This window comes from Triturus cristatus, chromosome 1_1 (genome assembly GCF_964204655.1).
Source record: "Triturus cristatus chromosome 1_1, aTriCri1.1, whole genome shotgun sequence".
NCBI lineage: Eukaryota > Metazoa > Chordata > Amphibia > Caudata > Salamandridae > Triturus > Triturus cristatus.
The window spans coordinates 131,673,793-131,962,150 of NC_140579.1; the positions used below are offsets into that span (position 1 = coordinate 131,673,793).

Consider the following 288,358-nt stretch of genomic DNA (forward strand, 5'->3'; position numbering starts at 1 on the left):
GGTGCTCACACAGTATGGGAGGCTATATGGTGCACCAGATGTCATGGTAAGTGTTTCAGAGTGGAAGTGGGAGTTCAGGGAGTGAACACATGAAGTCGATCTGCTGCAGTATGTGCCTGAGAGTGTGGGGTTGTATCATACACTGCCTAGCATGCTGACTCCAGGGGAAAGGGGTGTGTAGCCTATTTTACATGTTTCACTGGCTGCACAACAGAATGGGAGGGACATGCATTTTTTCAGCCATATAGTGACACAGCAGGTTGGTTAAGCAGGAGTCAGGACATAAATTGTCTGTGTGAATGGATGTGTGGGTCCATGATGTTCTTCACAGGCTCATCTGTGACATTACCAAGGGTTTACGTCCAGACGGTAGTGATGGAAGTGTGTCTGACTCAAAATTGCCACCATGTATAGGTCAGCACTATGTACAGGACTTGAATGCCAGAGGGTGACACTCTTGGTGGTAATTCAACTATGACCCAGCAGATTGTAGCCCTTTTGTACAGAGCCCCTTCCATTTTCATCTGCAAAAACAACAATTGACAGATTCATTGTTTTTTGGCTCACCATGCCATTCCAGTTTCGACCCAGCCATATGCAAATCAGTCTTGACCCTGCGCCCAATGGGAACAGTCCAGCCCGAACTGCCAGGCCAGGTCCTCTCTGGACTGGAAACAAGCATCCTAGGACCGGTTTTGGGCTTTCAGCCCTCATCAGCCAAGATAGCTTGACTCCAGTGGCATGAAGAGCATGGGACCCACGTCTGGGCATACCGGTCCCACTTGGGGTGACAAATGCAAAAACAACAATTGATGGACAGACTACATAACAATGTCATACATTCACCCCAGTACAGAGATCTGGGCCGAAATCCATTTTTTTTGCTCACCATGCCATTCCAGTTTGGACCAAGCCATATGCAAATCAGTCTTGACCCTGCGCCCAATGGGAACAGTCCAGCCCGAACTGCCAGGCCAGGTCCTCCCTGGAATGGAAAAAGCATCCGAGGACCAGTTTTGGGCTTTCAGCCCTCATCAGCTAGGATAGCTTGACTCCAGTGGCATGAAGAGCACGGGACCCACGTCTGGGCATTCCCGTCCCACTTGGGGGTGACAAATGCAAAAACAACAATTGATGGACAGAATGCATAACAATGTCATACATTCACCCCAGTACAGAGATCTGGGCCTAAATCCATTGTTTTTTTGCTCACCATGCCATTCCAGTTTGGACCCAGCCATATGCAAATCAGTCTTGACCCTGCGCCCAATGGGAACAGTCCAGCCTGAACTCCCAGGCCAGGTCCTCCCTGGACTGAAAACAAGCATCCTAGTACCGGTTTCTGGCTTTCAGCTCTAATCAGCCAGGATAGCTTGACTCCAGTGACATGGAGAGCACGGGACCCACGTATGGGCATACCCGTCCCACTCGGGGTGACAAATGCAAAAATAACAGTTGATGGACAGAATGCAGAACAATGTCATACATTCACCCCAGTACAGAGCTCTGGGCCTAAATCCATAGTTGTTTTACTCACCATTCCAGTTTGGACCTGACCATATGCAAATCAGTCTTGACCCTGCGCCCAATGGGAACAGTCCAGCCAGAACTGCCAGGCCAGGTCCTCCCTGGACTGGAAACAAGCATCCCAGGACCGGTTTCGGGCTTTCAGACCTCATCAGCCAGGATAGCTTGACTCCAGTGGCATGGAGAGCACGGGACCCACATCTGGGCATACCCGCCCCACTCGGGGTGACAAATGCAAAAACAACAATTGATGGACAGAATGCAGAACAATGTCATGCATTCACCCCAGTACAGAGATCTGGGCCTAAATCCATAGTTTTTTTGCTCGCCATTCCAGTTTGGACCCAGCCATTTACAAATCAGTCTTGATCCTGCGCCCAATGGGAACAGTCCAGCCCGAACTGCCAGGCCAGGTCCTCCCTGGACTGTAAACAAGCATCCCAGGACCGGATTCGGGCTTTCAGCCCTCATCAGCCAGGATAGCTTGACTCCAGTGGCATGGAGAGCACGGGACCCACATCTGGGCATACCCCCCCACTCGGGGTGACAACTGCAAAAACAACAATTGATCGACAGAATGCAGAACAATGTCATGCGTTCACCCCAGTACAGAGATCTGGGCCTAAATCCATTGTTTTTTTGCTCACCATGCCATTCTAGTTTGGACCCAGCCATATGCAAATCAGTCTTGACCCGGCGCCCAATGGGAACAGTCCAGCCCGAACTTCCAGGCCAGGTCCTCCCTGGACTGGAAACAAGCATCCTAGGACCCGTTTCGGGCTTTCAGCCCTCATCAGCCAGGATAGCTTGACTCTAGTGGCATGGAGAGCACGAGGCCCACGTCTGGGCATACCCGTCCCACTCAGGGGTGACAAATGCAAAAACAACAATTGATGGACAGAATGCAGAATAATGTCATACATTCACCCCAGTACAGAGATCTGGGCCTAAATCCATCGTTTTGTTGCTCACCATGCCATTCCAGTTTGGACCAGCCATATGCAAATCAGTCTTGACCCTGCGCCCAATGGGAACAGTCCAGCATGTGTACTGACTCTCATGTGTAGGCACTATTTACGCTCTCATATTGTCCCTGCATGTGACATTTCTGATGCCCCATGTTGGACCTCAGTGTGAGCTCACCTGGCCTGCACAGTCACTGCCCATTATGACAAGGACACATCACTGAATGTACAGAGTGAAACATATGGGTTGTCTGTTAGACTATCCATCAAAGAGCTATCTCAGCCCTGTAGATTGCACGACACACCTTGAGAAGGGTGTGAGATTTTAAGATCATGTCCCTAAATGTGACCTACATGACACATTGACCATTCACAGGAAAAGGACATTGAGGGCTGTGCAGTGTTGGACACAGTGAGTCTGCCCCAAAACATATTTCTGCTGCCTTCAGATGTGACTGTGGCAACTTGTTGGGAGGTACATATTTGCCCCCCTCAGGGACCTAGGTATGCTCAGTGAGATCTGTATGTTTGGTTACACGGAGCCACGGGCAGGCTATTAGGCTGTGTGGTCTTCACATGGCTCACTATTACCACGTTTGGATGATAACACGCAAAATTCGAGTTTGGGAATTGAGGTTGCACAATGTTACTGCACAGGGTGGTGTGCAACATGGGGATATCCTCATCTTGTTTAGTGCTTTGCTTTCATATGATGTTTGTGTTAATGCCACAGAAGTGACCCTACGTCTCTGTCTCTTGCAGCATCTAACGTGGCCACAGAAGGACAGGGGACGGACACCAGTGGTGAGGCATCAAGCATGACTGCTACACACGAGCACACTGACACTGATGTGACCAGCGCCTCGGAGGGGGACAGGAGTCTACTTGAGGAATCACAGCCAGAGCCACCAACCTCAACGTCATTGGACGCCAGCGGTGACACCTCTATGTTGATTGGCACAGGGAGCGGGAACTCTGCCTCCTCTTCCACCACACAGCATCCAGTGCCCACCCTCCCAGCTACTTCCACTAGTGCTGCACATGCTCGCATCAGTAAGAAGGGAAGAGTGTCCTCCACCCCAGGCACCGCTGCCCCTGCCCCTATCTCCCCTGCTGCCATCAGTGTTGAGGCTGTGGACCTTTTGCGCCAGCTGTGTGTGGGTCAGACATCTCTCCTCAATGCCTTCCTAGACCACGACAAAAAGTTGGCACAGGTAGTTGCCTTCATGGAGGGCATTCATTCAGACGTGCTGGGCTACACCGGACTGTCCCATCTTTGTCCTCCACAGTGACGGCAGCCATTCAGCTGTCACAGGCTCAGAGTCCAGCTCCAGTCCCTTTGGCCACACCCCTGCCAGTGCCTATATCTGATGAGAGTGACCATACACCACAGGCCTCAGGCTCAAGATACAGCACACGCTACTCACAACAGCAGCAGCCCAAGCAGGGCCAGAGCGCAGACACCATCCCCCAAAAAATCAAAGGCCACCCCAGAGCGCAAAGGCAAAAGTCCTCCAGCTGACGCTCAGGGGCATAAAGCCAGAAGCAGGCCTCAGGCTCGAAAGCCTCAGAGGCATCCCCAGCCAAGGACTCTGCTGTTACAAAAGCGTCTCGCAAAGAAAAGCAGTCAGTTGCCGTGCCTGCTGAGAAGCTGGTGCCTGCTAAGAGTCCACATAAAAAGAGCTCCAAGGCAGATTCACCTACAATCTCAACTCCCATCCACACCCCTGTGAAGAAGGGAAAGGAGGGCACTGTAGGGGATACACCTTGTCAACAGGGGATGGAGGGGCAAAGGCAAGCCCAGACTAAGTGTACCGCTGGATCCAGCATGTCCCCAGAGGGAGGGCCACCGGCTGCACCTGATGCAGCTTTGGTGGAGAGTGTCCCTGTTGTGGCCGCCCAACCTTCCACTTCTACCAAGATAAATAAGCCATTTCGACTCCCCAAGAAGTGGAAAGGCACCCCTCCACATTCTCCCACCAACACTGTATCTTACGGCAGCATGTCTCTGCCTCCACGTACCACCACACCACCCGATCCAGGCAGCCCTCCGGCTTCCAAAGCCACTGATGCCTCTACCCGCAATCCTCCAACTGGCCTCGACACTCAGCCACCTCCCAGTCAGACTGACAGCCAAGTCAGAGCCAAAGTCCCCCTCACACACCTGTCTCTCCCACAGCGGTGCCTGGACTGCCCATTGTTATCACCATAACTGTGTTGCTGACCATGGCAGTGTACAGTTTCACCCATTTCCTGTGCAGCCTCTCATGCAGACATGTGCCTACTCTGCACTTTGTACTGGCCACTGGTCTTGCTGTTCCTTGCTGTGTTTGCCCATTCCCTGTGCAGGATCTCATGTACCTACTCTGCACTTTGGACTGGCCACTGGCCTTGCTGTGTTTGCCCATTCCCTGTGCAGGATCTCATGTACCTACTCTGCACTTTGGACTGACCACTGGCCTTGCTGTTCCTTGCTGTGTTTTCCCATTCCCTGTGCAGCTTCCCATGTACCTACTCTGCACTTTGGACTGGCCACTGGCCTTGCTGTTCCTTGCTGTGTTTGCCCATTCCCTGTGCAGGATCTCATGTACCTACTCTGCACTTTGGACTGGCCACTGGCCTTGCTGTTCCTTGCTGTGTTTGCCCATTCCCTGTGCAGGATCTCATGTACCTACTTAGCACTTTGAACTGGCCACTGGCCTTGCTGTTTCTTACTGTTTTTGCCTATTCCATGTGCAGGATCTCATGTACCTACTCTGCACTTTGGACTGGCCACTGGCCTTGCTGTGTTTGCCCATTCCCTGTGCAGGATCTCATGTACCTACTCTGCACTTTGGACTGACCACTGGCCTTGCTGTTCCTTGCTGTGTTTGCCCATTCCCTGTGCAGCTTCTCATGTACCTACTCTGCATTTTGAACTGGCCACTGGCCTTGCTGTTCCTTGCTGTGTTTGCCCATTCCCTGGGCAGCTTCTCATGTACCTACTCTGCACTTTGTACTGGCCACTGGCCTTGCTGTTCCTTACTGTGTTTGCCCATTCCCTGTGCAGGATCTCATGCACACATGTGCCTACTTTTAACTTTGTACTGGCCACTGGTCTCGCTCTTGTCTACTTTTGATGACTATCTGTGTAACATGTAATAAAGATATCTACTCCTGTTGTCTGCTTTGTCAGTGCCCTTGCTAAATAAAGGGTTTTATGTGTGTGTATGGTTTAATGTGACACATGCTCTGTATGCCACTTCAACATTGCCAATGGCTTGTTTCCCTTTTCAGGGTTTTGCAGAGGTGACAGGCACTTCAGTTCTTCTTGACTCTGAGGCTTGGGGGTGCAATGATGGTGGTTTGTGATGAACTACTGTTATCATTTTCATTCTATGGTTAGGTTAGCTAAATTGTACACATGTCATATTTGGATGCACTTCCAGCACAGAGTGGGATTCTATCTACAGGATTGCAGGCAGGCTGGCCAGGGCCATCATGCCTGTGTGATCATTCTTGATGTGTGAACAGCGGTGTTGGTGTATGGTCATCTTGTGATGGCCAGTCATCCTAGTCACATGGGTAAATGTAAATGTGTGCACTTGGGTGGTCATGAAGTGTGCAGTGTGAAGGGGTGACTTTGTCAGTAGTGTTGATGTGTGTGTGCCCCTGCGATGGCAACTGCACACATGTGTCACCCAGGAGTTGAGTGCCTGTTAGTTTGATTTATCAGCCCTGTGCTTGTGATTGTGTGCACATGTGGGACTTGTAGATTGTGCACTGTGGTGGTGTGTCCTTGCACTTCTGGGGGACACCTACTTGTTGTTGGTGCCAATTGTGAGTATGCAGAGTGTGTGACTGGCAAGTCAGTGTTGTGTTGTGTTGATCAGACATGTGTCTTGATACTGTTTGTGCTCTCTGTGTAGACCTGCTCAGCCACACGGACATTGTGGGTGTGTTTTCTCATGCATTGCTGTCACTTGAGCCATTTTTGGATCCAGTATGGAATGTGGGATGTGGAGTTCTACCATCCCTTATCTGTGCTTCTAATGCCTACCCATTGTGAGTGACTCCTCCATGTATTTGTGTATAGTACACTCCTGACCTGTCCACTACTGACGTACACACCACTTCACTCTCATGTCAGCCATCCCTTTTGGTTGCCAGTGTGTGTGACTCCCCACCACTTCATTCGTTACACTATGCTTTGTGGTGCTGATCTGTGCACAGGACCAATGTGCCACTCGGGACAGTTTCCCAATTGGTTATGTATGATTTTCTTGTACTGGTTTGCAGTCAGGGTTGCTCATATGCAGAGCAACATTTTGTGCTGCACAGTCCTCTGGTCATGTTGTTTGCACCTGGTTGTCCCAGACTTGTGCATTTGTGGGTGATGGGTGAGCTTTATGTGTGTTTGCTGAGGTACTGCTACCCTTCCCGAGTGTGATGTTGTCTGTGTTCTGTGGTGATTTGTGTTGTGGGGGTTCATGCTGTGGCACTCAGATGTCTGTGCTACTGGTGTGGTTGTTGTGCACACACTGCTTGTTGTGCATGCAGTGCTGTGAGTGTATGGTGCCTTGTAATTGCCTGGTGTGCATCCCCTGATGTACAGCTGTGTTTGCAATGTGATGGATTGCCATGTGCATCTGTTATGTGTTTGATGTGGATGTGTGCAGTGTTTGGCCTGTGCTGTCTCTTTCAGCTGACAGATGCTCTTTGTGTGATGTTCTATTTTCATGTCATTGTGTGTGAGTTGTTTGTGCATTGTGATACACTCAGATGTGTGTTGCAGGTCCAGTGTGCATTACTTGTGTGTCTGTCACATGCAGCAAGGTAGATTCTTGTTCCTGAGCTTATTTTGAGTGCACCTTGGTGGTTTCTCCTCTTACATTTGACCTGTCACTTGTCAGGATTGTGCATGTGCATGCATGTAGTACAGTATTACACCATGCTGACGTGATGGGTGGTGTGGTATGTCATCATCATCAAATATCTTTATTTCGGTCGTTGAGACCATAAAAGAGTGCATCATAATACAATAAAGACATTACAGTATAAAAAACATTGCACAATTATGATAAAAGTATTAACTCAATAAAACATCATTACTTGATATGGTTTTAAGAAGACGTAGACGTGTAAACCACATAGACGTTAAAAATTTGGCAACCGCAAAGGCAATTGGGGGCGAGGTGTCAGACTTGAGTATTCTAAAAGCGGGGGAGTATTGTTTAAAGCCCATGTTTCTGAGTAGTGGACAGAGCCAGTACTTCCTTGCTCTGCTGTACACCGGACAAAAAAATAAAACATGCAAGTCTGTCTCTTGTATCTGCTTGAAAAAGGGGCATAAAGCCGTGTGTGCTGAGTGTGACCAAAGTGCATTATATACCCTCAGCGGGAGAGTGTTATAGCGCCATTGCATATAAAGCTTTCTTGTGAGTGTGGGGCCCATATCATTGTAAATTGGCTCTAGGTGGTAGAAGTCTTTAAGAGCCAGGAAGTGGGCAGTGTGGGAGCCCTCCCTCACATTCCTAATAGCATCTTGTAAGTGATGCTCACGAAAAGCCTTCGCGATAAGTTTGCGTGGATCCCTGGAACATGCAACCTCAGGATCATGCCACAAGTCAAGTCTACCCAGTGTCTCACAAGTATGCTTTATGTAACTTAGCCATGGTATTTGTATGTTGTTACGAAGGCGCAAAATCTCTTGCAGCTCTGCTCTGTATTTAGAAAGTTCTGGGGAAGACCATATTTTACACCATAGGGTTAGGGGTTTTAAGCCCAACTCCTCTGAAAGCGGTCTTAAGCCCAGATCTAATCTAAGTGGCAAAAGAGGTGTACTGGCAGGTAACGCTGTCAGCTGCCTGAGAAAAGTATTCTCCGTTACCTGGAGCTTCTGTGCAGACGTGTGTCCCCAGATTTCTGCACCATAGATAATGGCCCCCCGGGCCTGGACCTTATATATTTGTATGCGTGGGCCTAGGGGCCTGTATGTGAGGCCTTTTGTCATCCTGGCAATGCCTCCCACCAACTGGGTCAATTTCATATTAGCCCTTAATTTGTGTGACTCCCAGGTCATGCGCTCGTTAATGACTATACCCAGATATTCAAAGGTAAAGACCGTCTCCAACCTGGAGGACCCTATACTGGGCGACGCTCGTGTGGACGGGGGGGGGGGTTGAAGATCATAAATTTGGTTTTAGCGGCATTGATCTCCAACCCACGTTCCTCACAGAATCCTACAAAGCCATCCAAAACCCGTTGGAGTCCCATAGGGGATTTGGAAAGCAGCAGGGTGTCGTCCGCAAACATAATTGCAGGAACCCTGCTGCCGTCCAACTTGGGGGCATCTATATCATTCAGGGTGCAAAGATGATCTACGACCCCGTTAACGAAAAGACAAAAAAGAGTCGGGGCGAGGACACATGCCTGTCACGACCCACAGATGGCGCCGACGAGCACTGCCAGGTTCCAGGAAGAACACCCGTGGTAAACGGGAGTAAGGGGAACTACAGTTCCCAGGGCGCAAGGCGGGCAGACGTACATACGTCAACGCGCTCGGCGCAATCAAGAACAAAAGGAACATCCGGCGGAACTCAGGTGCCGGTTATTTTGGTTTCCTGGTTCGAGCAAGACAGAGTGCTGCGTACTGGTAGGGGTGCCCCGCACCGACTTACTTTTTCCTCGCAGGCTCAAGGGCTTGCAATTCTTGAGCATTACCGGTCTGAACTTACTCGGTAGTGATTCGGACGTAGTCGATCCCATTGGACGCCGATCAAGGCATTGCGGGATCGCCAAGGCTTTTGCTTCCGCTTCCGGATAGACCATTGTCGATCCCGTTGGGCGCCTTACGAGGCATTGCGGGGTCGCGAATTCATGTTATAGAATTCTCGAGACAATCAGAGTGTTCGAGTCCGTAAGAAACCAGGCATACAGCGGTTTCGTCTTAGAAGGGACTCAGCGAAGGCTCCCAGAGCTAGCAGTACTTACTATCTGAACATTGTGGTAGCGAGACCTCTGCGATACTGGTGGGGGTCATACCTTGTTACTTGCTAGTACTGCACAAGACGTATTGGAGCAGTGCTATAGGGGTGTGTTGAACACATCACAGGGGTGTAGGAATTACCCGGGGTGCTAGTCCCATCTGCACGTCATTTGTTTATTTTGTACTCCATACAGGGGCGGTGAGGTGACTTCTGGCATACGTCCTCCCCCCCTTGTACGGTCAGAAAACCCAGGATTGGTGGACTCACGAACATCAGCTTCAAGGGGATCCACGTCTCCCAAGCCGTTATTTCCTTTACAGGTCTCCCTCCCCGCAGTTCCCATCCTTTCCTTCCCTCGCCTGATCACCCTTCTGTGTCTGTCATATTTATATCAGACCAAGGGGCTATCTGGAGGTGGACCCCTTACAGCATCGTGCGACCCCGAGGACTATTGGACGGTGACAAAATAACCGGCCCACGAATTGCTGTCCTCCCAGTCGCACGGTGGGATGGCCACCTTAGAGGACGTCTTAGCCGCTTTGGCCCTGTTACAGGCCGAGGTGGTTGTCTCTAGAACAGAAACTGCCACACTACAGGCGCAGGTAGACCGCTTGGAGCGGAATCCCTTTGATGCTGGCTCACAACGCCTTCACCCCGTAGCCCCTGTAGTGGTGGAAATCCCCACGCCAATTCCTTTAGCCACCCCGGAAAGGTACAGCGGGGACAGCGGTAAATTGCAAGTCTTCCTGGCGCAAGTTATGTTGCATTTTACATGTAAGGCCAGGGCTTTCAATACCAACCATTCGAAGGTCGCTTTCCTTCTCTCCTATTTATCAGGGGATGCAGCCCAATGGGCAGTTCCCTTAGTGAGGAGGGACGACCAGCTCCTGTACGATTGGACCGCCTTTCTGGCAGAATTTGAGAAAACCTTCAATCGCAGAGCCGCTACGCTTTCGGCAGACAGGGATCTGCTGGAGTTGCGACAAGGCAATAGGGATGTCATCTCATATCTCAATGATTTCAGGCGACTAATAGCGGAATCAGAGTGGCCAGAAGGGAAACACGCGGCTATATTCCATCAGGGCTTATGCGACGAGATGAAAGACGTCTTGGCACAGATCGACCCACAACCCACTTCCTGTGAGGCTCTCATAAGTCTGGTCCTTCGGCTGGACCATAGGATGAGCGAGAGAAAAGGGGAGCACAGAAGGCGAGAGAGACCAGTACCTAACATGGAGAATACCAGGTCGACCCACAACGCGGCGCCCATTAAACCAGAGCCCATGGAAATTGGAGCGGTACGGTCCCCGCTCACCGCCGAGGAACGAGAGTATCGGAGGAAGAGAGGCCTGTGTCTGTATTGCGGGCGGAAGGGTCATTTCATACGGGAATGCAGTATGAGGCCGAAAGTTTCGCGTCCCGATCAAAAGGCAGCAGTAACCCGAACTAGTTTCTCTTCGGCGGGAAACGACTCGGCTTAAAGAAGAAGGAAGGGAATTCTTTGAGCACCTTGTATATCCCTTCATTGGAGGAGCTGAAAACCCCGAACAGAAATCACTTTTATGTGGACTTGCATATCCTGGTAGCGAGGGAGTGGCTTCCAGTCCAGGCGTTAGTGGATTCTGGGGCCACAGGGTGCTTTATCGATCAGGACCAGGTGGTACGTCTCGGAATAACCTTACAGGAGAAGAGTAAGCCAGAGATGGTGTTTGCGGTGGATGGAAAGAAGTTGGATTCCGGTCCAGTGAGATTCCATACAGGACCCTTGTCGGTGCGGCAGGGAAAGGAGCACCAGGAGGTTCTTTCCTTTAATGTTATTCCGGCCCCCCATTACGGAGTCATTTTGGGGTTGCCGTGGTTACGTCTCCACAATCCGCTCATCAACTGGCACAATAAGACCCTACAGTTCGCCTCGGATTACTGCATGGCTAATTGCTCCGTTTCCCCTCGGAACCCAGCCTCCTCGTTGGCAACTGGATATCAAGTGGCAACTGCGGTGGAACACGCGGTTGCGTTGCCGGAAGCCTATGCCGAATTCGAAGACGTCTTTAATGAAGACAAGGCTGAAGTTTTACCTCCGCACAGGGCATACGATTGCCAAATAGATCTGATACCCGGAGCAGTCATTCCTGCCGGACGGGTGTATGCCCTAACGGAGCCCGAACATAAATACCTTAGGGAATATCTTGATAAATACTTGGGCCTGGGGTTTATCAGAGTATCTAAGTCTCCCGCAGCGTCACCTCTTTTTTTTATTCCCAAAGCAAATGGCGAGCTCCGTGCGTGTGTGGACTTCAGGGCGTTAAACGCCATTACAGTCAAAAACCGGTACCCTCTACCGTTAATTAATGTGCTGCTGGAGCAGGTGAAGGAGGCTGTGATATACACGCGTCTGGACCTAAAAGGAGCTTATCATTTGGTCCGTATGAGGAGAGGTGACGAGTGGAAGACCGCGTTTAAAACGCGCTTTGGCCTATACGAGTATTTGGTTATGCCGTTTGGGCTGTGCAATGCCCCGGCTGCCTTTCAGTTTTTCCTAAATCACGTCCTTCGTGAATACCTTGATCATTTCGTCATAGTTTACATAGACGATATCTTGATCTATTCTAAAGACACCAAGGATCATACTCGCCATGTAAAGATCATACTACACACCTTGCGAAAACACCACTTATTTTGTAAGATCAGTAAGTGTGAGTTTGGGGTAACCATGGTGGAATTCCTAGGGGTGAACCTCACCCCCTGGGGCCAAGAAATGTCAGAAAGGAAGATACTGGCAGTGAAGAACTGGCCAACCCCTCACAACCTTCGAGACGTTCAATGTTTCCTGGGGTTTGCCAACTTTTATCCTCGGTTTATCGATCGATTCTCAGACATGGCAAATCCCCTCACTCAACTATTGCGCAAGAAAACAGTGTTTCAGTGGACCGCAAGAGCCCAACAAGGATTCGAAGAGCTGAAGGACGCATTCTCAAAGGCCCCGGTCTTGGCTCATGCTCACCCGGAATACCCATTCATCGTGGAAGCAGACGCCTCTGACACAGCCGTGGGAGCGGTGTTGTCGCAGCGACACTTCGAGACAGGCAGACTGCATCCAGTGGCTTACATGTCCAGAAATTTAAATCCCGCGGAGTGTAATTATAACATCGCAGAAAAAGAGCTGCTTGCCATCAAGGATGCGTTCAGCGAATGGAGGCACCACTTGATGGGCGCCAGACATGTGGTCACGGTTTACACCGACCACAGGAACTTACAGTTCATGACGGCAGCGAGACACCTCACACCCCGTCAACTGAGATGGACTCTCTTTTTTGCGGGGTACAACTTTCTTGTTACCTACAGGCCCGGGAGAGAGAATAAAAAAGCAGACGCTTTATCCCGACAAGCCTCTCAGGGTATCCCCTCGGCAGTTCCCAAAGGAGCCATCATCAGTTCGGAGCACGTCATCGGGGCTACTTGCACGGATCCGTTCCTACGGAGTATAGCTCAGAACGTCGGAACTCCCAGGTGGAGGGACTGGCTGAGAAGTAATGCTGAATGGAAGATAGTGCAAGGCCTGCCGATGAGGGAAAAGCAGTTGCTCCTTCCAATCCGATCTCTACGCCTGCAGGCGTTTAAATGGTGTCATCAACTACCTTGTGCAGGTCACAATGGCAAAGAGAAAACTCTAGATAGGATTTTGCGTCAATTCTGGTGGCCTTCGGTACACAAAGATATCACAGCCTGGGTTGAGGAATGTCGAGTGTGCAGTCAGATGAAATCCTCACATACGAAACAAGCGGGACTATTGCATCCTCTCCCCACACCCGACCTCCCCTGGGAAAACGTTTCAGTGGATTTTATCGTTCGAATGCCTAGTGATAAAGGATGTACCGTGATTACGGTCATTGTGGACTATTTAACGAAAATGGCACACTTCGTGGCTTGTAAGACACTACCCTCTTCAGGACAATTAGCACACCTGCTTTTAGAGAACGTGGTGCGACTGCACGGATTGCCAAGGAAGATTGTTTCGGATCGAGGTGGTCAGTTCACTGCCCATTTCTGGAAGGCATGGTGTTCGGCCTTGGGGATCGAGTCCAACATCTCCACCAGCTTCCACCCACAGACGGATGGGCAAACCGAACGGGTGAAACAAACCCTGAAACAATATCTTAGGTGTTATTCCAGCGCATCCAAGAACGAGTGGGTGGACTTACTCTGGTTGGCGGAGGTGGCATATAACAGCGCTTCCCACTCGTCCACCAAGCTTACTCCTTTTTTCTGCTCGTATGGTTTCCACCCCTGGTTTTCTCCCTTCCTTAAACCCGTTCTTGCTACTAAGGTGCCTGAGGCGCAGTATAGAATAGAACGCATCCGGAAGAACTTACAGGTAGCAAAAACCAATTTAAGAGCAGCGAAGGGCAGTTACAAGGCTTATGCGGACAGGAGTAGAAGGCAGGGTCCTGTTTATAAGGTAGGAGATTACGTGTGGTTGTCCACAAAACACATACGGTTCAAGCGCTATAGCATCTTTAACCCCAAATAAATCGGGCCATATAGGGTGGTGCAGTTAGTAAACCCTGTAGTGGTGAAGCTTTCCTTGCCTTCCTCGCTGAGAATCCACCCGGCATTCCACGTGTCCCTCGTGAAGCCTGCCGTGGGAGGGCCCAGTAAAACCCCTGCGCCTACCATCATAGATAGTGAGGTCGAATACGAGGTGAAGGGAATATTGGACTCCAAGATCTATCGCAACCGGTTGTGGTACCTGCTGGCGTGGGAGGGCTACGGGGAGGAGGAGAACTCTTGGGAACCTGCTTCCAACGTCCATGCTCCCGAGCTGATTGCTCAGTTTCATAAGGCCCATCCGAAGAAGGCTTGTTTATGTCAGTGCTCTTCGGGGGAGGGATGTACTGTCACGACCCACAGATGGCGCCGACGAGCACTGCCAGGTTCCAGGAAGAACACCCGTGGTAAACGGGAGTAAGGGGAACTACAGTTCCCAGGGCGCAAGGCGGGCAGACGTACATACGTCAGCGCGCTCAGCGCAATCAAGAACAAAAGGAACATCCGGCGGAACTCAGGGGCCGGTTATTTTGGTTTCCTGGTTCGAGCAAGACAGAGTGCTGCGTACTGGTAGGGGTGCCCCGCACCGACTTACTTTTTCCTCGCAGGCTCAAGGGCTTGCAATTCTTGAGCATTACCGGTCTGAACTTACTCGGTAGTGATTCGGACGTAGTCAATCCCGTTGGACGCCGATCAAGGCATTGCGGGATCGCCAAGGCTTTTGCTTCCGCTTCCGGATAGACCATTGTCGATCCCGTTGGGCGCCTTACGAGGCATTGCGGGGTCGCGAATTCATGTTATAGAATTCTCGAGACAATCAGAGTGTTCGAGTCCGTAAGAAACCAGGCATACAGCGGTTTCGTCTTAGAAGGGACTCAGCGAAGGCTCCCAGAGCTAGCAGTACTTACTATCTGAACATTGTGGTAGCGAGACCTCTGCGATACTGGTGGGGGTCATACCTTGTTACTTGCTAGTACTGCACAAGACGTATTGGAGCAGTGCTATAGGGGTGTGTTGAACACATCACAGGGGTGCAGGAATTACCCGGGGTGCTAGTCCCATCTGCACGTCATTTGTTTATTTTGTACTCCATACAGGGGCGGTGAGGTGACTTCTGGCATACGTCCTCCCCCCCTGTATGGTCAGAAAACCCAGGATTGGTGGACTCATGAACATCAGCTTCAAGGGGATCCACGTCTCCCAAGCCGTTATTTCCTTTACAGGTCTCCCTCCCCGCAGTTCCCATCCTTTCCTTCCCTCGCCTGATCGCCCTTCTGTGTCTGTCATATTTATATCAGACCAAGGGGCTATCTGGAGGTGGACCCCTTACAGCATCGTGCGACCCCGAGGACTATTGGACGGTGACAATCCCTGCCTGACCCCCCTATCGACAGAGAAAGCGTCGGACAATGTGCCATCCCTTCCACATCTTACTTTGGCATAGTTCCCCTGGTGCAACCTTCTCAGAATTGAGAGAATATCCACGGGGACCCCCATCTTTGTTAGCACCGACCATAACTTATCTCTGGGTACCAGATCGAAGGCGGCACGGAGGTCCACAAAGACTGTATAAAGACTGCCGCCCTCAATCAGCACCGTCTTCCAGTATAAAAGGTTTAAACTGAAGATTTGGTCGGTGGTAGAGATGCCTCGCTGGAATCCCGCTTGGTAGGGACTCATAATCGCCATTTCTTCGATCCAATCCTGGAGGCGATTTAAAATGAGCCTGCCAAAAATCTTCTGCGGTACATCTATTAGGCTAATGGGTCTATAATTGGCTGGGAGCAGAGGCGAACCCTTTTTAAAAATTGGGACAATCTCCACCCCCAGCCAAGTACCCGGAATAGCCATGCCCGCTAAGATGGCATTGTAGAGGGTCGCAAGGTAGGGGGTCCAAACGTCTGGCTCCTGCTTAAACAAGTCGCCCGGGAGACCATCCAAGCCAGGTGCCTTTCCTGTGGCAAGACCGGTCAGAGCGACTCGTACCTCCTTAAAAGTGAATGGTTCACCAGTCTCAAGGGGGCAGTGGGGATAGTTAGAATTTTCCCCAGCATCCTCAGGTAGTTTATAAAGAGACTGGAAATGATCCTGCCATACATTGGCCGAGATATTAGGTTCTAAGGCAGGTGTCAATTCCTCGGAACCCGTGTTGACACAGCGCCAACATTTGCGCGAGTCTGCACGGGCCAGGAAATTAGTGAGTTTAATCCATTTGTCATGTTCCCATTCACTTTTGGCATTTGAGGTCATGGACTTGTAAACACTTCGTCGGGCCCTGATGTCCATGGCACACCTACCTTCCTTGATTGCACCCAGAAGGTCGGCTTTCGCCTTACGGCAAGCGCCGTTATACCAGGATGGACCATAAGTTTTTCTATTGGTCCTGGTTAAAGGTTTCGTTAAACATTCAGAAACTATTTTAAGGAGGTCGGCATGTAGCTGACCCAAATCGGAATGAATAACCTCGCTAATGTCTTTCTCTGCTAGCACCTGAAGTTTCTCAAATAGAGGCAGTGCTTGAGCATATAAATTATGTATCTTATCCGGATGGGAAGATATGTGCTCCCACTTTATTCTGCGTCTATTAGTCTCAAGTACCCGACATTCCTCAGTTTCACCCCTTTGGGTTCCCCTGGCTAGGGAGCCGGGGTGACTATAGTTTAGTTCGAGGGCGTTATGATCGCTATCATTCCTGATAGTGACCCAAAAGTCGATGACAAGGGACCAAGAAAACACAGGAACCAAGACATAGTCCAGTCTGGACTCGCTGCCCGTTCTATTAAAAGTGCATCTTGCCATTATATCAGACTTGGACCTGCCATTGCAGGCGCGAAGGCCGTATTTCAGCAAAAGGGAAATAATTTGCAAAACCAGGGGGGACCATGTCTTTGGAGCCGGAGCCTGAGTGGGAGGTATGTGCCAAAGGAGATCCTCCTCCGTGGCCAAACCTTCCATGAAGCCAGGGAGGGGCTCGTAGTGGCAGTTAAAATCCCCTCCTATGAGATAGGCGGTACCCTCTGGTATGTCATTTAAAACCAGAGCGAGCTCCGTTATAGTAGATGACTCCTGGGTGATATTAGTAGGCCGTGAGTAGATGTTGATCAACAACAGGCTAGCGGCATTTGACCACTCCAACAGCACAGCAAGAATATCTGCTGAATTAGTGGGAAATATATCCGCCCTGCAGCCTTAGTCAGTGGCCACCCATATTGTGAGGCCGCCTGAAGGGCGCCCTCTGCCCCCCCATGTTGCGTGCTTGGAAAAGGTTGCAAAGCCCTTGTAAGTGATGTTTTCTCTAGCCCACGTCTCTTGTAAGAGACAAATGTCTTTCTGCTTAATAAAAGAACACCAAGACGGGTTATTAAGTTTATTAGAAAGACCCGCAATATTCCAAGATAGAATTTTAAGGGGGGAGGAAGTTGGTGCCGTAGAGGGTATAATTTGGGATAAAACCACTTCCGACTCCGACCTCTGGGGGGAGGATGAGCCATAGTCAATTTCCTGAGTAGCCCTCAGAGGTGGGGTACTCCAAAGTGGAAGGGCCACCTCTGTGCTACCCTCTTCAGTGACTGTAGTGTGGGGAGGATGTTCCTTCTCCTTGGGAGGTACTGGTTGTCTATTCTTGATTATATTCAAAGCGCCACCGCCCATAGGCATAAACGGTCAATCCACCATATCTAAAATACAGAAACGATTTTGGGTGGGGACTTGGTCGTGTCTAGGGCACCCTGTCAACCAGCGTTCCCTATCCGCCAATGGAGCCCTTGTCCTATTTCTCCTAGGAACTAAGTCCCATCCATCCTCAACTTGTGCAGTTATTGTGGGAGGTTAGAAGAAGGAGAGTGGAAGCGATTGGATAAGAGACCCCACAGTTGGATATGGCCAGCTACATATGTGAGAAACTGTTCGGGGATCCCTAAAATTAATCAATACGCAGTCTCCCATAATAGTTTTTTTGGTGTTACCCAACCACGGGAGTCTCCTAACCATGAGAACCTCGCTATTGGTACCCTCGGGTAAAGGCCTATTTTTGGAGAGCCAGTGGATGACTTTATTTTTCAAGGCCACCACTGGTTCGCTAATAGATGGTTTTAATTCCGGGATACCCGTTAGGATGACTGTGTATGGGGCTGACTCAGGTGGTAAATTAACTAGTCTATGTCTGCTATCATGCTCCTGCACCCGTGAAGGAGAAGGAAGTGGAATGTCACGGAGGGTGGGAACAATATTCCGTGGAGGGATCATAGGCCCAGGTTTTGGCGAAGGAATCGGTCTGGGCAGATGTGAGTGGGGGAGCTGTTGTGGACCGGGACTATCCCTACGTAGTGATATGTCTATGGTCTTTATGGGTGTTTTGGTTGATTTGAATATGTCCCCTAACTGAGCCATTCCATGATGAAGATTTTTTTTTATAGATGATTCCAATTTTGCAAGGCGATCTATTAGGGGGGTGAGCAATTCGCTCATGAGAGATTTAATATCAGCAAATGTGGAGCCCTCCTCCCGTATAGCAATTTTTGGACTCACAGGTCTATTAGTCTGAGTTAGGGGTGCAGCCCCTCCCCTTCGTCCCACTGTCGGAGAGTTTGTTTTTCCCCTAGGAGCGTGCTTCAGATTCTTCGGCCTGCGCCCTCCTACAGTTTGAGCCTTTCCCTTCCTCTTGGGTATTGCTCCCTCGCAATTCCCCTGAGTGAAATCTGAAATAGGAATATTACTAGTGTTCGTAGGTGTCTCAGGGGCTATATCTGGTTTGTGTGTAGTGAGGGCAGTGGAAAGCCTTGGGGGCGGGAGGGATAGTGTGATAAAATCAATTGGGGTGGAAATATCACAGTCTGTGATAGATGATATTGTATGGCTTGGGTTCAGTGCTGTCGAGGAGCCAAGCAGTCCAGGCGGCCCCCCCGTAGCATGGTCAAGATGTTCTGTCAATTGTGGCGGGGAGGTAGCGTGTTTGAGGGGGCCCAGAGACGATCTTCTGATCCAATCAATTTCAAGGGAAATGCGCTTCTCTAGGGTAGTTATGTCGTCGATCAATAGGGAACCAGCCTTTGCAAAGTAAAAGTCCAAAGTACCTGTGGGCTTGGCAGCAGCCTGAGTTGTTTTACTCCGAGTTTCTCTCGCAGTCGCCATTGGTACAGTCGCGATAAGGACGTAAGAGGGTAAGCCCTGACCCTGCCTCTCCTGTCCTCGAACGGCCTCAAACGGCCCGCTCTTTGCCCGGTCTTCGCTCCGGGCGCGTTCCGCTGGCGCGTAGGGGCGTGACTCTTATGCTGCGCAGTTGTTGGAAAAGGGGGGAGGGCGGGGCCGGGAAGAGGACACAGGTGTGCTGGTTCAAGGCAGCAGCAAGCACCCTGGTCCTCGCAGTCCCGGAGTAGCGATAGTTCACAGCGTCCTCCCCAAGTGCAGTGTCCTTCGAGATCAGCAGTCCCAGGCAGGGAGAATGACCGGCTTCCAAGGGTCCTGCAAACAAATGCAGCGAGCGGCTCCCGCGAAGCGGGGGCCGCGAGAGGTAAAATGCTGGGTGGGGGCGGGGCCGGGAAGAGGACACAGGTGTGCTGGTTCAAGGCAGCAGCAAGCACCCTGGTCCTCGCAGTCCCGGAGTAGCGATAGTTCACAGCGTCCTCCCCAAGTGCAGTGTCCTTCGAGATCAGCAGTCCCAGGCAGGGAGAATGACCGGCTTCCAAGGGTCCTGCAAACAAATGCAGTGAGCGGCACCCGCGAAGCGGGGGCCGCGAGAGGTAAAATGCTGGGTGGGGGCGGGGCCGGGAAGAGGACACAGGTGTGCTGGTTCAAGGCAGCAGCAAGCACCCTGGTCCTCGCAGTCCCGGAGTAGCGATAGTTCACAGCGTCCTCCCCAAGTGCAGTGTCCTTCGAGATCAGCAGTCCCAGGCAGGGAGAATGACCGGCTTCCAAGGGTCCTGCAAACAAATGCAGCGAGTGTGGTATGTCTGTCTGTGTTTTCTTACTGTCCCATTGCTCCCAGTTTGTGTCCATGCTTGTTTTGAGATGATACACTTCTTGTCTGTGTTGGGGTATGGTGTCTGTGCATTGTTCCAGAGTGATGATGTTGTGTACTCCTGTTCTGTCTGGGGTCCCATTGCCTTTCCACTATTTGGCTGGTCATATGTGGGCTTGTTGTACTTCTGTGTCTGTTGTTTGTGAGACTTGTGTTTGGCTATTGTATTTGTGCCAGCATTGGTTCAGGCATCCCTGAGTGTGTGTGTGATGTTTGTGGATGCACCCCAGGGAGTGCGATTGTTTGGCAGTGTATTCACAGGACATTATTTGCACCATTCTGTGTGTTTGACACTAGTGTTGAGTGGTGCAGGTGTGAGGTGGATGGAGGAGGGGTATGTGTGAAGGCTCCAAGTTGTGTTTGACAGTCACGGAGTTTGTCAATGGGCCCTGTGTGTTGTGCTGATGACATACACATGTCAAGTAAGTATATGCAGATGTGTGGCTGATCCCTGTTTGACTTCATACATTTCCTATAATCCCTGTGCCTATGCATGGCCTGCCTTGCTGTCTCCATGAGTTGTTGCACAGAGGTCACTGTGGTTTAATTTCACTCACTGTGCCAGCCATGTGTGATTTGTTGGCCTAAGGGTGTTGTGATATGTTCCTTCTCTTGCATGTGATGTACACATGCTTTGTGGCTGGCTCCTTGTCTTCCCATCGCTGTCCACCTCACTTTTGGCTATCCCATGTATTGTCCTCCATTGCTGCTGGCATCTGGTATGTGTATGTGGCTGTGTGTCAATGTGGGGTGTGTCTGGGTGACTTGACAGGCAGTGTGTACAGTTAGGTGATTGTTCATATTCAGTGTGAGTGTTCATTTTGTGATTGGACTCAGTTTGCTTGAGATGAGTGGAGTGTCGGTGTGGGGAGGAGGGTTGCCCTGGCCCTGAGCTTCTGTGCTCTGTGTTCCTCTTCAGCCCCGCCTGCTGAGACTAGCTCCCTAGTTGTTTGGTGTGTGTGGTGCAGGGTCTGGGTTCACCTGGCTGGTTAGTTGTGCAGGGGGAGCACATGAGGGGCACATAGCATGTCTCCTAATGGGTGGGGAGGCAAGTGTGTGAAGGGTGTAGTTGTGGCCCTGAGTCTTTGTGGACTGCCCATGCCTGGTGCTGGCCCTGCCTCCTGCATTGTGCACATGTTTCCCCACATCTTCACCGCTGCAGTGATGTGACCGGGACATTGCTGTGATTTCGCGGTTGACGGGTGACCTGGATGCTGAGGGATGATTCATGCCATGTAGGATGTGTGTGGGTACACTTGTCAATCAATCAATTAATCAGTCCATTTGTAGAGCGCACTACTCACCCGTGAGGGTCTCACGGCACTGGGGGGGAGGGGGTGTTGCTACTGCTCGAACAGCCAGGTCTTGAGAAGTTTCCTGAAGGTCAGCAGGACCTGGGTCTGTCGCAGGTGGATGGGGAGGGTGTTCCAAGTCTTGGCGGCGAGGTGGGAGAATGATCTGCCGCCGGCAGTCGCTCGTCGGATGCAGGGGACGGTGGCAGGGCGAGGTCAGCGGAGCGAAGCTGGCGGTTCAGGATGTAGAAGGTGAGTCGTTCGTTGAGGTACGCTGGTCCGGCGTTGTGGAGTGCTTTGTGAGCGTGAGTGAGGAGCTTGAAGGTGATCCTCTTGTTGACAGGGAGCCAGTGCAGGTCTTTTAGGTGGGCTGTGATGTGGTTCTGGCGGGGGATGTCGAGGATGAGGCGTGCAGAGGCGTTCTGTATGCATTGTAGTCATTTCTAGAGTTTGGCTGAGGTTCCCCCGTAGAGGGCATTGCCGTAGTCCAGCCTGCTGCTGACGAGGGCCTGCCTGACCGTCCTTCTGGTTCTGGTGGGGATCCATCTGTAGATCTCGCGGAGCATGCATAGGGTGTTGAAGCAGGAGAAGGAGACAACGTTGACTTGCTGGATCATAGACAGCGATGAGTCCAGGATGACCCCCAGGTTGCGCGCCCCTTAGTTCAGTGCACCATCACTGAGTAGGGAAGTCCAGGTTACTCAATCAATCACTCAAGGATTTGTAGAGCATGGCATATCACTCCTGAGGGTTTCAAGATGCTGGAGAGTGTAGGTTGTTGTGTTGTTATTCTGTTAATTCGAACAGCCAGGGTTTGAGTCCCTTCCTGAACTTATAGCGTAATGAGGTGGTCGTGCGGTGCAGGGTGAGGCTGTTCCAAGCCTTGGCCACCAGGTGTGAAAAAGAGCCTCCTCAGCTGTTGCTATGGGGGATCCGGGAGGTGTCAGCGATAAAGAGGGTAGCGGATCGCAGGTGTCTGGTCGGTTGGTGGAAGGTCATGCATTTGTTGATGCATGCTGGTTCTTCGTCATGCAGGGCCTTTAGCATTTTGAAATGGCATCTCTTCTGTATTGAAGCCAGCAAAGTTTCTTGAGGTGTGGTGTAATGTGGGTCAGTTTGGGGAGGTGAAGGATGAGTATTGATGCTGTGTTCTATATTGTCTGTAGTCTTTTCAAGAGGCATGCAGTGACTCCCACGTAGAGTGTGTTTCTGTAGTCCAGCCTGCTGGTGATGAGTGCTTGCGTGACGGTTTTCTAATATTAACGGGGAGCCATCTGCAAATCTGAAAATATTGTGAATGCACATATAGGGTGTAGAAGCTGAGTTGACTAGATTCTTCATAAAGAGCTTGCTGTCCAGTATGATGCCGAGGTTGCGAGCATGGTCTGTCACGGTGGCGGGTGGGCCGAGCTCGGCTTCCCCCAAGAGTTGTTCCATGGCGAGGTGTTGTTGCTGAAGATGAGTACTTCCATCATGTCCGTGTTGAGCTTGAGACAGTTGTCCTTCATCCATTCTGCGAAATTCATCATGCATCTGTGGAAGTTGGCTATGGTGTTGGAGGGGTCTTCTGACAGCGAGAGGATGAGCTGGGAGTAGTCAGCGTAGGAGATGATGTTTAGTCCGTGTAATCTGACACTATTGGCCAGGGTTGTCATGTACATGTTGAAGAGGGTGGGGCTGAGGGACGATCCTTAGGGAGATCCGCAGATGATGTTCTTGGGTTCCGAGGTGTACGGTGGGATATGTATTCTCTGGGTTCTTCCGGTAAGGTATGAGGCAATCCATTTGAGGGTGTTTTCCTGGATTCCGATGTGGTGGAGTCTGTTGATCAGGATATTGTGGGAGTTGGTGTTGAATGCGGCTGACAGGTCCAGGAGAATTTGGTCTGCCATTTCTCCATGGTCCAGGAGGGCCCTGATGTCATCGGTAGCTGTGATCAGGGCTGTTTCAGTGCTGTCGTTGGCACGGAATCTGGATTGAGGGGGATTCAGGAGGTTGTTATGTTCCAGGTGTTCAGTGAGTTGCTGGGTGATTGCCTTCTTGAGAACCTTTGCTGGGAAGGGGAGAAGGGATAGACCTGTAGTTATTCGGTACTGCTGGGTCAGTGGAAGGTTTCTTCAGGAGGGGCCTCACTTCGGCGTGTTTCCAGTCCACAGGGAAGGAGACCGAAGCTATGGAAGTGTTCAGCACTTTCTTGAGTTCGTTGTCAATAGTCTTGCTTCCGAGGTTGAAGATGTGGTGGGGACATGGGTCCGTGGGTCCACTTGAGTGCACGGAGTTCATGATCGAGATTGTGGCCTGATTTGTGAGAGGATCCCAGTGGGTGAGCAGGTGTTCATGTTTGGTGTTCAAGGGTGTGAGCACTTTGGTGCTGTTTGCAGTGGGGATTTGGGGTTTGAGGTTTGAGGTTTTCGTGGATCACTGAAATCTTGTTGTGGAAAAAGTCCGCCAGGGTGTCACATAGTTTTTGAGAGGGACAGATGTCAGTCTCGGCAGCTGCAATGTTGCAGAACTCCTTCATGAAGGTGAAGAGCTCCTGAGGTTTGTGCTGGCTTCTATGCACTCTATTACGACATTCTTCTTTGTTTTTTTCAGGAGGCGGTGGTACTGGCTGAGTGCAGTCCTGAAGGTGGTGTGGTCTCCTGTCTCTTTGCTGGTGTGCCATTTCCTCTCCAGTTTTTGCCACACTTGCATTTGGTGGCTTTCAGCTCTGCAGTGAACCAGCTGGCTCTTCTGGCAGGTCTTTTTGGCTGACTTGGTGGGGGTGAAAGTGTCGGCGCAATCAGTGTTCCATTAGAAGAAGTTCGTCCCAGCTTGTTCTGGATTGTATGTGTTGTGTGGGAGGTAGGTGATGAGAGCGCTGTTCCACTGGTCTTCTGTTGTCTTTTTCCAGTTTCTGCACATGGATCTAGGAGCAGGGTGCCTGTGCTGGTGGGTCCTGAGATGATAAAGTGGACGCTGTATTGGTCGATCCAGATGAGCCGTGAGACATGGTTGTACTTGACCCTTTTGCTGGACGTGAAGATGGGGTTGAATGGGTCTCCTGTGATGTGGGTAAGGTCAGTAACAAGTTGCTTGAGGCCAAAGTTGTTTCCAGGAGGTCTGTTGTATTTGTGTCGGTCGGATCGTCGAGGGGAAGTTGAGGTCTCCTAGGAGGATGAAATGCCTGTTGGTGGTGCGTGGAGTTGCGCAGCAGCAGTTATTGGTACGTCCGTGGTCCAAGGCTCAGAGGACGGCGGCGATGTAGCTGTTCGGGTTGGAAGAACCAGGGTTCCTGGCGCTGGGCACGATACAGGCAACAAACTGTTTGTTTGTTGTGCTCCTGAGGCGGAAGCCGGGAGCGAGGCTGTGTGCTAGTTTTTTAATCACTTTGTGTCACTTTAAACTTCGTGTAAATTTTAAAACTCACTCACGCTTTCTGGAATCACTGTGGTCCAAAGCAGCCGATCTATTGCTGCAGCTAGACCGCCCCAGAACTATGTTTGGCGCCAGCGCGCTGAAACCGGAGGCCACGCCCCCTTCCGAGGCCACGCCCCCTCCCACAAACCGTACTTAAGACGCCGAGTTAAGGCGCCAGGTAACTGTTTGTTTGTTGTGCTCCTGAGGCGGAAGCCGGGAGTGAGGCTGTGTGCTAATTTTTTAATCACTTTGTGTCACTTTAAACTTCGTGTAAATTTTAAAACTCACTCACGCTTTCTGGAATCACTGTGATCCAAAGCAGCCGATCTATTGCTGCAGCTAGACCGCCCCAGAACATTGTTTGGCGCCAGCGCGCTGAAACCGGAGGCCACGCCCCCTTCCGAGGCCACGCCCCCTCGCCCCGCACCGGAAGTAGCATAGATTGTGCACATGTTCCGGACGCGCAGCGGACGAGCGCAGCGGGCGCGACGAAGGCGCGCCGAAGGCGCGCCTAAGGCAAGCCCGTCTGCGCCCGTCCGCGCACGACTGGGCTCAGGGCCAGAATCTATGCAGGACGGGCACACCGATAGGGTGAGTTACTCGCGACGTGCCTTACTAAGTCTCAGACCTACAAAAAACACACAATGTAATTATGTTCATCTGCCCCCCGGTCAAATTACAACTGACTCAAGCACCATTCGCACACTCTGGCCTGAAATTAGCAGGACTGAACTGTAGGTTGCTCCCCATGCACGCCCTGCTTATTAACCATCTGCTCGTGGACCATGAGCTAGACATCCTGTTTCTCACACGACTGGATTACAGCAATGCTGTCTATTTAGGAGCCCCTGAAGCTACTCTGGACAAGCTGCAACGAACCCAAAATGCAGCTGCTCGGATGCTGATGGGCCTTCCCTCCAGATCCTCCGCCAGACCGGCACTTAAGGCACTCCACTGGCTGCCAGTGCGAGAGAGGATCGAGTTCAAGGCTATGTGCATCGCGCACAAGCTCCTCAATGGACAAGGCCCCTCGATCCTGGGAGACATGGTTACCCCGTACAAAGCCTCGAGATCTCTGCGCTCGGACAATGAGCGACTGGCGAATATCCCCAAGTTTAGGAGGGCACGTACCGGAGGTCGTCGCTTCTCAGTAAAGGCAGCCACCCGCTGGAACTTGCTCCCCCGTAGTTTGCGTTTGGAACCCTGCTACCTGCGCTTTCGCAAGCAGCTCAAAACTCTGCTTTTCCCCAAATAAAAAGGTTTTCTTCCCCCTCTCCCCTCTTAGCCAACCTTACAGGTTTAGAGCGCGGGGATGCCTCCGGGTCACCAGGCGCTCTACAAATCTTTAAATAATAATAATAGGCTTGACTTTGGCGCACCAGCTGCGCACGTCCACCGCACAGCCATGCTGCGGCCTCCATTAAATAGGAACTGGGAGAGGGGCAGGGCACTTGGTGGCAGGAAGTGGGAGACGGGAGAACGAGAAGCGAGCGGTGAAGTCAGTGGCAGAAAAGTAAAAACAGAGAGCAGAGGCAGTGTGAGATAAATGTCTGACTGAGCTAAACTGGGTACTAATTGGAAAGAAAAAGGTTGTACTGGCTCCTCTAACTAAACAGAAGCAGTGAAATACAGTTACAAAGACAGTGCAATGTGGTCTAAACTAGTACAGTAAAGCAAAACTGCTAATACTTGTGGCTGAAAATACCTAAACAAGGTGGGAGTGGCTGCAAGCGGGGGTAGTCAGCGGGAGCGGCACACAAGCGGAGGCAAAGGGTACCTTGGTTGCAGCACGTGGAGCTGGAGTGGGCTACTGTAGCCCCACACAACCCACTGAGCATACCTGCTGTTTGGTGATCGTGCTTTCTGGGTTAATAACAGTCCTGTTAAAGGATTCAGGGATGCAGTGGTAAGTCAAACACAATTTAGCTCTTTATCATAGCCCACTCAAGCACTGCACTAGGAAAAGGTACTATATACATTTAAAAGTGTTTTATTTCAACAGTCTCATTCTTAGTACATGACTAATAACCACACATAATATACTTAAAGCAGCACTTTTGCATGTTGCTAGAAGCAAGAATGGCATGAACAGTTCTAACATGATATGTCCCTTGCAGCATATCCCCATAAAAACGACCTCTATGTGCTATACTATAAGAGCCTGAAGAACCTAACTTGCATCTATGGTGTCTTGAGACCCAGCGTACAGCATACCTGTTCACAGCGGTGCAGCAGTGGTTATCGGACTACAGCCATGAGAGAATGTTCCCTCAGAAGGAAAACATACAATCAGTTGGGCTCAGTTCCTCTAATCTCTGTATCAACTCTAGAGTGGATGCCGCATCAGTCTGGCAGGACCGCTTGTGATAACCTGGTGCAAAGACATCTCCAATTCAGTGGGCAACTAAAAAGGTTTATATAGGGCTGGCTACTGACTTTTAGCCTACACTGGGGGACTTTCCCACAATCTAAGATATAACAGGTTTCAACCAGAATGATAAAAATACATCAACGGGGGCTACATGTTTACCTTATGTCTACTGCCAAACCTTGAAACAGAAATTGCACAGCATGCAGCAGACTTGTGTCAAATTATTTGACAGGAGAGTCATTGTTTGGATGAAATGACGCTTTCACAGGTTCAGTGAAAACATGCTGAATGTGAAGCAAAGGCAGGCTAACTTAACATCCTTTGGCATTTTATGATATTATTTTCCTCAATCAAATACACCAAAAGGTAAAGGACAGTTGATTCATTAAGACAAATCCACTTTGATGGTACCCTTTCCTATGCGCAGTCTCCTACATGGGACACAGATCTGCTGTAATCAAAGCATTCTCCCATACTATAACACTGTCCACACTTCACATTCATGCATGATCCTAACACTATCCGTTCTGCATACAGAGTCACAGTCCTATGGCTTTGAAACTGTGCACTCAGCATATGCAAGTACAGCTCCCACATTATCCAGTCTACACACAGATGTATGACCCCACCTCCATCCACTCTGCACATAGATGTACTGCAATGCACTGATGTGTTAGGCTGAGGCTCGTTATGCTCAGTCTGTTAGGTTGCTATCCGGTGCGAGTGCAACACTTTATTTTAAAATTGAACTGTTAGGCTGCTATTCGGTGCAAGTGCAATACTCCATTTTTTAAATTGTACTGTATGAAATTGTAATTTTTTAAGAATTGGTGGTTTGCACATACCCATTTGTTAGAACCCTTCCCCTTGAAGCCATATTCTCTCTGCTTGACCGGCGGTGCCCGTCTGTAAGAGTGGGCCCGCCTTGCCTGGGTCAGCGTTCTACTCCTCCCGCCCACCGGACTACAAAAGCACGCTGGCGCGAGCGCGCAGCGTGTGTTAAGCTGAGGCTCGTTGTGCTCAGTCTGTTAGGCTGCTATCCGGTGCGAGTGCAACATTTTATTTAAAAAATGAACTGTTAGGCTGCTATTCGGGGCGAGTGCAATACTTCATTTTTAAAATTGAACTGTATGAAATTGTAATTTGTTTTTAAGAATTTCTGGTTTGCACATACCCATAGAACCCTTCCCCTTGAAGCCATATTCCCTCTGCTTGACCCGCGGTGCCCATCTGTAAGAGCGGGCCCGCCTTGCCTGGTTCAGTCTTCTGGTCCTCCCGCCCACCGGACTACAAAAAGCACGCTGGCGCGTGTGCGCCGACGGTGTGCCAAAGGCAAGCCCGTCTGCGCCCGGAGCGCGCCCGGAGCGCACTCAGCGGCAAGACCCTTACACCAGAGAGGCTTTGCTGAAGCTTCGGGGTGAACGCTGCAGTGATTGCGACACTTTCAGCCTGGGGGATAAGATGGTAGCGCCCCCCTGCTCACACTGCTTCTATCAGGTGGGGGGAATTTGATATTAACGACACAGAGACGAGGGGAGCTAGCGGAGCGGGGGGGAGTCGGGTGGGACCTTTGGTTGAGGGCTGTACAGGTTCTACTTCTAGAGATCAAGGGCCGATCACTGCATTGCCCCTGAACACACTGGAACAGCTAAGAGCCTGCCGGCGGTGACACCTTCGTATGTCCCTGAACTTAAAGGGCTAAAGGTGGAATGCAGGAGGTTTGAACGTCTCTGGAGAGTAGATTATAGTAGACAGAGCAAAGGTGCTTACAATGAGGCTCTCAAACACTACAAGGAGGCTATTCTGGAAGCTAAACGAATATACTTTACAGCTAAGATTCAAGAGGCAGGAAATTCAACTCTTTAAATCTGTGAACTTTTTAGCTAAACCGCAGCAGGCTTTCTGCAGCCAGTTGGCCGCCTTCTTTCAGAACAAGGTGCAAGTGATATATGACAGCCTTGCTTACTCTTTAAACGTTCAGGCAGCCAACTACCAATCCTCCTCCACGGTAGAGATAGCGCAGTCTAAGCTAACTGGATTTAGACCCCTTCTTGTTGAGGATGTCACAAACCTTCTAAAATCGATCAAATCTGGATCTCCGAACGACCCCTGCCCTCCTGCTATTATGCATCTGGCCACCGAGAGGATCAGTGAGAGCCTCACCCCTCTGATTACCAAGTCCTGGCATCAGGGATCTACCCCACGGCCTGGAAGACAGCATGCATTAGGCCAATTTTGAAGAAGATCACATTAGAGCCTACCGAACGTAATAACTACCGTCCGATCTCGGGTCTACCATTTGTAGCTAAAGTCCTCGAAAAATCTGTCAATATGACACTGACAGAATATTTAGAGAGCAACAGGCTATTGGATCCGACTCAATATGGTATTCGGCCAAGACACGCCACTGAGTCCGCCTTGACTGTGGTCTCTGAGGGGATTCGGAGAGTGGTGGATGGCGGGGGCAGGGCAAATCTCGTTCTCCTCGATTTGTCGGCTGCATTCGACACCGTGAATCACACGGTGTTGGTGCAGCGACTACGGAAGGTGGGAATTGTAGACTCTGGCCCTTTTCTCCTCCTTTTTGCAGGATAGGAAACAGAGTTTGAGGTGGGACGGCTTAGAATCGGACAGTTTCAATCTGCCCTGTGGTGTTCTACAGGGGTCAACTCTGTCCCCGACGTTGTTTAACGTCTATGTGAAACCACTAGCAACACTTGTTAGGAAACATGGTTCCACGTTTGTGTCGCATGCCGACGACTCTCAATTGGTGATATACCTGTCAGATAGGCTTGAGACTACAGCTGCCAGTTTCCACTCCTGCCTAAAGGACTTCATGAAGTGGATGAGTCTGAGCTTTTTGAAGATAAATACACGAAAGACTGAAGTGATCGAGTTTGGAAACGGGACATCATCCTTATGGAACAAGTCCTGGTGGCCGCTAGAGGCTGGGGAATGCCCGCATCCTGTCAGGAAGGTTAGGAATCTCGGAATTATTTTCGATGATAAACTCAACATGTTAGCACAGGTCAACAGTTTAACTTCTGCTAAAGACCCTTCGCAAAATCTTCCCTTTCATCCCCCCCAAACTACAGAAGACGGTTATGGCGGCCCTTTTTTTGTCCAAATTGGACTATTGCAATGCAATGTTTTTGGGCATCGATAAACACCAGATTAACAAATTGCAATCATTGCAGAATTCAACGGCACGATTAATTCTAGAGCTCCGTAAGGGTCATTTACGTCGCATGGAATAAGAGCATTACATTGGCTCCACGTGCGGCAGAGAATCAAATTCAAGGCACTCTGCCTGGTGCACAAGGCACAATATGGGGGGGGGGGGGGGCTCAGATGATTGTCAGGCAATGTTCAGGCCCTATATTCCTTCTCGAAACTATGATCGGCCAGTCTTGGCCTGACCTGCACCCCCAAGTTCCGAAAGGCCAGATGGGGTGGCCGATTCCTGTCCTGTTGTGCGGCAAAACTGTGGAATAAGCTGTCAGCGGCACTGAGACTACAACCCAACCTTTTAGTTTTTAGGAAGGCCTTGAAAACCCGGCTGTTTACCCCTGAGTAGATTTAGCTCAGCCCCTGCTTTTGCCTAAACTCATCAGCGCCAAGACGCCTTGGCATTCGAGCGCTTAATAAGCTCCATACCATCATCTCCAACACTATCCACTGTACACAGGTGTATAGCTCTGGCACAATCCACTGCACACAGATGTACAGCTCTGACACTAGCCACTGCGCACAGATGTGCGGCTCTGACATTATCGAACCTTTTTTCACAGATGTGCAGCTGACATTATCCGCTGCACACAGATGTACATCTCTGGCACTATCGACTCTTTCCACAGATGTACAGCTCTGACACTATCCACTCTGTACACAAAGGTATGATCTGGGCACCGGGCACTTTGCATGTTGCTGTACAATCCTTCGAGTATCCACTGCACACAGGTGTTGTGGTCTGACCTCACCCACCCTGCACACAGCACACACTAATATCTGCTTTATTAGTTTTTTATGTTCAGTGCCCAAACTTGGTTTATACAACTTGTTACTATAGGTAATCAGTGATGCATTGCTCCTCATTTTTATTGAGTGCCGAAACACTGGAATCCCACAGCACAAATACCATCAGTGCTGATTTGTAACAATTTAGCTAAATGGGTTTCATAAGAACAAGCATTCAGATTGAATACAAATGGAACCTATTGTTGGATAAGGCACGAATGTTAAAGTGTCTTAAAATATGAATTTATACATCTACACTTCAAACTAAAAGCAAGAATATGTACTTTCAACATTAATTACTGAAAATCAAAATAAATCAAAATTTATGAGAAATTAAATATCCTCTGTTCAAAGAATCTCAGACGTTTCCGTTGCAATCTCCCCCTCTACCATTTTACAAGCAAGGGCAAAATTGATAACAAGGAAACTGAAGATCCAGTGGAAGTCAGAAGGGAGCGTCAGAGGGTAGAATTCTGGAGCAGCAATGAACAGGCTGCTACTCCCCTTTCAGCTAGGGGCAGAGGCTGCTGGAGACCCAAAGTTGGATTCCTCGTCTCTGTCAAAGGATGCTCTCTTCTTGCTGAGGGTGCTGATGGGAGCTTCCTACCTCAGGTGTTTGACCTGTAAGAAAGAGTGAAGATCAGACATATCTGCAGAAAGAGCTTCATTCTGAACCCAGGCACAGATCATACGTAACACTGCAGGACAATCATGAATATACTGGCTATCCCTGAAAAACATTGTCTTCCAGTCCTACTCTGTGTCGAGCCCCCTAGTGGATGCTGTAAGTAACAACCTTTACCTGATTGATCTATTCACAAATGCAGTATCTGAGTACAAGAAATACAAAATAAATAGACATTCTTACTTGAACAGCACAAAACCCTGTGGCAATATTTATTTTTTGTTAACTAAATGTTGACACATTACCTTCAAGGGCGAGTTTAATAATATCAGGTTTTGGGATATGGTGAGGCCAAAAACACACAATGAAACTGGGCTCCTGGAGCATCCTCTCTAATCCTGCATCATCTTTTACCCACAGTGGTTGGCCTTACTGTGGTATTCCTGCCTCCTTGGTTTTCGATGCCATGGAACTTGATCCACCTCTGAGCTGTGCACTTGGGAGGAGATCTACATGGTGATCAACCGCTCGGCGTACCCCGGACCTGGCAAAAAGAGAGACAGCACTGAAGTTTGGACTGCCCCTGCTGCCCCTTGGACTAGCAAAGAAAGGACTGTATCTGTGGTGTCCTGCTAGAGGAGGAGTTGTCCCTGAGTCCCAGACAGAAGAAGGGACTCCACGAGTCAGTTGGTTCTAGCACCAGGCCCATACAAGTTGAAGTTGGTAGCAAAGGTCACTGGATTGTTGATCGCCACCAAAGTGCAGCCTGGGAGACAAAGTCCTGAAGCTCAAAAGTTGCAAATGAGTCTGCTGGACCTGGGAGAGTCATCGGAGTGCAGTTTGGTCGCCCCGAGGGAAACTTATTGCCAGTAGAAGGAAAACACTGGGTTTGGCATCACTGGAAACCAAAGACCAGTGGCAACTGGATTTTGGCTGGACTCCATCCGGACTTTGAGGGACATTGACTTCTGTGGCCAAAGATGCCCTTCCATGTTTGTGGACTGAGGGGTGGCCCCTGGAAGACCCCTGTCACCGTAACAGCAACCGCAACATCCCTGCCAGAGATGGTCTTCCAAAGTAACTAGAAATTACAGCATTCAAGTTTGGTAAAGGTTTCCAAAAACATTTTCACGATGCTTACCAATGCTTGTTTGCGATTGAGTAAAAGCTGTGATTCATTGTTTCTTCTAGTATTTATATCTCCAGAACACTCTTGTGTATTTTGTTTGAGTTGCTGTACATAAATTCGTTAAAAAATGATCTATTTTTATAAATTGGTGTCGGATTTCTTGAGAGTAGCGTTTCTTTCTAATTCAATTGTTTTGGTAGTTCTTAATGCTGTACACCTGGGGGCTTCTTTATGAGAAGCTTGAGCCGCCGGAGCGCCACTTTTTTTTACGCTAGGGCAGCATAAGCCTCTCAATCATATTTATGAGGCAACGCAAAGCCACTCTGGCTGGCTTTGAATGGCCTCATAGATATGGAGTAAGACAAAGCAGTGCAAGTCGCTGCCCTGCCTTACTTTGCATCAAGGAGGCATTCCATGGGCGTTTTTTCACGCGGCACCCATGGATTTTGACGCTGCCCTAGATTTACTTAATCACGTTAACCTTGGGAAGTGCCAAAAACCTTGTGCCTCCCCAGAGCAGAAGTAATATTTGTATTTCTCCTCATTTTTTCCTATTTCCAACATATAAAACAAGCATTTACAATGCAATAGGTCTCGCAATGACATTGTTTTGAGCGATTGGCATTGAAAATGTTATTGTTTCCCCCCCCCCCCCTTCGTGAATCATTAATCAAGTAATGGCATTGTAAATGACAATGTCTTCTACCTCCTGTTGAACCCCGCATACAGACATACATAGAAACCGAACCACAAACAGGCACACATGCATACACACGCTGAGAAACATACGCACCCCGTGAGACAGACACACTAATACATAGAGGCACACGGGTGCACCGAAGCACGTGATCACACACACGCAGGCACACTGAGTCACAGGCACACTGAAGCTGTGGGTCTGGCAGACTAGCCGACACACCAGACACTGTCACACTGAGTAGAGGCGCACACATGCTGAGATACGGATCACACGAACACCCGAGGCAGAAGCTCTCTGAGAGACTCGGGCACGCGGGATCAGTAACATGGAGACACAGGGTTCTAATAATCTGCAGAGGGCCACATAATTCCCCATTCCTTGATGCAAAAGTTGGAGCCAGATACAAACTAGTAAGACTTTTGATTCTTGGGATAATCGTACCAAAGGGGCTGTTACTTCTACAATTAGGAAAACATCCAATGCATGTGGCGGACCACTATAAAATAAAATAACCATTGTTGCTTTTCTCAGCAAATTGTACAACAGTCTGTTCGATTTTCAATGTATTTCATAGTTCCTGTGTGTCACTAAACGTTTGAAACTCGTGGTTTTATTCTATAAGGCCACTAGTGTCAAAATAAATATTAAGCCACAAGTGAAGGCAATGTCACCACACGAGGTCCAATGACTAGAACTAAAAATTCAGCACGGTTATGAGCGACACATCAAACGGGACAGGACAGTGAAAATCGGTTCCTCGCTAAATTAGACACCTAAATTCATTGACCATGTCGGCAAATGTGAAACATTTAAGCTGCTGAGTAAGATGTTGAATTTGGCCCTGTTTAGGTAAAGGCATCACGGGCCTTACTGGACATTAAAAAAAGAGTAAGCTTAACATACATGTGACGCTAAGCATTGTCTGATTTACTGGCTTGGTAATATAAATGTAACGTGAAGTTAGCATGTATTTTGCAGGTCTTCAACAAGTGCCTCCAATTCAAATCATCAATTCAATATGACGGGCACCCCTGAACACTGCAATTAGCGGATACGGGGGAAGTTGTGTAAGCTGAGCTTAAATAGGGCAGATATGCCACACAGAATGTACGAGAAAAGATAAACCAGTAACTATAAAAATATCAGTTGTTTACTCAAGAGTGACGTATTCAGCCTAATGAACAACACAGCGGCGAAAATAACAGAGCTTGTTTGCGCAGTGTTAAATTGTGATTTTTTTTAACTCCTGTTTTTGAATGTCAGTTATTACTTCTGTGCAATACAGTATATAACCAGCACATTAATTACATTTAGCAAATTGCTCCAGTTGCTGTTTAAAAACGTAACAATTTAATTAATACACGTGCGTTCATGCTGCTAATCGCAAACATTCAATTCTGCTACCGGCTGTCTGCCATTACCTACACATCAATACCACAATACAAAACCAGGCGTCACCTACGCTCGACACATTGAGCGTTCACACCACATATTCCACAAACTGCGCTGCTGACTTGCACGCTTCTGTAACAGGTGTGACTATCACCGGACAGTTCCGTGGTCCTCATCTTGCCGACTCCAGAAGGTCGAGAGGCTGGGTCGGCCCCAATGATGTTCATGCCTGTGACGTGCAGCCTTCCCAGAGATGTGTGTGCAGCAGAACGAGCTCTCAATAATCTACAGGAACTCTGCTACGGCTCTCGGGAGGGGCGGGGGCGAGCTTGTCTGTGCTGCTGCTTGCTCCTGTTCACCCTCCCTCCATAAACAAGAGCCGGGAAGTGCTTGGAGCGCGCGTGCGCATTTAAAAAAAAATATTAAATAGCATGAGGCTGCCTAGGAGGTGCATGTTGACGAAAGTGAAACTGCATGCTGGCTTGCGAGGGAAGGGGGACAGGAGATGTGCACGCCGCGTGGCTGTAGGCGCGTACACCAACTCAAATCCGCCAAAAGCCTGCGCGTGCACATCTCCTGTCCCACTTCCGAGGCAAGTCAGCAACAATAGATCTCGCTTGCTCACAGCGCTTCGCGCTGCGTTCGCAGGCGAGACCTAAAAACGCCTTTTGGGATTGTTTTGAGAAGGAATTTGCCCCTTCCTGCACAAAGACAATCCTGCCTGGACCAGACGCACTCTTGCATCATGGTGCAAGGGGTGCCTACGTTGGCGCTAAGCAGCAAATTGAGAGCCAGCGCAGGAGGCATTATACAAATACGGTGCATTCCTGCCCTTTCACATTGACGTAGGTCAGCACTGCAAGAAGACTTGCTGGCTATGTCAATTCCTCATAAATGAGGCCAGTGGTCCTTTGTTTAAGTATGAATGCTCGAATCCATAGCTCTCCAGGGTTGAGTTAAGGAGCCTGACTGGACACAGGATGAAACTGTGAGTTTACTCTACAGTGAAGTTGCATACCCACACCATTTAGGACACCCCTTCCCTCACACATCCCCGTTTAGATAATGTACTTGCTTATGATACTGTACTGGTCAATATTGAAGCATGTAGTCAATCTCTTCCAGTGCTTACTCAGGGGTTCATCCGAGTTGGCAGTTTATCACCATGTTGTAGTCACTCTCTTCTTATTTCTGCCTACTGCCTCCAACATTCCCTGTCCCTGTGTGGAGCTAGTCCAGTCGAGAAGGAATTGCTGCATTTCCACTCAGCTGTTGGTACTATGAGGGAATCAGATTCAACAGATCCCTTTATGTATTTTAGGTAGTTTTTTAGGTCAAGCCTGGGCAGCATATGTGTTGCGAGGCATGCTGTATTCAGGTATGGACTTGAAGCTCCGCCTTTCTTTTCAATTGGTTCCTGTTACTGTCCTCTCTAATTCCTTGCTTTTGATTCATGAATAGGCTTAGTAGTTCCTCCTTGGTACCGCCTTGGCTGTATTTGTAACGTTCCATGAGGACTGGACGTTTTACTTGTGTTGTTACACGGTCTTTATCTAGTGAGTCTGTGAGCACTATTTTCTTTAATGACACAGTACTGCCTCTTTAAAGCAGGCTTTAGCGTGGCGACCATCACCCCTTTTTTTCAGCATGCTGTGCGCTTTGCATAGCCTTAGAGTTCAGCTATCGTTTTGCTCAGCAGGCGCTGCTTCATTTTTATTGCCACCACAGGAGCCCACCTGGGAGCTTCAAAGTTGGCCACTGTCAATAAATATTGCTTTCAGCCTCCCGATTCGCATTGAGCCCACCCCGAACACAAAGCAGAGTTTTCCTCCCCCAACCCTATCCATGTGATTTGAGTGGGGTACCAATCCGTGTCATTTTGTCAAAGGGGGAAATGTAGGTCTTTTTAAGGTCAAGCCCAGTGTTGCAGCGCATGCGCTGCTCGCTTTGCGAAGCATGCAGTATTCAGTATAGTGGGAAAGCCTTGTGGAAGCTCCGCCCATCTTTTTCATTGGCTTAGTGAAGTGATTACACCAAGCAGGTAAGTGTAAGAGCACATGCTTTTTTGACTGTTTGTCTCCACAACTTCCAGGAACTGACAAGGTTCTGGGATTCAAACCATAGCGTTTCATTACCATGACAGTGACATCATAAGCAGTGCAAGGCAGATAGACAGTGAGCTTAAGGAGAAACTACTACATCTCCTCTCTTTCCATTAATACAAAAAGAAAAAGAAAAATGAAAACAAGAGAAAATAGGCAAAGAAGAATGTTAAAGGAGAACAACGAACAATAACGAAAGATACAGAGGAAGATATAAGTTCATTTATGTAAAACACCATGTAAGTTCATTTGTATAAAACAACAAAGCAGACTAGAGATTTAATCGATTTGGCGGGACACTCGTCCTACTACTCCTTCGTGGAGGGACATATTTCTATGAGGTTTTCACAACCTGGGAAGGTCTCTGCACACTCTCTTTAACAGATGGTTTTCTTAGACCTGATTGGGGCTGAACAATGTTCTCCGACACAAGACCCAAATGCATTACAAACCTCATGAGAATCTTGTAAATTCTAGACAGGTTCCACCAATTTTTTCCATTGACTCTCACAGCAAAACGTGAGGTAGCATCCACTTTAACAGGAGGACCAAAATAAGCAGTGCAAGGCAGATAGACAGTGAGCTTAAGGAGAAATTACTACACTTTGGTCCTCAATGCTGCGTTCCAATTGGCTTTAGGCTTGTTAGTTCCTCCTCATGGCAGCCATGTCCTCATTTGTATCCTTCCATGGCTACTGGCTCCTTTACTCCAAACACTATTTTCTTCCTGGTCTCCCGCCCTCCCGTAGTCCGTGACTTCTCGCCCCCCTCTGCCTCCTCCACTCCCGTTCGTGTCTTCTTGCCCGCCCGCACTCCCGTTTCCAATGCAATACGTCTCGCGTAAATGCGAGACCTATTGCATTGCAAATGCTTGTTGTTTCAGTAGTTACATGCCCCGGTGTTTGAGAGAGGGTCGGGTGAGTGTGTACATTACACTTCCACGCTTGCTCACGTTCTCTCACCTGGTCCGCAGTCTGGCCTCGTTCACGCAGAACAGCAGTGGGTAGATTTACAAGCTGCTTGCTCCACTTTTGCGTCATTTTTCCCATGTTAAAAATGACGCAAGGGGCTTGTAAATCGGCCACCAGGTTTTAAGGAGGGGTGTGTCAGTGTCCGTTCAATCACCACATGGCCCAGAGGCTCGAGCTGATAACGACGGAACACTGGATTGGCCAGCCAAGGGCCTCTGGTGCCCCTGTGTCACTCCCCCCAACTCCCCGAAAAGCAGCAAGGGAAGAGACCCTTCAAGAGAGAGGGAGGGAGGGGCACGGTAGAGAGGAAGTGATCGGGGAGGAAGAGGAGAGACAATGCAGAGAGAGAATGGGTTGATGGAAAGAGAGAGGCCGCGCAAGGGGCTGAAGGGAGCCGGGCAGATAATATATTACAAAGTAAAGCTGCATGCTGTCTCTGAATGCTTCGTTCTGATTGGCTGCTGCAGAGTCAGTCTCGGTCAATGAGTGATGGGTAAGGGCTGGCTCTGCACTCACACCCAGGCAGTATCGAGGATGGGAGAAGTGGAAGGGAAGCTGCTTTTACTTTTTATTCACCCTGCATTTTGCTGATGGGCTTACTTAATAAATTGTATTGTAGTGCTTACTACCCCTGACGAGAAGTCGAAGAGCTTTTTCGGCGAGTCGCACGCTACTCCAGAACCCATAAAGGATTAGTGTTGAATTAGTATAGTGAAATATGAAAGTGATTTATGATGGTTCCCATGGCAGGGTTTAGGCAGTGCGCCTCCCTGGTGCTTTAAAATAACTCCAGTGCTCTCCCAAGCAAACAGGGTCCTTCTTGTCCCCACTTACACAATTAGGTGGTGGAGCTGGGGGCACAGTTAGGAGTGGAGACACAGGAGGCGTGGCTTATTCCAGTGGAACATGTCTCTAGTTGTCATTGCAAGCCTGCCTCTCTCTCCCTACAACCAGAGGCAGTGACCCAATGGCAGTAGTAGTGCTGGCGCCCTAGACATGCCTCTCGCAGGCACTGCCAGCACTCAAGCAAAGGCAACCCTTTTTTAATGCCAGCCTTATATTCCCTGGAGAGAGTGAGTGTAGATCATGAACACAGCCTTCCAAGATTTGTTTAGAAAGTTCTTTCCCCAAAAATATTTGTGAAAGTATAAATTCGGTCGCTCGATTTCTGAACATACTGACTAAAACGATTTAGGTTTCTGTTCAGCTAAATATTATTAGTTTTCAGACATTGAGAAATAAGATAAAGATTTTAGGAAAATACTTCAGTGCTTTAAGTTATCCAACATCCCAGGACCTATACTGGTCCACAACCGCAAGTCATGGATACTCCTTCAAGAACACTGTGGGCCCATTGCAGAACACTGGCTCCAAAGCACACCGAAATGTGCACTTCAGGACAAGCAGTATGTTTCTGACACAACTTACCTCACTGGGGAAAAGGGCCGTCGAAAAACTTACGCAAAGATAAATATAGTCATAAATAGAGGGCTAAAGCACAGTGTCTGGCAGTGTTCCTGTTCCATTTAATACGCCATCACAGTGTGTGTGCTTGGACATTTAAAAATATCAGAATTGATGTAATCATATGTCAGGGTTCTGCCATATTATGTCAGTGTACATCCCATAAAACACTCTTCACACACATGCACACTGTACATCCCACAAAACACGCACACACACACACGTGCATAATGATTAAATATTCCACCGTGCAGGCAATCACATTCATTGTGCTGTACAAAATATTCCATAGTATGGCTAATATAATGATGCACTGAATGTGGCCTGTGAGGGTGAACACTGATACTCAGATTATTGGAAAGGGGGCTGCTTACTGTGTAATTGTGACAGGCGACTGCTCAGGTTGGTAGGACCCTGTTTAGCAAGCTTCTAATAATCCTAAAATGTGTGCTCATATAACTCAAGCCTCAGACATTAGTTGTGTCCATCAGGTTACAGATGCCTCCAGTGTGGGTAGCAGGATTCTCGCCCGGCGCAAAGTATCTCAGTTACTGGTCCCCACCAGTATTTTTCATAATTATATAACAGCAAACATCACTGAGATATTCACACAAAACATCAATAAAAAGAATAACAAATCTTCTTGTTCCGTTTCTTTTGTTGTTTTTTATTTTTCTTAAGCCGTCAAAAAAAGCCAACACGTGTTTCGCGCTTCGCTGCACTTCTTCAGGGCTTTTATTTTTTTGTCTTTATTTTCCTTCTTTCAAAAACTATTACATGCCCATCTCTATTCAGCTTTCTCTAAGTATTCATTTTGCGCCATGTTATATCCACTTTTTTTTCCAATATTAATTTTGACCCTCTTGCAAGATGTTCATTCCATTCGTACCCCTTGATAAGGTCGCAAAAATCTGCTGGATGCCTCCTGGTCTGTCTCACTTTGATTCTTGGCGCCTCCATGTTGATGTCCACATTGCTCCAGCATGTAAAGCACCAAATGCCATGACTGTTTTCACATTGCCCCCGTATGTAAGTACAAATTGAAGTACCAATATCCTAATTGTTCCCACTGTGTAAAAACCCACATTGTCATAGAGGTATCAATATTGTCTTGAGTTTGTAAAGCTTCTTTTCATTGCCAGCATGACGCACTGAGTAATGAAGGCAAAGTTTCTCAGCAGCCCAGTAATCCGCACCGTCCCCAGTATGTAACGCACCATTGCCAAGCCAAAGGTTTACACGGGCCCAGCATTAAAAACACCGTCGCCACGTGTGTAATATATTCCGACTCTTCAAATGTGAAGCACCATCTTTGACATGAGGTAGCGCATCTTATAAATAAGAGTTTACTCTGGTTACATTCCTACCCTTCTTTTCCAAGAAGCCGGGGACCTCTCCCGATAGCAGTGGGCACAAATAAGCCAATGGGCACACTGGCTGCTACTTGCAAATGTACCTCATTCTTTCTCCAATCTAAGGCCAGAATTTTTTTTTTTTCCTTTAGATTATTAGCTCCACTTCTATTGTTTCTTCAAGTTGGTCAACCAAGAGAAGGTCACACCCCAATTTGAGTTAGAATCCCCTTAGACACTGGTACCACTGACATAACAAAGGACCACAGGTTCAAGCTGCTCAGGCTCAAAGTGCAAGCGTTTACTTTCCCTGTTCACTTTCAGCAGCCCAGTGTGGTTTCCCTTTTCTTGGAATTCTAACCTGTTCCTCCAATCTTCAGGTGTGACACATTCCTTCTGAGGGGCATATTATCAAGGACGGCGATAAAATGATCGCCGCTTTAGCGGCAGAAAACTGCTTCTAAAACTGCGATAATGGGCTTGATAATATGCTCTATGGAATTCCAATTGAAGCTCATGTTAGATGTGAAGGACATCTAACCTGCCGCTAAAAAGGCGATAATTTTATCGCCTGTCTTGATAATATGCCCCAAAGATTGTCCCATTGAGCAGCAGAACAGCACAACGAGAATTCGAAGGTGGGGCAGGGGACAGGACTTTAGTGCTCTCTTGCTGATGTGTGAGTTACATGGATGCAAACACACCAATAGAAGACATCCCCACCATAACTAACAGTGGAACATGCAACTAAAATAAATAATGATTCACCATTTTTCTGGACATTGTATTTGACATCTCATCAGAGAAGCTTAGTTGTGTTTTTTTCTGAAAGTTGTTGTTGAGTGGGTTAAATTGGGACTCATAACTATTGCATTGCAGAGGTGTGTCTGAAAGGGCCCTCCTCCTCTGCCTGAAATCCAACCAGCTCACGTTTGTTTTTCTCTCTCCATCAACCTTTGCCTGATTTCCCGGCAAGTCAATGTAAGAGGGGTTCAGCTAAAACAGATATCTTACCATGAAGTACTTGTAACCATTGTATACGGACTATTTTGGCTAACCCCGTGACAGAATGCAATTGTATTTGTTTGTATAAAAAAACTAATAAAATATTTTGAAATAAAAAAAAAAAAGAACTCCTAAGCCAGAAATCGCCACGACACGCCCCGATTCAGGCTCCCCATTCTGCTCTAGTGCCCCTAAGCACGAGCAGTTGCAATACATTGTTTATTAAATCCCATGTGTTTTAAGTACAGCTGCAGCAAAAAACACACTCTGGCTTAACCAGCATAGATATCATTTTAGTGCACAATAATCTCAAAGCATCCCACTTCATATGCAACGTAAAGAACACGGATCCTGTGCAATATACATCACTACCCACTTCCTTGTTTTACACCACATTCAATTGGTGAACCCAGAAAAACCGGAAAAACGACTTTTTTGACCGTCACAATTATTTTTAACTTTTCGATCTTAATGGAGAGGGGAACCATTTCAACACTGAACCGCCAGCTGCTGTGCAATGTTAGGCACCCCTCATGGGACAATACGATTTATATCACCCACTGCTAAAGCACATTTTATGTTGCCCGCTGACCTTATCGACAGCCAGCTACAACTCCTTAAACAGGGGTGCTTTCAATATAACGCAGGTGGACACCACCACTATGTACACACAGGTGTACCCGCAATCAGTGAGCACCAGTGTATAATCATACCATCTCACACACATACATAGACACTAGTCACGTGCTGAGGCTTTGGGCAATAAAACCCTGCATTAAGAACCACACAAACATTCATAAAACGCACCGCAAGAGTTCAACAAGGCCGCAGTAGTGTTGTGGAAACCCCATCGCCATTGTCGGGGTCAGTCCAGTATGGTTCACCTCAAGGCTGTTTTTCTTTTGTTTGGTTTTTGTGTGGACACAGTTAGGTGGATGGACTAGGAAGTCCTAGTGATTCCAGTATGCCATGTCTTTATTTAAAGAAGACCTGCTCGTGGCCACAGATTGGAAAGTATTGCAAATACCTGATCATAAATACATTTTTAAAAAGCATTTGCAATGCAATAAGGCCTTCATTTACGAGAGTTTGGGCTATTGCATTGTAAATGACAATGCCTTTTACTTATATGTTGGTTTTAAAAACATAAATAAAAGGCATTGTCATTTACAATGCCAATAGCTTAAACTCTCGCAAATGTGAGACGTACTGCATTGCAAATGTCTAGTCTTGGTGTGAGAGATTTGCAAAATGCTGTCCTTTGAAAACTTCCAGGGTCTGCCGTAAGAAGCTAGTCAGCTTTGGGAAGCAGTAACATTTTCTCTGTAAAGGGCTTAGGGCCAGATGTACGACCGTTTTTTGGGGGTCACAACCCGGAAATCGGCCCGTTTTCAACCACAAAATTGGTCTGGCCCATGTACAAACTCTATTTAGTGAGTTAGTAACCTATTATTGACTCGCAAAGTAGGGTTTGCGGCTCGCTATTGGGAAGGGGCGGGCCAAGGGCGTCCATTCCTAATAACAAGTCCAAATGGTATGTACCATTGTTTTGCGACCTCATTTGCAGTTGCAAAACACTTGCAGTTTACCACTAACTTCTAGCAGGTGGTAAACCACTAGCAAACGGGAAGGGATCTTCAGGGGACCCCCTCCCCTTTGTGAATGGGTGCAAAAATATTTTTTAAGAACAGGCAGTGCTCCCAGGGACCACTGCCTGCCCTTAAAAAATTAAACCGAAAAGTTGTATTTTTCTTTTTTAAACGCATCCAGTTTTCCTTTAAGGAAAACGTGCTGAATTAAAACAACAAACCCTGCTTTATATAAAAAACAGTCACAGACATGATGGTCTGCTGACCCCAGCAGGCCACCATCCCTGGGAGTGTTAGCCATTCCCAATGGAGTCGCAAATTGCACCTGCCTCATGAATATTAATGAGGCATGCAATTTGCGACCCCATTAGGAATCGCAAACAGGGACTGAAACACTGTTGTACATTCCATTTTGCGAGTCGCAATTTGATGCAATTTGCGACTCGCAAAATGGAATGCGTGCACACCTGGCCCTAGATGCTTCCAATATAAATAGGATTCCATATGCTTTTCTTTAAGTTAAACTCCATATGTCCCTGCCACTCATGATAAAAGAAAAGAAAACTCGTGGTCTATATTCTGCCATTTATTGCTCTTAACTTCAAGAAAAGGATGGTTACATACTGGTGCATTGTGGGTCTTCGGTCAACGTCATAATGACTCACCTACTGTTGCCGTGAAAAGATATTATTATTTTAAGGGAAAGTCCAGACCCAAGCACTTGATAGCAGAATAGTAAACAACGTGAAAGTAGAATAGGTTCAAACTGTGAAACCAGCACTTCTTACATAGACCAACTCCTGAGGCACCAGGAGAGCGAGGTTTAGGATTGTTGTGGGGAGGGGAGAATTACCAACCCCAACTGACGAAAGAGAGGGGATCTACCCTCGGAGGTAGAAAATGGGATCAGCTCTGATTGACTTTTTTGACACAAGCGTACCACCTCTGTATGATTCTGCTTTGTTAATTGCACGCTGACTGACCGCAATATACTGCTTGTGGTATAATTATGGACAATGCTGCCTAGTATATACAAACATCAATAATACGTGCTAACAATACCTTGTACCCTCTCTCAGGGCACTGCTATCACACCACAGCCTATGTACCTCGTACCCTCTCTCAGGGCACTGCTATCACCACAGCACACAGTACCTCATACCCTGTCTCAGGGCACTGCCATCACACCACAGCACACAGCACACAGTACCTTGTACCCTCACTCAGGGCACTGCTACCACACCACAGCACACAGTACCTCATACCCTGTCTCAGGGCAGTGCTATCACACCACAGCACACAGAACCTCATACCCTGTCTCAGGGCACTGCTATCACACCACAGCACACAGTACCTTGTACTCTCTCTCAGGGCACTGCTATCACACCACAGCACACAGTACCCTGTACCCTCTCTCAGGGCACTGCTATCATACCACAGCACACAGTACCTCATACCCTGTCTCAGGGCACAGCTATCACACCACAGCACACAGTACCTTGTACCCTCACTCAGGGCACTGCTATCACACCACAGCACACAGTACCTTGAACCCTCGCTCAGGGCACTGCTATCACACCACAGCACACAGTACCTCATACCCTGTCTCAGGGCACTGCTATCACACCACAGCACACAGTACCTTGTACCCTCTCTCAGGGCACTGCTATCACACCACAGCACATAGTACCTTGTACTCTCTCTCAGGGCACTGCTATCACACCACAGCACACAGTACCCTGTACCCTCTCTCAGGGCACTGCTATCACACCACAGCACACAGTACCTTGTACTCTCTCTCAGGGCACTGCTATCACACCACAGCACATAGTACCTTGTACTCTCTCTCAGATCACTGATATCAGCAAAGCACACAGTACCTTGTACCCTCTCTCAGGGCACTGCTATCGCAGCACAGCACACAGTACCTTGTACTCTATCTCAGGGCACTGCTATCACGCCACAGCACACAGTACCTTGTACCCTCACTCAGGGCACTGCTATCACACCACAGCACACAGTACCTTGTAATCTCTTTCAGGGCACTACTATCATACCACAGCACACAGTATCTTGTACCCTCTCTCAGGGCACTGCTGTCACCACAGCACACAGTACCTTGTACCCTCTCTCAGGGCACTAATATCATACCACAGCACACAGTAGTTTGTACCCTCTCACAGGGCACTGTTATTACACCTCAGCACACAGCAGCTTGTACCCTCTCTCAGGACACAGATATCACACCACAGCACACAGTACCTTGTACCCTCTCTAAGGGCACCGCTATCACCACAGCACACAGTTCCTTGTACCCTCTCTCAGGGCCCAGCTATCACACCATAGCACAAAATACCTTGGACTCTCTCTCAGGGCACTGCTATTGCACCACAGCCTACAGTACGTTGTACCCTTTCTCAGGGCACTGCTATCACACCACAGCACACAGTACCTTGTACCCTCACTCAGGGCACTGCTACCACACCACAGCACACAGTACCTCGTACCCTGTCTCAGGGCGCAGCTATCACACCACAGCACACAGTACCTCATACCCTGTCTCAGGGCACTGCTATCACACCACAGCACACAGTACCTTGTACTCTCTCTCAGGGCACTGCTATCACACCACAGCACACAGTACCTTGTACTCTCTCTCAGATCACTGATATCAGCAAAGCACACAGTACCTTGTACCCTCTCTCAGGGCACTGCTATCGCAGCACAGCACACAGTACCTTGTACTCTATCTCAGGGGGCACTGCTATCACGCCACAGCACACAGTACCTTGTACCCTCACTCAGGGCACTGCTATCACACCACAGCACAGAGTACCTTGTAATCTCTTTCAGGGCACTACTATCATACCACAGCACACAGTATCTTGTACCCTCTCTCAGGGCACTGCTGTCACCACAGCACACAGTACCTTGTACCATCTCTCAGGGCACTAATATCATACCACAGCACACAGTAGTTTGTACCCTCTCACAGGGCACTGTTATTACACCTCAGCACACAGCAGCTTGTACCCTCTCTCAGGACACAGATATCACACCACATCACACAGTACCTTGTACCCTCTCTAAGGGCACCGCTATCACCACAGCACACAGTTCCTTGTACCCTCTCTCAGGGCCCAGCTATCACACCATAGCACAAAATACCTTGGACTCTCTCTCAGGGCACTGCTATTGCACCACAGCCTACAGTACGTTGTACCCTTTCTCAGGGCACTGCTATCACACCACAGCAAACAGTACCTTGTACCCTATCTCAGTGCAAAGCTATCACATCAGCACACAGTACCTTGTACCCTCTCTCAGGGCACAGCTAGCACACCACAGCACACAGTACATTGTACCCTTTCTCAGGGCACAGCTATCATACCACAGCACACAGTATATTGAACCCTCTCACAGGGCACTGCTATCCCACAACAGCACACAGTACCTTGTACCCTCTCTCAGGGCCCTGCTATCACACCACAGCACCTAGAGTACCTTGCACCCTCTCTCAGGGCACTGCTATCACACCACAGCACACAGTACCTTGTACCCTCTCTCAGGGCACTGCTATCACACCACAGAACACAGTACCCTGTACCCTCTCTCGGGGCACCGCTATCACACCACAGAACACAGTACCTTGTACCCTCTCTCAGGGCACTGCTATCACACCACATGCCAGTACCTTGTACCCTCTCTCAGGGCACTGCTATCACACCACAGGACACAGTACCTTGTATCCTGTCTCAGGGCACTGATATCACACCTCAGCACACAGTACCTTGCATCCTCTCTCAGGGCACTGCTATCACACCACAGCCTATGTATCTTGTACCCTCTCTCAGGGCACTGCTATCACACCACAACACACAGTATATTGAACCCTCTCACAGGGCACTGCTATCCCACAACAGCACACAGTACCTTGTACCCTCTCTCAGGGCACTGCTATCACACCACAGCACCTAGAGTACCTTGCACCCTCTCTCAGGGCACTGCTATCACACCACAGCACACAGTACCTTGTACCCTCTCTCAGGGCACTGCTATCACACCACAGAACACAGTACCCTGTACCCTCTCTCGGGGCACCGCTATCACACCACAGCACACAGTAACTTGTACCCTCTCTCAGGGCACTGCTATCACACCACATAACACAGTACCCTGTACCCTCTCTCGGGGCACCGCTATCACACCACAGCACACACTACCTTGTACCCTCTCTCGGGCACTGATATCATCACAGCTAGCGTATTGTTTCTCTTACTTCACTGCTCTCATACAACAGCCCAAACTATAGTCCCTGCTTTACACCCTTTCTGAAGGCACCACTATCAGAGTACAGCCCATGGTACACTCTGTGCTTTACAGCTTCCATCTTGTCCTGGAGCTCCTCACATCTTACTGGAAGCTGGTCCAGGAAGGCATGGGGTGTTTCAGAATGGCCAATCAGAAGGATTGAAAAATGGGGGCCAATTTTCATTGGCGAAAGACTAGTCAATCTGATTGGTAATAACACCAGACTGTTACAATTCTGGGCAGCTTTAAGATTAGTTTATGCATTTGGGGTTGGAGAGAAGTGAAATAGTGCAGTCAATGACCCTGCATCAGCAGTGCATTGACAAGGAAATACCTGCTTCGCCCACCTTAGAGTAAAGACCTCCAAGCATGGATGTGTCCCACCCCTACTCAAACTGAATCCACTTACCTGACTTTTTCACCCTCAAGTAGACAACCCAAATGACAGAAGCGAGCAGTGCAACACCCACGAGGGCTCCAATGACACCTCCGATAATTACCCCCATTGGAGGAGGTTTCTCTTCTGTGGGACAGAGATAGACAGGAGCAGAGTTAAAGAGCAGAAAACACTTCAAAGATGAGATTTAAGATGCGGTACCACTAAGAACTGCCAGGTATGAATATCTCTGTGAGTAAAGGGTCAGAGAGAGCTCCAGCCTAGCCTCGGAACAGAGGTCTGATCCTACTACAGCCCCAAGTATCCTCGGTGCTCTGTAACCCTCCCCAATGCACTCCTATCACACCACAGTCCATGGTATACTCACTCCTTTGTAGCCTCCCAGGTGGCACTAGTATCACACCACAGCCCATAGTTTATTCCACACTTTATAACCTTTCTCTCTGGCGCTGCTTTCAGCAGGGCCCACATTATACTGAGCAGTGCCCTGGACTATCACCTCACAGCCCATGGTACACTCTGCACTTTCCAGGTCTCAAACCACAACCCCCAGTATACACAGTGCCCTTGGTTTGACCACAAAGCACTATCACAGCACAGGGAACAGTTTATTAAGCAATTGGTATCCTTTCACATGGCCCTACCATCACACCATGACAACCTTCCTCAGGGCACTGCTGTCATACCACAGGTCACAGATTAAGTAGCAGTTTCTAAACTTCCTTTTTGCAGTGCAGTCAGTGTTCTGTACCCTATGTGAGCCGAGCTGCTATAACTCTGCCCGCAGTATACTCTGCACTCTATAGCCTTCCTTGGGACCCTGCTATTACACCATAGCCTACAATATACACAATGTTATGTACCCTCTCTGAGGACACTGTTATCATACCACAGCCCACAGTATACTCAGCACTTTTTAGCCTTCTTCAGGGCCCTTCTGTTACACCACAGCCCAGTGCCTGCCTCCTCTCTCTGGTCTTGCTGCCTCTCTCAGGACACTGATATCACACCACAGCCCACAGTATATGCAGCACTTTGTAGCCTTCTTTAGGGCACTGCTGTTACACCACAGCCCAGTGCCTGCCTCCTCTCTCAGGTCTTGCTGCCTCTCTTAGGGCCAAAGTATACTCAGCACTTTTTAGCCTTCTTCAGGGCACTGCTTTCTCCTAGCCCAGTGCAGGCTTCCTCTCTCAAGTCTTGCTGCCTCTCTTAGGGCACTGCTGTTACACCACAGCCCACTGTAAGAAAAGGTGGGTTATTGTGAAAAGCATGTCCCAAGCGTGTAACCTCACACCTACGCCTTGCTTCTTCGACCTCACTACCCTATGAAAGTCTAGTGCTTATGGGGATGGAGTATTGTTAGTGTTGTGACCCAAAGCCAGTAGCTGAAAACAGCCACTTGTAACTCTTTAGACTCAGTAACTCCTGACTGCCCGGGGTCCCTACACACAACTGAAGAGAGGCCACTGAGTGACCATGAGAAGCTCTATTTTCATCCATAATGTCCCATGAGTGAGCAGACATTCCATTTTTAGTCTAGAGGCCGAGTGAGTCACCTGGAGAAGGCACACCCTTCGGCTAGATACTCAACAAGGTACTAGGAGTAGTTTCATCCTTACCCTAGAAGTTCAGAAAGTAACCAGGAAAAGTTCAGTTTTTCAGCCTAAAGACCCAATGAGTGACCAGAAGTTCTATCACTACCTTGGAGGCCCAATGAATAACAAGGAGATGTTCCATCTTTAGCCTAGAGGCCCACTGAGTGACCAGAAGTTCTATCACTACCTTGGAGGCCCAATGAATGACCAGGAGACGGTCCATCTTAAGCCTAGAGTCCAATGAGTGACCGCATGTTCTATCACTACCTTGGAGGCCCAATGAATGACCAGGAGATGGTCCATCTTTAGCCTGAAGGCCCAATGAGAGACCAGAAGTTCTATCACTTCCTTAGAGGCCCAATGAATGACCAGGAGATGGTCGATCTTAATCCTAGAGGCCCATTGAGTGACCAAAATTTCGATCACTACCTTGGAGGCCCAATGAATGATTAGGAGACGGTCCCTCTTTAGCCTAGAGGCCTAATGAGTGACCAGAAGTTTTATCACTACCTTGGAGGCCCAATGAATGACCAGGAGATGCTCTACCTTTAGCCTAGAGGCCCAATGAACAACCACAAGTTCTATCACTGCCTTGGAGACCCAATGAATGACCAGGAGACTGTCCATCTTTAGCCTAAAGGGCCAGTGAGTGACCATAAGAAGTTATGTCCTTAGGCTAAGGGCCCAGTGAGTGAAGTTCTATCACTACCTTGGAGACCCAATGAATGACCAGAAGACAGTCCATCTTTAGCCTAGAGACCCAATGAGTGACCAGAAGTTCTATTAATATCTTGGAGGCCCAATGAATGACCAGGAGATGCTCCTGCTTTAGCCTAGAGGCACAATGAGTGACCAGATGAAGTTATGTGCTTAGGCTAGGGGCACAGTGAGTGAAGTTCTCTCACTACCTTGGAGACCCAATGAATGACCAGGAGATGCTCTGGCTTTAGCCTAGAGGCCCAATGAGTGACCAGAAGTTATATCACTACCTAGGAGACCCAAAGAATGACCAGGAAACGGTCCATATTTAGCCTAGTGGTCCAATGATTGACCAGAAGAGATTCTGTCCTTAGTCTAGGGCCCAATGAGTGACCAGAAGAATTTATGTCCTTAAGCTGGGGGTCCAATGAGCGACAATAATAAAGAAAAATGTTTCAACCCATAGTGCACCAAAGATGAAACATTCAGAAATGTATTCCCTTGTTGACAAGACAGCTAGATGAATTGCAAAGAACGAGCTGTGGTGAGGCCTCAAAACACAGAAGTGCGAGGTAAAACTATGAAAGCTATTTTTTCAAGCACTATCCTGTGTACTTGGCCAGCTTAAAAGCCTTAGGGGGTGATTAGGATGTCGTAACAATCGCCACCGCCGTGCCGGCGGTCGCGACCGTCACACCATCGTAACCTGATTTACCCACCGCCAGATTACAATGGCGGTGGGTAACGCAGCGGACAGAAAGCTCGTCCGCCACTTTTCCGCTGGTCAGCAATCGTTACGATTGCCGGCCGGGCGAGCTGGGGCATATATATGGTGGTGGTGCCTAGTAGGCACCACCATCCATATTATGATGTGTGGTGTTTCAGGTCTTTCCATGGCGGAGATGCCGCCATGGAAAGGCTGGCAGGGATTCACTTTGGGGGCCCGTTACCGGCCCCCAGGGAGCTGGGGGACTGCACTAGGGGGGGGTACCTATGATACCCCACTACATTGCCATGCACAAGGTGGCAGGCACCGCACGGTGCCTGCCACGTTGTGCATGGCAATGCACAACATGACATTTTACCATTGCAGTGGGTGCTGCAGCCAGTAGCACCCGCCGCAATTTTAAAATGCCAGATGCGCCCGCCACGGTGGCGGTCGCATCCCCCCCACCCCCGTTTTTTTCCCCGGTCCACCTTCCCGCCACTGCATCCCGCGGCCCCGCCCCCCGCTGTCCCATTCGCCTCCCCGCTCCCGCCTCCCAGCTGCTCCTCCCTCCCACTACCCCTTTAAATGGAGGCCGCGCAGCAGCCGCGCGCAGTGGGCGCCCCGCTGGTGCGCCGAGGGCGTGCCTAAGGCAAGCCCGTCTGCGCCCATCCACGCCTGGACCGCGCCCAGTGCCAGGACCCCTGGCCCTCGCCGGCACCAACCCACCCGAAGACGATACGACGCCGCCACCCCCCACGCACTCAACTCCGACCGACAGCCAGTCTGCTACCAAGCCACCCCGAAAGGCACCCATGGAGCCTTCACCTGCCATACCTGCAAGTACACCTGCCTCCGGACCGGCACCGAGCCTGCTAGAACAGACGCCAACAACAACCACCTCAAGTGCATCCTGCTCAACACCCGCTCCGTCCACAAGCACGCCGTCGAACTCTGGGACCTCCTCAACACAACAGCACTGGACATCGCCTTCCTCACGGAACCCTGGATGAACACCTCCTCATCCCCCGACGTCGCCATAGCCATCCCGGACGGCTATAAGATCGCCCGGAGGGACCGCAACAACCAGGCCGGAGGTGACATCGCCATTGTCTACAGAAACACCATCCACATCACGACCAACACCGACGACACCCTCACCACCGCCGAGCTCCTTCACTTCCAGATACACACCGACCCTCAGAGGTACTCTCATCTACAGACCCCCGGGACCACGCACACAATTCAGCGAAGCCATCGCAGACTTCATCAGCCCGCACGCCCTCGCCTCCCCCGACTACATCCTCCTAGGGGACCTCAACTTCCACCTGGAGAACAGCAAGGACAACAACACCACCACCCTGCTAGACAACCTCGCCAACCTCGGACTCAAGCAACTGGTCATCACCCCCACCCACTACGCCGGCCACACGCTTGACCCCATCTTCTCCTACAGCAACCACATCTACTTCAGCCACTCCACCGGACTCCACTGGACCGATCACAGCTGCGTCCACTTCCACTTCAGGAAACCCACGACTCACCTCCGACCGCAACAAGCCCCCTGTAGATACTGGAGCAAGATCACCACCGACCAGCTCACCACCTCCCTGGGCCAAAACCAACCCACCAACACTACGGACCCCAACGAAGCAGCCCGCAACCTCACACAGTGGATCACCAACTGCGCCGACGCCCTTGCACCACTGAAGAACCCCCCTAGCAATCCCCACAGCAAGAAAGCCTCATGGTTCACCAACGATCTCAAAGACTCCAAGAAATCCTGCCGCACCCTCGAAAAAGCCTGGCGCCACGACCAGTCTACAGAAAACATGACAGCCCTCAAGAACGCCATCCGCAAATACCACCAGCTGATCCGCACCACCAAAAGGACATCATTCAGAGACCGACTGGACAACAACACCCACAGCAGCAAGGAACTCTTCAGCATCATCAAAGAGCTCTCCAACCCCAGCGCCAGCAACAACGACATCACGCCATCACAAGACCTCTGCGACTCACTCGCCACGTTCTTCCACCGCAAGATCGCCGATATACACGACAGCTTCGGCGCTCAGCCTACATACCCATCCACCGAACCAATGCCCCCCACCACCACCCTATGCACCTGGAACCCCGTCAGCACGGAAGACACCACCCACATGATGAACACCATCCACTCCGGCTCCCCAGCCGACCCCTGCCCACACCACATCTTCAACAGAGCCGACACCATCATCGCACCCCAACTCCGGGACATCATTAACAACTCCTTCACGTCCACCACATTCCCGGAGAGCTGGAAGCATGCAGAGATCAGCGCCCTCCTGAAGAAACCCACCGCGGACCCCACAGACCTCAAGAACTTCCGTCCCATCTCGCTCCTCCACTTCCCCGCAAAAGTCATCGAGAAAACCGTCAACAAACAGCTGACCACCTTCCTCGAGACGAACAGCTCCCTCGACCCATCGCAGTCCGGATTCCTAGCGAATCACAGCACCGAGACCGCCCTCATCGCAGCCACCGACGACATCAGGTCCCTGCTTGACAACGGTGAAACTGCCGCCCTCATCCTCCTCGACCTGTCGGCCGCATTCGACACTGTCTGCCACCACACCCTGACAACCCGCCTCCACCACACCGGGATCCAAGGAAAAGCCCTGGAATGGATCACCTCGTTCCTCTCGGACAGAACTCAGAGTGTCCGTCTCCCGCCCTTCCGCGCAGCGGCCACCAAGATCATCTGCGGCGTACCCCAAGTATCTTCGCTCAGCCCTTCCCTCTTCAACGTCTACATGAGCCCATTCGCAGCCATCGCACGCAAACACAACCTCAACATCATCTCCTACGCCGACGACACCCAACTGATCCTCTCCCTCACCAACGACCCCGCCACCGCCAGAGCCAGCTTCCAGGAAGGAATGAAAGACGTCGCCGAATGGATGAAGCTCAGCCGTCTGAAGCTGAACTCAGACAAGACGGAAGTCCTCATCCTCGGACCATCCCCCTCCGCCTGGGATGACTCCTGGTGGCCCCCTGCCCTGGGCACCGCCCCCAAGCCCACGGACCACGCACGCAACCTGGGATTCATCCTTGACTCCTCCCTCACGATGACCAAGCAAGTCAACGCCCTTACATCTTCCTGCTTCAACACCCTCCGCATGGTGCCTGCCACGCTGTACATTGATATAGGGGGGTACCATAGGTACCCCCATGTGCACCCCCCAACCCCCAGAATCCCTGGGGGCACGCTACGGGCCCCCAATGTTAAAGACCGCATGCCTTTCAGTGGTGGCAACGCCGCCACGGAAAGGCATGTCCCCGCCTGCATTCTAATATGGATGGCGGTGTCTATAAAACACCGCCACCATATTAACAGCTTTTCCGTCCGGTAGGCAATCGGGCGGATTGCCTACTGGCGGAAAACGGGCGGACGGTCTTTCCGTCTGCCATAGTAATATGGAGGGGGGAGAATGGCGTACGGGTGGGAAGGAATGTCGGGCGGATGGCGGTGGCGATCTCCCCAACATTATAATGGGCCTCTTAGTGTCCAGCACCTTCCCTGACTTATTATAAATTTGAGTGGGAATAGTACATTATAAATGCTTAGGTGCCGATTCCGATCCGTTAAAAATATTCCCCGTACGAATCGTATCCGGATTTTTTTCCGTACGAATTGTACAAGTCCCGTACAAACTGGCAAGTACGATCCGTATGTTAAAAACTCCATACGAATCGCATTGGGAAAATTCGCCGACACGTCCTTGGGTCGGAAAAAGTGTCCGACACGTCCCCGGACAGTTTTACGTACGAATCGGTAAACTGAAGTCCGAGCGCGCAAGTACGATCCGTCCCGTCCGTCTGAATGCACAACTGTACGGAATGAACTCCCATAGCAACCATGGAGACGTCCAAACATGTGCCCGCATATGTGCCGAACACCCCCCCAGCCTACCCGCCCAAGTACGCGCCGTACCCCCAGCCCCCCATGTACACCCGACCCCCGTAGGCACGGAGCGTACCCCCACCCCGTAGGTATGGAGCATACCCTCACCCCGTGTAGGTACGGAGCGTACCCCCACCCCTGTAGGTACGGAGCGTACCCCTACCCCACCCCGTAGGTATGGAGCGTACCCCCACCCCCGTATGTACCTACGGGGGTGGGGGTACACTCCATACCTACGGGGTGGGGGTACGCACCGTCCGTAGGGGGGGTATGCACCATCCATAGGGGGGGGTGGGGGTATGCACCGTCCATACGGGCGGCTGGGGATATGGCGCGTACATACGGGGGGGCTGGGTGTATGGCGCGTACATACGGGGGGGCTGGGTGTACGGCGCGTACATACGGGGGGCTGGGGGTACTGCGCGTACATACGGGGGGCTGGGGGTATGTAATGGGGGACGGTGCTTACATACGGGGGCTGGGGGTACGCACCGTCCATACAGAGGTGGGGGTACGCACCGTCCATACAGGGGTGGGGGTACACACCGTACCCCCAGCACCCCGTATGTACGCGCCGTACCCCCAGCCCCCCCCTGTATGTACGCGCCGTACCATCGGTTCCCGTATGCACGGCATGTACCCCCATGCCCCTACACCCTGCCCGTGCCTGTACGCACCCTACCCCAGGCCCCTACACCAGCACCCTCACCCAGCATTGCGCATGTACGAGTCGTACCAAGCCATAGCAAATGTGAGCACTGTACAACAACATGGCCGATGTACGCACCTTACAGACGCGAAAAACCCACGTACTGAACCAGGACACTGCAAAACACCACAAGGAGAGTGTCAATTCGAATCGCACAACACCACAAAACACGTCCAACAAGCTCAAATACATCCAATATACTGATCTGCAACAGCCAAACAGGTAAACAGAGGCCCAAAACACAACCACTCCTTATAACACACCCACCCAAAGTTCAAACAGCCACACCCACAAATGGACCGATAAAAAGGGCCCACACACACAAACCATGAGCCTTTGCAACAGACCCACTGCTGTCAGACCCCACAGACAACCCACAGCACCATACTTGAACCTTGACTACACCTTACACTTGCACACCTTCACACAACCACCTTCACAAACACCCCCTCATCACATTCACACACACACCTTCACGACCACACACACACACCCACACCCATCCACACCCACACCCCACACCATGCCCACAGACAAGAATCCAAAGTTCACAACAGCGGAGCTGGAGATCCTTGTCAACGAAATCATCAGAGTCGAGCCACAGCTCTTTGGAACATTGGTCAGACAGACCAGCGTAGCAGAAAAATCAGCCATGTGGCAGAGGATCGTCGAGAGGGTGAATGCTGTTGCGCCCATCAGAAGGACCAGGCATGAATGCCAAGCCAGGTGGTACGATCTGCGGAGGACGGTCCGCCGCAAAATGACTGACGAATATACCCAGGGGAACATCACTGGAGGTGGCCCGCCCCGCAGACCGGTACACTACCATCCCTGGGAGGAGAAGGTGATGCGCACGCTGCCGCCGGTGGGAGTACACGGAGTAGAAGGAGTCGCCGAGCCTGGTGAGTACACAAACAACTCACCTCACATGGGGGGAACCGCATCAACAACCCAACTCCCAATAATGCACGCAACTACCCCAAAGCCATCACCGGACACAACCACACTCCAAAAACACACACATGCCACTAGCGGCTCCATGCCCCATGCACCAAGCAAGGCCATGCCAAGTCACAGGCCACACAAAACACCAACACAAGACAGGATGTCCGTGATGCCGGGAGGGTGGGCCTCCAAAAAAACATTGTGCAACTCAGAAGCAGACACCAATGCCCTCAGCCCATATGGCCTAGGGCAGAGCTATACAAACAGTGTGTCCCGACACTGTACTGTGTCGCCTGCAAATGGTGGCCGCGTCGCAGGATGACATGGGTATGAAGGCCCAATTTGCACATAACAGCAGCTAATGAAGAGGCATCACTGTGAAAGAGTGTCAGCACACACCGCCGTAGCAGCGCAGACTCAGAGACACTCTGCCCAATGGGGGCCGGGAGATTCTAAACAAAGCCACATGAACAAGCCAATGGCCTTTGAAAGACATGCAAAGTGTGTGTGCCCAGCAAGCTGGGCTGAGGTGACAGAGGGTGGCTGGGGAGGCTTCTCAGCGCAGTGTGCAGCAGGATGGCAGAGGAAGCTAAAAGACTGGTGGGCTGCGCAGCCGTGGACAACCACGTGAAGAATAATCAAGCTCTCGGTATTGGAAGTGGTTCTACTATTGTCCATGCAGTTAACAGACTAGCTGAAAGGGTAAAACAAGAAAATCTGAATGTAGTGAGTGTTCCCACATCTTTTCAGGCACGTCAGCTGATTTTATAGAATGGATTAATTTTAAGTGACCTGGACAGACATCCAGAGCTTGATGTTGCTATTGATGGAGCCGATGAAGTGGACTCGGACCGTAATCTTATAAAGGGTGGTGGCCCGATAATATGCGGGCGTCCCATGCTTCTAGCTAATGGAGCGACCGTCTTTTAAATACTAGGAATTGATCAGGAGCGATTTCCAACATTAAGCTGTAACCACATTGAGGGAGTACAGGTTATTGCCCTGATCGATATAGAGGGTATTTTATTGGATTTCATTTTGTATCACATGCACTTTATTTACTAACTTATGGCGACCCAGACGCGAAACATGTTGACCTACGATACCTGGACATAGAGTGCCTCCAGGGGATTTTATAATTTTTATTTAGCAGACATAGTCTGCTCAGGGTACATTTTTTGACATTTGCTGCATGATGACCCTTTATTAAATTGTTCACAATATTGCACGCACCTTTTTTACCCTCCCTAGAGGATCCACTCTCCACACACCCGCATGCATCATCCAGCAGTCCTCTAAAGATCTCCGATAGAGTGACCCTTCGGGGGGCCCGTAGGGAATTGCAGCACCGGCCCTACGAGGAGCAACTGCCCAATGATGAAGCATGACATCCTTTGGGGTGTGTGAGGGCATCAGAGGACAAAGAGTGGTCTTCCATTTCCTGAGTGGGTCCCTTACCTAGGTTTCTATTTCACTCTTTTTTCTTTTTTAACATATCTTTTAAGGGCATGGGTGACTTTTTGCACCAAGCCATAGGAACAGTGTCCTCTGGGTGATTGAGAGACAGAGGGTGACAGACAGACGGAGGGAGAGGGAGAGAGAGGGAGGGAGACAGAGGGCGACAGAGGGAGACAGACAGAGGGAGGAGGGTGACAGAGGGAGGGAGAGAGGGAGACAAAATCACCCTTGGGTGGTATGGGCATGTTCGCTCGTCAGCAGGTGGACTGTGTGCATGTTGACAAGGTCTGGCAGAGCGTGAAACACCCCTTTTATGTTTGGAAATCACTGGGCCATGTGTCAAACTGTGCACGAGTAGATCCTTGCTGCAGGCACAAACCTAACCTTACACCCAGTATACCCACTCACTGTGTTTGTTAAAACCCAGTCACAAATGCATAAGTTACCTACCTGCATTCTCCAATAGATATGAAAAAGCAACATTTGGCCACGTACAGTGCAACACGTAAGCCGGTTCTTCTTCGCTCGCTCGCTACACTGCTCACTGCGTTAAAAAATGATGCAACACACGCTGGTGCTGGAGCCGTTGGCGGCCTGGATTGGGCAGGACCAGGCTATCCGGGGTCTCAAATGGGCAAGGGGATGGGAGGATCGCATATCCCTATATGCAGACGATATCCTGCTCTATCTGGCGTCGCCGGCGAGCTCCATTAATTGTCTCCTGGACATCTGCACGTCCTATGGCCGAGTGTCCGGATATACCATTAACTGGGAAAAATCGTGTCTCTGTGCTCCGGGGCCCCCCTCCGCGGCTGCCACAGGGATGTGGGATGCAGATAACGGAGGAGGGTTTCAAATATCTGGGAATATATGTCACCACTGACAGGGCACAATTAGTCGCAAAGAACCTCGCGCAGCCCCTTATGCGGCTTCGCCGTGATGTCAGGCATTGGCGCTCCTTGCCGCTGACGCTGCTGGGAAGAGCGGCCCTTTTCAAAATGATGGCTCTCCCCCGTTTCTTGTATGCCCTACAAAACACGCCCTTTCCGGTCTCCCACACGTATTTTGCAACAATAAATGCTGAGGTTACCAGCTTATTATGGGAGGGGAAGGCACCACGAATAGCGATGCGTAAATTGACAAAAGGCTGCTATGATGGCGGCATTGCCCTCCCAGATATAAAAATTTACTACTGGGCTTCGCAGCTTGCGGTTGTAAACCAGTGGCTACACGCGCCAGGTGATGATCCAGCGTACCGCATGGACCGGCATCTGCTGGGCGAGGGCGGCGTCATGGGGGCATTATATAACAAAACTAAGAGACACAATCTAACAGGCCCGACAGCGCACACTGTTCAGGTATGGCATGAGGTGCAGAAAAACCTGGGTTGTGACGGAAAGATAACACAGGCCATGCCGCTGTGGGACGTGCGGAGGCTGGGTAGACTGCGTAATACTAAAGGATTTCGACAGTGGGTCCTGATAGGGATCTCGCGAGCGGGGGACCTCTGGAGGAAGGGAGAGGTGATACCATTCGAGCAGTTGCAGACTGAGTATGACATGGACGATGCCGAGCCGACAGACTCACCCCTCTGTCTTTGACGGTGCGGGCAGGAGGGGACCCTCTTTCATACCCTGTGGACATGCCCCATAGTGAGCCAATACCGGAGGGCGGTCATGCGTACACTTTCACAGGCAACACACATCACAACACTCCCAGAGCCCAGGAGGTGTCTCCTCAATATATGTTAACCCACTGATCTTAACCGCGCAATGCAAACATGGGTAACAATGGGCCTGATGGTTTCAAAACGAAACATAGCGCAGAAGTGGGGGTCCAGCCAGTCCCCTACCCTCCCCCAGTGGTGTAGAGACATGGATTCCAACGTGGTTGCTGAAAAGGCAGTATATATCCATAGGGGATGCCCCAAGAAATGGGCACAGATATGGGGGACATGGAATAGTTACCGAGGAGACATATGCGAGCCCCCGAGGGAGAACTCGGATTCAGAACTTAGTGAATAGGCATACGGGGGGGACGAACTGGGAGATGGGTAGGCGCCGCTGTGGTCCTGGCTAGAGTGCTTACACGTAAAGCAGATATACTGTACCTGACAATGATTGTAGTGCTGTTTTTGTTGTGGAATGATACTACGTATACTGATGTAATGATTCTCAAGGTATGCAATGTCACAGATTGTTCTTTATGTTATAAGAAAAACAATAAAAAGTAAAAAAAAAAAAAATGATGCAACAACAAAGAGTGTGTCACACATAGGAAAAGTGTTGAAAGCTGTGGCCAAGGGACATGCCCATGCACCATGCACAATGCACAGGGACTTGCCAAGTACAGACAAGGTAGATGACACTTGGCCCTGCTGTAGACAGCACAAGGCAATCCTGTGACCACTGTACACTCAAACACCAACTCCACATGCCACCTACCTACCACAGGAACTCACATTCACTGTCATGCCAGCATGCACCATGAGGGGATAGACACATCACCTGGTAGACCCAATGACAAATCACACCACACCCAACAGCATGCTTGGTCACCCCCCCGCCCTTACACAAGCACACACCCTCGGTGCAGCCAACGCAAATTGGCACTCCCACAATGGATATGTGACACAACAAGACCAATCCATAGCCAAATAAGCATCCCAACACTAATTAGAAAGGCCAAATAACCAGGAATCTGTCCCCCGCAACATACCCATCCACAAGTGCACTGTGAGAGGAATGCTAGACATATCCAACTACCCAGAGGAACTGTGCCAACTTGAATATGTATGAAACATGGATGTCGCATGAAACACCATTAACATTGTCTCTCTCTCACACACAGGGCAACGTCGTCGATCTCCCCCGAACACTGGGGGGGAAGAGTCACAGGACCAGGCTCGGCGTGACGATGATCCCACCGGCACCGACGACTCTCACCACTCCGTGGATGACCCCGACCAACCTGGCCCCTCTGGTGCCCAAGCACCTGCAGCACCTGCGTCAGGTACAAATGTGCCAACCACCACCCCCATTCCTGCCACATCCCAGGATACACACAGGAGCCCTGCTCGCACACAACAACGCAGCCAGTCTGACCAGGAGGGACAAGGTACTCCGGGCACCCAGGAGGAGGCAGGCGACCCCGCAAATGCCATCCCTCAGGGGTCCCGGAGACCCGATGTGCCTACAACGGCAGGCCAGGCTCAAGTGGGCAGGGGTGGTGGGAGTGGAGGACGGCGGAGGCGCAAACCTGACCAGACTACTGAGGAACCCGTTATGTTACATGTCCGCAACATCCTGGACACATACCGGCGTGACACCAGGGGCATCAGCCAGGTAGTGGAGACCCTCAATGAGATTAAGAACCTGCAGGCCGAGCAATATGCCAGTCAACAGCAACACCAAGGACGGATGGAGGCAAGACTGGCTGAGCTCGTGGCGGTGCAAACGGACATGACCCGTGCACTCGGATTGCCGAAAACATGGGCAACCCTCCCTGTGCCACCAGGCGAAGATCACCACCAGCCACAGGGAGGGATCAGGAGGAGGAGGATTCATCCGACGGAGCATCACAGACATCGTCACGGCCTGCTTCTGAGGGTCCCCGGAGGAAGGTGGGTCGTCCACGCAAAAGACCGTGAGAGTCAGCGGACCATCACCATCTCCCAGGTCACCTGGCCAGGCACCTGGCCCTCTGGCGCAACAGCAGCACCTCATCCAATGACATTCTCTGCCACATGGACTTGCTGGTCACCAATGTTGACAAAGACTGTGGCATGGACTCTGATGACTTCCAATGGCAAGGATCCCAACTCCCCCTGTGAATTTTGGATTACAGACACCCGGCGAGCACCTCTTTACATCCCCCCAAACACGTACCCCACCACTAATAAAAATCATAAAAATCACAAGATGATGCCGTCATTTTGCATTATTCCATAACATGTGTGTGTTGGAAAGTCAAACCATGCCTGAGTTTTGAAGTAACTCCAACCATGCATACCCTGGGGTCTGAGTATGGCCCAGGACACACATGGGTCACAATGTATCATCCAATACAGACATGGAGCACCATACTCACCCGTGATGGGACCAACCAGCTGAGGGGGTGCCTGCACAACAACAGTCATGCGCAGGTCAGGGATCATGTGGAGTGTCCTGGGGTGGGAGTCCCAGGTATGTGTAGCCAGGTGGGAGAACTATGTCCTGCATGTTGGAGTCAGGTGGATGTGGAGAATGGTGGCCAGGCCAAGGTTGAATGCATGGAGATGGCACAATGGGGTCTTGGATGACAGTGCCACAAGTGCCACAAGGTTGTGTTGGGGTCGTGGGCTGCATCCTGAGTGTGGGCGTGGATTGTGAAGGTCATCCTGCAGCTGACAGTGATCCATTGCAGCTATCTCTGTTGGACGGTGATGTGGCTGGGTCGCCGGATGTTGAAGCAGAGATGTGCAGATGCACCCTGGATGTGGACAAGTATCATGGGAGTTGTAACGTACTTCTCCGTAGAGTGCAGGGTAGGATTAGACACGGATGTTGTAGTTGACCTGGGGGATGGTCTGTCTTGCCTTGAGGTGGATCGAACTGTGGATCTTGTGCATAATGCAGAGTGTGCTGAAGCCTGAGGTACAGATGCTGGTGATCAGCATAGCACATGTGAGCAAGCAATCCATGATGCACACCAGCTCGTGTGCGTGGACACTGTGTGCCTGTGCAGGGCCCTTGTGGGTGGGACACAAGCAGTTGACCCAGCTGTAAGGGGACAATCCGCAGATGAACACCTCAGTCATGTACAAGTCCAGCATCAGGTGGCCGATGTTCAGCCATCTGCCAATGGATACCATGCATTATTCATTATGAGAACTGGCAAGGACTGCGTCTTTGGGGAGGGTGAGGAGCACCTGGCTGGCAATGGGACACCAGATGATGATGAGATGCAGTGCGCATGTCATGGTGTAGAGGGGGATCCTGGACACATTGTAGACTGACACGCTGAGACATGATACCTGTGCCATGTGTCCCACAACGACACCATACTACATGCAGAGGCCTGGAGTTCCACTCCCATGGCCTTGTTGGGGTACAGAGCCGGTGGGGAGTAGGAGGGACATGACCTGGTTGGTGTGACAGGGCCTGGAAGGCGTGCCAGCGCTGTGTAGGCAGTTGGAGTTGCACACTCATTATGCAAAGGTGTTGTGTGGGCGATGAGTGCATGCCTGAGTGCATGCAACAGATGTATTGGATGGACATTGCTTGATGGGTGGCCTCAACATCATGGTGTAGCGTGATGTGGCACATGCAAGGACATGAGGCACGTGCAATGTGCACGTAGCATGTGCAGACGGTCCAGCCTTTGCCACCGCAACTGTGTCACACACAAGCAGATTACACCAAAATGAATGGGTGGAGGGCGGAAGGGGGGTGCGTCTTAGAGGCGTGTGTGTGAGGGTAAATATAGAAACTGTGTGCCCTTGCTGCAGGGCCTGCATCAGCAGGCACCATGTCCTGAAAACCATGCCACAAGTTGCACACAAACACAAGCATGTCAGAAAGGACTACTGCAAAAGGTGTATGATAAGGAAGGAGTGTCTGGTTCAACATGGCACACACACAGACAATGGATGCACATGCAGCAAAGTGGCCGTTGTGGGGACTGAGATGCCAAAATACCTACACAGCCATGTACATCATGCACAATACATATCATAATCCCTGACAAACAGCTTGCATCTTGCTACTCTACACATAGACTCATATGCACAATATGTGATAACTATGCCAGACATGCCGCATGCACAGTGGCAAGAGACCTGCATTGACAGAGATGAGGCACCTTGGAGGCTGAGGGACACCTTTATTTGTCATGTTTGCCGGAAGGCAAATGCATCTATATTAACAGATGCACAGGTCATGTGGATGAACATGTGGGACCTACACTGGCACCCCCCTTTGCACCACAGATGCAGGAAATCCATAGAACTGGCACACAAGTGACGGGTTTGAGGCAAACACCCCGTGCTGCTCACGGAGAGGCTGCTATTCACCATTGAGCCTCTAATGGGGATGTCCAACACTATGTCACCCGGTGCATCCTGTATATTTCCGAGGGCAGTGTTACACACATTGATGCCTTCATCCCAATCCACAATCACATTACAGATGACTGTCACCAAGTGTGACTATCAATTCAGGTGAATCCAGCTCCATGTCATGTGCCCCATGGTGATTCTACATGTATGCAAAGTAACCAAACATGAACAGGAGCAGTGCACACACATTCCAAACAAATAGCACACCCAAAAAGCTGTGCTGCATCCCTTACCCTAAGGAGAATTTTCGACATATCCGTGCATGTTACGCTGATTCAGCACACGTTGCTGTATTCATGAGGAATAGCAGGAGCACAACAATGCCACCAGCAGACATCATGCGCAAATACCTGGGGATGAGAGACACACAAGAAGTGAGCCAAAAGAAGCACATCCGCATGCATGGGCATGTACTCGACACGTATAAGGTTGTCAACATGCTAGGTGAAAATAGTGTCTCAGGAAAGACATTCTTTTATTACACCATCACTCGAGTGACACCTCCAAACACACCTCTGACTCACTTGCCATACATGCAGATGGACCCACACATTGCAACACATGCCACACAAGGCTCAATGCGTGCACACTCAGACACTGCAACTCACCACTAAGCAAAGAAGTTGCGTATGAGCCAACTCCGGATGTCCTCTTCCTACTCCTCCTCAACATCACTTGCCTCGTCACCAAGCCCCTCATCCTCCACGGGTGGATGTTCCTGCTCATCCGGATCCAGGATGAGTGGCACAGCTTTCTCCACTGCCATGTTGTGCATCATGCAGCACACGAGGAAGATTTTGCAGACCTTCACCGGTGCATATGGGAGTGCGCCGCCGGTCTTGTGGAGGCACCAGAATCGGCTTTTCAGGAGGCCAAAGGTCCTCTCTATCACTCGCCTGGTCTGCCCATGGGCGTTGTTGTACCGGTGATCGCCAGCCGTTCTGGGGTTGCGGAGAGGCGTGATCAGCCATGGCATGTTGGGATAGCCAGAGTCCCCTACATGGAAACAACATGGACAGAAGTGGGTCAGGAGAAGCAGTAAGACAGAAAGATGACGCTAAATACAGGAGTAACAGAGTATACCCACCAACAAGACATGCTCGTTCGTTGCGCAGCTGCAGCATCATTTCAGGCACCCTGCTACGCCTCACGATGTAGGCATCGTGTGCTGATCCTGGAAAATGAGCACAGACATGGGAAATCACCATGTTAGCAAGACACACCACAAGGGCATTAATGGAGTGGTAATGTTTACGGTTGCGAAAGGCTACCTCCTGTGCCTGTGGTGGTACCAAAGCCACATGTGTCCCATCAATAGACCCAATGACATGGGGCATCCCTCCCAGGGCCTAGAAGTCACCCTTGACACCTGTCAACTGCTCAGGAGTTGGGAAATGAATAAACTCATCCAGGTGAACCAACATGGCCTCTAAAAAATCATGCAGGGCACGGCTGAACATGGTCTGGGACATGCCACCAACATGAGCTATGGTATATTGAAACGTACCTGTGGCAAAGAAATGTAGGGCTGCCATCACCTTCATCTTGGGTGTCAGTGCAGTAGGATACCTGTGTAGCGGTTGGAGGTGTGGTGCCAGCCTTGCGGTCAAGTTCTCAATCAACGGTTGGGAGAAGCGGTAGCGGCGTATACAGTCACGTTCCCTCAGGGCAGCCAAGTCTGGCATTGGTCGGGGGAGAGGCGGAGCCCTGCAGTAATTTGGAAGGGATAACGAAGAGTGAGTACAGTACAACAACAATGTCAATGTACTGAGCACATGTTCAACAGCCAATACACATATGCTACATACAGAGTCAGGTCTGTGTAATATATCCTGGACACGTATGCCAGGCAGGTGACACTCCTACCAAGAGCCAGCTACAAACGTGGATTCTCAAGGTCAACATGACATGGCATGAAACTAGCTGTGGGCCAGTGTAAGTGAACAGGCAGACGCATTACAGGAGTGACAGACATCCGCATATGTGCAGAATAAGGATGTTTATCATACAGACAGGTTGCGGAACACTAGAGGCACAGGTCACATGTCCTTGAAAAAAGGACAGACCACACACCTTGCCATGAAGGGGTACATGTCAAGACAGATCACACATACATTGAGACTACGCAGATATGTAGTTGTCTCGCAAGTCCATGTTCGATGCATACATACACACGTTACGTCTGATTCCACATGTGTCCTGGTGTGCATAATGGTGTGCCATGCCCATCTACACACAGACACTACTATAGTGATACGGACCCTACACACGCGTGTACGGACCGTATCACCATGGCGTACACGTACGGCTACACTACCATAGTGATACGGACCCTACACACGCGTGTACGGACCGTATCACCATGGCGTACGCGTCCCTGACAACATACACAAGCAAAAATATTTTACATCTGAAGTTACCTTCTCCAGAATGAGCACAACTGCTGCGGTCACAGGACAGGCATCACGTATATAGGAAATGTTGCACAACGTGTTGCTTGTGTGGCAATGTTCTCCTTACTCCCACATATGTGAGTGTGGATAGTCATTTGTGGCCTCACATTCACACAGCGAAAGCATACTTCAATAATTGTGCAGGCACAATGAGCTTCCGTTTAGATAAATAGTCGCTCTCACATCATCCCAGAGACCTTGAATTCCAGGTGCCCTGACCATCCCGCGCAATTCAGTCACTGTTGAACATGACACTCCCACTTTTTTCCGGGGAACTGACACAGAAATTAATGATAGCATCTGATACTGAAGGACGTAGCACACTTTTTCTAATGTGTGGGCTCTAACCTTGTCCATTTCTTTCATGCTATTTTTGGAGTAGTACCATGTGTCATTACTCCAATGTTCATACTGCATGTAGCGGTTTCATATTTTTACTTTGGCTGTACAGCTGTGCACTGGTACTAAGATTGCTCTCATTCCATGTCTGACCGTCCTGTGGTCCAGGCCGACCCTGGTCAGTTGCAACTGTACCATGACCGCATGCAGCTTCTCTTTGGATATGTCCCATTAGCTGTGCTATGCATCAGTTATAGGCTAAACGTCCGCTATGCATATTTCACCTGCATGCAGCCAGTCGTCTATGGTCGAAGACACAACAATGCCTTTGCCATGGATGTCTGCCTTTCAAACACATCCCTTGATGACCTTGATCATGAGCTCTGAGTGAGTCCTTTGTTGGTCCACGACCAGGACTGCTTCGGTGATACACGTTTATGGGATGTCTTTAAAGTTTCAGACAGACTGCCAGCTGCGCCTGTGCCATGCCTACATCAACCCTCTCCCAGGTTGCTATGGGATGCTCCTCTCAAACTCGTGGTGCGAGGAGCACGTCTGTTGCTTCATACTGCTGGATTGCATGGCAGTCCTTTTTGCTGAAGATGATTTGGATAGTCTTATGGAACTGATTGCCTTCGAAGCTGCCTGTGCCTTCTTGGATTTGTAACTACTTAACAGCATCAGGAACTGTTGGTGGCTACTTCAATATACCTTTGCCTATTTCACGCCCACTGACAGTAATTTGTATTTAGCTCTCTGACTTCTGCCCTGCCTGCATTGGCTTTGACTCTGCTGACCTCTGTGGTCTGTTGCACTTGTTACCACAGACCTGAGCAAGGGGGAGGCTGTCATCGGACCGTCATGGACAATGTCGCCTGGCATGAGCCCGGCTACCATCATGCAGCTGTATTGCACTAAATGTACACGGCGTAGTAGTTTTACAAGTACCTTAGTATATGTCTGTCACATGAGAAGTGTCCGCAGAGCATGTTCTCTGCGCGCTCGGAGGACATTGTCCGTTATCATTCTGTCCTGGTCTGGCCCTAGCAGGATGACTCAACAAGTGTCACAGCTGGTAGAGGACACGGGTGCCTTTTGGATGTCATGGGGAGACAGGATAGTTGCCCCACACTTGGAGAGTGATCTATTCAGTGATGAGAGCGACACAGCACATAGGATGTACATTTCACCATGTATTGGCTGAGGAATGGGGTCTGCTGATGAAGCCCATAGGCCTGGGTCATCTCACACAAGTCCTCCCAGCAGGGGTGGGGGGATATGCTCGTGGTTCTTCATCCAGAGGGATTAATAATATGACAAATTGCTCCCTGTGAAATGGATGTGTCACTATGGTAACTGTTTTTATACTCATGCATTCTCAACTGGTTGTGGCAAGTATGTTGCATGTTTTGACACTGTTGTAAGAAAGACATATTTCTAAGCGTTTCTGGTCTTCAATTTATCTACTTGTGGACACGCACATGAATACCTCTGAGTTAGTAGGAGAGCTAGCGAGGCACTATCGCAATTGGGTCCTATGCTTCTGGGCGGTCCTGGGTGCTCGGTCCCTACCTGCCCAGGTTCTCTAGTCCTACGCATAGTCCTGTATGTGTCCAAAATGCCAGCAACTATTCTCAAAGTTTGTGAGACGACAGCAAGGTATGCAGACACAGTCATAGTCGCTCATTGTTCACTTACACTCAACAGAGGTAGTTGAAGTGGACTGCTGACGCTGGTCAAGGCCTTCTTCCTCACCACTCTCATCGTCACTGGGTATGTGTTGTGAGAAGTTGGCTTGATATATGCTGTCCACTAGTTATAGTGGGCAACCTGCATCAGTACAAACAACCCCTTATTGGTTATAGGTTAAAGACAACCTTTATTGGAAGCTATCCTAGTGGTAGCTATGGAGAGCAGCCTTCAGGCTAAGTCTTGAAGGAATGTAAAGCAGCTTGTTTTACCAGTCTATAATCTCTTGAGTGCCTAAATGAAACATATACACACCAGGTATATATATAAAATATATGTATTTATTACTAAACACACCCTCCTAGTCTGTTTATGAGACAAGAGGTCAAAACACATACGTTACACTTCAATAATCACAGTAAAATAGCACAAATACACATCAGGCCCTAAGGGCGAGCCAAACCATATGCTAAAATAGTGGTATAAGAACCACGACTGAACTACACACAAGGCCCAGAGCCTGTAAAATCGCTGGGACCCCAAAGAACCAACCAAGGTAGTGGCACAGGGGACCTACGGGGGCCGTGTGCAGTGTGTGAACACAGCCGTGAGCTCCCGTTAGCTTCTATGGCGAAAGTCGCAGTTAGATTTTTAAAGATTAGGGACACTTAGAAATGAGTCAGGACCAAACCCTTTTGGACTTAGGAAGTTCTAGGGCTAACACCCATGGGAGCACCAGAGTACTCGTTTTACCTCACCTAGGGAAGCCGGGTGCATAGGTGTCTTTTGGTGTCGGGTCGTGTCGTCGATTTCAATGGGAGCTGGTGAAGAAGTGCTGCTGCTGTGAAGATGCAAAGTGTCCGAAGTGATCCAAGCCTGGATCGAAGATGAGAAGAACTTGAAAGAAGAGGGGACAGAGTCTGGGTCACTAGCCAGTGACCAGGAAGGTGATGGACAGATGCCCACCGATGACGGGTGTTTTCAGCTGAAAGAGGTGAAGCTTTACTCTTCAGCCACGAGGACCAGGAAGCGTCGAGGATGACCAGGAGCTCGATTCGAGCTGTCCCACGAAGGATGTCAAGTGCTGCAGTGTTGATGGCCGGATTGGACACAACAAGCCTTGGCAACAGCAGCCCACACAGAAAGGAGAAAGATGCTTCGGTGCAGACCAGCAAGGTCTGAGGGACTCACCACTTGGTAGGGAGTCGGGGCACGTCTGGAGCAACCAGGGAAGCCCAAGGAAATTCAAAGTTACCCCCTCAGGGACCCACCAGTCAACGGACCAGGGATTGCGAAGGGACCACGAGACAAAACACAAAATGGCGACCCACGGGTTACTCGGAATTACCAGGCCGACAATCTTCGGTGGATTGAGTGCTCGAGGTGGGGACTACAATCAGCCCAAGCACGACTTCAGGAGATGTCGAGAAGTCAATGCACTTGCAAAAGTGTGCGGTGACCAGGAGTTCTGGTTCCACGCTACTCACGAGGGCTGCGGATCTCAGCTTTGCTGGTGACTCGGGTCGGCCTCTGAGATGTCTGGAAATCCTCTTCCTGGGCTGCAAATACTTCAGAGTCCGGCGGGAGCTTCGGAAATGCAGACTGGCAAATTGCTTTGTTGGTGCCTGCCAAGCAGGGGAGTCACTCCTTGACCCCAAGGGATATTTCTTCAGTCCTCTGGTCTTTAGCAGAGCGTCAAAGGTCCAGGATTCAGCTTCAGAGTTTCGTCCAGGGTAATCTAAATTTCTGGTTGCAGAGGTTCCTTCCTTACACCTAAGGAAGGGGTTGGACTATCTCTGGGGACCCACCTATGGGAGGGTTTGGAAAGAGGGGTGGCTACACCCATTTCCTTTGTCCAGTTTCGCGCCAGAGCAGGGGCTGGAAGCCCCTGAACTGGTTTGAGCTGGACTATGCACAGGGACACCAAATGTGCCCCCAGTGCAGGACTTCAAAGCACTCAAAGATTGCTCCCTCCCAGCCCCAATACACATAACCCTGTCTGGGAGTTGGTTACCCCTCCCTGTGACAGGAAACCTATTGTCCAGGCCTCCCCTGCCGGAGATTCGGTCAGCAGTAGGAGGCCAGACTTGTGTCTGTGGCTGCAGCATCCATTTTGTGATGCCAGGGCTCTATTAAGTATCTACCGGGTATACCAGTGGCGCCATGTCCAAAGTTAGCATTTACCGTTTGGTTATAATGCACTTAAGATTATATGGTCAGGCTGCACTACAAACAGTAACAGAGAAGGGTCTCCGAACGCTGCAGAGGGGCTCTGCTCATGCAGGGGCACCCTCTCACATAAGAACCAAGCACTCTGCCTTCAGGATTGATAAGGACTGCCATAGGAGTGACTTATAGGTTTATATGTGTGTATATATATAGTGATATAGGTAACCTATATCACAGTAAGGGGTGCATGCACCACCTTACCCAGGTTGCAGTAGCAGACCTGTGGTGTCATTTTGGGTGGCATTCCAGGGGTGGCATAATACATGCTTCAGTCCCTGGTAGGCCTCTGGGGTACCTATGCCCTGGGTACATAGTATACCATATACTAGGGACTTATAAGGGCACCTCAGATCCAATCTGTAATGTACCTAAAGTACATGGAATCATTTGAGAGAGGACGCAGCTAAGCTGGGGCCCTAAATAGCAGGGTCCTAGCCAGACTAAAGTCGAAAAACAGTGAAACACCAGCAAAAAGTGGGGGTAAACATGTGAAGCAGATCCTACTCTCCTACATGTGTGGGTTGGGAGCGGGGGCCTGCTGCTGTTCATCGCCATCCAGAATCAGGGGGATCCTTCTGAGCAAGGCAGGGTTGTGTTGTGTCATGTCTCATATTGGTAACCTAATATAGGCCCGGGGAACATCATACCCTTTCACCTACATTGCCCCCCTATACTACATACTAACAAGCCTAGTTATGTATGAACCTGTACCTAGTTCGAGGCCTGTGCGCAGACGCAGGGTTTCTCTGAACAATAGTGTTCTATGACTTCATCTTTAGACTGACACGGTAGGAATGAATATTCATTAGTGTTTTTGGAAACCAGGCAGGTCCTACATCCACCTGTACAATATCTACGCACAAGGTACATCACATACGTCATCCTAATACCCAACAATGGCCAATACAATATACAAGGGACATAGCCACTCTCATACTTTTCTGTATAAATACAGCACCTCTCGCTAATGCTGGCTAGAGTGAACCGAGAGTTCCAGGCAGGCACACTGACCAGAGACGCTGAGACTCCTGCATGCTGTCGCTCCAGCTGACAGCGGTCTAACACATCCCTTGCGGGGTGTCCAACTCGAGACCAGGACGGGGTCACACACTCTCTCAATTCAGGTAATGGTGCTAGCCTAAACCTAGAGTAATTATTGGCTTCACACCTACTCATATGCTAGGTACACTTTGGTACATCTAGACAGGCATCGGAGGAGTACGCGCTTTCTTTTATAAATGCTTTTTATATACATGCATATGTTCATGACTATTGCAAATTGGTAGAACTGTACTATCCTTTTATGTTCACTGTACTGCTGATCATATATCTCTGCTACTGTCTCACAGTTGTCGCAGCACATATATTAGCACTAGAAGAACAACTGTGCAATAAATGCTTATTGTAACACGCCCGACTGTTTCTTCTGTGTAACTCTCTGAGAGAAACAAAGTGAGCACGAGTGACTGAGCGAAAGGTAGTACATTGTTTTCACGATTCTGATGGATCAAGGTTGTAATGTTCTGAGGTTGCCAGAATTTAATATCTCCCCGATAAGAGGAGAGTAAGGTGGCACTGTGATCTGCCTAATGCAAACAGCCTAACATACGCGGTGGGGGTGCTCAGAGTTAGTCTTCCATCAATAATACAGTTTATGTTATCCAAACACGTGGGTCCTGAATGGGTGAATAGGAAGTACACTGCAGTGGCATGCAGCAGGAGACTACCATCAGGCATACCTTCTGTGGGGAGTACATAAGTGCACCACCAGTCTTGTCCAGGCACCTAAATCGGGACTTCAGTACTCCAAAAGTGCGCTACACCACACGACGTGTCCTCCCATGTGCATCATTGTATTGAACTTCCCCCGGCGCTGTTGGATTCCACAGTGAGGACAGCAACCACGGATGATTGGGATACCCAGAGTCACCTAGTTGTGACAAACAGGCAAACAGTGTGATCTGATTATGTGAGGAGAGCAGCATGTCATTGACACAGACCACTCACCAACAAGCCAGGCACGCTCAGGGTGCAGATTGGCCATCAATTGGGGTATGGTGCTGTTCCGCAGGATGTGGTTGTCATGTGCCGACCCAGGATACTTTGCACACATACACGTGTGAGATAATCTGATCCGCCTGGCATACCACTTGCAAGTTGATGGAGTGGTAGTCTTTGCAGTTCCTATAGATGTGTTCACTTGCCTGTGGCGGAACCAGGGCAATGTGGCTACCATCAATGGCTTGTAATACATTTGGGATGCCTACCAGGTCATAGTACTCCCCCTTCACAGCTGCCAATTCATCCCTCCTCGGGAAGTGGACATGTCTGTCCTTGTAAAGCATCAATGCTGACAGTACGTCACTTAACTCCATGCTGAACATGGACATCCCACCTGCGCTGGCCACAGTGTACTAGAAAGACCCAGTAGCGAAGAAATGCAGTGCAGCCATAATCTTCACTGAAGCAGACAATGCTGTCAGAAATAGTCTTGATGGCTTCAAATGGGGCTCCCACTGGGCACATAGTTTTCGTTGTGTGGGGCGATCCTAACGGAATTTCATGATGATTTCGATGTCCTCCATCGTTGTCAGGTTGAAAGATGGATGGATGGTCTCCTCCTACATATGTCAGGGTACACAAGCATTGCCTGAGTTATGGATGAAATGTGGTGAACAGCTTACCCAGAGACTCACACAACCACAACATTGACAGGACTCATAGTCACGTGAAATGCACAAGTAACTTGCATTCAGAGTTTATTTTTCTTCACTCACTCGACATACTGACACTACGACATCCAAAGAAATCGATGTGTATGGCATGTAGAACACATTACCGCTAACACTTTTTCACATTTATCACGAACCCGTCACCTGTTGACTCTTAATCGCTAAGCACAACAGAAACATTTCCGGGCACATACTTGCGGTCACTAAATACCGTTTACCTGATGGAATCACACGTTAAGAAAAATCTTATCGGCACAACATTTTATTACCACGAACCTCGTTTCTTAATCGGTGCACGTTTTTTAACACAATTCGCACAAAGCGGTAAAGCACCAACACGGATCGTATTTAAAACATAGTTGAGGTTCATAATCTTAATGATACACTTCAGTCGCTACTTCTTATGCAATTCCCATTGTAATCGAAAAACGATGTTATGGTTATATAGTTCAAATCCGATTACCTATGTATACCAGTTAAATGTGAGAGAACCAACAGAATATTTAACATAAAATATATTACTGTGCACAGTTGTTCATGATACTTAATTCTCACTGCAGCACTAATCCCTGACGAAGGGTACCTATACCCGAAATGCATTGGAGAAAAAAGTCCATAAAATAGAACTCCAAAGATTATCAACTTGGGGATATTCACAATGTATGAATAAAATACATGAACTGAAATCTAATCTACCACGAGTCGCCTAAAATATTTTAAAAGATCAATCTGATCAAAGCTGTGCCCAGGGGGACACATCTATGAACGAAGTACAGCAATTAACATGTAGTACGCTGCTACATCAAGGATGAGCTGCCCTGTGGTTAGATGGCACAGCACTTGTGTTTCCCAGCATCAGTGCTGAGTTGCATGTCGCTGCAGTCACTGCACGTCCACAAGGTTTAGTCCCACACTACACAACTACATAACAGAATGAGGGCGGTGAGTGTCATCTGGAGAACGCAACATGGATATACAGCACGGGGGACAGACGCATGTGGACATTATAGTGTCAGTCCTGCCTGAGAGTGTGAGGGATTTGCTTAACAGACATTGCAAATGCACATAGATTGTGTAGACATGCCCACATGTCTGACAATGACCGATGATGTTGGTTAGAGCTGTGTTTGTTTGTTCCACATGTGCACTCCTATGACGTGTGTGTGAACATTTACGGGCAATGGCAGCTAGGCACACTGCACGCCACACCAGTACATGTGTTGTGAGTGCTAGGGATTACAAGTATGTCTGATTTGCATGCAATGGACACCTATGATTGTCTGCTTACGTCACTGGCCCTTCACAAGACGACCCCTGTCCAAGAGACGACAGTCAGATGTCAAGGGATATTCAAGCGATGTTCACAGGTCGGATGTTTCATTACACAACATAGGTACGGTTCGGGAGACATTTGTCCTTTTTGACTCCTTCCCTCATTTCAGTCCATTTGGGCCACGAGGCATGACTATGTATGTAATTTCACTCTCCTTTCTTGGACAGACCATGTGTGTGTAGACTTGACTCAAAGGTCACACTCTCTCATGCCTTCACAGTATAGTGACCAGCTCGTCAGTGTTCTAGTTGTTCCGATGTTCCAGCCACTCCCTGAGGCCTGGCTTACCAAAGCACAGGCGTCACTGGACATGTGACCATGCCAACAAACGGGTCCAGACGCACAGGCCCTGGTCCAATTTTCCTATACATGCACGGTGTCTGTGTGGTTACTTTATTTGCATGGGGGCCTCATGCCACACAACATTACTCATGGTGTGCAACAATCACTTTAGGCGAATGAGTTGTGATGTGTGATTCAATTCGCATGGCGGCAATGCTAATGCAGAATGTGTTTGCATGCGCATTAGCTGGCATCCGCATCGATGACAGGCATTGGCCCCAATTGAATGTTGGGTGATTGCTGTCGCAGCTTCAATACTGCCGCGGTGTGGAACACTCTATGCGAATGGGCCATCAGCCGATGGGAGGTTTCGGTGAGCTTTTTATGATATTGTGGTGTGCGCGCTCTACAACTGCGTGGTTCGGTATTGGCCTCAATTGCCTTCAGGGGCACAGAGGTGCACTTATGGGGATTGGGTGGGTCTCGCACTTTGCATTTGGAAGGTTGCCATATTCATCGTGGTCATTACACGCTTGCTGGGAGTTGGAGTTGTTGCATGCGTGGAGATGATTGGTATGTACCTCTGCTGTTGAGTGCGGAGGCATCTTCTCTGTCGGAGGTGCATCAGGAAGAGCAGCGGGAAGGCCTGTAGCGCAGGATCCATGGCAGCTCGGGTGGTTTAGATGGGTACTGTATCGGCTCTTACTCTCCGTTGTTGTGTTTCCACCATCCGCGACGTGGCGGTTTTTACGAGGCGGTGGGAACGGCTGTTTGCAACATCGTAATCTGGTTGGCAGACGGAACATGTTTCCAGACGTCGGTCTTGCTCTGTTGGCTCGGTCTGCCACCCTTGTGTACGCACAAAAGTGTGCGGAGTCTGGAGGACCGCGGCGGGTGGAAAATAGCCTCTGTTGGAACATTGCAATTCGGTGGTCGCAATGACCGCACCTGGAGCAGGGAAATTAACATTTTCCGCCACCAGCACGGAAGGGCATCTGCCCTTAATGTAGTTTGGAGTGGGAATAGTAAATTATATATGTTTAGTGTCTAGCACCTTCCCAGACTTATTATACATTGGAGAGGGAATAGTAAATTATATATGTTTAGTGTCCAGCACCTTCCCTGACTTAAAGTAGTTTGAAGTGGGAATAGTAAATTATAAATGTTTAGAGGCCCATTAGGATGTAGGGCGGATCGCCTCCACCTGCATGGCGGAGGCGATCCGCCCTACATCCTTTCCTGCCCGCCACCCATTTACCCCCTGCCATATTAGTATGGCGGGGGTACCGCGGCGGACGGGAAGACCGTCTGCCGCTTTTCCGTCCGGTCGACAAATCGACCGGGCGGAAAAGGGTATAATATGGTGGCAGTGTCCGCTAGACACCGCCATCCATATTAGCATGGGGGCAGAAACATGCCTTTCTGTGGCGGCGTTGCCCCCACGGAAAGGCATGCGGAATTCTCTTCCGGGGGCCCGTTGCGGGCCCCCAGTGTATGGGGTGGGGGTGAGGGGTGCACAGGGGGTACCCATACCCCCATGCATTGTCATGGACATGGTGGCAGGCACCTCACGGTGCCTGCCACCTTGTGCATGACAATGTATGCAGTGCATTCCCAGCATTGTGGGGGGCGGTGCTCACAGCACCGCCAGCCACAATGCTGGGAATGGAGGATGCCACCGCCATGGTGGCGGTGGGATCCTAATCGCCGGTGCGGGACCACCGCACCACTGGTGGCCGGTCCCAGCACTGCTAGGGTGGCGGGCCTCTTAGCTTCCAGCACCTTCCCGGACTTAATATAAATTGGAGTAGGAATAGTAAATTATATATGTTTATCCAGCACCTTCCCTGATTTAATGTAGTTTGGAGTGGGAATAGTAAATTAGATATGTTTAGTTACCAGCACTTTCCCTAACTTAATATAAATTTGAGTGGGAATAGTACATTATATATGTTTAGTGTCCAGCACCTTCCCTGACTTAATGTAGTTTGGAGTGGGAATTTTAAATTATATATGTTTAGTGTCCAGCACCTTCTCTGACTTAATCTAAATTGGAGTGGGAATAGTAAATTACATTTGTTTAGTGTCAAGCACCTTCCCTGACTTATTATAAATTAATTGCAGTGGGAATAGTAATTATATATATTTAGGGGTCTATTAGGAGGGCCCCGGGAATTGGTACTGCCCGCTATGTGTGCGGCAGTCCCGCATGTGCTATTAGCATGCGCCCGCCACACTGGCGGGCGCATTCCGTATTTTTAGCATTGTGGCAGGCTGTGCTGTTAGCAGCACCAGCCGCAATGAAAAAAAGGCACTTGTGCATTTGCATGCACAACGTGGCAGGCACCGCGTGGTAACTGCCACGTCATCCATGCAATGCAGGGGATACCATAGATACCCCCCATGTGCCCCCCCGTCCCCCCAACATCCTGGGGGCCCGCAACAGGCCCCCAACTGAGGAAACTGCATGCCTTTCTGCTTCCCGCTGCAATTGTAATATGGATGGCGGTGTCTAGCAGACACCGCCACCATACTCAACCCTTTTCTGCCCGGTCGACTCGTTGACCTGGCAGAAAAGCGGTGGACGGTCTTCCCGTCCGCCGCGGTACCCCCGCCATCATAATGTGGCGGGGGAAATGGGAGGCGGGCAGGAGATAATATCGGGCTGACCGCCACCGCCATGCGGCGGTGGCGATCCGCACAACATTATAAAAGCCCCCATAGTGTCCAGCACCGTCCCTTACTTAATGTAAATTGGAGTGGGAATAGTAAATTAAATATGTTTAGTGCCCAGCACCTTCCCTGACTTAGTATAAATTGGAGTGGGAATAGTAAATTAAATATGTTTAGTGTCCAGCACCTTCTATGACTCAATGTAGTTTGCAGTCGGAATTGTAAATTATATATGTTTAGTGTCCAGCACCTTCCCTGACTTAATATCAATTGGAGTGGGAATAGTAAATTATATTTGTTTAGTATCCAGTACCCTCTCTGACTTAATATAAATTGTAGTGGGAATAGTAAATTATATATGTTTGGTGTCCAGCACCTTTATTTAGTTAATGTAGTTTATAGTGAGAATAGTTAAAAAATAAAAATATATTTTGGTGTGAGCATAGTGATATATTTATAAATGTTTGTAAAAATAATATAGTTTTTAAAGTACATTGATGTAATATAAATATTTTATAATATATATATTTAAAATAATGTAAAATAAATACAGAAACTTTCATATTTTATTTATATTTTTATTTATATTGAAACATTGAAGCAAAAAAGAGAAAAAGCATTTTCGTTTATTAAATATATATAATATATATTGTTAAACACAGGAAAAAAATACATTTTTAAATTTTTAACATATATATTTTGTAGATATTTATACACTCAAATATAATCTTTTTGAAAACTCAGGATTATAAATTTTTGTTCTTCATAATATAGTCACGGGACATTTTTAGAAAAAGAAGATGTAGTTATAAATTCCTTTTTATACATTTTTTAAACATATGTTTTTGGTAACAGTAGATACATTATTTATTTATATTGTACATATTTATTACATTATTACATATAGGGGCCGATTCCGATCCTGTATTTTTTTTTCCCGTACGACTCGTATCGGTAAATGTTTCCATACAAATCGTACAAGTCCCGTCCGACCCGTGAAGTACGATTCGTACGGGAAAAATACAACTTTTCCCTATCCGATTTGTACGGATCGGCCTGATCCGTACAAATTGGATCGGGAAAAGTTGTACGAGACGGACCCGGACACTTTTCCGTACAAATTGTAAAAATGCAGTCCGACCGTACTAGTACGATCCGGACCGGCTTTCCGATTTGTACAGAAAATGTCCCGTACATGGGGATTGCCATTACCCGCTACGAAGCGAACTTTGTACGACTCGTATCCCGGGAAAAGTTGTTCCCGGGGTGCGCGTCGTACAGGGGTACGAGTCGTACAGGCATACACCCCGTGCATTGTGTATGTACGGTACGCACCCCCAGTGCGCATGTACTGTGCGTACCCCCAGTGCGCATGTACTGTGCGTACCCCCAGTGCGCATGTACTGTGCGTACCCCCAACATCGCGTACCCCAACATCGCGTATGTACGGTGCGTACATACGCGATGTTGGGGGTACGCACAGTACATACGCGATATTGGGGTACGCGATGTTGGGGTATGCGATGTTGGGGGTACGCACAGTACATTCGCACTGGGGGTACGCACAGTACATGCGCACTGGGGGTACGCACCGTACATACACAACGCACGGGGGTGTATGCCTGTACGACTCGTACCCCTGGGGACTCTGCTTTTACGGCTGTTTTTGGCTCCCGTAAGAAAAGAGCCGTACGGAGTGCCGTAGGGACGAATCGTACTTGCTGGGCCGGAAACCGCTGCTTAAATACATACAGACGTCGCGTACAAGCTGTTCCGGATCAGAATCGTTGGTTTATTTTAGCCGTATGGTCTTTTGTACGATTTGTATGGAAAGAGGCTTTCTGTACGAATCGTACTTCCTAGGTTGTAAGAAAAGTTTACCAGGTACGAGTCGTATGGGAAAAATGCTCCATACAACAATTTGTAAAGCCTTTTTCCAGGATTGGAATCGGCCCCATAGTGTACATTGTTAAAAAAATATATATTTTAACACATTTTTATTTCAAAAGCTTTTACAATTGTTTCAATTTTTAACATATCGGGGCCTATTCCGATGGCCGGTTGGACAGCTGTCTGTAGCCTTACCCTGCGACCGACACGTACCCGGAGCCGGTCCGTCCTGTCGAGTAAGTACGATGCGCATAACTGCCAAAAACACGACCGACACGTAGGCTGTGAATCAAGCCCCATTCTCCGTCCGGGCCGTAACTCCCAAAGAGGAACCGTGTCGCCCGGAAGCAGTATCCATAGCAGTTTCCGGCATGACAAGTACGATGCGTACTTCCTACGCGCTGGACGGGTCGTCACGTACGGCACGTCACAGCATCCGGAAAACAAGCATATCAGCTACGATTCGCGCCACAAATCAATACACGGCTAGGAGACGGACCAGCTTGCAGCGGGTACGAGACAGAGCAATAAGCAGCATGTACGGCACGAACACATCATGAATCCCATTGCGCAGGTCATACCAGTACTCTACATCTATGACCGGATCAGGGACCGACGCCGACGGCGCAGGTGGTAAGCCAGACACCTACCACATAAACAAACGACACGTACCCGCAAAATGGCACACACACACAGGGGATCCATAGCCTGGCCACTAACAACAGCCCACCATAGGGTTGCATGGCCAGCACCACTAACACCCCCACCCTTAGGGGGCCTGTTGCCCATCACTACTGCCACCCCCACCCATAGGGACTATGTTGTCCATCACCCCTGCCACCCCCACTCACAGGGGACCTGTTGCTCATCACCCCTGCCACCCCCAGCCATAGGGCTTATGTTGCCCATCACCCCTGCCACCCCCACTCACAGGGGACCTGTTGCTCATCAGTACTGCCACCCCCACCCATAGGGACTATGTTGCCCATCACCCCTGCCACCCCCAGCCATAGGGCTTATGTTGCCCATCACCCCTGCCACCCCCACGCACAGGGGACCTGTTGCACATCACTACTGCCACCCGCACCCATAGGGTTTATGTTGCCCATCACCCCTGCCACCCCCACTCACAGGGGACCTGTTGCCCATCACCCCTGCCACCCACACCCATAGTGCTTATGTTGGCAATCACCCCTGCCACCCACAGGGACTATGTTGCCCATCACCCCTGCCACCCCCAGCCATAGGGCTTATGTTGCCCATCACCCCTGCCACCCCCACTTACAAGGCTTATGTTGCCCATCACCCCTGCCCCCCCACTCACAGGGGACCTGTTGCCCATCACCCCTGCCACCCCCACTCACAGGGGACCTGTTGCTCATCACTACTGCCACCCCCACCCATAGGGACTATGTTGCCCATCACCCCTGCCACCCCCACTCACAGGGGACCTGTTGCCCATCACCCCTGCCACCCACACCCATAGTGCTTATGTTGCCCATCACCCCTGCCACCCCCAGCCATAGGGCTCATGTTGCCCATCACCCCTGCCACCCCCAGCCATAGGGCTTATCTTGCCCATCACCCCTGCCACCCCCACTCACAGGGGACCTGTTGCCCATCACCCCTGCCACCCAAACCCATAGTGCTTATGTTGCCCATCACCCCTGCCACCCACACCCATAGGGACTATGTTGCCCATCACCCCTGCCACCCCCAGCCATAGGGCTTATGTTGTCCATCACCCCTGCCACCCCCACTCACAGGGGACCTGTTGCCCATCACCACTGCCACCCCCACTCAAAGGGGACCTGTTGCCCATCACTACTGCCACCCCACCCATAGGGACTATGTTGCCCATTACCCCTGCCACCCCCACTCCCAGGGGACCTGTTGCCCACCCCCCCTGCCACCCACACCCATAGTGCTTATGTTGCCTATCACCCCTGCCACCCCCACTCACAGGGGACCTGTTGCTCATCACTACTGCTACCCCCACCCATAGGGCTTATGTTGCCCATCACCCCTGCTACCCCCACTCACAGGGGACCTGTTGCCCATCACCCCTGCCACTCACACCCATAGTGCTTATGTTGCCCATCACCCCTGCCACCCACACCCATAGGGACTATGTTGCCCATCACCCCTGCCACCCCCAGCCATAGGGCTTATGTTGCCCATCACCCCTGCCACCCCCACTCACAGGGCTTATCTTGCCCATCACCCCTGCCACTCCCACTCACAGGGGACCTGTTGCCCATCACCACTGCCACCCCCACTCACAGGGGACCTGTTGCCCATCACTACTGCCACCCCACCCATAGGGACTATGTTGCCCATCACCCCTGCCACCCCCACTCACAGGGGACCTGTTGCCCATCACCCCTGCCACCCACACCCATAGTGCTTATGTTGCCTATCACCCCTGCCACCCCCACTCACAGGGGAACTGTTGCTCATCACTACTGCCACCCCCACCCATAGGATGGGTGATGCGCAACACATCCAGCATACGCAAACATCAGATATGTCTGCAAAATACATCCCCCATGACATCATGACAACAGTGTGTAGTCTGTGACAAATGCCCACAACAGTGATTATGGCTACGAGCAGACAATGTAAGTAACAGCACATGTATGACCAACACATGAGTGTGACATACACAAGGCAAGCATCACCATAGCACTGTGGCAATGTAAAAAGAACACCCCCTCACTGTGTAGAGCAGAAGTTAAGTGGGGGCTCACAAAATGCAGCAGATGTGGAGCATTGTGGTGATGACGACCAAACCCCCTTCAACACAGTGACCAAAAGGTAAGTGTCATCATGGTCAAAGCTGCAAATAACAAACAGCATGTATGATCCCTGCTCCCAACACATTAAACACTCCTGGGGCAAACTAGTGGTTGTGTCCCATACACACAGAGATGTGGTGAGGCTAACAGTGCTGTGAAAACATAACACTCTCGGCAATGTACAGACAAACACCACACATGGGGGCTGACAATGCACACAGCGTACAATGACACAACAGCAGAAGTGACCATCACCAAGCATTCACACATCTCGAAAATAGACACACCAATCAAAACAACATGTGTAGACTGTAGGTGTCAGCTCACAAACTCACATTCCATGCCAGCAATGGCACCCAACAACCAGGATGAATGTGTACAATGATGTGAAATGGCTCACAGGGACAGCATGCAAAATCACACAAACAGCATCCAGACCAAGGCCCACAACAGCAATACCAATGCACTGGTGCAGATGCACCAACAGGCAAACTCACACTGCACATCAGACACAACATGTGTGTGTGTGTCACAGTATCCCCAGGCAACTACACAACACATGAGGGGGGCTGAACCACAGTGACACAGATGTAGACACAGTAACATACAAAAGTAAACCATCATTGGGACACCCTCAGTGGGCAATCAGGCGTTGGGAGATGAAAGGGAGCACAACAGACACATGTGACACAAGCTGGAATGAACACCAACTAACACAGCAAGAGACTGACACACAACACCACTACCCCCAGGGAACAGACAGTGGGGTGACACAAGCATGCATGACACCTTCACTGTGATGCTAAAGGCAGATGTCGTACAAACTGGGAAATCCAGACATGTGTCCTGTGCCACAAACGTACATCACACCTACACAAACACAAATCACTCACCATGGCCCCTCATCCATGGACAAACGGGAGCTAGGGGACCATCCATGCAAACATTCACATTAGTCCACCATCAACACCACACACCTGGACTGCAACAATATGTATCTCTGAAGTCCACATGGACAGGTGACATTGCACATGCACCCATGACAAACACAGGAATGTTGCCAGGAACTAAGGTGCACACACACATCACACAAGGACTGTTTATAACCCTGGGGAATGACAGACACACTGCACAGTATGCGGTACATGGCCATGACCTCAAAGCTCATGTGACCTTCACAATCCCTACCACAGTCCCAGGACTATGCAGATGCCAAGGAGGAACACAAGGCACCCATGCTGACACCTGCCAGCATCGCTGCCGTGAACCCGACAAGTGGGAGCAGTCACACGCACATACAAATGTCTCAATCACTGAAAACTACCACCTAGGGACAACTACATGATATTGTGAACAAACAAGTGCCTTGAGGAACATCTGTGTCTGACAACATCATCAACACTGAATTGACAAATCAAAATGATACACCAATTAACAGTAGTGAGTCATGCACCCACACATCTAGTAGACCATTGGAAAAGTAGTGGGATGAACCCAGTACCACTCAGCAAGCATCAACAACAGGAACATATCAAGGGAACACTGTCTGTGTATGAACAGGGATGTGGACACACACACATGCACATACAACACACACCATGGGCCCAGGCCATGTCACTGGACAACACACTAACTTGAGGGGACACAACTCCTGTGGGAGGGCAGCTGTGCCAAACATATTCACCGCAAGTCCCACTCATGTCTGCAGAACACTTGGTCAGTCAGCCATCAGTTACCACACAATGAAGGCTCTGGTCACAACAGCCTGGGTATGGGAGTCTCCCCTAAGTCAGATGCACATACTCCAAACATATGTAGGTAAAGTACTATAGCAAGTGAATAAACATGCGGCACAACATATTCTAGGTGTGAACCATAAATGTAACCACTAGTAATACTAATCTTAAATAATAAATAGAACCATTCATACACGATTATAGTTAGAAAAATATATAATTTTTATTTCTTCATTTGATATTTTTTATTTTTTAGCTTAGTTTAGTGTCATACATAGCAACTTGATATATGGTAGCATTTACAAATCAGTGAACAAAACTAAAAATACAGTAGAAAATTTCATCGAGAAAAACAATAACTGTTATATACTCAAGACAAGTAACAGAGATAATTTATAAATATGTGGTTGATGGGAGCAATGCGGTAGATGTAAGCTACGCGCGTTTCGGCATTACTGCCTTCATCAAGAGACCGTCTATTGCACTGAAACTGTAATCTTGAATGTTCACTGATCACTGCATTGGGTGGTCTGTTCCTGCGTCTTTTCACACATTTCTTTTCATTGTTATTTTCAAATCTCAGTTAATTTCTCTGTCCAGCATCTATGATGTCAGCTGACATGAATTCATCAGGCTAGGTGCTTGAAATCTGGGTTACGTTTTCATCAGTGAACAAATAGGCAGCCTATTACTCTTCGTTTTACATGCTTCTCGCTACAGCAATGCGATCACACTAATACAACTACGTTGTTTCAGAAGCCCTCGCGAGGATTGGATAACATATGTCTAGCAAGTTGCACAGAGGACTCAGTTGCTCCTATTGCAATGATGTCCACACCTGGAGGGCCTCTAGTGATGAGCACGAAGTATGTTGAAGTGACAATTTGGACAATGGTAAGCACATCATATGTGCAGGGGTGCACGCCACAGATGTGACCATGGCAATGAAATGCTCACAGAGAGATGTACACAAATACTTGAAACCAGACACACCCAGGTAGCTGCAAAGGATGACATGGATACCCACCAGAATAGGATACATATCTCATGGATCACAGGGAGTACCTCACATCAACACATCAGTATGCAACATTGTAAACCAAGCATTACAGGTGCAAGGGCATGTAAAACAACATCAACATGATGTACAGCTAAATAAAGTTCACAGGGACAAAGTAAAAAGCTTTATTCAGCATATGAAAAGTGAAACGTCTGTTCCAACAAAAGGCCAATGGCCAGTCCATGTCCAAATGGCAAGGAGTGAACTACAGTGACAAATTCAGTATATGAAATGCTAAACGTCTGTGCAACCAAAAGGCCAATGGCCAGTCCATGTCAAAATGCCAAGGAGTGAACTAGAGTGACAACTGTCACACCTTGCTTGCCTGCACTGCTAAGGTCCGGGGTCATCCCCTCGGAGGGGCATACATGGGGGCAGGCCAGGCACCGCAGGGACAGGATCAGGGCACAGCAGAAGGAGGCAGTGAAGAGGTGGGGGATGCAGGCGAGACACTTGCAATTGCAGTGGAGATGACTGAAGTGGTGGGTGCTGTCACAACTGTGGGGCACAAGTCAGATGGGGTGGGTGCCGGCACAACTCCAGTGGGCAGGTCAGATGGAGTGGATTGGCCCACCACTGCAGTGCCCAAGTCAGAGGGGGGGGGGTCGTGGACTCCAAAGCAGTGCCTACATCCATGGGAGCGGAATGGTGGACAGGTGAGGTCTGCAGGGCAGGGGGTGGGGACATGGTCCCCACATCAGTGGCACCAACTGTCTGACCAGGTGTGGAGGAGCAAGTGCTAGGGGGGGATGGCCTTAGCATTATGGGGATGGTGTATCTGTTTGTGGGGGAACCCGGGGCAGGGAGTGGCGGGGGAACCTCTGGAGTGGTGGCCTGGGGGATGGAGGACGGAGACTTTGCCTTGGAGCTGCGTGCTGGTGGGGGGCTCTTGCTCTTCTTGCGCCGGGGGGACTTGCGGGTGGGCGTCTCAGTCTGACTGCGCCTGGGGGAGGGTGTCCGGGTGTGAGGGGCACTCCCTTCTGTGTGTGGGGACTTTCTCTTCCCCTTGTAATCAGGATCTGCTGGGTCGGTGGGGAAGAGGCCAAGGTCACAGAGGAAGAGCTTCTGGGGGGATGGGGTTGCAGGTGTGGCAAGGGAAGGGGGCTGGGAGGGAGAGATCTCAGAGGACTGTGGAGTGGTTGTGGATGACTGTGTGTGTGTCAGCAAACCAGCCCCTGTGAGTGTGGATTCAGTCCCCTGCGCTTGCTTGTGTGCACATCTAGCCCTTGGTTTGGGGGTTTCTGTGCTTTGGACAGGTAGTGTGCTAGGAATTGTGGGTGGTGCAGGGGTAGGAGGGGTGTGGGACTGTTGGAGGAGGGACACTGCTGCCGTCAGGGAGGAGGCCACGGACTGGTTGGTCCTCTGTAGGGCAGACATGCCCGAGGAAATGCCCTCCATGAATGACACCAGTTGTGTCAACAGACCTGTGTGTGCATGGAGGACCTTCAGTATCGATGTCTGCCCTACATGCATCTGTCTAAGTAAGTCCACAGACTCCTCACTCAGGGCAGCAGGGGACACAGGGGCAGGGAGTGCGGTGCCAGGCACAAAGGAGACATGCTCACGAACACGGGAGCCCACAGGGACCTCTGGGATGGGAGCCGATGGGAGGGGGGTGGTGGTGGTGTTGGTGGTGTTGGTGGTGGTGGTGGCGGTGGGTGAGACAGCCTCACTAGCTGGTGTTTGGTTGCTGCTGACACCCACCTCCACAGGGGAGTCATCCTCAGAGCTGCTGCGGCCTTCAGCTGGGGTGGATGGTGCTGAGGACTCCTCTGTGTGGCTCAACTCGCCCTCCGTGCCACTGGGTCCACCCGACTCCTCTCCTTCTGTCCCTGTAAGGCTCTGTGGCTCCTCCTGGTCCGTGGAGCTGTCCCCTCCTGTGGCCGTGGATGTATCTGGATAGGAATAGGAAGTAACAGAACAACATCAGTCACCTCCACCAACTGCACACACCACAGTGAGTACATCACATCACAGGGAAAGCCCTGGCATCATCAGCTGAACACAGCTCAAAGTGCCAACACTGTTTAGGATGAGACAAATGTCATTCTCAACATCAACCATGGCACACATATCCCTCCTTGACTTTCAGACATATGTCCGTTGCATGTTGGATGCTAACACACCAATGTGCCAACATGCACCACCCACACATTAGTTATACATGCAAGTGAACATGTAGGAGTATGTCACTAGACCCACAGCACATCTCTTGCGACTGACTCAGTACAGGTGTCCGGACGAAGGGATGGGCAGAGACTAAGTTCACATGCTTGGGATGCATGCCAGCAACACACACTATGATGTACTCATGTCCTGATGGGCAAGGCCACAATGGGCTGCATGGTGCACACTTGAACACAACGCAGGCTCACTCATAGCAAGTTCAATGCCATGGCACTGGGATGCCCTGAAAGTCAGTCAACACTGTCTCCTGTCACAGGGGCAGGGAATCCAGACAACAACAATATGCACTGACTCACAATCCTAGCTCAGGGGTAAATCTGACTCTGCAGATGACCGGCGCACTTGACCATCCCATGCAAACAACATATCCAGGACCCATAAGACCCCACATCATGCAAATTATTCATATGAGTCTCAGCAAACACAAATTCATGTACATTAACACATCACAGTCTGCATATAACCCAGCTGCATGAGGGACAGAGTTGCATACACCATTGTGCGCTGTCAGATGATCACACACCTATATGTCACACAGGTCTTGTCTCCCACAGTCACATTGCAGATGTCATGCTGACCCTCAGAATCATGGACACCCCAGTTGTACGTAGCAACAAGCCACACCCTAATGACACAGAGGCACACACCTGAGGGCACAGGTCACGAAGCACAACCTGGAATTTCATACACAGGAGTGGGATTACAGAGTGTTTCAGAATGCCCTTGAGGGGGCATGACTGGGCAGGACTAAGTGAAACAGTGTTTTGCCCCGGACAGTAGTCAGGTGGCTAAGCAATTGTGGCATACTTGATATACATACTCCTGATGCCCAAAAAATGGAGTCCCCTGCTGCATGTTTTTGTTTTGAATACCCCAGAAACATGTTGCGAATCAGACCAGCAATTGGTACACATCTCAAAGGCACACACAGTTCACATGTCAAATCTCAGGCATTGTGTAAACAATTGAACCACCCATGAAACACACAACAGAGTCACGGGAACTGATGCTGACTGGTACCTGATACATAGCTGACTGCAGGGACACAGTGCCCTAGTGACACAAGCAAAAGACTGTAGGGGCCACACCTGTGGAACAGATGAGGAGGGTGCATCACACAGATGAGGGACCTGATTTTGGGACTACAAGACCTACGTTATGTGGAAGTGTGACCCAGACAAAAGACTGCTATTTGCATGTCAGACATAGTACACAGATCAGGCATGGACTTACCCCCTTCCTGCTGCTGTCTGGCCTTCAGCTGCCTATCCAGGTCCGGGAAGACCACCGCCAGTCACCGCCAGTATCCGGAGCATGTGAGGAGTCAGGGTCCGGTGTCTGCCCCTCCTGCGTGGAGGTGACAGCTTCAGCTGGACTCTAGCTATCCTCCGGGTCCAGCCCCGAAGGTCCTGCCACCTCTTCTGGCAGTTGCAGATGCGGCGCTTGTCGACCCCCACAGAACGAACAGCCCGGGCGATGGTCAGCCAGATCTCCTGCTTCTGGTGGGCATCAACCTGTGAGGATGACAAAGTGAAAAGTACATTAACACACATGCCCCAGATTTGTGCAGCACACAATTGGATATACATGTCATCATCACAAAGGGTAATAAATTACACAGGTAGTGCAACCATGGGGAATGAAAACTCACATGCATGTCTGACATGGTAACAATGCCTGGATAGTTTAAGCTTGCAATAATGCACTTTAGCAGCAGGAAAACTATTCATTACATGTACCTACACACTTTGGTGGATGAAAGTAGTCAGTGAGAATGCTTGCCACTGCTGTACACACTGCTAGTACTGCTAGTCAGACAACATGCATAATTAGGAAGGCAGTGGACAGCACACTCACCTGCTCCCCTGGTGTCCCATAGAGCTTTCTGTACTCTGGAAGGAGCCCGTCCAGCAGGGCCTGGTTCTCCTCCTCAGTGAAGGCTGGGGCCCTCTCCAGTGTACGTGCCATAGCAGGAGCCAGAGGATGCATAGACAGCAGCAGTGGTAGCAGGGATGTGTTCCAGTAGCATGTAGTGCAGAGAAGTGAGCTCCCTGGGGGCCATCCAGCCTTATATCTATGCTGCAGATGCAGACTCTGTGCCATGTGTCCCAAGTGATAGGTCCAACACGGTTGCATTCTATGAATGTGGCCAATCCATTTAAAAGTACGACTCGTCCACGCCTTCCGCATCGTTCAAATCTTCACCTTCATGGAGCACTTGAAATTGCAACATTGTTGTAGGCATCCAACTGAATTTCCAGTGCACAACTCGTACAAGTTTTGAATCCGCATCCGTCTCCATGACAGTCCTGAGCCAATGGGTGCGCCCGGGTCGTTCAACTGACTGTACAACGCGTATTTTGAATATACACATGCACCCGTCTCCATACGATTCAATGGCCAAGGCGTACGCCTGTCTCGGACCATGCCTGTCCGACGAGTATGCATGATAGTCACCCGCGTCGGACCTCATTGGATTCAATGACAAGGCATACGCACGGTTTGGTCATGAACCGTGCAATGCGTACGCATTGTCACCTGCGTCGGACCTCATTGCATTCAATGACAAGGCGTACGCACGGCTCGGTCATGAACCGTGCAATGCGTACGTATTGTCACCCGCGTCGGACCTCATTGGATTCAATGACAAGGCGTACGCACGGCTCGGTCATGAACCGTGCAATGCGTACGCATTGTCACCCGCGTCGGACCTCATTGGATTCAATGACAAGGCGTACGCACGGCTCGGTCATGAACCGTGCAATGCGTACGCATTGTCACCCGCGTCGGACTTCATTGCATTCAATGACAAAGCGTACGCACGGCTCGGTCATGAACCGTGCAATGCGTACGCATTGTCACCCGCGTCGGACCTCATTGCATTCAATGACAAGGCGTACGCACGGCTCAGTCATGAACTGTGCAATGCGTACGCATTGTCACCCGCGTCGGACCTCATTGGATTCAATGACAAGGCGTACGCACAGCTCGGTCATGAACCGTGCAATGCGTACGCATTGTCACCCGCGTCGGACCTCATTAGTGTAACTATTAGACGGATGCAACACACATATACTGGCCATGGACACCTGCCACACTATAGCATTGGCCACACAGTGTCCCATGGCATGTGAGGCTGCATTCCCTGGGTGTTTGAGGGGGCCACATGTGTTTTTTTGGCTGGCACTTTGTGCAGCCACTCCCAGGCTGTTATCATGTACATGGGGGCAGAGTCCTTTGTGTGTTGTGCACATTAGCACACTGATGTGCAATTGGACAGTAATGGGCATGAGTGAAGGCCACAGTGTCAGGTTGGATATGTTTAAGACATGTCCCATACACCCTGAGTCCTGGGGGTGATGGCATGTACGTCACAGTAAGACCTGTAGCCCCAATACTGATGTGCACCCACAGTCTGTGTGCATGTTGTGTCTCAGATGTGTCTGATCACGTTACCAATGGGTGACAGTCTCCACATCCATGTGGTATATGCATCAACCTTGATGGGGTGTGTGTCTAAGAGACGTACATGTAGGGCCGGCATGAACAACAGTGGCCACTACCTGTGGGACTTACGCTTGCCTTGTGGTGTGTACCTGCTACACCATCTCCATTGCTGTGTTGTGGGTTTCTGCATGGAAAAGATCTGTGATGCCTGGGATACATCAGACCTCAATTGTCACTGGGTTGTGTTTTTTGAACGTTGCAGCAGCACATAGGTTCGGTGACACAGCCAGATGATTGGCCCATTGCACTACATGGCACTCATGTGGACATGTGAAATTGAGATGTGAGGTGGTGGTCTTGTAGGTGACATATGTGTCCATGCCCAACAGCACACACCTCAGTACATTGTGTAATGTCATGAAGTAGCATGTGATAGTGATCGTGGTCATGGCCACATGGGTGGTTGCACTGACAATCTTCCTTTGTGCATCTCTGTTCTGCAGGGCACCAGCTGTCCATCGTCCGTTCCCAGACCTTGCAACCATGCAGGAACGCGACTGCATCAGTCGGTACCGCTTCACAAGGCCACTGATTGAGGAGTTTGCGGAGCAGTTGGCGCCACATCTGCTACCTGGCCGGACATACTCTACAGCACTGACCCCAGAGGTGAAGGTGATGGCAGCCCTGCACTTCTTTGCTACCGGTACCTTCCAGTACACTGTGGCTACTGCTGGTAGTATGTCGCAAACGATGTTTAGTCGGGTGCTATGCGATGTCTTGGAGGAGATGTTGCAATTCTTCGACCTGTATATCAAGTTCCCGAGCCAAGAGGAACTCCCTGAAATTAAGGATGCCTTTTATACACTGGGGAGGATGCCAAACGTCATTGGATCCATTGACTGGATACATGTTGCCCCGATACCACCACAGGCACATGAGCAGGCATACCGTAACAGGAAGCACTACCATTCGATCAATGCTCTGGTGGTCTGTCTTGCTGACATGTTGATCACACGTGTGTGCACGGTTCCCTGGTTCAGCGCACGATGCCTACATTATGAGGAGTAGTCACATTGCAACACTGATGTCACAGATGCCAGCTCAGCGTGCCTGGCTTGTCGATGTGTACTGACTGTTTCTCATTGTGTGTGTTTGTCAGTGTTGTATTACGCACTCCTACAAAACTCAGCTACTTGTTCATGTTTGTGTGTGTGTAGGTGACTCTGGAAACCCCAACATGCCATGGTTGCTGACACCCCTGCGCTACAATGAGGCCCATGGTCGGAGCAGGAGGGTGATTGAGCAGACATTCGGCCTCCTGAAAAGCCGCTTTCGCTGCCTGGACAAGACCGGAGGGGCCCTCCCATATGAGCCTGCAAAGGTGTGCAAAATAATACTGGTCTGCTGCATGCTGCACAACATGGCTGTGCGGAAGGAGGTGCCTCTCATCCAGGATGACGATGACGACGACCAACGTCCGGCAATTGTGGAGGATCCCGGCCTGGGCCAAGATGCCAGTGATGATGAAGATGATGGTGACGTCCGCTCCCAGCTCATCAACAACTTCTTCACCTGAATGTGAATGTATGGAGGTAGCGTGGAATGTGTTGAGCCAGCTCTGTTGCTGTCTGAGTGTGTCTGTGTGCCACTTGACTGGGTGCGTGCTGTGATGTGTCCTTTCAGGTGGTGTGTACTCCACAATAGGGTAGTCCTGCTAACTAGTGTTTGTGTAGGTGTTTTGCAACATGTTTTGTGCATGTGTATTGCATTTCTCTCCTGTTCGTCTGTGCTTTTGACTGTACCTTGTCTGTCCTTCCCAGGGTCCTTTGCCTGTTGCGTGGTCAACTCTGACCCCCAACAACCAGAAGCCAACACCAGTTTTGAAGTTGACAATTACCATCAACTGATGTACCACATATCCCTGGACTTCCATTCTCCAACACGTTGTGAGCATGTGTCCACTGTTACGTAGAATTACCGTACAACTAGTGTGGAATAAACGTGTTGCTGATGTGTAATGATCTTGTGCTATGCTTTGTTATGTGCGTTGTCTGTCTTCCCACATCTGAGTGACATCTGCTTACCTCACCTGTGGACTTGTTACCACTGACTGTGCTTGGTGTTGTGTCTGTGCATGCCAATGTGTTTCAGGTCAACATCATTGTGTGTGATGAGTAACATGGCCATGGTATGTTTTGTGTTGCCATAGTGGTGTGTCTCCCTCACATGTGTCACATCCCCATGACTCACCTTACGTTGGTCACATTGTTGCAGTATTTGGCATGCTCTGTGTTTGTGTAGCAGATCAACTTCGCCCTCAACATGCCAAGTTGGAATCACAAGAGAGGCAAGTATGGTGTACTGGTATGTTTATTTACAAACATGTGTGAGTGAAGTGCACAGGATGGTGGGTGCTGTACAGTGGTTTGGAAATCCAAAGTTCACATTGGAGTTGGAAGTGCTGGTAGATGAAATGTCTAGAGTAAAGTCCACAGTTGTCCTCCTCCCTCCCTGTGGCGCTGGCAGATGGTGTTGCGACAGATATTGTGGGCACACAGGGGGGTGTGGACAGGTTGGTGTTGATCTGGCGGAGGCATTGTAGTATGTACCGATGCACCGCAGTAAGGGCATCCCACTTTGCCTCCATGCGGGCATGGTGGGCGACCTGCTCGTGTTGGATGTCCTTGAGGATCCCCACTACCTGGCCAAATCCTCCGATGCTATCCTGGTACACATCTAAGATGCATGCCAGTTGGGGGTCATCATGCAGTCCAGACCCCTCTGCAAGGCGCGCCCTGTGCCTCCCACCCCTCCCAGCACCCCTCTCCACACGGGCAGGACCAGCGGCGGTACGCACAGGTGACACAGGGACCCCTTAGGTGGTGTTGCTGGTGGTGTTGGCTGTAGCTTCCGGGGGGTCCTGTGTCCCTGTGCTGTGGGTGTTGATTGTCCTTGGTCTGTCCGTGTTGGCTGGAGTGCCCTGTTGCTGGAGGCGTGGGTACAGGGGGGCAGATGTTGCTGCTGCTGCATGATGGCTCACACCGGAGGGGTCAGGTTGGTCGTCGTCATCCAAAGAGGAGAGTGAGAGAGTCAGACCAGAGAGCTAAGTGTCCACCAGAGTCTGGGACTGGGTATTCTCGTCATTTGGCGATGGGTGCCCAGCACGACCTGTGTTTGGAAGAGACACACAATGTGATTTATGTTTCTACAAGCATTGTTGGTTCACAAACATGACATTTTCTACTTTTCAAACAGATGCCTGCCTGTACACTGCTTTTCCCCAGCTTGTCAGAGACAGAGTTTGATCTTGTTGTTGACCATTTGCCAGCGTGGCCTTGTGCTCCCCACAACAGAGCCCAGTGTCAGACATCTTGTCAGTCCCTTCCCACTCCCTGTGAGGCGAGTATGGTTCACTTTGATCTTTCTGGGCCATGTGGGTGGGTGTAGGTTGTCTGTGACTGCGAGTCCCATCATACTCTTGGCTACACCACCCTTCCCAGCATGCCCATGCTTCCTCCCTCTTGACTCTGCTTCCCTGTGAGGGTGTGTGACATCAATGGCAAGATGGCTGACTGTGAGATCCTGGTGATTGTTTGGCTACCAGTCCCAGCATGGCCTTGTGCTCCCCACAACAGAGCCCAGTGTCAGACATCTTGTCAGTCCCTTCCCACTCCCTGTGAGGCGAGTATGGTTCAGTTTGATCTTTCTGGGCCATGTGGGTGGGTGTAGGTTGTCTGTGACTGCGACTCCCATCATACTCGTGGCTACACCCCCTTTCCCAGCATGCCCATGCTTCCCCCCTCTTGACTCTGCTTCCCTGTGAGGGGGGGGATGACATCAATGGCAAGATGGCTGACTGTGAGATCCTGGTGTTTGTTTGGCTACAAGTCCCAAGTGAGCCCCTGTGCTTCACACAGCAGCACCCAGTACGGGGTATCTTTTGCTGATATTTCAATGAGGTGTGTGTCAATGCATTGTACCCGGTGAGTTGTGTGGAGTTTGTGTTGGGGGGGTGTCTCCCCATGCTGATTAGTATGGTCAGGGCTGTCAGTTCTCTTTCCCATCATGAAACGTGCTTCCATTGTAGGGCGTGCAAGTTGTGTTTCAGGATGTCAGTCAGTGGTGTCCTGCTTCTGATTTGCACACAAGCCCTAGCAGGGCCTTGTGCTCCCCACAGCAGGACCCAGTGTCAGCCATCTTGTCAGTCATTTTCCACTCCCTGTGATGTGGGCATGTTTCAGAGGGGTCTTGATGGGCCAATCAGGAGGTGGAGCAGTATCTGTGACTACAGGCCCCATCATGCTTTTGTCTACACTCACTTCACCTGCATCCCCACTATTCCTTCCTGACAGTCAGCTGCACTGTGGGGTTGTGTGTTTGTGGAGGCAAAGTGTCTGGCTGGGTGTATTTGGCTTAGTGCCACTGGCTTGCTCTATTTGTTTGTAGGTTGGTGCATGTCATAACACAGTCCCCAGTCACTATGAGATGGCAGGTATTGTGTTTGTGTGACTGGCATACACATCTTGGGTTGATTATCTATTGGTTAGTGTAGCTTTGCATGGGGTGCATGGTTTCACTGTCCCCTTGCCACACAATCTTGGGTATTTTGTTTGTGTACTCACCAGTCTCTGGGATGTCTGTTAGGCCATGGACGCTCTCTGGTGGTAGGATGTCCCGCACCTTCTCCTCCCAGGTCCTGAAGTAGACTGGTTTGGCAGGAGGGCCACCGCCGGTGCGCTGACTCAAGGCGTGATCTTTCTCAATGAGTTTCTTGACCCTCCTGTGCACGTCATACCACCTGTTCTGGATATTGTCCTTTGTGCGCAACGTTGGTGCTTGTGCGTTCACCTTGTCCACAATCCTCGCCCACATCTTGGTTTTTTGTGAGATGGGGGTCCTTTGAACCAATGTACCAAACAAATGTGGCTCTACTCTGATGATCTCGTCTACCAGCACTTCTAACTCACTATCTGTGAACTTTGGATTCTTCTTTGGAGGCATGGTGATGAGTGGTGGTGGTGGGGGATGTGTGTGTGAGGGTGCAAGTGAGGGTGGGTTGGTGATGGTTTTGCTGTGTGTATGTGTGTGTGCTTTTGTATGAGGTTCTGATGGTGTGTGAGTTGCTTGATGGGTGAGTTGTGAGTGTGTCTGTGGTTGCTGTGTACTGGTGTTTGCTGCTGGCTGTGTCTCCTGTTTGCAAGGGATGATGGTAGTGTTTGTAGTCCTTTATATAGTTGGAGTTGTGGGTGTGTCTTTATCCAATTAATTTTTGGGGGGTATTTGGCTAGTCATTGCTTGTTTGGTCCTTTTTTTTGTGTTTTTTTCTTTGTGTTTTGTAGGCATGAAGGAGACATTCATGTGACGGAAACGGACGCAGCTGTTGTGTCGTGCGGGTTTCTCCGCCTCGTTCACGCTGCCTGTCTTCTGTGTTTGGTAAGCGTCATTCGCAGCGGTTTCTATTGCTTGTGTGCCGGGTTGTCTGTGCGTGTCGATCGTGCGGCTTGGTCTCCGTGCGGGTCGGTCTAGTTTTACACGCATTGTATCGTACTGCGCTAATCGTACATCGCGGGTACGGGTCGGTCGGGTTGATTCCGGGTAAGTGTCGGTCAGTGAAAATCGCGTCGGTTGTCCGGCCGGATCACTATTTTCCCTCCGGCTCGGTCGTACGGCTTGTATTCCGTACGTGTCGGTTGTAATTCACTCGCGTTGCATCGTACTGCACGGGTCGTACGGCGCTCGTCCGTGTCGGTGGGTATTCGGTCGGGGTTCGTGTCGGTCGGTTCGTTTTGCGTCCGGAATCGGAATCGGCCCCATCGTGTTATTTTTGGTAATATTATTTATATTTTTAATATAAATAATATTAATTAGTACATAAGTCATTTTGCAAACACAATTTGTTTATAACATTAATACATTTTTCCTCATTTGTTAAAAATAGTACATATTATTCATATACATTGTACATCACATGTATATATGTTGAATTAAAATAAATATGAATTGTTAAATAATATTTATTATTATAATTTTACATTTGAAATAACATGTCAAACAATGATTTAAAATTAGTATTATTTTTACAAAAATGTATAGTAATGCATTTGTAATGTATGATAAGTTAAAAAATACAAATATAAATCTTTATTATTTAAGGTTGCGATTTGTTTCTAAACTTTTACTTTGTAAGCCATCGATTTTGTTTTAGGTCATTTGTGAGAGGAGAAGCTCGCAGTTGGAAGCTGCGTCCTATCGAGTAATGTAAGTGTAATTTTCTTTATTTGACTTTAAATTTGGGTTAATTTGTAGGTAGTTTCATACTATATAGTTAATGTAGTATTAGGTTTTGTAGTTTTTGATGAGTTGTAAGTTTGAAATATGAGTTTGCGAAATGCGGTTAGTGTGTTTAACGATCGGTGATAGAGTTTGATAGATATGTGTAATTATGTTTAAAGCATGATATTACTGTTGTATTTATTTGTAATATGATGTAATGTATATGTGTATTTGTACAGGAGGGATTGTTTTATTTCCTAACAGGTATTTGTAGATTGGAAGTTGTTGTGGAGAGAAGAATGCATATTAATTATTTTACACATCCTTCACTTTTCGAGTTTTCCTGGAGCGTGTCTTTTTTTGAATATGTTTTTCTGAATTTTTATGGTTTATCGTTTGTGGACCTATAGCTGGTGGATTACTTTTACAACAGTTGTATTTTTCAATTTTTTTTGGGGGGGGGGTTTATGTTTTTTACTTATTGGGATTTTTTATAACTGTGGATTTGTTTATTGAAGTTTGGATTACCGTTCTTCAGCTACGCAAACAATAATTTTTAATTATTTATACTGGGAGGGAAATGTTAACACTGTAAATGTTATTGTTATTTATATTATGTAAAATACAATTATTATGTCTATTTATTTTTTACATGTTAATTAAATTAATTGACAAAATAATTATATTTTTTGAGAAGAAAAAAATATTTATTTGAATGTTTATTTTTAGATTACTAGTTTTTGGGATTGTGAGGTTCATTTATTTAAAGTAGGCTTTTAGATACTCTATCTCTGTAGTTGTTGGGTACAGTTTAACTTTGTAAGTACTCATACATTTGTTTAGTTTGCTTAGCTAGTTTTGGGCCTAGTTGTGTTACAGACTTCCATTCCTAGTTGTTGGTAGCTTTGTTCTTTTTGGCTAGATTGTAATAGTTTATGTAGAGTTGGTGTAGTTCTGCCTGTTGTGGCTTGGAAGGCGTTATGCCATCCTTCCACAACATTATTGGTTTTGGCTTCTTTGTTTAGGGTACTGTTATATACATTCCACGATGGAATGTGGTATTTAGGTTGTCTTCTGTGTCCAGATCTGTGTAGCCTTTCCACTCAGGTATCCTCAAAGTAGTCAAGTAGGGGACTATGGAGTCTATTAGGATGGCGGTCTGAAAAAAACCCGACCACCATGGTAGTGGAAATCAACCGCCCGCCGGTACCGCAGCAAAACTGGTGGTCCAATTAAGATCAACTGTCAAAATAATCGGACTGCGGCGGAAAGAGGCAATGAAAAACTGCCAGTAGCGGGCGGAGCTTGTGAAAAACCGCCCGAGATGGTCGGATTCGCGCCGGAAACACACCAAACCGCCGCCAGGCCCGCGGAGTAACCGCCTGTGAAATTAGGATCCCTCCGATGTGACAGCGGGACGTTCTGCCGCGGTTGCAATCAGTGATGAATGGGAGATCCGGCGTAAGGGCTGTAGCAAAGCCATCGCTGTGGACGCGCTGTGAAAAAAATGGCGGCCAAATACAAAAATACACTACAAGGCCACCAAGTGCATACAGCAAACTACCCCTGCCCCAAAAAACACCTAACACATCCCAATGACACACCCCCATGGCAAATTCAAAAATACAAATCACAGGACAACCCACACAACACACCTGACAGCAATACTCCATCTTGACACACCCACATAGCTGAGCATGAAACCAGCACTTTCCCTGACAAGAATCCTTTGCAATACTCCACAACTGAAGGGCCCAACACCAGAGCACAGAGGAGAGGCAAACCTGCACACATCACAACAACACAAACACACACACACACCACCTACACCACCCCCACCACCCTCAAAACCGCACCCCAAAGAACAAGTTACTTACCTTCGGTAACGATGTATCTGTAAGAAACATTAGTTAGTTAGATTCCTCACCTTAGAATATCCCCAGGCGTCAGACTGGATCCGGAAGATTTTTCGTCAGCAATACCCCTTGCGCGTCGCTAGGCGTCGTCTGCGGCTCCGCGTCCGTCGTCGGCGTCGTGCGCCGGAATGACGTCATCGGAGTACTTAGACGCCGCCCTCGCGCGCTGACGTCAGTTCTTGTACATAGCCTTCCGCGCCAGGAACGCAGAGCCATGCAAAGACCGACACTGGTGCCAAAAATAAAATCTAGGGGCCTGAAAGGACAACCTTAACCCTAGATGTCAGTTCGCAGAACGGGGAGGATGGGTGGGTCGGTGAGGAATCTAACTAACTAATGTTTCTTACAGATACATCGTTACCGAAGGTAAGTAACTTGTTCATCTGAAAGAAACACGTTAGTTAGATTCCTCACCTTAGAATAGATACCCAAGCAATACCATCCCCGGTGGTGGGTCTGCGAACCAAGATCACACCAGAAAGTCCTGGAGGACAGAACGGCCAAAGAAGCCATCCCTCCGGACTTGGCTGTCAAGGCAATAATGCCTGGCAAACGTGTGTAGCGAAGCCCACGTCGCCGCCTGACAGATGTCCTGCAAAGGGACTCCCCGTCCCAAGGCAGTAGTAGCCGCCGTGGCCCGAGTAGAATGGGCGCGCAGCCCAGCAGGAGGGTCCTTTTTAGCCAAGGAATAGCAAATTTTTATACACAAAACGACCCACCGAGAGATGGTCCGTTTGTGCACAGCTTTCCCCTTCTTAGCGCCCACGTACCCAACAAAAAGCTGGTCGTCCACCCGGAACTGTTTTGTGCGGTCCAGATAAAAGGAGAGCGCACGTTTTGGGTCCAGACGGTGGAGCCTCTCTTCCTCTTTGGAAGGATGCGGAGGCGGAAAGAAGGTGGGCAAGGTGACAGACTGCCCAAGGTGAAATGGAGTCACCACTTTAGGAAGAAAGGAGGGACGAGGCCGAAGGACAACCTTGTCCGGATGAACAGACAGAAAAGGAGGCTTTGAAGATAAAGCCTGGAGCTCACTCACCCGTCTAGCCGAGGTGATGGCTACCAGAAAAGCAGTCTTAAGAGTCAGAAGACGAAGAGGACAATTGTGAAGGGGCTCGAAGGGAGCGCACATCAAGAAGGTCAAGACCAGATTCAAGTCCCACTGAGGCATTACAAAAGGGACAGGAGGGAACGTGTGTGTAATGCCTTTGAGAAAGCGTGTAACCACAGGGGACTTGAAAAGAGAAGGCTGATCAGGAAGCCGCAAGAAGGCGGAGATGGCAGCAAGATAACCTTTCAGGGTGCCCAGGGCAGAGCCCTGCTGGGCCAGAGAAAGAAGAAAGAGGAGAACCTCAGAAAGAGGGGCGGAAAGGGGATCCACAGCCTTTGCTGTGCACCATGCCACAAATTTGTTCCACCGGCAGGCGTATACCGTCTTCGTGGAGGGACGCCTGGCTGCCAGAATGATATCACAGACTTCAGGAGGCAAGTCAAATGGCATCAACTGCCGCCGCTCAATCTCCACGCATGGAGGTGGAGGCTGGACAGGTTCGGGTGGAGGACCGTCCCCTGCTGCTGCGACAGAAGATCCTCCCGAAGGGGCAGACGTATCGGGGGATCGGTCAACATACTGAGTAGCTCGGGATACCAGTATCTTCGTGCCCAATCCGGAGCCACCAAGATGACTTGGGCCCGGTCGTGCCTGATCTTCTTCAGCACTCTGGGCAGAAGTGGTATAGGCGGAAAGGCGTACAACAGACCGCAACTCCACTCGTGACGAAAAGCGTCGCCGAGCGAGTGCCGCCTTGGAAATTCCAACGCGCAGAACTGCTGACATTGCGCGTTCTCTTCGGTGGCGAATAGATCTAACCAAGGCTCTCCCCACTGCTGAAAGAGACCTTGCGCCACTTCGGAGTTCAGACGCCATTCGTGATCCATCATGCACCGGCGGCTGAGTTCGTCTGCTCTGGCGTTCAGAGAGCCCGCCAGATGTTGAACCACTAGGGTGACGCCCTGGTGTTCCAGCCATGTCCAGAGGCGCAGAGCCTCCTGACAAAGGGTCCACGACCCCACCCCGCCCTGTTTGTTGCAATACCACATGGCGGTGGTGTTGTCCGTGAACACCTGCACGACACTTCCCCTGACAGAGGGAAGGAAGGCTTTCAGTGCAAGCCGGATCGCTCTCAACTCCAACAGGTTGATGTGGAGACGAGACTCCGCCGGAGACCAGAGGCCTCTGATCTCCGCCTCTCCCATATGGCCACCCCATCCCAGGAGGGACGCATCCGTCACTACGACATGCTCCGGTTGGGGAAGGGAGAGGCTCTTGCCCTTGACCCACTCGCGGTCCGTGAGCCACCACTGCAACTGCTGTGCAGTGCCCTCCGAGATCAAGACATGGTCGGACAGGTTGCCGTGATGCTGGGCCCACTGAAACTTCAGGTCCCACTGCAGAGCCCGCATGCGCCGCCTGGCGTGATGCACTAGTAGGATGCAGGAGGCCATCAGCCCCAGAAGCCGCAACACTAGCCTGACCGAAACCCGGGATAGAGGCTGAAAGATGGGAATCAGGGCCTGTATATCCCGGACCCGCTGTTCCGGTGGATGGACCCGGAACTGCGCCGAATCGAGAACCGCTCCGATGAAGAGGAGCTTCTGAGAGGGACGCAGGTGTGACTTCGGCACGTTGATGGAAAACCCCAGCAAATGCAGGAGATCCGCCGTAGTCTGGAGGTGGGAGACGACAGCCTGGGGCGAGCCCGCCTTCAACAACCAGTCGTCGAGATAGGGGAAGACTGGAACCCCTGATCTGCGCAGATGAGCTGCGACCACCGCCATCACTTTCGTGAACACCCGAGGGGCACTGGTGAGGCCGAAGGGGAGCACGGTAAACTGAAAGTGCTCTTGGCCCACCGTGAACCGCAGGTAACGCCGGTGGGCCGGCAGGACGGGGATATGGAAATATGCGTCCTGCAAGTCCAACGCTACCATCCAGTCTCCGGGGTCTAGGGCAGCTAGAACCTGAGCCAACGTTAGCATCTTGAACCTTTCCTTGCGGAGGAAGGCATTGACGTTCCGGAGGTCCAAGATAGGGCGTAGGCCCCCCTTGCCCTTCTTGGGAACCAGAAAGTAGTGGGAATAACAACCACGACCTACTTCTGGACTCGGAACGCGCTCGACGGCCCCCTTGGCCAAGAGGGCCGAAACTTCCTCGCGGAGAAGATCCAAATGATCCCCCGAGATACGGTGGTGCTGCGGTGGCATGGCTGGAGGGGTCGTCTCGAAGGGGAGGGAGTAGCCCCTTCGGACGATTTGCAGCACCCACCTGTCCGATGTTATGGACCGCCAGTGGAGCAGGTGATGGCGAACTCTGCCGCCCACTGGCGTGGTATGGGCCTGAAAGCTCGGACTAGGAGGGCTTTGAGGCGGATGCTGCCGGGGTTGAAGTGGGCTGACCACGTCGGCCTCCATTTCCGCCACGGCGGAAGCCACGTCCGCGACCGCGCGCAGGTTGGTTCTGCGGCTGGTGGCTCTGCGGACGTGAGGAGGCGCCCCTTCCTTGGCCACGAAAGGGGCGAAAAGCGGAGGTGTGCGCCCGCGGAGCCGAAAGGCCCAAGGACTTGGCCGTAGCCCGGGAGTCCTTAAAGCGGTTCAGCGCACTGTCCGCCTTCTCACCAAACAGGCGAGTGCCATCAAAGGGCATGTCCATGAGGGTGTTCTGGACATCCCCGGAGAATGACGTGGACCGCATCCAGGCGTGGCGGCGGAGCGCCACCGTGGTGGAAATCGCCCGACCTAGCGAGTCCGTGGTGTCAAGCCCACATCTTATGGCGTGCCGTGCTGCATCCCTCCCATCAGCCAAAGCCTGGGTAAGGCGCGTCTGGACCTCCTCCGGACACAGGGGCAGCACGTCCTCCACCGCATCCCACAGGGAATGGGAATAACGGTCCAAGAGGCAGGCGGTATTTAAGGACCGCAGGCCCAAACTAAGGGACGAGAACAGTTTCTTGCCAAACTGCTCGAGCCTCTTGGAATCCCGGTCCGGCGGAGCGGTCGGGAAGGAGGATTGGGAGGTAGAGGCCTGGATAACCAGACTCTCGGGGGTGGGGTGTTGGGACAGGAAACTGGGGTCGCCCGGAGCAGGGCGGTGGCGCCTGGCAACGTTCCTATCCACAGGAGGAACTGTGGAGGGCTTGGACCAGGTGCCCTGCAGAACGTCAGTGAGGGCCTCGTTGAACGGCAGCAGAGGCTCAGTGGAGCTTGCTGAGGTCTGAAGCACCTCAGTGAGGATGTTGGTCCTCACAGCCACGGCAGGCAGCTCGAGCCCAAGGGCCTCAGCCGCCTTGCGCAGCACCACAGAAAATGCCGCACCCTCCTCCGAAGCCACGGTCGGAGGAGAAGTGAATCCAGTGTCTGGCGAGGTGTCCAGCCCACTGGCCTCCCCCAGTTCATCTGCCCAGTCCTGCGAAAGCCGTGACTGCACAGCTAAAGGGTCCTCGAACCCCTCCCAGTTGCCCCCTTCTTCCGATTCCTGATAAACAGGAGGAATGACCGGAACCGGACTGTAGAGATGGTGGGTCTCAAGCGGCGTCGGATACGGCGTCGATCGACGCCGCTGCGGCACCGGGTCCGGATGAGGGCTAAACTGGGGCAGAGTCGGCGTCACAGGCGCCGGCGGCACCGGAGGCGTAGGCGTGGGCGCCGGCGGCGTCGGTAACGGCGTCGGTGGTTCAGGCGTCGGCGCCGGTGGAGGAGTGACTAGGTCAACCGGCGCCGACTGGGGCCCAGGCATGGGCCCCGCGGGGACCTGCGGCGTCGAGACCGGAGTCGTCGACGGCGCCGGGGCCGGAGCCGCCGGCAGGCAAGGTCGCCCAGTCGAGTCCGCGGGGCCCGAAGGCGCGCCAGCGGGCATCGACGGCGGGGCCAGGCTCCTCATGGCCGAGAGGAAGGCACTGACCTCCGCCGGCGTCGCGTTAGTCCCAGGGACCGGAGGGTATGGGGACGGACGCGGCGCCTGCGGCTCCGCCGGAGCCGCGGGGGTGGAACCACCCTGACCCTCGGCCGAGTCGCGCGACCGGCGAGGGGAGTCCGAAGAGCGGTGTCGCCTCTTGGACTTCTTTGAGTGCTTAGACTTACCCGACGACTTGGAGCCGGACGAGCGATGGCGTCGGCTATGGCTCCGCGAGCGATCCTTGGATCTCCTCCTGGACCGGGATCGCGCACGACGCGGAGCCGAGTGGCGAAGCTCGAGAAGCTTGCGGGACCGCTCCCGCCTAGCCTTCGAAGTCAGGGCCTGGCAGTCGTTGCATGACTCCGCGTCGCGGTCGAGGCCTAAGCAGAAGAGGCACCGGCGGTGGTGATCGGTCACCGACATCAGTCGGTGGCAATCGTCGCAAGGCTTGAAACCAGGCATCCTACCGGCACCAGATGTCGAGACAGGGATCAAAAATGATCAAAAAGGATTTAGTCAAAAAAGACTAAAAGGGGTAGCTCTCCCGGATCTGCGCTTACTGGCGCGGAAAAAAGAAGAACTGACGTCAGCGCGCGAGGGCGGCGTCTAAGTACTCCGATGACGTCATTCCGGCGCACGACGCCGACGACGGACGCGGAGCCGCAGACGACGCCTAGCGACGCGCAAGGGGTATTGCTGACGAAAAATCTTCCGGATCCAGTCTGACGCCTGGGGATATTCTAAGGTGAGGAATCTAACTAACGTGTTTCTTTCAGATACATCAGCACATCACACACCATGGCACCACAGAAAATGCTCAAATTCACAGAGAGTGAGTTGTCAGTCATGGTAGATGAGATAATCCGAGTTGAACCACAAGCGTTTGGTAACATGGTCCAACAGACAAGGTCAATGCAGTAGGGATCACCCCGCGCAACAAACAGGAAATCCAGAAGCGGTGGCATGACGTGAAGAGTGTTGTGAAACAGAAGAGGAACAAGAACCGTGAGCTGGCTCAGATGACTGGCGGAGGCCCTCCCATTCCACTTAAAACATTTAATGCATGGGAGGAGAAGGTGCTTGCCATACTGCATCCAGAGAGTCTCACAGGAATAGCCTGGGGAGTGGAGGCTGGTAAGTACCAACAAATGTATACCATTACACTGCTATGTACTGTCTTGCACACCACAAAGCTACATCTCCGAGGCCCAAGTACATTCATCTTCACCCCAATACCCAACACAGGTCTCATAGATGTAACATTCACTCCATCTGAATCACCACAAAGGTACCCAACATTTACTGTGTTGTATGTGTCCAGGCAACCAGCACTACAACTCCCACCAGGCCCCCCCTGTCCCATCCCTGAGCAGGGTGTAGCATCCCCCACCCAGAAGCATGTGTAGCCATTATATGGTTCACCCTCACCTAACAGGTAGGTAGCCATCTTCCCAGGGAGGGCTGTATGGGGGTTGGAGGCCTGTACTACAACTCCCACCAGGCACCCCTGTCCCACACCTGAACAGGATGGAGCACTCCCCCCCCCCCACCCAGAAGCATGTGGTAGCCATTGTATGGTTCACCCTCACCCAAGAGGCAGGTAGCCATCTTCCCAGGGAGGGCTGTTTGGGGGTGGGAAGTCTGCACTACAACTCCCACCAGGCCCCCCGTCCCACCCCTGAACAGGATGGAGCCCTACACACCCACCCAGAATCATGTGCCAGCAAGTCCACCCCAATGTGACAACAGGACAGGTAAGCAGACAGTGCATGCACCCCACCATTCCGCAAGAAAAGCATTGAGACATATGACAACACAAGGCCTCACATCACACCAAAATTGACACAGATACAATATCAATTTACAGTGTGCAGACAGCTAAGCATATGTAACTGTCACAGAAACAGAAGTGTGACTCACCAAATCCCATGATGAAGCAAATCAGGGCACAAACATGCACAGCACTGAATGCTATCTGTAATTTCCATGAGTGCTGAGCATAAAGGACCATATGAAAACAAAGCAAGCATGGCCTGTAGAACTAATAAATCTAAGCACAGGACATGACAAAGGTATGCATGAGATGACAATGGCTAGTTCATGCACAGCTGTAACGCCGACCGAGTTTTTTCCGGGTCCGAACTGCTCCATAGGCCTCATCCGTAAGCAAACCGTGCCGTGCAATGGAGGTGAATTCCGACCGAGTCAGTACGATGCACTTTTTGGACAGCCGGATCGAGTCGGAGCCTCTGAAGCGTAAACACTCCGGGAAGCGGACTTCGGGGGTCGGCGCCAGCCCCCCTTCACCCATAGATTTACGAGTCGGTCATAGGTGGGGACCCAAGGGTCCACCAACATGTGCATGTACGGTGCGGGTGGCACAGACGCGTCCCCACTGCAGGATGCGCACTTGTGCGTAACTTACCTTTTTCATCAATGGGAGCCTATGTACGCATTGTACAACAGGCTCCCATTGACGTCAATGGGGCTCCGAGCGACCCATGTCGGTCAGCGCTTGTTCGCATCGTACTTGGTCGCTTGGAACCCCGGAGCACGAGTCGGTCAGAAAGTCCTCCGACGCCGGCGAGTGACGCCGTAATCTGCACCGAAGCTGTGAGCGCGGGTCCGACTTGCAACTTACGCCAGACGCCAGCTGCTGTGCCGCATCAACTCCAAAGCCGACATCGTCGTGGAGCCGGTCCTCGACGTGGGTGGTCAAGAATCCATCGACATCGTGACATTGTGGTTTTGGTGCCATTGTGACGTCACCTCCTCTCCAGTAAGGAACCGATGCCTCCCATGCCTGCGCAAGCATCCAGGACACTGACGCATCATCTCCCCCGAAGCAAGGAACCAACGCCGCAACGCGCAAACAACACTGCATCTCCCAGACGCCGTATGCTGTCTTTGTTTTCATTTTTCCAAAGTACTGTTCTTTGTGGGTCTGTTTTGACTCCGGGCCCGAAGCCGCGCACCTCGCGGTCGGCGACGTACTTTGGGATTTCTTTGACCTCAATATCGTGATAACTACAGTTGGGATTATCTGTTGCTAAAGACTGTTTTAAGTGAAACATCTTGAAGTATTAATTATGATTACAGTATTATGGGTTTTTGTCGTTCTGGTCTTGTGTTAAGTATATATAAAGAATACTTATTTTATACAACCTGTGTGGTGTCCATCTGTAGTGTTGTCACTGCATTACTGTATGTGTTCACAAATGCTTAACACACTGCCTCTGAGATAGGCCTGTCTGCTCGTGCCAAGCTACCAAGGGGGTTAGTAGGGGTTATCCAGGAGTGTAATATCCTTTCCCTAACTAGAAGCAAGCGTCCCTATTTGGTCAAAGGTGTAAGCCATTGCCAACTAGAGACCCCAGTTCTAACACGGACTCCCTGGATTTCGAGGATGTGGAGCTTGAAGCCGGCCCATCTGGTATGCCAGGGTGCAACAGGTCCCAGGACCCCACTGACCCCTCCTCCCCCATCAGCAACAACAACTATGCTGACCCCAGCTGGAACGACCTGTGCCGCCACCAGCACCACCACCAGAGCTGGCAGAAACACTCGCCCTGCCCCAGAGGATGCCCATCCCACCCTAACAACTGCGGAGGTCAGGGAGAGTAGGCACGTGCCTACAGTGGTGAGGCAACAGGTCCGTGACAGCAGGCCAGGTGGGAGCTGAAGTGGGACTCATAGGCAACAGGACACTGGGACCGAAGCCCTGGCAAACATCACCAGAGCCCTGGACAACATCGCCTTCGGGCCTATGAACGGGCCCAGGGACAAACGGGCCAGGCTCAGCAAGATGCCCGTGAGCTCCAACAGCTGCTGAGGTCCATAGACAACCGCATGGGCCAAATCATGGACCTCTTGGACCAGCTAGTGGCGGTACTGAGGGACAGGCCTGAGGCACAAACAACACCTCCTCCTCTCTCCTGAGAGGGGGGACTCCTCAGACACCACTGAGCCTGCAGATGCGGCCCCCCCTGCCAAAAGAGCAAGGGGCCATCATAAGAAATCCTTGGGAGTATCCCATGGCCAAGCACCTGCCAAACGCCAGTCAAGGAGCCAGCTATAATGGCACCCCTCTTCACCCTGCCATTGACTTTGTTGACTGTCCTTCCCCACACTGCCATGTTAATGGCATCCGTCTGTTGGACTGGGTCACCACATCAATGTGGTGACTACTCAATTGTCTCATCTTCCATCACTGACAACTCATTGCTTCACCATTCACATTTTTGTAAATATCCACTCCCCTGTAACATATACCCATTGTAAATAAAGACTCCTTACACACCAATCTCGTTGTGTCTGCTCCATGTTTATCACAGTATGTGCAATGTTAACCATTATTACAATGTCACAGGAGCACGGATTGTCTGTAGGCAGGGAGAGGCTGAAGGGACCTAGGAAAATGCAAAAGAACAATAGTCACTAGTCAGGCGGTGGCATCACAGCCATAACACAACACTTGTCATCAAGGTACTCCAATCAGCACACATTACAATGAGCAACAGTACTGACATAGACATCCTGTAGCTGTGCCAAACTACCCTGTTCCCGACACACTGGCAGCCAGCACTGAATCAACAACAGGCTGCAGTCACAAAGCTCACATAGACCTTTTCACCAACAACGACATCAGCAGACAATGGCCCCATTGTACATTGTCACTCACCTTCAAGTGAAGTAGCGGTTGATGCGCTGCTGACACAGGTCGACACCTTCCTCCTCTCCAATATCCTTGTCACTGGAAATGTGTGGTTTCGCAGGTGGGGGCCTCTGCTTTTCATCATCATCCAAGATCAGGGGGATTTGTTTCCGCAAGGCCAGGTTGTGGAGCATGCGGCATGCTACTACAATATGACACACCTTTTTGGGTGAGTACATCAGAGGCCCTCCGGTCTTGTCCAGGCAGCAAAATCTTGATTTTCAGGAGACCAAATGCTCGCTCCACCACACGACATGTCCTCCCATGGGCATTGTTGTAGCGGACTTCACCCGGTGTCCCGGGATTCCGCAGTGGGCTCAGCAACCAAGGCTGGTTAGGATATGCAGTCACCTAGGTGTGACATACACATACAGATTAAGAGATATAACTGTGGCAGAGGACAGCATGGCACATATACAGCACATGACTTGACTCTGCGTACTCACCCACAATCCATGCCCGCTCCGGAAGCAGATTTGCCATCAGCTGGGGCACAATGCTGTTGAGCATGAAGTATGAATCTGGGCCGAGCCGGGAAACTTGGCACAGACGTGAGAGATGATCATATCCGCCTGGCACACCACCTGCACATTGATGGAATGGAAATGTTTCCTATTCCAGTATATGTGCTCCCGTGCCTGTGGTGGAACCAGGCCAACATGTGTGCAGTCAATTGCACCAACAACATTAGGGATGTGCCCTTCACATCCGCCAATTCCTGCCTCCTGGGGAAATGTATGTACCTGTCCTTGTATAGCATCATAGCCGACAGGACATCCCGTAGCACCATGCTGAAGGTAGGTGAAGACATACCCCCTGCAATGCCCACCGTGTTCTGGACTGATCCAGTTGCCAAAAAATGCAGGACTGCCATCACCTTCGACGTTGGTGTGAATGCTGTTGGATATGATCTGCGAGGCCGCAGGTGTTGCTCCGACAGTGCACATAGGTCCTGTAGTGTGAGTCGGTCCAGATGGAATCGGCGTATTACGTCTTGATCCTCCATGTCAGCCAGCAGGGTGAAGGGACGATGCACATTTGGTCTCCTCCTAGGTGAGATGAAAGGGGGCACATCATTGCAATACACAATGAGATGTGTCCACCATCTGTCGTTTTGACTGCCACAACACACACAATGACTGGCATCACAGTTCAGCTTACAGCACAACTTACATGTAGGGACACCTTCAGCTACACTAGTCGTACACTTGTTCACTTTTCACACAGTAAGTACCTACAGAATAAATTCTGACTATGTGAATGCCCAAAGGTATATGTCCACATCTTGCGTAACCAGCCCTGACAGTATTTCATACAGCATATGTGTAAAACACCAACAATACTGGCTCCTACCTAGCTACTGTACCTGCCACACCTTCTTGTGTAAGGCCAACAGGGCACACATCAACAACACAATGAGCACAGTCTGTGCGTTAACAACAAATATGTGCATAAGCCAAGCAAAGTAGACAGTGACATATGCACAATGGGTAGTCAGACATTCATCACTGTGAGTTGCTCTGCCCTGTCACACATTGACATGTGTACCCATTGGAGAGTCCATCACAACCCTGTTCTCTGTACTTTCCCAGCTATATCACAAGTGACATGTGAGGGAGTACATGTCAATGTTAACAATCATATACACAAACATGGCATGTGTAGTCAGTAGTGGGGTAAATGTTACATTGGCATTGTGTGCACAATCTTGTGCCATTAATCATGTGGCCACTGTGCACTGTTGAGAAGTGCCCATTGGCCATTGACACAGCATGATGTGTCCATAGGTGCTGTCAAAGTGTCTCTGCCACCCAAATCACGGTCATTCTTAGCAATGTATGGCACCCATATCGCGGAAGCAACCGCCTGGCACCAGCGGTGTGTCACTGCCAATGCCAAAGCCACACTCGCGGAAGTGATAGGCATATACACATGGTCAAATGGCGGATGGCATGCTCCACCACCCAAATCACGGTCATTCTTAGCAATGTATGGCACCCATATGGTGGAAGCTACCGCCTGGCCCCTGCTGTGTGTCACCGCCAATGCCCAAGCCCTCACAGCCAATGGGACCGCTATCGTGGTAGACTAATGCAAGTTTGAAAGTCGCGGAAGGCATGCTCCACAACCGCGGGCCCGGTCATTGGATGCAATTGAAAGATGCACCACCGCGGTAGTGACCGCCTGGCCCCTGCGTTGTGTCACCGCCAAAGCCAAAGCCCTTACAGCCAATGGGAACCGCTATCATGGTAGCCTAATGCAAGTTTGAAAGTCGCGGAAGGTGTGCTTAGCAACCGCGACTTGAACAAAGCTGACCGGGAACACCAATTGCAGCAGCTCAGAACCACTGAAACTACCCCATGAGGCTATATATGTGTGGGAGAGAGCCTCACTTTTCCACTGCTTCCAGAGCCTGCTGCCTGCCACACCTCACCACCAACTGCTGCTGCTCCTGTCTTCAGAGCCTGCTGCCTGCCACCCCTCACCACCAACTGCTGCTGCTTCTGTCTGTGGAGCCTGCTGCCTGCCACCCCTCCCCACCAACTGCTCCTGTCTCCCGGACCCAGTGATGTCAAGGATTGAGAATATCAGGGCCCATCCCTTCCCCACCAAGGAGCTGGAGGTCCTGGTGGACGAGGTGCTCACAGTATGGGAGGCTATATGGTGCTTCAAATGTTGTGGTAAGTGTTTCAGAGTGGAAGTGAGAGTGCAGGGTGTGCACACATGACGTTGATCTGCTGCAGTATGTGCCTGAGAGTGTGGGGTTGTGTTATGCACTGCCTAGCATGCTGTCTCCAGGAGAAAGGGGTGTTTAGCCAATTTCACACGTTTCCCTGCCTGCACAACAAAATTCGAGGGACAGGTATTGTTCTGTCAGCCATACAGTGATGCAGCAAGTTGGTTATGCAGGAGTCAGGACGGAAATTGCCTGTGTGAATGGATGTGTGGGTCCTTGATGTTCTTCACAGGCTCATCTGTGGCATTACCAAGGGTTTACGTCCAGAGGGTACTGATGGAAGTGTGTCAGTCTCTAAATTCACATCATGTATAGTTCAGCGCTATGCTCAGGACTTAAATGCCAGAGGGTGACACTCTTGGTGGGAATTCACATAGAACACAGCAGATTGCTGTACTATTTTTACAGAGCCCCTTCCATTTCCACCAGCCTGTGTACTGACTCACATGTGTACGCACTGTATAGGCGCTCAATTTGTCCCTTCATGTGAAATTTCAGCTGTCCCACTTTGGATCTCAGTGTGAGCCCACCTGGCCTGCACAGTCACTGTCCAATCTGACAATCACTGTATGTACAGAGTGAAACATATGGTTTGTCTGCTAGACTATCCATCAAAGAGCCATCTCAGACCTGTAGATTGCACACGACAGGCCTTGTGAGAAGGGTGTGAGATTGTGAGATCATGTCCCTAAATGTGACCCCCATGACACAGTGAGACATTCACAGGGCAAGGACATTGGGGGCTGCGCTGTGTTGGACACAGTGAGTATGCCCCAAAACATAATTACCAATGTGATGTATGTCTTGCCCACCCACAAACTGGATAGTAGATGTGGGCACCCTACACATAGCTTTCTGTGGTGGCATCCTGCATGTGTATGATTTGATGGGCTAAGGGTGTTGTTATATGTTCCTTCTCTTGCATGTGATGAACACATGCTTTGTGGCTGGCTCTTTGGCTTTCCGTTAGTGTCCACCTCACTTTAGCTTTGCCCATTTCTTGTCCTCCATTGCTGCTGACATCTGGTCTGTGTATGTGTCTGTGTGTCAGTGTGGGGTGTGTCTAGTTGAGTGATTGTTCATATTCATTGTGGGTGTTCATTTTGTGATTGGACTGAGTTTGCTTGACATGAGTGTAGTGTGATTGTGGTGTGAGGGTTGCCCTGGCCCTGAGATTCTGTGCTGTGTGTTCCTCTGCAGCCCCACCTGCTAAGTATGTCTCCCTGGTTGTTTGGTGTGTGGTGCAGGGTGTGGGTTCACCTGGCTGGTTGTTGTGCAGGGGGGGAGCACAGGAGGGGCACATGGCATGTCCCTTAATAAGTGTGGAGGGCATAGTGTGTGGAGGTGTGGCCCTATGGTCTTTGTGGACTGCCCATGCCTGGCGCTGGCCCTGCCTTCTTCATTGTGCGCAAGTTTTCCTGCGTCTGCACCGCTGCGGTGACATGACCGGGACATTGCATTGATGTCGCGGACAATGGGTGACCTAGATGTGGAGGGGTGATTTGGTGACAAGTAGCAAATGTGTGGGTAGACTTGTGGATGTGTTCCTGTCCCCACCAGGGTGTCTGGTGTGGACAGGAACCTTAGATCAGCCCTGGAGTTGTGTGTTGTGCTTGTGTGCACAGTTGTGTGATTACGTACCTGCGGCGGCGGCTGCGACGGTCCATGACTTGCTGGTAGTGTATCAGGTAAAGCGCCGGGAAGACGTGTAGTGACGGATCCATTGCGGTCAGGGCCGGGAATTAGATTTTGCGCTCCGCTGTGGTGCTTCCGCCGTCTCTGGTTGGGCGGTTTTTCCGCTGCGGTGTGAGGGTCTGTTTGGGGCATCCTAATTTGTACGGCGGAAGAGACATCATTCCGCACGGCGGTGGGTCTCTATTGGCTCACACCGCTGCGGTGGCGGGCGCATTTTGATGGCGGTTTGCGTCGCTCCGCGGCAGATGGGAAATGGGCTATGTTTGCCCATCGTAATATGGCGGGCGTGAGGACCGCTGCTGGCGGGCAGAAAATTACATTTTCCGCCATTGCCAGCACCGCGGAGGGGCCTCCCCCCACCATCGTAATTTGCCCCTTAGTTTCTGCTCAGTTTGTTGGTAATAGGGACTTTCAATTAATAAATTGTAGTGTTCGGCTACGTCAGTAATTTGTACGTATGCTAGTGCTATTAATTTTTTAATATGATATGCAAAGCTGCTATTTGTTGCATATTCTACACTTAGGGCCTGACTCCGAACTCGTTCGGAGGCGCTCCTGATGGCATCTGTCAGGACAGAGTCCGAGTCATACGCGCGATTTCCGGGCGACTCGTACAGCTGTACGAGCGACGCAAGTACGATGCGAAACTTGCCTTGCGCTCTGAGCAACTCATATGCATCTGTGAGCCCCTCCGGATGACTCCAACATGGCCGACGCGTTCAGTGCAATGGGGCAGATTTCAGGGTGACCAATTACGATGCGAGCATCGAGCAGCTGGATCGAGTCGGAGCCTCCAATTTGAAAAAGCTCCAGTAAGCGGACTTCAGGGGTCCGCAGCGGGCCCCCCTTCACACTGGGCCCTATGACTCACTAACTGAGGGGGAGCCAAGGGTCCCCCCTACACATTCATGCACGGTGCGAGCGGGACCAAGGCGTCCCCGCAACAGGGTGCGCCCTTTTCCAAGACATGCGTTTTTTCTCAATGGGAGCCTATGTACGCGTTGTACAACAGGCTCCCATAGACTTGAATGGGGCTCCGAGCGACCAGAGTCGGTCAGTGCTGCATCGCATCGTTCTCCATCGCTCGGAGCCCAAGTCGTTCGGAAACCTCTAAGGGTGCGAGTCGGCCGTAGAGCTTTCCCAGCGAGATTGGAATCAGGTCCTTAGTATAGATTTTTAGAGGTACCTCCAAATGCATTGGTTAAACTGATAACAGCAACCTTGGATTGCTGTGTGAGGGCAGTTTTTTAGAAAGTAATTATTGCTTTCTTGTTTTACTTTGGTTAAAAGTTCACAATAGGTGGTAGTTTGCTTGTTTGGTAATACAGCATATATAAAGGGGATGATTGTATGTTGATAAAGTCCATGAATTGTATATAATTGGTAAAATGGTTTGGGATTTTAAAAGTCCCATCCATCATCCATGTTTCACAGGTTTGTAATTTTAGTAAATTTGTGGGAGTCCCAAACATAATTATTCTTTTGTCAGCTGATTTATTGTCATAAAGAAGAAATTGTTCTTCATTAAGAGTAAATGTGAGTTCAGGTGGTATTTCTACTTCAGCAAACTTTTTGGGAATAGGTGTGGTGGTAGCAGTAGCTTTTTTAGTTCTAGCTATTGTTCATTTTAGTGACGAGATTGAGGGCATTTGGCCAGTTGCATGTTCTGGGACTCTGGGGAGCATATGCTTAAATATTTCTGTTGTAGGCTTTTGAGAAGTAGTGCTAATTTCCTTTATATTTTCTAAAGCATTTCAAACTTCAATTTCAGCTACGTTAGGGGGTGATTATGCTCTCTAACATATAATACAAATGTTTCCTTTGTAGCAGCCCTTCCATAACATTTGTTAGAATAATATTTGCTTAATTTCCAGTTAACTTTGTCCCCAGTTTACTTTTCTTGTGTGTACACATACCCCATATAACATAATAACAATTTGCCTTTCTTGGAAGTAGTAAATTGGGCCCCTTCAGTCATGATGATTCTTCAAATGCTCAGAGAAATGTATATAAAAATCATTAAAACTATTCCAGTGCTGTTTCATTTTGTAAAACATGTACGTTGTCAATTTAATACTTTACAATTTTGAATGTGAAGATTTTTTTCAGTGCTGATGCTTTTTCTTTGCTGTTTGCTTTTGGTATTTCTTCAGAAATTCCTGTAGAAAAAATTTGTAATTTTAATAAATTTGTTACACTGCGTTTTGAGGGGAGGGGGAGTTGTAGTTAGTTTGCACTTCTGTTAGGTATTTTTAAAAATTGTTTTACTTATTTTGAGATTAATACTTGCCTTATTTGCAAGTAGATATTAATAATTTTGTTCATATTAAAAAAAAATTAAGAACATTTTTAGTAGCAGTAGTTTTGAAATGTTATTTTACTTACTTTCTGGAGCTGTAATCAGAGTTTTCTATAATGCAGTTCAATGTTGTGTCAGCAATCTAGCAGAGTTTCTCCTTCTTTCTTTTTTGGTTGCAAGGTAAAATAATGTTTAATTTGCGTGTGTTTATATAGTGTTTCATTAATTGCTGTTTTAATCTTATTGGGTTATTTTAATTGTATGTGTATTTCATTGGTTGTTACTTCTGGTTTTAATTAATTTGGAAGTTGTTTTCTATATATGGTCAACGCTAATTAAGTTGCAGTTACTTTTTTTTTTTAATTAAAAGTGGTGTAGTATATTATTTGTAATGCATATTCTTTAAATGTTAAATAATAATGTTTTATTTTAGATATGGTGTTTGAAGTAGTAAATAATATTGTGTGTTTATAATTTTTCATGACATTGTTGTTAAATTTCATTAAAATATGTTAAGTGATTTATAATGTATGCTGTGTGTGTTATTGCTATTTAAATATTTGGGGGGTATATATTGTGTTACTGTAAATTATTTTAACATGTCAATATTTTTTTTAACGATAATATTGTTGTCTATATTTTGGTTATCGATATTTTTGTCATTCTGTATGTTTTTTTAATGTGTTCAATATTATTTATCACGATATTGTTTAGTTCAATAATGTTGATTTCGATGTTAATGTTTAACGATATTTTGTAGTTGATATTTGTGTATTTTTTTAAAATAAGTCTAGGATGTCAATATTAGTGTATTTGATAATTTTGTCCTGATATTATGGTAGGTCGATATTATGTCAGTGATCCCAATGACAGGCAAGGAGTCTTGTGATAGTCATGGCGGCACAACTAGTGCTGCAGACCATGAGAGACACTTTAACTTATATGCCCTAGTTACCCCAGGCTCATATACTAGGGACTTACAAGTAAGTTAAGGTATACCAATTGAGGGATTAGCCAATTAACAATGTACTTTTAAGAAGGTCAGAGCACATGCACTGAGGCCTGATCAGCAGGGATCAGTGCATTTTAGAGACATTACACAAGTAATCAAAAAAGGGGTACAATGTGGGGGTGAACCATTTTCCTCACATCTCCATTAAGAAGGAACAGATCAAGTGGAGAGCAGGTCCTTGGATGCCAGTCTCGAGCAGGCGCCTGATGAGGATGGGGTGTGAGACTGTGTCAAATGCTGCAGAGAGGTCCAGGAGAATGAGGGCTGCCGTGTCGTCTCTATCAAGGATCATGTGGTTTTCGAGGAGTGCTGTTTCTGTTCAGCCTGAATCCAGACCGCATGACATTAAGGGTTGCTGAGGTGGTCTGTGAGGCATCGGTTGTTTAGTTTCTCCAAGACTGTTGCTAGGTATGGTAGGAGAGTGATGGGTATATGGTTAGAAAGTAGGGCTGGGTCAGCGGATGGTGTCTTGAGCAGGGGCATGATGGTGGCATGTTTCCAGGTGTCTGGGAATGAGGCTGAGTCCATGGAGGCATTGAGGATGGGTGTTAGTGCTTCACTAATCAGAAGTAGTCCTTTGGTAAAGGTGTGGTGGGGAAGAGATCACATGGGCCCACGAGTAGATGGTCTTCATGGTAGCAGTGATTTTGATGGTGGGGACTGCTGGCCACAAGGTAGGATTTGTTCTACGGCAGTGATGGGAAGTTGAGTTGCGACAGTGATGGGGTCTGGTTGAGGCTCAATGATGCTGTATATGTAGGTGATTTTGTTAGAGAAGAATTCAGAGAGCTTGTTGCAATGGTCTTTTGAGGGGATGATGTTGTTGGAGGTGACAGGAGCATAAATTCAGTCTTTGGCTCAGCTCAGTCAAGTTTGTTTTCACACCCACAGGCGACATGGGTGAACCTAGTTCAATGCCCCAACGCTGATTGTGAAAGAAAAGTTATTGTAGCCCCACAGAACCCAACCTATTATATAAATGAGGTGGTATTAATGTTTTTGGGTTATCAACAGGGAGCAGTGGTAATCCAAACAATGGTTGAGGGGGTGATGTTGCTGGACGTGGCTGAAGGAACAGTGAACTCTTTGATGATGCCAGAGATTTCCTAGCTGCTGTTTGTGTCCGCAAGAGCTGCCGCTTGGTGTTCCGTATGTACTGGAGGTAGCATTTTAGGGTTGATTTGAAGATGTCTTTATCTGTGGTGTCTTGACTTGTTCTCCATTTGCACTCCAGTTGCTTGCAGTGACATTTAGTCAGCCTGAGTTACTCTGTGTATCAACTGGCCTGTGGTTGAGCTCTTGCTGTTGGGTTGCACTTCAGGGTAGCGAGGATGGGACTTCATGCGGTGATGCAGCTCTTGATATTCTGAATGGTAGGTTGCTGGTGTGCACGGGTTGTGTGTGGAGAGGGCAGAAGAACTCTCCTCTTCTGTGGTGCTTTCCCAGCTGCATGAGGTTAATCTGGTGGTGGTAGGTCTGTGGTGGTGTGGGATGGGTGTGCTGAAACTGACAAGAGCATGGTATATCCAGATCATAGTTGCTGGCTTGTAGACAGTTGTGTTGCTTATTGAGGAGAAAATAGGTTCCAATAGGTATCCGAAGTGTGGGTGAGATTGATAATGTGCTAGGTGAGGCCAAGGCTTGTGAGGAGGATGAAGGTGCTGGCACTGATGATGAGGGGTGCAATAAAGTCTGTCATGTCGATGACTTGCATCTGAGTGCTTACCTCCATATGCGCTGTATTAAGAGAGTGAGCTGAGGGAATTTTGTGCCCCCTTACTTCTGAAGGTAATGCATGGCTTAACAATATGTAACAAAGTACCTTGATTCCTTTTTGCAGTGGAGTGTAGGTTGAGGTGACCTGCATGGATCTCACTAGGTTTTCTTACCCAGAATGCTCTTTAAAGCTCAATCTTTGGTGAAAATCATATTTTCCTCATACTTCTATAAGGGGAAACTACTGAAATCTGCAGAGATCAACAAAATATCTACCACCCAGCATTCCCACAAATATCTGTATAAAAACGGTACTGGACTTATGTGGCTGGGCCTAGCGCCCGTGACAGGAACAGATGAAACCAGGGACTATGCAAAGTCAATATGTGCCCCATGGTCACAATCACCTGCTACAGACCAAAGCGCACTTACCATATATCACTGTCACAGTGTCCGGCAGGCTGCTATGATACACCTCATATTTGTACATTTTCTCATCATCTCCTTCCTGAACTTCCACTGTTGTCCACACCTGGTAGGTTCCATCAGGGTTGGGCAGGATGTCCCTTGACTCCCAGGGTATCTCTACACTATTCCTGAGCCATTTCACCTCAATGTCTCTGGGATAAAATCCATACACGTAGCCGGTCAGAAAGGTGCGATCGCCCTTCTTTCTTCGTGTAACCATTGTTTGAGGGACAACTGCAAGGAAACACAATAATTATAATTACACAACAATTACATTAGGATTTACGCAGTACGTTGTTTGGAATTACTTACCTGTAACACTTTTCTCCAGCACATACTTTGACTACCCTCCTTCATGACACTTCCAGGACACCATGTGCACCCTTACAGTGGAGAAATCTGGATAGAGGGGCTGGTAGGAGAAGCCTCACCACATCCATTATGGATAATAGACTCAACTACATTGGTAGCTCCCTCCTACAAAGAACTGAGGATGCTACTAGGAGCTCAAGGAAAGGACCAAAGAGGGTGACAGATATTGGGGCTTACCGCAGAACATAGATGGAGGTGAAACAAGATTAAGATTACAGGGAACCTCAAATCCTGTTCTTATAATTATTTTATCACACTGCTCTTTACCGGTGTTGCATTAAAAGGGTTGTCTTTAGTAAGAACCAGAAAATAAAATTGTTTCTATGAACTGAACTCATGCAACCAAATTGTTTCTATGAACTGAGCTCATGCAACTATTTTCCGAGTAAGACAAACAAATAAGGGTTGAAAAATATGATCCTGACTGCATGTTTCCTACCACTGTACCTTGGCTGAGACAAATGTGATGGGGGTAATTTAAAGGTTCAGACAAAACCCCTTCAGGAAGAGCAACTGTATCAGATAAGAGGTTATTGGCTCGAGTTGACCCTAAGAAAGGGATCAGACATATCAGCAGAAGGGCAAAGTGTGATAACGAAGCAGTTCATCAAATCCAGCAGTATACAGAAGCAATCTGGGAGGTTGGTCTTTCCAATGATATTCACAGCAATGAGTAACAGACTCACACACCTACAACTATAAGTAAGAAACTAACACTTACCACTATGAGTAAAAATGTCACATAAATAATTAACCTACAACTACAAATAATACACTCACACAACCGTGAGCAATAAATTAACTTACAACTGAGAATAAACTTACATTATCAACTATTAAATCCAGATAGACAATTTATTTGTAGAGATCAGCAAGATGGGGGATCCTTTCGCTGGGGTGATGATGGCAGTTATCAGAAGAAAAAATGCAATAACGAAGCATGAAGCGTATGCATTAGGCACCAATGAGATGCACAACCCTTGCTCATCTTTATTAAGAACAGCAAAATAAGATTAATCATTAGAACAGTTCCCAAACCTCCTCAAAATTAAACCTTCACTACAGCATGGGTCTACCTTCAGACTTGGAGTCACTGTATGCACACAAACCAGATGAAATCACACACTTAGAGGGTTATTAGGATGGCCACCCTAGCAGTGCTGGGACTGGCCGCCAGACGTGCGGCGGTCCCCGCACCACCAATTAGGATGCAACCGCCACGCTGGCGGTGGCATTCCGCATTGTTGACATTGCAGCAGGTGCTGCTTACAGCAGCACCCGCCGCAATGCCAAGGAGCCATGTTGTGCATTGCCATGCACAACATGGCAGGCACCGCGCGGTGCCTACCACCTTGTGCACGGCAATGGTACCCAAGTGCAGCCCCCTACCCCCAACCCCCCCAGGGGTCCGCAACGGGACCCCAAGGCAATTTCCCGCCGGCCTTTCCATGGCAGAAAAACCCTGTGGAACTCAGAATCCTAATATGGATGGCGGCGTTACCATATTAGGGCCCCAGTCTGCCCGGAGGGCAATTGGAACCTTTGTCGACCGGCGGAAAAGCGGCAGACGCACTTTGCGTCCGTCGCGTTACCCCCCGTCATTGTAATATGGCGGGGCATAAATCAGGTTGGGATGGTGGGCAGATCGCCACCGCCGGGCAGGCGGTGGTGATCCACCCGCCATCCTAATCACCCCCTTACTGTGGGACCACATGTTCCATCATCAGCTACTGTAACTCAAAGGGTACTGGCGGGTGAATGCTGCTCCAGCAATATATCACAAGACCCCTGGTCCAGCGTATATCAGTCGTAAGAATTCACATTTCACTGACACCCCAGAACGGTTGTTCTGAACGCATGTTACTTCATAATAATGAGTATTTAAGCTTTACTCGGAAATACAGAAAAAGGGATGGGTGGAATGTACAAATTAATTTCATCCACTGGTAATTACTGGGGCCGCACCTCAGACCATCAATTTTGTGCCCACCATGCCACCTCAGATGGAAACCAGCCATATGCAAATCATCCTCGGTCCTGCTCCAATAGTATCAGTCCAGCCCTAGCTGCCAGGCCAGGGCCATTCTGAACCAGAACACAAGCAACCCTAGACCAGAAACTTTACTCAAAGCAGAGTGACTGAAGAGTCAAACACCAAAGCAGAACAGGCACATCCAACATTTCTATATTAACTGCACAAAACCAATTCTAACTTCTTAACCCTATGGTTCTTCCAACTAACTTCCTACTCAAGGTTTTTTGGCGCAACAGTGCTAGTCACGCATTCATGCAAAGCAGAGGCCGCCATTTTGTATCATCTGTCTGGTTCACATCAGTCTCATCTACCATAGTTTTTCTACTAGGATGGTCTGTATGGCTTCCATTATTCAAGCCTTAGACAGACATGACTGAAAGACTGTAGTTGGAAGAAAGATTATTTAGTTTGCAGTATTTTTTGGCACAGTCTTTCTACAATGTCTGTCTGATTTGCATTATTCTAACATTAGTCGTTCTTCTGTTAGTTGTAGTCTTTGTACTAGACCTCAAACTCTGTGTCAGGACTGGAGGCGAGAATTAGGCTTATGACCTTCATATACTACATACTACTTATAGGAGACAGAATAAAACAAACTATAATATCCATTAACTCATGGGATGAAACCACAAATAAACATGGTTAAAGTCAACTGATCATTACTATATTAGTACAAAATATGGTCCACAATCTCCCTTCAGCCTCAGTCTTTGCTACTTGATGCAGCCGAGATACATATATATATTTTTTTAATTGAAATCAGTAGCAATCATACATATAGTACCGATTAGTAGATAGTACAGTTACTCATACATTTGCATGTTATGCAGGGGTCAGCAAAGCATATACATTAATTGATTACATCTCTGTTCTCACTTCTGCGCTTTTCCAACTCCACCATTGGGGATATACATGTCTCCCCGATAGACATTCTAATTTGGACCATTTCCTGTCCCATTTTTTGGGGCACCCCTGGGTTATAAATACTTCCTTCTCCGCTATCATGCACTTGTGTAATTCTTTCGCCCACCCAGGAGTGGAAGGTGGAGTTGCCCCTCCCCACCCTCTCGCCAGTTCCCACTTGACCAGTGTGTATCCTAGCGTCACCAGCTGTTGTTCAGTTTCAGTAAGGTCAGTACCTGCCCAGATGTTTAGCAGTCCCAGCTGTGGTGTGATAACTACCTCGTTTCCCAGTGCAGTCTGTATGTAATTTGTGGCTTCCTCTCATCTATGTTGGATAGTGGGGCAAGCCCAGATAGTGTGATAGAAGGTGGCTGGTTGTTGGCATCCCCTCAGACAGAGGTCATCAGGTCTTGCCCCTATTTTAGCCAAAGTGATCCCTGTCGTATAGGACCGGTGTAAAATCCTGAGCTTTATCAGTCGAAAGCGAAGTGTGATGGCTGCTTCCCTTGGGGACATAATGGCCGAACTCATCATCAATGGGTCCCAGGTCCCTCTGCCACTGCTCACTAAGTTTACTAAAGGTATTGGGCAGGTTGTTACATAGTTTTTTATATGTTTAAGATATGGCTTTCGAGTGTAGTGGCCCATCTAGCAAGCAATCTTCTAATGGCGATGACTCTGGTATGTCTTTGAGATTTGGAAAAGCCGTCTGTAAGGCGTCCCGTATTTGCAAGTATCTGAATAGTTCCCCTTGAGCCATTTGGTAGTGTCCCCGGAGTTCCTCAAAACTAAGGATAGAACCCTTTTTAACCAACTCTCCTACCACTGAAATTCCAATCATGTCCCATTTGTCGAACCCTGGTTGATGACATAGCATGCCTAGTTTCTGGGCGTACCACAATGGCGTTGCTTTGGTGAGGGTGGTAGCCCAGCCCAGTTCACTTGATGCCAAATTCCTTAGTGTGTGTGAGGTGGGTCCAAAATATCTACGTTTCCTTGTGCGGGAATATAGGGCTCCTAAATAACCCGAGCGGTCTGTTTGATACCTGTCCAGAGCATAGGCTGGATTGGTAGGGGGGTGATACATCCAATGATTTACTGCTACCAGTTGTGAGGCCCAATAGTAGAGCGTAAGGTCTGGTAATGCTATGCTCCCGTCATACCAACTTTTCATTAGCTTTTTCATTGCCACCCTAGGGGCCTTACCATCCCACAGCAGCGCACGGACCTCACTTTCCACTGCTGTGAAATAAGTATCTGGGACACGGTTTGGGCAGTTCTGAAGAATATATAAAAAGTGCGGAAGGGCCAGCATCTTGAAGAGGGGGGCACGGCCCACTAGGGACAAGGGCAGGGACCGCCAGTGCTTTACATCTGTACGTAGCCTGGCTAGCGGGGTCGCTAAATTATGATTGTGAAAGAGAGCCGGATGTGACGTGACAAATATTCCCAAATACCGGAACCCCTCTCTAGCCGCTTCTATCATACAATTCACTGGAAGACGAGGGATCTGCCCCCGAAGCACGAACAGTACCGACTTGCTCCAATTGATTGCATATCCAGAATATTTCCCGAAATTTGTGAATATGTTTTAAACAGCGTGTACGGATTTATAGGGGGAGGCAAGGTACAATAGGATGTCGTCGGCATACAAGGATATTTGGTCTTCGTGGTCCTCTGCCCATTTCAGCCCCCGTATCATCGCGTCACGACGTATCCATGCAGCTAGGGGCTCTAATATGAGGGAAAATATCAGTGGAGACAAAGGACATCCCTGTCTGGTACCTTTCCGTAACAAGAACGCACGGGACGTGTAGTTGTTGACTCTCACTTGCCCCGTATATCGGTATACAGCAGTTTTACCCAACCGAGAAACTTGGGGTCGAATCCCACCCTGCTTAGAACCTCAAATAGGTATGGCCATTCTTTAGAATCGAATGCCATTGAAGCATCCAACAACAGCACCACTGCATCTTCTTCCAGGAATTCTCTGCGCGCCAGCACGTTATGGAGATGACGGATATTGAGTGCTATATTTCTCCCTGGCAGAAAGCCAGATTGATCAGGGTGTACCAGGGAGGAAATAACTGCAACGAGTCGTATGGCCAGGACTTTCGCTAGGATATTTGCCTTTACCTTGATCAACGAGATAGGCCTATATGAGCCACAACTGTCCTCAGGCTTCCCTGGCTTACAGATAACTGCTATGGTAGCCAGACGCTGGTCTGCAGGTAGCTGTCCCTTCTCGTAGCTTTCATTATACATAGCTCGCAGGTGTGGGGCTACTTGAGAGCCCGTTACTTTTAGAAACTCAATGGGAGTGCCATTAGGCCCCATCGCCTTTCCCCATTTGATTTAACCGATGGCCCTTTGGATCTCTTCATCCGTTAGGTCCTCATCAAGGTTGTCTCTATCTGATTCTGAGAGGATCGGCAAGTCTCTACTTTAGAGGAGTTGACGAGAGTCTTCCGCTATGTATGTGGTAGAGGGAGAGTATATCTTCTCTAAGTGATCTGCGAATGCCTCCACTATATCCCTGGGGTGGGTAAGTGTCTCGCCACTTGGCAGTGTTAACCTGGACACCCATTTTGTTCCCTGTTCTCGCTTTTCTAACCATGCTAGAGTCTTGCCGGCCCTATCGCCCAATTCGTACAGTCTGTGTTGGATACTGTGGTGTTTGGGCATCATGTGTTCTCTAGTTTTAATTCTGTACTCTTCTTGTTTAAGTGTCAAGGGGTGGTGAATGTCGTCCGATGGGCTATTCGCATGGTCAGACTCCAGTTGTTGGAGTTCTTCTTCCACCTGAACTAATAATCGGCGCTTCATTTGAATATACCCAGTTTTTAAGGACAAGGCTTATCCCTTAAAGACCACTTTATATGCCTCCCATATGGTTTGCGCCAAGTCAACCAAGCCCAGATTTTCTTTGAAGTAGTTACCACTTTGTGTACACAGTTCCTCTTTTATGTCAGGAATTTTCAGCAGCCACGGGTTGAGGGCGATCGTGGTGCGTGGCTGTCGTTCCCAGTGCGTGCGTTCGATCCTGACTGGGGAGTGATCCGAAATTCCTCTCGGCAGGGCTTGGGGGTGCCTGAAGCTACCTAATGAGGCTGTATATGTTAGAAAATAATCGATATGGGATAGACTTTTGTGCGCGCTAGAGAAATACGTGTATTGCATGTCAGTCGGTTGTAGTGCTCGCCCCACATCGGTCAGTCCCATCGCTGTGGTGAATTCTGTCATGAGCCCATTTGATCTTGCTCCCGGCCGCTGTGGGTGCCTATCAATTATGTCATCCATGGTCATATTATAGTCACCTCCCAGGATTAAGGTGCCCACGGGAAGATCGGTCAGCATGTTGCCAAGGTCTACCAGGGCTTCCTTACCCAGTGCTGGCGGCAAGTATAGTGAAATCACATTAAGCACTCTCCCCTCCCACTGGGCCTCTAAAATGGAAAATCGTCCCCTAGGGTCCGCCCACGTATGGTGCACAATAAGAGGCATACTTCTTTTCACCAGTATACCCATTCCCCTGGAGCCACTGGTGTAGTCTGCATGTACTAGGAGTTTGTAACCCCATCTAGTAAGGGCTTTGCTTTTATGCCCGACCAAGTGCGTCTCTTGCAGTAGTACGAAATTGTCTCTTCAAGTACTGTTGGACAATTCCCCTTTTGATTTTATCTCCCATCCCGTTCACATTCCAGGTTAGAACAGAGAGTGATCGATCTCTTTCATCCCCCATCGAGTACCATGGTGAAAATCTCAAAACAGTAGATCAATGATAAGGAACAAGTTGCATTTGATACTAGCTGAACCCAAGTAACTCTCCTCTACGTATTTCCCCTGGCACTGAAACCGGCTAGAACATCAGTACTTAGCAATATACAATTGTCACGTTGCAAGTCAACCAAACATTGAAAAAGTGAACACCCCTCTCTCCTCCCCTTTCGCACCCCTGCCCCCCCTGCCCGTGGATTTAGAACTACCCACTCCCCAACTAGGCAGAGTGCCTCTCTTCCCCCCGAAATACTGAAAAAGCATGGGCTTAGTCAGCCCCAATCCCGCTAGTTGCACGTTACATCTTGCCTGTAGCGGTCTATCCATTGTCCGTACTAGTAAAGTGTCCCAGGAGTATCTCCCTCAGTGGGGTGTGATCAAAACTAAGTATGCAGCAAACAAATCCCCAAGCAACCACATGTGTATGTAAGTCTTAAGAACAGTCTCACCACTTCTGCGATACTTGCACTTCCGTAGAACTACTGGCGGTCAGTCCTCATCCTCAAGGTCTATGCGGGCTCCGTTTCCTTCTCGTTCATGGCAGCGGAGCCACCTACAGATGGATCGTCCAGGTTCCCCCACTGTTGTCTGGGTACTCCATTGCGATCCCTTATTTGGCCCCCCCACCCTGCACCACCCCTCCAACCAGTCCTACGCCTCCTCCAACAATGTGAAGAACCATGTCCTACCGTCAGACTCCACTCTGAGCTTGACCATAAAAAGCATGGCGTATTTCAGTTCCCGGTCCCGGAGCTCTTTTTTCACTGCCTGAAAGCTGTGTCGCTGGGCTTGAACTTTGGCCGTGAAATCCGGAAAGAATGTGACTTCGCTGTTATCAATCCTTAGAGGCGGACTGGATCTTGCCGTCTGCAGTATGATATCTCTGTCTCGATAATTAAAGACACGGGCGATGAGGGGTCTCGGGGGGGGGGGCATGTTTCAGCCTACCTCCTGGCACCCTATGTGCCCTCTCTATCAAGAAGTATTGTGACAGGGTCTTAGGTTGTAGGTGCATGGTTATCAATTCCTCTACATACAGGTCGGCTGCTAGCCCCTCAGCCTGTTCTGGAACGCCTAATGTATGCTGTTGCGATGGGCCCGTCCCTCATATTCATCGAGTTGTTGCGCCATTCGCTCCTGTCTATTCTGTAGTTGAACCACCTGCATTTGGAGCTGGGAAGTGTCAGTCTGCAGCGCTGTTGTGATGATTTTGAGTTCCTTCACTCTTTCATCCATTTTGCGAACGTCCGCTCTGATGAGAGATACCTCTACGTTAACCGAGTCCAGAGAGGTGCGTACTCCGTTTATGGCCGCCATGATGTCGTGGAGCGTTGGTTCCGACCCTGGTTTATGGGCATTCTGCGCCTCCGTTTTGTCCATTTGTCGGTCGTTCCCTGTTTTATTCCAGGCGAATTTGGCAAGTTTATTTTGCGCGTTGGCCTTTGGACCCCTGCCTGTTGCCATGTATGCGCCTTGAAGTCTCGTGAATAAATGGTATAATCAGGACAACCTCGGTAATTTCCGCCGCCTACCCAGCGAGTCAAGCAATCTCGCCGTTGGCCTGTCGGGTTTCTCTAGGGTCCCGTCCCTCCAGCTCCCCGAGTTCAGGTCCCCTCTCCGTCCGAGGGCACTCGCTGCGTATGGGCACTCCGCGATGATGGGGGCTCAACAAGCCATGCCCTAATCGCCCACTCTTCCCACGGATCACTGGTTAGGCAGGGTGGTGTCATCGACTATCACTGCTGCAACTCCAGCTACGCATGGACCCGGGCTGTCTCTAGGTGTTTGTCACTTCCATTCCAGGAGATTGCCAGCAACCTTGGCTAGAGTGGGGGGGGGAGGGAAGAACCACGCACTCTTCTCTATAAATGCGCCTCTTCAGGTGGTGTGGTCATGCGCACCCTTCATCCCCACTCATGTCCTCTATCTTCCCAGTCTATTCTGGCAGCTTCTGGGACACCCTCAGTCTCGGGATCCCATCGTCAGCTGTTGATTTAGCCACAGCCTTTCTGCTGGTGGTGCACTCGTGCAGACCAGGTCTCGTCAGGAATCACCGCCCTTCACTCTGAAGCCGCAGTAAACGATCTAGTACACGTGGGATGGGGGTGTAACTCGATCAGGCCGCTTGTAACGCACAGCCTCAGCTAAAGTGATGATTACTCGCCTACCGTGGCGCCGGTGTCAGATCTCCGTTTCGGTCTGCACGTGGAGGCGCGGGCCGCTGTTCCTCGACAGCCTCGTCAGCGTCTGCTAGGTGGTACCTCTGCTCCCGGGTCACTCCGCTCTCGCCCTCCGCTGTCCCTCTCCTCGCAAATGTTCCCTTCCCGGCAAGGCCCGGTCGGGGCCCAGCAGGCCTTCAGAGCCGGGGCCTCCATTTGTGGCCTCAGCCCCGGGATGCCTACCCCGTTACCTCTGGGCAGCTGCTGCAGCAGTCTGGGCCCCACTCGCCTCTTCCGCCGGGTCAGCCACTCTCTCAGACCTTCACTCTGGTCCGCCACTTGTCTCGATGGGGCCACAGCGTGCAGACGCTGCTGGAATCCGAATGCCACTATCGCATGTCTGGGTGCCGCCATGTTGGAGCCTCCGTCCTTCTCTGTTCGGCTCACTCTAGCATGCCTGAGAGGGCTCTTTTCACCTTTGTGTGCTCGCTGCGGGTCTCCCAAGCCATGCCGCACTCTCGGAGCGAGTTTATAGTTCTCTACGACACAGGATTATTCAGGATAGCCTGCGGGGTAGTGGGAGCTCTCTCTGCTAGCAGCCATGCTCATCGGCTGCTAGCCACGCCTCGAGATACATATTTTTGTCTTTTACAATATTGGTGCTTTGCTAAAGAATGCATTCCCATCAGCTGGCTATTTGCAGTGATTGGGACTATTTTGCCTATTTGATAAAGGGAAACTTGGAAAGTCGTCTGTTCACCACCTATTCTAGTGAGGGTCGGCTTTCCACTCTTCAGTGGTGAGTTCAAAGCCCTCAATTAGGGTACTATTCATGAGGTCATAAGAATCAGCATCTTTTTCAGGCAAAGTCAGGAGAAGCCCAATTTGTTCTAGCTACTTTTCTTGCCACACAGGCTCTCTCAAACGCAGTGAACCATTTGGTGATATCATCACCATCTTAATATTTAGGGACAATCCCTTTGGGGAGATTTGAGTCATAAGAACCTTCCCTCTACCTAGGAACTTGTATGCTGCCACCATATATATATATCCTAAGCCCATCTCTTTCCTTTGCCTTTCTATGTCCATGAGCTGAGCTTTTAAGTTCAGGATCCTCGTCAATCTTTCATGCATAAGGTCCTCATCTGAGGGGGCCTCAGCTGTATGTGAGTGGACCGACTCTTGTCCATTCTCGCCATCATCTTCATCAGTATTCTTATCATCCTCAGCTTGGACTACCACGTTTGTTTGATCTTTATCAAACTGAGCTATCAGTTGTCTGAGATATTCCTTTTTGGGGCTTTTGCCTGGTTTGATAACATAGCCCTTACAGAGGGCCCTACAATGAGCATGGCTCAGGTTCAAGTAAGGGGTCAGCTCGAGCTCCTGAGCTTGTCTATAGGTCTCAGGCATTATTTTATTTAAGTTGGGACCTTTTTATGAAGTTATAAAAAATAACTAAACACTAGAGACTTTGTCGTAACTTAAGTACAGACTATTACATTTCTAATCGGGCAGTTTCAGGGACTTAACCAAGGCCCTAACAATTTATTTTTAGAAAATTAGAAAACTAGACCAATCGAGAAAATGGATTTAACTAAAGGAAATTTTGGGATTTACTCGTGTGGTCACTTATTGACAAAGTGGTTCCAGCAAATGCAAAGTCTTCTATCCCACGGCTGACACCAAATGTAGGAAGCTGGCTTTCTTTATAGGTCACTAAAATGAAGTACACTGTTTAAAGTCTGGTGAATCCCCAAATGATAAACAGACGTTAAAATAGATCATTCTAATTCTCTTTTTGTGGTAGTGTAGGTGAGCAGTTACGGACCAGCTTGCAGCAGGTACGAGACGGAGCAACAAGCAGCGTGTACGACACGAACACATCATGACTCCCATCGCGCAGGTCATACCAGTACTCTACATCTATGAGCGGATCAGGGACCGACGCCTACGGCGCAGGCGGTAAGTCAGACACCTACCACATAAACAAACGACACGTACCCGCAAAATGGCACACGCACACAGGGGATCCATATCCTGGCCACTAACAACAGCCCACCATAGGGGTTGCATGGCCAGCACCACTAACACCCCCACCCATAGGGGGCCTGTTGCCCATCACTACTGCCACCCCCACCCATAGGGACTATGTTGTCCATCACCCCTGCCACCCACACCCATAGTGCTTATATTGCCCAGCACCCCTGCCACCCCCACTCACAGGGCTTATGTTGCCCATCAACCCTGCCACCCCCACTCACAGGGGACCTGTTGCCCATCACCCCTGCCACCCCCTCACAGGGGACCTGTTGCCCATCATTACTGCCACCCCCAGCCATAGGGACTATGTTGCCCATCACCCCTGCCACCCACACTCATAGTGCTTATGTTGCACATCACCCCTGCCACCCCCAGCCATAGGGGACCTGTTGCACATCACCCCTGCCACCCCCACTCACAGGGGACCTGTTGCCCATCACTACTGCCACCCCCTCACAGGGGACATGTTGCCCATCACTACTGCCACCACCACCCATAGGGACTATGTTGCCCATCACCCCTGTCACCCACACCCATAGTGCTTATGTTGCCCATCGCCCCTGCCATCCCCAGCCATAGGGCTTATGTTGCCCATCACCCCTGCCATCCCCAGCCATAGGGCTTATGTTGCCCATCACCCCTGCCACCCCCACTCACAGGGCTTATGTTGCCCATCACCCCTGCCACCCCCACTCACAGGGGGACCTGTTGCACATCACCCCTGCCACCCCCACTCACAGGGGACCTGTTGCCCATCACTACTGCCACCCCCACCCATAGGGACTATGTTGCCCATCAACCCTGCCACCCACACCCATAGTGCCTATGTTGCCCATCACCCCTGCCACCCCCAGCCATAGGGGACCTGTTGCACATCACCCCTGCCACCCCCACTCACAGGGGACCTGTTGCCCATCACTACTGCCACCCCCACCCATAGGGACTATGTTGCCCATCACCCCTGCCTCCCACACCCATAGTGCTTATGTTGCCCATCACCCCTGCCATCCCCAGCCATAGGGCTTATGTTGCCCATCACCCCTGCCACCCCCACTCACAGGGCTTATGTTGCCCATCACCCCTGCCACCCCCACTCACAGGGGACCTGTTGCACATCACCCCTGCCACCCCCACTCACAGGGGACCTGTTGCCCATCACTACTGCCACCCCCACCCATAGGGACTATGTTGCCCATCAACCCTGCCACCCACACCCATAGTGCTTATGTTGCCCATCACCCCTGCCACCCCCAGCCATAGGGACTATGTTGCCCATCACCCCTGCCACCCTACTCACAGGGGACCTGTTGCTCATCACAACTGCCACCCCCACCCATAGGGACTATGTTGCCCATCACCCCTGCCACCCCCACTCACAGGGCTTATATTGCCCATCACCCCTGCCACCCCCACTCACAGGGGACCTGTTGCTCATCACTACTGCCACCCCCACCCATAGGGACTATGTTGTCCATCACCCCTGCCACCCACACCCATAGGGACTATGTTGTCCATCACCCCTGCCACCCCCAGCCATAGGATGGGTGATGCACAACACATCCAGCATACGCAAACATCAGGTATGTCCGCAAAATACATCCCCCATGACATCATGACAACAGTGTGTAGTCTGTGACAAATGCCCACAACAGTGATTATGGCTACGAGCATACAATGTAAGTAACAGCACATGTGTGACCAACACATGAGTGTGACATACACAAGGCAAGCATCACCATAGCACTGTGGCAATGTAAAAAGAACACCCCCTCACTGTGTAGAACAGAAGTTAAGTGGGGGCTCACAAAATGCAGCAGATGTCGAGCATTGTGGTGATGGGGACCAAACCCATCTCAACACAGTGACCAAAAGGTAAGTGTCATCATGGTCAAAGCTGCAAATAACAAACAGCATGTATGATCCCTGCTCCCAACACAACAAACTCTTCTGGGGCAAACTAGTGGTTGTGTCCCATACACACAGAGATGTGATGAGGCTAACAGTGCTGTGAAAACATAACACTCTCGGCCATGTGCAGACAAGCACCACACATGGGGGCTGACACTGCACACAGCGTACAATGACACAACAGCAGAAGTGAGCATCACCAAGCATGCACACATCTCGAAAATAGACACACCAATCAAACCATGTGTAGACTGTAGGTGTCAGCTCACAAACTCACATTCCATGCCAGCAATGGCACCCAACAACCATGATGAATGTGTACAATGATGTGAAATGACTCACAGGGACAGCATGCAAAATCACAGAAACAGCATCCAGACCAAGGCCCACAACAGCAATACCAATGCACTGGTGCAGATGCACAAACAGGCAAACTCACACTGCACATCGGACACAACATGTGTGTGTGTGTGTGTCACAGTATCCACAGGCAACTACACAACACATGAGGGGGGCTGAACCACAGTGACACAGATGTGGACACAATGCCATACAAAAGTAAACCATCATTGGGACACCCTCAGTGGGCAATCAGGCGTTGGGAGATGAGAGGAAGCACAACAGACACATGTGACACAAGCTGGAATGAACACTAACTAACACAGCAAGAGACTGACACACAACACCACTGCCCCCAGGGAACAGACAGTGTGGTGACACAAGCATGCATGACACCTCCACTGTAATTACAAAGGCAGATGTTGTACAAACTGGGAAACCCAGACATGTGTCCTGTGCCACAAACGTACATCACACATACACAAACACAAATCACTCAGCATGGCCCCACATCCATGGACAAACGGGATCTAGGGTACCATCCATGCAAACATTCACATCGGTCCACCATCAACACCACACACCTGAAATGCAACAATGTGTATCTGTGAAGTCCACATGGACAGGTGACATTGCACATGCACCCATGACAAACACAGGAATGTTGCCAGGAACTAAGGTGCACACACACATCACACAAGGACTGTTTACAACCCTGGGGAATGACAGACACACTGCACAGTATGCGGTACATGGCCATGACCTCAAAGGTCATGTAACCTTCAGAATCTCTGCCACAGACCCAGGACTATGCAGATGCCAAGGAGGAACACAAGGCACCCATGCTGACACCTGCCAGCATCGCTGCCGTGAACCCGACAAGTGGGAGCAGTCACACACACATACAAATGTCTCAATCACTGACAACTACCACCTAGGGACAACTACATGATATTGCGAACAAACAAGTGCCTTGAGGAACCCTGACTGTGTCCCATCTGTGTCTGACAACATCATCACCACGACTCAGAACTGACAAATCACGATGATGATACACCAATTAACAGTAGTGTGTCATGCACCCACACATCTGGTAGCCCATTGGAAAAGTAGTGGGATGAACCCAGTACCACTCAGCAAGCATCAACAACAGGAACATATCAAGGGAACCCTGTTTGTGTATGAACAGGGATGTGGGCACACACACATGCACATACAACACACACCATGGGCCCAGGCCATGTCACTGGACAACATACTAACTTGAGGGGACACAACTCCTGTGGGAGCTCAGCTGTGCCAAACATATTCACCACAAGTCCCACTCATGTCTGCAGAACACTTGGTCAGTCAGCCATCAGTAACCACACAATGAAGGCTCTGGTCACAACAGCCTGGGTATGGGAGTTTTCCCTAAGTCAGCTGAACATTCCCAAAACATATGTCTAGCAAGTTGCACAGAAGACCCAGTTGCTCCTATTACAATGATGCCCACACCTGTAGGGCCAGTAGTGATGAGCACGAAGTATGTTGAAGTGACAATTTGGACAATGGTAAGCACATCATATGTTCAGGGGTGCAAGCCACAGATGTGACCATGCCAATGAAATGCTCACAGAGAGATGTACACAAATAGTTGATCCAGACACACCCAGGTAGCTGCAAAGGATGACATGGATACCCACCAGAATAGGATACATATCTCATGGACCACAGGGAGTACCTCACATCAACACATCAGTATGCAACATTGTAAACCAAGCATTACAGGTGCAAGGGCATGTAAAACAACATCAACATGACGTACAGGTAAATCAAGTTTCCAGGGACAAAGTAAAAAGCTTTTTTCAGCATATGAAAAGTGAAACGTCTGTTCCAACAAAAGGCCAATGGCCAGTCCGTGTCCAAATAGCAAGGAGGGAACTAGAGTGACAAATTCAGTATATGAAATGCTAAACGTCTGTGCAACCAAAAGGCCAATGGCCAGTCCATGTCCAAATGACATGAAGTGAGCTAGAGTGACAAATTCAGTATATGAAATGCTAAACGTCTGTGCAACCAAAAGGCCAATGGCCAGTCCATGTCAAAATGCCAAGGAGTGAACTAGAGTGACAACTGTCAGACCTTGCTTGCCTGCACTGCTAAGGACCGGGGTCATCCCTCGGAGGGGCATACATGGGGGCAGGCCAGGCACCGCAGGGACAGGATCAGGGCGCAGCAGAAGGAGGCAGTGAAGAGGTGGGGGATGCAGGCGAGACACTTGCAACTGCAGTGGAGCTGACTGAAGTGGTGGGTGCTGTCACACCTGTGGGGCACAAGTCAGATGGGGTGGGTGCCGGCACAACTCCAGTGGGCAGGTCAGATGGAGTGGATTGGCTCACCACTGCAGTGCCGAAGTCAGACGGGGTGGCCGTGGACTCAAAAGCAGTGCCTACATCCATGGGAGCGGAATGGGGGCAGGTGAGGTCGGCAGGGCAGGGGGTGGGGACACAGTCCCCACATCAGTGGCACCAACTGTCTGACCAGGTGTGGAGGAGTAAGTGCTAGGGTAGGGGGATGGCCTTAGCATTTTGGGGATGGTGTATCTGTGTGTGGGGGAACCCGGGGCAGGGAGTGGCGGGGGAACCTGGGGGATGGAGGACGGAAACTTTGCCTTGGAGCTTCGTGCTGTCGGGGGGGTCTTGCTCTTCTTGCGCCGGGGGGACTTGCGGGTGGGCATCTCGGTCTGACTGTGCCTGGGGGAGGGTGTCCGGGTGTGAGGGGCACTCCCTTCTGTGTGTGGGGACTTCCTCTTCCCCTTGTAATCAGGATCTGCTGGGTCGGTGGGAAGAGGCCAAGGTCACAGAGGAAGAGCTTCTGGGGGGATGGGGTTGCAGGTGAGGCAAGGGAAGGGGGCTGGGAGGGAGAGGTCTCGGAGGACTGTGGAGTGGTTGTGGATGACTGTGTGTGTGTCAGCAAACCAGCCCCTGTGAGTGTGGAATCAGTCCCCTGCGCTTGCTTGTGTGCACGTCTAGCCCTTGATTTGGGGGTTTCTGTGCTTGGGACAGGTAGTGTGCTAGGAATCGTGGGTGGTGCAGGGGTGGGAGGGGTGTGGGACTGTTGGAGGAGGGACACTGCTGCCGTCAGAGAGGAGGCCATGGACTGGTTGGTCCTCTGTAGGGCAGACATGCCCGAGGAAATGCCCTCCATGAATGACACAAGTTGTGTCAACAGACCTGTGTGTGCATGGAGGACCTTCAGCATCGATGTCTGCCCTACATGGATCTGACTAAGTAAGTCCACAGACTCCTCACTCAGAGCAGCAGGGGACACAGGGGCAGGGGGTGCGGTGCCTGGCACAAAGGAGACATGCTCACGAACACGGGAGCCCACAGGGGCCTCTGGGATGGGAGCCGATGGGAGGGGGGTGGTGGTGGAGGTGGTGGCGGAGACAGCCTCACTAGCTGGTGTTTGGTGGCTGCTGACACCCGCCTCCACAGGGGAGTCATCCTCAGAGCTACTGTGGCCTTCAGCTGGGGGGGATGGTGCTGACGACTCCTCTGTGTGGCTGAAATCGCCCTCCGTGCCACTGGGTCCACCTGACTCCTCTCCTTCTGTCCCTGTAAGGCTCTGTGGCTCCTCCTGTTCCGTGGAGCTGTCCCCTCCTGTGGCCGTGGATGTATCTGCATAGGAATAGGAAGTAACAGAACAACATCAGTCACCTGCACCGACTGCACACACCACAGTGAGTACATCACATCACAGGGCAAGCCCTGGCATCATCAGCTGAACACAGCTCAAAGTGCCAACACTGTTTAGGATGAGACAAATGTCATTCTCAACATCAACCATGGCACACATATCCCTCCTTGACTGTCATACATATGTCCGTTGCATATTGGATGCTAACACACCAATGTGCCAACATGCACCACCCACACATTAGTTGTACATGCAAGTGAACATGTAGGAGTATGTCACTAGACCCACAGCACATCTCTTGCGACTGACTCAGTACATGTGTCCGGATGAAGGGATGGGCAGAGACTTATCTGACATGCTTGGGATGCATGCCTGCAACACACAGTATGATGTACTCATGTCCTGATGGGCAAGGCCACAATGGGGTGCATGGTGCACACTTGAACACAACGCAGGCTCACTCATGGCAAGTTCAATGCCATGGCACTGGGATGCCCTGAAAGTCAGTCAACACTGTCTCCTGTCACAGGGGAAGGGCATCCAGACAACAACAATATGCACTGACTCACAATCCTAGCTCAGGGGTAAAGCTAGCTCTGCAGATGACCGGCGCACTTGCCCATCCCCTGCAAACAACATATCCAGGACCCAGAAGACCCCACATCATGCAAATCATACATATGAGTCTCAGCTAACACAAATCCATGTACATTAACACATCACAGTCTGCCATGCATATTACCCAGCTGCATGAGGGACACAGTTGCATACACCATTGTGCGCTGTCAGATGATCACACACCTATATGTCACACAGGTCTTGTCTCCCACAGTCACATTGCAGATGTCATGCTGACCCTCTGAATCATGGACAGCCCAGTTGTACGTAGCAACAAGCCACACCCTAATGACACAGAGGCACACACCTGAGGGCACATGTCACTAAGCACAAGCTGCAATTTCATACACAGGAGTGGGATTACAGAGTGTTTCTGAATGCCCTTGAGGGGGCATGACTGGGCAGGACTAAGTGAAACAGTGTTTTGCCCCGGGCAGTAGTCAGGTGGCTAAGCAATTGTGACATACTTGATATACATATTCCTGATGCCCAAAAATTGGAGTCCCCTGCTGCATGGTTTTGTTTTGAATACCCCAGAAACATGTTGCGAGTCAGACCAGCAATTGGTACACATCTCAAGGGCACACGCAGTTCACAAGTCAGATCTCAGGCATTGTGTAAACAATTGAACCACCCATGAAACACACAACAGAGTCACGGGAACTGATGCTGACTGGTACCTGAAACATAGCTGACTGCAGGGACACAGTGCCCTAGTGACACAAGCAACAGACTGTAGGGACCACACCTGTGGAACAGATGAGGAGGGTGCATCACACAGATGAGGGACCTGATTTTGGGACTACAAGACCTACGTAAATTGGAAGTGTGACCCGGACAAAAGACTGCTATTTGCATGTCAGACATAGTACACAGATCAGGAATGGACTTACCCCCTTCCTGCTGCTGTCTGGCCTTCAGCTGCCTATCCAGGTCCGGGAAGACCACCGCCAGTATCCGGAGCATGTGGGGAGTCAGGGTCCGGTGTCTGCCCCTCCTGCATGGAGGGGACAGCTTCAGCTGGACTCTAGCTATTCTCCGGGTCCAGCCCCGAAGGTCCTGCCACCTCTTCTGGCAGCTGCGGATGCGGCGCTTGTAGACCCCCACAGAACGAATAGCCCGGGCGATGGTCAGCCAGATCTCCTGCTTCTGGTGGGCATCAACCTGTGAGGATGATAAAGTGAAAAGTACATTAACACACATGCCCCATATTTGTGCAGCACACAATTGGATATACATGTCATCACCACAAAGGGAAATAAATTACACAGGTAGTGCAACCATTGGGAATGAAAACTCACATGCATGTCTGACATGTTAACAATGCCTGGATAGTTTAAGCTTGCCATAATGCACTTTAGCAGCAGGAAAACTATTCATTACATGTACCTACACACTTTGGTGGATGAAAGTAGTCAGTGAGAATGCTTGCCACTGGTGTCATCACTGCTAGTTCTGCTAGTCAGACAAGATGCATAATTAGGAAGGCAGTGGACAGCACACTCACCTGCTCCCCTGGTGTCCCATAGAGCTTTCTGTACTCTGGAAGGAGCCTGTCCAGCAGGGCCTGGTTCTCCTCCTCAGTGAAGGCTGGGGCCCTCTCCAGTGTACGTGCCATAGCAGGAGCCAGAGGATGCATAGACAGCAGCAGTGGTAGCAGGGATGTGGTCCAGTAGCATGTAGTGCAGGCAAGTGAGCTCCCTGGGGTCCAGCCAGCCTTATATCTGTGCTGTAGAGGCAGACTCTGTGCCATGTGTCCCAAGTGATAGGTCCAACACGGTTGCATTCTATGAATGTGGCCAATCCATTTAAAAGTACGACTCGTCCACGCCTTCCGCATCGTTCAAATCTTCACCTTCATGGATCACTTGAAATTGCAACATTGTTGTAGGCATCCAACTGAATTTCCAGTGCACAACTCGTACAAGTTTTGAATCCGCATCCGTCTCCATGACAGTCCTGAGCCAATGGGTGCGCCCGGCTCGTTCAACTGGCTGTACAACGCGTATTTTGAATATTCACATGCACCCGTCTCCATACGATTCAATGGCAAAGACGTATGCCTGTCTCGGACCATGCCTGTCTGACACGTATGCATGATAGTCACCCGCGTCGGACCTCATTGGATTCAATGACAAGGCGTACACACCTCTCGGGCATGACCCGTGCAATGTGTACGCATTGTCACCCGCGTCGGACCTCATTGCATTCAATGACAAGGTATACGGACGGCTCGGTCATGACCCGTGCAATGCGTACGCATTGTCACCCGCGTCGCACCTCATTTCATTCAATGACAAGGCGTACGCACGGCTCTGTCATGACCCGTGCAATGCGTACGCATTGTCACCCGCGTCGGACCTCATTGCATTCAATGACAAGGCGTACGCACGGTTCGGGCATGACCCGTGCAATGCATACGCATTGTCACCCGCGTCAGACCTCATTGCATTCAATGACAAGGCATACGCACGGCTCGGTCATGACCCGTGCAATGCGTACGCATTGTCACCCGCGTCGGACCTCATTGCATTCAATGACAAGGCGTATGCACAGCTCAGTCATGACCCGTGCAATGCGTACGCATTGTCACACGCGTCGGACCTCATTAGTGTGACTATTAGACGGACGCAACACACATATACTGGCCATGGACACCTGCACACACCTGCCACACTATAGCATGGGCCACACAGTGTCCCATGGCATGTGAGGCTGCATTCCCTGGGTGTTTCAGGGGGCCACATCTGTTTTTTTGTCTGGCACTTTGTGCAGCCACTCCCAAGATGGTATCTTGTACATGGGGGCAGAGTCCTTTGTGTGTTATGCACATTAGCACTGTGATGTGCAATTGGACAGTAATGGGCATGAGTGAAGGCCACAGTGTTAGGTTGGATATGTTTAAGACATGTCACATACACCCTGAGTCCTGGGGGTGATGGCATGTACGTCACCGTGAGACCTGTAGCCCCAATACTGATGTACACCCACAGTCTGTGTGCATGTTGTGTCTCAGATGTGTCTGATCACATGTTACCAATGGGTGACAGTCTCCACATCCATGTGGTATATGCATCAACCTTGATGGGGTGTGTGTCTAAGAGACGTACATGTAGGGCCGGCATGAACAACAGTGGCCACTACCTGTGGGACTTACGCTTGCCTTGTGGTGTGTACGTGCTACGCCATATCCATTGCTGTGTTGATGTGGCAATACAGGGACCCTGGGTTTCTGCATGGCAAAGATCTGTGATGCCTAGGAGACATGAGTCCTCATTTGTCACTGGGGTGGGTTTTTTGAACATTGCAGCAGCACATAGGTTGAGTGACACAGCCAGATGATTAGCCCATCGCACTACATGGGACTCATGTGGACATGTGGAATTGAGATGTGAGGTGGTGGTCTTGTCGGTGACATACGTGTCCATGCCCAACAGCACACACCTCAGTACATTGTGTAATGTCATGAACTAGCATGTGATAGTGATCGTGGTCATGGCCACATGGGTGGATGCACTGACAATCTTCCTTTGTGCATCTCTGTGCTGCAGGGCACTAGCTGTCCATCGTCCGTTCCCAGACCTTGCAACCATGCAGGAACGCGACAGCATCAGACGGTACCGCTTCACCAGGCCACTGATTGAGGAGTTGGCGGAGCAGTTGGCGCCACATCTGCTACCTGGCCGGACATACCCTACAGCACTGACCCCAGAGGTGTAGGTGATGGCAGCCCTGCACTTCTTTGCTACCGGTACCTTCCAGTACACTGTGGCTACTGCTGGTGGTATGTCGCAAACGATGTTTAGTCGGGTGCTACGCGATGTCTTGGAGGGGATGTTGCAATTCCTCGACCTGTATATCAAGTTCCTGAGCCAAGATGAACTCCCTGAAATTAAGGATGCCTTTTATACACTGGGGAGGATGCCAAACGTCATTGGATCCATTGACGGGACACATGTTGCCCTGATACCACCACAGGCACATGAGCAGGCATACCGGAACAGGAAGCACAACAATTCGATCAATGCTCTGGTGGTCTGTCTTGCTGACATGTTGATCACACATGTGTGTGCACGGTTCCCTGGTTCGGCGCACGATGCCTACATTATGAGGAGTAGTCACATTGCAGCGCTGATGTCACAGATGCCAGCTTAGCGTGCCTGGCTTGTCGGTGTGTACTGACTGTTTCTCATTGTGTGTGTTTGTCAGTGTTGTATTCCGCACTCCTACAAAACTCAGCTACTTGTTCATTTTTGTGTGTGTAGGTGACTCTGGATACCCCAACATGCTGTGGTTGCTGACACCCCTCAGGAACCCTGTGACACCAGCCGAGCTGCGCTACAATAAGGCACATGGTCGGAGCAGGAGGGTGATTGAGCGGACATTCGGCCTCCTGAAAAGCCGCTTTCGCTGCCTGGACAAGACCGGAGGGGCCCTCCCATATGAGCCTGCAAAGGTGTGCAAAATAATACTGGTCTGCTGCATGCTACACAACATGGCGGTGCGGAAGGAGGTGCCTCTCATCCATGATGACGATGACGACGACCAACATCCGGTTCCTGTGGAGGATCCCGGCCTGGGCCAAGATGCCAGTGATGATGAAGATGATGTTGACGTCCGCTCCCAGCTCATCAACAACTTCTTCACCTGAATGTGAGTTTCCAGTGTTGTTATGTGAATGTATGGAGGTAGCCTGGAATGTGTTGAGCCAGCTCTGTTGCTGTCTGAGTGTGTCTGTGTGCCACTTGACTGGATGCGTGCTGTGACGTGTCCATTCAGGTGGTGTGTACTCCACAATAGGGTAATACTGCTAACTAGTGTTTGTTTAGGTGTTTTGCAACATGTTTTGTGCATGTGTATTGCATTTCTCTCCTGTTCGTCTGTGCTGTTGACTGTATCTTGTCTGTCCTTCCCAGGGTCCTTTGCCTGTTGTGTGGTCAACACTGACTACCAACACCCAGAAGTCAACACCAGTGTGTAAGTTGACAATTCCCATCAACTGATGTACCACACATCCCTGGACTTTCATTCTCCAACACATTGTGAGCGTGTGTCCACTGTTACGTAGAATTACCGTGCAACTAGTGTGGAATAAATGTGTTGCTGATGTGTAATGAACCTGTGCTACTCTTTGTTATGTGCGTTGTCTGTCTTCCCACATCTGAGTGACATCTGCTTACCTCACCTGTGGACTTGTTACCACTGACTGTGCTTGGTGTTGTGACTGTGCATGCCAATGTGTTTCAGGTCAACATCATTGTGTGTGATGAGTAACATGGCCATGGGATGTTTTGTGTTGCCATAGTGGTGTGTCTCCCTCACATGTGTCACATCCCCATGACTCACCTTACGTTGGTCACATTGTTGCAGTATTTGGCATGCACTGTGTTGTGTAGGAGATCGACTTCGCCCTAAACATGACAAGTTGGAATCACAACAGAGGCAAGTATGGTGTACTGGTGAGTTTATTTACAAACATGTGTGAGTGAAGTGCACAGGATGGTGGGTGCTGTACAGTGGTTTGGGAATCCAAATTTCACATTGGAGTTGGAAGTGCTGGTAGATGAAATGTCCAGAGTAAAGTCCACAGTCGTCTGCTACATTGGCCCAACATGAACCCTCCATGTAATGTGGGTGAGTTGTGTGCGATTGGACAAGGTGAACGGGTTGCGCACAAAGAACATTGTCCAGAACAGGTTTGTAGGCCCTCGGGGATGTGCTGGGACATCTGCCTCTCACATGTCCTTCTTCGGACGACCCCTCTTCTTCTGGGGGGGGGGGGGGGGAATCCTCATGGGCAGGCCTCTGCGGTGCAGGGGACTCTCCGCCAGAGTCCTCCTCCCTCTCTGTGGCGCTGGCAGATGGCGTTGCGACAGATGTTGTGGGCACACAGGGGGGTGGGGACAGGTTGATGTTGATCTGGCGGAGGCATTGTAGTATGTCCCGATGCACCGCAGTAAGGGCATCCCACTTTGCCTCCATGCTGGCATGGTGGGTGACCTGCTCATGTTGCATGTGCTTGAGGATCCCCACTACCTGGCCAAATCCTCCAGTGCTATCGTGGTACGCATCTAAGATGCGTGCCAGTTGGTGGTCATCATGCAGTCCAGACCCCTGTGCAAGGCGCGCCCTGTGCTTCCCACCCCTCCCAGCACCCCTCTCCACACGGGCAGGACCAGCGACGGTACGCACAGGTGACACTGGGACCCCTTGGGTGGTGTTGCTGGTGATGTTGACTGTAGCTTCTGGGGGGTCCTGTGTCCCTGTGCTGTGGGTGTTGGTTGTCTTTGGTCTGTCCGTGTTGGCGGGGGTGCCCAGTTGGTGTCCAGATGCTGGAGGCGTGGGTACAGGGGGGGCAGATGCTGCTGCTGCATGATGGCTCACACTGGAGGGCAGAAGGTAGTAAGGAGCACTCTCGTTTGTGCGAGTAGTTTGATTAAAGATTGAGGCTGTTTAATAAAAAGTTCTTTTGGAGGGTGCTGAGGTACAACATCCGAAGTCACTACGGATGTGTGATAAGTGAAGAACAAAAGGAAGTGGGAAAACCCACTGAGTACCTCGCACTGTTCACTGTGCGGGACAAAACCCCTAAATATGTGTAGTCAAAATATAGGTTTCAAACACATATATCATTAATTGTAAACCAATAGTCTAGTGTTAACTAACAAACAATTTAAACCTTGAATATAAAGAAAGACCAAAGATATTTCATTGTCATATGTATATTGTTAGTTTCACAATATATTGTACAGTAAACAAAAACATCTTGTGTGCATTATACAATTTTTCATTAAGGAAAAAAACGAATCAAGCGAATTGCTTTTATCTTCATAGATGTCGAAGCCCAATGCATTTCGGGATTTGAAGTATCCCTTCGTCAGGGGCAATCTAGAATGAAAACACAAACAGTAGTATATTTCTAAATAAAAAATAATCAGTTTCCTAATACAAGTCTATCTGATGGTACATGGGTAGGAATACATTTGCTTGGACAATACATGCTGTGCGATGGTAATGTTAATGGGTGAGTGTACTGGAAAAATGGATGATATGAACCAAGTCGATAGTCTGTTCAAGGTTCACCGTGAAAAAGTCCAGAGATTGAGAAGAGGCTTGTGAATTGGTAATCAATGTGCACCATTCGTATCAAAGTCGAGTTAGTAAGTGCAGTGAAGAAAGCCGTAATGTTTTCCAAGTCTCGTGATAGGGGGGGTTGACCAAAGGTGAAACGATCGTATCGACGTAGAGTTGGCGTGTGCAGTAAAAAAAGACTGTGATATTTTCCGTAATCAGGGGACGGTGATCAAAGGTAACCAACCAGTGAAAAATACCTGAATGAAGTGATAAATGTTAATGAACCGATGAAAAGAATGCGGCATGTACACCTCAGTGCAGTCATATAGTGATCTCAGGGAATCGGGGTATGATGAGGAAGAATATAAAAGGTAGGCTCACCTATTGTATCCATACTGTCGGATGGTACAAGTTAAAATAGTGAACCAGTAATGGGCTCGGGCGCAAGTTCTCGGAATTCTATAAAAGAAAACAGTGGTGTGACGTGACGAAATCCTTCCTGCAAGGTGTGACCCAAGTGAACCCACCTAAAAATTGTTACCTGCGGTCTCGGTGAGACTAACAGGGGGACGGTTCGTGATAAATTGGTCGGTAGAACGCTGTCCCGTAGTAAAGATATTGTGAATGGACGACCTGGTCAGGCCGTGCTCGTCAATTCTAGAAACACCAAAAGTATAATGAGGCGCATATTCACGTAGCATATGGCAGTGTCTAAATGAGGGTTACGGGGTAACCATAACGTACCTGAAACGATGGAGGTGAACAGGATTCCTACGGCAGTGAACTGGTGGTGGCGAAGTGCCGGCGATTATCGCGAGGAGACGCGGGATAACGGAATCAGTAGACGGGGCGTGTTATAATGTGACGTCCATGAAAGTAGAAATGGGACTGAGAGAAAAAATGGCAATTCCGAACGTGAATGCCAATAAAGTTTTCAATGCAAAGTATTGACACGAAAGGGAACGTGATGAGTGCAAACAGTTCAAAGTATGTTAATTGTTGTGTCTGTAATAAGTGTGCGACATGGGTGTGTGCGTGTTTTATGTGTAAAGACCAACACAAAGTGCAAAACAGTGAAATGTGGGTTGTACATTAAGTAAGTACAAGCATATAAAACATCAATACTTAAAACCATGGCTACATCTTACTTGTGCTTGATGTGTAAAGATGAACAATGAGCATTGACAAAAACAAGTGTTCAATTGACAGGGATACCCAATTACAAAAAAATAGTAGTGGTCTCTTTACAAAAGGTTATGTGGGGGAAAATTCACACTACTAAAGATAACAGCTCATATCAATATGGTCATTGAGACCATTTGGGAACAGGGTATTTAGAGATTTGATCCAATAAATCTCCCTTTGGAGAAGTTTTTGAGTGATGTTTACTCCTGGTTTTAGTGTCACAGGTTCGATGATCTGGAATCTTAATTGCGAAATAGTGTGTTTACTTTCATGCCAATGAGTGGATAATGGTGAAGTAGTACTGTGATTCCTAATCTTGCTTTTATGTTCGGTGATTCTTACTTTGATTTTCCTCTCTGTTTTTCCAACATATGATTTCCCGCACGGGCATTTGATGCAATAGATAACGTTAGTGGTGTTGCAGTCGCTTGTGTGATTAAGTTTCATTGGTTTTCCAGAGGTAGGATGAGTCAAGATGTTACCACTAATGACATTGTTACAGTGGATGCAATTATTGCATTTAATGGTGCCTTTGAATTCATGTTTGGGGATTGTGTGCGTCGGTGTGGCTAAGAGTGACTTCAGGTTCTTGCCTCTTGTATATGCAAACAAGGAGGGGCCAGGTTGGTCGTCGTCATCCAAAGAGGACAGTGAGAGAGTCAGTGAGAGAGTCAGACCAGAGAGCTCAGTGTCCACCAGAGTCTGGGACTGGGTATCCTCGTCATTTGGTGCTGGGTGCTCAGCACGACCTGTGTTTGGAAGAGACACACAATGTGATTTATGTTTCTACATGCATCGTTGGTTCACAAACATGACATTTTCTACTTTTCAAACAGATGCCTGCCTGTGCACTGCTTTTTCCCAGCTTGTCACAGACAGAGTTTGATCTTGTTGTTGGCCATTTGCCAGCATGGCCTTGTGCTCCCCACAACAGAGCCAAGTGTCAGACATCTTGTCAGTCCCGTCCCACTCCCTGTGAGGCGAGTATGGTTCAGGTTGATCTTGCAGGGCCATGCGGGTGGGTGTAGGTTGTCTATGACTGTGAGTCCCATCATACTCTTGGCTACACCCCCCTTCCCAGCATGCCCATGCTTCCTCCCTCTTGACTCTGCCACCCTCTGAGGAGGTGTGACATCAATGGCAAGATGGCTGACTGTGAAATCCTGGTGTTTGTTTGGCTACAAGTCCCAAGTGAGCCCCTGTGCTTCACACAGCAGCACCCAGTACGGGGTATCTTTTGCTGATATTTCAATGAGGTGTGTGTCAATGCATTGTACCCGGTGAGTTGTGTGGAGTTTGTGTTGGGGGGGTGGTGTCTCACCATGCTGATTAGTATGGTCAGGGCTGTCAGTCCTCCTTCCCATCATGAAACGTGCTTCCATTGTAGGGCATGCAAGTTGTCTTTCAGGATTTCAGTCAGTGGTGTCCTGCTGTCATTTTCCACTCCCTGTGATGTGGGCATGTTTCAGAGGGGTCTTGATGGGCCAATCAGGAGGGGGAGCATTATCTGTGACTACAGGCCCCATCATGCATTTGTCTACACTCACTTCACCTGCATCCCCACTATTCCTTCTTGACAGTCAGCTGCACTGTGAGGTGGTGTGTTTGTGGTGGCAAACTGTCTGGCTGGGTGTATTTGGCTTAGTGCCACTGGCTTGCTCTATTTGTTTGTAGGTTGGTGCATGTCATGACACAGTCCCCAGTCACTGTGAGATGGCAGGTATTGTGTTTGTGTGACTGGCATACACATCTTGGGTTGATTATCTATTGGTTAGTGTAGCTTTGCTTGGGGTGCATGGTTTCACTGTCCTCTTGCCACACAATCTTGGGTATGTTGTTTGTGTACTCACCAGTCTCTGGGATGTCTGTTAGGCCATGGACGCTCTCTGGTGGTAGGATGTCCCGCACCTTCTCCTCCCAGGTCCTGAAGTAGACTGTTTTGGCAGGAGGGCCACCACCAGTGCGCTGACTCAAGGCGTGATCTTTCTCGATGAGTTTCTTGATCCTCCTGCGCACGTCATACCACCGGTTCTGGATATTGTCCTTTGTGCGTTCACCTTGTCCACAATCCTCGCCCACATCTTGGTTTTCTGTGAGATGGGGGTCCTTTGAACCAATGTACCAAACAAATGTGGCTCTACTCTGATGATCTCACCTACCAGCACTTCTAACTCACTATCTGTAAACTTTGGATTCTTCTTTGGAGGCATGGTGATGATTGGTGGTGGTGGGGGATGTGTGTGTGTGAGGGTGCAAGTGATGTTGGGTTGGTTTTGCTGTGTGTATGTGTGTGTTTTGTATGAGGTGCTGATGGTGTGTGAGTTGTGTGAGGGGTAAGTTGTGAGTGTGTCTGTGGTTGCTGTGTACTGGTGTTTGCTGCTGGCTGTTTCTCCTGTTTGCAAGGGATGATGGTAGTGATTGTAGTCCTTTATATAGTTGGAGTTGTGGGTGTCTCTTTGTCCAATTAATTTTTTTAGGATATTTATTGGCTTAGTCATTGCTTGTTTGGTCCTTTTTTTGTGTTTTTTCATTTGTGTTTTGTAAGCATGAAGGAGACGTTCATGTGATGGAAACGGACGCTGCTGTTGTCTCGTGCGGGCTTCTCCGCCTCGTTCACGCTGCCTGTCTTCTGTGTTTGGTACACGTCGTTCGTGGCGGTCTCTATTGCTTGTGTGCCGGGTTGTCTGTGCGTGTCGGTCGTGCGGCTTGGTCTCCGTGCGAGTCGGTCTAGTTTTACACGCATTGCATCGTAATGCACTAATCGTACATCGCGGGTAAGGGTCGGTCAGGTTCATTCCGGGTTCGTGTCGGTCGGTGAAAATCGCGTCGGTTTTCCGGCCGGATCACTATTTTCCCTCCGACTTGGTCGTATGGCTTGTATTCCGTATGTGTCGGTTGTAATTCGCTCGCGTTGCATCGTACTGCACGGGTCGTACGGTGCTGGTCCGTGTCGGTGGGTATTCGGTCCGGGTCCGTGTCGGTTGGTTCGTTTTGCGGCCCATATCGGCCACTATGTAGTTAGAAATGGGGGTATCTAGTTGACAGTGGCTTGCACCTTGTCCAAGAAGGGATCCTTATTCTAGTCAGGGCAAGGGAGTTACACACCCAAGATAACCCCTGCCTACTCCCTTGGTAGCTTGTCACGAGCAGTCAGGCTGATCTCAGAGGCAATGTGTAAAGCATTTGTACCAACACACACCGTAACACAGTGAAAACACTACATATGGACACCACACCAGTTTAGAAAATAACCAATATTTAACTAAATAAAACCGTACCAAAACAACAAAAATCCAACATACACAAGCAAAAATATAACTTTTAAAAGGTTCAAACAGTTCAGTCCATAGAAAACTATGGATTCGTCACTTTTTAGCATAAAGTACCTGGGATGCGTCAAAAGTCAAAGATGAAAACAGGTGCAGGGAACATGATGCGTTGGAAAACAATGCAATGCGTTCATTCCTTTCTTCCAGGGGGGGTGATGCATCGATTCCTTATAGCCAGAGGAGGTGATGCGTTGATTCCTTGCTGTGGTGCAGAGGAGGCGATGCATCGATACCTTACTGTCAGGGGAGGTGATGCATTGATTCCTTACTTCATGGGGAGATGATGCATCGATCGCAGGACACGCGGCCTTGGCTCCTTACTGCTGGTGCAAAACCAATCAAGAACTTGGTGCACAGGTGCGATGCGACGAACATCTGATGCACTGGGTCGATGAGGCGGTGGCAAAACAGGCGCTACGTCTCTTTTCCAGCCATGATGCAGGAGGTGCGTTGATTTCTTCAGCTGCACTGCAGGGCCTACCTCGGATGCCGGAGACACGGTGCTCAGGACTTGAGCTGCGGTGATCTTTTCAGCTGCAAAACAGGCGCGGAGTTGATTCTTCAGCCGCACCGATGCATTGGTTTTTCAATCGCATGGCGAGACTGCATCAGAAAAAACAGGCGCTGAAGGTTGATGCACAGATTTTGGTATGCAGACATAATATCGAATTTATATTATCGACCTACACTAATATCGAGTTTTATATATCGTAGGGACAGAATATCGATGTCAAGAATATCGGTTACCAGAATATTGACCTTTAGGTAAGTAATATCGTTTTTTTAATCTCGAAGTAAGTAATATCGCAGTAAGTAATATCGAATTAATAATATTGTTAGCAAAAATACCGTTGTTAATAATATCAATATTTATATTAGTGTTATGTATTTTAGTATGTATTTTACATGTATGTGTTTAACCTTTTTTGGAATGTTTTTTAAAATATTTTTAAATATATGTATTAAATGTTTAGAAATTATTAATTCTGTCAATTTTGTGTTTTATTATCAGAGCGGGTTGTGGGTTTATAGGGGAATAGGGTGGGAAGTAATTTAATTATAATTACCCAATTAATATGTTTTATTTATTTTTATTGATTTATTGTTAATAAATTATTAATTGGTAATTACTTTTTATCGATTGATTAATTTATAATTATATTAATTATACTTAATTTATTATTAATATGTAGTTATTGTTAATTAATTTATTGTTAATTAATTATTAATTGGTAATTAATTTTTATTAATTGATTAATTGATAAATAAATTAAATGTGTTATTTTTTATGTGTAGCGTGTTGTGGGTTTATAGGGGAATAGGGTGGGAAGTAATTTATTATAATTAAGTACATTTACATTTTTATTACATGGTATTGATTATTAATTTATTGTTAATTAATTATTAATTGGTAATTAATTTTTATTGGTTGATTAATTGATAATTCAATGAATTGTGTTATTTTTTATGTGTAGCGGGTTGTGCATTTATAGGGGAATAGGGTGGGAAGTAATTTAATGTTATTTAAGTAAATATTAATTTAATTTTATTGGTATTTATTATTTATTTTTTTGTTAATTAATGTTTAATGTGTTATTTATTTGTAAAAAAAATATTGAATTAATAAGTATGTTAATTTAACCCCTACGCTATCCTACATTTTCCACACAGTTACGCTCACTGGAGTGGGAATAGTAATTTTTACCCCTACAATAGCCAACAATTTCTCTACTGTTGCAGTCACTGGAGTGGGAATAGTAATTTTTACCCCTACGCTATCCAACACTTTCCCTACTGTTGCACTCACTGGAGTGGGAATAGTAATCTTAACCCCTACGCTATCCAACACTTTCCCTACTGTTGCACTCACTGTAGTGGGAATAGTAATTTTTACCCCTACGCTATCCAACACTTTCCCTACTGCTGCACTCACTGGAGTGGGATTAGTAATTTTAACCACTACGCTATCCAACCCTTTCCCTACTGTGGCACTCACTGGAGTGGGAATAGTAATTTTTACACCTACGCTATCCAACACTTTCCCTACTGTTGCACTCACTGGAGTGGCAAAAGTAATTTTTACCCCTACGCTTTCCAAAACTTTCCCTACTGTTGCACTCACTGGAGTGGGAATAGTAATGTTTACCCCTTTGCTATCCAACATTTTCCCTACTGTTGAAATGAAATGGTATTTGTATAGCGCATGGCTACCCGGAGGCATCCCAGCGCTGCGGGGTTGGCTAGAGAGCAGGTGGAATTACGGGAAAAGCCAGGTTTTCAGATATTTGCGGAATGTAAGGAGGTTGGTTTCTCTGCGGATGGTGAGAGGCAGGGAATTCCAAAGCCTGGAGGCGTTGTAGGAAAAGAGGTGGCCCCCTGTCCGAGTTTCCTTGATTCTAGGGGTGTCAGCCAGGTGAAGGTCGTCGGAGCATAGCTTTCTATTGGCTTTGTATGGTTTGATCAGGTTTCTTAAGATGGGGGGACCCTTGCCCTGGAAGATTTTATGGGTGATGGAGAGGGATTTAAAGTTAACTCTCTACTGAATCAGTAGCCAATGGAGTGATCTTAAGGCAGGCTTAGCCGAGCACTGATTTTTAGTGCCAGTGAGAAGTCTTGCTGCCAAAATCTGGACTACCTGAAGCTTAGAGATGACTGTTTTGGGAGCGCCCAGATAGAGGGTGTTGCCGTAGTCCAGTCTGGAGAGGATAAGTCCCTGAATAAGGAGCTTTCTCGAGTGGCAAGGTAAGAGGGGAGTATGTTTCACGTAGTTTGAAGCAGACCGTAGCAAACACCAGCGGTTTTCCTTTCTTGGGTTTGGAAAGTGAGGTCCTGGTCGAGCCAGATGCTCAGGCTTTTTATCTCTTTTTTAGGGGGAGGCGCCGGTCCCATACAGGTCGGCCACATAGACTTGGGGATGAAGTTTGACTGGTTGCCCAGCAGTAAAAGCTCTGTTTTTTCACCGTTAAGTTTAAGGTGTGATCTGTTCATCCAGCTAGTAACTTCTTTGAGGCAGGAGCACAATTCCACCGGGAACTGATCCACCTGATTCAAAGTTACGATTAGTTGGGTGTCATCTGCGTAGGTAACCAGTTTAATTCCGAAAGGGGATACAATTTCCTCCAGTGGGGACATATACACATAAAAAAGTATAGGGCTCAGGGACGAGCCCTGGGGGACCCCACAGTGAAGCAGAATGGGTTGGGATCGAGTGTTACCTTCGAATACCTGGAAGGTTCTCTTTTCCAGGAAAGATTTCAGCCAGGATAAGGCCATGCCTGTCACTCCTGCTTTGTTGAGACGGTGTACCAAGATGGAGTGGTTCACCATGTCGTAGGCTACACTTAGGTCCAGGAGGATAACGGCTGCGGATCCTTCCGAGTCAAGAATCTTTCTCGCCTCTTCCACAACTGCTATCAGTGCGGTTTCGGTCCCCTGACCTGGGCGTAAACCCGTCTGGGAAGAGTGGAGTAGTCCACCGGACTTGAGGTGAGCAGAGAGTTGGCGACTGACTAATGTTTCTCCACCTTACTGATTCCCGGTAGTAAGGAGATGGGACGGTAGTTGCCCATCTCAGTGGAATCTAGATGGTTTTTTTTTTAGTAGTGCCTTTACCATGGCCTTTTTCCAGTCCAGGGTGACGGTGCCCCTTGTTAGGGAAGCATTGATTAAATTAATAATGGGGGAGTTGATGGTAGGTGCGGCTGACTTCAAGATGTTAAGCGGTGCCGGGTCGAGTGGGGAGCCGCTCTTGATCGATTCTAATATGGGGGAAAATAGTTCGTCTGGGAGTGGGGTAAAGGATTCTAAACAATGGGCATTATTCTGAGGTTCAGGTTTGTGGGGCTCTAGGTAGTGATCATTGTTGTTAGGTGGGAGGTGTTTTAGGATATTTTACATTTTGGTGGAGAAGAATTCTGCCAATTCCTCGCATCGATGGCCGAAAAGGGTCAAGGGCTGGGGATGGGTCGGGAACTTTCAGGAGTTTTTTGACTATGCGCTATGTTTCCCTGGAGGAGTTAGAGGAGGATCTAATTTGAGGATGTAATGGATGATCTATATTCGTTTTTTTTATTGCTGGCAAAGTCTTAACTCCATGCTCTTTCTAATCTCTTGCATTGTTGTTTTAGTTTACGGAGTTCCGGAGTGAACCAGGGAGATTTGTTCGTCCCACTTTTTTTTGATGAGATTTTTCTGGGCAGTACCATGTCCAGTGCGTTCTCGACCCATGAGGAGAATTTCTTATCTGCTACTGAGGGGTCAGGATCGTATGTGGGTTTGGTTAATTCTAGTTTGCGCGTCCAGTCCTCTATATCCAGTTTGGGCCAGGGCCGTTCTAGGGTGCGTGCGGCTGGCGTGTGGGGGCCCTCAGTGAGTGGGTGCCAGATGAATTGTACTAAAAAATGATCTGACCAGGGGATGGGGATAGGTTCCATCCCTTTAAGTTGTTATGTTTGAAAAAATAGGGTCTAGGAGATGACCTTTCATGTGTCTAGCTTGATGGATCTCAAGGTGGAGTTGGTAGGCTGCGAGGTCAAGTGCTAATTCATCAGCTACTTTGTCCAGTGGGTTGTCAAATTCAAGTCTCCAAGAAGACTAAAGTTGGGTGAGGTACTGGCCAGGGAAAGTACAGTTTCCAGTAGCGAGCTGCAGAATTGTCCCTGTGCTCCCGGGGGACGGTATAGGAGGATGCCAGAAAAAGATCTCGAGGGGGACAGTTCAATGGTGAAGTGGGCGTTTTCACAATCTAGAAGGGGGCTGTCCAGGATGCGACAAGTTAGGTGTTCTTTGTAAATGATTGCTATTCCACCACCCTTGCAACTTGTTCTGTCAAGGCGTTGAATCAAGTATCCCGGGGGAGAGCCTGCATAACGTCTGGGTCAGAGCTTGGAGAAAGCCAGGTCTCTATAGGAAACAGAACGTCAAATTTTGTGTCCTGTAGGAGAATGGAGATTTCTAGGGAGTGTTTAGGTAGAGATCTGCAGTTCAGCAGGGCCATGCTAAATGGATTCCCTGCTGGGTGTTGGATTCCTATTGATGAACGTTCATATGGGCAATGGGTGCAGTTGTTTTGTAGTTTCTCAATGGAAACTGAGTGAGAGCATAATATCTTTTGGGGCCTGCATTAATTGGAGTAGTTTTTCCCTGGAGTAGCGTAGGGGGGCTGTAGGAGTAGGAACAAGAATGCCTGGCCCTGGGCCTGATCTGGCCTGATGGGCTATATGCAGGTGCTCTGGCAACTAGATCGCTAACTGTCCCATTTGCAATGAGGCACTTCTGGTCTGCGTTAGCCTTCCCTCCACTCAACCGGAACAATCCGTGGTGGACCGGGGAAGACGCAGACCTGGTGCACGTGTGGGATACAGTGAACAGTGAGTGATTATAAAATCAAATGCGGTGAGTAAAGAAACGGCGAATTAAAACAGTTACGACTAGTGTTTCCTGCAATGGGCATCAGTTAGACTTGATACAATGCAGAAGCAGTAGGTTAAAACAATGTGTGCAGAGCGATTCGGGAGCCCTTTACCAGGCGCTCCTTCCTTTAGACTAATTACCCGGTTTAGGATCCTCTAGCGCATCCGCTACGCTTCGAGGCGTGCATCGGGCTTTATGCAGGTGCTCTGGCAACCAGACCGCTAACTGTCCCAGTTGCAATGAGGCACTTCCGGTCTGCGTTAGCCTTCCCTCTACTCAACCGGAACAATCCGTGGGGGACCGGAGAAGACGCAGACCTGGTGCACGTGTGGGATACAGTGAACAGTGAGTGATTATAAAATCAAATGCGGCGAGTTAAGAAACGGCGAATTAAAACAGTTAGGACTGGTGTTCCATGCAATGGGCATCAGTTAGACTTGATACAATGCAGAAGCAGTAGGTTAAACCAATGTGTGCAGAGCGATTCGGGAGCCCTTTAACAGGCGCTCCTTCCCTTAGACTAATTACCCGGTTTAGGATCCTCTTGCACTGTTTGGAGTTGGAATAGCCATTTTATTACCTCTGCTATCTAATATGTTTTGTATTATTTTAGTTAATGTAGTATATAATTAATTTTAAAAATATTAAAAATAATTGTATTTTTTAAAAATTTGTTATATATATTTATTTCATTTTTATTTATATTATTGTTTATGTGTATAGATGTATTTGTAATTTATAAGATATTCTTTAACACTTTATAAGTTATTAAAATAATTATTAAAAAATATTAAGTATATATATTATATATTATATGTATATGTTTAATTTATTTTAACATTATATATTAGTTATAATATTTAAACATTTAAAAATATTTTTAACTATGATTATGTTAATTATATGTACTATTTACTTTATTTTACATTATTTTTGTAACTTAAAAAAACCCAATATTTTTAACGATATTTTTGACATCGATATTTTTTTCCAATATTTTTGTACTTACCATAATGTAGATAGGATGTCGATATTCTTGACTTCGATATTTTTGCGTCGATATTTCTGTAGGTCGATATTCTGACACTCGATATTCTGTCAGTGATTCACAAATTTTCTCAGTCCTTTGCAGCAAAATTCACCTCCAATGGCCCGGAATTGGCATCTCTTGGCAGGTGAGAACTCCCAGCAGAGAAGTTCAGGGGCTGCAGATGAAGTCTTTGATGACCCTGAGACTTCTTAACATGAGGCAAGCACACACAAGCCCTTGGAGAACATTGGCAAACAGGATAAAGAATGCAAAGTCCAGTTGTTTCACTGCCCAAGACAGAAGCAGCAAGCAGTAGGCCAGCATAACACAGCAACATGATTTTCCATGAATGGAGTGGAACTCTTTGTGGATGTTGAGCACTTGATACTTGCAGAGTACTACGATTCCTCCTCCTGGCTTGCTGCAACAATGTCGGATGCTGATGTGGAATTGAGCCAGGTTTCGATGAGGAAGAGGAGGTGCGGTTCATTGCTGCTCAGCAGGTCACAGATTTCGGTTGCACGTTTGCTGAAAGATTGTGTGCTGAGCAGCATGCTTGTGAGTGAGTGTTGGCATGCAGATTTGTGTGGTGTTAACTAGGGGTGCTGCTGGTGCTTGCATTGGGTGTGTGAGTAGGTGACTGTAGGAGAACCAGCAGCGGGTGCAGATGAAAGTCACTACCATGGTATGTGGCGTGCCAAAGCAGCAGCAGGGGGAGCATATTCCCAGGTTGACCGACTGGAGAAGTGCAGCGGAGTATTGCTGGCGGGGCTCGAATGGACCAGAAATTCTGATGCTGAGCACAGATCAGGCATAGATGTGTTCCCATTTTTGCGCCTGGTGCACGCATCCAAGTGGAAGCTGCTATTAAGTAGGTCCTGAGAAGGGGTAGGAGCACAGTGATGCCACTTCCTGTGCAAGTGAATGATGTGAGATCCTGTGATGTTACATTCTGTGCTGATGGGTGATGGTAAATGAAATCCTCTTGCTTGGCTTCTCCTTTTAAAGACGGCTTTGGAGGGACAGCAGTGGTGGTCACTTCCTGTGTGGATGGATGATGGGAAATCCAGTGATGTCCCTTCCTGTGCAGGTGGATGATGGGAGATCTAGTGATACCACTTCCTGTGCTGAAAGGTGATAGGAAAAGAAGTCCTCTTGCTTAGCTTCTTCTTTTAAAAACTGTTTTGGCAGGAAACCAGTAGGTTGAAATGTAAATTTTTTCCTAGATTTTTATGGAAGTTAACACTGCTTCTCTCTCCCTCACTGTTATTGGGAGAAGAGGGAATGTGCAGTGCAGTTTGGGTAATCCCCCGTTGCCCCTGGCTTTACTGTTAAGGATGTCCTCAAATTACAGTGTGATCGCTGTGCCGCACCCAGAGCCATCAGATTGAATACTGACTTGCTGGACCTGGTATCCCAACGCAGAGGCCTGCAGTTAGGACACAGTCACAGACTAGAAGCTGCTCAATTACTAAATGCAAATCTGTGGATTATGAAGGCCTTTCAGAATCTTTTGTGGGGGCCAAACACAAAGTACAAAATTAATGCGGGCAAGGATTTGAACTCAGTTCCCTAGTTTCAACGTCAACAGCTCTAGCCATAAGGCCAAACCCTCTTTGCAAAACCTTTGCAGGCCTGACACTAGCAAAGCAAGAGGCAGGTATAGAAGCCGCAAGCTCTGTGATGTTTGGCAAATCCAATGTGCCGTGGCAGAATAGTTGGTCTTATGATCGGCAATGCAAAAGTGGTGCTCCTCGCACTTCGCCAGGTAAAGTGACTGTTTTATTTTGGGAAAGCACATGTGTTATTGTGTTTACGTTTGTGGCTGACACATGATCTATTGATCACATGCATGCTTTGCGTGCTGGAAAAAGGCCATGTTTGTGCATGTATGTTCGAGGGAACTATGCTAGCAACATACTCTTCCTACACCTGAGGCACGGGCCTCATAGGTGTTGTGCACCATTCAAGTAGGTCCAGAAGCCTAACAACCCAGAAGGTCGGGATAACATAATTCAGGCCATTTCCAACAGCAAGCACATGACACTGATTACTACATAGGGTCCCCCCATGGCAAATGGACAATTTATCAGGCACAAATGGGTGGTACTGTCCCAGCAAACAACGCTTTTGGAATGAGACTTTAATTTTGTCCTCAACAGGTACACAGATTGTTCCAACATCCTAAACAGTACACATTGAACAGCTGCAGATGAGCTGACTGGCATAATGGGGGCCAATGGGTTGACTGATCTATGGCGACAGACGCCCCTTGACCATGGAGGACACATGTATCCACTGTGCATGACTCCTGGGCACTGCTGGAGTACTGGCTTGACAAGAACAGTCAAACATCTCCCACACATGTACTCAGATCACGCCCCAGTTAGGATTGTAATAAACAAACCGGCACCCAGCCACTCAGCCCTCATCTTGTATTTGTCCCCATCTGCTCTGCTCAACACTGAGGGCCACATGTACGTACCTTTCTAAGACGCAAGTGCAGGTGTACTAAAGGTGGTGTACCCCTGGATAAAGACTCACTCCAGGCACCACGTGTCTGCAAGATGGGACTGCAGGTGTACTAAAGGTGGTGTAGCCCTGGATAAAGACAGGCTACAGGCACCACGCCTCTGCAAAATGGGACTAAAGGGGGTGTATCCCTGGTTGAAGGTTGGCTCGAGGCTCCACGCCTCTGCAAGATGGGACTGCAGGTATACTAAAAGTTGTGTACCCCTTGATAAAGACTTGCTCCAGGCACCACGCCTCTATAAGATGGGACTCCAGATGTACTAAAAGTGGTGCACTCCTGGATAAGGACTTGTTCCAGGCACCACACCTCTGTAAGATGGGACAGCAGGTTTACTGAAGGTGGTGTACGCTTGAATAAAGACTGGCTCCAGGCACCACGCCTCTGCAAGATGGGACCAAAGGTGTACTAAAGGTGGTATCCCTCTGAATAAGGACTGACTCTGGACATTATGCCTCTGCAAAATGGGACGGCAGGTGTATTAAAGGTGGTGTACCCCTTGGATAAAGACTGGCTCCACCCACTATGCCTCTGTAAAGTGGGACCATAGGTATATATTAAATGTAGTGTACTCTTGTATAAAGACTGGCTGCAGGTACCATGCTTCTACCAGATGGGTCAGCAGGTGTTCTAAAGATGGTATACCGCTGGATAAAGACTGGCTCCATGCACTACACCGCTATAAGATGTGACAGGAGGTGTACTAAATGTGGTGTACCCCTGGATAAAGACTGGCTCTAGGCCCCACGCCTCTGCAAGATGGAATCGCAGGTGTACTAAAGGTTGTGCACCCCTGGATAAAGGCTGGCTTCAGGCACCATACCTCTGTAAGATGCAAGTGCAGGTGTACTAAAGTTCTGTATCCCCGGTTAAAGACTGGCTGCAGTCACCACGCCTCTGCAAGATAGGACTTCAGGTGTACTAAAGTTGGTGTATCCCTGGAAAAAGACTGGCTCTGGGCACCACGCCTCTGTAAGATGGGACTGCAGGTGTACTGAAAGTGCTGTACCCCCCAGATAAACACTGGCTCCAGGCACCAAGACTCTGTTAGAGGGGACCACAGGTATACTACAGGAGGTGTACCCCTGGATAAAGACTAGCTCCAGGCACATGACTCTGCAGGTTGGGACTTCAGGTGCACTAAAGGTGGTGTACCACCTGGACAAAGACTGGCTCCAGGCACCATTCCTCTATAGGAGGGGCTACGGGTGTACTAAAGGGGGTGTACCCCCTGGATAAATAGGGGCTCCAGGCACCACACCTCTGTAAGATGGGACAGCAGGTGTACTGAAGGTGGAGCACTCCTGGTTAGTGACTGGATCCAGGCACCATGCCTCTGCAAAATGGGACTGCAGGTGTACAAAAGGTGGTGTATCCCTGGATGAAGACTGGCTCCACCCACCATGCCTCTGCAAAATGGGACCGCAAGTGTATTAATGGTGGTGTACTCTTGGATAAAGACTGGCTCCAGGCACTACACCTCTGTATGATAGAACCACAGCTGTGCTAAAGGTGGTGTACATCTGGATAAAGACTGGCTCCAGGCACCACGTCTCAGTAAGATGGACTGCAAGTGTACTAAAAGTGGTGTACCCTTAGGTCAAAGACCATCTCCAGGCACCACACATCTGTAAGATGGGACTGCAGGTGTATAAAGGTGGTGTACCCCTGGATTAAGACTGGCTCCAGGTGCCACACCAATGCAAGAGGAGACCGTGGGTGTACTAAAGGTGGTGTATCCTTCGATGAAGACTGGCTTATAGGCACCACGCCTCTGTACCATGGGAGCGCAGGTGTACTAAAAATGGTGTATCCCCGGATAAAGACTGGCTCCAGCCGCCACCAGTCCTCTGCAAGATGGGACCGCAGGTGTACTAAAGGTGGTGTACCCCTAGATAAAGACTGGCTCCAGGCACCACGCCTCTATAAGAGGGGACTGCAGATGTACTAAGGTTGGTGTACCCCTGGATAAAGACTGGCTCTGGGCACCACGCCTCTGTAAGAGGGGGGCCACATGAGTAGTAAAGGTGGTGTAACCCTGGATAAAGACTAGCTCCAGCACCACGCTTCTGCAGGATGGGACTGCAGGTGCATAGAGGTGGTGTACCCCCGGTTAAAGACTGACTCAAGGCACCACATCACTGTAAGATGGAACTGCAGGTGTACAAAAGGTGGTGTACCCCTGGATTAAGACTAGCTCTAGGCACCATGACTCTGCAGGATGGAACTGCAGGTGCACCAAAGGTGGTGTACCACCTGGATAAAGACTAGCTCCAGGCACCATTCCTGAGACCACCCACTGACCCCACCGACCCAGACACCGCCGCGACTAACCTCACACAGTGGATCAACGACTGCGCCAACACCCTCGCCCCTCTCAAGACCTCTACAACCAACCACACCAACAAGAAAGCCACCTGGTTCACCGAGGACCTCCGGATCTCACCTGTCGGAAGCTGGAGAAGAAATGGCTCCACGACCGAACACCAGACAACCACACAGCCCTCAAGAGCGCCACCCGCAGACACCACCAACTCATCAGGACCACCAAGAAGACCGCCTTCAAGGACCGCCTAGACAACAACGCACACAACACCAAAGAGCTCTTCAGCATCGTGAAAGAACTCTCCAACCCCAGCTCCAACACCAACGACATCCCGCCATCTCAAGACCTGTGCGATTCTCTGGCCACCTTCTTCCACCGCAAGATCACCGACATCCACGACAGCTCCAACTCCGACCCCCCTGCACCCACCACCGAGTCCACCACCCCTGTGACTACCACTCGCACCAGTCGCCTGACCACCTGGTCCAGCGTCAGCGACGAAGACACCATCAAAACCATGAACTCCATCCACTCCGGGTCCCCATCGGCCCGCTGCCCTAACCACGTCTTCAACAATGCCAGCGCAACCATCGTACCCCACCTCCGGAAAACAATCAACTGTTCCTTCGAGACAGCAACCTTCCCAGAAAGCTGGAAGCACGCAGAGATCAATGCCCTTCTGAAGAAGCCCTAGGCACCCCAAGGACCTCAAGAACTTCCGGCCCATCTCCCTGCTCCCTTTCCCGGCCAAAGTGACCGAGAAGATTGTCAACAGACAGCTGACCCACTACCTCGAAGTTAACAACATCCTGGACCCTTCCTAATCCGGTTTTCGCAGCAACCACAGCACCGAGACCGCCCTCATCGCGCCACTGACGGCATCCGGACCCTGATGGACAAAGGAGAAACAGCCGCCCTCAACATCCTGGACCCTTCCTAATCCGGTTTTCGCAGCAACCACAGCACCGAGACCGCCCTCATCGCGCCACTGACGACATCCGGACCCTGATGGACAAAGGAGAAACAGCCGCCCTCATCCTCCTGGACCTATCAGCAGCCTTTGACACGGTCTGCCACCGCACCCTATCAGCACGCCTCCATGACGCCGGTATCCAAGAGAAGGCCCTGGCCTGGACCACATCCTTCCTCTCCGATAGAACCCAGAGCGTCCGCCTCCCACCCTTCCGCTCCAAAACCACCGAGATCATCTGCGGCGTCCCACAGGGATCATCCCTCAGCCCGACGCTGTTCAATATCTACATGGCCTTCCTCGCCCACGTCGCACGACAACACAACCTCAACATCGTCTCCTACGCCGACGACACCCAGCTGATCATATCCCTCACCGAAGATCCCCACACCGCCAAAGCTACCCTCCACAGAGGAATGAAGGCCGTAGCCGACTGGATGAAGGACAGCAGACTGAAGCTGAACTCAGACAAGACAGAGGTCCTCATTCTCGGACCCCCCCCCATCAGCCTGGGACGACTCTTGGTGGCCCACATCACTAGGCACAGCCCCGGAACCCACGGACCACACACGCAACCTGGGGGTCATCCTCGACTCCACTCTCTCCATGACCAGGCACGTCAACGCCGTCTCCGCGTCCTGCTTCAACACCCTCCGTATGCTCCACAGGATCTTCAAATGGATCCCCCTCGACACGAGAAAACCCGTTACCCTGGCCCTCATCACCAACAGACTCGACTACGGGAACGCCCTCTACTCAGGAACTACAAACAAGCTCCTGAGACGACTCCAACGCATCCAGAACGCCTCGGCCAGACTCATCCTCGACGTACCCTGTCGCAGCCACATCACACTCCACCTGAGAGGCCTGCACTGGCTTCCCGTCAACAAAAGGATCACCTTCAAGCTCCTGATCCACGCACACAAAGCACTGCACAACACCGGACCCACCTACCTCAACAACTGACTCAGCTTCCACACCCCCACCCGAAGCCTCCGGTCAGACAACCTCGCCCTCGCCACAGTCCCTCGCATCCGAAAAACCACCGCCGGCGGCAGGTCCTTCTCCTACCCGCCGCCAAGACCTGGACACTCTCCCCACCATCCTACGACAGACCCAGGACCTGCTGGCCTTCAGAAGACTCCTCAAGACCTGCCTCTTCGACCAGTAGCACCCCCCCTCCCCAGCGCCTTGAGGCCCTCTCGGGTATGTAGCGCACTTTACAAATGCAGTGATTGATTGATTCCTCTATAGTAGGGGCCCACACATGTACTTAAGTGGGTGTCCCCCTGGATAAAGACTGGCTCCAGGCACCACACCTCTGTAAGAGGGGACCGCAGGTGTACTAAAGGTTGTGTACCCCTGGTAAATGACTGGCTCAAGGCACCACTCCTCTGTAAGATGGGACCACAGGTGTACTAAAGATGGTGTACCCCTGGATAAAGACTGGCTCTAGGCACCATGCCTCTTTAAGATGGGACAGCAAGTGTACTAAAGGTGTTGTACCCCTGGATAAAGACAGGATCCAAGCACCCCATCTCTGTGAGATGGGACTGTAGGTGTACTAAAGATCTTGTACCCCTGGGTAAAGACAGGTTCTAGGCACAATGCCACTACAAGAAGTGACTGCAGGTGTATTAAAGGTAAGGTACCTCTGCATAAAGACTGGCTCTAGGCACCAAGCTTCTGTAAGATGGGCTGCAAGTGTACTAAAAGTGGTGTACCCTTTGGTTAAAGACCAATTCCAGGCACCACATCTGTAAGACTGGACTGCAGGTGTACCAAAGGTCATGTACCTCTGGATAAAGACTGGCTCCAGGCACCACGCCTCTAAAAGAGGGGACCGCAGGTGTACTAAAGGTCATGTACCTCTGAATAAAGACTGGCTCCGGGCACCACACCTCTGTAAGATGGGACAGCAGGTGTACTAAAGGTGGTGTACCCCTAGTTAAAGACTGGCTCCAGGCGCCACACCTCTGTAAGATGGGACCACAGGTGTACTAAAGCTGGTGTACCCCTAGATAAAGACTGGCTCCAGGCACCACGTCTCTATAAGATGGGACTGCAGGTGTACTAAAGGTGGTGTTCCCCTGGATAAACACTAGCTTCATGCACTATGCCTCTACAAGATGGGACGGAATAGTGTAATGAAGGTGGTGAACCCCTGTATAAAGATTGACTCTAGGCACCACGTCTCTGTAAGATGGGGCCGCAGGTGTACTAAAGGTGGTGTACCACTGGATAAGCACTGGCTTCAGACACCATGCCTCTACAAGATGGGACCGCAGGTGTACTAAAGGTGGTGCACCCCCAGATCAAGACTGGCTCCAGCCACCATGCCTCTGTAAGAGGAGACCTCAGGTGTACTAAAGTTGGTGTATCCCTGGAAAAGACTGGCTCTGGGCACCACGCCTCTGTAAGATGGGACTGCAGGTGTACTGAAAGTGCTGTACCCCCAAGATAAACACTGGCTCCAGGCACCAAGACTATGTTAGAGGGGACCACAGGTATACTACAGGAGGTGTACCCCTGGATAAAGACTAGCTCCAGGCACATGACTCTGCAGGATGGGACTGCAGGAGCACTAAAGGTGGTGTACCACTTGGACAAAGGCTGGCTCCAGGCACCATTCCTCTATAGGAGGGGCTGCGGGTGTACTAAAGGGGGTGTACCCCCTGGATAAATAGCGGCTCCAGGCACCACACCTCTGTAAGATGGGACAGCAGATGTACTGAAGGTGGTGCACTCCTGGTTAATGATTGGATACAGGCACCATGCCTCTGCAAAATGGGACTGCAGGTGTACAAAAGGTGGTGTATCCCTGGATGAAGACTGGCTCCACACACCATGCCTCTGCAAAATGGGACCGCAGGTGTATTAATGGTGGCGTACTCTTGGATAAAGACTGGCTCCAGGCTCTACACCTCTGTATGATAGAACCACAGCTGTGCTAAAGGTGGTGTACATCTGGATAAAGACTGGCTCCAGGCACCACGTCTCTGTAAGATGGGACTGCAAGTGTACTAAAAGTGGTGTACCCTTAGGCCAAAAACCATCTCCAGGCACCACACATCTGTAAGATGGGACCGCAGGTGTATAAAGGTGGTGTACCCCTGGATAAAGACTGGCTCCAGGTGCCACACCAATGCAAGAGGAGACCGTGGGTGTACTAAAGGTGGTGTATCCTTCGATGAAGACTGGCTTATAGGCACCACGCCTCTGTACCATGGGAGCGCAGGTGTACTAAAAATGGTGTATCCCCGGATAAAGACTGGCTCCAGCCGCCACCACTCCTCTGCAAGATGGGACCGCAGGTGTACTAAAGGTGGTGTACCCCTAGATAAAGACTGGCTCCAGGCACCACGCCTCTAAAAGAGGGGACCGCAGGTGTACTAAAGGTCATGTACCTCTGGATAAAGACTGGCTCCGGGCACCACACCTCTGTAAGATGGGACAGCAGGTGTACTAAAGGTGGTGTACCCCTAGTTAAAGACTGGCTCCAGGCGCCACACCTCTGTAAGATGGGACCACCGGTGTACTAAAGCTGGTGTACCCCTGGGTAAAGACTGGCTCCAGGCACCACGTCTCTATAAGATGGGACTGCAGGTGTACTAAAGGTGGTGTCCCCCTGGATAAACACTAGCTTCAGGCACCATGCCTCTGTAAGAAGGGACGGAATAGTGTAATGAAGGTGGTGAACCCCTGTATAAAGACTGACTCTAGGCACCACGTCTGTAAGATGGGGCTACAGGTATACTAAAGGTGGTGTACCACTGGATAAGCACTGGCTTCAGACACCATGCCTTACAAGATGAGACCGCAGGTGTACTAAAGGTGGTGTACCCCTGTATAGGCACTGGCTTCAGACACCACGCTTCCTGAAACAGGCAGATATGATAACTGGATAAGGACCTGCACCTGTCTGGATCACTAGACTTGGTGCTGGCCGGTAACAGTCCAAGATAGCACATTGATGTTGTAAGTGCATAGTGCATAGTTAACAGAACTGGCTCCAATAACTGTGTTTCAACAGGCAGGTCTCCACTGGCCTTGAGGCACTAGTAAATAAATGGTCAGAAATACCTGGAGAGTCACCTTCGAGTCTACAGTGTAATTAAAGGATGATGGATTCTGACACTGGAGGTCACATCGCTAATGGGCTAATGACCTGTGTCGTCCATCTGACGGTTTAATCAATTCTTATACACACAAAAGAGGAAAAGGAGGAAATGTGAATATTCTGTGAAGGCAGAAATGTCACATTGGAAAAACGCATTCTTCATAATAGGGCTGCTACAGCATCCCTGTGCAGACCAACGCCTGGGATGGAGCAAAGGGTTATGGGGGAAGACAATACATACGTGTATTCAGGGATCTACTCAGCAGAACAAAAAAACAACAAATAAGAAATGTAAAACTACCTCAGGGATGGCCTAAACAATCTTTATTGTTGGACTCCCAGGATAGGATTAAAAAGATTACAAGTGGCAAGTGCGGTCACAAGCAAGATGGCTGCCACGGAGTGAGCTGTGCGATTTCGGCCCTTTGTTTCACGAGCTTTACAGCCAAAATGGCTATTTTCTTTCTAATAATGGCGTCTGGAGTCTTCTAACATCATTGGCATCCATTAGAGGCGTTTTATCCGTTTTTTGAGAAGGTTGAAGGTTATGTATGAAGAAGCTCCTTTCAGCAGTACTTCCACTCAGGTTTTGCTGGTTTTCTCTGTCAGGAGGGCGGAGCCATAGGCAGGAAAGGGCGCGGCTGTGGCCTGGATACTCCTACAGCTGGTTTTAGCTGTTGCACAGTGCTATATTATACTGCATTATTTCTAAGAGCTTGGAAATTATAATTTGAACAGATTACTGCCTCAAATAATTAACTTGTTACTATGGAGGGTAAAAATACTCCTGTGGTTCTTAACATAAGTAAAGAAAATACTACTTCACCTCCACCAGTCAAGTCTAAAATTGTAGACTCTTGTGAGCATTCCTGAACTGTTTTGTTTGATGAAATGTAGGCTATTCGTACTAACACAGACACGATTGCGTCAGAATTGAAGAATTTACGCAAAGATATGGCAAGCATTTCAATGAAAGTTTTTGACTATACAATTACAATTCAAGACAACAAAACAAAATTAGATGCTCTTATTCCTGTTGCAGCGAAAACAGAACCAATTAATAAATGATTGCTTGATTTGGAAAATTGTAATCGGCAGTACAATTTAAGAATGTTCAATTTGCCAGAAGATGTGGAAGGTAATGACTGCTGTATGTATTTAGAAAACCTATTGCCTGGCCTGTTACGACTAAAATTTACGGAAATATTTGAGATCGACAAAGCTCATAGAATTCCTTCACATAGAAGCCCAAATCAAACTAAATCTCATCAAATGATATTCAAGGTGTTGCGTTATCACCATCTTGTAGTAATACGCAAAGCGTCAAGAGAAATTCCATCTTTAATGGTCAATGGTAATAACATTTTCATTCATCAAGGCTTTGCTAAGGCAACAGTAAAAATATTTGAAGAATTTACAGATCTTCGTCCAAGATTGAGAAATTGTGGATTCAAATATGGACTTTTCGACCCGTCTACCATGCGTATATGGAAAGATGGCTTCTCGAGGTCCTTTCAGCGTCCGGATAGCCTTCGTCTATACTTAGACCAAAACTCGCCGCTTTCCATGGATACTAATGAAAATGTTACTTGAGTTACTAGATTATTACGCACACCTATAGTTAGCCTAAATTGATGTAATTCTTTACTGGGCACGTTTCGAGTGGTTATTCTTGTTATGCATGTGTGCGATTTAAGAATTCTATTTTTGTCTATATGTTGTCTTTGTTATGTGTTGGTCTGTTTTTTTTCATTCCTTTTCTTTCTTTTTCTACAGAACTACGTATATTTGGTAATTTCTTTTAATTCTTTATTTTCTTCTCAACTTAACTTCTTTCAATGATGTCTAATATTCATGGTATTAAACTTGTGTCTTTTAATGTTAAAGGTTTCCGACATCCAGTTAAGCGTACTAAAGTTTTGGATTATCTGGCTAGACATAATGCGAATATTTGTTTATTACAGGAAACACATGTTGACGACACTATTCTATCGTACATGAACAAAAAATGGGTGGGTAATATTAGTTCTTCACCTGCTCTCAATAAGAAAAATGGAGTTGCTATCTTATTTTCAAAAAAATGTAATCTTCAAATATTACATAAGCATTCAGATTCTAATGGTAGTTTTCTCATAATTAAATGTAAAATTGATGACATGGTCCTGCACTTGATTAATGTATATGGTCCCAAGAAGGATGACCCGCAGTTTTGGTCTCTTTTTATGTCAGAAGTCTTAAAATTGGGTAATGTTCCACTTTTTATTGGAGGTGACTTCAATCTTATAAATGATCCTTTACAAGATAGATGTTCTCAGATCAAATATCGTCGTCCAAAAGCTTTCTTTGTTCTTAAATCTTTTTTTAAATCAACTAAATTACTAGATATCTGGCGTTTACATCATCCAACAGACAAACAATTCACTTTTTTTTTCAATCCTCATAGTTCATATTCTAGATTAGATTTTTTATTAATATCCTGTCATTTAGTTCCCTCTGTTTCTGAACCCACTATCCAAAATATTGATAATTCGGATCATACGCTTGTTTAATGCATTTTACATCCTACAGTATCTCAACAGTCTTGAGGAAGAGGGCGCATGAACACAAATAATGTTCTTAATAACAACAACAGACCCAAAAGTCTATCATCAATTCATGAATATTTTATGTTCAATTCCGAAGGTTCTACATCAATTGAAAACAGATGAGATGTCTTTAAGACAAATAAGACATTACAAATGAATCAACGAATTAGACAAATTGCTAAATATGAACATCTTTTTATTACATCCAGTGACATTAAATACAAAATGTACTTGCAAAATCTTTGTTATGAACTGAACTCTATATTAAATACAAGAGCAGGCATACATATCTCTAATTCAAAAGCTAAATTCTGTTTTAAAGCTAATAGCTCTGAAAGATTTTAGCAAACTATTTGCTTATTAAGAAAGATAAAACTCAAATTAGTGCTGTCCACAAATCGGATGGACAAACAGCCAAATCTCATGCAGCAATCATGAATGAATATATGAAGTATTATTCAGAGTTATATAATAAACCTCCCACAAGTGATTTATCTCTTACTGATAAATGTTTAGAGAAGTGTGGTTTATGTCAAATTTCTCAAGCAGTTTGAGATAAATTAGATATGCAAATTTCTATTGATTAAGTACTCTCAGCTAGTAAATCACTCAAGTTGCATAAATCTTCAGGCCCGGATGGTATTCCTGCAGAGTTTTATAAAGAATTTTCGACTCTCCTGTCACCATATTTATTCAGATTATTTACCTATTTTAGTCTTACAGGAACAGCGTTAGGGGCTTTTTACAGAAGCTTTAATTATAGTCCTTCCAAAACCAGATCAAAACCCCTCAATGGTTTCAATATATCGTCCTATTTTCTTGATTAATTAGGATTGTAAACTTTACGCAAAGATCCTAGCAACAAGATTAGCTTCAGCTTTGCATTCCATTGTGCATTTTGATCAATCAGGCTTCATGAAAAACAGACAGTCAATAAACAATGTAAGATTATTACACCATGCAATTGAAAGTGGTGCATCATTAACTCACCTGCCGGCCTTCTATCGTTAGATGCAGAAAAGGCTTTTGACAAAGTTCATTGACAATATCTCTTTCATACATTGGCTGAATGTAATATGGGATCCTCATTTATTCGTGATTTCAGCTTTATATTCAGGTCCGTGTGCTCAACTTTGACCCTGAGCGTAGTTTGCGTAGTCGCGCTACGCTACGCGCACTTCACAATACGCAAGCTACGCGTAGCTACACGAGCTGCAAAGTGCGGTAGGGAAAATGCTGTTCGCACTGATTGCAGTGCCGGATGCTTGTCCGCACTGTGTAATCATTGCAATCGGCATCTTGCACAGTGCACATGGCCGTTTTCTGCCGCTCAAGTAGATTTGTACTCGAGCAGCAGTTTTCTCAACGCGGACTGGTAGTTTCTCATCGCGAGCGGTCGCGAGCATACGCGACCACTCACAATGAGAAACCTGACCTCCCTGCGTTAAGAATCTTGCCGGGAGGTTTATTTTCCACGCTCGCAAAATCAACGGGTATGTGGTCTGGGCCCAGCTCAAAGCACCTTCACTGTATACAATAGGTGAGACCTAAAAACACTACACACCATGTTATACCCCAACAGCCTCTCTATGCTCACTCTCCCATGACAGGGAGGAGTAGTACCCAAAGAAAGAGTGCAAGCGTGCGTGGGAATCAAAGAACGGACCTCATACATGGGTACGAAGACCACCTCTGTGTATCATGTTACCCTCCAAACTCACAGCAGTGCCTCCCCTCACCCCAAGCAGTCGTTAACTGCATGTAACATCTCCTTTTATCATCCCTGGGGTGGGGATCAGAAATACCTGATACAGCGAGTTGGTGGGGTGGGGGAGGGAGAGGTGCAGACCGGATCTCATGGGGGCACCAAACAAACCACACCTTCTAAGGGTAACACTGCTTCCCCCTTCCTCCACCTTGAGCTCTGTGGAGTACAGCGCTACCAGTACCTGTCCACACAAGCGATTCAGTGCCAGGAGGGGGCAGTAAGAGCTATACAAAAACCATTAACTCACCTCTCTGCAGACTCTCCTCCCCATCCTTCAGGTGTTTCTTCAGGTAGTTGATGCATTCTCCCTCCAGGTAGTCCTTCGCTCGCTGGATGAGAACCCTGTCCGAGTTCCAATGGTCCTGAGTGATCCTGGCCGCATCCATGGCTGCCGTCCAGGTCAGTCTGTCCTTGTCGAAGCTGATGAAGTCGTGTCCGTCGAAAGCGAACTGAACAAACCCCCCGACCGAGCCGTCCTCCCGGAGCTCACAGCCATCCATGTACTGAACAATGTGGAGACCTGGGGGGCAGAGGAGAGCGAGTGCATGAGGGAGCAGATTGAGGGCGAGGAAGGAGCAAGGATCAGTGAGGAGAGCCACAACCCAGCACCCCAGCCATACAGTCAGAGCTCACAGCCGAATATGTACTGGAGAACTGAAGTAGAGAGGGGTAGAGGAGAGTGAGGGGCTGACTGCACAGAGAGAGGGCAAAGGAGGCAGCAAGGGTCCAACACCTCAAGGGGAACAGTGAAGGGAGCCACAAACACCCCTGCCTCCCCCACCTCACAGAGCTGTCCTCCCAGATCTCACTGGATAATGTAGAGGGAGACTTAAGGAAGAGGTGAAAGAGTGAGACCTACTGGAGGGCAGCAGAGTGAGGAGCGAAGGTCGGACACCTCCATGCAGAAAGTGAGGAGAGACAAGTACCCCCAACAGACCACTTCACCAGGGGCTCGCAGTTGGACATAAACTGGACCATGTGGAGGGATACTTGAGAGAAGGGGAAAAGAGTGAGGCGCTCGTGGAGCAGCGTAATAGCCTGGGGAGGGAGGGGGTGGGGCAGAGAGTGAGACCTGCTGGAGGGGAGCATAAAAGAGTGATGTAAACAGCAGAAGACCAGAGGCTAAATGAGAGCCTGGGGAGGGAGGGGGCAGAGTGAGGGACCGAAAATGGTGGGTGAGAAAATCCTTTGCCCCTCCCCCACATCGCCCCAGCAGAGCAGATTACAGGAACTCACAACAAAACACAACCTGGAGCATGTGGAGATCTGGAGGAAGGGATAGATGACAGTAAGAGACTGAGGGGGACAGGATAGAGTGCATGACGGAGCAGAGTGAGGGTGCAAGGAGCAAGAATGAAGAATGAAGGCCTGAGGGAGCAGAGTGAAAGCCCAAGGGGGGCAAGGGTGTGGCACCTCCAGGCAATGAGTCAGTATAGACAAGAACCCCTTTGATTGAGCTGGCCCCCGAGTGAGGGGGAGGAAGTAAAGTGAGATCTAACGGAGGACACCAAAGACAGTGTCTGAGGAAGAATGAGGCCCCTGGGTGAGGGGGTGTGTTACACACTGCAGTAGCAGAAAGAAACACCAATCACAGCTTTTGTGACTCAAAATGTCCTGCGTGCCTTCCCAGATACTTGCACCTCCCAAACCCTGCCTCCCCTCTGACCTGTCACACACCCTCTTCCTGGGTCTCTACCTTCCCCAGTAAAGTTCAATTGACAGTCATGCACCACAGTGCAGGTGAGTCCGCCCTCCCCATGTTGTTCCTCCAAACCCCCCCTCAACTTCCAGTCTTGACCTGTAAATTATCCCAGGATCACATACACCCAGTCTGGTTGCCCCCTGTGTCACTCGCACCCGGTCTGGTTGCCCCTGCCCTTGTGTCACTTACCCCCCCCACAGGGTCTGGTACCCAGTGTCACTTACCCCCGGTCTGATCGCTCCTCCCTGGTGTCATTCACCCCCGATCTAGTGGCTCCCCTGGGGTCTTGATGCCCCTCTGGTGTCACTCACTTCCAGTCTGATTTCTCCCCTGGGGTCTGGTGTCCCCTTTCCTGGTGTCACTTACCCCCGGCCTGGTCACCCCCCTCCCTCTGCTTGCCCCTCCCCTGGTGACACTCACTCCCAGTCTGGTTGACTCTGTCCATCATGACCCTCACACCGGCCTTGGACACCTGCTCCACTCCTCGGAGGATTTCCGTGCCCCTGTCCCAGTACAGGGGGTCCTCAACGGTGATTCTCTTCATCCAGGGGGCCAGGGGCTCCATCCTGTGGCTCTCACTGGTATAAATGGAGATGGGGACATCGTCTACGTACCCCATCATGGAATACCAGGGCACCCCAGGGAGGGGTCCAGAGAGGGAGGACTCAAAGTACCTGAGGGAGTGTGAGCCTGAGAGAGAGGGACAGAGGGTCAGCAAAGAGAGCGCACATACAATACCTTCCATACGCACCCCCAAACAACAATGCCCTCCCACACCCAGCACCCCCTCCCATCTACTCTGCATGTTTCTCTTTAAAATAAACTGGATGATGCCAGGAATGGGCCCGAGAGGGAGGGACCACAAGCTAACAGGGGAGCTGAGAAAGGACCTCACTTGACGGGGTAAGGGGGTCTAGAGGGCAGCAAAAATACATACCCTCCACACCGAGAGCAAGATATTCCCATCCACCCTCTCCGTCACTTATATTCATGACCTGAGAGAGGAGGAAGGGTGATGACTTGGGGGATGTTAAGCAAGAGAGAGGGAGGCAACATAAAGTCTCTGGCTGGGGGGAGAAAACACCTCTCATTGAGCTGCATTGAAGACGCCCCCACCCCACTGTGTGTAATACTACTCCCCCCCCACCCCACCCCAACAACTACACTGCACCAAGCAGCCACTTCTCCCTTTTACCGCCTTCAACCCTACTGACAAACACAACGGAGGCAATGGAGGCAGTTCAGTTCTAGAGAATTAAACGGTTTGAGACGATGTGAGATGTGTGTGCCGAGCAACTGTTAGAGAGATAACAGTACTGGCAAGGTAACTCTGGTGGTTACTGCACTTGCTGCAGAGATCTGTGTGCGTCCAGAAACGTATAAAGAATAGCAATACTGGTAGATAACTCTGCTGGGTAGTGCACTTGCTGGAGAGATCTCTGTGCCCATCAGCATTTAGGGAATAATACTACTCACTAGATGACTCTGGAGGTTAATGCATTAGCTCCAAAGATTTGTGTGTGCCCAGCAACTTTTAGGGAATAATACAACTGGCAAGATAACTTTGGTGGTTAATGCACTTGCGGCAGAGATTTTTGTGCCCAGAAACCTCTTAGAGTATAATGATGCTGGCAAGACAACTCTGGTGGTGAATGCAGTTGATGCAGTGATCTGTGTGTGCCCAACAACTTTTAGAGAATAGTATTACTGGCAAGATAACTCTGGAAGTTAGTGCACCTGCTGCAGAGATCTGTGTGCCCACCCAGCAACCTGTAGAGAATAATGCTGACAAGATAACTCTGGTGGTTAATGCACTTGCTGCAGAGATTTGTGTATGACTAGCAACATTAAGGGGATAATAGTACTGGTACGGTAACTCTAGCGGTTAATGCACTTGCTGCAGAGATCTGTGTTTTGCCCAGTCACAGTTTTGATTAAAAAAAGCACAGAGGGTTACTGTGCCTGCCGCAAAGCATATCGCGAACCATGCAGCTCACAGATTTGTATTTGTAGGTCCACCGTCTACCGTCTACAGTGTGTGCTACTTTTCCAGCGGAAGTAGGAGACCTCGGGGAGGAGCCCGAGAAGGAGAAGCCAGGGAGGGTGCACGAGCCTTGCAGGAGGGTTACAAAGGGTCAAAGAACAGATGTCACTGAGGGGTTTAGGGGGGCAGCAAAAAAAACATAGTACCCCCCCCCACCAACCAAGAGCAAAACATTCCCCCTCCTTTTTATCAAGCATTTCCCTGACCCTAGAGCGCTGCGGGACAGGGTTATGCTTCACAAAGGGAGACAAGTCGGGGGCAAATAAGCACCTCACACAGAGCTACATTGAAGTCACCCTCAACATGATTAATAATACTAAGCCCCCACAAAACTGCCCCCACTCCCCGCAGCGTTCACTCCCACCTTTTACTGTTTTTAAGCTCCTGAGTTGGGGAATGGGGGGGTGAGACACAAGGGAAGTGATGGCGTGTTAGCTTTTGAGGATTAAATGGTTCCTGGTGGTGATGAAACTGGATGACCTGTACTTACATAACCACGCCCCTTCTGCGGTGTAACTACGCCCCACTAATGATGGTGGGGGTCCTAGATTTATCCCAATGAATTACATAGCAACGTCGCTCTGCTCTGTACAAACTACTCTACATCTGTTTGTGCAGAAGTGTAACAACACTCGTCCCTTCCCCCAGTACAGAGACAGCCCCCTACATAAACTACTCTCTTATCGATCCCACAAGGATGAAAGACCAAGTGCACCCAGCTGTGCCTTTAACCCAGTGCCTGCAGGTGAAATAGCTGAATGCACAGAGTTGCAATCGGAAAAGTATACTCCAGGAACCAATAACTAGGGGCCAGGGAGTGACGGGGGAAAGGAGGTGGAGTCAAGATGGGCGGAGTCATGAAAAGCAGAGTCTGACAGCCAACTTGTACATTTATTCCTTAAAAACCCGGCCACAAGGAAACTGATCAAAAAGAGGCTGCTGCAGAGATGTGCGCCCCCCACCAATCCTTAACTACGGTGCATGTTACTCCTAGAGAACTGGGCTGCACAGGGAGGTGCCCCGAGAGGGAGGAGACGTACCAGAGGCAGCCCTTTCAAGTTTACCAGGTCCAAGCATAATGTGTTGCCCCAGGCACGGGTTTTTTTCTTTGAATTCTCGGACTTGCAGTCTTGTTTATTACAGTGTTATGTGTGAATACGATGTCAACGTATACCATGATATATGCAGGATTGATAATGTCAATACCAATAAATGCAATGCCAATGTATATCATAATCGAGGCCCACATAACAGTGTTAATAGCAGTAGGAACAATGTCAATGTATGCCATAATCCATGCATGCATAACAATGTCAAAATAACAGGAAAGATAATATCGATGTATGCTATGACAACTGTACGCACAATACTGAGCATGTCAGTAAAAATTATATCAATGATAACAATGTCAATATCAGTAAAGACATCGATGTATGCTATGACAACTGTACGCACAATACTGAGGATGTCTGTAAAAATGATATCAATGACCGCTACATTATTTATAGAAGTTCTAACAAACTCGTATCATTGCTGTTGGATTCACCCAATGTGAACTCCGGATCAGGTCCAAGTCAGAGATATGTGGTCAGACAGGCCCTGCGACCCCAACCCAGGCCTATCGAGTGATAAGTCGCAGGTGGGGGTCTCACTTAGCCTGAGGAGAAACGCGAACCCAGGGAAAACCTTGATCGATCCCACAGAAAGAAAGTTGTACAACAAATTGGTCAGAGGAAATTAGCCCCAATAAAACACGTTTGGCCAAAGGAGCGTGTTCCCCAAAACACCTCAAAGCTAGATGCCACATGTAGTCAGGTACACTCAGCCAATCAGGACACAACATGTGTACCACACGTAGTGATCATGTGCTCCCCACACAAGACATCTGGACACACACACATACACACTGGCCCACACTAGCTCTCCCCAAGGTTGAGAACCACCTGTGTCCCCTTATCAGATGACTGTACTTGTTATTTATGACTAAGATGCTTTCCCAAGAATGCAGAATTGGTTTATTGTACCTCACCAGATCTAAACATTGTTATCTGAAATCTGTACTCTTCAGATGCAACTCTGTCGATACTCTACTGGCTGCTACGTTTAATTAAACCAACTTGTTCCTGTTTTGTCAAATGCCTCTTGTCTTTTCATTTCTTTAAGGTAAATTCATATCTGAGCAACAACATTATAAAACAGGGCAAGTCCTGGAATTCAAAGAAAAAACCTGGACTGCAGCAGCACATCTTACATGAACTTTGATAACTTGGTAGCAGGTATGTGCGACACGGGGTGGCAGAGGGTCAGAGACCTGACCACACAGAGGAGTGGCAAAGCACCCCCCATTGTCATCACACAGATGGAGGCAGTTCAAATACCACACCCCTGCCAAGAACAGCGCTGCCCCCACAACAACCACTCTTCTCTCCATTGTGTGCATTCACGGACCCGTGAACACTTTCCCTTCCTACCACACACTGCCCCTCAACAGTTCCCCTCTCCCTCTCTTCCATGTCACTGGTTCAAACAACTATAATATTCATACATGGGCGGTTACTGACGCTATTCCGCCTGATATTACAAATATTACATGGGATTAGGCTTTGTGTGCTCACTACGTGCCTCTTTTTCATCTATTATTTTAGGTGGGTGTATCTGTTTTGCACGTTTTATACTGTGCTTGATTGATGATATATTTGGGTATACTTTTCACATACAACCCACTTAGCTGAGATAGGAAACACGCTTTGGTGTCTTTCTCAGAACGGATGTATAGACTTGTTATATGGACGCATGTAGTAAGAACATATTATTTTATTTTACTTACAGAGTATTATGTCTGGATGTGGCCGCAATAAATTTAGGATTGTGGGAGCTTGACCTCTTTACTCTTGGATTGCATATTCTTTCCCAGGAGTGACTGTTGCGTTTTTTGAATTCTTTGGCCATTAATTACTGGTGAGATGTGAATCCGCTTTTCTGTTCTTTTCTGTATAATTCTTTTCTTTACTGTTTGTCTATTTTGCTACGTAATGTATACTATGCTTGATTTGTGCTTCATTATGTTTTCAGAATAACATGGTGCTCTCGGTTTGAATATTACAAGGACTGCAGATTTGTTTTTTTAATTTCCCTGTAGCCTACTGGTTGTTTTGGGATGTTGTGGATTCTTGTCCATTTATTGAATTGGTGAGATTATTGGCTCTCTATGTGTATTCACTCTGTTTTTTATTTTTATTTTATTTTATTGTTCCTGCCTTTCGCTTCTTCTTTGTCTCCTGCTATTCTTTCTTTGTCCTTTTTCATTTAATATAAGTGAGTGACATCTGGGTAGATTAGGGATTCCTTCACCTTTTTGCTCAAACTTCTTTGGCCTGGGTGTCTTTTGCACATTGGGGTACTCACTCAATCTAATATAGTTTCTTTTTAACTATTAATAAAATTTGGGAATGTCATATGGCACCTTATACGTTAATATACTGTTGCCATATTGTGTCCATTAGGATGGTGTGTCTGTGCTTTATTCATGAGTTTTTATATATATTGTATTTCGTTTATTTGTGTGTTTTGTATTCCTTTCCAATGTATAGGTATATTTGTCGCTTTTGGTATTGTCTAAGGTCTTTGTTCTTTTGTCTCATATCATTGTTTCATTTTTCTATGTCAGTATATGTTCCTAATGATGGTGTCTTTTTATCTGTTGTATTTATTGATGTGGTGTTTTGTGTTGATTGTTTTCAGCCCTGACGAAGTTCCATTATATGGAACGAAACGCGTTTGCTGTTGTCCAGAATGTGACTATTTGAAGAATAAAAAGAAACACATTTGACTTTATCTCTTTTTTGAGAAACTGTTTGACTCTGGATGCCAGTGGAACCATAGTGCGGCGGGTTCCGGAGGTGTTTTTGCACAGAACTTTTGAATGAACTTTGAATAGGGTTTATTATGCGGACCTATGGTCAGCCGCGCTTGTGCTTTTGTATATATACTGGTTCAAAACAACTAGCGGGGCACTGGAGGGAGGAGTGGAAGTAACAGAGAATGGGGGCAGAAGAGATGGGGATGAGGTGACTTTGGAACTGGGGAACTAGATTGGAGTCTTGGCGTTGACTCAGTACCCTGTGATTCTGCACAAATCACTTCATCTCCCTCAGTCAAGAAAATGAATAAATACATAAGTCTTACTTTGGTTAATGTATTTGGTGCTTATCTAAAGTACAGTGAAGCCCCTGAGCAGAGCTTGCGCTATATTGACTGCAAAAATAAAGATGATTAAAGACAAATCCTGTGACTATAACACTGTCCCCTCCCATGCATGTTCCTGACCCAGGAAAGGTGGGGAGCACCAAACCTGAGAACAAATGGAAATCAATACTGTGAGTCATGGGGGGACTGGAACCTGAGGGCAAGTTTGATGCAAACCCCACAACCCTTCCATGTTACTCATTCCCGAGGCTACCGGTGGGGCATAAAGTAGGCCCAGGAAGCAAATAAAAAGTGACCCCACAGAAAGAACAAGCATGTGCAATGCAATAGGTCTCGCATTTGAGAGGGTTAGAGCTATTGGTGTTGTAAATGATAATGTTTTTTACCTATGTATTTTTTCTTGTAGTGTAGTGTATCTATGCGGTGTGTAGTGGAATTATATGTTTTTCATTGGAATTGTTAGTTGTTTATTTGTGTAGTGTATTTGTGTAATAGAATTATGTGGCATGGTGAATAGACAGTGAGAGCTGCAGAGAATAGATAGAAAGGACGAATGAGAGGGATAGGTAGACTGGCAAACTGGGTTCTGGGGGTATTTTGCACGAAAGGCTATAATGGAACAGAGACTTGGAAGATGTTGTCTCAATGTATGCTGACAACATCCTCCTTCAACTGGACAACGCTGAACACTCAAGCCTTAAGGAGCCTGATAATAATTGACTATTTTGGGGTGTATACAGATCTGCGTATGAACTGGTCAAATTCAGTTGCATTTCCCCTTAAAGTATGATCCACTCTTGAAGGCGAGACATGACCAGTGAGCTCCAAACCAAAAGGATTTATATATCTGGGAATATACATGACTTTTTTATAGAAAACCTACTGAAGTGTCTAGTCACTTTTCGAGCATATGTGGAATACTAGCCAAAGCTTCTGATACTTCATTACCAACATTTCAGTATGTATTTTAGAATACCTCCTTTGAGATCCAGGGAGCTTCTTTTACCAAGGTGGATAGTCTAATAAGAGCTCTGATTTGGAACATAATTTCACCAAGTATTGAAATAGCAATGCTGTGTAGAGGACAATACAAGGGAGGTTTCACTCTTCCTGATTTGTGTAAATACTACAGAGATTCCCAACTGGTAATTGTCAATGAGTGTTCTTCATCCAAAACGAACCAGCAGTGAGAGTGGACAGATGTGTGCCTGGGCTGAAAAATACATTGGGGTGCTGTATGGGCCATGCCTCCCAGGAGTGGTCCATATCAAGCCTGGGAAGTAGATCAAGTTTGGCAAAAAAACAATCGGAAGTTGGGCTGGAACAAAAAACTCACTTTTAAGACCCCACTGTGGTACCGAAAAGTTTTGCAAAATTTGCTGGACTTATGTGGGTTTCAGCAATGGGACCTATTAATGATTTCCGAGTTGGGAGATATTTGGTCCAGGCAGATGTCAAAATCTTTGGAGAACTCCAGAAGGAGTTTGAATTATCAGGCACAAAATACCACAACCATATACAGGTCAAACATGCTATTGAATAAAGATATTTTGTTGAGCATACAGGAAGAATCAATCACTATTAGAATACAGAGTTATAGCATCTTCAATAACACAACATGCCATTTCACAAACATATCGAACACTAGTTAATAACTGCATGGGAACATTAGGATAAGGATAGAGGTATATTAGAAGGGGAGGATTGGAGGGATGCGTGTAAATATCCTAAGGAAGTGGCATGGCAACAAGAGCAGGATTAAATCAATGCAATTAAAAATATTTCACCAAATCTATTGTACTCAATCACTCCTATGGAAAATTGAGAGGGCGGATAATAATAAATGCCCCAGAAGTTGGAAGATGAGGGGTAGAATCATGCAATGCTTTGAGATTATCCTAGGCTACAACCTTTCTGGAAAGAGATAAAACAACAATAACCATGGTGACAGGTGGAGTGACTAGACAGAAACCCCAGTCAAAGATACTGGGCAACTGAGTAGACATGACATTACCCAAACATACACAACTAATCTGTAATCTCGCACGGTGGTAGCCCAAAGGGAAATCGTTAGACTGTGGTGTAGCTTGCAGGTTCCCAAACTGGGTCAGTGGGAATACAATGTGGACTGGTGTATGCAGGCAGAAGAAGGGGTATATAAAGGAAATTTAACAAAATACAGTACCATTAGAGGGAGTCCAAAGGTGAGCAGAATGAGCTAACAATGAAAAATTAAGAGAGACTGAAATGATCTAAAGGCAAATGGTCAGTAAATTCAAATGGAGAATAGTTCTATAGATTATACCATGGATGCGTGTTACAGTGGGTTATATGTTGAATACGGCATAAATGTGACCTTTGTGAAAATAATCAAATATATTAAAACATTTGTTAAGATTCAAGATAAGGGTACTGCTGGAAGGGCTGATGCAACTATATAACTATACTATTCCGCATAAGTTATATTACATATATATTAGTGTGTATCTACACAGCTGTGCTTAAAATGTTTAACTCTGACTGTGTGTGTGTGCAATTTTTTTAAATATAAATATACATAAACATACATACAAAGTCAGATTTAAACATTATAAGCAAATAACACGAACAACGTACCAAACCCGCTTGGCATTGGGTCCATCACTCTCCCAAACTGTGAGAAGTTGGCTTCTTTCTTCTTGGGAAAAAGTAAAACCATTGAAAATGACCTACAATCAGAGAGGAAACAGCCTTGGACATCTTTCCACACTCCTCCCAGACCGGTGAATGGATTGGTCCCCCTAGCCAAGTCCCCAAAACAACGCTTCTTAGCACAATACCTTTCTCAGCCCTCCTTGGTCACTCTTGGTGTTCCAAAGGGATCAGCCCTCTCACTCATTGTCTTCATGATAATTCATGGAACCGCTAGCAGACTCCATTAAATCTGCTAACATTCATTTTCACATATATGCAGGTGATGCTCAATTGTATCTCAAAATCTCCTCCCCAGAAGACATCATATCCCTCACCTCTACTTTACAAAACACTCAACAATGGCTCACTGGCAACCATCTCAAGCACAACGCTGCCAAAACATAATTCCAACTTATTACTCCTCCAAATAACATTCCCAAGATCGACCTGTGGATTAAGCATCTAATTGCCCTCAACTGTTCTCCTCACATTATAGATTCTGCTAGATCCTTGGGAGTTACATTAGACAAACACTTGAATATGCAGGATCACATCAGTACTGTCACCAAAGGAGCGAATTACCAGATGAACATTTTAAGGAAACTTAAACCCTTAAGCATGCGGTAAAACCTCTTGTGTTGCCCAGGCTGGATTATGGAAGTGCCACACTATGCGGCGTACCTAGATACAATCTGTCCCTTAACATAACATAACTGGGACATAGGGTTCTCCTCAATGTGTTGCCCCTTATCATTGTGTACCAACTACACAGCCCACAATGATAAAATATTTAAAGCCTTCAGGAAGCATTGGCACTTACTGTGGAATATCCCCAAACTACGTCCATTTATTAATGAGAATCCTTCGCTTGTATACCGAAGGGGCCGCACAATCAGGAGAACCCTATGTCCCAGTTATGTTATCACAAAACCAACCCCAAACTGGCTGCCCACAGTACTGGTTGGCTTTTACACATGTACGACTTGTTTGTCCCTTTGGGCAAAACAAATGTAAAGAGTTTTGTTACAACACTGGCCAAACACACATGATTAGACCTTTCATAAATTGTGGCATGGTATACGTGGGTAGCACGGTGCGGAGTCTGAAAAAAAGAATACAGGAACACCGGCGCGCACTCATCAATGGTGATACCAGATACCCAATGACTCAACACTTTCGCAACACACACATGGGCAATGTGACATTCAAGTTCTGTGGCATTTATCACATCCCCCCAACAACATGGGTGGTAACCGAGAGCTCACATTACGCCAAACAGAATCCAAATGGATTTGTAGACTCCAGCCTGTCCTCAAAGGACACAACACGGATAACGATTTCCACTATTTCTTGACTTGAACCATGTCCGGAATATGGATGTGTACATCAGCCGAGGCCCACAATCTGCGTAGTCGTTTAATGAGCCAGTTACTGACACTAACAATCAGCGCTCCACAGACACATGCCACTATTACGTATGACCTCTTTTGAAATCTGACCATCCACTCTCGCCACCTTGTCCATCGCCGCTTGTCACGGCACACACGGTGATTGCACAATCTTCCACAAATAGATCCTTCCTTGGAACCCCAACATGGGTACCTGGTATACCACTAGCAACACTCGATATGCCTCCTTCCCTATTTGGTAATTTATGGGTAATAGTACACTAAAAATGGATACCCCTTTTCCATTATTTAGAACATCAGGGAATACCATGTATCCCTAATCTGAATAAGAAAGGCTAGCCAGCCAGCATTTTGGTATGGCAGGGATCGCGTACAGCCCATGTATCACCTTTTTCTGTATCGTCTTAGATGCTGTAGAGACACATCACAGCATCTGTTTTTTATTTATTTTACTGTGTATCACCCAGATGACTTAGATACATATATATTTGCATATTTCTCTCCTTCTCTTAGGGTTACTCTCCCCACTGCTACACTTTTTTGATGTGGCTAATTTCAAACAGTGCCCGTCTGTCTAGACCGTCTCTGGGACAGAACTCCATAGACAGGTGTCCTGGATTCTAAAAAAAGTTATTTGCCCTTGCTTTTTAAAGGCTGAAAAAATGGGTCTGATATCATGTGGTAATTCCTATAAATGGATTTTACTTATTCGCATAATTTTTGTTTTCTTTCGTTGTACACTTTTTTTTACATAATTTTTTATCCAGTGTCTTGTGGCAACAGTGAAAAATGATGTGCGCTGCTACTGCAGTAGCTGTGGTAGAAAACTTCACCCCAAGACTTAGGAAAATGTATAGAAAAAGACTGTGCCTATATTTCGCATGACTCTAGAGGACAAGGGTATACCTTTTGTACAGTTTTCACATAGAAAACCATGAAACTTTTTTTGCATATTAAGTATAATTTTCACAAAAACGAAAAAAATAGTTCAACTGCACCTAAAGCCACTCTGGCTCAAACGTCTCAAATTTGGCACCAAGAACAAGAGATACCTGAACGGACAACACAAATCCCCTGCAATTTCATATGGAAAAAACTAATGAACTACGCAGTTCTTTGAGTAGGAGTCATGGTATTAATAGGGTTGACTCTCCGTGTTTCTAGTCGAAGCCCACAATGAATCTAGCAAAAGGCTGCGTTTCATTTGACTACATTCTACTGTTGTGTTCTGTGTGATGTCCTGTGTGTTATGTTGTAGTTTGTGTGATATCCTGTTTGCTGTGGCACCTATTCTACCAACAACTCACTGGGTGAATGATGCTTGTGTCCTTGTGCAATGTAACTGGTGGTAATTTAAAGCATTCCTTGAACTTTTATGCCCACACCACTTTCAAATCTCACCAGCCGCCACTGTTCTGTGTATCTCTCTGAGACTAAGTGAGCACGATTAAAAGTACAGTACTGTTTCCACATTTCATGGGTTGTCATGTTCGATGGTTGCCAGAAACTAGTCGCTCCTTGTTAGGGGGCTTATGGTGGCACTGTGAGCTAGCTGGTCTAAATGCTAACATATCCTTTGGGGGCGTTCGGAACCAGTCTAGCTACCAATCCCTTACTTTAGGTTGTCCAAACACGCAGATCATATGTATTTTTAGGAACTACACAACATGGTGCCGCCAACGTTGGTTTGGTTCTTATTTAACAGTCAAATCTGAGTAGTTCAGTCGTGCTTTCTCAGAGACCCCTACTCACATTTAACCAGAGACGTCTGTAGTGAGAAGGGAAATCCGCCTCACCTGAGAAGGTGAAACCAATGTATTGGGTGTAGGCTATACAAGCTTGAAGGTATAGTTCCCCACATTGTGCAAAACCTTATCTCGTTTCCTTACTACTTCCTCTGACAATGTCTGTCAATGGAGACGGCATTGCGACTGCAGTGAAAAAAAAGCATGAAGGTGCTCTTAACATTACAGAAAATTGCAGACATGTAATTACTATGAAATTAATGGAATACTGCCTCCCGGCAATGGGTGGTAATGTTACCTTCATGATTGAGGCACACGAGGCATTCAGAACAGAGATATTCTATTCTTCAGTTAAATTCACGCCTGCAGATGCACCCGCACATTTGTTTCATACTTACATTGAAGATGAGACACATAAAGAATACTTTCCATATGTGAACGTAGAAGTCCCGTTAACGTACCAAGAACATATTAATTAGTTTAAAGGCACCCTCCCCCACACCACAACAAATGTGTGACTGTCCGCTCAGCAGAGACAGAGCGACCTAGCCGGTCCTAGCTGCTTATACACCACATCCAGAGATTGTTACATTGCCAGAACCAGAATGATGTACACTTTACAGACATAGTAAAACTATACAGAAACCTTACACAGTTCATAATGCCAACACTTACAATTCATCCTGCGTGGATTACTCAAGCTGGTCAACCTCAAATGACTACGACAAATATCAGCCCACAAACGCTGAACGCGACTATGGGAAGAATGCCCATTAAACGTGAGGAAATGCCATTCTGGATAGCACAGAAAATAGCACAGCTTGAAGCAGTATTTCCCCATACGGGACAGCAGGAAAAACACAGAATATGAACAATTTGCTTGCCAATGGGAATAGCTCCCCCGAAAGAGGATTGTACTACTTGGGGTACAGTTTTTGCTGCCGTTTATACCAGAACTTATGGTACCCCCTCAATAGCAGTTATACTAGATGTATAGAAACAAATACAGAATGAGTATGGGGCAGAACCTGAACTGGACTTGGGGATACAATTATTAGGCAATTTTGCCCAGGTAACATAAAAGGGGCGTCAGCAGCGGTGGCTATACGCCAACACCTGAGGAAAGTCACTCCTGCACAACAGGAGCGATTACTACCTAAGATTATCGAAGAAACCTATGCTTAGTTGGGTAGAGATAACTTGGGAGCTAGACCCGTGAAACCAAAAGTAACAGGTAATTCTGAAATGGATAACTCAAAGCAAGCACCCGATTCTTCTAAAAGGAAATGGGATAACCAACAATCAAAAAATAATAAGCAGAATTCATCACGATCACGGGGTGGGTCTCCTCAACAGGAGCCCTCCGAAAAAAGATATAATCTTAGAAACCGGGACAATATTAAAAAACCTGACCGGTATCAGGATACTGATACACAAACCTCTTGTTTATTTCAGAGTTCGTCAAAACACTCAGGAGAGGGAAGGACGGTCAGAACACAAATCAGAACAGCGAGTCAAGCCAACAAGGGAGACACATCACACTTCAGACTACATTATCAAACAAGAAGATAAACCCAAAATTAGACCTCAATTTAAAAAGAAGAAGGTATCTGGCCTTAGAATAAGAAATGCCCAGGCTACTGAGTACTCTACTACTGAACGGGGAATGGGCTCTGACAATGCTAGACAGTGCAGCAGAAGGAACAATAGCTCGCCAGAACCTGATGCAATTTTTGGTGACAGCAGCGTTGAATGGACATATCACAGTAGAAACACCGGATACAAGGGTAAGTGTCTCACATCGTTTATACAAAATGATGCTCCAAATGGAGGGGGACATACCCAGGAAAGTGAAATGCCTCTTTTGAGAGAACCTGGCTTATGGATACAATATCCTTTTGGCTGAAAAAGATTGGCCGCCTTAGTTCATCATGTAATTTTACCAGCTTTCTTGACCTCGTCCCAGAGACACTTAAATATTCATACTCGCAGGAGTGGGTGTTATAGCAAGCACCCGCACTTTACCGCAATCATGTAGGGTGGGATGCAGAGTCACCTCACCATGAAATCCCATTAAAATCTACTCCTACTCCACAGAGGCAGTACCCAATAAAACATGATGCAAAGAAACAAGTCAGGGAGATCTTAGATCAACTTGAGTACCAAGGTGTGAATGAAAATTGGACATCTCTAAAGAATATTCCTTTGTTTCCTCTAATGAAATCCGACAATTCATACCGTTTAGTTTTAGACTACAGGCATTAGAACACATGCACATCTTCAGTACAAGATGCACACAGTGCCGCATTAATGAATAATATTGTGCAGAAAAAATACAAAACAACACTAGATATCTCAAATGAATTTTTCTGTCAGAATATAGCGCCTAGAAGCAGATATTTGACAGTATTCTCGGCCCTCGGTTCTCAACGCCAATTCTGTAGACTGTCCCAAGGGTATAAGAATAGCCCTGGGTTGTTCTCAGCAAGGGTAACAGAGTTACTTCAAAATTGTGATGAGGAGGCATTGTCCTACGTAGATGATATTTATCTGACGGACGATGAGTTATTGAATCCTTTGAACAGAGTGAACAACATAATTTTGGGGTTCAACAATGTGGGCTACAAATTTAACATTAAAAAATCAAAATGTGTCCACGTCAATGTCCTATTTTTGGGTTATGAGCTATCAAGTGAAGGCACAAGCCTGGCAGCTATTTTTTGGGGGAAAAATGTGCACTGCTCCAGCCTCCAAAGTTTCTATAAATTTTAGCAGAACATACATTTTGGATTACGCAGAAAGGGTTAAACCTTTCTACGACCTCATCAGACCTGATTTCTTCAGTCCAACAATGGACACAGGAACAGACAGAAATTCTCTGTTCTGTACAAGCTGACTTGATAGCTTCCAAACACTTACACACATATGTAAATAGACCTAATTTGGCTACACTTAAATCACCTTCAGTGAAGGCGAAACGGTACCCCTAGAAAACAAATGTCATTGTACGCAAATGCTGAAATGCATTTTGCCTCCACAGAAAGATACTGACAGCAGTACAAACTGATGTAGTGAGAAAAAGAGCACTAGCACAGGGGAAACGCATAATTGTCATGACTCCGGTACCAACCTTAGAGGCTGATACCAAAGCAAGCGTTCCAAACGCGAAAGCACTGCATCCGCGATGGATATAATGGGCTAATTCTCTCACTGCCACCGATGTAGACTACAAACTTGATTCTACATTAAAGACAAAAGCATTCTGCCAGAAGTAAACAGCAATACAGTGCAGTATGTGTGATTGTGAAGGGATGTATGTGGTACAGCAAGTTCCGTCCTAGCAATACACAGACGCAGTCTGTAGGAGATTGCAGGGCACAGCTGGCAGAACTAAAAGCCCTGATACTAGCACTAAACAATACGGATCGGGAATTCCCCACACTCACTGTGTGCGATTCGCTTTATTTTGTCCAGTCATACAATGAATATCTTTACTATTGGGGTCGGAATGGGATTAGAGATTCCACAGGTTGCACAATAAAGCACAAGTTGCTCAGGGAACAGGTGGCAAAGCTAAAAAATGCTTGCCACAGGCCCATGTAATTTACACATTGAGTCATCAGGGGGTTGGGGTGCACGTTGAAGGGAATTCATTTGTTGATGAAGCCGCCAAGGCGACAGTGCGAACTGCTGCCGTTGTTGCAATCACTCGTTCTAGCAAGAGGATAGGCGGACAGATAATGATAGCTGTAAACTCTACGCGCAACTGCTTAGCCTTGCCAAACTGTTTTCCACTCAAGTACTTCTACAAGTTAGATGCGCAAAACATTCCGTATGCTCAAATTGCAGGAGTGGGGGATAGAATAATACCAAACATGGATCGCAGATTAAGATTAATTCGAGCTGCACACGAGGGTCTGGGTTCAGCACACAGAGGTATCGCTGTGACTGTTTCACTACTAAAGTAGAGTTACTGGTGGCCAGGTCTTACAAAACAGACCAAGGGCTTTGTCCTCAAGTGCGACATCTGTCAGCAGCTGAAGGGTTCGCAATTGGCATATTACATTCCAACCGTGGCCCTGCATTCAGCTCACAGGCTTACAAAGAAGCCATGGGAAGTTTGGGTGTAGCATTGCGGTACACCTCCCCATATCATCCAGAGGGAAATCTGATTGTGGAGAGGAAGAACCGGGACTTAAAGCAATCCTTAACATCTAGGGTATTATACTCGGGTGGCAGTTGGGTCAATCACCTATATGGGGTCCATAGGGCACTTAACAACATGCCAAGAAAATCCCTAGGGGGTCGTACTCCCTATTAGGTCTTGTTTGGATTAAGAATGTGGGTACCCAACCTCGATTGTGGCAGTACAGTGGCAGATGAAAAACCATTTGACATCAATGATCGTTTGGCTGTTTTACAGGAACTTAATGAATTCCGGGCATTACAAAGCAACGTCCAAGTAAAATGCACCTAACTGTGGCATAATACATGCTGCAGCCCCTGGTAGGCCTCTGGGGTACCTATGCCCTTGGTAAATAGTTTACCATATACTAAGGACTCACAAGGGTACCCCAGAATCCAATCTGGAGAACTGGTCAGAGAAAAGATAGTGGACAAAAAATAATTTGGGCCATTTTACAGAGCGCCTATAACTGACCTTGCTGTCGAAGGAGCAAGAACAGTACTTTTTGCTGGCAAGAAAGACAAGAGATTCATCTCAATTGATCTGATCAAACTACACTGTGTGGCCAATACTCAGTAATAGGCCACGTGGGCTCCTGGGTAGCCACCGAGCTCTTCTGGCTACCATACAGGAAGTTCGGACAGAAAGATTAATATTCTTGGAAGATTCTACTCTACGAAGTGAAGGAGTTACCAACAATTGAATGGAACTTGTACCAGTTGAAACTAAACAACATCAAAATACAAACGACACACAGATCTCAATTCGGCCAAATACCGACGGCTATGTGAATATGTCTCAAAATGAGCCATCTGCTGTTATGATGGTCTAACCACTCACCTGAAATCCAGGTAGTCGACAGGGGCGATGAATAATGATCTGACCCCCCCCCCCCCCCAAGAATATATCCCAGCCTCACTGAATTACAGAAACAGTGATCCTGGCAAATACTCTAAGAGGGAAGGGGTTTTGGGAAGAGAAACAAAACAGAGAGAAGAGACACTGCAGACTCTGCTACCAGGACCTGCCGGGATCTTACTTGCAGAATCGTCTACTTCTGTCTGTTCTGAGTGAAAACAACACATGCACTATATCAGTAACTATACCAATGATACAGACAATCGTAGATGCGTTATGCTATCAATGTTAATCACCTGAAATAGCGAGAACCTCCTGTACTTGGTACTATGTCGTTCTCAACACACTTGTTGCAGTAACAGGTTATCATAAATCATCACGCTAGCAAAAGGCTAATACAGGTAGAAAAGAAAACAACATGTGACATGTAAATAGAGTCTGTGTATTCCAGCTTAACTTTCTATATACACAGACATAATCAGTATCTCACCTTAGCGTTATCTGTATTGCTGCCCTAAGGACCACGTAAACTCAGCATGGATATCTCTCTCTTATCAACTAACAGCTTCCCTATGAATATCCTTGTCTTACAACAGCAAGATGAAATGTCCACAGCAGGATCTAGAAATGTGCCTGATTAATTCTTCAGGTTTTCAATCAGTTCAACATTAACTAAAACGATCTAGAAACAAAAGCTCCTTGAAATACAAAGCGCAATACCTACAGGGTTAAAGAATGCATTTGACATTCACACTTTCTCAAAAAACAAAACAATTGTAGAAACAACCAGATTCTACCAATTGCAATAAAGAATGCATTCAGCATTCACACATCTCCATTAGCTGCTCTGTCTTTAAATCATTACATGTCCATTAGCAGCAATGTCATTGAAGCAAAACATTTCCATTAGCAATGATGGCTTTAAAGTAAAACTTTTCCTTTTGCAATGATGTCTGTAAATCAAAAGAACTTATCTGCCTGGAAAGTCCTGAATCAAGGTTGGAGCCGGCTCGAAGAAACTCAGAAAAGCTTTCAAGTTTGTTGCTAGGAGACAACACTATCCTCAGCTGGCAGAAACGAAAGTCAAGCAGGGATTGCATGACTCATGGCTATTTATAGCTGAGCCTTGGGCGTTGGCTGCACGTGTCAATAACAGCTGAATCTGCACCTGTCTCATTGTCAGAAGGCAATTCAGAGACAGCTGCTTGCTGGAAAGTATTCTCATGGGCATTGAACCAGCACGTGCACAATAAACACAGCATCATGGGGAAATAATAAAGGGCAAATGTAAAATGTTCTTTTAAGTGCATGTTAAAGGAAATGGAATGACAGGTTTTAACAAAAGTAAACAAGTACACAGGACAAGTAGGCCATTACATGTACTTTGAAGTGCAAGGTAAAAGAAATGGCAAATCACATATTAACATGTTGTGGGATACAAACATGGTTAATGTACTTGCCTTGTGCATACCAACAGACAATACAGGATGTGACACCTGCCAATGTGCGTTGATTCCTGACATCTGCCAGTTCCACAAAACCTGCTGAGCTACCAAAGATAGATTGAACTTCATCTGGCTACTTCATCGATTCTGACAATTTCTCATTGGATCCAAGTGAACCTGAGTTACCACCACCGTCTGTTGCCCACAAACAACAAATTTGTGACTTCTACCTTTGGCTGAAAAAGACTTACTTTGTTTTTCTCTGGCTACAGCTCTGGATTGCAATTGGTCTACTGTTCCTGGTACTTTGGATTGGTATTGTGACTGTCTTTTTCCTGCTCCTAAATGGACATTACCTCCCAGAACGCTCTGCAGTACAACATGTGAACTTGGTTCTGTGACCGCATGCATTATGACACCGTGAACAGAGGGACCTGTCCTTAGTGAACATTAAAGCAGTTCCAGTTCCTGAAGGAATAGTTTGGGACAGAGTTTCCTATGATGTATAAGGTCCTACTGAACTTTAAAAATACCACATTTATTCACATTTTCTCTTAGTGATATCATCACCTCTAGTACTTTTTCTGATGATTGGGACTTTGAAACTGTGCATACTATGCTGTCTGATTTAGAACAATCTGTTGCATTTTCAAATGATAAATTGTATGATGATATAGCTAATTTTGACACCATGCTTTGTTACCAACACTATGGTCACCATTCTTTGCATAAAGCAAGGATCTCATGTACTATTTTCACTTACCATCAATGGGAACATTGCCCAACACCACTGAAAGGTAGTTCAACAACATTTTCACAGAAGTTTGCTTATTTTTCTGGGTATAACACTTCAGACCCAACCTCTTATTACTATAAGCTTGTACCTACACCTGCAAAGAAAAATATGCTCACTAACACTTGGCTGATATACTCTGCTTCCTTTATTGCTCAGTTGTCTGTACATAGTTTTGACATGTGTAAAGACAATATAGACACAAAATCTGTCTGAGAGAATAAAGATTGGCAAGTTCAGGGAACTGAGGTCTTATTTACAGCATGCCTCATTCCACATCAAAATGCTTTTCCTGAATGACACAGTGCAACAGACTTCCTGTCTTGGGCTAGCCAAGATCAAGGATTTGAACACACCTCGTATTCTCTCGCTTACACACGTTGAGGGTTGGCAAAACTATACATCACACAGGGAGGATACATTAGATGCCATGCTACACAATGGTTCTTGCAATTAATCAGACCCCAATTGGAAGGTATGGTTGGTTTGGCCTATCGACACAAACAGGTGTTAGTCAAGATTCAGGTGTACCACCAAAAGGTTTAGTATCCATAGGCCTGATCAACGCTATGTACAATCAGAACACTCGGGGTGGTGACATCTTACAGTGTTGGGAAGTTATGCCAAGAGTGGCTAAAGACCTCAGCACCGTCCCAAGTGAAACAACACTTGTCCCTTCTCTCAGATGACATAGATCTTAGGGATTTTTTGGTAGGTCCCCAGAAGCCACGTCAAAAGCGCTTCTTGTATGCTATTTATAACAAGATATGGAAAATCTCTCAACAGAAGGCTGCTGAGAGATTGTGTGAGATTGATAGGGTTAACCTAGAAAAAGCAATAGATATAATGGAACAGGATTTGTCTATTTTACAACATGGACAATCGCAAATGCGGTCCAATGTATTGCTAAGCTGGACGCGGCAATCTTTGCGCTCTAGCCACGTGCCCTGGCGTTACAACAACAGTACGACTCTGTTTTCAATATATAATCTAATGGAAAGACAGATAGTAATGGCACGAAGAGATACAAAATATACCATGCTGCACACTGGAAAATTGGACAAATTACCTTTCAACGTGGCTGGGTCGCTTTCCACAGAATGGTTAATCCATGGCTATATTACACTGCCAGTAACGTCTTTCCAATTTCAATACTATCTCCAGCATCACCAGGTAGGCAGATATGAAGTGCTAGGAGAGGGATACATACACAAGTACTGGGAATTACCGTACAGATTTAGGAATGGGGACACTGAAGTTTTTCTCAGTGGTTCAAACTGTGAAAGTGCCTTAAGTGGTTCCTTAGCTTGTAAGGATATTTCGCTTCATGGAGCATGTAATGCTTCAGTTGCTAACTTTTCCTGTCACTTGAAGGGTTCCCAAGCTGCCCTGATAGCTGCCCTGATTCATCCGGTGTTCGAGCTGCTTTCGAATAGGAGCTATTTGATGCTGAATTATCAAAGTTGTTGTGGGATGGTATCAGGCATCGCATATCTGGTCACAATAAGTTCCAGGGTTACTTACTATATGCAAGTATTGTTTCCACCAACCCAAACAGTTAGGGAGGCAATGCTATGACCTTCTTTGAAGGTTTCCTTTATATGGTTTGATTCTCTGAGCAGACTGCAAGCCATGCTATTTCAGAAGGATATGGCCTTAACCTTAGCTCGAGAAACCTTTGATCTCCAGGCTGCAAGGTCTTCATCTGAGATACAGGCACTAGTCCTTACAAACTTTCCGCTCGATTTTGGGTAAATGGTTCATCGTATCTTTAAAATGTCTGATACGAGGGAAATCATGCACCTGTTTAAATGTGTAGGTTCTGGGCTATTGAACACCTTTCAGGAGTTATTCCAGCATTCATATACTCCTTATTGGGAAGAATTTTTGGAGGGCTTCCGCTGGTCCTACTACTTGTAGTGGGCATCCTGGTTTTCATTTTCCTGCTTTGCATTGGACGTCCCAGTTCATCGAGAGATGGAAAAGTCCCTGCTGGTGAGATGTTGTCGTGAACGCATGGTGCTTCATCTGGGCACACCTCGGCTTCAGGATCTAAGCAAGCATTGGTTCCTATCATTCAGACCAGTCTGGGTTGACTGCATCTTGCCTGTGTTCCTTTGCCTTTTTTGCAGATACAAATTTGTGTTGGACCTGTTTCTGGCACTGCCATCGGTTGCACCACAGGACATAGACATACTATTGGACCCCTTAAAGGCCCATGTGTATCAGTGTCCTCAGCATATCCCATGACGATGACGGCATTCTTAGAGCCTCCACAGGAATGCGATCGACAGTGATGTTGAGTCTCCCACACAGGACACAAATATTTGGTTCGCCGGGTGATGGGAACAATTCGGCCTTTTTCCAAAACAAACAAACTTGGAACGCGAAACATCGCTTGTATTATTTTTTTTGCTCTCACTGAGCACCATGGCTTTCAATGTGCTCAGTTAATCTAATCATGTATTGACTCCTTAGTGGACTTATAGAGCGTTCAAATTTTTAATAGCATCCTATTTACATATAACATGTTTTAGATGTTTTTAGACACTGGTTTAATAACAATGTTTTTATGCTTTTTAACAGGCTCATTTTAGCTTAATTTACCTTGCCGACCTTCGGATGAGGAGTGGGTGTTACGTTCCCCAACCTAGGCCTAAGTAGCAAAGTGACCTTTTACCTACATTGCTCTTCATAACGGTTCTAGCACTAACCTTTTACCCAGTTATGTGCTGAATAAATGTCGATTGGTGTCCTTGAAACTAGCCTCATTTATTATGCATGAGGATTCTTATAAAAATCCCCTGTACATGACATACATAACAGGATTACCATACCCTGTACCCTGTACAAAAGTATTTGCTATCTTTCATCATAGGGTGATCAGGCTACTTTGCATAATTACAATTATTGATTTAGGCTCGTCTACATAATAGTACTTACAACATATCAATTGTGGTAGAACCCCTGAGGCTACCTTTGTGGTATAAAAGAACTGCACCTTCAGTAGTGGAGGAGAGGAAACGCTTCCATGCTGACACAGACACTGAGGTCCTGGCCTGCTGAAGCTTCAACACGCAGCTGTCTGACATTCCTTGCGAGGTGTCCAACTTGTGACCAAGACGGGTCCTTTATTCTCTCCAATCAGGTAATGGTGTTGGCTCTGTCCTAGGAGATTATTGGCTTTACACCCACATACATGCTAGGTAAAATTAGGTAGGGTCTGCATCGTAGGAGTACGCTTGATTACTGTCATGTTTATATGCCTGCATATATTAACTGTTTTAGCACCATGGTAGAATTCTATCTTCTATTTACTCTGTTGGTGCTTGTAATCTCATATGTTAGCTTCTGTCTATTGATTGTCGCAGCAAACATGTTTTAAACTAGAAGGACGCTGGTTCAATAAATACTTAATGAGAAACATCCCCAATGTTTATTCTGTGTATCTCTCTAAGACTAAGTGCGCATGATTGACTGAGTGAAAAGTACTGTACTGTTTCCCCGATCCCTGAAGGGTCAAGGGTTGTCATGCTCGATGGTTGCCAGAAACTATTCGCTCCTTGGTAAGGTTAGGGGGCTTATGGTGGCACTGTGAGCTAGCAGGTCTAAAGACTAACATATCCTTTGGAGGTGTCCGGAACCATTCTAGAGAGAATCCCTTAGTTTATGCTGTCCAAACGTGCAGATCCTATGTATTTTTAGGAACTACACGACACCATGGATCCATGACAGATTTGAACAACCCTGTGCATGAAGGAATCTCTAGTTAGTCGTCTAAATCTAAATCTCAACATGGTGTAAAACCACTGTGTGACAATGACCATAGTCCTCACATCCTACTCCAGTCCCACACTGACATAAAACCAGTATGTAACAATTAATATAGTCCCAGTGACTCCCGCTCAACATCAGACGTTCCCCCACTCTGCACACATTCAGGAAAAGCCTCAAGACCTGGCTCTTCGACTGATTCTGAGCTGCACGACCCTCCCCCCAGTGCCTTGAGACCCTCACTGGTGAGTAGCCAGCTTCATAAATCCTTGATTGATTGATTGAATGACTATAGTCCCCACATCCTACTCCTGTCCCACACTAATAGAAAACCATTGTGTAACAATGAGAATTGTGCCCACATTCTACTCCTGTCCTCCATTGATTTAAACCACTGTGTGCCAATGATTATAATCCCCACATCCTACTCCTCTCCCATACTGATATAAACCACTCTGTAACAATGAGTATAGTCTCCACATCAAACTACTGTGCCACACTGATATAAGCCCGCCGTGTAACAATGACTATAGTCCCTATACTACTACTGTCCCACGCTGATATAACCCACTGTGTAACACTGACTATAGTTCCCACATCCTACTCCTGTCCCACACTGATATAAATCCACTGTGTGACAATGACTATAGTCCCTACATCCCACTCCTGTCCCACACTGATATAGGTCCACCGTGCAACACTGACTATAGTCCCCACATACTACTTCTGTCTCACACTGATATAAAACCATTATGCAACAATGGCTAAAGTCCCCACACCATACTCCTGTCTCACACTGATAAAAAGCCCAGTGTAAAAAAGACTATAGTCCCCACACCCTACTCCTGTCCCGCACTGATATAAACTCACTGTGTAACAACGGCCATAGTCCCCAGATACCACTCCTGTCCCACTCTGATATAAAACCACTGTGTAACAATGACTATAGTCCCCACATCTCACTCCTGGCCCACGCTGATTTAAAACCACTGAGCAACAATGAGTATAGTCCCCAAATTCAACTCCTGTCCCACGCTGATATAAAACCACCATGTGACAATGACTATTGTACCCACATCCCAACCCGCTCCACACTGATATAAAACCACGGTGTAACAATGACTATAGTCTCCACATCCCAACCTGCTCCCACAGAAATATAAACCCACTGTTTAACAATGGCTATAGTCCCCACATCCTACTCCTGTCCCACGCTGATATAAAACCACAGTGTAATAATGACTATAGTCCCCAAATCCTACTTGTGCCCATACTGATATAACCCACTGTGTAACACTGACTATAGTTCCCACATCCTACTCCTGTCCCACACTGATATAAAACCACTGGGTAACATTGACTATAGTCTCCACATCCCAACCTGTACCATACTGATATAAGCCCGCCGTGTAACAATGACTATAGTTCCCCATCCTACTCCTGTCCCATGCTGATATAACCCACTGTGTAACACTGATTATAGTTCCCACATCTTACTCCTGTCCCACACTGATATAAATCCACTGTGTGACAATGACTATACTGCCCACATCCCACTCCTGTCCCACTCTGATATAAACCACTGTGTAACAATGACTATAGTCCCCACATTCCAGTCCTGTCCCACGCTGATTTAAAACCACTGAGTAACAATGTGTATAGTCCCACATCCAACTCCTGGCCCACGCTGATATAAGACCACTGTGTGACAATGACTATAGTACCCACATTCTACCCCAGTACCACACTGATATAAAACCACAGTGTAACAATGACTATAGTCTCCACATCCCAACCTGCTCCCACTGAAATATAAACTCACTGTTTAACAATGACTATAGTCCCCACATCTTACTCCTGTCCCACGCTGATATAAAACCACAGTGTAATAATGATTATAGTCCCCAAATCCTACTCGTGCCCATACTGATATAACCCACTTGATAACACTGACTATAGTTCCCACATCCTACTCTTGTCCACACTGATATAAAACCACTGTGTGACAATGAGTAGTCTCCACATCCTACTCATGTCCCACTCAATATAAAACCACTGTGTGACAATGAGTATAGTTTCACATCCTAGTCTTGTGCCACACTGATATAAAACCACCGTGTGATAAAGACTATTGTTCCCACATCCTTCTCCTGCCCCATGTTGATATAAAACCACTGTGTAACAAAGACTATGGTCCGCACACCCTGTTTCTGTCCCACACTGATATAAAACCACCATGTGACAATGACCATAGTACCCACATCCCACTCCTGTCCCACACTGCTAGAAAACCACTGTGTAACCATGACTAGTGTCCCCACATCCCACTCCTGTCCCACACTGATATAAAACCACTGTGTAACAATGAGTATTGTCCCCACATCCTACTCCTGTTACACTGATATAAAAAACAACGTGTAACAATGACTGTAGTCCCTACATCCCACTCCAGTCCCACGCTGATTCAAAACCACTATGTGACAATGACTATAATCCCCACATCCCACTCCTGTCCCAGGCTGATACAAAACTACCATGTGATAATTACTATAGTCCCCACATCCCACTTCTGTCCCACACTGACTTAAAACCACTGTGTGACAATGGTGGTTAGTCTAAATATCGAGTTTTAAATTTCGACCTACAAGTATATCGAGTTGTTAATATCGTAGGTAAAGAATATCGAAGTCAAGAATATCGATGGACAGAATATCGACCCAAGGTATGTATTATCGAAGTTAATAATATCGAAGTCATTAATATAGATGTAAGTAATATCGTAATCAAAAATTTCGATGTCAATAATATTGATATTTTATTAGTGTAATGTATTTTAATATGTATTTTATTTGTATGTTAAAGATTATTGTAATGTATTTTAATACATTTAAAAATAAATGTCTAGAGATTAATAATTATTTTAAATATAATTTAGCGTTTTAGTATCAGAGCGGGTTGTGGGTTTATAGGGGAATAGGGTGGGAAGTAATTTAATTATAATTAATTAATATGTATTGTTTAATTGGTATTTATGATTAATTAATTGTTAATTAATTACTAATTGTAAATTAAATATATTAATTGATTCATTAATTGTTAATTAATTATTAATTGTAAATTAATTTTATTAATTGGTTAATTATATAAGTTATAATTAGTTTAATATTAATATTTATTTATTGGTATTGTTAAATAACTAATTGTTAATTACTAATTAATTGGTGATTTAATTTTATTAAGTGATTAATTGATGATTAAATTAATTATGTGAATTTTTATGTGTAGTGGGTTGTGGGTTTATAGGGGAATAGGGTGGGATGTAATTAAATTCAAATAATTACTGATAATTTTTATTTATTTGTAATTAATAATAATTAATTGTTAATTAATTATTAATTGGTAATTAATTGTTATTAGTACGTTAAATATAGTAAATATAAATAATTTATTATTTCATGTTATTTATTGTTATTGCTAATTAATGTATTGTTAATTAAGAATTAATTTGTGAATAATTGTAATTTGGTCGTTAATATGTATAAATTAGTAAATAAAAAGTATATTAATTATAAAGAATGTATTATTAATTGTAAATAATAGATAAACTGATATTTAAATGTATTGTGTATTTTGTATGTGTAGTGTGTTGTGTGTTAAAGGGGGAATAGTGTGGGATGTAATTTAAAGTTATTTATCTAAATATTTATTTTAAATAATTGGTATTTAATAATAATTATTTTGTAAATTAATTATTAATATGCTATTTTTTTATAACTAATTATTTAATTGGTTATTATGTTTATAGAATCCCTATGCTATCCAGTGCTTTTCCAACTGTTTTACTATCTGGAGTGGGAATAGTAATTTTTACCCCTACGCTATCCAGCGCTTTTCCTACTGTTGCACTCTCTGGAGTTGGAATAGTAATTTTTACCCCTACGCTATCCAGCGCTTTCCCTACTGTTTCACTTACTGGAGTGGGAATAGTAATTTGTACCCCTACGCTATCCAGCGTTTTCACTACTGTTGCACTCTCTGGAGTTGGAATAGTAATTTGTACCCCTACGCTATCCAACACTTTCCCTACTGTTGCACTCTCTGAAGTTGGAATAGTAATTTTTACTCCTACGCTATCCAACACTTTCCCTACTGTTGCACTCTCTGGAGTTGGAATAGTAATTTATACCCTTACGCTATCCAACACTTTCCCTACTGTTGCACTCTTTGGAGTTGGAATAGTAATTTTTACCCCTACGCTATCCAACGCTTTCCCTACTGTTGGACTCACTGGAGTGGGAATAGTAATTTTTACCCCTACGCTATCCAGCGTTTTCACTACTGTTGCACTCTCTGGAGTGGGAATAGTAATTTTTACCCATACGCTATCCAACGCTTTCCCTACTATTGCACTCTCTGGAGTTGGAATAGTAATTTTTACCCCTACGCTATCCAACGCTTTCCCTACTGTTGCACTCTTTGGAGTTGGAATAGTAATTTGTACCCCTACGCTATCCAGCGTTTTCACTGCTGTTGCACTCTCTGGAGTGGGATTAGTAATTTTTACCCCTACGCTATCCAACGCTTTCCATACTATTGCACTCTCTGGAGTTGGAATAGTAATTTTTACTCCTACGCTATCCAACGCTTTCCCTACTGTTGCACTCTTTGGAATTGGAATAGTAATTTTTACCCCTACACTATCCAGCGCTTTCCCTACTGTTTCACTTACTGGAGTGGGAATAGTAATTTATACCCCTACGCTATCCAGCGTTTTCACTGCTGTTGCACTCTCTGGTGTGGGAATAGTAATTTTTACCCCTACCCTATGCAATGTTTTCCCTACTGTTGCACTCATTGGAGTGGGAATAGTAATTTTTACTCCTAAACTATCCAGCGTTTTCACTACTGTTGCACTCTCTGGAGTGGGAATAGTAATTTTTACCCCTACGCTATCCAACGCTTTCCCTACTGTTGGACTCACTGGAGTGGGAACAGTAATTTTTACCACTATGCTATCCAGTGGTTTCCCTACTGTTGCATTCTCTGTAGTTGGAATAGTAATTTTTTTTCCCTACGCTATCCAACACTTTCCCTACTGTTGCACTCTCTGGAATTGGAATAGTAACTTTTACCCCTACGCTATCCAACGCTTTCCCTACTATTGCACTCTCTGGAGTTGGAATAGTAATTTTTACCCTTACGCTATCCAACGCTTTCCCTACTGTTGCACTCTTTGGAGTTAGAATAGTAATTTTTACCCCTACGCTATCCAACCTTTTCCCTACTGTTGCACTCTCTGGAGTGGGAATAGTAATTTTTACCCTTACGCTATCCAACACTTTCCCTACTATTGCACTCTCTGGAGTTGGAATAGTAATTTTAACCCTACGCTATCCAACGCTTTCCCTACTGTTGCACTCTTTGGAGTTGGAATAGTAATTTTTACCCCTACGCTATCCAACATTTTCCTTACTGTTGTTTTTGTTGGAGTTGGACTAGTAGTTTTATTGTGTTTGATATTTAATATGTTTTGTATTATTTTAGCTATTGTAATATATCATTAATAATAAAAATTATTCACATTAAAATATTGATTATTATTTGCTATATGTAATTATTAAATATTTAATAATGTTATTGTTTTATGTGTATAGATGTATTGGTAATTTTTAAAAACATTTAATAATTTATACGTTACAGAAATTATTATTAAAATTAATTATTAAGTAAGTATATATATTATATATTATATGTATATGTTTAATTAAAGTTGTATTACATTATATATATTAATTATACATTTTAAATATTATACAATATATTTAATTATGTTTATTTAATTTCTAAGTATAATTTGGTTTATTTTACATATATTTTTAAAGTAAAAGAAAAATGATATTTTTAATAACGATATTTTTGACATTGATATTTAATTTTCGATATTTTTGTACTTACCATGTTGTACTCACAAACTTAGCTATGATATCCACCTTCCATAGGATATCATGGCTAAGTCAGTCCTGAAGCAGGCGTAAGGAAAGTAGCGATAACAGGGGTTAACTCTACTTTTCCTGCCGCTATGCTTCATAGCGTGGGGCTTGATGATAGGAGAAATGTCGCTTAGCGACATTTCTCCTGTCATGTTAAGTCAGGAACGCCCACTTTGCATCTCATTAGAGATGCAAAGATGGCGTTAGGAATCCTGACGCTAAAGCAAGGTTTCACGCGTTAGCGTGGCCTTGCTAATTAGGGGATAAAATTATCGCCGCTCTTCGGCCGAAAACAGCCGCAAAAACGGCGATAATTTTTTATTGCCAGCTTGTAAATATGCCCCTAGGTCACTTGCTAGTGACCAGGGGCACGATAGACGAATGCCCACCGATGTTGGGTGTTTCAGGTGCGAAGAGGTGAAGCTTGACTCTGCAGTCACGAGGACTAGGAGGCGTCGACGATGACCAGGAGCTGGATTCGAGCTGTCCCACGAAGGAAGTAGAGTGCTGTGGTGTCAGTGCCTGGATTTGACCCAACAAGCCTTGGCAACAGCAACCCACGCAGGAAGAGAAAAGATGCTTCGGTGCGGACCAGCAAGGTCCTGGGGACTCCCCAAGCATGGAGAGTCAGGGCACGTCTGAAGCAACCAGGTAAGCCCAATCAAAGTTAGAGTTGTCTTCATAGGGACCGACCAGTCGACGGACCAGGGATCGCAAAGGGACCTCGAGAGGAATCACACAATACCAGCAGTGCTTTAAATGGGAAAAAATAAGTGCAGGTACTCACTAAAATAGAGGTGTGGCAAGTGGGCGGGGCTAGGGGCGGGTCAAAGGGCAAGTCATACATATGGACTTCTGTACCATTTGCAGCACATATCAAAGCACACGACAAATGCGTTTATGTCACTAAAACAGATAAATAACTCATTACAAGCTCCTCGGAAGCAGAGCTGCATCTGCCCTGCACTGGAAGAGAAACCTAATCTGCGCCTGCCGTGCTGATCATGGTACCGGTACTCTCCCTGGCTACAGAGAAGTGCCGGTACTGACGGCAAAAAAAAATCGGAGGTGCCGGTACTCAGTACCGGTGAGTACCGGCCCATTTAAAGCACTGAATACCAGCCCGCGGGACACTCGGAGAGTGTAGGCCAGTAATCTTCAGTGGAAATGCTGCTTGGGGCGTGGACTACAAGTAGCCCAAAGCACAGCCTCAAGGATCGCCAAGAAGCATATGCACTTGCAAATGTGCACGGTGTCCAGGGGATTCGGTTCCACGGTCCCCACGAGGGCTACGGGTCTCAGCTTTGCTGGGAGCTCGGGTCAGCCTCTGGGAAGTCTGGAAACCCACCTCCTGTGTTGCAAATTCTTCGGAGTCCGGCAGGAGCTTCGGAGATGCAAACCGGTCAGATGCGTTTCAGGTGCCTGCCTTGCAGGGGGTAACTCCTTTACTCTAAGGGAGATTCTTCTGTCATCTAGCGCTTTGTAGATCGTTGAAGTTCCAGGATTCTGTGTTAGTTTCGTCCAGGTAAATCTAAAGTCCTGTAGCCAGGGATTCCTACTTTATACCCAAGGAAGGGGTGGGACAAACTCTAGGGACCCACCTATGGGAGGGTCAGGAAAGAGGGGTGGTTACACCCATTTCCTTTGTCCAGTTTCACACCAGAGCAGGGGCTGGTAGCCCCTGCAACCGGTTTGAGCTGGACTATGCACAGGGATAGCAAATGTGCCCCCAGTGCAGAATTCAAAGCACTCTTGGAGTGCACCCACCGAGCCCCAATACACTAAAGTCTGTCTGGGAGGTGGTTACACCACCCTGTGACAAGAAACCTATTGTCCAGGCCTCCCCTGCCGGAGTTTCATCCAGAAGCAGGAGGTCAGACTTATGTCTGTGGCTGCAGCATCCATTTTGTGATGCCAGGGCTCTTTTAAGTTGGTACCGGGTATAACGGTTGTGCCATGTTTCTCCCTCTAGTAGGGTGGGATCATACTCCCACACCAGTTACAGGTATGGGGGTATGATTCCAAGGTGTTTGACACCAGACACAACATGTTTCCATGCAGCCATTCCAAAGTTAGCATTTACCGTTTGGTTATAATGCACTTAAGAGTATATGGTTTGGCTGCATCACAAACAACCCCGGAATGAAGATTCCGAAATCTGCAGTGGGGCTCTGCTCATGCTTGGGCACCCTCTCACATGAAACTCAGCTCCCTGGGGGGCGTGGTTTGGACGCCGATCGGGATGGCGGCGTGAGCCTGCAGCTCCGTGCCTAATCCCCGATATTTATCCTGAACTCCGGCCAAAACGCGCCGCAGCTGGCGCGAACCGGTTGCGTTGAGCACCGGGACGACGGTGGACGCCGCGCACGAGACGGCGGGGGCCCAGGCGAGGTGCTAGAGCCGGGACACGGAGCGGGACGAACGGCGTATGCTGCACAAGATGGCGGCGGCCCCAGACGGAGCAGAGTAAACAGCCCCAGACGGAGGCTGGTGACCAAGGAGCAGCCGGCCGATGGTGTAGCGGAGCGGGGCTGATCGCCTGTTGCCCGGGGCTCCGGGACCACGGTGTTGGGGTGCGGCGCTCTCCACCGTAGCGGCGACGACGGATCCTGCCGGCCCCTCCCCCCTCGGGGCACCCGACACAGACTGCGGAGGGGACAGCGGAGCCGGCGCTGGACACCGGAGCAGGGCGCCTGCCCGCTGGCGAATGCGGCCGCTGGGCTGCGGAGGGGGCGAGAGAGCGAGAGCGAGAGCGGCGGAGGAGCTGCCGGACGACTCGCGCCCATTGGTGGTGGCGGATGGTGATGGCGGCCTGAAGAGATAGCGGCGCTGGGCCGCGGGAGCGCTGCGGAGCGGTGGGCCCGAGGACCGCGTGGAGGCGCCCTCCCCCCGGAGGTGAGGTTGACCCATTGGGGTGAACTGAGTGGGAGCGACCCCGGCGCTGGAGCAGGAAGGTGGTGAGCCCGCGCTGTGCGCTGTCGTTGGGTGAAACCGCGGAGGACCCGTGCGCTGGTGGCGGGTGGCCTTGGCGCGAGGACGACCGACTGGCTGCGAGCCGGGGGGCCCTGGGCTGCTGGGCTGCCGGGCCCTGGGGGAGCGGACTGCCCCGAGGAGTGCACTGAGAACGGGGAGCGGGTGCCGGGCCCTGCCTCTTCGCTCCCGGAGTGGACGGACGGCGACATAGATCTGCCTGCTGGTGGGGCCCTGAACTGGAGCTGGTGCAGGGCGGGATGGCCACGAAGGGTGTCGCGCTGCATGTGCCCCCTAGGCACGACCGGGCGGCGGAATCGGCCGCAGATGGAGGACCCCAAGATGACCCGGGGGACACAGCGCAGGAACGGCACTTAAACAAACGGCTGGATGGGATCCTGGAGGCCATCACGGCGACCAAGGAGGCCTTGCATCAGGACATAGCGCAGGTTGCTACTGGGCTGGGACTCTTACGGGCCGATCATGCCAAACTGGCGGACAGAGTCAAAGACAACGAGGTGGCGATCCGGGAGCTCAAGCCGGCGGCGGCGACCGCAGAACGCAAAATCGCTGAGATCCTGGGCCGTTTGGCGACGCTGGAGAGGCGAGCGGAAGACGCCGAAGGACGCAATCGGAGAAATAACGTGAGGGTGGTGGGACTGCCGGAAAAAGTTGAAGGGGATGACGCCGTGGCATACATGGAGGACTGGTTCAGAAAGACCGTGGCCCCGGAGGGCCTCTCCCCCTTCTTCTCCCTGGAGCGGGCGCATAGGGTCCCGGCTCGCCCGCCGGCGCAGGGCCGCCCTCCCAGACCCATGTTGGTCAGGCTTTTGCATTATAGAGACAGGGACCTGCTGATCCAGAAGGCGCGTGCAAATGGCCCCTTCCAGGTGGCTAACAGCTCGGTCACGGTGTTCCCAGACTACACGCAGGAGGTACAGAAGAACAGGGCTTCCTTTCTGGCCGTAAAAAAGGAACTACGGATCGAGGGCCTACAGTACTCCCTGCTGTTCCCAGCGAAACTGCGGGTAATCCTGAGCGGGACGACCCACTTCTTTCAGACCCCTGAGGAAGCGTGGACATGGCTGGAGTTGTATCGGGCGGGCACGGCCCGGGGAAGGACGGAGGAAAAAGGGAGGCAGAAACCGGCCCAAGTGCGGAAATCTCAACGTATCCGCAAGCGCAACAAACTTCAGAGAGCGGAGCGGGATGGACAGATGGCGGACGACAGGCGGAAGGCGCTGGCAGCGACGGCGATCATAACGGGCTCTCAAGGGGAGCAGACTTCAGTGGGCTCGGAGTCTGGCGAGGAGGCCGGGCAGTCCGGCGGAGAGATGTCGGAGGTTGACAGCTCCGGGGGGCCGGTGGTCACCCCACAGACGGCGGATGGACTATTTAACGGGTGATGCGGAGGGTGGGGCCACATTGGTGACTCCGGGTTCTGACTGGGGGTCCCGGTGCTCGATGGACTTGCAGGTATGGTGTTGAGACATTCGGGGGATGCTGGGTGCGGGGCGGGGGGCTTGGCCTGCCCTAGGTCGGTTCTGACCACCCTCGAACGGCCCTTAAGGCTTTCTGTGGAGACGACCACAGAGTAGGGAAGGTTTGGTGGGTTGCAGGTTTGGATGGGGGCTGATAGTGCGTTATTAGGTCCTGTTCTGGGGAGTGGGTGGGGGGGAGTTCGTGGGGTTGTTCTGGTTGCGGGGTTCTATTGCGCTGCTGTAGGTGGGCCGGGGATGTTGGTGTGCGGGGGGGGTACTGGTTGCAATGGGGACATTACCTAATTTGAAATGCCTCACGTGGAATGTTCGTGGCCTCCGCACTATGTCAAGACGCCACAAGGTCCATGCCCATCTGGTGAGGCGAGGCATACAAATCGCACTCCTGCAGGAAACTCACTTAACCCAACAGGAACTCACTGCGCTGCAGAGGAGGTGGCGTGGCCAGGTGTTTGGGACTACATGCTCAGCGTTTGCCAGGGGAGTGTTGATATGGGTGCAGGCAGGAATCCCATTTCAAGCTACGACTCAGTTGGTGGACCCGGGGGGTAGATTTGTGGTGGTGGGAGGGAAGCTCTATGGTCAGGATGTGGCCTTATGCAGTATATATGCCCCCAACACGGATCAGGCCCGCTTTTTTGTTAGCTTGACGGGTTCCTTGGCGCACTTCCTGGCGGGCCCCATATTGATAGGAGGGGACTTCAACTCGATCACTGATGTAGCACTGGACCGGTCGCATCCGCCACTGGCTGACTCGCCGGTGCGCCGATTAGCGGCGCACAGGGCGGACTGGCAGGAGAGGTGGGGGCTGATAGATGTGTGGAGGGAGCAGCATCCGGGACACAGGGACTATTCCTTCTTCTCCGCGTTACACGCGCTCCACGTTAGGATAGATGCTATGTTGTGCAGCAGGGACTTGGCGCCCGTGATGGCCCACACGGAGTACCTCACTAGAACTATATCGGACCACAACCCGCTGCTGTTGACGTTGCAGTGGCGGCGGCCGAGATCGGCGGTCCCGACATGGCGCTTGAGGCCAGAGGCATTGGAAGATCCAGTGTTTGGTGATGCGGTCAAGCGGGGCGTAGAGCAGTACTTTACGGAGAATGAGGGTTCAACGGCCACGAGGGCGATGGAATGGGACGCCATGAAGGTGGTGACCAGAGGTGTTTGCATGGGAACCTTTGCGAATGTGAGGACTACTATCCTGACGGCTCTGGAGAAGGCGGAAGGGGTGTTGAGGGAGCTGGAGCAGCGTAGGCCTGAGCGACCAGAGTTGCAGGACAGGCTGCTTGAGGCGAAGGAGGTGGTAGCGACGGAAACTGAGCGGCTGCGGGGCTTTGACTACAAGCGGTATCTCGTCAGAGTGCATGCGGAACGGGACAAGGTAGGAACGCTACTGGCTAGACTAGCGAACCCGGAACCCCGGGGCTGTCCGGTTCTCAGTATTAGAACGGAGACGGGGGAGATGGTTTACTCGCAGGGGGCGGTGCTCCAGCGGTTCAGGTCATACTATTCGGCCCTCTATGAGAGCCAGTTGGGGGTGGAGAACTCCGAGATAACTGATTATCTGGCGACTCTTTGCCTCCCCCGGGTAGATGCGGAAACTGCGATGGTGCTGGGAGGCCCCATTACGCTGCAGGAGATTCGGGTGGCTATTAAGCAGATGGCCAGAAACAAAACGCCGGGGGTGGATGGCCTGCCGATCGAATTCTACGCGCAGTTCGTGGATGCCTTAGCGCCCAGGCTCTTGCTGGTCTACACTGAGGCCATGGAGCTGGGGAGACTCCCACAGTCGATGAGGGAGGCCTTGGTGGTGCCGTTGTTGAAGCCCGGCAGGGATGCCTTGGATGTGACGTCATATAGACCTTTGTCTATGCTGACGGTAGACTACAAAATATTGAGTCGCATATTAGCCACTAGATTATTACCGCACATGACCAAACTGGTTCACGGGGACCAAGCCGGTTTTATCCCCACCAGGAGCACAGCCTGGAATATTCGCCGCCTGGTCCGTATCATGGACAACGTCTGGGACCCAGCACAGCGGCCGGCAGTGCTCGCCGTGGACATCAAAAAGGCTTTCGATAGCCTCGAATGGGGATACCTCGACGCGGTGCTCGAGAAGTCCGGCCTGGGGGAGGGGTTCGGACGTTGGACACGGGTCCTTTACTCCTTCGCTACGGCCAGGGTGCGGCTGGGAGCGGTCGTGTCCGAAGCATATCCAGTACGCAGGGGCACACGGCAGGGTTGCTCGTTATCTCCCCTGCTGTTCGCCTTGGCGATGGAGCCTTTGGCGGCGCAAGCGCGGACAGGAGCGGTGTACGGCGGGGTTCGTTGTGGGGAGGAGGAACATCATATATCCCTGTACGCGGATGACCTCCTGCTGTACCTGGAGGACTCCGGGGATGCCTTGGAAGGGGCTGTGGAGATGCTCTCGCGCTTTGGCGAGCTCTCGGGCCTCAGGGTCAACTGGACCAAAACCTGCGTTTTCCCGCTGCGGGCAGAGGTCCCGTATTGCCCTCCCACTCGGGATGTGGTATGGGAAGCTAAATGCTTTACTTACCTGGGAGTCCGGATATACCACGATGTCGAAAATCTCTTGGACGGTAATGTAGGGCGTTGCATAAGGGCTTTGAGGGGGTGCATGGCCTTCTGGGCTGCCCTCCCGCTCTCGGTGCTGGGCCGGGTCGCGTTGCTGAAGATGGTGGCTCTGCCCCGACTGCTCTATTACTTCCGCACACTGCCGATATGGATCCCGCAGAGGATCTTTAAAGAATTGAGGTCGCAGATCATCAGCTTCCTATGGGGGACGGGACGGCGACGGGTAGCCCTGACGGTTCTGATGCGGCCTAAACTAGAGGGGGGACTGGCGGTCCCCGATTTTGAATTATACTACCTGGCGGCGCAGCTACAAGTGCTGACACAGAATGTGGCCAGGGTATTCCGGGGCCCGGAGCCGGGACGAGGGACGGGCATCCAGAGACATGTCCTGTCTTACATAGTCATGCAACAGAAGTTAGACCTGAGAGATTTGTCCATCGAGGAGCGGACTCTCCGGCTATGCTGGCAGAGGGGCATGCGGAGAGCAAAGACGGTGAGACCTTATGCACCGGAGATCCCGCTGGGGATGCTGACGGCGCTGCCGCATGGAGGCGACTGGTCCCCGCTAGCGGAGTGGGAGGAGCTGGGGTTGCAGATGGTGGGGGACCTCTATATAGATGGGGCGCTGGCCCCCTTCGGGGCTTTGCAGGAGCAGTTTGGCCTCCCGGATGGGAGTTATCTCCTGCACGCGGCGGTGAGCGCGGCAATACAAAAACACTGGAGAAAGGGGCTGGAGGAGCCCACTGTGGCACTAACCTGCCAGTACGTGGCAATGGCGGCGGGCACGATCAAGGCGGTGACATGCCTACAGGCTAGACTGCTGCAGGAGGGGTTGGAGCCGCTTGCGGCACTGAAGGAGCGGTGGGAGGAAAGCATAGGCAAACCCATTCCGGACACGATCTGGAGCCACATCATGCGGAGGACATGGAAGGGTAGCGGGAATGCCCGCTTTCAGCAGGTGCACTTCTTCATCGTTCACAGGGCGTATTTGACCCCGGGAAAGATTAGCCGGCACTTTAAGGTGCAGGAGGCCGCTTGCCCGCGCTGCCTCACACTGGGAGCTGAACTAGAGCATATGCTGTGGGGGTGCCCGAAGCTCGGGTCGTACTGGGCTGAGGTGGGAGAGATCTTGAATACTGCGACGGATAGGGAGGTCGAGTTTGATATGGGGGCGTGCCTGCTGCTCTGGTTCCCTCACACAGCAAAGACAAAAGTGACGAGTAAATTTATTGACTTGGGGCTTATGTTGGCTCAGAGAGAGATTACGTGGCACTGGAAGTCCCGGGAGGGCCCATCAATCGGGCGGTGGATCTCCGAGTTATTAAAATGGTCTAGATGTGAGAGTGAAGTCAGACGGCGCCAAGCGATTAAGGCGGACAATGAAAAGGGGTTAGAGTGGGTAAGGGCATGGGAGCAGATCGAGCAGGCCCTGCAGGATTGCCGGCTCGAGCGGGCGGAACGGGAGCGTGAGGAGAACGGAGTTCCTTGAGGCTGAGGACAATAGATGTACCCCTGATAGCTGGCACGACTTAGAGTTAGGGACCACTGGAGGGGCCCGCAACAGCAGCAGTTGGGGGGGGTGGGATGGGAGGGGGGGGAGTTCCTGAGGTGGGAGGGTAATGCTATATTGAGTTGGATGAGGAATGTAGCTGTGGGGACAGAAAAGCAGAGGCTCCCATGGGGCATGATCCAGGCACCGCTGTGAGGCGATAGTTGTGTTACATTGCTTAACTGTCTATATGTGCCGCCCGGCCCCCGGGATGTGGGCTGAATGGCTGTGTGCATTGCTAAACCGAAGAATATGACCGGAGATTGTAGGGGGTGCCGGTTGCCCCGATGGTTATGTTGCTGAAAATGTTGCAATAAAAAACATGTTTTTAAAAAAAAAAAAAATGAAACTCAGCTCCCTGCCTTCAGGATTGTTAAGGCCTGCCATAGGGGTGACTGATAGGTTTATATGTGCAGTGATATGGAGAGATATAGGTAACCTATATCTCAGTAAGGGGTGCATGCACCACCTTACACAGGCTGCCGTAGCAGACTTGTTGTGTCATTTTAAAAGGCTTCCCAGGGGTGGCATAATACATGCTGCAGCCCCTGGTAGGCCTCTGGGGTACCTATGTCCTGGGTACATAGTATACCATATACTAGTGACTCACAAGTGTACCCCAGAATCCAATCTGGAGTGTACCTAAAGCACATGGAATCAATTTAAAGGGATAAGCAGATAGGCTGGGGCCCTGAATAGCAGGATCCCAGTCAATTAAGTCGAAAACCACCAGGAAAAACAAGCATTTGCAATGCAATAGGTCTCGCATTTACGCGAGTTTAAGCTATTGGCATTGTAAATGACAATGCCTTTTGTTTATGTTTTAAAAAACTAAATATAAATAAAAGGCATTGTCATTTACATTGCCAATAACTCAAACTCGCGTAAATTCGAGACCTATTTCATTGCAAATGCTTGTGCCCTAAGCAGGCTGGTAATGCAGAGAGACATGCCCTGCAGGTCCAAGCAAATGCAAGACCTTTTGCATTGCAAATGCTTGTTTTGGACTTTTCTCGTTTTTTTTGCTTTCTCTGTAAACTGATGCCGTGACTTGGTAATCTTTACTTTTGGCCCTTATTTCAACCCTGCACAGGTAGTGGCATGGGCCCTCTTACACCTGTGTCAGGGAGAGAGAGAGCACGAAGTACCCTACTACTGAGGAGTCTGTCACACAGGGTAGTAACTGCAGAGAAGCAGTGCAAAGGAAAGAAACAGGGTGAGACAGTGAGGGAGATATGATGGAGGAATAGAAGGAGATGAAGACAGAGAGGGGGAGAGGGGCGCCAGGTGGTAATGGGAAATGATAGGTGGGATAAAGGAGACAGTGGGCATAACAAAATGCAGGGTGTGCGAGACAGGAAGGATGAGGACAAAGAGAAGGGCTGAGTGAGACGTGGGTGCAACAGTAAGAGATATGGGAAGGGGATACACATCTGGGAGGGAGGGAAGATGAGGGGCAGGAATGTTAAGAGATTAAAGAAACGTTGATGGAGAAACAGGAGAAGAGCGAGAACGGTAGAAAGGGAGGGGTCGAGGGAGACAGAAGGACCATAGAGAGGGGAGATGAGGGAGACGTGATTCATTCAACGTGACAGGGTTTTCGGTCATGAATATGTTTTACTTTGTCAGTTAATTGGCTCAGGCAAACATATGAAAACGTCACCAGGGGAGCAAAAATAGACAGAGAGAATTACTTATTAATATAATTCTCTGTGCCTATTTTTCCTTTCCTGGTGACGTTTTCATATTTTTCCTCCTGAACCAATTAACTAAGTAGGTAAAATACATCAAATAACAGATGAATGACTGTAGAATGGGGAAGTTACTGGTAGATTAATGCTCTTGACATGCTTTGCAAAGTTTTTAAGTTGGGAGCAATTGTCTCCTAAAAGCCCGGACGGCCCCTTTGAAAAGAATCCTCTGAAGCCTTCTGCTTAGTGTCATGAATGCGCACTTCGTCAGTGAACTACCCGATGACTCTGCATGCATGGGGCAGGGAGCAAATGAAAACAAGCATTGGCCGTGAAAGTGACACGACCGCGCGAATAAACAAGCCGAGGTGACAAGGGCTGGGCGAGAAGGGAGGGGGGAATGCCAGCATCAAAGGAGCCTACAGCTGACGAGCAGGGAGGAGGGAGTGCGAGCAGCAGCTGTGCACGTGCACGCCATCGTGCACTCAAGCTTTAGGCCTGCCAAATCATGTGGGTAGCACTTTTGAAAGCCCACCTCCAAAATGTCTCAAAGAGACAGCTTGCGCTGTCTCAGCGAGACCTAAAAATGGGGGCAACCATGCAGTCAGATTCCACCTTCCTACACTGATCCCCACACACGTATCTTACCCCGTGTTACACTGATACCATACAGCCCTGACCCTGTGTTGCACGCTTCCCCACACATGACCTTCACCCCACGGTGCACTGATCCTCACAGCCCTCACCCTCTGTTACACGAATCCCCACTCACCACCCTCACCCAGTGTTACACGGATCCCCACACACAGCCCTCACCCTGTGTTGCACTGATCCCACACTCAGGTCTCAACCGTGTTACACTGATCTCCAAACAGCCCACATCCTGTGTTACACTGATGCGAACATACAGCCCTCATCCTGTGTAACGCAGGCTGTGTTACACTGATCCCACACTCACAGCCCTGACCCTGCCGCTGCCCGCGTCCCACGCAGTGGGACATCAGCAGGGCAGCATTCTAGTGGCCGCCCGTCGGAGCCTTCCCCCCCCCTTGCTGCCTCGCGCGCGAGGCCTACACCCACTTGGGAAAAACCCCTATCGCGTGGAGCTGGGGGCGGGGCGGGGGGCGCGGCTTACTCCCTACTTAGTGGGCTCTCTCGCCCAGTTCCTCCTCTGTCTCCGGCGCGCCGCACCCTGCCTGGACACGCGTTCTTCCCGCGCAAGATTGAGCGTAGCTAATGAGGCTCCTGACGCCGTCTCGCCGGACACGCTGCGGTCGCTGCCCCTCGGTTGTCTCGCGTCCACCAGCGGTTGCGGTTTCTCCCCCCCACCGCTTGATCTGCGGTGGTTGCAGCGCACTCCTTCGGGCTGCATGTTCCCGGGCCAGGGGGTCGTCGGCATGCGCGGTGAGTTTTGGTGGGCAGGGAAGTCTTTTGGGTCTTGTTGCGCCGAGAGAAGGCATGGCGTTAAAGTTTGGATTGCGGGCAGGCGGGCTGTGGTGCACCTACGTGGATGCACGGCCGCCGCCACATTGTTTAAGTGGATTCGGCTCAGTGGTAATGTTTCCGATTGGTCTGACGCCTGGTTTAGAGCTTTGACTAACTCGCTATGCTCGTGACCGTTCTGTTTTTCCCTCATTCGGTCACTTTGTAATTTGGTGCAGCATTTCCGCTTACCTAATTTGTTATGCCCATCGCTATTCATAACGCGCATCGCAAGTTGTTTAAAAATGGAGGTAATTTCTTCGCTCCCTAGTTTGCCCGTCTGGTTGAGTCGGGCCACGTTCTGTGGACATCGAGGGCACAGGGCTTTCGAGTGAACGTACACCCCGCCCTCTCCGTTATTGTCAGCTTGTGGTTGTCCTGGTTGGTCGGTTTGGGATGAGGGGTGAGTGCGGAGCCACATGTGATCGTACAGAAAGAATTGGGTACTGTTGTTGGGCAGCCAAGTATTTGCCGTGGTCGAGTCGGCCGGAGGCGGGCTCACTGACGTCGCTGCTTTGGGCGCTGAGCGCGATGCAGGGAAGCAGGCGTGGTCATTTCTCGCGGTATGGTGAGGGAGGCTGCCCGGGCAACAGCGGCAGCAGCAGCGAGCAGAGTCCTCACTCCCACGCAGTCAGCCATCAAGTGGGCATGTGGACTACCTAGCCTTCTTTTAATTACAACAGCATGCTAGGGTGGTGATTCATGGTTTTGGCAGGGTCGGGCTCCGAGGGATTAACTACGGTGCTGTAGCGGTAAATCATTATGATCAAAGCTTGCTCGACCGACGACCACTCCCCCGACTACTCCCCCCTCCCCTCTGCGATCCATGCCTTGCGGGGCCGGTGTATGTTACACTACCAAAAAGCGAAGCCAATTAACGAAATGCAGTATGTTAACTTTACCTCTGTTGGACTAACTTGCCCAACTATAATTCACTGATCTGTTTATTGTTGTTGGCGCTTCCATAGACATTGCGGAGACTGATTGTGAGGGCATTTGAAAGATGCCGTTAGGTGCTTTGATGTCTTGGATTTGGCGCGGTTTTTCTGGAGTTATTTACCACCTCCTCTGGCATGCAGACGGACTACAGTATTCCTTTTTCGCGCATGGGTCTACATTTTATCGTCTGCGAACAGCAAAATTACATGACTAGGCAATCGCGCATCTCAAATTAGTCAGTCAAAATTGGGCCACAGAGTGTACAAGGGATGCTATTTGGGACAGGAAAGTGGCCTGGCAACCTAAGCCGCAGGGTTAGGGCTTCAGTTTCTTTAACGGCAGGGGTCTGGATCCCACTACTGCAATTATTTTTCATGTCGTAACAACTATTCAGGCAGCCATCTTTTACTTAATTGCCACTCCGGATTGATCCCATACATAACACTGCCCTTTCGGCGGCTGTATTGTAAGACCAACTCCCTGCCATCGTAGCCGGGACAGGTTATGCCACATTCTGGTAGGTGATGTTTACCGGTCCCCCCAGCTCTCACAGTGCATGGAGGTTTACCCCGGAGTCTTCCAATTAGAACGGGGGGGGGGGAGACACCGCTCATCAGGCCCCACGGCCGTGTATACCGGCCCCCATAGACGGATTCGGCCCTCGCGGCCAGCACACGCTGCCGAGATCCGGCGGCAGACTGGCTCGGGGGTGAGATTCATTCCGATTGTAGAGGAGGCTGGACGTTGCTATGTACGGAGGCCTTTCACTTGAATTGACGAGTGCTTGTTTTCTGACAGGTACGAAATCGTAGCGGGGATACAGGGTAAGGGGGATTCAACCAGGAAACATTTCACTGCAGTGACCTACCCACCTATTTACATCAGGCGCACTCGGTAGTCTGTGGGACGCGTCCGCGCAGGTTTTACTTGAGTTATGCTGTCCTGCACTGGTGAAATGTGCTGGAATTTTGCCAAAGCAACGACGGGCTGCTTGGAAAGTTGATGCATGGCGGACACCAGGGATAACGAGCGGCAAAGGGTATGTTGTAGACGGTTTCCCCGCATTGCGGATTTGAACAGCCGTCTGGGCCAGGTAATGAGCACGGCATCCTGGAGGTATCGGATGGCCATCGCTTGCGAGCAGTCTTATCTGGTGGCGGGAACAGCGATACTCACTTGGGTCCAGTTCGGGTCAGGCATTCAACGGAGTAGAGCGGGCCATTCGCGCCTAGGGTTACGTCCGTCGCTGGCAACTTGGGTGTGGTGCAGTTTGCTCGGGGCAACGGACAGCGGACAAGCCCCCCGCAGCTGTGATCATGGTTTCGCGCATGAGGTTTCAGATAGATCCCCCGTCTTCTTCTTTTTCTTTCAGCGTGGGCACAGCAGGCTTGGTGCGCATTAGTCCGTGTTTCGCTGCGGTGGGGGAAGCAGCCTCCTCTGTTGCACTGCAGGCCCTCTGCTTGCGGTGTTTCGCGCTACCGTGTCCTGGTAAATTATACGTTCGGTCGCCGTGGAAGCTAGCAGGGTAGGGGCTGGTGTCGTTGCTATGAGTTAGGCCCCTCTCAGGCGGGCAAATGAATGTTTTATAGCAGGCAGTTCCTACCCACAGAAAAATCAAGTCTAACACAGGGCAATCTCCTCCTGCTCTACATCCAGGGGAACGTACAAGGGGGTAGCTAAATCACAGAATTTACATATGTAATTCTAGCCGACTTCCAAATGCACAAGGAATGCCATGATAAATTCTAAACAGATAGCGGAGGAATTGCATACAAGTGGGGCAAACTGGGACTTTAACACATTAAATTGTGGTATACAATATTGTTTTATATAATGCTGTACTGCAATACACAATCACTGTACACCAGTGGGTATAGTACCTTTAAATCTCAATGACGGCAACGTTTCAGCCATGACAGACCTGGGCAAGCACAATCTATCCTCTATCGTGCTTCGACCCCCTTAATGTACACCTACAATGTTAGTACCTCCATCGTACATTTGATTGATTAGATCCATTTCCACAACAACCTGACCCTGGCACTTTCGGCAAACGTTTATTAAGCTTTTAAGCACCTGCTGCAGCGTTCCTTTCACCCGGCAATTGTCAGGCCTCACATAATGTCAAGATAACTCCGGCGGTGAATTATCATTCTGGAAAGAGATCAGCAATTTTGATAGCTGAGGTTTTGACTTAGGTGAAGTCAGTGCAGAGGGTTGATATGCCTGCTGCAAGGAACGTGTGCCAAGTACATTCAGAGGGCATAGGATGCAAACAGATCAGCCGGTTGCTGCTTTCAAAAGGGACATCCTTTGGTTACTTGCTATGTATAACTTAAAGTCCTAATATAGGATAGTGAGCTGTCAACTTTCATCCTAGAACTGCATACGCAATGCTAAGTATACATTAATAGAACACCGATCAGTGTTGCAGAACATCCTAGGACACACCTACTATATCACTTTGTTGCATTATCTTCCAGGATGATTCACATGCCTGTAGTTGCTCTAATGTTTTTAAAAGGGAGAAGATCCGGCCTATCGGATTGAGCTACGCTGCGCAGAAGGGGACACTATTTACATAGGAAGGAGTCGCAATAGCATAGCTTGGAGCAGGAAGGAGTCTCAGTAACATACCTTGGTATAAACTACGCTCATCCTCGCCGGGCGAAGACTTCGCATCGGAATGTTGTCAGTTTTTGGCCCCAGGGCAAGAATGCTAGGCATGGTAATAAAGACACTTGTCTCTCTGCTCCGGACGTATCCTTGTTGTATTGCAGTCGGTTTTCTCATTGGGGAATGGCATTCCATAATTAGATTCAATTTCGTTACAGTATCACATGTCCGTTTGATAGTTGATTGGCTCATCGAGACTCCGATTCACCCTGCTAAAAAAAAAAAAAAAAAAAAAAAAAAAAAAAAACCCTTGATACAGAGTAGTGTTTAATCTTCAGCTAGTGACTGCAAGTGGGGCATACCAGAATACCCTTCTGGAGACATGACTAGAAAGAAAGCAGGAACAATGTAGGTGCCGCTGCCAAATCAGTCCTGTGCGGCTTTCCGGCCAGGCTGCTTTCACCGTAGGCTAGTCCAGCAGTAAGGGTACCCAGATATCAAAAGGGCAAGAACCAGGGGCGGTCAATGAACATATTGGCCTTGAGCGTATAGTATGAGCGTATAGTATGAGCAATCAACCCGTATTTATTCATAAATTCCTTCCGTGTGAACCCCTCAACATATGTTTTCTCGTGTTTGGAAATGGGGGACATATTTACTTACTAAATCCCAGACTGCCACAACTCCTACAACTCTACCGCATCGCCTGGCAAAGCAAGGGGTACGTTTGCAATATCCAAGACATGCATGTTCAACATGCAGACAGGAATCGGAGGAAAGCTGGGGGGGGCGATGGTGCAAATAGTGAAGGGGCATCTGGTTCACGGCTTTCAGGAATGAAAACGGCCGCCACGGTAAACTTTAAAATGTATGGTAATGCTGCACGAGCAGCAAGGTATCGAGTGTTTGCGCGCTTTACCTGCACACCAACTAACGCCACCCCAGGGACACGCACTTTTCTTATTGGGCACAGGGAGATTAAGTGATTTTCCAGAATCACTGCATATTGATAAGGCGCTGACACTTCTCTCTTCCTATGGGCACGTCTTGCCAGGTGTGATTGGCAAAGGTTTTGCCTCCAGCCAGCCCAGGTTAACACCCATCCCTACAAGCCAATTGTTCATGGTGGTATCGGGCCGCATTTACACAGCGCAGTATTTGGCCCCTGGGGCTGTCAGTGTCGCAAATTACTAAAATTCCCTGAACTGTAGGTGTGGCCGGGTTTTACACGAGCAGAAGTTTGGGGAGTGCAAGCCTCCACATAGGGGGTGGTTGGCTGAAGCTGATGAACTACTTCAAACGGTTCACAGCACTGCACGTGGGAGAGTGGCAATGCCCTGTGCACTCTTCAACCAGACACCGGGAATGGTATGCCCTCACCGACATGTGCGTAGCACCTTCTGAAATAAGCAGGACCAGAGATGTGCTGCTCTCCACTGGCATTTGACAGGTTAATGGACAAGGCTAGCGGAAAAGCCAGATGTATTGTCATGAGTTAAGGTGGTCGTGACCGAGGCACTGGCAGGATAGAGACACTGCCAATTATGGGTTAGGAACGAAATTATAACGGGGGCTCACAACAAATTATTTGATAGCAATGGGACGTTTCCTTTCAAGCCATGATGTCGGTGCCACGACTTACCTACAGCACTGCAACACCGGTGTAACAAGGACTGTAGGCAAAGATATTAACTCCTTTCAGCAGCAATAGAGTCCAAAGCTAGCTGCTATTCAACAAGCAAGGAATTGGATACGCTGTCCCAGTGGAGAGTAAGGAAAGAGTGGGATAACAGCGGGACTAGTATAAGACTCTAGCGTCCAATTTAAGGTATCTTAATTTGCAAGTAGAGAGGCCAAACCGGGAGATGTTGCTAAGATATTGGCCGGTTGTAGTAAACAATAGACTAATACGATGTGAAAGGGAGCAAAGTCAGATAACAGTGATGTCAGCTGTGTTTATATACGTAGGTGAAGGGGTTAACTCAAACGTTACCTTCACCCTGCTTATGGTGCTGTAGCTGTTGGGAACACAATTACGTGCCAGTTGGCACCCAAATTGGCCAATTGGAAAGTATCAAGGGGATGGCAGGTCCTTAAGCGCCTATTTCACCAATGCCCTGTTACCGATGCCATATTTCCAGCCTGAAAATCAGATTTAGGTGTTACTCTTCTCGCCCAGCATTTCCTTGGAGCCAGGGAGGGGGAAAACGTTCACAAATTTGGGTCCTCGAGCTGAGCGATGTACCTTCGGCAGCTCAGTCAGCCATACCGGCTTTATCCGGAGTCATGAAAGAAGCAGACGTCCATTTAGCAGTTAAAATCTTCTGTCCTGCTAAAAGAAATCATGCAATTGCCCACCTTAGTGCTAGGTTATGAAGGGAAGCGATGGATTGACGAATTCAGCTATGGCTTAGTTCTGACTACAGTTGTAGGTGCTAGACCTTCCCATAATTACGATAGGAAGATCTGCAGTGGCATCGCTTATAAGGCTAGTAACTCCAGGCACGCCTCAGCTGAGCGGCATTGGGGCCTAGAGTCATTCGTGGTTAGTCTGCCCTGGGCTTCTGAGTAATGTTGCTACTTAATGCCGTATATTTACGGTTACAGAACAGGACCCATTATTTAGCCCACTAAAGCTGGCTCGCAGGGGCGGCCACCTATAAACAGCGAAAGGAGGAAGGGGGGCTCTGGCAGCGACGGTAGCCTCCCCAGAGCTGTGGCGGAGTTACAGGGCGATCTGGATGCAGACTGGTACAGTAAGGGTACCTCTGCGACAGGCGGTACAGTAAGGGTACCCCTGTCCGGCACAGTAAGGGTGCCCGAGCCAAGGTCCAGGAGCCGAAGGGGGTTCTGGGAAGACCGCGACGGCGCCCCGTTAGTCCTTCGGGCGGTTGGGGGGCCTGACCAACCGGGGGTGGCCACAACACGCTCCGCCCCTGTCGGAAGGGGCGGGAGTAGGAGGCAGATCACGTGACCCAGTGGATGATCTGCAGATATTTATGTGCCACACTGCCGGGCATCGACCCACCGTGTGTGCTGGCTCACCAGGCGGGCGGGCAGCAAGGGGCTGCCTGCCCTGGATCGCCCGTAAGATAACCCAATTTTATTCATACTGTGTTGTATGAAATAAACCTGCAGCAGTTCTTCACCCACAAATAAAGTGTCAGTGTAATCTTTGGGTGATGTCTGTGTATGCGTGTTGACTGAAGCGGATGACGGTGTGGTCACTATGCCGCTGCCCGCGTCCCACGCAGTGGGACATCAGCAGGGCAGCATTCTAGTGGCCGCCCGTCGGAGCCTTCCCCCCCCCTTGCTGCCTCGCGCGCGAGGCCTACACCCACTTGGGAAAAACCCCTATCGCGTGGAGCTGGGGGCGGGGCGGGGGGCGCGGCTTACTCCCTACTTAGTGGGCTCTCTCGCCCAGTTCCTCCTCTGTCTCCGGCGCGCCGCACCCTGCCTGGACACGCGTTCTCCCACCCTTTCCTCTTACCCCGCGTGTCAGGATCAGCGCGTTATTGGAATGTTTAATTTTTCTTTTTTGCGTTGCAGGCGGAGTTACAGGGCGATCTGGATGCAGACTGGTACAGTAAGGGTACCTCTGCGACAGGCGGTACAGTAAGGGTACCCCTGTCCGGCACAGTAAGGGTGCCCGAGCCAAGGTCCAGGAGCCGAAGGGGGTTCTGGGAAGACCGCGACGGCGCCCCGTTAGTCCTTCGGGCGGTTGGGGGGCCTGACCAACCGGGGGTGGCCACAACACGCTCCGCCCCTGTCGGAAGGGGCGGGAGTAGGAGGCAGATCACGTGACCCAGTGGATGATCTGCAGATATTTATGTGCCACACTGCCGGGCATCGACCCACCGTGTGTGCTGGCTCACCAGGCGGGCGGGCAGCAAGGGGCTGCCTGCCCTGGATCGCCCGTAAGATAACCCAATTTTATTCATACTGTGTTGTATGAAATAAACCTGCAGCAGTTCTTCACCCACAAATAAAGTGTCAGTGTAATCTTTGGGTGATGTCTGTGTATGCGTGTTGACTGAAGCGGATGACGGTGTGGTCACTATGCCGCTGCCCGCGTCCCACGCAGTGGGACATCAGCAGGGCAGCATTCTAGTGGCCGCCCGTCGGAGCCTTCCCCCCCCCTTGCTGCCTCGCGCGCGAGGCCTACACCCACTTGGGAAAAACCCCTATCGCGTGGAGCTGGGGGCGGGGCGGGGGGCGCGGCTTACTCCCTACTTAGTGGGCTCTCTCGCCCAGTTCCTCCTCTGTCTCCGGCGCGCCGCACCCTGCCTGGACACGCGTTCTCCCACCCTTTCCTCTTACCCCGCGTGTCAGGATCAGCGCGTTATTGGAATGTTTAATTTTTCTTTTTTGCGTTGCAGGCGGAGTTACAGGGCGATCTGGATGCAGACTGGTACAGTAAGGGTACCTCTGCGACAGGCGGTACAGTAAGGGTACCCCTGTCCGGCACAGTAAGGGTGCCCGAGCCAAGGTCCAGGAGCCGAAGGGGGTTCTGGGAAGACCGCGACGGCGCCCCGTTAGTCCTTCGGGCGGTTGGGGGGCCTGACCAACCGGGGGTGGCCACAACACGCTCCGCCCCTGTCGGAAGGGGCGGGAGTAGGAGGCAGATCACGTGACCCAGTGGATGATCTGCAGATATTTATGTGCCACACTGCCGGGCATCGACCCACCGTGTGTGCTGGCTCACCAGGCGGGCGGGCAGCAAGGGGCTGCCTGCCCTGGATCGCCCGTAAGATAACCCAATTTTATTCATACTGTGTTGTATGAAATAAACCTGCAGCAGTTCTTCACCCACAAATAAAGTGTCAGTGTAATCTTTGGGTGATGTCTGTGTATGCGTGTTGACTGAAGCGGATGACGGTGTGGTCACTATGTGTTACACTGATCCCCACACATGACCTTCACCCTGTGTTGCACTGATCCTCACTCACAGCCCTCATTCTCTGTTACACGAATCCCCACTCACGACCCTCACCCAGTGTTACACTGATCCCCACTCACAGTCTTGACCACGTGTCACACTGATGTGTACACACAGCCCTGACCCCGTGGTATACTGATCCCAACACACCTTCCTGTCACATTTGTTACACTGATCCTCACACACCACCCTCACACACCCCAGTGGAGCCCACCTGCCTATTCACTCCCCCACCCACGATGTGTTCCCCCTCCCCAGGTCACTCACCTGCCCGGGCCGGCTGCAGACAGAGCGCCCCAAGGAGCAGGAGGACGGGGGGACCCCAGGTCATGATTGGAGGGGGGGGGGGGCAGCAGTGAGGCCACAGGGGAGGTAATAATCACCGCCTGAGAGTGAGGACCAGCTCTGATGAGAAACTCAGGAGATTGAGATTAGTTCTCTCCCAGGGCTCGGGGAGGGGGGGGGGCTCGGGGAACCCACCAATCAGAAGACAGAACAGCAGCGCGTCATCAATCACCAGATAGAGTCTGCGAGGAGCTAGAATAAAGTAGATGCTAAAGTGAAAGAGACCAGCAGAAGTTTAGTTTGGTGTCCTTTTGAGTCCCCTTTTGATCTCCATTCATATTGCTTCGAAGCCCCCATCGCCCGTCCTGGCTGCCGACCACAGCGAAGAGCCTGAACAGTGGTTTCACCCTCCTCCTCCCTCGTCGTCATTTTAATAATTCTCCCTAAAGTCTCCAGTTTTGACCCTATCTCTGCTTTGCTCCCTTTGTTTCCGTTGCTCTGGTGAGCGCTGCCTCTAAAAGTGCTTAGAAGCCTTGTTGTTATTAATGGCTGGGGAGAGGATGCGTCATTATGGCCAGAGCTCCCAACTTTATAACTGGGGAACCAAGTGTTGGCTCAACATCCTGTGATTCAAAGAACGTTGTTCTCTCCTCGTGATCGCAGTAGGAATGTGACGTTGTGTAATGTAACTGGTGCTCGTGTAAATCGGTCCCTGGACTCAATTTCGCGCCCTATCAAACTGCAAAGATTTTCTTCTGCCTTTTCTTCCCTCAGCTCTTTTATGGGCGTATTTACAAGGCCCCTAATGGGCTTATTTAGAACAAAATCACGCAGCACTGCACCCAGGCCATCTTGCTGCGCCGCTGCGTCATTTTCAGAGCACAGGGATGCCTCATATTAACAACAATATGTGGCTTCCCTGTGCTTTCCCCTGCACTGGCGCACAACTGGCTGCCATGCGCCAACGGAGGCACCCTTGGGTAATGTTGCAAGGGTGCCCGCTTGCACGGATGATTGTTTTGATGCAGGAAGGGACACCTTCCTGTGATGCAGGAAGGGACACCTTCCTGCACAAAAACAATCATTGATGGTGTTTTCCTCTTTCTATGCATGCTGCAGAATGCAGGACTAATAGAAAGAGGAACAAGCATTTGCAATCCAATTGGTGTCGCATTTCTCAGAGTTAGAGCTATCGGCGTTGTAATTGACAATGTCGTTTTACCCGTGTATTTTGGAGTGGAGTGGATGTATGTGGTGTGAAGTGGAATTATGTGCATTGGATTGAAATTGTTAGTTGTGGAATTGTGTGCGGTGGAATTGTGTAATATGTAGTGTAATTATGTGGCATGGTGTGCAGTTGAATTATGTGGATAGTAATTATGCTTTATTGTGTGTACAGGAATTATGTAGAGTGGGACTGTGTGTTATCGTGTTTAATTATCTGTAATGGTATTTTGTGTTGCAGAGAGCAGCCGCGGCCCATGCAGGTAAGTGTGGTGGGGCCGGGTGGGTGGTACTTCGATGGACGATGATGAGGGAAAATTGATTATCATTATTGATTATTATTTATTTAATTTTCCCTCATCATCGTCTGTCAAAATCCCCCTCCTCCCCCAATCTGGACCACCGCTCTTACCTGCACGGGCCTCGGCTGGTATGTAGTGAAGTTTAATTATGTGAATGTTTTGTTGAATTTTGTGGGATAATGTGGAATTCTGTGGTACGGATTGGATGTATGTGGTGTGTTGTGTAATTGTGGTTTGTTGTCAAATTACGTGGTGTGTAATGGAAATGTTAGAAGTTGAATTGTGTTGCATGGATGTGCGTGGCATTGAGTGAAATTATGCTGATTGGAATTATGTGGCATGGTGTGGAATTCTGTGGTGTGGATTGGATGTATGTGGTGTGTTGTGTAGTTGAGTTGAATTTTGTGGTGTGGAATGAAAATGTGTAAAGCTGACTTGTGTTTCGTGGAAGTGTGTGGCGTTGAGTGAAACTATGCAAATTGGCAGGGTTTGTAGTGCAAATTGAAAACGTTATTGGTGAGGAGAGTGGAGGAGTCTTTTGGCTATGAAAAAAGATATTAGTAATTACAAAGGTGCAAAACCAAGGTTATATATGAAAACATTTGCTTTAACTGAATTACGTGATTCTACGGCTGCGGTATGCTTGAGCGTGGTACTGTTTGTGTGCTCTTACAGAGAGAGAGATGTAAAATAGGAAAACACAGGTAACATATAATTCTGCCTGAAGGAAACAATAAAGGTGAATGGATGACACATTTACTAGACTTTTAATGAGGAGGGTCTAAAACTACACACTGCCCTATATGAGTTCACAGCACATGCCATCTTAGAGACCTGTTTTTATTGTCAGCGCAGTTTTTAATCTGTCATTAAACATATTGATGATAATTTGTGATTACTATGTTAACTTGTTGCATAATAGATTATTACATGTATATTCCACTATGAGACTAAGATGGACTACAATTATAGTTTAATGGGACTGCAAAGGGGTAGAAGCTGCCCTCATAGTCCTAACAGAGGTCTAATAAACAGCTCAGGCACACACATGGCAGGCAGCAGCAGAACACTGGGACCTCTGTAAGCCTATCAAAAGGGACAGAGCCAAATAATATAAATGTAACCAGATTAGGTCTTAATGACCCTAATTATTCTTGTTGCAAAAATATGAAAACATATGTGGCATGACCCCTTGGGTCCCATTAACTGAATCCTTCCAGACGATTTGCAATCCACCAAAGTTTTAGAGAGTACTTCTGGGGGTGCAGTCCAAAGATGACTGCCATCACTGGGAGCGCTGGACTAGCTCCTTTTGTTCTCTGCTCACTGAGATATGCGTAGAGGGTCAGAGTCTTTTGGCTTGGTGTGAGCAGTGGGTACCAAGCTTTACTCATGGAGGTTGCACTCTGGTGCCGATCCAGGACAGAACTTGGGCGACTGGGCTGCAAACCTTTGGCTTGATTTAGAGGCTGCACTGGAGTGCAGAATAACACATGGTGAAGGTGGTAGCAAGCACTACAGCCCCCCTATCCCTTGAGATAAAGGAAAGGGGTGGCTGAGGTGGTAATATTTCTGGAGTAGACCGAGGGAAACAGCGTCAGAGACTTCAGGAGCCGCATGGTTAGCTGGCACAAGAAAAGTGATGGAATATCTGGGCAGTGGTGGCTATTCCTCTAAGGAGGAGGAGTGTCGTCCGACTGCCAGGAGCAGCAAAGAAAGGAAAAAACAAAGTGATAATAACGGAATGTTATTATCATTTAATTTTTTCCTCCTGCTGAGGGGGTGGGGAGGAGCTGCATGGGTGGAGTGGTAGACACTCCTGTGCCCATGACTGTTTGGTCGGCACTCCAGCATGCATGGAGAACGTGCCTACCCCAACAGCCCCAAGCTGAGCACTGTGTGACGGCACTCAGACCAATCACAACGTTCCATTGGAGCGGTGTGACTGGCTTAGGGGTGGGAGCCTGGCTGCCTGCTTCCTTTCTGCTCTGTAGTCGTACACAGGCGAGCAGGAGAGAAGAAGCTGGACCCGGCGGCGACAAGGTAAGTTTTTTTTAACTATTTCTTTTTTTTTTTAAAGCAGCACGTGAGCCTTTCCCCACCCCCCTCCACCCTGCCCCTGCCTCTGGGTAGGAGTGATTGACAGAGAGGGAGGTCCCCCCTGAGCAACACATTGATGGTCTTCGGGCCACCAGGCAGGTTCCCCCACATAACACATTGCAACAGTTATCAGGGCTGCAGAGGAAAAGGTGAATGGGAGTTCGGGCTCTGCCAGGTGACCATCCGGAAGGAGCATCTAAGTGAGGAGTTTGCAGCATGCAGGGGTGAGGCCAGGGCACACGTCCTAAAAAAAGAAGTGGGGGGACTAACCAAGTTAGGCAGTATGCAAGTGACATCACACGTGACATCACAGGAAGTGGCATCACAAAAAGTGAAATCAGATCTTAAGCCCTCACATATATGTTTAATAGGTCTATCATGATTACATTTGAGCGCATTTCGAGTTAAATGCAAACCCTCCTGACTGAGAGTCACACTTTTGTAAGCTACGCATAAAACAATGTTGCCTTTTGTCAGCATAAAGCTTCCTATACCCAAGGATTGAGCAAACTAACTCTACGGCCAGCCTACTCAACCAGGCATAATATTCCATATGCAGCACATTTCCATGTAGCTGTGATTGCTTTAGCTGCCTGGGCTCTCCGAAAGTGAGACCACTCTCTTATGCAAAGTATTCTTACTCAGCCTTGCCCACCTCTTAATGTGTATGCAGTGGGCACCTGCACTCATTTTCAGAGATTGGGACTCATTTTTCGCCAACAGACCATGACCCAAAGTAAGAGAGAAAGAAAGAAAGGGAAGAAAGGAGAGAGGTAAGAAAACAATGATGAAGGCAGAAAAGGGGATGAAAAAACAACCTGCAAGAATAAGCAATGTTAGGGTACTGAAAAATGGCAACCTTAGCATTCACCAATAGGACCCTGAGAAAAGGTTTGGGACTCTGCGTTTATGTTTTTACAAATCACACACTGCCCCTCCCATACCCCAAAATGTCACCACCTTTAGCAGCAGGCATCTCTCGTGCTTATTGTTGGCATAACTATATCTAAACCACCCTCACATTTATCAGCGCAACCTGACAGCTCACCCTGGAATCAGTACAACCAGAAAACTCACACAAAGAATGGACCATACATTTTATAGTAAGAGGTATCAGCTCCACATCAAAATAGGTGTAAGCTGCGCAGTGTCCAGGGATGAAATGGAAATGGTGACAAAGGTAACTCACAAGAAAAAGACTAATAAGACCTCTGCATACTCTAGATATTTTACACTGCCACAATGGTGCACCAGAGACAGACTACATGACCTATTTGTTTTCAGTAACACTGACCTATGGGCTCAGCTATTCACTGTAACTCATCCTGAAGGAGCCAGCCCTAGGTGAGCACACATGATCTTTCATTTCATAGATAGCCTAACTCTGAATTACATCAGTCGCTCATACCTAAGTAACAGTAAAGCTACCCAGTGTTATTGTGTTATAATACAGTACATTGCAAAGTTTGCAACTTCGCTGCAGTAGAAGAGCAAAAAACAAATCCACCCATACCTCGCCACTGTAACAATTTGACAACATTTAGTACAGCCATATCTAGCGCTCTTGAATTTCCAAAGTTACACATATGCAATTTGTCTTCCTTTCAAGGAAAGCAGCTCTTCAACATTTAGGGGTCCATTACGATAGCGGGCGGACTCGTAAGGTAGCTAGGGACCGACCGCCAAAGTTGCGGCGGTCCCGCAATGTGGATTAGGATGCGCCTGCCACACTTGCGGGCGCATCCTGTGCCTATCACATTGCGGGTGGATCTGCTGGCTGCAGACCCGCTCGCAATGTGAGAGCACTGTGAACGGCATTGCCATGCACTACATGGCAGACACCACGTGGTGCCTGCCACGTAGTGCATGGTAATAAGGGGGGGTACCATAGGTACCACCCCCATGTGCAACCCCAGCCCATTTCACCCTGGGGGACCCGGCAACAGGCCCCCAAAGGCAAGGACCGCATGCCTTTCCATGGCGGCAATGCCGCCATGGAAAGGCGATGAACCGCCTGCATCATAATATGGTTGGCTACCGACGGCCCGGCGGGGGCGAGCCGCCCGCCATCCTAATAGGCCCCCAAGTGACTGGTACTGGTAAATAAAGCACACAATTTCAAATGTTTGGAAATCATATTTTGTTGTAGTGTGACATATTTAGATACTTCTGCACAAAACTGAAATTTTTGGGTCATGGAGATGCATGCAGGATTATGCAAGGCAGTCCTTATTTGAAGTGAAATGTGCACAGTTGTGGCATCTGCCCGCCACCCAAGCTTCAACATAATTTGCCAAGAATTAAAGACAAAGCATCAACCTTTGATGTTAAATAGGAGAAATAAAGATATATCCATCTAATGTCTGAAATGAACAATGTGAAAGCAGAAACCCTAGGTTCAATCCTGGCTACCCGGCTTCACCAAATTATGATTTTCTAGGCAAATCTTTCTTGTGTTTGATTTAATCGGCTGTAATGTTGTACCTTGTATAATAAGAATATATGATGCGTGGAAAGGAGGAACCAAATAGGTTCACGGCCAGAAAGAGACGTTTGATAAAAGTTTGACTACAAGGTCCACTTGCCTCCTTACCCTCATGGATCTGTAAATAGGACGCTACTAAAGAAATGCTAATAGTAGCGGCCAAATGGGTCGGTATGTATGGCATGTATGAATATGGTGAATGAAAGTTTCACAGCTGAATGCAAACAAATAGGATACTTTTAGAAATAGGGGTCTCTAGTTGGCAATGGTTTGCACCTTTGTCCAAGTAGGGACCCTTCCTTCTAGTCAGGATAAGGGGGATATACTACTGAAATAACGCCTGCTCACCCCCTTGGTAGCTTGGCATGAGCAGTCAGGCTTATCTCAGAAGCACTAATAGGCACTTTGCAAAAACAACTATAAAATGCAGTTCCTTAAAGCCGGTAGTTCCGTCCGGGGCTACCATGGTGCTACAAACAACAGAATCCAACAGTTCTGGCTGACCTCGTTGGTGCAGACCGACGTTAGTGCCAGCAGACTCGTAAACTGTACCTTTGGTTTTGGCCGACCGCATAAATGCGGGCCAATCATGACAACCATCGCAGTTGCAATGTGAAGCGCAGCGGTGCAGCGTGCAGTACCCTCAAGTCGATGTGCAGGCAGCGGCTCAGTGATGGTCGTCCACCACGGCATTGGTGAGACCAGGGCTGCGGTGTAGTGTGAGGCAGTGCTCGTGGTGGTACCAACAGGTCACGGTGCAAGAGACAGTGACGGTTGATGGGAGCTGGCATCGGTTGGCCCAGATTTCGGTGTGGGATGGGGCGGTGCATTGTGTGACTTATGAGCAGTGCCCCCAAACCACGGTGCGGTCACGGACGTCGAGGTCAGAGTGCAGCAATGTCAAGTTTCAAGTTTCAAGTTTCAAAAGACCTTTATTCGAATTTGTTAAAATTCATAAAAGTACCGACACATCAAAGAACATATACATACACATAATACAAAACAGTTAAATAATTTACATTTCATAGTAACAAAGCAATTCATACAAAGGTTAAACAGTAAATTCCATTAACTTATAAGGTTTTAGCAGTAGTATTTTTTGACTGAATCTGATTACAAGGACTTTCCATAGTCTTGCGTGCACGTATGGCTAGTCTTAGAAAAGTGCTAGTGCGAAATGTCAGTTCATCATTGTCCAGGGTGAGCAGCAGCATGTAGGATTCCTGAAGTGTAAGAGGTCTGAGCTTTCTAAAATATGGGGTTAAAAGCCATTTGGTATATCTCACATAATATTTACAGAAAAACAGAAAGTGCAAATCGTCTTGAGTGCTTGTACCGTCACAGGGGCAGGGGGTAAGGACAGTATGGTATTGATACCCCAGAGGAAAAGAGAGCAGAAATTTAACAGTTCCTGCCCTTAGACGAAACAGTAGAGATCGTTCCCAATTTGACATAGGCAGTGATAGGTAGGGTGGCAAGATTTGCATACAGAGACCATTACCAATGTATTTTTTGACCCCTGATTTCTGTAGTTCAATTCCAAGCCGTTCATTACGATAAAGTGCATAGAGTGCCTTTTGAACCTCATGTTTGTCCTTTGGTTCAATAGCCGTTGGCTCAGTAAACAAAATACCTCTTCCAATTTCATTAAATATTTTTAAAACTTCTTTAAACCAGGGGATCTGTATGCCATTATCACTATTGAGGCAGTCCCTAATGATGTTTTGCGTAAGGGCAGCAGCCTCATTCCTCCAGATTCTGATCCAGAAGAGTGCTGGTCTTGCTTTAATAAAGTCGTTTATGAATGGGAGGTTAAGTTCGTTATGACAGATGAAATTGGAAGAGGAAATCGGTGCTCCCAGCAATTTCCTGCAAAAACGGTTTTCCTCTCTTTGAATACCAATGCTGCTGGCCGATCCCCAAACTTCGGCTCCATACGTAGCAACAGGGGAACACTGTAATTTAAAAATTTGAACAATAGCTTTAGTGGCGCCGATTTTCTTAGGGCGTGGGAGACTCAGGACGGAGTTGTTGGCTTTCGAGAACTTGCTCGTGGCGTGGGCCACATGCCCACTCCAGGAGCCGTTCGCAGCGAAAACCAACCCCAGATAAGGGAACTTATGGACAGATTCGAGTTTATCTGTTCCAATTTGAATAGTGCCGAGTTTCCTTTTGCCCGGCCCACAAGGCATAATAAAAGACTTTTTAAAATTAACTTTCAAATCCAGTCCCTCCATAAAATTTACAAAACTATGTACAAGCAGACGTAAGGCGTTCGGTGTACGTGCCAATAGGACAGCGTCGTCTGCATATAAAAGTACGGGCAAGGGATTTCCTAAAATGATTGGGACATCGGGGGTAGCTTTCTTTAAACAGTTGGACAGGCCATTAATATAAATGATAAACAGCAGGGGTGCTAAGACGCACCCCTGTCTCACCCCCCTCCCTATCTTAATGGCTCCCGATACCTCTCCGCCCATACCAATACGTACCCGAGCTTTCAAGTCAGTATGGAGATAGGCTAAGAATCTAACAAGAGTGGCATCGAGACCATTTGACAGGAGAGTTAACCATAGCTTGGATCTATTCACAAGATCGAATGCGGATGAAAGATCCATAAAAGCTAGGTAAACGGGGGATGAGCGAGCAATGCAGTATTTATCTATTATCAATTTTAAGTTTAGGCATTGCTCGACTGTTCCTACCCCACTCCTAAACCCCATCTGGCAGGGGTCTAAAAAGTCAGAATCAGACGCCCATACCAGTACCCTATTATAAATTATTCGTCCTAGTATTTTTAAAGTATTGTCCAGGAGGGAGATGGGACGATAGTTTACTGGGTCAGATCTGTCTCCCTTTTTGTAAATGGGGACAATAATACTAGTAGCCCAGGTGGCAGGCATGGCTACATGTGGAAGACTATTAAACATGTTTAAAAGTATTGGTGTCCAAAGATCAACGTTAAATTTAAGGATATCTATAGGGAGGCCGTCTGGCCCGGGCACCTTGTTGCCTAGGCTCTCTTTGATAGCTTTCCTGACTTCTAAGTCCGAAATCTCTAAGCCTGCTGTTTGGTTCAGGTTAGGGAGAGGTTGCTCATCAGAGGGGGCAGCATAAATATTAGAAAAATGGGTCTCCCAGGCTGTACTGGTTATGTTGCAACTAATTTTAGTAAGCTCTTTGCCCATTTCCCTCGTTCTCCTAACTGCCGTCCAAAATGGGCCGCTGCCACCCAGATTGGCGCTGATAACCAGCTTATCCCAGTGATCGGAGAGCAAATTTGCCTTCCTTTTCGATGTTTTATCTTTATAGTTTTTCCTGGCGGCTCGAACAGCGTCCTTACACCTGGGATTGGCAGAGAGGGCCTTTCTTAACTCTCTATTGGCCACGGAGCAAGATGTATCAAACCACCGTGGCTCTTTATGGTCAGTAGAGAGTGGGACTGACAGGAGAGTTTTTATATTGGTGCATAAAGCTTCAAAATCAGTAATCAGTTCTTCATTATTTGTACTAGGGGAGGAGAGACATTTCAATAGATCCGGATATGCCTCCTGAATCGTATCTATAATAGCCCCACAATCAATTCCTCTCCATTTAAGGCGAAGGCCATCAATTGAGGGTGTGATATCCCTAGCTCCATTTAAATTCATAAAAATCGGACTGGGTGCGAGGTTAAAGATAGCAAACAAAGGATTATGATCGCTGAAGGACGTTTGCACCACAGAAGATTTGATTAAACAGTCCGTTAACACAGGTGATGTAAAAATGTAATCGATAATTGAACCGTTATCCCTGCCCTTAAACGTAGGGGCGTAGGGAAAATTCATATCATACCCTACACTCATTACGTCAACAAGATTAAAATCAGAGAGTATGCTAATCAGTTCCAAACCCCTGCGGTCATTACAGTGATCAAAGTTAGTGGATCCATAGTTATCTATAAGTTTCACATTAAAATCTCCCCCGATCAGAATACTAGTCTTAGTATCTACTGACATGGAACAATCAATTATATTTAAAACCTTAGATAAAGCAACAAAATTTTTGTTCGGTACACCATTAAAATCATTGTTATAAAAATTGATTAAATAAATTGTGGTCTTTGATTTCAATTTGTATTCCAGAATTTGAATGTTGGAATTAGCAAGGTTGTCTGACTTCAAAACATTAATTGTACCGCCTGCCAAAATTCTAATCCCCGTAAAGAGTCCACCCACCGCTCGGCCAAAACTAGGTTTTAGAGATGTCAGGCTGAAACAGTGGTAGCCTTCGATATACAGGTTATCAACAGCCCAAGTCTCTTGGAACATGAGTATGTCTATGTCCTTAATTAGTTCGGTCCAGGCAGGGTCAGAGAGCTTGGATTCTAAACCTGCGACATTCCAGCTTAGGATTGATAGGCCGTGTTTGAACCCCTGGTTAATAAATGTGCACCTAGTATTCCCATTATCATAGATAGTTGGTTCGTTTGAAATGGCCGGAGTGCTATCCGACAATATGATTTCTGGAGCTACTGTTTTAGCATGGAGTAATGCAAGTGAATTTATGATTGTGGCATCCTCTTGGTTACAGGCTTTTGCATTCTTGCATGATTCATTATTAAGGGGTATGCTCAGTCAATCCTGTTCGTCTAATGATGATAGATAGTCGAACCGATTGAAAGTTGGAATATTGTACATTGGCCTGACTTGTGTCGTCTGTGCAAACTGGAATGGGTTAGGGATTGGGTAAGACCTATCCCTGTGATTGCTCTGACGCATAGTTGGGGCTTGAAAATGTTGTGGATGGTTGGGGGTAAGGGTTGGCATTAGAGGTTGTGGATGCCAATTGGGGTTGTTGGAAAAGGCGGCATTTAGGTTCTGGTTTTGGGCAAAAAAGGGTGATTTGACCCTTGCACCAAAATTCGTCTCTTGGTATGAGTTAATGGGGAAATTGTTGGGAGGGTTAACCGTGGCTTGTTCTGGAGGTATCAGGTGTCGATAAAAATATCCTAAGGGAAGGAGCGTGGTGTTAAATTCCCATGGCGATGGTAAAGGAGCGTTGACTAATGTTTTCTCTGCCCAATGTGGTTTTCTAAAACTAATAATGACACAGTCGCCCTCAAATTTTTTCCTAAGGGGTCCAATCCAACCCACCCGCTGTGTGTTAATAATCTCCCTTGCACCATCAATCGGGTAATTGCAGTTAGTAATTAGCCAGTGCAGGGTTTTATTTTTGAGTGATATGGGATTTTCATCCTGATCCTCTCTTAGTTTAGTAACATTTACTAACACTAATACATATGCACCGCATTCCGGAGGAAGATTAATGCGGGCCGGAACTTGTCTGGGCGGTTTTGGGGTGGGTTGGGTCAAGATAGGATTGCTTGTAAAAATTGAAGGGTGACCTGTGGTACTCGCAGTTGGGAGTGTGGTATTCGCGGTGGTATTGATGCCAGGATCCTTTCTTTTATCTGTGGATTTGCTATTAGTGTGTGGTGTTGCTGTTTTTTGTTTAGTAATTGGGCCATTGGCCAGCGCAACAGGTACGACTTTATCTGCATTATTTGGGGCGACTGGGGGTACTTGTAAGATAGTTGTTTTGGGGCCTACTATATTGGTGGGGTTACTATTTTTTATACTGGTTGCAGGACCTCCCTTTAGGAAAATCTTAAGAGGGTTGCTCAATTCATCTAGCTGTTTTTCTAATCGAGCAAGCCTATTTTCGATTGGGGATAGATAAATGCTTAATAAATCCCCCAGTCTTTCCAACAGGGGGTCATATGCCTTGTCTATATTTCCGTTAGTGTTCGTTGTTCTGCCCTGCTGAACAGTTTCACTATCATCCCTCTGGGGTATTACCGTAACCTTAGTCGCGTTATGATTATTGTCAGGGACAAAGTTGGTATTTTTCCCAGGTTTCCTTTGTGCCCGGCCATATTTCCTGATCGTAGTTACCCGGGGCTTGGGTACGTGTAACTTCAGTTTTTGAACTGCCCCCTCACGCCTACCTCTAGCATGCCTGGTGTTATCAGCAGATTGTACTTTGGGAGAGGGGTTAATTAGTAAGTCAGGCGTTTTTTCCAAGTCTGTGCTAGTGTCGGTATCTGTGTCTAACAGGGGAATTGAGGCTGAGAGGTTAACCTCGCTAGGAATGGTGTGTATGTCAGCACAAACATCAAGTAGGGGTCTGATGTTATTAGGCATAATTTGTGCAGGTGTAGTGGCGGTAGCAATGAGGCCAAGCGAAGAACGTTTGGCATGCGCCAAGTCTTGTGATACCCTGCGTTCTAGTAGGTTTATGCCCTGGTTGATGGCATCATTGGCCTTAGAAATAAAAAGGTCAATGGGGCCAGTCACAGCGGCAGCAGTTTTGCTGCGGGTGCCTCTTGGGGCCATGCTGACAAATAATAACCCCTGTTCTGCGGTTTGGGTTGTTACGCAGGACTACAGATACAAGTATCAATGACACATAGCAAACATTATAGTTATAAGGCAGATAGACCCGGAAATAATAGCAGTACCCACAGTTCCCAAATGAGGAATGGCCAGTGGACCAATGAACAGTACCTTCAAGTTGTAACGAATAGGTGAATAAAAGGAGGTGGCCCCGTCCCGTCCTCCTCGTGCCTCTGAGGGCCTCAGAGGGCCCGCCCTTGTCCCGGGCTTCTCCCGGCGCTGCCCGCGCGCGTCCCGCGTCGCGCGCAGTGTTGGGAGTTTATTATTAGGAGGAGGAGGGGCTAACTGGCCACAGGTGCTCCTGGCTCACCGATTAGCGCTGGGCTGCTGGGAGTGGTAGTCCGTGTTCTTCCAGGTACACGGAGGGTGGCGGGGAACAGGTTGGCTTTTCTTCCCGTTTTCGACCCCCGGAAGTACGCCCTCAGTCCACGGGCAGCACAGGTTTCTTATTGCAGGCAGGACAGGAAAGGAAAAGCGCCGGCAAGAAAGCTTCACGCAGCGGCACCCGCGCCAGCGGGTGCGGCAAGTTGTGATGTACTGCGAGGCTAACTGGCCACAGGTGCTCCTGGCTCACCGATTAGCGCTGGGCTGCTGGGAGTGGTAGTCCGTGTTCTTCCAGGTACACGGAGGGTGGCGGGGAACAGGTTGGCTTTTCTTCCCGTTTTCGACCCCCGGAAGTACGCCCTCAGTCCACGGGCAGCACAGGTTTCTTATTGCAGGCAGGACAGGAAAGGAAAAGCGCCGGCAAGAAAGCTTCACGCAGCGGCACCAATGCAGCAATGTCATCGGTGAGACCAGGGCGGTGGAGTGAAGCGAGACTGTGCAGAGTGCGGTGCCCACAGGTCGTGGTGCAAGCAGCGGCTCAGTGGCATCGGTGGTGGTGGTCTTCGGTGAGACCAGGGTTGTGGTGCAAAGTGGGGCGGTGCCTTCAGGACACGGAGCCAGCAGTGGTGTCGGTGACGGTGTCGGCTGCTTTCCCCCTCTGTGGCAACTGAAACCAACAGTTCCTGAGGCGGTACGCAGAGGTAAGTGAAGTCTTTGCTGACCCTAAAACTTCGTGAACAGGAGGCAAGCTCTATTTCAAGCTCTTGGAGATACCCAGCGATAAGTGAAGATAGCTCAGTCCAGTTCTTTCACTGGCCAAGGCAGAAGCAGCCACTGCAGGCTAACCCTGCAAAGCAACAACACAGCAAAGGGGCAGTACTCCACCTGGCAGTTCCTCCAGCTCTTCTTCTTAGCAGGTTCCTTGATCCAAGCAAGTTGTAAGGTTCTGGGTTTGGGCCCCAATATTTATACTCAGTTCCTCTTTGTTCTCATGGGCAGAGAGTGTCTGTGCTCAGTCCAAACCAGTTTGGTCCTCTCTGGCCTAGCTTCCTGGCAGGAGAAGTAGACAGCATTGTCCAAGGCAGACCAGGCCTATTCAGGTGCAAGGAAATCTCCTCCTACTAGTTTAAATGCAGCCCAGGTCTATTCAGCCCAGCCCTGACTCATCCAGGAAAGGCAGGACACACCTCGACACCCCCTGTGGCTGTCTGAAGGGAATACACATCCCCAGCCCAAGTCACTTTAAAGCCAGACAGTCAATCCACAAACTAGCAGAGGCACACACAATGGCTAAGCAAGAAAACACCCACTTTCTAAAAGTGGTATTTTCAAACACACAATGTACGTACACAGCACGTTTGCTGAGTGTGTTATACTCAGTTTCTGGGGGCATTACTTGTTACTGGGACAACTCTTCTCTGCACTTGCACTTTCCGACCTCGGGACTCCTCCCTTGAAGGTCATTTATTTGCACTGTCACTTTTGCTCTAATGAGCGGTCTAGCGCTCGTGTTGCGGCTTTCCTGACCACTATTTAAATGGCCCGGGAGTGGACGTGCAGCGGCTGGTAGGCTTCCTATCCTCTTTGCCTTACTCTTGGAAAATTGTATTGTTTTTATTGAATTTGTGATTTTTAAATCGATTTTAATCAGTTACAGTAGCACGTTTGCTTAGTGTGTTATACTCAGTTTTTGGGGGGCATTATTTGTAACTGGGACAACTCTTCTCTGCACTTGCACTTTCAGACCTCGGGACTCTTCAATTGAAGGTCATTTACTTGCACCGTCACTTCTGCTCTAATTAGCGGTCTAGCTCTTGCGTGGCGGCTTCACTGACCACTATTTGAATGGCCCGGAAGCGGACGCGCGCAGCGGCCATGCCAAAGGTAAACCGGTCTGCGCCTGGCCAATTTTGGTATTTCTCTAGTCAATTGCATGATTTAAACCGACCCTCCCTTCCTAACTGTGCCAAGATTGCATTAGATACTGCCCCTTTTAAATGTCAGTATTGTAGGCTCCCCTCTTTGGCCACTATGAATTTTGTTTGTCAAGATGGAGTTTTGCCCTTAGTGGACAAACCAGGATGTTTGAATTATGCTGCTCTGTCAGGAAAAACTACTCCTTTTGGTATACCTCCATCATACCTAGACTTTACTTTTTATAGCATCAATTGTCGCTCGCTTCTTAGACATAAGACGGATATTTTTGATCTTTTATTTAATAACCAACTGGATGCGGTTTTCTTAACGGAAACTTGGCTCCATGACAGTTCAGGGCCTGATGTGGCTGCAGCACTCCCTACTAATTATTCCATCTTCAGGAAGGGTAGGAAATTAAGAATGGGGGTGGCATTGCTATCCTTCACAAAAGTTCCATTGATTGCAATTGCGCTGACTTACCTGCTAATGATTGTGAAGCTTTGTTGCTTTGTTATTTAAACTTACACTCACACCAAAGTTCACATTGTCTGGTACATTAGTTTATCGCCCCTCGGGCCCAGCTGGACCGTGGGCAGTATCCTTCCCTGATCTGATAACATTCCATGTTCTGAACTCTGCTAATTTCACCATTCTGGGTGACCTGAATCTTCACCAAGCTGATCATGTATGCACCAACAGCGCAGCAATCATTGCCGATCTTGAAGTACTGAATATCCATCTTTGCAATTCAGGTTCTACCCATGTTGCTGGCCACTTACTTAATCCTATTTTTTCTACTCTGTTGGATTTGGTCTGCCCTGCTGCTCTCTCTTTGTGCTGGTCTGATGGAGGTAACACTATAAGCCAGATGTTAAGAGGTTCTTTCTTTTAAAATCTCTCAAGCTCAGCATTGAACAAAAACCTTTTTTAAGGTAGTCAAAGAATTATCTGGCTCTAATACTCTGACTACCCATTGTGCTTTAACTGCTACGCAATGCGAGAATCTCTCTTGGTTCTTTGTGGAGAAAGTCGAGAAAATGTATTCCACTTGAACCTATGACAACCAGCTAGGGTCTCCACAGACTTCTAATACCACTTCTACTACTGTTAGTATGGAAGTATCTCTGTTCCAGGATAATGTTAATTCCAACATCAGGGTGGAATCATGGCCCCTTTTAGGTTCTAGCACTTTTAACAATCTCTTGGCTCGTATTAAATCCGGCTTTCCTAGAGATCGTCTTCCTATTTCTGTGGTGAAACAGCTTGAGGCACCAACGCTCCGGCTGATCATGGATCTTCTTAATGCCTCTTTAGAGGAAGGCTTTGTTCCTCCTGACTGGAAGCATGCCATGGTGCTCCCTCTCCTAAAGAAGCCTAATTCTGATTCTTCTATGCCATCTAACTTTCATCCTATTTCTCTGCTTCCATTTTTTTCTATCCTTCTTGAAAAGCATATTCAGCTGACTTCTTTGGTGGAGTCTCTGAGTTTCCTTCATCCTTCTCAGTCTGGTTTTAGAGCAGGTTTCTCCACTGAATCTACATTACTTAGGGTTACCGAAATGTTGAGATGGCATTTGGACCATAGTGATACGGTGGCTCTCATCTTACTTGATCTCAGTGTTGCCTTCGACACAGTGTCTCATACGCTCTTGTTAAAAGTCTTGCAATCTTTAGGCCTTGGAGGCTCAGCCTTACAATGGTTTTGTTCGTTCCTGGCTGATCAAACTTTTCATGTTTTCTCTACCTCGGCAAGCTCTAATATCCATCGTTCTCCTTGAGGAGTCCCCCAGGGTTCTGTGTTGAGTCCATTGTTGTTTAATATCTATGTGCGCCTGTTGGCATATTTTTGCCAATGAGGCTGGGCTGTCCCTCTTTTCCTATGCAGACGACACGCAGATAATCTTTTCCCTTACTTCATCTAGGGGATCTGATTCATCTGCTCTCCAGGTTGGTCTGAGCAAAATTGCATCTTGGATGCAAAATAACTTGCTCGGACTAAATGGAGAAAAAAATGGAGGTTTTGATTTTAGGAAAAGAACAAGATCTCTGGGGACCGAAACATTGGCCCACTGAAATGGGCTTGTGACCTCAGCCAGTACGTCAAGTTCATAACCTGGGTATCATTATTGACGACCATCTGTCAATGAAGCAACAAATCACTAAGGTGGCTGCAACATGCTTTACCATTCTGAGAAGTCTGTGGATGTTACCCCTCTCTGTTCAACATACTGTGGTTCAAGCCCTGATTACATCTAGGCCTGACTACGGTAATGTCCTATACTTAGGCGCTAATAAAACTATAATACGTAGGCTGCAAGTAGTGCAAAATGCAGCTTCAAGGCTGCTGTGTCAGGTTCCCAGGATGGTGTCTGCGACCTATTCTCTTCGCACACTGCACTGGCTGAAAGTGGAGAACCGATGCAAATTTAAGGCCTTGAGCTTTATGTTTAAAATTACATCCGGAACAGCCCTGCAATACTTACAACCGTTAATCCAGTTGTACACTCCTTCTCGCTATTTGCGCTCTGCTGGACAGTCTAATTTTGCTATCCCTAGAATTAGACTGACTAGAATAGGCTGAAGGTATTTTTCCTTCCTGGGCCCCTCCCTGTGAAACTGTCTTCCGATCTTTATACGGGAGGAAACTGTCCTTAGTAGTTTTCATAGGCAAGTGAAGACCTTGTTGTTCAATTAGTAATTTACTTCCACTTACCCTGCTCACTCTACCTGCCGGCGCTGGGAAACCCCACGGGGTAGCTGTGCGCCTTATAAATAAAAAAAAATTAAAAAATCATCTTCAATAAAAGATGCATTTTTACATTCTGAGTTCAGGCATACTTAATTCCATTTCTCTATCTTTTCCCAGTGGGAAGTTATACTTGTAATATGTTACAAAGTACCTCCCATTCTATCCTATGGGACAGATAACCTTTCCACAATGAAAAACGAAATGCACTGTATTTCACTATCAGGACATGTCGCACACACCAGTACATGTCCTTCCTTTCACATACACTGCACCCTGACCATAGGTGTACTTTGGGCCTATCTTAGGGGAGACGTACATGTAATAAAGGGGAAGGTTAGGGCTTGGCAAGTGGGTGCACTTGCCATGTCAACATGGCAGTCAAAACTGCAAACAGACACTGCAGTGGCAAGTCTGAGATACCTTTACAGGGCTACTTCTGTGGGTGGCACACAGTGCTGCAGGCCCACTAGCAGTGGTGGTTTCTCTCTGAGCGTGTCGGGAGTCTGCCCCCGTTACATTCATCATAATTGCTCATTTTATTTGAATGAAAAATACCTGTTTTTTGTAGCGCTCTATACTGCTAGAACACAGGGCACTGTCTGCCCCACTCACAGATACTGCCGCCGTGACATTGGCCATTGTGGAGTCTGGATGCATGTCTAGTGACGTGACTGACTCTCCTTGCATGCTCCCCCTTGCGTGCCCAAAGAAGCCTAAATGTTTGCCGGGCTGACAACCCCCTGAAACCTGTGAGGTCATCAGTTTGGCAAAGACCTAGCTGCAAGGCGAAGTGTCCACCCCCTGATGGCGTGGAGGTTAAGTTAGCCCCGGGCATTTTAAAAACAAGCCCGGAATCGCTAACTCTCCATGTCAATCAGGTAGTGAAGAGGTTGTCACTCCACCCTTTCCCAACTCATTACAGGCATGGGGGACCCACCCTGTGACGAGTTAGGAAAGGGGTGTGGCAGACAAGAAGCCGTGGAATCGAGTCTGCACTGACTCAACCTCAGACTGCTTCCCGCAGGTGAGTCTGCACTCTCCACTGTGGTTGTGGAACTTACTGGAAGCCATTTACTGTGGCATCATTCGACTCCAGCGAGACGGACTGCATTTTAGAGCCGACTCAGGTCCTGAGGCAGTCTGTCATTACTGCAGTGCTGGCAGCAGCTAGTCCCAATGGTTGCTGCTTGCTGCTGCCACAGCACTGACTGCAGGTTGCTTTCCGGAGTAGGACTGGTCTAAAGTGAACTCAGGAGTCCACCAGCCCAGTTAAGGCCCTGGCCGGCGGGCATATTTTAAAGTTATTTTCACCCGTTCACAAGGGCCTTGTCGTCGCATGGATGAATAAGTGAGAGCGAGGCCCTAATAGTAAATAACTGCTGCTAACTGAATACATTTCCTAAACAATTAAAAGCCATATCATGTTGTGTATGCCAAAACAAAACATTTGTATGACGTGTTTCTCATTACACCATGATGTTCATTGACAAACGGGAGGAGGGTTATACATTCGCACGCCCTGGCTAAAAGTGCAAACTAGGCTTGAAGGGGTCTGAGCCTCATGCACGTGTGTGCTAACTTAATTGTGCCATTATTTCGTGCTCTGCCTTAGCAAGTATGTTTGATATTCCTCAACAGCTAGATACAGCTAATGGAGATTATAAACAAAATCTATTTCCAATCTACATTTTCCTTTGCAACCTTGTAAATCTGAGAATGCCCTTGCGCAAAAGGAGACTTGTAAAATGTTAGCACTGCGTCCCACTTTTCTGCCTGTTTGCTTTTCCTTGTTCTCAAGGCATCGCAGACAATATTTGCTATCATTTTGCAAACAAACCTGATAACTAGAACTGTGCAGAATTTTACGGGTTTTTGCAAAATACTCATAACATTCCCAAAATTAGCATATTACTGAAATACACTTTGTATTTCGAGCAGCTTTTCTCTTTGACTGTATAACCCACTCAGAAAAGTTAGGGGCATATCAGCAACAACCGCTGATAATTATCGCTAAGTGCACTTAGCGCTAGGATAATTATCGCCAGCTAACGTGGATTTTTATCGCTGAGATAGCGTGCTATTAGCAACGCTTATCTCAAAAGCTATATAAATCCTAACGCTAACTGCCTAACGTGAGATTATCGCTGCAAACCCAGCGATAATCTCACGAAATGTGGCGTTAGCTTGCTGATAGGGACTCACAAACTTAGCCATGATATCCACCTTCCATAGGATATCATGGCTAAGTCAGTCCTGAAGCAGTCGTAAGGAAAGTAGCAATAACAGGGGTTATCACTACTTTTCCTGCGGCTATGCTTCATAGCGTGGGGCTTGATGATAGGAGAAATGTCGCTTAGCGACATTTCTCTTGTCATGTCAGGTCAGGTACGCCCACTTTGCATCTCATTAGAGATGCAAAGCTGGACATTAAGATTTTGAGCGCTAATGCAAGATTTCACGCGTTAGCGTGAGCTTGCTAATTAGGCAATAAAATTATCGCCGCTTTTCGGCCGAAAACAGCCGCAAAAGCGGCGATAATTCTATTATCTCGCCTTGCTGATATGCCCCTTAGTTAGGTATGAGAAAAGTTTGAGGAGTAAATGTCTTATTGCAAGAGAAAATGTCTTTTAAGTGAGACGTTTTCTTTTCCACTAACACTTGCCTTAGGTGGGCAAAAATCATGGAAAACTTTGCTTTTTGTGAAATGACAAAAATGTTGCACACTTCACATAACACGAAATTCTGAATTACAGGCAATATCCGGCATAACAAAAAATTATTGTAATCCTACAGATAACTATGATTTGTAGCTTAAAAGCCAAGAACTGCAGTGAAGGACTCGCAACCCCCTAGGCACTTCTGTGACTTTACATAGAGTGAAGCTGACTACAAAGCAACGGATCAATTGACATTAATGGAAAAGGGGTTGCATTACAGCCAGTGGGGTAACACACGTGTTGGGTCTCTCTGGCAGAATCTCACGAATTTAGATTGCTTCTCTAGGCCTGTCAACGAATCATCATCGCCTTCCCACAAGAGCCTATTTTCATATGCCTTCAGGCCAGTGGTCGAAGTGGGGAAAAAAAGTAGGGGAACTGTGGGCGGAGAATCAGAGGGCGGCAATAACCCATGGACTGGGTCAGTGGGCGGAGTCAGAGGTTTGGTATTTCACTGATCATTTACAACGTATTACATTATTTAATTCAACCAAGGGATACACATGCTTATTAAAGGTTGAATATGAGTTATTGACATTAAAATATATTCACAAAATGGGATACGTTTCCAATCACAGAATGAACCAAATACACTTAAAAGTGGAAGTACAAGCCATTTGTCTCCGAGCCATGCAATTTCTGTCATCAGCACTTCTCCCTTTTTCCACGAGAGCAGTTCAAACATGAATGACAAAATATCCCAGTTTGCAAATGTTTTGCACCTAATTATGGGTCTGCCATATTTGCCACATATTACACCATCTGCTGCATAATCTGATGATTTTAACTAATAAATTGTTTGTAGCTCAAATGGATCAAAAGTTACAAAAAAATGTGACTTGTGTTGCTGTGAAGTGGAGGGCCCTTTGCAAAGGTTGACTGGTAACCTTTCTCACTGCTGCATTTGACTGTTACACTGGTACTAATGAGGCAAAATATTTGCAGAGAATTTTAGTATGTATAAAAATGTCAAAATAATAAAGTATCAGAAAATATATCGCATTATGCTGCAGACTTTTTGTTTGCTGCATAATTTAGTCAACACTGTGGCATAATATTGTTCTCTCTTTCTGCATAACTCTACTGGCCCTAAAGCAGGCAGCACATGTTAAAAGTGCTTGTGCATGGAGCCGAGAGGCCGTGAAGTTTGCAAACTTAGTTTGGTGTGCGTGCAAATCCTACATTGGCGATCCCTGGTGAGTTGCACTACTATTGCTGAAACAAGGCCAATTGAGGTACCAGTGGGTGAGGCAGACTGACTTCAAGGGTCATGTGACCTCAGTGACCAAGTCACTTTCACTCTGGGGTGTGTTGCTTCGTAAGCCTGCCCGCAAGACCGGAGGTAAACTTCAACATTGATTGTGGTGGACAGGCCTTCAAGGATAACCCACACTTGCCACTGCTAGGGTCCACCTTTTGGTGCTAAACCACCAGGGCTTCTACAGTTTAGCTGGGCCTTCTATGGTCTAGCACAGGAACGTGCTCCCTCTGGAGGGTGGTTTGGTGGAGTGGTCATGAAGGCTGAACTTGGTTCCCCAGATCCAAATTCGGCCTTCAGCTATAACCCAGTTGTGCTGCGCTATAAACACCTGGATGTGACTCAATTGAAATTATGCACTAGTCAAGTAATATGCTGCCTGAAAAAAAAGTAATAACATCTTGGGAAAATCAATCACTCATAGGGAATGCAAGAATAAGTAAAACATGTGAAATGTAAGCAGGAACAACGTGGTGTTAACAGGGCGCAAGAAGAAGAAATGCTTTATTTCTCCTTGTTTTTGCAGTTTTCATTTGTGCTGCTTGTGCAGCACACACAAAAACAGAAAAATTCCATGCATGATTGTTTATGCACATAAACAGTCATTTAAGAAATGACGAGTTGCAACTTCTATTTGTGCTGCACAAAGCAGCACAAATACAATGCAGCCCTGCATTTCAGAAGTGGCGGAGCGCGGCGTCAAGCCAAGAAGGCTAACGCTGCGCTCTGTCACTTCTTTGTAAATATGCCCCGTTGTTTAAAGAAAGATGACTAAACAAAAGTGGAGCTTCGCTGGCAAACTCTGTAAAGGGGCCCTAATGTGTTTTGGTGTGAATAAAACCAATCTGGCCACTTTGCGACCACTTGCTTTATTAGTTATTTTTAGTATTTTGAACCATTTTTCTCTCCGCCCTGAGGCTGCACTTTGGAATAGAAAAATGTCAAAAAAAGACATTGTGGCATGCTATGTCACTATTTCCTCTCTATGAGGTCTATTTTAATGTAAATTGGAATTAATAAGGCTATTGGATCCCTTCATGTTCTAGTTCGGAACTCTAATGTGTCTGTTTGAACTCTATTGATCTTCCTGCTCCTGGGCCCTTGGTACCCGCAGCTTATCTTCAGCCTACTGATGGAGCAGGTAAAGCAAAATTTTGTATACCTCCTCTATTTTGCATGAAAATACTAATCATTTAATCGACTTATATTATAATTTGAATTAACTGTTTGCTGTGTTATACTAGCCAACCTTTTGCAAATTTTGGTAAACACAAATTACACGCGGGACTCATTGCTATTGTATGGCAGAATAATTCTGATAACTAACTGTGGTACGCCTATTAATAATAGTACGTGTGGTGATAGGATATTGCATGATTTATGTTGCTTTGGTGACATTTGCGTTCCTGTTTGGACTGAATGGTAAGTTTTTTTACTGCTTTAAATGTCGCTATAAGCTAGGTAAATACTAATACATAAAGGGATTAGTGCGGGTTTAACATTAGAATCTTCATTTCGGTGTATTAATTATTCTTTTGTGTTTGTTTTACTTAAGTTGGCATTTGGGCCCACCAAACCATGACATCCAAAATGGAGTTCAGATGTGGCCACCGTCTCGTGAGCGCAATGTCTACTGCGCAGACTCAGATGGCTCCGTAGACCTCCAGGCAACCTCAAGTCAGAGCACAGTGTTCCTAGTCAAGGATAGGAACATGGAGGACTGCCAAATTTCAGTTAGTAAAAAACAATTCAAGAACAATGAATATCCACAACCAGGAGAAATTACAATGTTTCATGGACATGCCCTGGACCGAGGAAGTGACTTAACACTTCTTTGGGAACCAAAAGTATGGGAAAGTAAGACGATGATAAAATTTTCTTCAAATGGACCAATCAGATTATAGCTTTGTCAAATAAATGTTTCATGTTATCCCAAATTTTATTATAAAAAGGGTAGTAGAATAGGGAGGAGTTATCTCCCCATTTCCGCACACCCCTGCCGACCCCACAGGTGATGACAGATGAGCTAGATGCTTGCACGATTCCTGGTCTTTTGGAGATCTTTGGGACTGTGACGTGCTGAGCAAAGAACTTTTCCGGACTTTGAGCCTTGGCCTGCTTTATTGGGGAAATTGAGCAGAAAAATTTGGTTTATGCAGAGCCAATTGAATTAGAAAAGCCCTGATAGAAAGAATAGGTAAATATAAAATGTCAATGCGATTGTGTTGTTTGACCAAATTTCAACTTTGATTGACCGAAATGCTAATTAAATAATTGCAAACAAAATTTAGATAAACAAAATTTGATTAACAGAAATTATGAGTTGTGATTTTTCCAATAAGAGATTAGAGGATTCTGAAGCTTAAATGCGTTTTAGCTGGTTCTAAATCACCATCAACCAGTCCAACTAATTGGTCCATCGACCAAGATGTGGAGTGCCTTGATGTTAAGGTTAGGATCCTATAGGTGGTAATGCAAATGTATATTCTGTAAATAACTTTTCTTCCCTATAGGTAATAAGGTACCCCCCACATGTCCAGCGCATCATTCCCCCTGTGAGCAGACTTGTGAGAGAACATATGAGTGTTGGTGTTATGGGCCCCACCAATGAATGCATGTGTGAATGAGTTAGCGTAACGACGGGTCTGCAACGCAGGGAGGATCTGTAAGTTTTGCCCCCCAGTCTCGCGCTGGATCGGTTTTTCTGGTAGCAGAGTTATGGTTTTATTGCATTGGTTTGGTAATTATTGCTTATTGATTTTGATTTCTGAATATTGATTATTGATTGCGGATGTTTAGATGAGTATTGATTTATGTTCTAACATTCTATGTTGAGTCGCGTCGCGTTCTATGTTGTTTTTGAAGACTTCAGGGATGTAGGAAGTCGGATGCCATGTGGCAAGTGAAGTCACATGGTGTATTGTTTGTTGCCATGTAGATACACGGGGAAAGCGTGTGACGATTGGAGTCGCACGACGCATTGTCTGGGTTCGAATTCGTAACATCGTCGTGTGTTATCGCTAGGGATTTTCTGTGTGAAAGTGGTGTATGAATAGCGAAGGCCACCTGTGAAATTTTGGTCTTAAGCAACAGGAGTCAATTGTGAGCTCTGATTATGCTTATCACTGGAAAGGTAATAGGTGTCCGCTAAGCTTGTAAGAATGGTAAAGTAGAGGGAAGTGCTACTTTATGAACGAAAGAAATAATTCTGTGGCAGGGCAGAGGTACGCGCTGCTCTCGAGAAATACAGAATTCTTGTGCGAATGGACTACATTTTCCATATGAATGTGTGTAAATGAAATAGCATTCGGCTTAATTGCGAAACTTTGGTTTTAATTCTCAGGAGCAGTGTAGTCTCCAACAGGTGTTTTATCTCCAGAGAAACAGTTAGGTAATGCTTGCTAGAATGGTAAGGTAGAGGGAAGTGCTACTTTATCGGCAAATTAAATAATTCCGTGGTAGGGCAGAGGTAAGCGCTGTTCTCGAGAAATACGGAATTCTTGTGAGAAAGGTCAAAACTATCTCTTTTGTTAGCGAAACAGACAATGGTGGTGTTTTTATGTCGTTACTAACAGATTTTGAGTAAAAGCGAGCGTAAGAAAAGTTTGCCGATACATTTTGTAAAGGAGGGGTCAGCAAAAGCAGGAGTAGTGAGAAAAGCTGACGTTATTGTAAGTCGCGCTGGGATTGACCAGCCATTAAGAGACGAAGACGCTCCGGATTGGTGCGTTAGTGTACGCCGCACTAGGAGTGGAGAATTACAGGGTGACGAAGACGCTCCGGATTGGTGTGTTAGAGTAAGTCGCGCTGGGATTGGAGATCTGTAAAGGTAACATAGACGCTCCTGATTGGTGCATTAGTGTGAGTCGCGCTACGATTGTATAAGACAACAGAATAGTCGTAGGAGAAATCTAGCGATACTGAGAAAAGAAAATGATGTATTACGATCCACCAGAAAAAGAGAAAAAGTCCTGGTTCGGAAAGATCAAGAATTTATTTAAAAAGGATAAACCGATTGTGACTAGAGAGGGACAGTTACTTCCTCCACCGAAATCACCCGCATCCTTCATGGTTGCGAAATACGGGTATCATACATGTATTTGGCTAGATAATTGGGCAAAGTATACAAAAGATGATGGAGTTTTAGCATTTCCAGAACATGGTTCATTTAATTTAGCGGTATTAAGGAATTTAAGAGAAAGGATGATGAGATTAGAACCGAGACCTAGACCTACACAGTTTGAAGCATTGACAGAATGGGAAGATGAGATGTATGAAAGAGAACGACAGCGGATTGGCGGAAGGTATAAATACATGTTTGGTAGACCGTGTGGACAAGAGAATCATGATGACAGAATGAGGAGATGGCGAAGTGCAAATATGGCTGATGGGATGTTCCCTATGAGAAATGCTGAAGAGACTAGTAGTAGAAAATGTACAGAAAACAAAAACAATACAGGATCAGAAGGTTATAAGTATGGTGTGCATGAGTCGGAGGATGATGTACTTGAGGACATGTTTTAAAAAAATCCTCCCCCGTATCAACCAAATTCCACATTGTTAACATCAAGTGCCCCAGTAAAAGAGACACCACAAAATATAACATTTGAGTCAATGCCACCTGATGTAGGGAGAAATAATCCCTTTAGAGAATCAGAAAATATACCACCTGGTAAAATGACAAATGAAAACTCAGCTGAATTAGCCAAAATTACTTTAGAGTTAACTGAAAAACTTAGGGAATTGACTAAAAATATGGAAGCTGTAACTGTTCCTGTAACAATAGGACCAAAGATGCCTATTTTTGATAAGCAGAAGTATAGTGAACATTGTCTAACGATCCCTTATAACACTAATAAACAAACCGAAATGGAAAAGAGAGATTCAAGAGAAAATCCGTGGGGACAAGTGGCAGGAACTTCTGGATTAAGTACTCCTAAAAATCTGACAGTGAATCAGAGCCTAGCGAATAAAGCAATAATGACGACAGAATCAGTACCAGGGACACCAAAGAGTTTAGAACAAACAAGAAATGAACCAAATCCTGTAGGTCCTACTTCAGAAGAACTAAGTGAATGGTTAAGGAGCTTAGAACAAAAAGATGCTGAACCGCGACCTTTAGATGTGGCAACATTAAAAATAGCCTTGGAGAATTAATAGTAGGAAGTATTCCCACAGAAAAATTAAAAGCATATCAGGATGAAGAACTAATGTTTCTCTGTAAAAGTATAACATGGAGAGCGAGAAATGTACATGAAAAGTTGGAAGAAGTAGCAAGTGAAATGGGTATCGACTTTGAAAAAACTTAAATCATTACAAAAACCATACAGAGTAAACTTTGCTGAAAAAGACATTGAGAATCTGAACACAGCAGGAAGAATAACTCAAATTAAAGAGCTAATTGTTTTGCTGAGAAAATGGCGCAACGTAGATAAATGGAAAAGTAGGTGGTTTCGAAAACGGGATGATGCACCAGATAAAACGTTCACAGCTTTCCCAGTAAGAGAAAAAGAAAAGGTGGTAACTGAGTGTCCCATGAGGGAGATTCCAGGAGGAGGCTATGTGCATGTCCCCTGGATGAGACAGGACATTTTATCATTTACAAATGACTTTCCTCGCTTGTGCGAGAAGCCAGTTGAATGGTACAGGCAGGTAGACAGGTTTGTCAAATTATCACAAGTACTATGGATTGATTTGAACAGTTTATTTGACATAATTGTGCCAGCAGATCTATGGGCAGAATGTAAAATTACAATAGGTTGGCCTACTCAAAAATACCCTAGGGATCCAAAAACAGGTGCTCCTGATCCGGAAGTAATGAGAAAATACGAACAGGTAGTTACCTTCCTGAAGAATAAAGTGCCTCCAAAAGAAACTGATTGGGTAAAGATTGATAGAACTCACCAAGAAGTAAAAGAATCTGTACATGCCTATTATGAAAGATTATTATTGGCTTTTAAACAATATAGCGGTGATGAAAATTTGAGTGAGAAAGATTTGAGTCATTTTGTATATCGATTTGTGTATGGGTTGCATCCCGAAGTAAGTGAAATGATTATACAGCATACAGTGGATTGGCAAAATAAAAAGATAGATGAAGTATTGAGGCATGCAAAATAATTTATCGATGAGATTGAAGCCAAGCAACGTAAGTTAACAGAAAAAGCCATGTGGGCTCAAGTAAAGGTAGCAGAAAGACACAAAGCCCAACTGATTGAACAGGCAAATGGCATTAGCATGAAAAAAAAGCCCAATATTGGGAAAGGGAAAGGACAGATTAGTATAGAAGAAGCCAAAAAGAAGTGGCCATGTCATAACTGCGGAAGGATGGGGCATTGGAAGACCGAGTGTAAATTTCCCCCAAGTGCTAATGGCGATAATGCATCATTGAATCCACAGGTGCAGAATGAGGTGAGTTGTCAACCGCAGCGACAGCAGCAGGTTGTTGCCCAACAGTGTCAGGTGCCAAAACCGCCTTTTCCACAGAGCTTAAATCCTCAGAAATACAGTAATGAGACAGGATTCTACAACGAAGAACAGTTAACTAAGCTGCCACGCGCTAGTGCTGTTTCGCAGTATTGGCTACAACGCGACGAGAGTGAGTCAGAAGAGAGTTATTGACGGTGCTGAGGAGAGGAAGAAGAGTGCGTACTTGGCGCAACTCTGGAAGTAGACCAGACAGGCCCTTTTGTGGATGGAAAGATAAATGACGAAAACATTACTTTCCTAGTAGATACTGGTGCTACTCGTTCAACTGTTAGATCAGCTGATGTTAAAAATCTTCCTCTCTCAGATGAGACAATCCAAGTAGTTGGAGTATCCAACAGACAGATAAAAAACGTATCTTACTGAACCAGTTAAGGTCAAAATAGGGAAATTTTCTGAGATGCACCGTTTTGTCTCGTGCAATACCAGCCCTGTAAATTTGTTAGAATGGGACTTGCTGTGCAAGATGAACTGCACTATTTTCTGTACTCCTGATGGCATAGCTTTTGAGACTCCTGATGAGGATGTACTGTACAAAATGACTATAGCTAATATGGAACCTGAAATTACTGAAGCATTTGCTGTATTTGACCCCGAAGAATTGCCTCAGGAATTGAAGAAAACAGTGAAAGCGGAGGTATGGGATTTCACAGGAGAAGATGTGGGATTAATGAAAAATGTAGATCCCGTAAAGATTTCTGTAAAGGAAGGAGTAAGTTACCCAAATATTCCACAATACAAATTGACACCTGAGTTAATTGCAGGAGTTACTCCTATAATAGACAGAATGATTGAACAAGGTATATTGAGGGAAATAATGAGCAATCCATGTAATTCGCCAATAATCGGTCTGAAAAAGCCTAATGGAAGTTTCAGGATAGTACAAGACCTGAGAAAAGTGAATAAAATTGTTGTATCATGTTGTCCCATTGTACCAAATCCTTCTGTGATTTTATATTAGATTCCTCATGATGCAGAATGGTACACGGTGATCGGTTTGTGTCATGCTTTCTTTTCCATTCCATTGCACCCTGATAGCCAACACATTTTTGCATTTCGGTTCGGCGAACGAACTTTGGCATGGTGCCAAATCCCACAGGGATATACAGAAAGCCCATTGATATTCAATCAGATCCTGAAAAAGTCTCTAGAAGATTTAAAAATGACCGAAAGTTTGGTACTGGTCCAATATATCGATGACCTACTTGTGGCATCGAGTACTCGAGAAGCTTGTGTAGTGGATACTGTTGTATTGCTGAATCATTTAGCAGATGAAGGACTTAATGTATCCCCATCAAAATTGCAATTCTGTCAAAAGGAAATACAGTATTTAGGCCATAAAATTGAAAAAGGGCTAAGAAAAGTGACTGCAGACAGAATCAGGATAATCAAAGGAATGAGAGCTCCAATGACTCAGAGAGAGGTGAGAATGTTTCTTGGTATGGTTGGATATTGCCGCCAGTGGATTAGTAATTTTTCATTGGTTGCAAAACCTCTGGTACGCTTAACAAAGAGTGATGTAAAAGACCCCATTGAATTAAGTAAAGAAGAGTTGAAGGCTTTTAAACAATTGAGAGATGGTTTGTGTGAAGCCCCAGCTCTTGGCATGCCTGACTATGAGAAAGAATTTGAGCTCTATTGCAGTGAGAGAAATGGATGTGCACTTTCCGTATTAGTACAGAAACATGGAAAATTGAGAAGACCAATTGCATATTTTTCGGCTATGCTAGATCCTGTAGCTGTGGCATTGCCTGGTTGTTTGTAAGCTGTAGCAGCCACTTGTAAGAGTCTGGAACAGAGTGAAGGGATTGTGATGGGATATCCTGTGAGAGTGTTTGTGCCTCATGATGTGGCTATCCTTTTAACTAGGAGCCGCACTCAGTTTATGACACATAGTCGTCTAACTAAATATGAGTAAGTCATATTAGGTGCAACAAATATGAGCCTTGTGAGATGTCTGAATGTGAACCCTTCAACACTGTTACCTGATGCTGAAAATGTGAAAGTCAGGGATGATGTGGATCATGATTGCTTGGAAGTGCTTGAGTTTTGTACCAAGCCATGCCCTGATATAAAAGATGTACCTCTGACAGAAAGTGACTATGTGATGTTTGTGGATGGATTATGCTTAAGAACAGATGAGGGAAATTTGAGTGCAGCATAGGCAGTATGTACTGTAGCAGCTGTACTGGAAGCATCTTGTCCGAAAGGAGTGAAATCAGCCCAGGTTGCTGAACTATTTGCATTAACGAGAGCATGCAAGTTGGGAAAGAATCTGAGAGTGACTGTAATTATCGATAGTCAGTATGGCTTTGGTGTGGTGCATGACTTTGGGCAAATTTGGTCCCAAAGAGTATTTTTGACATCAAGTGGAACTCCTATAAGGAATGCTGAATTGGTTGGAAAAATTCTTGAGGCGATACAGCTGCCTAAGCAATTGGCAGTAGTAAAATGTGCTGCACACTCGAAGTCTGCTGATTATATATCAGCGGGGAACGAGTTTGCTAATGACATGGCACAATATTGTGCACGAAATCAGAACTTTGTAAATCGTGGTAGGGAAAAAGAAATGAATTCATGTCCTTTGCTGTTTACTAACACTGTGAATACATGGGAAGAAGTAAGGCAGTTACAAGAAGAAGCAGGAGATGAGGAAAGGAGACAGTGGGTAAAAGCAGGATGTGCACCATGAGAGACAGATCATGTGTGGGTTTATCGGGATGGAAGACCAGTCATGCCTGATAGCATGGTTTCTACCATGGAACGGATGTATCATGGACAAGCACATGTAGAGAGAGATGCTATGATCAGATTTTTCAAACAGACATGGTATAATGCAAAATTTAGACTTGTAGCTGAGAGCCTATGCCAAAGATGCCTTATATGTCAGCAATACAATCCTGGAAGAAAAACAGTGGTAAGTCTAGGAACGATAGGACGTGAAGGAGGGCCTTTCACAAGAATGCAGATTGACTTCATTGAAATGCCCCCCCCCCTGCAATAGGTTGAGGTATGTTCTAGTGGTAGTTTGTTTTCTCGATGGGTGGAAGCATACCCAACTAGAAGAAGTGATGGAATTACTGTAGCAAAGCTACTATTGAGAGAGATCATTCCCAGATTTGGTTTTCCAGTCACAATTGAATCGGATAGAGGAAATCATTTTCATAATGAAATCATGAAACTGATTTGTGAAGCATTGAATGTACAACAGAAACTGCATTGTGCTTATCGCCCAGGGGCTTCTGGTGTGGTGGAACAAGTAAATGGCACCATTAAAAACAGATTGGGAAAAATGTGTTTAGCCACAGGTTTGAAATGGCCTGATGTCTTGCCTCTAGTACTCATGACTAATAGATCTATTCCTGATAGGAATACTGGATTGAGTCCCCATGAGATAGTGATGGGGAGGGCAATGAGACATGTTTTCATTCCAGTCAAACAAACTATTGCCTATATCTGATGACTTGCTGTTGGATTAGTGCAAGGGACTGGCTGATTCCGTTCATTCTGTGTTTCATCAGGTTGGATCGGATGCAACCACTCTTGAAAAGAAGCCAGCTCATGATCTACGCCCAGGTGACTGGGTAAGAATAAAAGTGCGTAGAAGAAGAAATTGTCTGGTGTCAAGGTGGGGTAAACCACGTCAGGTGATCCTGACAACGACGACAGCTGTGAAATGTGCAGGAGTGAAGAATTGGATTCATGCTAGCCATACCTTGCGAATTCCAAATCCAGTGGATAACAGTGAAGAAGAATACTTTGAAGAATCTGAAACCAGTTCTGAGTCAGATACAGAAGAAAAAAGAGCAAGACCAACTCCTGAAAGGGGGGAGTCAGAATCAAGTCCAGTTATAGCTCCAGAGAATCTACCATTAAAAAGGAAATTGCAAATTTCTGAAACTAGCTCATAGTCAGATACTGAACAAGTACAAGTACATAAGAGCATAAACGAAAACAGTGAAGAGACTGTCAAAGAAATTCTTGATAAAGAAGCTCCGCATGAAAAAACAAGAGAAATTCCACCAGAAATCACAGAGGTAGATGGTGAGGTACCAGATACAGAGAGAGAGGGAAAGATTGTTGCGAAAGATCCCAGAGGAGGTGTAGGGAAACCATACATCCAGGTAGAAGAAGGGACAGTTAGTCAGCAGGAAGATTGTGTGGAAGAAACACGAGGAGGGACAGAAGTAGATAAGAAAAAGGAAGTGGTGGAAAGAACGACTACTGAAAATAAGAGTCAAGGTGGAACTGAATCTGAGGACAGTGACGACGAAGTACCGGAATGTCGAGTACTGAGAAAAAGAGCATGGAGAACTGAGAGAAGTGAAAAAGGAAATAAGTTGAAAAGGCCAGCAAAGGAAGAAGTTTGGCCAAACAAGATAAAGAGATTGAGATACCGACTGACACGAGTAAGGTCATCCAGAGCTGAACAAGTGAATGAGGTGTCTAGCCAAGAGAAATCAAAAGACGTTGAACAAACACCATCAGAGGAAAGAAAACGGACTAGAAAGCCTAACTAGAAGTATAAGTCACCAGAATAGTCATATGTGGCACTTCCTGAAGTACAAGAGGAAGCAGACAGCCAAGGAGATCTAGGAGTGACTATACCAGAATTGGTTGAGGAAGACGAAGAATCGGAAATCCTGAGAGTTATCTTGTTCGACATCGGAGAAGAGTTGGATGTTCAGAAAATTCTGAATCAAGATTGTGAGAGCAAAGTGAGAGACGATCAAATGCCAAATTGAGGAAACAAAGGTGTTCCAGAAGAGAATTTGAAAATACCGAACAATAGACATATCCAAAAAGAACCAAGTAGGCGCCTAGAGCCTTGGGTTTAGATAAAACTAGTTGTGTGTGGACGAGGCTAAGTCAAAAGACACTGATCATTTTCTGAAATGGCAAGTACTGAAAGTAGAAAATCTACATGTGTGTTCCTTCGAAGATGATGTAAGGTATGTTGCTGTTGTACAGAATTACTAATGCTTCTGTGGAGTGCATTAGTTTTAATAGTATCATTTAAAGTAAAGTTTGAAACAATAGAAGGTCATCCTGAAAATAGAACTGATATAGAGAAGATTCATGATATTAATCCAACTAGTGGAATAGATAGAACTTATTTACAAAGATAGGTCCATAACTGATTTTTTTAACACTGTTTTTTCAAAATTATTGTATGAATATGTAAAAACGATGGATGTGAGAGATTGCTATGTGTGCATGCAGTTGCCTGCATCAGTGTCTGAGAGAGTGACCTACCACCACCTACCAGTAACATATGGAATAACATGTAGCGTATTAGCAAGTTTGTTTTATAAAACAGGGAAACTAGAATATTATTTTTCTGATGTAGATAATATTTTTTCACAAGTACCTGTAGTTCCTGAACTAAATAGAGTAAAACCTGGTAAAGTGTTAGGTGAATTTTTCTTAGAAACTAGAGAATTAACTTTAGAATCAATATTTAGAAATAATCTTTCTTGTAGTTTGAAGAAGGAAGAAAAGACTTTTCTAGATATGGTATAAGAAAGGAGAATATAAATGAAAAAGAAGATACCGGAGAAAAAAGAAGAAAAGACTGTCTGGGATGTTGAAAGAGAAAAACATTTGAAAGGGGAAACTAGTCCAGCTATGGCTTTAGATTGGCCTCAGAAAAGGAAATTGTGTATTAGAAGAAATCAAACTGTGTATGATAATGGGGCTTTAAAGGAGGAAATGATCCAGTATTCCGTGGATTATATTTTATCTGCGGAAACAAAGTTTATAATCGATTACCTGACCATTGGTAAGGCACATGTTACCTTGGCCTGGTTTTCCCAAAGATATTTCATGTGGGAAGGGGAAAATATGGGGCACATGAGATAGGTAGACAACTAACATGTAGAAGGAGAGAGAGTTGGGCAGAAATTGTAGGGGATAATTTTGGAGCACTGATACCAGCCGTTGGAATATCTCTGAATGCACACAAAATAAAAAAAATTGTCTACAGTGGTAGATCGCTTGTCAACAAGCACTGCTGGAGGATTTTTATTGGTAAACAAAGAAATGGTTGCCATGCGAGCCATGGTGATGCAAAATCGACTTGTCCTTGATATTATTTTGGCCAAAGAGGGTGGAGTCTGTGGAATGCTGAAGGTTCAACATTGTTGTACTTATATTCCTGACGAAAGTTAACATTTGAGGACATACATAAAGAATATAACTGATTTGCACGAGGACATTGTTCCACTGGAGGTTGAAGGTGTTTGGGAAAAGATTGGTAAAGGGTTTTCTACTATTAAGGACTTTTTACTAAAATTAGGTAGTACATTTATTGGTAAGATTTTAATTCCAGTAACATGTGCGATATTTATAGTATTTATTCTGAGATCAGGATGTTTATGTAGCAAAAGAAGAAAATTACAAAAAACATATAAAAGGAGAAGCTACTAAGAAAAGAGAGAAAGAAACAAAGGAAAGAGAAATGGAAGATATAGAATTGGAAGAATGGAAAGAGAATGTGTATAGAAAGACAAGAGAGGAAGAAACGGGAAACAATCATGTGACCTAACAAACTTAAGAGAACTGAATTAATTTTGATTACAAAATGTTATCAAAATTTAAGGGATTTGTGGTGATATTAAAAATCACCAAAGGGGGGATTGATGGAGCAGGTAAAGCAAAATGTTGTATACCTCCTCTTTTTTGCATGAAAATACTAATCATTTAATCGACTTATATTATAATTTGAATTAACTGTTTGCTGTGTTATACTAACCAACCTTTTGCAAATTTTGGTAAACACAAATTACACGCGGGACTCATTGCTATTGCCTGGCAGAATAATTCTAATAACTAACTGTGGTACGCCTATTAATAATAGTACGGTGATAGGGTATTGCATGATTTATGTTGCTTTGGTGACATTTGCGTTCCTGTTTGGGCTGAATGGTGAGTTTTATTACTGCTTTAAATGTCGCTATAAGCTAGGTAAATACTAATACATAAAGGGATTAGTGCGGGTTTAACATTAGAATTTTCATTTCGGTGTATTAATTATTCTTTTGTGTTTGTTTTACTTAAGTTGGCATTTGGGCCCACCAAACCATGACATCCAAAATGGAGTTCAGATGTGGCCACCGTCTCGTGAGCGCAATGTCTACTGCGCAGACTCAGATGGCTCCGTAGACCTCCAGGCAACCTCCAGTCAGAGCACAGTGTTCCTAGTCAAGGATAGGAACATGGAGGACTGCCAAATTTCAGTTAGTAAAAAACAATTCAAGAACAATGAATATCCACAACCAGGAGAAATTACAATGTTTCATGGACATGCCCTGGACCGAGGAAGTGACTTAACACTTCTTTGGGAACCAAAAGTATGGGAAAGTAAGGCGATGTTAAAATTTTCGTCAAATGGACCAATCGGATTATAGCTTTGTCAAAGAAATGTTTCATGTTATCCCAAATTTTATTATAAAAAGGATAAGGATAGTAGAATAGGGATGAGTTATCTCCCCAATTCCGCACACCCCTACCGACCCCACAGGCGGTGACAGATGAGCTAGATGCTTGCACGATTCCTGGTCTTTTGGAGATCTTTGGGACTGTGACGTGCTGAGCAAAGAACTTTTCCAGACTTTGAGCCTTGGCCTGCTTTATTGGGGAAATTGAGCAGAAAAATTTGATTTATGCAGAGCCAATTGAATTAGAAAAGCCCCGATAGCAAGAATAGGTAAATATAAAATGTCAATGCGATTGTGTTGTTTGACTAAATTTCAACTTTGATTGACCGAAATGCTAATTATATAATTGCAAACAAAATTTAGATAAACAAAATTTGATTAACAAAAATTATGAGTTGTGATTTTTCCAATAAGAGATTAAAGGATTCTGAAGCTTAAATGTGTTTTAGCTGGTTGTAAATCACCATCAGCCAGTCCAACTAATTGGTCCATCGACCAAGTGGTGGAGTGCCTTGATGTTAAGGTTCGGATCCTATAGGTGGTAATGCAAATGTATATTCTGTAAATAACTTTTCTTCCCTATAGGTAATAAGGTACCCCCACATGTCCAGCGCATCATTCTCCCTGTGTGCAGACTTGTGAGAGAACGTATGAGTGTTGGTGTTATGGGCCCCACCAATGAATGCGTGTGTGAATGAGTTAAAGTAACGACGGGTCTGCGACGCAGGGAGGATCTGTAAGTTTTGCCCCCGTGTCTCGCGCTGGATCACTACAAATAAAGAACTACTATATTCTTTATGAGAAGCGTCTTCAATACATTATAGACATTTGCAAAAAGGGTTTCTTGTTTTTTTGGATCCATTTCACATGGGAACAAATAAAGGGAAGAGAGAGTAAAAGTCACGGTTTTCTGCAACAGAGAAGGAGCCACACAGAAAGAGAGGCAATAAGAGTAAGAAGTGAGAGAGATGGGAGCAGCTGCATGCGGTAGAGCGGAAGCGGACACTGTCCTTTTCTTCCGTGGACAAGAAGGAAGAGAGACAGAGACCTTTTCCTTCTATGCCCAACCGCCCGTTCTCGAACGGCCATGAATGGCCGAGACTTATCTAAGCTTTCACTTTTCCTGCCGTCCTGGGACACATTTCCAAAAACAGAAAAGTAGAGAAACGGTTTGCTTACATTTTAAGAAGTAGGGGCACGCCGTGCCCTTCTGATCCCGACCACTTCGACCACTGCTTCAGGCGCATTTGTGCCGCGAAATGTTGTCTTGCAGCACACATTTATCATTTCCGAACGGGCTTTAATACTAGATGTCCATTTTACATTACAGTTTGTGGCATGATCATGCAATACATATTTTTTGTACTTAATTTAGATCCATCTTGTAATGTGTTTCTTGCTGAAAAAAAATACAGATTATGTTTTGAAATTCCTGAAATGAGCTTAATGCATTCCATGACGAATGTTTGTACCCCACAAATGCATCAGCAGCACCACAGGCTCTTCTGTTACAGAATATGAAGCCAGGCCCAGTCATGTCAACACAGCCACAGCCAAACATCAGCTTTAGCAGCTCATTGAGTCTGCTCAAGCATGTAGATGTTACAGGGCATTTAGGGAAGGTAAGAAACAATATGTTTTATCGCTGTACAAATACTCCTGCAACTGGAGCTAATGTTTACTCCAATAGGAAACCATTTTGCATCGTAATTTGTTGACAGTGTGTAAGCAGTGTGCAATAGCCTTGGGCTTGAAAGATAAACATGGAGGATGTAAAATGAATATGGTGACCTATACGTTTTATTTGCACGGCACACATATATTTTACAGCATTTTAGTTTTAGAAACACAAGCATGTACGCTCAAAGCAGTGGGCGGCATGACCTTGGTTATACTGAATAAGCAGATACCTATGTTGTTATATGACATCTCTTTATTAATGTAATAACTGCAGTTTCACAATTGCTTTATTAACCTTCCTGCTTTCTAAAATTTGCTTGAAAATGCACCATTTGGCCACTCTTTTTTAAAAAATATCTCAGTGGGAGAACCCCACCCCGAACTCCCCAGAGGTTGTTTGGGCTCGCATGCTAAGCTCGCTCGCTGCAGTGCAGTACAGCAATAATTTTACGGCCACCACTTTCAAATGTCACCAGCCGCCACTGCCCACTGGTAGCAGTTGATTTACAAGCCCTGGCACTCCCAGTGTACTTTCAAATGTCACCAGCCGCCACTGCCCACTGGTAGCAGTTGATTTACAAGCCCTGGCACTCCCAGTGACAGAAGATTTCGACCCTCACTCCAGCGAGAGAGGGCAAGACTGAATACTGGGCTTGCTCTGACTAACACACTATCGTGCAGAGACACTTTGATATGGCAGCCTTCACTGTGGGAAACCTGGCAGCCCTCACTGTGGGACACCTGGCAGCCCTCACTGTGGGACACCTGGCAGCCCCCACTGTGGGACACGGCAGCCTTCACTGTGGAAACCTGGCAGCCCTCACTGTGGGAAACCTGGCAGCCTTCACTGTGGGACACCTGGCAGCCCTCAATGCGGGACATACCAGGCAGCCCTCACTGTGGGACACCTAGCAACCCTAAACTACAGACACAGGCAGCCCTCACTGTGGATCAGTGAGGGCCAGTGGGTGTCCCACAACTAAGGCTGCCGGGTTTCCATCAGCTAAGACTGCCCGGTGTCCCACATTGAGGGCTGCCCGGTGTCCCACAGTGAGTGCTGCCGGGTGTCCCACAGTGAGGGCTGCCGGGTGTCCCACAGTGAGGGCTGCCGGGTGTCCCACAGCTAGGGCTGCCGGGTGTCCCACAGTGAGGGCTGGTGGGTGTCCCACAGTGAGAGCTGCCAAGTGTCCCAGGTTGACTTGACAATGTAGCAGCTGGTGGATGAAACAATCTATTGAATACTGACTTAAGTTCTGACCCCTTTGCAGCATCCTCGTGGGTGATATTTGACAGTGTGATCTCATCCATAGCGACACTCACGTTAGGCAGGAGAGTCCGAGTGTGTTTTATGATCCCCAAAATGACATTCTTGTACCCATTAAAGCCCCGTGTTTCAAATATGCTTCTTAATGATTTTTCTACAGGGATTGCTTAGTTACCTGTTACTTATCTTTAGTGGGTCTTGTTTTTTCAAGTTACACTCTTTTCACCCATGACCTCTGGTCCCTGTACTCACCTCTCAGCTGTAAAATGTCAGGAGGAGTCTGACCAGAGGGATGTCAGAGCCTCTGAGCAGCAGCAGAAAGCAGCAAGGCAGCCCAGGCAGATGGAGTGGAGGGTGGCGGGTGGGTGAATCTGAGGACCTTCAGGGCTTGTCATCCACCAAAGGAGCAGCAAGGTGGCTCAGGCTGGTGGAAAGAGTGTGGCAGATGGGCAGTTATGAAATCTCCCAGGGCATGCCCTACTCACCAAAGGGTGTCAGTGTCTCAATTTGCAGCCGGACTCTATAGGACATAACAGTAAGGGGTCCTAGCAAGAGGTAAACGGAGGGTAGTGGGGAGTCAGTCTGTGCAACCCCCCTACAGCACCTGCTTCATAGACCAAAGGCAGGTGAGTTGAAATGTAGGTAAATATTGGAGTTTTAAAGGTTGGGTGTTACTTTCCCGACTTCCCCAAGTCTTCTACATGAGGGAGAATGTGGGCGTGCCAGGGTGTGTCATATTCGGAATCTCCTAGAATTCATGTAACCCCTGCATCCCTGGAACCCAGAACCGACAGCCCACAGATCTCATTGCTCAGCAGTGTCACTGGATTAACCACATTCAGCTCAAAGGGGCTTGTTGCAGCAATGTCCTTTTTCCGCCCCAACATGGGATGGTAGATAGTACACTGTGGCCTTCAATTCCTACTTTGAAAACAGATTTCAATAAATTGGGCAGGCTCAAAGCGCTATTATTCCAGCAAGAAGTGGCTCTCACTTTGGCTCGAGAGACCTTCGAATTACAGGTGGCAAGGACTTCTAGTGAAATCCAATCACTTTTAAATACAAATCTCCCACTACATTTCGGAGAACTGATTAACCAAATCTTTAATGCTTCGGAAACAGAAGGTCTAGCTCATTTTTTTAAACTTGTGGGCACCAGCCTTGATTCTTCTTTTCAAACTTTATTTGGTGTAAATCTGGCTTTTATTCATTCTATTTTTTTCAGCACATTTGCTAGCTTGCCATTAATCCTCTTGCTTGCTGGTGCAGTATTGGTACTTCTACTGCTACTTCGTAATGGATGCCCGCCCTGTGGTGCTCGACCATCTGGTTCAGTTGCAACTGTACCATGAACAGATGCAAGAACCTTTTGGGTGCTTGCCTCTCGCTGTTATAAGTGCTGCATATGGATTTACCTACCGTTACGCCTATTTCACTTGCATCCAACCTGTGTTCTGGTACAGAAGATGCTCTTTCATCTGGGCTATGGATTTGTGTCTCTCCAATAAGACTATGCCTTAAGCAGATTATGACCTATTGATGGGTCCTCTATTGGCTTATGACATGGCTTGTTCCACTGGAGACCGCATGCAGCTGGCAGCGGTGAACGGAGTGTTGGCATGCTGGAATACTTGTGAGGGTGCTTTTCGCCTCTTGCAACAAAGTTTTATTGAATATGACGCAAGTTGCCCAGCTATACTTCTCGATGCCTTGAATTATGATGAGCACGTCTGCTCCTTCGATCTACTCAACTGGATGGCATCCCAGTTTGCGTTTAGCAACAGGGATCTCCTTCTGGAATGGATTGCCTTCCACGGATCTAATTAATTGGTACATTTTCGGACGCACCCTGATGGGGGTCTGCCATTTCCCATATACATTTAAATACTTTTGTTTTGGAATCCACAGTAGGATGGACCTAATTTTTGTTTGTTCTCAATCTTCTACCGGACCAGGTCACCTACTTTCGGAAGCCAACCTGTTACAGGAAGCAGCACTCCAGCATGGGCGGATGAGGGCAACTGAGCCGTTGCAAGGGCATCTTGAGACTTTTGTAGATCCTGCAATGTAGTGTAGTTCCTATATCCCTGATAGGCTTTGCGCATTGAAATAACATACACTATAGATTTGACATTGCACTAAGGTCAGTATGTCTCTATCGAGTATATTAGACTTAATTACTTGTTTGTGCCAGCTAACTCAGAGGTCACTAGAAACTTATTGAATATACAAGAAGGGATTAGTCTCTGACAACCGCATAAACATGACAACTTTGTTTCCTTTTAGAATCTGAACAGTCTCAGAATCGTGGAAACAATAGGTAACAGTTTCACTCACTCAATCGTGTATGCTTCGTTTCTACAGAGTTGCACAGAAATGGAGAGCGGGCGTTTCAATAAAAGGATTTATTGAACAGTCTTATTTCTCATGCAAGAGATATGAATTGCTACAATCGTAAGACAGACTGTGAAGTACAATATGTATGAGGTTAACAGTAAGATAAAATAATACTGCAATAGCATGGTTTGTAGCTATGACATATATTAATCAAAATACATACATAAATACCATAAGCTAAAATGTGATGCTCATCTGATGCTTCTAAATTGTTCTACCCCAGTGTACCTAACCTAAGTGCAGTACGAGGTTTGAAGTAGGTGCCATGTCTAAAGTATAGCTAGCTATATTTTTAGCGTAGCCAAGAGTTGCCAAAAGTTTCTCTAAGTTCTAGTCAGCTCCATACCTTAGAATGAGAGAGGTTGGAATCTCTTTTCAGGACCCGATAGTCTAACCCGCCACAAGGGAAATCAGAGAGCACTGGAGCTGGATTCTCTGCGAGGAGGATGGCAGCGTCAGGTCAGTGCATCAGGCTGGAACTCGATCTCCTTCCGAACTTGCCGTCGCGAACCGCGTAGTCTGGGTTGGATCGAATCCTCCGGGAACCGCAATTTGCCAGGGCAAGTGCTGGTATATTTATACCTTGAAGGTGTCTAGGAATGCCAGTATTGACGTAAAAGTCGGGCAGAGGAACGTCATGAATGAACCCCTAAGGAATAGATGTTCATGCATACTTAATGAATTCTTGGAGAAATCAATATTCAAGCTGAGGGAAATAAGGGTCTGGTTTTCCAAGAATTCGTTGTGACGTGGATGGACGGATGTAGGTGGCCATGCCTGTATTTGGTTTGTACGGACAATGTCTAAATAAGGGTCGGATTTCTATGTCCAAATAAGGGCAATGTGAATTATACTTATATAAGGGCATAAATCGGGAAACCTATACACAGAATCTAAATCTGCACACAACAGCAATATGGTACAATGGTAATCTATGTCAAACATTGCAGAAGCCGCGGCAATGTCTAGACCATCAAGGTCAGGCATAAACATTGTAATGACAAAGAGCAGTTCCTATGGGGTCCACCCACACAGAGATCTTCTAGGGAGATTATTTAGTGCACGTTCGACACCATATTAGTGATGGAGCCAACTCCGACCAGTACCTAAAACTCTCGCTGTCAAAAACTGCTTTAAGTCACGGTACGTTTGTTCCACTACGGAATTGCCCTCAGGACGGTATGGAGATGAAAATGACACCAGCACCCCTGCATCGCATCCCTGTACGCCTTAGAGGTGAATGCAGGATTTTGGTTAGAATGGAACATGCCGCATGCAAATGTTCCCACAAAGACATGAAAGTCTCTCATGACAGTTCGAGCGTCATCACAGCGTTGTGGCCAAACCCAAAGGAATCTAGTGCACAAATCCACTGCAACCAAAATAAATGTATAAGCAGTGTCTGATGACAAAGGGCCGCAGTGATCAAGATAAATACAACCAAATGGTCTGTTCGATATGTATAGTTGCGTAAGTGGGGGTGTATGACTGTCGACGGTTGAATTTGTTGACAAATGTCACACGACAGAACGAAATGTTGAGTTTGTCTATATAAAACCTTCCACCAATAGCGTTGCTGAAAGAGGGACACCGTTGCGGAGATCCCAGTGTGTGTTGAAGCCATTCCCTCATGCGCTGCCAAAATCAACGCAAGTCTGCAGTCCTCGTTGGGAATCATGCGATCCCCAACGGTCGGGATTGTAGCTAAAGGAATTTGTTCCTGAGACAAGTGATAAGAATATTTGGACGGGAACCCTTGTGGGTATCTAGTCCCATCCCTCGTCACAGCTATTGCGACCAGAATGTCACTATCAATTTTTGTCATGGACCTAGTAACTGCTGCTACTGAACAAGTGGCTACTGCAGATTTGGCTGCCTCATCAGCCAGCGAATTGCCCACAGCATGTGCTCCCACACGCTGATGGCCAAGAGTATGTATAACATGTGTAAGTGGTAAACTCTCCGTGAGAGCAGCCACTTGGACACAAAGTATTTTATGCTTAATTGTGCTACCTTTTGAATCCCGAAATTCATTCTGAGATCAAAAGAACAAATTGTCATTGTACGATTACACACAATAAAAGGAGTTGCAGACCACTAGGATGCGAACTGATGGATCTGCAAATTCAAGAGCTAACACCAATGCACCTGGCTCAGCCAATTGAACTGTACAGTCTCCCAGAACCTGTGTATGTATCAAGGATGATTTGAATTCTACATCAACCATAGAACTTGCAACCATTGCACAGACCGCCGAATAGGCATGTTTAGAGGCTATGGCCAGTTGTGCAGACCCGTCAATGTATATTATACGCTCATACTCCTCCAACGGAAGCATTGACGATGGAGGCTCATGCACTTGTTCGTACTGCAAAAACTCTTGTGTGTGCGAGGACGGGTCAAAAATCTACGTGACATCAGCCAATGTCAACAAACTCGCCCATTAAATCCAACGGGGTGTAGAGCTTTGGAATTTGGAACACTTGCTTTAGTCACAGCCTCTAGGGCCGGTATCGGTAAAACCATGAGAATGAGTTTACCTTGTGCAAGAGAGCGTTCTTTTAAAATCGCCAACTGTACTGCAGTAAGGATTTTTTCTGTTGGGGAGAAACGCATCTCTGCCGATGTGTACAAGTGTGATTTGTATGCAATGGGGACCGTGTCCCCTTTATTGAACGTCGAGTACGTGAAACCCACAGTACCCGGGACAATTCGAATGACTAGATTTGTAGTATTGTGACATGTCAACAGAAAGGTGGCTACAAGCATATCCACTTGTAGTGAACCTTGAATTTTGGTATGTTCCATAAGTCAGCTGGCCGAAGAAGAGGTTGGTTGTATCAACGCATAAAGTGGTTTGATACGCTGGGCATATTCGGGTATGTATGTTCATCCAAAATTTTAAAAACCCAGCAAAGACTGGAATTTCTTCAGAGTCGATGGAGGCTGCAATTGAGCACATTTCTCTAGGAAATGGGGGGCCTTGCCCCTGCCTTCATCATTGAGTTAATATCCTAAAAATATCACAGTTACACAAGCACTATGGGGTTTTGCTAAATTAAATTTGTATCCTAGGTCGACGAAAGACATATTGATGCGATCAACACAGACCAGATGAGGTATTAACTCATCATCCATCAAGTAAATGTCATCTATATACGAGAAAGCATCGGGGTCTATATCAAATAACAGGGAGACCACACATGCCACAAAACACCCAGGGCTATTCTTATACCCCATAGGCAAACGCGTAAATCTTCTGCCCGCCTATTCCAGTAAAAGCTGTCAAATCTTTTACTGGAAAAGAGGATTATTAATTGCAGAAAGACAGTGATCAATTACACCGTGGTATTCCAATTGGGTAAGGATATCGCTGACGGCAGCTCTGGCTTCACGTTTTATCGGATATTGTGCTTGTGGCTGTGGTATGGATCGCAAAGGAATCTCATATGACAGAGAAAATCTATCCCAGCCCACTTGATTACAATACACAGCTGGCGCTAGGCAAGAGCCCATTCGGACGCATAATCCTTTTGTGCCTCTGCCGAGACGTAACAGTAAAAGATCAGTAATATCACGTCCTCCCTGCGTGAAGAAGCTAACAGGAACGGGGGTGGCCAATCTGCCTCTGCCAACAACATATCATATGAGGAAGTTAGGCAGTCCCAAAATGTCGCCTTAATGGTCCGCCGGATATCACCTTCAATTTGGATGGTGACTTCGTATAATCAATCCAGCGGTGCAACTTGCGTATCTGCTGTTTCTACTCCAACAAAAGTGTCAGTTGTTCTCGGCACCAGACAAGGATGCAGTGCCTCCCGTACCATGGTAACTTCCACCGCGCTGTCGAGCAGTGTCACCGCCCATCTCCAATCGAGGAGAAGGGTTCTCACCGTCTGAGGCATATTTAACTGTTAGTGCTGCAACTTTCTTCTTTTTAAAGGGGGGACAACGTGGAGCTTGGCCCTCCGTCTTCGGTTTGTGTCGAAGCGGGGCAGATCCTGTAGTTGTTGACCGGACTCTCCTTGTTGTTGATCCTGTGGTTTCCCTCCACCGAACTGTCGGTCCGATGAGTCTTGAAAGGAATGAGGAGAATGAGGATCAGAAACTTTAAACCTTTCTGGGGTCTTAACGTTAGTGTGATCGCGCAAATCATATATGCGTTCAGAAGGTTTGGTAGTCGGTGAACCTGCACGAGACTCCTGCTTCTGTTGTTGTTGTTTCTTATTTTTATTCCAATTCTTCTTAGGAAAGAATGGACGCCCCTCCTTTTCAGGTTGGGCTTTCTATTGTTGTTGAGATTGTGTAAACAGTTTTATCCCCAAATTATTACCTCCCCAAGATTTATAAGCCTCCGCTATTAATTTATGGCAATTCCCTTGGTTTATCAACGTCAGGAAACGCCTCCAATAGTGCCATGATGCGCCTTGGAGTGACAGTTGCGCTCTATAAATGGATTATGACATTACATTACATTACATTACTCACCTGCAAGTTCACTGCTTCCCCTTTTAGATTCACAAGAATCATATCACAAACTACAGGGAAAGCTCCCACTAGTCTCATAGCCAACACTGCTGCCTCCGCACCATGTACATCTTGAACCTTCTTAATTACCGTTGGAAGTACTGTCATGGAGGGGTGCCAAAGCAAAGGGAATATACTGCAGCGAACACTCCACCCCAGATATTACATTCAGCCACATTGAGTACTAAGCCCTTCGGCATAGTTGTAGTCAAAATGAGGTGTTTATCCACAGGAGAAGTATGTGGAAAAACAACATCGAGTTGTTCAAATTTCTCAGCCAGCCAGAAAGGGAACTCATCTCTAGTCTGAGGGTGTTTGCCCATCACAGAATTAACGATGACAGGATAATTACCACACCTTCCATGCCTGGAGGTTGGGCCGCTCCAGGTGGAGCAGCAGGCATATTACGTGCCTAATATATAATAAGACTTCTGTGTATATGTATCAAATTAGTGTGTAAGAGCCGTAGCTCTGCTATGGTAAGATTCAAATAATTAGGGTGCGGAGTATATGCCGCTAAAATGGGCCACGTGGCACCGTCGACCGACAATGGGCCGAGATGGACCGAAGTAACAGGGTGAGGAAGGGTGCCATTAAACCATATAGTGTGCTGCCAAGCCGACAACGGAACTTCAAGCAAATTGTAGGGCCTGTATTGTAGTGGAACCACCCCAGCCTGATACTCATGAAAAAAACAAATCACCGGTGTCAACTGCAGGAACTTTCACACAGTTATAAAAAAACTCAAAGCGGTATGCAGCATTTGCCTCTACGACAAATATAAAGTCTGCCCCCGCAACAGGCACTCCATTTTGGGTCAAATGTGCAGTGATTGCTGTGCGGTTCGGCACCGGAATGTTAACTGCCATGACAATTATTTAAACGGTAGCGCAAAAGTGACAGAAAATGAATCTTTTAAAAAATCAAGCTTGAAAAAACGATAAATCTCAAATATAGGAGCTTGTCCCATGCGCCACAGACACCTCTGATATTGGTGTTAGGGTTTTGTGGACAAGCACAAGTGCTATTCAGGCGTCCCGTAAATAAGAACCACACCAAAAGTTGGTGGCGACATGTTGTAGGGATTCTGCACATACAGAGAGCTATGCACAGGAATGTGGGACCTCAGTGTATAGACGCTATGCCTTCCTACCGCCTCACTACCCACAAGCCCAAGACCGACTAGCTATAGTGTCTCATTTGCTCTCCTACTCACAAATGGAGCAACAAATGATTAGGCAACCAAGAACACAACACTCCTTGCTCTCTCAGGAATCGTGGTAACAAGGCATTCCCTTTCACTCTTTCTCTCATACCTGTCCACAACAAGATTTGACAGAGTCACTGAATTAGTTTAAAATGTTTATTTCAATTAACGTGCTCTAAAATGCAGTATACGTGCCACAACTAGAGTAATAATGCATAGTACAAATATTGTCAGCATTGCAGCAAGTCCATACATCACGAAAGGAGAAGTCATTTTATGAAGACAATGGAGAAAGGTCTATATTGCCTATCCTCCCTCCCCATGGACCTAAGTCTTATTAAATAATAGAAGATCTCGTGTTTGTCAGCAGACCCCGTTACTTTAGGCTATAGATCATATGTCTACATCACAGATGTCCGCTGCTCTTGTCCCTGGTAAGGTCCCTCTCCAAGTGTGTGTCTGATCAACATGCATTCTCGCAATATCAAAAAGTGTGCGTGTTTCACAAACAGCAGCTGCAGGGCATGTTTTGTCTATGTGCTAGGGCCTGACCAGAACAGAATAACAAAGTGCATTGTTGATCGAACTTGCTTACAGTGTTCAGACTAAACTCCAGGCATTAGCAGAGAACGGACGCAGCAGACAGTTCTGATGTGAAAAGCGTAAACAATCTTGCATAGGAGAAAGCCACTAGTTACGCGTGTGAAAGCAGCATCATGGGTCACGGGCTCATGCTAACTTAAAGATGTGAGCAGTGCACATATCAACCATGTGACAATTTCTCAAAAACAAATTCTAGTTTTCCCGTAAAACTGCAGACGGCCGCGTCAGACACCAATCCCTCACTAACTTTAAATTGACTTTCTGCAACAAGCGCGCTACTTCCTCGCTGTACAAGCCATGCAGTGAGTAACAGCGGACTGCAGCAGGTAAGTGCTTTCAGGGGCCCTTGTTAAGTGGCATATGCATACTTTCTCTGGCACCAATGAATATTCTGACTCCAAACTAATGCTAGACATAATTCCTACCAAGAACCCTTGCAGCGCCGCAGTGCCTACATACAGTGACAACCTGTGGACCACGCCACTGGTTCAGACTGGTTGAGTACATGCCAACACTTTAAAATCATTACAATACTTTTCAATGAACGTGTTCTTGTTGTGAGATTTTAGTTAATTGTTTATCTGTCCCCTCCCTATTATATGTACCCTGTTCATTGGTTTACCAACATAAGGCTTGAGTTGAGGTCTGACACCAGCCCTTAGTGGGTCAGCAGCACTAGATCAAACTAAACACTCAGGATGAAGCAGTAGAGCAAAAGCGCGCTGTACGATCTTTTATGTCTGTATTTTTATTCAAACAAACGTTATTATCATTTTCCATATGTAAAGGACAATCCCATTAGCAGGCAGGGAGTCATGGCACCCATCCATCCGAGAAGCTGCAGGAGATAGAGACCATCATACACAACCATGGTACCTATGACCAAGCAGATGCAGCAGCCATTGGAATGATAATGTACATATAACACCGGGGCAGACATTGACTATTCACCCAAGTCCATAACAGTGAAACGGGCCCACAATGTAGGAGGAGCGATCAGAGGAATAATGGGGGGGTGCCAATAGCAAGAAACCAATGTAAAGCCCAACATGGTATAGGAAAGGCCACCAATGCACTGGGGATGACCTGTTAGCACCAGTGCTATGATAGGAAAGCGGGTAGGGGTGATGTGACCCAGGATCCCATTGGTCACCCAGATTGATCCTCATAGCTTTGCACACAGGGGAACAGTCTATTCAGCAAGAGATTAGTCAAGATCTTATATTCGATGTTAAGAATAAACAGGGGTCCATAAGAAGCGACCAACTCCTTGTTAAGAAGGGGCACCAACAGAGCCTGTGCAGTGTCGGAGGGAGGGAGCCAGTGTTCCTGGCTGCGTTAAACAGTTTAGATAGCACCTGGCGAGGGTGTCAATATATGTTGCATACAATTCTATGGGGAGCTGTCTGGGAGGTTGCCTCAAGCCAGAGCTTTGATGGCTCTCCTCACCTCCTGGACTAGGATTTGACTACACATGGCAACTGCCACTGTGACAGGGAGTCTCTGGATCTCAACGACTAAGATATAATAATGCATTGGTTGGCTGGAAGCCCCATGACGCCCGGCATAGAGCTAGCTGTGCATAATAGCTTGCAAAAACTTAATCAATTTCGGTTTTAATTTACCCTATCCACAGGTGTACATATCTGCAGGATCTGAGGGGCTCTGCGATCACTAAACCAGCAACCATCCCATCTTATCCCCCTTGTCATGCGCTTTTGTGATATAGTGTTGAAAGTATTTATTACTTATTGAGGATCACGCGGCAACCCCACGTGCCCTAGAATGTGTTTACTTTTGTATCACGCGGTCCTATGCAGGGGTGGGATTCCACGGCAGTTCCTATTGTTGCGGATTCAGACTGGCTGCTTCGGTGCGTCGTGGGCTGTCCTTAGCGAATAACCTTCAGCGAGCTCCTGCTTCTTCATTTTCTGTTACTTCATTTGGCGATGAGGATGGGATCTACCCCACTTCCTCAGCCCACCGACCGCAGCATTTGACCAGAGGGTCATTCTTTCGATGCGTCATCTCTGTCCAGGTTCTCCCCTTCGGCCTTGCTTTCACCGGCAGTCCTCTGCTGGGCTGGCCACTCCACATTCCTGCCGAGGCACACAACACTTTGTAAGTATTAACAAGTATTTATTTTTGTCTTTGGGGCCCTCGCACATTACTCACAAACTTTGCTACGCTTTGAACATGCGCTTCCCAGCTCTGCCGGCACGATCGCCTCCTTTCCAGCAGACTCACCCTCTGGCAATCAGATGACAATCAATGTGGCAGCCATCTTAATGCAGTTTTCACTTCAACTACACTGACTGTCCTTTTCATTGTCTGTAATCTTCCTGGCTCGTCTATCTGTTCAGTTCATTGGCAGCTGTCTCCACTCACCTCTGTACCTTCATTATAAAGCGCAGCAGTGCAGGATACGTTTTCCTCATGAAATTTACAACATTTTCAGGAATAGATAAAAGATTCTGGATTGATAGGTGCCCTGAATGTCTCACCTCGACAAGCCCTGGAAAACACAAAATAGTCCTTTCTTGTCCAGTATACTAATGCAGCATGAGAGAAATTAGGTTTAGATTTTTCAGGGCCGTTCATTGCGTTACCAGATCATATGAGTTATTTGCTGCTGTTGATTGATTATCACTCTACATGGATGTACTTTTCTTTTTTGAAATCCGCAGATTCTGAGTCAGCCATTGAATTTTTAAAACAAGTTTTTTCATTGAAGGTTCACCCAAACAAGTAGTCACTGATAATGGTTCACACTTTACGTCTGATCACATGTCCAAATTGTTTGCACAACATGACATCATACACTTATGTACAGCTTTCATCCAATGGTTTGGTCGAAAGGAGCAACAGATTCATCAAGGAGGGGGTACAAACCGCAATGGCAACAACATGGATTTTGTAATGTTTATTAAACAAAAGGTGTGGTTTTACAACACATCCCCACATTGTACCACAGGAGTGACACGTGTTGCCTTGCTTCGAGGCAGAAAAACTCAAACAAACCTGTTTACCTCGTGGTTAGATGATCGGTTAGACAAAGTTACTGTTTCAAAAGGGAAACCTTTTTAAAAAGTGACACTTTCACAACATAAAAGGAAAGAATATTTTGACAACAAACATAATGTATCCTTTCAACCATTTTCAGAAGGTGACTGAGTGCTCTTAAAAAATCCTACAAAACTCACCAAAGGACAATCCACCTTTTCTGTCCCTGTCCAGGTGGAAAGGGCAGGCAAAGCTTTCGTGTTGTTGGCGGGAAAAGGGTGTTGGATTAAACAACAATTAGTCAAATTGACGCCCCAGCAGGCCCACATCATTATTGGCAGATCTAATCCCTAATCTGATTGTGCAACTTGGATACAAGCATCCGTTTTGGGGCAGCCGTCTTCAGCTGATGGCTGTATTTCATTTTCTTCTGATGAGGGTGTTTCTGGTAGTTCTTTTGACTCTCTGCTTGCCTCAGGCAGCACCTCGGTGCCTAACTCTAATGACACTTCAGTAGCAAGAGCCTGCGCTATCAAGACACCCTTGAAATTCAAGGATTTTGTAATGTACTGATCTTTTTGTTTTATTTCCTCTGTATTTTAACTTGCATGTGGTTTTACATTTCGTTCTTTGTACATGTTGTCATATCTTTTGCAATGCATTTCAAGATTTGTTGGACTTGGCCCTTCTGGCAAGTTCACCCCTAGAACTTTTTGCAGTATCCTAGGCTTTTTCCTGAGTGGTACTAGAGGTTTCAGGCCTCTAGGTGCTTTCAAACTGTGTCCCAGTGGAAAGCGCGTGCGCTCTGGGTTACATTGAGTGAGACTGACCTGCCCTCCCATAGGAATGCATGGGGGAATGTATGTGTCCCTGGTAGTTCCTGATGCGTGGGGAGTGCAGGTGCGAGTTTGGTATGTACGGACTCGTGTGATAAAATGCTGCACGATGATGTGTGCGGCGTGCATGTATCTAGTGTGGAAGTGCCACTTCTAGAAGTGGGCACTTCTGTGTGCAGTGTGAAATGAGTGCCTTGTCTGGCGATTGGCTGCCTGAGGTCATGTGACAGACTAGGGAATCCCCAGAGTCAGGAGGAGTCACCCAGCGGTGAATGGGGAGATCAGCAGCTAGATGGGTGGGAGGAGTACACCTAGGACCTGAATAGGGCTGGACTTTCCCCACACAATACTGGCTCCGCCCCCTGTGGTGCGACTGATGACCCTGGCCTATTCTATGAATAGGGAGAGGAGCTGAGCAAAACAAAGTGCTCAGGAACCAGTTGTATCTGGTTCACCCCTTCCCTGCACCTTTGAGACAAAGGGATTTTGTGTATAAAAGAGGGGCTGTGACCCCATGAAAATGTTTTTGCTCTGACTCGAATCAACCAGGGGCGTGCTGCTGCTGGGGCCCTGGGGAAGGCTTGCCTCCCTGGGCCCTGCCCAGCCCCTGGATGCCTGAGGGACCTTTTTGCTGTTTTCTTGACCTATCAAGGACTTTTGTTTCTAGCGCCTGGTGAGCGCTTGGACCCTGACAGGAGGGGGCTTGCTGCTGGTGGGGCCCAGGAGGGACCGCCATGGGGGCTGCCTCCCTGCTGGAGGGCCCTGTGTGCTGGCCCCTGGGCCCTACATTGCCCCCTGGATGCTGCCAAAGCGTGGTTCAAACCTTTGTGCGCCCGGAATGCGCTGCGCTTCCCCAAGAGAGGGAGAGCCTAGGGGCTGAGCAGCGCGGCTCTGCAACCCTGACTGAGGGAATCCCCAGCGTATGATGCCTTAATTACGGGTGCCACCCCGCTTGTGATTTAAAAGAGCAGGTGCCCACCCTGCTTTATATTCCAATTCGGAGGGAGCCCACCCCTCATAGTGCCTGTTCGATGTTATAGCGGGAGCCCACCCCGCGATTCACCGCCGCGGCCCGAGCCGCTAAAGCACTTCTTCCCGGGTCGCGCTCTGCGCGCGCAACCCGGAAGTCAGGCAAGCATTGCCTAGGACGTGGGCGGGCCCTGTTGCCGCCAGGGAAGAGGAAGGCCGGTGACGTGTCACGGGGCTCCCGTGAGGAAGAGGGAGCCCCACGTAATTCCTGAGTAGTCCCGGGTCCCAGGAGGGGGCCCGGGTGAAGTGCGAGCGCAGCGCGAGGCTCCCGTCGGCGAGGGAAGCCCCGTGCCGCATGAGAAGTGCTGCCGCGCCGCACAGACCGCGAAGAAGACAGCGTCCCCCCGCCGCCTCCGGAGAGCAGCCTGTTGAGTAGAGCTGCCTGGAGGGGGGGAGGACGCCAGATAGAGGCACCCGTGCAGTGCTGAGCGGCCCCTCTTTACAGTGGGCCGCTCCAACATGCCTCTCCCGTCTGTGTGCCGGATGAGGCACTGCGCTGGATCCTGTCTTTCTCCGAGCAGCCCCCGCTTGATAGTGGGGCTGCTCCAACGACGGGGCACATTGTTTAAGAGCCTGTGAGGCTCCAACGGGGCCATCAGTATTTTAGAGCCAGAGGGCTCCAACAAAGGGGGCAGTATTGTTCTTGAGCCCAGAGAAGGCTCCACCGCTCGGGGCCATAGTTATTCACAGAGCCAGTGTGCTCCAGAGGGGCTACGTATTTCCAGAGCCAGATGGCTCCAACGAAGGGGCCATTATTGTTTCTGAGCCTGCGAGGCTCCAACGCTTGGGGACATGTGTATGTTTCAGAGCCCAGGGGGCTCCAGCATGTTGGATATTGTTTCAGGGGCTAGTGAGAGCCCATGCCTACTATTTGCCTCACCCAGCTGCGCAGCACTTAGTGCCAGCTGCAGCGTTTAGGCCCTGTTCTTGTCCCCAGCTGCCCAGCAAGTAGTGGGCAGCTGCTACGTTTAGGTTCTGGTGCGACCTGGACTCTAATGTGATTTCGGTGCTAGGAAATGTACTGTGTGTAGTATTTTTTGCGCACCCTGTGTTACTGCTTATGGTGTTAGGAAATGTACTGGGTATAGTATGTTTTGCGCACCCTGTGTCTTATACCTCTAAATGTGGTCATTTCTGCCTAGGAGGTTGTTTCACCTGTTTAGGTTGGTGTTAGGGAGATTGTACTTCCCTGTGCGATATACGCCCCTAGTGTAGGTATACGTAGGTGGTTAGGTCTAATGCGTTAGATCAAGGAGAAATTGCATAATGCAGGATAGGTTTTATACCTGTTGCTAGTGTGATGACGCTGAGGTCATTATTGCGCCAGTAGTTACTGGTTGTGCTAGTTTGTGCTACAATAATTTTATATCCTAAATTCTAAAAGTGCTAATTCCTGACAGTGGTCCATGTGGCCCTGTCCCCTGTACATATAATCCCTTGTAAAATTCTGCCCAGTGCCAGTTGGCACAGTGTAAATTGTGTGAATATTATCTAATGTGTTTTGGTATAATACAAAGGCTATTTTTATATATAACCTTGTGTGGAGTTTCTTTTGTGGTGGGCCTTGGGTGTTGTTGCTGGGTGCGCGCGCAAACGCTTTACACATTGCCTCCGGGATAAGCATGACTGCTCGTGCCAAGCTACCAAGGGGGTGAGCAGGGGTTATCTTTGGCTTGTAACTCCCCAGCCCTGACTAGAGTGGTGGTTTCTGCCTGGCTTTGGCGCAAGCCCTAGCCAACCAGAAATCCCATTTCTAACAAGATTTATTTATTTATTTTTCATTGTAAAGGCAAAGGTGAAGTTGTAAGTGTTTATTACTTATTGCGGGCACGTGGCAACCCCAAGTGCCCTCAAATGTGTTTACTCTTGAATGTATGTACTCACGCATTCCTAGGTAGTGGTGGGATTCCACAGCAGGTCCTACTGTTGCGGATTCCGACGGGCTGTTCTGGTTGCGTCATGGGCTGTCCTTAGCGAGATCCTGCTTCTTCGTCTTCTGTTACTTCAAATAGGCATCATAATAATGATAATATTAATTGTTATAATAATAAGCCCAGAGGCACTCAATTCATTTCAGTAGTTTCTCTTGTTCCAGCTGCTGTAGGGGCAGGGTTACCGACCTGAGGTAGCTCCAGGTCTGTTACGAGGTCCTCTGTTGCATGATATCTCTGTGCAACTGAGCCAGAATCCTGTTAACAATGGCTATAAAATGCCCCAGACAACCATTTTATACTCTTCCCATTCAAAAAGGGGCAAAAAAGCTGTGCCTACGTTTTCTGCAAAGTAGTCACTGGTGGCAGCCCCCAGTTCTTCGCAGAAAGTCATCAACCGTAGGGACATTTAATCTCCAGGGCGGAAAGGGGGTTTGGCATGGCCCCGTGAACAAGGAGGCAATGACAATTATGATATGAATGAGTATTAGCAATATATTTGATCTGAGGGACCCTGCTGTGTATCGAGGCGGAGCACAGGAATGTGTCTAACTGGACAACTAGATTGTAAGCCAGGGTACTAGGAATAGGAGGTGCAACCAGACCTCAGTCTGCCACCTTGTGCATCGGGGAAGTAGGAGGAGGGGGTGGGAGCTATTGTGCGCTACCTCCGCTATACAATTAAAGTTACCTCCCACTAGGAGTAGGAACTGTAACACCTTAGTGAAATGCAGGGCAAGGGAGGAGTAAGTGGTTGCATAGATCTTCTCCATCTAGCGTTTTGTAGCGACAAGCTTTTAGTTTTCAGAAAATGGGTCTCTTGGAGAAATGCCACCTGATCCCTACGTTTCTTGAGATCGATCTGAGCCCTGTACTGCTTAGATGGAGAACAGAGGCCCCTCACATTCCATGTAAGTGTTTTAAGAACAGAGGTCATGCAAAGCATTGTGAAGGGTACTTCATTCTTATCAAAAAACCTACCTACCCCAGCCTTACCCGCCACCAATGTCAATATGGAATCACATTTATCTGTTGATATGGAAGCAAATGTAACAGTTGACGAAAATGATCTCACGTCTTTAATAACAGACTCGCCTGTGTTGAACTCCACATCAACCCCAACACGCAAATATGTAATTAGACAGGCCCTCAGGCGTTCGATTGATAGGTCACAGGTGGGAGGGTGTGTAGCTTGCAGGCAAACACACGGGAAAGAACTATTCAATCAATCCCTCAAATAGGCACAGCGACATTGCAAGGGGTCAAAGGAGACTGCCCCAATAAAACACACATTCCCAAAAACATCATAAAGTCAGATGCAACACGAGTTAGGGACACACAACCAGTCACGGCCCAGTACACGTAGTGATCACTAGTCCCCCATGCTGGGTATATGGACATTCTCACCACTGGTCACACTGTGCCCATGCAATGTCCACCTGTGGTATCCAGCAGACACTTGCATTATGACCTAAAAGGCAGCAACAAACATTCCTCGCCATACATGGACAACCAGAAATCGTTATTGCTGCCGATGAATCGTATAAAAGAAGGTCGCAAACTCTGTTTAATTAAACAAAGTCTTTTTATTTTGCCAAAGGCCTCTTGTGTTTTTTTAAGGTGTTTCATGTTCAAGCAGAATTTTGGAGAGCCAGATAGGAGGATTTGGACTTCATACTTGACTGCAGCCGAAGGAAGGGGACCCCGCCCGGATGAATTCCCATTGCACTACAACAAGGAAGGTGGGCAGACACTGCAATTGATTGGAAGTTCGCTGAATCTGTTAGGCGGAGGTCTGTACTGAAGCATCCTTCACAGAGGGTAATAGACCACATCTGAACCTGAAGTATTGTGTATTTCCTGTTAAATATTTGGCCTATGGCAAATTAGGGAGAAGCATAAAAAGATAACATGAACGCCCTGCCACTGGCAGATTCTGACATATTACCGATTTTATATGTCCCAGCTGCATCAGTCATAAGGCAGCCTCAGAGGCGTTCCCTCAGAAGTCATATTTTTTCGATAGTCAGCATGCTAGGAAAGGGGAAAATTAATTATATAGCCCTTTACGGCTCGTAGGATGCTATTTTTGTGACATCTATCCTGTAGAGGTGGAGTTAGCACCTCAGTGTCATTGTAGTCGAAAAGGATTTCCTTAGTGCTGAGGTTTCTTAACACCACTAGTATCTAAAAGTAGTAAGAGATGTTGTCGCCAGAACCACTGAGGCGTTACACAGATGCTACGCTTGGCCCCTGGGTGTGACACAGGGTGTAATTTGGACTTTACGGAAATAAATTCAGACCTGGAAAACTAGGGGCAACTTGTGTTTGGCCAAGATGGGCCAGAGTTATTCCTTTTTCCACAATCAATTCCCACAGCCTTTCTCCTGGAGCAGATATTGGTACACTTAGTATTGTGTACTGCTCAGAGCTTCTCCTGTTAACAAGGATACCATGCGCTAGGAGCGGCTAAGGAAAGTTTTGAGAAAGCAATTTTTTTTTCCTGTCAACTTTATTTTTAAGTTGGTGCAATGTTTATGTAATGTTATGATATTGCTATTGATTGCAAATTGCATTTTGTGATGTTGTGCTGCTGTTATTTATTGCAAAGTGTATTATATGTCATCAAGGTATTGTGTAAACCTTGAATTTTTCCCCCCATAATGCATATTGCATTACTTCATATGCATTGTCTTGTGATTATTGAAATGTTCAACTTGAATTGATTGATGCATCCCTAAATAGGCACTGAGCTTATAATGGGTCAAATTGTAAGAGTACACCATGTACGTTTGTCTCATGAGTAGAAAGCAAAAAGTACTCTCAAAGGTGTGTTCGCTTACACTAGAGGTAGAAATCTACGCTCCCTTTTGAAACCCACTACAGCTACTGAAAAACAGAGTACATACCATGGGACACGCAAATGTCAAGCGTGCGTGCATTGTAACAATGTAATCACAGGCAACATCCTCACTCATCCTTCATTTGGTTCCAAGATACCACTAAAACATACTAGTGACTGCAATACTTCACACGTCATCTACTGCATTAAATGCCCTTGTGGAAAGGCATATGTAGGGAAGACGGAACGTAAAATCAAAACCCGTATCACGGAACATAAATCCAGGATCAGAAACAAAAACACTACCTCAAGCCTTGCTATCCATTGGACAGAAGCTCAACACACAATCTCACAACTTCGCTTTCAAATCATCGAAACCATAAAAGTCAGGCCAGGGGTAGACATTACCAATCTACTTCTACGCAAAGAAATCTTTTGGATTCAAAAACTGCATACCCTGGCTCCGTTTGGTCTTAACGATCACCTAGACTTGTCATTTTTTTTATAGACATTCCTCTCAACAACCTTCAGTTCACTAGTCTTGAGTTTACCCTTCAACATTTTGGTCTTCACTATTCTTTTCACCACATCTCTCCTATACTGCACCCTGATCATTCCCACAGGCACTCATCCGTCATTGAGACCATAGTTTTCCGCCTCTTCACCACATCTAAATCTCTTTTTGCATTTTAAGCGCACCTATTCCATCATTTTACCGCTTCATTCTTATAGGATTATCTTTCTTTGCATGTACATTGATCGCAAATATTTGACCTCCACATCTACTGCCTACACTGCATTCCTTCTTTCATCTGAGTCATTTTTATATTTAGGCACCCCTTCATTACATCTTTCCACGTTCCCTTCGACCTTCCGGTCTCACAAAGTATAGATACCCCGCTTTCTCTTTTTTTGTTCATTTGATCTGTTTAGGCCACCTGAACATTGCAAGGCCCCACCCGATAGGGCTCTTATTCCGAGTTTTTATTTCTGTTTTTTATTTTGTTTATTAATTTTTATCTTTTTTCAGTCACACCATGTGATCCACCTTTTTTGCATCCATAATCCTTGTGATATCTTTGGTATCCGATCCCCGGTTCTTCGCTCGTGATTTATCATCGCTGATCCATTCCATCATGGCGATCCCCGCCAGTCCTGTTTCTAGTTCGTTTATACCCCGGAAGTTCGCATTCGTACTTGTTCTTCCGCCCTGTTTGCATTTAATGGCGTGTGGTGTGCCTTTAGGATCACACTCCGGTATCGGACGCTTCCCGTATCAACGGTCTACGCTACTCTTCTTGCACCGTTTGACCCCCTAGCTTGTACTTCCTTACATTGTTGTACACCTCCCCAGCACCCCCGTTCACTTTACGTGTTTTTGCTTTCAGTTCTCATTCTCGCGGTTCCGAGTACAGAATTGTTGGTAAGTGTCGTACATTCCGTTCCGCTCATTATTTACACTGGACACCGGCACTTCTGTCACTCATGACATATTTATACATATTTATTTCCTTCACTGCAGCAGCGTTGTTGCCCGGTAGTCATGATTTTTCTCCTCATTGAGGTCTTAGCGGCATAGTACATAAGGTGAGTTTCACTCGCCATGCTCTCTTTGTTCCTTCACCCCCTTCCCTTCTGCTAAGGTTCTCTGTAGTATCATAAAACCTCTTTCACCATCACCACCACGGTGCACTTATACCTTTGGGTGACGTTGTCTTTCTACTTTACATTGAATCTCACACTCGTTGGATAGCCCTATCAACAGTGGCAGGTTTTTTGACGACCCACTTAGGGTGATTCACTGTGGTTAGCCATATAATCAGTGATGTTTCCCATTGAGTATCATGAAATGTATATCTTTACTTTTAGTAATATCCATTATCATCGTATCCTTTTTGTTTTCAGATTGCCCCTGACGAAGGGACACCAAAGTCCCGAAATGCATTGGGCTTACCTTTATGTCTTCATGTAACCAGACAAATGTACTATGTATCATGTTCATGCTTTGTCACAAATGCATTAGGTTGAGGACTTTATGCAATTGTTATATTTTATAAATGTATTGACAATTTTGTTTCTATCCATTACATACATGAATCAATATATGTTCGTTTGATTTGGACCGTTGTGTTTGACTATTTTTTATGTTAATGAGATCACCAGTCTAGGGTCTTAGTTACCCCCAGCACTGTGCGCAGTGACAACCATAATTTGGTTGCTCTCTTTCTTCCCAGAAATGCGGGCCACCAGGAGTAGTCCCAAGCTGAGGCGTTGGGCCCGAGGATGAGGATCTCCATCTTGTCTGTGTTCAGTTTAAGGTGGCAATCCTCCATCCAGTCAGCGATGGCCTTCATTCCCTGGTGGAGGTTGGATTTGGCGGTGAGGGGCGATGCGTGCGAGAGGCGCCATGTAGACGTTGAACAGCGTCGGGCTGAGGGAGGATCCCTGCGGGGCGCCGCAGATGATCTCGGAGGCTTCGGATCGGAACGGGGGGAGGCGGACTCTCTGGGTTCTGCCAGAGAGGAAGGAGGAGGTCCAGTCCAGGGCCTTGTCTCGGATCCCTGCGTCGTGCAGCCGTGTGCGTAGTGTGCGGTGGCAGGGCCGCCGTCTCGCCATTGTCCAGTAGGGTCCTGATGTCATCTGTGGCGGCGATGAGGGCGGTCTTGGTGCTGTGGTTGCTGCAGAAGCCTCACTGGGAGTGGTCCAGGATGCTGTTGTCTTCGAGGTAGCGGGTGAGCTGGATGTTGACTATCTTCTCGATTACCTTAGCTGGGAACGGAAGCAGGGAGATGGGCCGGACGTTTTTCAGTTCGCTCGGGTCCGCCTTGGGTTTCTTCAGTAGGGCGTTGATCTCGGCGTGTTTCCAGCTTTCAGGGAAGGTCGCGGTCTCAAAGGAGAGGTTGATGATGTTGCGTAGGTGGGGTGCGATGGAGCTGCCGGCTTTGTTGAAGATGTGGTGTGGAAAAGGGTCAGACGGCGAGCCGGAGTGGATTGTGTTCATGGTCTTGATTGTGTCTTCGATGCTCACGTTGGTCCAGGCTGTCAGGGGGTCGTGGTCAGTGCGGTGAGGTGGTTCCGGCATGTTGGGGCCTGTTAGGGTCGTCCGGGGGTTGAAACTCTTGTGGATGTCGGCGATCTTGCGGTGGAAGAAGGTGGCGAGGGAGTCGCACAGGGCTTGCGACGGTGGGATGTCATTGGTGTTGGAGCTGGGGTTGGAGAGTTCCTTCACGACGTTGAAGAGCTCCTTGCTGTTGTGTGCGTTGTTGTCGAGGCGGTCTTTGTAGGAGGTCCTCTTGGCGGTCCTGATGAGGTGGTGGTGGTTGCGGATGGCGTCTTTGTGGGCTGCGTGGCTGCCCGGTGACTTCTCGCTGCGCCATATGTTCTCAAGCTTCCGGCAGGTGCGTTTAGATGCTAGGAGTTCCAGGGTGAACTAGTTGGCTCTCTTGCTGGTGTCTTTGAGGGTTTGTTTTTTCAGCTGGGCTAAGGTGTTGGCGCAGTCGTCCATCCATCGTCTAAGAGTGCGCGCACCATCATCGGGGTTGGAGGGGTTGGTCGGTGGGTTGAGTGTGAGGTTTGTCTGTAGTTGTACTTCGGTGATTTTGCCCCAGCAGCGACGGGGGTTCTGTCGGGTGCGGTGATGTGCGATGGGTTTACGGAAGGTGAAGTGGATGCAGTGGTGGTTGGTCTAGGTGGGTTTGGAGACGTGGCTAAAGGAGACATGTGGGCTTGAGGAGAAGATGCGTCGAGCGTGTGTCCGGCGATGTGGGTCGGTGATGTGATGATCTGTTCCAGTCCGAGGTTGGCGAGGTTGTCTATCAGGGTGGAGGAGTTGCTGTCGTTGTTGTTCTCCAGATGGAAGTTCAGGTCTCCGAGGAGAATATAGTCGGTGGAGGTCAGTGCGTGCGTGCTGATGAAGTCGTTGATGGTGTCGCAGAATTGTGGTCGGGTGGTCTGTAGACGAGGGTGCCTCTGAGAGTGGTGTGGTACTGTAAATTCTGGACCCGTGTTATAAACATCGTCGTATCATGACGATTTTGGTATCAGCAGACCGCAAATGATTAGGATACTATGCACAAGCATTTTTGCCATATTCGGGTGAAGAAATCACCCTGAAATCAGAGTTTCCGTCTTGAACCCTCGGTTTCCATTGAACGGCAGCCATTTTGTGATTGCCCTCACATAGGCCACTAACTAGGCCAAAAATCGAGTCTGAAGGACACATACACCTTTGCTGACTCCTCTGTGACCTGGGCAAGCTGACTCCACTGCCTGAAGCCAAACCTGTTCGGCCAGTTCCTTTCCCAGTGGCCGAATGAGATTAGTATCAAGGCACAACATATCATAAAACCTTTCATCACACACAAACCATGCCTAATCTTACACACACCTGTCCCTGTTTCTTACTTTATGACTTGCTTTTACGAGGAGGAGGTGCCCGTTTTTATTAGGGGTCCGTCGATATCTGATGAAAGTACCGAGCCTTGCCGGGTAATTGATTGAGGGCTGGACAAACTGAAATATGGGCTTGTCATCATGACTCTGCTTTTTCTTTGTAGTGAAAATATGTGAATAGTCAACTGTAAAATAAGGAATGTTTGCCTAAAGCATAATATTTTGTATAAAAGAGAAGGCTGGCTTTGTAAGTTTGAGCAGTCTCCTGAGAATATACACTGTGTTGTACTTCTAGGATACCTGTTACTGGTTGCAGCCAATAAATACGATCTTTGACTTCACCAAGAAGACTCTGTGTTTCTATAGTCCGAAACAGGAAGAACTCGAAGTCTTAGGGTGTGTTCCCTGGCACCGCTGGGTTCTGAAAAACCCAGTACTTCAGTTGGCGCCCAACGTGGGGCGATTTCAGCGGTACCGGTCCAAGCCAGAGGTTCGTGAGGAGCTTCGTGTGAAAATTCTGGAGGAAGGCCGCCACTTCATCGACCCCTGTATGTCAACGTGGTCCGAAAGTCTTTGCTGCGAGGTTCCCCGCTTCCCGACGGCTACGAAGGACTGCTGCCCTGACTATCGCCCTGTTTTGGACCCTTGATGATTGGTAGAGCGAAACGATAGACGAGTCTTCTGGTGACGTCATCGATACCTCAGTTAAGTATAAGTGGAGCGTATCCCAATCCTTAGTTTGGTTCTTAGTTTGGTATCCCCTTGGGATCTTTGATTTGGAACTTGCAAGTACCAAAGCCGAGGGATTCGTGTATTCACGAGACTATCGTATTCGATAATCCTTTGAAGTTTGAAGCTAGACTAGAGAGCGAAGATGCCTGGTCTTAGCAGACTTGGGAATTTGTTTTGTCTTGGTTGTAATAGGGATTCCCGATTGGAGGACTCGTGTCCGGTTCCTCCGATTGGAACTCCAACCTATGAACTATATGTGAAACATGGCGTAGGCCCCATCACATATAATGAAGTATGGATCCGATACACCAGGAAAGATGGTGTTTTAAAATGGCCCCAATATGGTAGTTTTGACACAGAGATTCTGGATAATCTGGAGGTTAAACTTTTTAATAAGAAAGCCCGGCCGGCGATGTTTGACTCTTTCCGCCTATGGCGTAAGGAAGCCAAACAGAGGGAAATTAAATTAGCAAAGAGAAATAAGAGAGAAAAGGGTATCTCGGTAATGCAAGCTGCTATGCAGTTTAAAGATAGTGAAGAAGAACAGATGAGTGAGCAGTTGCACAGGCAACGTAAAATGGTGATCGATAAATGTTATCCAGCTTTGCCGCTTCTTCAGCAAGATGCAGCAAAAGAAATTGAGAGAGATCCTTTAATGTCACACTTGTTGAGTTCGCCACCCCCTTATGCGCAGAGTGCTACAGCACCTCCGCAACCTTTAGTTGTGCAACCCCCAGTTATTGTGCCTCAGGTTCTTCCACAGCCGCCAGCTCCTCTTCAGTTGGCTCCTACTCCTATGGCACAGCCCCTCAAGGGCCGCCGACTTTGCTACCTGCTTCGTCTGTACTTCCTACGACTTTGTCTACTACATCGACTGCCTCTTCTGGTGTTCTTCCTGATACTGCCTCTGTGTCTGCATCTGCGTCTGCCTTGCCTCCCTCTGTTTTTCCTCCTATTTTTTTGTCAACTTCTCCTTCTATCCGACAGAGAATGACTGATACTGTTGCTAGCATTATATTTCCTCTCTTCGGGTCAGCTGGTGGGACACCTGATTCGGAGCGTAAGCAGTCGCGTAGTCAACTGCCTGATTCTTGAGAGAGAGAAGTGTTTGACCATATGGCGCGTAAATGGATTACTTTCCCTTTTAAATATGATGTGGAGTCTGTTATGGATGTCTTCCGTCAATGGGAAGCGCCAAAACAAAGATACGTTTTTGAGAAAATGTGTGCTTTCCTTTGTGAGGAATTGGAGGATAATGAGTTAGAAACAAATCCGCCTGAGTTGTGCCGTGTACGGTTTGAGTTTTCAAAGGGCACGATTATGGGCTCCGATGTTGAGAAAGCAGTTGCGACGTTGTTGTCCTTTAGGAATAAGGATCCTTCCCAGTCGCTGTTTGAACATGACTCCTCAGTTAGGAAAAAAGTGCGACAGTACCCAATGAGAGAAGTCCCTCCGGTATGGAAGGACGCCGTTGCGGCTGATGCCGTTAATAACATTGCTGCTGCTCCAGCTCATTTTCAGCGTGTTTGGGTACATGTTCCTTGGAAGCGAGCTGAAGTTTTAGCCCTTAAGCAGATTTTGCCTGACCCCCGTAAAAACCCTGCAGGGTATTATAAGGAATTATCACAGACTGCAGACTCATGCATTATGAATTTAGCTGACATAGACATGTTATTTGGGAATGTTGTTCCACAGCCTTTGTAGGGATTGATTCGCCATGCAGATCATGCGCAAGAGTTAGGTGACACATGGGCTAATATTAGTACTGCAAATGATAGACAAGTTGGTGGTGCCAAGCCTGAGCCTTTGGTAGCAGAACTTCCTGCTAGGATCATTACTTACATGAAGTCTTTAATGCCTGCGATGCGTGTGAATTGGGATAAATTGTCTGCATGTAAGCAGAAGAAAGATGAAACAGTGTCTGATTTCTTCACCAGGTTTGAGGAAACGTTTATCGACCACAGTGGTCAAGATATGAGTACAGAAGGCGGTCAACGGTTGTTCGTTGACAAGTTTGTGCACAATTTGCTTCCCGAGCTGTGTAAGAAATTGAAAGATTCAGAGAGTTCTTGGGCCGTTTCCTCTTCAGCACAAATATTGGCTACTGCACAGTACTACGAAAATAGGGATAAAGATGAGAAGGATAGAGCAGAAAAGAAAACTAAAGAATTAAAGATGAAGGTTCTTTTACAACAGGCGTATCCGCCACGTGGTGGTCAGAGTAACTATCAGCAACCTCAACAGTTTCAGAGAAACTCGCAAAGGTTTGAGTATTCTCAACCACGTGTTCCTGTAGGTCCCAATCAGTGTTCATATTGTAAAGAAGAGGGTCATTTCAAGTATAGTTGTCCTATTTTGTTACAGCGTACGAATGGTGCTTCTGGCGCAAGAGGTCGAGGTGTTCAACAAGCTCCTAGAGGTAGAGGACGTGGAAGTGTCCCCCAGAACGCGCGTTCCCTTCCGCCTCAGAATTCAATGAATAGCTTTGACCAGCAAAATAACGCGTCTGGTAGGACGGCTCAGTACTACGCTGACGACTACTATGCAGAAGATGAGAATATTGAAGGTAACGATTGCTAGGACAGCCATAGACAAAGAGAGGGAGTTGTTTCAGTTCCAGTAGATCAGAGTGGACCTTATGTTAAGGTGATTACATCAGGTGTGTCAGAGCCTTTTCTGTTGGATACTGGTGCTACAAAGAGTTCTATTGTGCACTCAAAACTCCCTGGCGCACCTTTGTCTGGCGAGATGAATGTTTCAGTAGGTTTTTCTGGCGCCCCGGTTAGGAACCCGATTTCTAGTCCTATGTCCCTTTCTGTTGGACCTTGTGAATTGGAAGCACCCCTTATTCTGACGACAGGTTGTGGTGAAAACTTGTTAGGATTGGATTTGTTGAAAAGATTGTATGCGACATTATATTGTTCTTCTTCGGGAGTACAACTTACACTGGGTAGGAAAGGGATCTCTCCAATGTATTTGTCGAAGGATAAACTTCCGACAGAATTGTCGTTTCTTCCTGATATTCTTTGGGCTACTGGTCCTAATGATGTGGGTCTTTTGGAAATACCGCCATATGTTGTGACATTGAAAGCCAATGTTAAATTGCCACGCATTCCCCAATACAAGATCTCTAGTGAAGGTGTAAAAGCGTTGCTAGCGATCATTTATGATTTGATTGGAAAAGATGTAATTGAAGAGACAAGAGGCAACGTTTGTAATAGTCCTGTTCTGCCTGTTTTGAAACGTACTGACCCTTCTCAGCCACCTGTTTACAGGTTCGTGATTGATCTTAGAGAGGTCAATAAAATAGTTGTGCTACAGTTTCCAGTTGTTCCTGATATCACTGCCCTATTGACTATGATTCCAGCTTCCGCCACCTGGTTCTCGGTGATTGACTTGAAGAATGCTTTCTTCAGCATCCCGATTGCCGAGGAGAGCAGGGATATTTTTGGCTACAGTTTAGGAGGCCGAAGCTTCCGCTTCAAACGCGCTCCTCAAGGCTAGTGTGAAAGTCCATCAATATATAGTCAGGCTTTAAAAACACAGCTTGATGCAATTGTTTTACCTGATGGCGCCACCCTTATTCAGTACGTCTATGATTTGCTAATAGCTGCAGATACTGAGGAGATTTGTAAAGAAGCCACCTTGTCGTTGTTGCGTCATTTGTCTGATTTACATCACAAAGTGTCTCTTTCAAAACTGCAATATTGTCGACAAGAAGTGACCTACTTAGGTCATCTCTTATCGAAGGAGGGAAGGAAACTGACCCCAGAAAGAATTTAGGCAATTGCAAAATTGAATGTGCCTAAGACACAGAGAGAAGTACGTGCTTTCTTGGGCATTACATCATACTGTAGACAGTGGATACCGAATTTTTCTTTGCTGGCCAAACCATTGGTAGCATTGACCTGTAAGGATACACCGAATCCCGTTCCATGGTCTGAAGATTGTCAGAAAAGTTTTTCCGAATTGCGTGATGCATTGTGTTCGGCTCCTGTGTTGGGTACCCCCGACTACAGTAAGCCCTTTACACTGTATGTCCATGAGAAAGAGGGTTGTGCATTGTCAGTGCTGACACAGTCTTTTGGAGACAAGCAGCGTCCATGCGCGTATTTTTCGTCGACTTTGTATCCGGTAGCTAAAGCATTGCCGAGTTGCTTGAGAGCCACAGCGGCAGCAGCTGTTTCTATTCGACAGTCTGCCGGGTTAGTGATGAATAATATGTTGATTGTGATGGTTCCACATGCAGTGGACACGTTGTTAAACAGGACCAAGACACAGCACTTAACTAGTGCTCGATTGTCAGGTTACGAGTTGACACTGTTAGCGAGTCATGTGCACATAAAAAGGTGCAATACGTTGAATCCAGCCACGTTATTGCCGATTTCAGTAGAGACAGATGATGTTGAACAGCATGATTGTTTTCCCAGGACAGAAGAAGAAACGAAAGGGAGAGTAGATCTTAAAGATACTCCTCTTGTAAAGTGTGATGGTACCTTATGGGTGGATGGTTCATGCTTCAAGATTCCGAATGGTGATACGACTGCAGCATATGCTGTCACGACTTTGCATACGATTGTTGAAGCTGCACGTATACCACATAATTCAGCTCAAGCAGCAGAGTTGATTGCACTTATGAGAGCGTTTGTGTTATCGAAAGGAATGAAAGTGACCATATATACCGACAGCCAGTATGCGTTTGGTGTAGCTCATAGTTTTGGACGATTGTGGAAAGAACGTGGGTTCCTGACTTCGCATGGAGCTAAGATTCAGCATGGTCAGTTGGTGAATGAGCTTCTTGAGTCACTGACCTTGCCGTTACAAGTTGCGATTGTGAAATGCAGTGCACACAAGAAGGTTACTGATGATGTTGGTCGTGGTAATGCATTTGCTGACGAAATCGCAAAAGAAACAGCAAAAGATGTGATGAATCGAATGTATGTTGCAGGCCCTGCAAAATGGGTTGGTGACGTTGGAATGTGTGAAGATACGATAGAGAGTGTGAAGTCTCTTCAAGCTGAAGCTTCAGAGAAAGAGTTGAGTGTGTGGAGAGAAAGTACGGGTAAATTGGATGAAAATGGTTGTTGGGTTGACTTGTCAGAACATCAGCGATGGTTGTTACCCGATGCGTATGTGCTTGCAGTGGTGACAATGGCTCATGGAATGGCCCATATCAGTGTGAAAGGGATTTGTAAGTTGTTGGCTCCAGTATGGCAAAATGCTGGAATTCCTAAATGTGCAGAGAATGTGGTCAAGAATTGCATGGTGTGTCTGAAATACAATCCTGGTAGGGGAACCCCAACTCCAGCTGGTCATTTTGCACCCCCAACATATCCGTTTGAGGTTTTGCAGCTAGATTTCATCCACATGGAAAGGTGCAACAATTTGAAATACGTTGTTGGCTCCAGTATGGCAAAATGCTGGAATTCCTAAATGTGCAGAGAATGTGGTCAAGAATTGCATGGTGTGTCTGAAATACAATCCTGGTAGGGGAACCCCAACTCCAGCTGGTCATTTTGCACCCCCAACATATCCGTTTGAGGTTTTGCAGCTAGATTTCATCCACATGGAAAGGTGCAACAATTTGAAATACGTACTCGTTGTTGTTTGTGCCTTTTCAAGATGGGTAGAAGCATATCCCTTAAAAGACAACACTGCCTTATCCACAGCTATAGCCCTTGCCAAAGAATTCTTCCCTAGGTTTGGAATGCCGAGAATGGTTGGATGGAGTGATAATGGGAGTGAATTTGTGGGTCGAGTGATGAAGAAAGTGTGTGAGGGGCTAGGTATCCAGCAAAAATTTCACGCTGCAAATCACCCCCAATCAGCTGGACTAGTAGAGTGCTATAATGGCACGTTAAAATTGAAGTTGGCAAAAATACAAGCGAGCTCTGGTCTTAAATGGCCTGATGCTCTGCCCTTAGCACTCCTATTAACAAGAATGACTGTGCATTCGCGAGTGGGACTTAGTCCCTATGAAATTGTGTTCGGCCGCC

At 47.8% G+C, this 288,358-nt stretch overlaps 1 protein-coding gene across 5 annotated transcripts; it reads right to left on the reverse strand.

Moving 5' to 3' along the window:
- Positions 1-26,686: 26,686 nt before the first annotated feature.
- Positions 26,687-220,636, reverse strand: LOC146869795 (major histocompatibility complex class I-related protein 1-like). Of its 5 annotated transcripts, none has more exons than XM_085616143.1 (6): positions 220,464-220,627; positions 171,205-171,474; positions 169,330-169,602; positions 118,883-119,152; positions 48,150-48,263; positions 26,687-31,721 (listed from the first exon to the last, which is right to left on the reverse strand). In XM_085616143.1, the coding sequence occupies exons 1-6, from the start codon at positions 220,525-220,527 to the stop codon at positions 31,660-31,662; spliced, it is 1,053 nt and encodes a 350-aa protein (XP_085472269.1). In that variant the 5' UTR covers positions 220,528-220,627; the 3' UTR covers positions 26,687-31,659. The 5 variants fall into 5 exon arrangements, with proteins under 5 accessions (XP_085472269.1, XP_085472433.1, XP_085472504.1 ...); XM_085616307.1 differs by lacking the exon at positions 220,464-220,627 and adding an exon at positions 215,279-215,416; XM_085616378.1 differs by lacking the exon at positions 220,464-220,627 and adding an exon at positions 191,213-191,334.
- Between the last annotated feature and the right edge of the window lie 67,722 nt (positions 220,637-288,358).

What these genes read in the sequence shown, in the direction of transcription:
- LOC146869795 (XM_085616143.1), bottom strand. Translation starts at nt 220,527, where the DNA reads ATGACCTGGGGTCCCCCCGTCCTCCTGCTCCTTGGGGCGCTCTGTCTG. An exon ending in GGAGGAGAGTCTGCAGAGAG is followed by an intron (nt 119,153 to 169,329) that starts GTGAGTTAATGG and finishes GTTTCCTTGCAG; the next exon opens with TTGTCCCTCAAACAATGGTT. An exon ending in CACTGTGACAGTGATATATG is followed by an intron (nt 48,264 to 118,882) that starts GTAAGTGCGCTT and finishes TCTGTCCCACAG; the next exon opens with AAGAGAAACCTCCTCCAATG.